Source organism: Hesperophylax consimilis, chromosome 2, assembly GCF_061612785.1.
Source record: "Hesperophylax consimilis isolate HC1 chromosome 2, BYU_Hcon_1.0, whole genome shotgun sequence".
NCBI classification, from domain to species: Eukaryota; Metazoa; Arthropoda; class Insecta; order Trichoptera; family Limnephilidae; genus Hesperophylax; species Hesperophylax consimilis.
Window position 1 is genome coordinate 20109035 of NC_142837.1, and position 288358 is coordinate 20397392.

A 288358-nucleotide genomic window follows, 5' to 3' on the forward strand; every position below is an offset into this window, starting at 1 on the left:
CACACTTCTGAGGTGTCACTTAAAAAATCAACTGAAATTAAATATGATCAAACAAATAACAAAAAAACAAAAAAACAACTGAAATTACATTTTATTTCACAATGTTTGTGAAATAAAATGTACCCATCATTATGAAAGTTCTGTCATAATTTTTTTAATCAAAGTAACTGTTATCAGTATAAAGGGCTATTTCCATCATAAGCTCTGTAACTTTGAAATATCCATTCTGATAAAACAATAAAGTAAGACGCCACATACTTTGAGTTAATTTTTTTTCTACATAATAAGGAACAAATAAGGATTTTAAAAGTTATTTGACCAAAAGTTTAAAAATTAAAACCTTCAACTTGTTGCGTGTTTTAAAAGGCTTGAATGTATTCTCTTTCAACTGAAGTTACTGGAATGTGCTAAAAATTATATGTGAGAGGGAATCGAAGGAATTTACAAAAAATTCTTCATTCTGTGTTTGATTTTTTTCGACATATTTTAACTTGGAGACCTAAAAGTTTCAATCAACTTTAATAATATTTTCATTAGAAAGAACCCCAGGTTGAATAGCACTGTTTAGTGTAAGCTTTAGGTCTAACACTGATAGGACGGGTTGCGGTTTGTTAAGCCCTCACATATGTTTTCACGGTGGATAGAATGGCCTGATATTGTCAAGTATGCATGCGCTGAATAATTATGAATAAATTTGCAACAAATTATTCAGCATAGATACCTATACTATTAAAGTAATTAATCGCTGTAGCCAAAATGCGACAATGCTAATCACGTGATTATCGGTAAACCAGGGTGAAATGAGGCTTGTGAATGTTATCATTTGTCACTATTTACATTCAACCTTGTTAAGTGCATTCAATCAATCAACTACTGTGTTTGTGATTATATTGTGCTACATTACCACAATCATTCATGAATGGGTATTTCGGGCATCTTTGCAGTGTATATCGTAAACCATATTCATCACGGTAAACGGTATCGCAATATAATAACAATGCTACTATAGAGCAACCCCTTTTTTGCCTTTGGATGTTTTCTTTTTGTTTCATATGAATCTTAAAATATAATTCTTTCTACTATCGTAGTACGAGAACACCCATTAGAACGCAGGACACTTTTTTTTCTTTACATTAATTTATTATAATAAAATATAAATACAGAGGGTACCAACTATCTTCACAATCCCTGATTTCAGAAGATGTGTCTCATTTTTCTTAGCCTGTAGGTATGTACTCGTACATACCAATAAGTTCAAGCAACACTACTTGGTCTGTGATCTTCCACGATCATAGAACCCAGATTAAGGGGATAATTTTCCTTAATTTTTAGGTACTCAACTACTTAACATTTCTACCAGGCTACTTATCTGTGACATTAACGAGCACAGAACTCAGATTAAGGGGTCTAACTAACCTTGATCTATAATCTATAGGTACTCAATTATCTATCACTGCTGACGACACTACTCTGTGATCTTCCACGATCACAGAACTAAGATAAAGGGTCTAATTTTCCTTAATTTTTAGGCACTCAACTACTTAACATTTCTACCAGGCTACTTATCTGTGACATTAACGAGCACAGAACTCAGATTAAGGGGTCTAACTAACCTTGATCTATAATCTATAGGTACTCAATTATTTATTTATTTATTGTTTATTTGCAAAAACAGTATGAACCAGAACATTGCAATATCGATAATTAACATTTACAAAAAAGTGAATAACAAATAGGTACATTTACAAGTGGGACAAAGAAAAAAGTTTCAAATTTAGATTTACAATTTTAAGTATTGAATAATAATATTTCACGTTTAAATACGTTGTAGGACATGTGGAAAATATCCACATTTCCTGCGAGGCAGTTAATTAACCTAGTGATTCTTCTCAAGGGCATCACCATTGGTAAGTTAGTTCTGCACCTAGGAAGAATCAAAAGCCTGTGTTGGCGGCCTCGCGCGAAATTATCCGGGACATAAAATCCTATTTTAGCCAGAATGTCTGGTATTGATACTAAACCGTTTAGTAGCTTATACGCCATCAGGAGTAATGCAACATCCCTTCTGGAACTAAGGCTGCATATACCCAGCATTCCCGAGATAAATGCTGTTGGAAACAGCCATGGGTAATAACCAAACTCTCTCATGTAGAGGTATCGTAAAAACTTTTTTTGTATCTTCTCGACCATTAGTACATAGACAGTGTCCTCTGGCCCCCATACCTGAGATCCATTCTCGAGAATGCTACGCACTAAGCTAAAGTAAAGCAGCCTTATTACTGCAAGGTTGGTCAAGTCTTTCGAATTATCTATCACTGCTGACGACACTACTCTGTGATCTCCCACGATCACAGAACTAAGATAAAGGGTCTAATTTTCCTTAATTTTTAGGTACTCAACTACTTAACATTTCTATCAGACTACTTATTTGTGGCATCCACGATCACAGAACACAGATTAAGGGTCTAATTTCTCTTAATCTGTATAAACTTGTAAACCTATTGATTTCTTTGATTATGATCGTAAAAAAAAATTCTTTACAGATTCAGTTGCGTTTGAGTACGGAAGGCTGTTTGAAATTGAAAATATTAAAAACATTAACTTTTTAGTTCAATTTTAATTGTACTGTTATTATATTTAAATTCAATATTAAAAATATCCGTCAAAATGTTAGTGCCCAGCAAAAAAAAATAATAAAACTCACAATAATTGGATGATTTGTATAAGATTACCTCAAAGGACATAATAGTTTATCAATTTAAAAAAAATACGAAAGTTAATAAAATTCACGTGAAGGTTCAATTATTATAACACCAAACAAGGTAATGTTTTCCGGAAATTATAAATGGACACGCTCAAGTAATTCATAATTTTCTCTCTGCGGGATTTGAACCTGCAACCTCAGGTACAAGTATTTAATAGCTTGACCGATAACTATGAATATAACGAAAAAAACACAAATTTTCAGCATAGTAATGAGCTTGATTTGAATTACATTTAAGATAAAAAAAACAAGATTGGAAAATAACGGATTTTGCAAAGTTACCTTTATACGGTTTATATTTATACCAATAAATATTTACTTTTAACACATTTTATGTGCCCAAGTAGTACCAACTTGCTTTGATGTTAAGTTTATGTTCCTCTTAACTTGTAATGGAAAAGCTTTTAAACGCGATTCAGTGACCGATTAATAATACGATTCAAAATTGTAATATAAAGTTTCATTTTATGTCTTGTCGTAAAAGTGTATTAATCTAAGAATATTAAATTTTATCGTGGTCCTGACCTTTGTTCTAGCATTTTTTTATATTACGACAAAAGAAAAATACACTGGCACTTTTCTTTTCTTACTTAGCCATCCCAGTAATTAAAACGTAAAATAACATTATCAGAGAAGAAATTTTTAATTTCAACAGAAGTATTTTCTGATAGATGTAATCTTCTAATTAGTTATTCTAAATGTACATCTGATTTACTGAATATTTGAACAATTTATTTTTCTTTCGGTCGATAAACACTTTTTTCTTGTTGTAGATATTTACTTAAACTTTTCAAGTGTGTGGTGTTTAGGACCTTATTGACCCGAATACAAATCTATAGGTCTCGTTTTGGAGCGTACACAAAAGTATAATTACGTTTATTGAATGCTTTTGATAGTTTATTCACGTGCATTCGCCAGATTTTTGATCAAACATTTATCGAAAACTTGTTTTTTCTATCTTTATTTAGAAAACTTTCTTTTTCTTCGCGATTGCTTTATAAAAACCATCAAAATTTCTTTAATAACACACTAAAGTAATTTAAGCGTTATTTTTGCAGTGAGATTTATTACAAAAATAATGATTGATATTGAAAAGTCCAATCAACCTTTTTCCGACTGTCAATCTCTCGACATCGGTCCACATTGTCAATTCCAACGGTGCCGGAGGCTGTAACGCCTGTAACGCTGTAACGTTGTAACGCTGTAACATTGTAACGCTGTAACATTGTAATGCGGCGGCCGTAACGTCACAGTCGCCAGCGACGGCAAGCGGCCAGTGATGTGCAATTAGGTGTCACTCAGTCCAGTTGGAGCAAGAGCCAGCTAATTGTTGCTCGTTCCCCCGTCGTGGGTGAAATGCAATCAAACATCGCAGGAAATGATCAATAGTTAAGTTTTCGATAGACGAATTATTATGTAACCAAGATGAGTAGTTTAAGCTGGAAAATTTATTGGGTTTTCGTTGAAATAAAAATATTGTTATTTTTCCATAAATTTTATTTCAACTAAGCAGAAGCCCATGATTGTGCTTAGAAGAGGGGAAATTATATGCTAGAACTGCTTGTGAATATTATTGTGTATAGCTATGAAAGGAAATAATGTAAAGTGAAGTTATAAAGAGATAATATTCATAGCTAAGTTTAAAGTTACAAAAAGAAGCTTCAAAGTAAAAGGTTAAAGAGTGGATTTCAGTCAAAGTTATAAATCCATATTATTTATACATATGTATATATTATTGTGAAATGTAAAGGAAAAACTTGGTGCAGTTATAAGAAAAAATAGAAGAAATAAAGTATCTAGGAATCATAATTGACTATAACCTTAGATGGATAACTCACATCAAATAAATTACTCCTGAAAACAACATAAATTTTCCTAAACATAAGAAACAATAAATAATAATAAACCTAAAATATTAAATAAAACAATCAAAAAGAATTCATTTTGCACTTTGCCAATTAATAAGAGAATATGAAATTATTGCTTTGGGAGGAGCAACAAACTCGGCTATCGATAACATAGAAATCGCACAAAAAACTATCTTAAAAATAATACAAAAAAACATAGACAGACTGACACATACCAAATATTTAACAGTTGTGACCTACTAGATATCGCTAATTATACGTTAAAACACTACTAAACTACATTTTTTACCAAAAAAACCAATTTCAACATTCATAAAATATCACTAACAGACCAGTTAGACAAGCGTGCAAAGAAAAAAAAAACTCCGACGGTAAATACAAGCTTTGGACAATGACACTATCAATAACATGCTATAAAATCTAGTCTCCTTCAACGGAAGCAATCTTCCGAACAGGCCTTCCATTGATATGCTTGGTGTAACTATAAGTGACCAGCTCAGGTACGGGGGCTCCATCGAAGCCAGAGTAAAGTTGGCCTCTCAGAAGCTGGGCGTACTGTACAGGGCCCGCAGATACTTTAATAGTACACAACTGCTCACCCTGTACAAATCGCAAGTGCGCCCTACGGTCGAATTTGGCAGCCATCTCTGGTCTGGAGCCCCTAAATACCTGAAAAAAACCCTTGACTCTGTGCAGAAACGGGCGGTCCGTTTGATAGATTCCCCAATCTTAACAAACGGACTGCAATCTTTAGAGCACAGGCGTCAGGTAGGTATGCTGTCCTTGTTCTATCGGTATTACAATGGAAGATGCTCTGAGGAACTAGCGTCATTGATCCCTTCGGCACCGGTGCGTAGTCGGGATACACGCCAAACGTGCGCCCAACATTTGTACACAGTTGACACTTGTCACATGAGAACGGGTCGCTTCTACGATTCGTTCTTAAGTTCAACAGCTCGGCTGTGGAACGAACTGCCGGCCTCTGTGTTTCCTCCCTCCTACAACATGGGACTCTTCAAGACCCATGTTCACTCCTTCCTCTCCACAAAAAGACCTTCCACACAGCATCCCCAAAGATGACATAGGCCCTGAGGGAAATTATTTTCTTCAGGGCCTCCTGTGTGGAGTAAATATAAAAAAAAAAAAAAAAAAAAAAAAAAAAAAAAAAAAAAAAAAAAGCTTTCAACAGTCTAACACTTGAAAATAAAATGGAGGAAAACCAAAATAAATTCAGACAACATTACAAAATAAGGAACAAAAAAGACAATATTACCAAAATTTCATAACATAAATTCATTGATGTAATAAGATGTATTTGGTCTATGCATAAAATAATTAAACCCACACGTAACACATAAAACCAATATAAAACACACATCACTCACAAACACACAACATGTAATATAAACATACCGACTTTAACTTATTTCATTTTATTTAAATTTTATTTAAATTTAAATTTAAATGTTTATTTTTAGTTAAGATTTATCTTTATCTTATTTTTTTTTCTTCACCAACATTATATAAGAGGAACGTTTTTAAGTTCGCGGAATGGGGGGTAAGGAGTGGAAATAAAAATCCAAATTTATTTTTCCTTTTCAATATATTCACCAGCTACCCTAATACAATTTTCTGATCTTTCAATTAACTTATGTATACCATAAAACAAATTGATTTGTATTTGTCTAAAAAATACGCCGAAACTGCTTTCTTCACTTCTTCATCACTTGAAAACTTTTTCCCATGAAGTTCTTTTTTCAAGTTTGGAAAAATGTAATAATCACTTTGAGCCAGGTCATGACTGTAGGGTGGATGTGGCAAAATTTCGAGTCCATTTTCTGCAGGGCAGCCATCGCAACACGGCTCTTGTGAACAGGCGCGTTGTCGTGCAGAAGGAGAATACCTTTGGTCAATTTTCCCCTTTTTTTCTCCTTGATGGCTTCCTTTAATTGCTCTAGAATTGAAGCGTAGTACACTCCGGTTATAGAAAAACTTTTATCTTCAATGTCGTCTTCAAGCGACTCCCTGCCTTGTTTAAAGAGGGTAGCCACTTGTAAACCATAGTTTTACTTGGACAAGAATTCCCATAAACGGATGACATCTCTTCCAGTATGATTTGGACTGATTTTCCTTTCTTGTTAAGGAATTTTATAACAGCGCAGAACTCGATTTTCTCCACATTCAAGTCTAAAAAATACATAAATCAGTTTCCTAATTCTGTCTTGTGTTGAGTTTATTTAACTCTTTCATTTGATATTATAATCGATAATTAATCAAAAACATTTTATTTTTTCTTTACTACCTACTTATGTGTACATAATTTGAGTTACAGGATGTAATTCTAAGACAATTTCTTTCCTGAACTGTTTACAATTATATTTTTAATATTCTCTGTGAGACTAAAGGGTAGAAAATGAGTTTTTACAACACAAAGCGATAGTAAGTTTTCGTGATTAGGATTAGTAAATCAGGGCCGCCTATAATTTCATTAATAGTTTCAAAAATAAAAGTCAAGTCGTAAACAAGTCTTCCATATGAAAGTTTTAATATTTGTAAAAGCACAATTAAATTACACTTTAAGCAAGCAAACTCGTTTATTAAAATATTATTACCTGATCTACATGGGTGCTTTAAAAAATCTAAAATTAATCAAGACGGATGCTATGTGGAGGGTCTTTTTGATGAGAGGAAGGAATGAACCATTTTTTTTCTATTTTCAAGTAAATATGTCACAACCCAAATATATTTAAATACTTACATTCTAATATGTTTGGCACAACCTAATGTAACCTAACTGACCGGAGGTACTATGACATCCACTAGTGGTATTTTAGTGGGTGAATGGAATGGGGAAGTGAAAGATGGAGAAGAGGCAATTTGAGAAGTACCCAACTATTCAAATATGGTTACTTAACATGACTACATAGCCATTTAAGTAACTCTGCGTATTTTTAACTGTTATATTATTCGAGAATTTTATATGGTCTTGTGCCTTAAAAAACATTCAGAAGTTATATCGTTTGTGTTGCATATTTATAGCCCTTATGTACAGTGCATGGAGAATCTCAACATCTGACAGATCAATTAAATTACCTGTTCTTATATTATTACTGCACAATTGCCAAGTATGCATTTTTATTGCATACCAACTACCAACCAATGCCAGAAGATCAATGATGATTTCGCTTTAGAGGACCTTCCACTGTTAGATATACCTACTGCTAAAATAGACAAAAGTTTCTTACCGTTGTATTTGTTATATTGATTGCAATTCATCCATTCATGTAGGTATACATCAGATTAATTGCTTGTAATTACCCGGAGAAGTAGAATAACTGCAATAAATCTGTAACGATGGAAAGATTGAGTCGAGAGAACTAACTAATCCTCCCATACGGATAATGTTGGCAAAGCAAAAATTGTTTTTCATGCTTACCAACTACCAACCAGTGTCAGAAGATCACTGATGATTTCGCCTTAGAGTACCTTCCACTATTAGGTATACCGCTAAAGTAGACAAGAATTTCTTACCGTCGTATTTGATATATCTATTTCAATTCATTCAATCACGTAGGAATATATCCGATTGCGTTTAATATAATTAATTGATTTCGTGTGATTGCACGGAGAAGTGGAATGACTGCAAGAAAACTGTCAGGATGTAGAACTAACTAATCCTCGTATACGGATCATGTCGGTAAAGCGAACAAAGAAATTGTTTCCTCCAGCACGGAGAAGTTGAATGACTGCAAGAAAGCTGTAAGGATGGCAAAATTGAATCGAAAGAACTAACTAATCCTTCTATGAGGATAATGTTGGCAAATCGAACAAAGAAATTGTTTCCTCCAACTCGAAATTTCTAATTAAAATCTCAAATTGCTTTCAACGGTTATAGAAGAATTTTATTATTATTTTATATTTTATTTATTTACCTTTCAGAACGATAAACACTAAATGGGCCAAAAAGTTCCTCTACATGTTGAACATAAGTTATAAGTCGAATGTAATTCTTCCATTAAAAAATTCAACATTAGTTACTAAAATATATTAAAACTAAAAAAAAATTATTAATTTTCAGATGGAAGACTTGTTTTCGACTTGATTTTATTTAAAAAAATATATTAATGAAGTTATAGACAGCCCTGATTTGCTGAGCCTTATCACCTTCAACACACCAACAATGCACTCTTTTCAGGGTGAAATGCCTAAAACCAAAAAAAAAAGAACTAGTCGATCGATTATTTTTTTATTGCAACAACAATATCAGTACTTAGTCATTCAGATAATCCCTTATAGCTTTATTGCATGCTGTTAGCAAAAAATTCGCAGAAATTGTAGATGTGTTCAACTGCAAGCTATATAGCTACAGGAAGGCTTTAATCACATACCGTAATAATAATAATGATTATGTTTATAATAAAGCTATTCTTCTACATAGGTTCTATAAAACTTTAAGTTATGATCCACGAAATTATTAGGTGTTTCACATTTTCGGTTTTATTTCCATAAAAATAAGCTCCTTGTTGATAGTATTAATTAACGACAAGCTTAAATATCGCACGACAAAAGATGCTTAAAGGATCAAATAATTGAAACAAAATATTTGACAGGAATTCTTTCTTAATCTTACCAGTGAAATGATTTTTATATCGAACGTGAAGCATAGATAATATTATTGTTTTCAATAAAATGCATTATTTGAAATATCAACCAGATGATACTCTAACAAATTAATTAATGTTTGCTAATATTAAAAACGCGTTGGTACCCCATTGTAACAAATAATCCTTACCAAGTAATGTAATAAGAGATAATTACCAAATAATGAGATGACAAACCACGATTACGGCGTCATTGTAACAAATTTCTATAAGAAAATATTGCATTGTTAAAGAATAAAAATAATGTTAAAGTTAACAAATATTTATTAATTAGCAAATAGAAACATGAGACTCAATAAATTTGATAAATTTTTATAACAACTCAAGGCCATATGCCAGATCGAATAGCACGAGCAGCAAGGAATTTAAGATGTAACAATATGAATTCGCAAAAGTGACATAAAATACCAGGAGTTCATCTAACCTGTGAAAAAGGGTAGGGCGCCATGCGGAGATGATAATCTCTACAAAATTTAATAGAAATTTAAGAAGACAGTGTCCAGTAAAATAAAAGTTAAACTAATTAAGGCCATTTTGTCACAGATCACGCCCGATCAGGAATTCCAGAATGTCTACTCCAGCCGTTTGCACGCTTGGTTCTGAGTTAGCCACGTCCTCCGGACAAAACCATCTCCCTCGTGTTCAAGTCTTTTTCCTCTAATTTTAACGACAACAGAGAGGTGTAAACAACCTAGTATCGGTGTTGTCAGCCAGCCGAGATGCAGAAACAGTTCCTTCTTTCAGGCGTGACAAATATAACTGTTATAATACTTGCAGCTAAATCGAACACCGGTGGGTTCGATGACCATATTTTCCAAAACGAAATCCTAATATTGACAAAGTCGAAAGGCTGTTACCAGGCTACCAGGTGAACCAAAACATTATTCGCGCAACTGAAACACCTGCATTTTAAACTGTAAACAAGTTTTTGGAAGCTGTACAACAAAACACAACACAAAACAAACAAAACACCTTACAACAAAATATTTATTAATATTCAATATTAGAAATGGTCAAGGCAACTTCTAAAAAAACGACCTTTTTCTATAACTTGAAATTACCATTTCTGATTCTTAACTGAAAGCTGCATTTCCTTCAAATAGACAACTACGTACAGTCGAACTGAGCCGAACTCATCTCTCTCAAAACACTGCAATAGTGGGGCGTCTCCATGTGCTGGCCTTTATAATCAAATGACTGCTTCCCGCCGCTGCTGTCAACCTACAGGCTAGCCAATTCCTGCTGGACACCGACTGAACTGGCCCTTCCTGTTGACCAAGCTAAAGGCTGGCCAGTCTTGCTGGCTACCGACTGCTGGCCCCCTACGCTGACAACCTTAAGGCTGGCCAGTCCTGCTGGCTACCGACTGCTAGCCACGGCTGTTGACCACTTAAAGCTAGCCAATAACTAGTGGTTACCGACTGCTGGCCATTGCTGCTGGCCACCTACAGATGGCCTACAGATACAGATGCACATAGTGCTCTAATCTGAAATCATCGCTGAAAGCATTCCGACTGTCTCAGTTTCTATCTGGTATTAAAACACATAAGTAAGTAAAACACCGTGTGGTGTTCTATCCAAACCACGTTAAAATTATAACGATTCAAATAAAATTCACCTTTTAATTCCGTGTATTGTACTGGTATACAAAACGTACAAAGGGGTATAGCTTATAGGTACTTCCTATTTCTTACAGCCAACCCAATTCACACGAAGAAGTACATGTATTTCGGTTCCATGCTAATTCAACACAGTGACTATTCAACACACCTTTAAAAAGTGATATAAAGTCATTAAAACAGATGAAATTTTATTTTTAACCTAACCAAACCGAACCTCACCTACTTAACCCAGTTAATTAAGTTTTTGTTTCATCGCTTTCCATGACTTTATATAACTTTTTAAAGATGTGATAAATTATCATTTTGATGATTTATCTGATCACCCAGGTCGAGGTCTGATGTGTGCCAGTGCTTATTATTTACAGTCTTTTCGTGTACAGGCAAACACGTCCCGAATAATTTTCGTGCCGTTTTTTATTGGAAAAATTTTATACTCTCTGGTTGAACACTTCGGGGCATCTTGAATATTTATCAAACCTTACATTTATCAAACTTTACATTGTTTTTAAGCTTACATTTTATAATTAGCTGAGTAATATAATATAAAAAAGAAATATATTATAAACAATGGCGTCAAACGTAATACTGGACAGACAATTGGAATCGACAATGAAGTTTAAAAAAAAGATGAAACTATTCTAGTGTCTGTCTAACAAGTGATGCACGATGACAAGAGAGAAATGTAACTATGTTATGGTAATAAATCATTTCTTTGTTTTCTGTCTCTGTATTATTAGTGATCTTCCTGCTATTCACTATTCAATGCATGATTCATAGAAACAATAACTTTTGTTGTTTTATAATAAAATTACCTAAGTATAACAGAATTTTAAATTTTAATAAAAGTTAGGATAGTTATGTAACATATTTATACAGATTTATTAGCATTTTTATATTGCCCTAATAATCATTGCATTAAACCTGATTAATTAACATACTATGAATGAAAGAATTGAATAGTTAGGGAACTATCAATCATTGACGTTCTAGTTATCTAATCACCCTACTGTGCCCAGCGTACAGCCTGCCTTTGTGCGGGGTCTGTGATAATTGTATAAACAGTAGATACCGTACACATTTACACACGAACTGATTAATCCATCTGTATCATAGTCAGTCACTTGACGCGTCTGCTCTGAATAATCAAACTGTACACAATAACTAGTATGAAAGGCTATTTTGACGCAAATTCGTCAGCCATTTTGAACGGCTTTTGTTTCCGAATGAAGATTAGTTTCAGGCAAGCCCGTCATGTAATAGATATCCTTCAATCAAAGTATTTGAAGCAGTCAACATTATTTGTATGTTCGTACACGAGTTGTTCAAGAGGCAACGATAGTAAATAATTTATTTCCTACTATCACTTCAATAACATATTTTCTCGACCGTTTTGCATTTTGTCGGTCTGTATTTTTTTGTACGTTTTTATTCTGTTTTAACGGTTCAATAAACATTATTTTGATGTAAAACATCTTTTGACGTGCATAAGGAGCTCAAAACCGACCGGAAACTTGACAAGACGGGACGACAGTACGACGCTCTTGCACGGAACGACACTTCATTCAACCAGTCTCGAGACCCGACGGCTCTTTCCGCAGCGCCGTCAAAACTCTGTGCTAGAAAGCTTAAAGGCTTATTGAATAGCGAAATTTATGAGATGTTTTGTTGTCCTGGAGCTCAACTCAAATATTTTTCATCATTTTAAAGTTAAATGTGCTCAGTAAAATCTTCAATATTTCATCATAGAGTTTCTTTATTGAAAAATTGAAATATTATTCGTTTACGATACGACTGATGATATAACTTAACCGCATTGTATAAATGTACGTATTTTTAATTTGTAATATATTTATTCGTGCATATCTTAAAAACAATAGTTTTGTTATCGAAAATGTAAAGAATTATGTTTATTTTAATTTTCACTTTTTTCAATAAAAATGAATTTTGGTGTTTCATATCTGCCTATCTGCCTTTCATATCGGTATTTTTTAGACTTTCTTATGCGCATTTTTTCAATATTATGATGCCAACTTCCATGAAAAAATTAGGATCAATGAATTCAGAAAGAAATCTAAACAAAATGGCTTATGGACATCCCTATAGCACTCATTTCATTTTCAATGTTCGACAGGTTCTATACATCGCCGAAATATTCGAGCGCAATTTATTTAACTAGTGTCAGATCCGCTCACTGCGATTTGGATCCAGAATTATCATGGGGTCTTTGATACACAAGGGATTATCACGCGGTGTCTCTGTGACTTAGGGTTACCCTGTCACGGGTAGTCACGGATTGAGCATTAACAACCCTTCTCTTGATTAAATAATTATATCAGCTTCTATGAAGGAGACAACTTAGTTTATTCGTCGCTAGAATTTGAGGTTTATTGATTTGTTTAAACATCTGAGATGAATTTTTTCAGCACCTATCAGTAACCTTGTTAGTTTTGATATTTTCTGACTATAAAAATTAAATAGAATAGGTGACCATAGGTATTTCCAGGACACCATTTTGATTGTTAAAATATTCGAGTAGAACTTTGCAATCACACCAAAAAAGTTGACAGCAAAACACTTGGGAAATAATTGATGATAATGACAGTAATAGATTAAAAAAATGGAAGTACAATATTACTGTTACTAAAAGTGGCAGAATGTAATGAGGTAGCAATTGCTCATTTGGTAGAGCACTGTTCCCGGTAAAAATCTGTGTTCGATTACCAGTTTCGACCGTTATTTTTTTTCTGTCTGTCTGTTTCATTTTTTAATTGAGAAGTTGTTGATATTATCTTCGTCAATGGAACAAAATTTTTATTTGAATGGTAATGTCGGAGGAAGAGTAATCCTGCCGTTGAACAGAATAAATTCGGATATTGACATTTTTTAAATCAATGAACCTGCCTTTAAAAGGAAAGCTCTGTTTTTATTAGTATAGTTGATTTACCCACGTCTATATTTATGTAAGAATTTTGGATGGCAAATATATTTTAAAATGAATAAAAATAAACAATTTTATAATGTTTTTAATATAACAAAAAATGGCTGTCACGAATTCCCATCAATACCACTAATTAAGTATCCTGGCGACTGACGCCTTTTGAGGAATATTTGGGAATCTCAGGGGGTTGATATTAATTCCGGCTAACGCTGTTGCATACCAACACGCAACGCTGTCTAACTGGATAAAATAATATGATATGGGAAAGTAATTTTTTTGTCAAAAATACATGGTGTTTAAAAAAAAAATATTATAATATCCGTATATTATTGTTATTAGTAACTCAGCAAATATGAATTGTCATAAAATCTGATATAACCTCGCGTTTATTAATACTACAAGTATCATCTTATATTTCTTTGTTTCCTTACTTAAGTATGTTTAAAAAAATATGAAATTGACAGCAACATTCTTTAAAAAAAATGGATATTTTTTTTTATTGTTTATAGCTCGTCACAGAAATAGCCGCAGGAACTGACTGGCCCGGGAATATTACAAACTTATGACGCGGAGAAAAATTATTGATAAAATAGCTAATTTATTCAAAATCTCTTCAAGTTATTCGTATTTCTGTCAAAAACGGGACGACAGGCCTTTTACTAATAAATTGACAATTTTTTTTTAATTATTTTTTTTTTTAAAGAAAGACAAACATTCCCGGGCTACGAATAACCTGACAATATTTGAAAATCTCCTACTACCACCACAGTAAGCTGAAAGTGTTGCTTGTGTTGTGATGGAGGACTAAGCCAGACGAGGAATTGAACACACTACGCCCGAGTGAGACCCAAGCGCGATGTCAACTCGGCCACCGACCGACATATTTTCTAATAAACTATCAGTAAAACACGAATGCGTAATGTTACTGTTGGAACACACGGAACAAACAAACCGTGACTGGTATATCGTTTGGTAAGACATTTATCTTTTTTATTTTGTTAATCGAAGTTTTAAAAACTTTTAAATCTTGGAAAACTTCGGAAAATAGGTCGGGAAATGAGTCCTGAAATATTTAGATTTATTTTTTTTTTGACATTATGTGAAATTTGGAAATTGATCTAAACATGTCTCGCCATTATCTTGAACCTAGTAGGAAATTCAATATTTATTGCGAAGTTGTTTTCTGCCATAACACACAGGGAAACGTGACATTGTCTGTGTATATGTGCAAATGTGTTGATATTTATATCCCCCATTACTATTTTCTGTTTGAAGTCTCTGCATTTTGTGAGTTCAGATATGAGATTATCCAGTAATGGAAGAATGTCATTGAATGAGGCTAAAATACATAGATATCCGATAGTTACTAATTTTATTAACTGATGCAAATTTCTTGAACTTGTGAGTGGATGTCATCGCGAATGTAAGCTACCACTCCACAGTTGTGATTTAATTGTTTTGTTGTATGATATTCATGATATATCGTACTTTGTTTTGCGAGATATGAGTCATTCAATTTGCATTCTTTAAGTATTATTATATGAAATCTCACAACCGACTGAATACTATTTAAAAATAAAAGAAAGTCATCAAGATTTTCCATCGTACTGATGTTTTGATGTATAATATTGATTTTTGTTTACACTCCAGTTAAATTTTTTGAGTTCATCATTTTTTTCTATGGTAAATTGATTGTTTGGCTCTCCTTTATCTCCTTACTTTATTTCCAGATAAGCGTTTAAAACCATTATATTTTAGATTTATTTTTAAATTTTGTCCTATTACCTAGGATCACTGAGTGATAGAGATCTGAGGAGGGAGATTTGAGAGTAAAAATATTTTAGATTATGATATTTGATGTTACTTGATGGATATAATGCTTTGTTTGGTTCATTTTGTATGGTATTAATAACAATTTTAGATACTTTATATAAAATATGGCGATAAACGGGAAGATCTGATAGAGAACCTGATGTTTAGTGCTTGTTATTGAAAATAATAATAATACAAAACTATAAGTTCGAGTCATTTAATGTCGGTTAGCTTTCGCTCCGAATCTATCATTATTGGCCGCAAATTATCATCCTTTTTGCATTGATTCTCCCAGCTTTTTTCTAGATATACCTGTAACTGTGTTCACGTGCTAACTGCCTGGCTAGGAACCATAAACGTTTTGCTTGAGAAGTTAATTGTGCCAAAACTTATATTGGGTTTCTGGGACCTGATATACCTATAATATACTTTTTTATATATTTATTTTTTCTCTTTTCTTCTATGTTTTCACTGCGATAAAAAAATATTGCTGAGTGCAAATTTTCTTTAAGTCATTCTGAGATTAGTTTAACAGTCATTGGTTTGATATCCTTGGCCTGAGTAGGTTTTTCCCTTCGCGTAACTCGTGTAGATTGTTTCAATGTCCTTTGCTGCATCCTATACTGCAGTTTGTTGTTTTGCTTATATTGTAAATAAAGCCTTTTAATGTATCTGGTGACTCTTCTTGGATTTCATGGATTCCTAGAAATTTAAGTCACTTTAATTTTGCTTCCCTGTTTTTGTTTTCCGTCTCCAATGCCCGGATACGGTTTTGTAAACTTGTAATGGTACTTTCGATGATTTATATTTTATCTTCCACTTTTTATTGTTAGTTAGTACCATCACCATTTTTTTGAAAACTTCGTCATTTTTTTAACTAATGAACTCTATCGATTTCTTTGTTTCTAAGTTTTCTGCTTCCAGTTTTCGGTAAATGTTGGATTTAATTTCGTTCATACCTTTCCGGAAATCAGCTAGAGTCAGCTGCGTTGTTTCTGTATCAAGAAAGGGGGAAATCGGGATAGCTGCGAACTTCTTAGTTTTGTCAGTGTTGCTGCGGTGCGGGTGGTAGCCATTTCTATGGATTTTTTTTTAAAATGGATGATGTTTAGCCTTGTTCTAAGGTGAAGTGACATGAAGTACTTACTCTTGTGCGCCGGGCCAGGTAGTAGCTTAGGTGAAAATATTACTTATTGTTTTGACTCTTAATATTATTGAAAATGATCACTTCCTAATACATATAACCTGAATATTACTTCCTTGAACTTGCAGTCACTCAGTGTCTTATTATATTATTAGTTATACTGTAATAACTGTAGACTGTTAATTAGTATTGACTCACTTATTACTGTCGAATATTATATACTTTTTTATTTTGCGTCCGGAAGAACATATTTTTAAAAATATAAAAAGTATTTTGAATTGAAAATCTATTCCATATTAAACATGGAGTTAGGAAGAACATGTCAGAAAATGTGTTTTGTGATACCAACTTAAATTCCAGAACACCCCGTGGCCCCACAGCAAATTCACGATGCACACGCCGAATGTAATCCACGTGGAACGCAATTTTGACACGTGTGGTTGAGCATCAAAAATTCACTCGCACAACTGGTATTGCAAAAGTATTGCACCTTTTAGCGTAATTGAAAAAATAACCTTACGTATCGTTTCTCGTCCAACGAAATGTATCGAAAATCTATACAGTTCATGTAAAAAGAGAAATTTTAAAATAAGGTTTTAGAAGTCATCACTTCAGTCATTGGTGTCAAGATTTGGACGAACTGTGTGTAATATATTAACATATTACACAAAATCGAAAATTCAACGTTAAATTAAGTTTGTGTTTGTATCAACGGTGAGTTTCTTGGCTCTGAAATCGGTTTTATAATTTTTTTTAACTCCAAACAGGAGGCACTAAGGAAAATAATTTGACTAGAGGCCTATGTTAACTTTGGAGATGCTGTGTATAGGGATGGGGATGATGATGATGTTAATGTTCACCAGTTGTATTCAAGAATTCGTGAAAACAATCAATAAAACATCGACGATAGAGTTTTAAGTTAATTTTTTCCCAAAGCGATGGTATTTTAAGAAAATATAAAATAAAATAAGTAAAAACTGCATTTATCATTAAAAGACAATTGATTATAGCTGCAATGCTGACCGAAACGTCGGCTAAATAAGGAGTTAGCGAAACACGGCATAACACCCCAAAAACAAACAACAACAAAAAAACAATTGATTATAGTCTATAACTGTTATTCCAGTTTCAAACTTTCAATAGCCTTCTTCAAAACTCAATTAAAGATCAGTATTTGAATATGCTGCAGAATATTTTGGTTCATTCGGGTGACCATAAAACGATTAGAAGAAGTTGGTATCATCTCAAGTTTATCAATTAAGATTTAAAACCAAGTATTTTATTTTATTTTATTAAAAGATAATACATTACAAAATGATAACAAAGTAGTAATGTATTATTCCCAATGAGTTTATAAAACTCATTTCGGGAAAGACAACATTAGAAAGGACAAGGCAAATAAATAAAATACATTAAAATAAATACATTAAAATAAATAAATGCAGGTGTTATTATGAAGTACCAGAGAAAGATTGTTAGTCATTAATGAAACTGCTAAGGAAATATCTTTTAAGAGCTTTTGTCAATGATTTTTTGTTAGTTGCCGGAAGTTTTAAATTACTAGGTAATGCGTTATATTGTTTGTATGCAATGTATTGTAAGGAGTTAATTCCAAATTTGGTCGTGTAAGTAGATGATGATAAATGTATTTGATTTTGTGATCGTGTTTTGTGATGGTGTATGTCAGAATTAAAGACTGGTTTAGTGTTGGTGTGTGAGGAGTGTTGAATTATTTGTAGAATGGCAGTTGTGATGTTATACTTTGGCAGGACTGTAAAAGGAAGTATTTGTGTCTGTGAGTATATATCTTTGACAAGTAGGTACCGTATTATAAATATGTATATCCAATAATGTTTAGTCTGTGAAAGTGAATCGACGGAAAAACAAATGTAATCCTAATACATCGCTTTCTGAATACCCACAATAACAGTTTCAGACTAGAAGCAAATATAATTTATCGGGATGTGATCGAAATATTTATATACCTTTTGAAATAAAACATATAAAACTTTAATAAATGGAAAGATTTTTCTGCTTTCATTGAAGTTAATTAATAGAGAATATGTTATTACTAAGTATATGGGTTCTAAAATGTTAGAATAATATCACGTCAGGGGCCAAAATGTAACTATAATGGATATTAAGAAAATAATGGATAATGAGGATCATTCTTTTTAGACTGAAAAGGAAACTAATAAATCTTTGAGCAATCTTACATTAGGTCTTGTACCTATGAGTAGATGGTAACTAACGTTCATAGTACTGCAACTTAGGATCATATTGAAACACAAACTTTGCAATCAGCAAGCAAATACGTATATTGTTAAAAGTTATAAAAAACCAACATTCGACCTAAAAAGTAAAGAACTCTACCAGGGCTTAATTCGCTTTACCAAGCAGCAAAAGGGGTACTTCTGGTTTCTTCTTTAATGACACATGTAGTTGTTAAACAGTCATTACTCCAGAATCTAAGATAAAAGGCATTGATTTGCCTTGGTTCAGGCCATAGTTGGTGCCATAACCTATTCACTTGAATACTGTATGTCCATAGAAGCATGGACATTAATAAAATCCCAATTTCACCAAAATGTTAGAAAAGGATACAGAAATACGACCTTTTTTTGGTTGGTGATTTACCAATAATTCTGGGTATAAAGTTGCCTCGCCGGGCTAAAAAATATTCTGATGCCTTCGGATTAGCATTTTCCACATCAAAAAATGTTCATATCGTTTTATCTTGATTCGTCACCAACACGCCAGGCGAGAGCTCCCGTTTTATCTGGTGATAAAAAATGGTCTTTTTCTTCTATAATTTACTAGACAAATATCGGGATATCAGTGCATAAAAGCCTCAAAGACAGATTAATGACTGGAAACAGAAGAAATATTGAACTACTGAAAGCCAGTTGTTTGGTGTTTCATCGTTTACAGAATCTTAGAAAGTTGATTATATTGAAAGTGCTTAATAGGGTATTGAGTTTTTGTTAATTGTACTTTGGCGATAATTACCTCGAGGTATCGCGGTGGAACTCATTATATTGTGATTGTGTTGGCAGAGATACAATGGTAAGTGATTGGAATTCCTTTTTTCCTCCTTCTATACCTTTTTTATTCCTACCCAATTCCAACAATCACCAGTTTATTTTGTCTCGATTTTTTAAATTCATTTAAGACTACAATGCATGTTCATCTGAAGCTGTAATTGGGAAGCAGTTTTAGAGGCAACAGAGACAATGGTGACAGGATGACAGTCAATATATTATACACCAAAGATGTCAAGGAAAGCTAGTCTAGCAGTCCATGGTAGAGTTTTTAACTGTAGTTTTGTAATTCTGTAGCATGGCAGCGATTAATTGGAAAAACACCAAAAGTGGACAAAATGCTTTAATAGTTGTATCCCTGAGGTGCATGTACCATAAAACCTTTTTGTTTTTTTTCAAAGAAAGGTAGATTCAAACGGTTTCTGATGGATTCATCTCTTCCTCACATTCTAAAAATTCTGGCATCCTACAGGGATCGGTTTTTTCTTCAATTTTATTTTATTGCACATTAATGAATTTTTTTTGTAAGCACCATTATTTGCTCAATGATAATACAAAGGGCACAGACAGTCCAATAGATCGAAAGACTTCGAAACAGATAACAATTAATGATTACCTCCAGTTTGTTTCCATTTGTGGCAAGAAAAATCTCATCGATTTAAATATTTCGAGAACCCAATCATATCTGCTATCAAATAAACGGAATCATAACGATAATGTAGTCTCCTTCAATACAATAAATCTTCGCAACAATTCTTCCATCAACATGCTTGCTTCTAATAATACTTATGGCGACCAACTCACACACTGGGTTCCATCAAAGCTGTGGACGAGTCGGGAATAGTCAAAAGAAACATGGTACGATTAAGTGAATCAAATGTTTAAGCCGGTCGATGTAAGGATGTGACTGACAAAAGGTATGCGTGCCAAGATGCTTGTCAGTTTGTTCTCTACTCCAGAGTATGAATAGCTTGATGTTAATTAGTTTTACAATTAAAATGATGAATTATCTTTTTAAAATTTATTTATAAGCCAAAAATGAATAATAAGTTGTATATAGGAAAATATCAGCCTCTTCCCTCGTGGGACCTTCAGGGAAACAGCGAGGAGTGCAGAGAAGCAAAGAGACCCTCTTCCCTCGTGGAGACTTCAGGGGACCGAGTGGGAGTGGAATTTTCCATCGTGGGGCCTTCAGGAAACCATGAAGGAGTAGACTCCACCGTCGCGTAGTGGGGCCTACAGGGAACCAAAGAGAAGTGGAGAGGAGAAACGAAACCCTCTTCCATCGTGGACTCTTTATGGAATCAAGGAGGAGTGGAGAGCAAAGACGAAGTCCTCTTCCATCGTGAGGCTTTTAGGGAACCAAGGAGGGGTGGAAAGGAGATACGAAAGCTTCTTCTCTCGTGGGGCCTTCATGAGAACCAAGGGAGAGTGGATTCTTTCATTGAGGGCCTTCAGGGAACAAACGTGAGTTGACTCTTCCCCCATGGGGCCTTCGGGTAACTAAGGGGGAGTCAAGAGGGAGAGGAGAGATGAGACCACCTCTTTGAACTCTTCCCTTGTGGTGCCTTCATGGAACCAAATGTGAATGTAGAGGAGAAATGAGGCTCTCTTCCCTTGTGGAGCCTTCAGGGAATCAAAAGGGATTGGAGAAGAGAGATGAGACCTGGAAAGACACATTGTGGAACCAGAAGACATAGCTACATATCCAATGACAACCCTAGTGAACTTTGCAACAGGGACAGGGTAACTGTTAAAGAAATGAGGTAAAATGAAAGATAGCACAATGGGCCTATAGCCTAAGTGCTCACGGGAACTACATGTAAACCGTCTCCGCAATATAAATAAATAAATAACTAAATAGGACGATATCTGAATTATATTGAAAATAATGGTAACGAATGTAGGTAGTTGTAACTACCGAAACAAAGTATTACCAAAATAAGTACATGAATATACAAAAAAAAATATAACTGAAATTTATTTACTTATTATTATATTTTAAGTACAATGAAAATATGTCGAAAAAAAAATTAATAGTAAATGATAGGCTAGATTTATATTTATAATAAGAAATCTATATATATATAATAAGAAATTTATATATATAATAAGAAATCATTAATTCCAACTTATTTCGGTAATTAATTTTGTTTGATATTTATTCATACATCTCAGAATTTAAAAAAAATCATTTGTCAGTTATTCAATTTTTGAGAAATGTAAATCCATGTTAAAAATTTCATTTTTATTACCTTAACTGAATTTAAATATGGTTACCTAGTTCCAACGCTTGAGAGTAAATGGTGCAGCGCCATCCAATATCCTATAATAATTTTAACTTAATTGAATGAAAACAAGTTTCGCCATACTAAGCTCCGTAAAAATTCGAAAAAAAACATACGGTTTCAAATTATGGAAGCTTTTTTAACAGAGTTAATGATTTCAAAAACTTAATTTTCTTGAAAGAATTAGCAGGAAATTATGAAAGTGATTTATGGCGATAAAGACAGATTAATAACCACAATCACACAATCTGGATTTTTCTGCCACGAACCCAAATAAATATAATAATTAAGTTTTAATAAAATAGTTAAAGAATTTGCAGAAATTACATATAAACCAAACGTGTTTACAGTTTTGCCTAAAAAGTGAAGTTGCAATAATATGTACAATTAATTAATAACTAAGTTCGCCAACTTTGTTGTGTAAGAAAAGATTGAAACATTTAACTTACTACCAGCACTGTTTTACTTAATAATAGTAGTACTATTATACTAAATACTAGTTGTTTGGTTTTGAAAAGACAATATGCATAGTTTTTAATCGAATGCTATTTATCCAGTTCTAAGCTCCACCCATGATCTTGATGAAAAAGGATTAGAAATATGGAAAATGACAAGAAAACTTTGCAAATTTCGAGTGCATTTGTTTATAAGAGACATAATAAGTTTTGAAGTACTGGAAGCAAGTTGTTTGTGGTAATCGTGTACATAATCATTGTAAAGAAGGAAATATTGAAGGTTTTTAATAAGTATTCATTCGTGTTGTGGCGACATTACTTCGAGGTATAGCGATGGAACACTTGTAAATTATATTCTGTTATTTCCATATCTTCCATCCCCTGCAAATATGATCACACAAGCTGTAATTCGGAAGCAGTTTCAAATGCAAAAATGCAATGATAGCAATGTTGTATTTTCGGTCAGTTTTAAGATATTCAGCTATTATTAGTGCCACCAATACCTTGACTTACACCAAAAAGATATTGATGGTATTTTCAAAAATAAAAAAGAAAATCCGTTGCATTCGCAATGAAAAAACAAGGGTAAAATAATTAATATGTCATAGTTATGACATAAATAATTATGGGTTTTTTCTTTGGTATCACCTCTAAATATTCCAAATGTCAGTATATCAAGACGAAAATAATAAATTGTTCTTCCTAACTTCATGGACCCACATTGTGGCACAGGATTAAAACAACGTTGTTATTTCTACCCGCATCTGGAAATTCAAAAATCATTATTTTCGGGTAAAACGCGAGTCCTTTTTTGGGGTGAAGGGCCAAATAAAAATGGTAAAGGATGACAGTTTTGATTTGCGGTCGGATAAAGAAAACTGGGAGAGGCGCGTATATTAAAAAAATCAAACAACACAGGAAATCCACACGCGTTAGACCATTGATAAAGGTTTTATCTTATTTTTTCAATAGTTATTCAATAAAATAATGTTACATAATTTAGAGAAAACATAATATTCATTTCACCTATTTTCATACATAACATAAACGACCATAGTAAAACTTTATTTTTTAGGGTCTTTTACCGATGTTATTTTATTAATATCATTTTTAATATTAGAAATAGATTCTTCCATGTTTAGTATTCACCCCCCATCTGGACGAATGATTTATTGTAGGTTGTAGGTATGTGCCTTTTTATATTCGGGTTTACGGGCAAAACAAACTGCAAATCGAACTGCACCGTAACAGTGCGGCATTAATTAACTATTAAAAATAGTTATTTCGGTTGTGTGTCAATGTCCTCTTGAACTGGGATTTGCCTAGATTTTCAAAATTGGAATTGATTGTCAGATCGATTTAGACAAGCAATAAACTAGGATAATAGCTAAAATTATTTTATTTATTATTCCACATTTGAAATGAACATTTCTTTTGTTAATTTTTTACTTATTTTTTAAGTTTGTTAACCGTGGTAATTCTAAAGGTATATTACTGATCTTCTTTTGAAAGTCATTGATCCTGGAGAAATGTTTTTTTTTGCTAATGCACCTTTAAAAACCTACACTTTAAATATGCAGTGATTTCTAGGGGGTCTATGGCTTTTTTGGTGTTTTTTTTATTTATTTCTTCCTTTAGAGCAAAAAAAAGTTTCCCGTGTCATCTCTGTCACTTAGCCGAGACACCGCCATACCCTTCACATTGAACCTAACTGTCCAATACACTCTAATTTTTTATGATTTATGTTGAAAAAAAAATTATCTAAAAAAAGTTACCAGCTACCAGATTTTTCTTAACATTTTGTACTCCAAATAATGAGAGGAATCACTGAAAGTTAGTCAAGTGCGTCTCTTAACATCCCTGTATACTAAGTACCATGACAAAAAATTACTATTTTATTTAATTTTTTCACTGTGACATTCTACAAATTCTACAATAATTTATGGAATTTGATCATAAAATGACTACAGAAAGCATACAATTAATACAAACGGTACAAGGATATATAAGTACTCGTATATTCAAAATATAATAAACAATTATAAGCAACCTTAGGTTGATTTAATAATGATTTAGAAGATATAGTATATCCTTTTTGTACCTAGCTTCAGTGTAATTCAACAGATCCGCTAAATTTGCGTACCTATTTCAATAGTATATAAAATTTAATAAAGTTAATAAAATCAAGGCTGTCTACACAACCATTTACAATTTCTAAGATAAATACTAAGTTGGATTTAACTCCTCGACCTGAGAGTATTAATAAATTTATTTATTTTTTATTCAGTAAATTCAATATGAGTACATAAGTTTGCAAAAGTAAAATTAGCTGATAGAACCAATACATAGTTTAAAAATTTAAGGTATCCTCCCTTAAAACGAAATAAAAGCCGCAACTACGTCATTTGGTTTGAGAATCAAATTCAAATAGTAGATTCAATTAATCTTGTACACTCCAATGAATATTGGTTTAAAGTTGTACCTTGCAGGATCGGAATGGTCCGTCGTGTTTGAGTTTGCAATCTGCGAATTATTTAAATGTCTAAATAACTGTAACTTAATTTCGATGACGTCATTGAATGAGAAAGGTTACCTAAAGACTAGCTGAAGTGTACCCGGCGCTGCTCGGAAACTTTTCTCCACCTTCTTTAAACATAATATACTTAAACACTCTGGAAGAATTTTTCTAGGTGATAGTGAATATCCTATCCAGACAGTTGCGGATAGTGACTTACCTAAAGACTAGCTGACGTGTACCCGGCGCTGCTCGGAAACTTTTCTCCACCTTCTTTAAACATAATATACTTAAACACTCTGGAAGAATTTCTCTAGGTGATAGTGAATATCCTATCCAGACAGTTGCGGATAGTGACTTACCTAAAGACTAGCTGACGTGTACCCGGCGCTGCTCGGAAACTTTTCTCCACCTTCTTTAAACATAATATACTTAAACACTCTGGAAGAATTTTTCTAGGTGATAGTGAATATCCTATCCAGACAGTTGCGGATAGTGACTTACCTAAAGACTAGCTGACGTGTACCCGGCGCTGCTCGGAAACTTTTCTCCACCTTCTTTAAACATAATATACTTAAACACTCTGGAAGAATTTCTCTAGGTGATAGTGAATATCCTATCCAGACAGTTGCGGATAGTGACTTACCTAAAGACTAGCTGAAGTGTACCCGGCGCTGCTCGGAAACTTTTCTCCACCTTCTTTAAACATAATATACTTAAACACTCTGGAAGAATTTTTCTAGGTGATAGTGAATATCCTATCCAGACAGTTGCGGATAGTGACTTACCTAAAGACTAGCTGACGTGTACCCGGCGCTGCTCGGAAACTTTTCTCCACCTTCTTTAAACATAATATACTTAAACACTCTGGAAGAATTTCTCTAGGTGATAGTGAATATCCTATCCAGACAGTTGCGGATAGTGACTTACCTAAAGACTAGCTGACGTGTACCCGGCGCTGCTCGGAAACTTTTCTCCACCTTCTTTAAACATAATATACTTAAACACTCTGGAAGAATTTTTCTAGGTGATAGTGAATATCCTATCCAGACAGTTGCGGATAGTGACTTACCTAAAGACTAGCTGACGTGTACCCGGCGCTGCTCGGAAACTTTTCTCCACCTTCTTTAAACATAATATACTTAAACACTCTGGAAGAATTTCTCTAGGTGATAGTGAATATCCTATCCAGACAGTTGCGGATAGTGACTTACCTAAAGACTACCTGACGTGTACCCGGCACTGCTCGGAAACTTTTCTCCACCTTCTTTAAACATAATATACTTAAACACTCTGGAAGAATTTCTCTAGGTGATAGTGAATATCCTATCCAGACAGTTGCGGATAGTGACTTACCTAAAGACTAGCTGACGTGTACCCGGCGCTGCTCGGAAACTTTTCTCCACCTTCTTTAAACATAATATACTTAAACACTCTGGAAGAATTTCTCTAGGTGATAGTGAATATCCTATCCAGACAGTTGCGGATAGTGACTTACCTAAAGACTAGCTGACGTGTACCCGGCGCTGCTCGGAAACTTTTCTCCACCTTCTTTAAACATAATATACTTAAAAACTCTGGAAGAATTTCTCTAGGTGATAGTGAATATCCTATCCAGACAGTTGCGGATAGTGACTTACCTAAAGACTAGCTGACGTGTACCCGGCGCTGCTCGGAAACTTTTCTCCACCTTCTTTAAACATAATATACTTAAATACTCTGGAAGAATTTCTCTAGGTGATAGTGAATATCCTATCCAGACAGTTGCGGATAGTGACTTACCTAAAGACTAGCTGACGTGTACCCGGCGCTGCTCGGAAACTTTTCTCCACCTTCTTTAAACATAATATACTTAAACACTCTGGAAGAATTTCTCTAGGTGATAGTGAATATCCTATCCAGACAGTTGCGGATAGTGACTTACCTAAAGACTAGCTGACGTGTACCCGGCGCTGCTCGGAAACTTTTCTCCACCTTCTTTAAACATAATATACTTAAACACTCTGGAAGAATTTCTCTAGGTGATAGTGAATATCCTATCCAGACAGTTGCGGATAGTGACTTTATTTTATACTATTTAGAAATTACTTAAGGGTCACAGAACTTATATAATATTTTTAAAATCACATTATTTTTCCAAATATTATGTTACAGATAGTTTCTTTTGTAAACATTATATGTCGTGCAATTTTTTTTTTGAAAGTGATGTCCTCGTCAAACGTCACCCAAAAGTGTCATGTTTATATTCAATTATATTTTTTTGAAAAAAAGGACAAAAATGTATCAGATCGTCAAATTAGAAAAGTCATTCAAGTATAAATTATTTTGTGGAATTTTGTTTAGTGAAGTTCATTCAAGCGGTTACTTTATTCGTGTCAACTCTAGTTGCGATATCTATAAAACTACTGATTTCCGAGTTTCTATAGATTTAAACAATGATTATTTAAGTTCATGGGAGGTACTGCAATTTCCAAAAGACTAAGCAGGTAGTTTTTAAAACTACCCAAACCATTGCCAATTTGTTTTATCTGATCAGGAAGAAGTTAAAATAATCTTCCTCCCTTTTTATATCGGTATAACACAACTTGATATCTCCATCATATCCTTAATTTCATTTTAGAACATACTGTGACATGAATAGGGAAAACTTACGATATATTATTAGACTCGCTGCACTACCCTAAACTCATGAACTGTCGACATAATATCCAGCGGCGCAATAGGACAAACTGAGAGTGTGCTACAATAATGTAAACAGGCAATTTCTGCAAACTTCCGCAACTCTGCAGTGCCTCTACGATGTTTACTGAAGGGAGTGTGCACTTATTCCCCGCATTACTTTGCCACTATCAGCCAGTTTCTGGAGCAGGATACGGAAATCAACTAACGTCTTCGTCGTGTCTGCATCTGAGTGACTCTCTGTGAGCTCTCCTATCAATGACCGATGGATGCAGATGATGCAGTGACCATCCTATATAATTTTATTTGTTGATTATTGTTTTCATTTTTATTTTTCTTTCCTTGTAATTGTATTTCTGTATAATATTATCATGTAATATAGCATATAAGGTTTGTGTTTTCTACCCAGTCATGATGGTATACAATTTTAAATAAAAAGTAAAAAAAAATATGAAGGTATACAATATACTTTATAAAATTATTCGGGATTGCATTTAAATTATATATTACCGTGGGATATTCAGAGAATATGTTGACGTCATGTGCGTATGTAAGATATGTCAGATTCAAAATTTATTAATAAATATTATATATATTTTACAATAGATTCGCTGTTTTTAACGTGTCTATAAATTGAATACTGTTTTTGAAAGCAGACAAAAGATTAATTTAGATTTCAATATTACAAACAGATATTTGCCATTAATTTTTTTTATATTATGATTAAAAAATTATTTTGAAGTATTTTTTCGTCAGTTACTGATTTTTTTCTTCTAATAAACTATAAAAATACTCCTTTTTAAGAAAACAAAATCATTTATACAAACTTATTATGAAGTTGATTATCACTTTATTTAATTTCATTTACTAATTATTATTTTAAAAGTCTCAAATTTTGACAAAGCTTTTGCATGCAAGCAACGTGCGGTCGATGAATTCCAAGTATTTTGAAGTATATATGTTTAACTTTTAAATGCAATACAAAACGTGGTTTCTAACACTGCTTAAATTATATATTTTAATTTAATACAAAAGTAGCAACATTTGAGTCCAATATGATTTAAGATTTTCACGGCCAAAAGTATTTTTGTTATTTGTTTTTGGGGCTTTTTGCCGTGTTGTGCTAACTCTTTCTTTTGCCAACGTTTCGGATAACGTTACAGTGTCCATCATCAGGGTAGATGTGTGACACATCTCACAAAACCCCAAAAACAAATAACATCAATGAGTCCATCTCAGTTTGTGTCATAAAATACACAGATATGTAATACACAAAAGCAATAAAAGCACCCAAGGTGTTAAGGATTTAAAATTGTATGTATTAAAACGCTTTAACGCAGGCTTCGTACACGGATTACCGAAATGGTTGAACAGTAAAAACACCCAAAAAGGTTTGGCGTTGTGAAGTTTGCTTAGTATATGAGATTTAATTTTAATTTTATAATATTTATTAATGAAATAAGGTAAGTAGGTACATATAAAATATTATTAACATTGAGTTTGTGCATATTGTGAGATTTTAATAATACTCTTCCATATGTTAACTTGTGTTTGGAAGAGGAGTATATCTATAGTTTATGTTTCCTTCTAATTTTTAATTTTTTTTTATTTTCTTAATAAGTTGTAGAGTTTTAAATCCTCATCTCTGTAAACACACATCCATAAAATTAATTAAAATAATAATTATTATTTAAGAAAAAGATAATTCTAATAAAAAAAGTACAACAAGAAACAGAAAAATAGAAAAGATAATGATCTCAACTGTGAATCGAACCAAAGATCTCTGTCGTAATGGAACCGTAAACCAACTCGGCCATTGGGACCTAATTATTTTACGTCAATTTTGTCTATCTCTTATTTCGAGTTTCAGAATTAACAACATTACCTTGAACTCATTTTTTCCGGATTCTGTCTATTTGAATGATTACACAGTTCTAATGAATTGTATCGTAAAAAAATTAATTCCAAAAAAATTTTATAATTACTTAGAATCATCAACATTCAATCAAAAGTGTACAGAATACTAATAAAATTCAAATTTATCAATATCGACTACTATAGTCTCAATATCGTTCTAAATTCATCACTAAGCTAAAAACGTATAAGTTAAATCAGGCTGTTTATTAGGGTTCTGTGCACTGATGCATATTTCAGTAAAATCAACTCGAAATAACCTCCCAAGGGCTGGTTTTGGACCGGCGCCGCTTCCAGCTTCAGTACTCTCTAGACCGCCGTCGGTAGCGGGAGTGCCGCGACGCTACAAGCTGTGGCAAAGCCTGCACACGTGACGTCTAACGCGAATAACGTGAAGCGTCTTTTAAATCAGATCAAATCAAAAACAAATATTTTATCAACAATTGTCCCAATACCAGCGATAATATACTTCTAAATTAAGGTTATAAATAAATGTGTTGAATGTAATTACAAATGTGAAGATGTTTGTTCGTATTATTTTGTTCATCGTCTTTTTTATCGGTGAGTATTTAATTTGTCCTAATATTGTATTTTTGCGTCCCAAACACATATTTACTTACACTTAAAGGAAACATAATAAATAATATGGAAAACCGACATTATTTGTGTAAAAAGCTTCTTTGCAAATTTAAACAAAAAGGTTAATTTTTATCTACACAAAGAAAAACACAAATATACAATGATTTTTATTTTACTCGGTTATAAACTGAGGTTTTTCGTGGATTACATTATTTTAGAACAGAAAACACCTATTCAGCTATCGAATATCGTATGCGAAATTTTTAAAACAATAAATAAAATTAAACTGCCAAACTAAATGTGAAACAATATTAGACATTCGTATAAATTTGATTAACTAAATATGATATAATGCATTTTGACAACCGCTTGAACATGTTTTTTTATTTTCTTTTACAAAATCTGATACAAAAAAAATATCGACATAAGTTTTTTTTAAATATCTGTTCAAATTCATTAAACTTGTACTGATAAAAAAAAAACACATTAAAAATTTTAAAAAATATGTCACAACTCTCTGCCTATATCGTAAATTATTACACGTTTTTTTAAATTTCATATTCCTTTGAAACTTTAAAGGTTTCACCATATAAAAACACTTTTATAATCATTGTTTATTATTTTTACTTGTTGCTTTGAACTTATTCAAGATACCTTAGTCAATTATTGTGGAAGAAAAACTACCCTGCAATGTATGTATGTTTAAGTTGGTACTATTGTATAAATTCTGTAAATAAAGAATTCCTAATTTATAGTACTTTTATGCAACTTGATTTTTGTACAAAAACCACAGGAATCGTAGAAAAAAATAAAATCCTTTTCAAGATTTGGTAACATTTCTCAGAATTCCCACCAGGAAATTGGTCCTCATCAAGAAAAAAATATGTGTGAATTGTTACAACATTTTTTGGAATAATTTTGAGAGCGTGAAACCATATTTTAGTCTAATTGTAATAATAATAATACCGTAGTTTCGTATCGTAAAAAACATTTTTTATTGGGTCGCTGGAGAAACTACACAAATATCCTGAAGATTTATATTTTTTGTTTGTTTTTAGTATTGGTGGTAAATATTAATTTGGTTCGAATGACAAAACTTTTTTTTTTGGTCATAAGCACGTGTTTTTTAGTTGGACTAAACACTATATTTGGACAGCTTAATAAAGCCTCACGCCGCCCCGGGAAACCATTTAATGGATAACAAACACCTCTACGTTTGGTGACTTAGCAGGAGTGTCCGGGTTCATGGGGTTAAGTTTGTCTCGGTCTTGGCGGCGGATGCGTTTGCCCACATATTGCGTAGCGGGCCGGATCGGGAGAGACTGGTTGACCTTTTGACTTCTCCAGCCAGACTCTCTTAAAGCATCATCTTGCACCGCAGTCGAGTGATGGATCAATACGTCATTTACTCCTGAACGCACTGAACCCCAGATCCATACCCACCCCAGAACTTTATATCATTTCTTTCCCTGTAAAGTATCTCCATATAGCATGAAGATTACATAGGCTTAGAGGATTTTTTCGTCGGTGCCTCCTGTGTGGAGCTTATGTAAAAAAACAGTGAGACTATGTAAGACACAATTGAAAAAGAAAATTTGTTTTATCATTATAAAATGCGGGTCTTAAAATTACGAAACTAAGAACTTTGTTATTTTTGTGACTAGTTGTCATTGACGCTTTCCGCACGTGGAGATTTTCACAATGTGCACGTATCCTTATTTGGTATCTAATCAAATTTGATGAGAATACTTCGAAAGAAGTACATTATTTTGAGACAACATTCTAACCAGTTTGCTACACTGCCATGACAGACAAAAATAATAAGCTCTAAAACTTAATGTATAAGACAATATGTATTTGTTTATATTTTTACTATTATTTATTTTTGTACGTATTGAGCATCACACAGTGTAGTTTTTGGCTCTCTTGTGGCGAAATAAATTACTAAACTACTAAAACGGCGCTACACAAATTATCAAACTTTTATAATTATTATTATTTATATACGTCGTAAACAAATAGATTTGAGATACCAAAATCAAAATAAATTATGTGATATGATTATTTTTTTTATTAGTTTTTTAAATAAAAACATTAAAAAAAAATTCTGCCTAGGCAAAGGAAAAGTCGTGCCAAATTAAAGTATAGATAAACTAGATTATCATTCAAAATTTGTGAACGAAATCATAATATCTAATTGTAAAAAGCTTTCCTTATACTCCTGATACTTAATAAACCTGATAAAATTATTTATTTGAATTATTTGTTGGTTTGATTTTGGTGGATTTATTTTATTACTATTGGGAATAACTTTCAAAGAACTGTGTGTACAACTGTGCAGCCATGTCATGAATAATAAAGGATTAAATTTATTTTTAAATGTACTTAATCTATCAGTTATAATGGCGATATGAATTTTTAGATAATGAAACCTGGATAACACATTCAACTTTATTGTATTTCAGTCCATCGCTTATTCTAAGACACCATCATAATCATAATCAAATATTCATTCATCATTTAATTTAGTATACGAATTAGGTGATTTCTTTTCTCTTGTACCTGTTTACTTTATCAGTTTTCTTTAAAAAAATATATTTATGATAGTCTTGGGTACAAAACTGAGTTTTCTGAGAAAAAAATTACATACTTATTTATAGTTTAAGAAACAATAAAAATTCATATTTAAAAAAAATATAGGTCTCCATTCCAATAGATTGTTGGCCAAAAAACCGTTAGATAATAAACTAAGTGCATTTAAAAACATAAATCTTTTTCCATGTTCGTATGTAACAACTTACAGTTTACCCATTTTATGTCGCATTTCAAAATAATCCATCGCTTCTGTATTCGTAAGTGAGTTATTAAATATGGTCAAAGAACGTTAAACTATATGATTCCCCGTTGTTTTAATATATTACCTGCTGAAATTAAAAACTGTGCACAAAACAAACAATTGGTGAACTTACTGAAGACTTGGCTTACTGAAAGAATTAATTTGTATAAGCTATATTTTTCTAAAGACTTTTAAAATTGTTATTTATGTTTTTCATAAGTTTCTTTTGCTACACTTCTTTAAAATTTTTAATTTTTTGTTTTATGCACATAATTATAAAAAAGTAACTGTAAATTCATTTTAATTAGATTTATAATGTAAAGAACCCGTTAGAAAAGCTGCTAAAAATCAGTTTATCGGGACTTTTTTGCCTTATATTTGTAAAGTGTGTAATATATAATAAAAAAATTTCACTGCATCTAACCTAAGTGCATTTCTGTGGCTTGCCTTCAACTGCTGTTCAATAAATCAATCTCTTGCTGACCAAATACAAATATGGGTATTCTTCAATGTATTAGATACACATCCACCTTACCTATGATCACGGTGTAAATATTATTTCGAAAAACATAACTAATAACGCGATGCGCGGCAGAGATACCCAATGATAAAATGTCCTTAAATTGGGATGAAAGCTGGCTCTACGCCGACTCTCTGACTTTAAGCCGGGTTTGAGAATTTAAAAAGTAGGATAGTTTGTGACTTATTTAGTCAAAAAATCACCCTTTTTATTCTAAAAAAAATATTATAACTCATGAAAAGAAAAAAAAATATGCGAAAACAATAATTTTGAACACATTTTGATTCTTCAATATTGATTGTGATTTCACCGTTTTCACAAACTTAATGTAGGTATTTACCTCACAAACAACTTTAGATATTTTCTTTACATCGCTGAAGTAGGTATCCAAAAAATCACTTCTCTGACTTCTTTGTTCCTCTCAAACCACCTTTCTGATATGTTTTGTTCCCATAAAATCACGTCAATAAAATTATCTAATGGAATTTGTATGGTTTTTGAGAGTGGGTGATATAAATTATCAAAGAAGCTTTTTTTATTTCACGAAACAATCCTTGGAAGTTATAAAGAAACCATGAAATAACATCCATTATACGTTGCGCACTTAGTTATAGGTAATATATTATAGTTTATTTGTGAGTATCTTACTACTCGTAAGTTTAGTTCAGAATGGTATTTATTACATCGTATAACACAAAAAGAAATATGCTTTTAAGAGCAGATATATTATTTTAATGTTGAAACTTTTTATGCACAGTTCGTATTTTTTGCTTGCTCGGAGGAAATCTCTTCGCGGGAACTGAAACTGGGGGAAGAAGCGATTTTGCATTTCTTTTATTACGGCTCTCCATGAGTTGTTTTATTCTTCCTGAATTGTTAAAAATACTCCCTAGTTTCCGCTTTAATCCATTCCTGTAAGTACGCGTATAAGCTCCGGGCCTTGGGACCTAATGATCCCAATAACTCAAACCATAAAAGTGCTTTTCTTTCTTACATCGACTTTATATTCAGCAGGCAGAACGAAGTTTTGGTTAGTGTGTCAGAGGAATCCAAGGTAATCATATTTTCATTTAAATAGTTTCCACGAAGAATGAAACGATTAACTGAGACGGAAAATTTTTTCAAACTATGATATTTGAGTCAAACATGTCTAAAAATTTACAACCATTTCAATGTTCATTAGCTTGTTAGTAAAAACTTGTGTTTTTTATGTTTTTTTCCGACACGCGAATAATCCGCTGTATTAAAAAAAATGTTCGAATCCTGGATATTTAGTTATATTCCTGAATAATTACTTCTAACAATCCTGAAGGTAAATAATCTATTTCGTATATATTTTTCACCTTAAAAGAATCCTGTGAAAAATCCCTCTTAATTTTTTATGTGTGCCAGTTTTTTTCAAAAAGTTTTTGACTGTTAAATTTTAGTTTGATAATTTAAGGGTTCATGCAAAAAAGGGACGTGAATTGCGACCCTGATTAAACAAATTTCATATTAATCTTTTAAACATACGAAAAACATTTCTTGTAACAACTGTATCAGTTTCAACAAGTTTCGGACACTATTATGTGTTTTCTTCAACGGAGTAAAACAACACATAAGTTCAAGATAAAGTAGGTATATGAAAGGAAGGATCTACCCAACAGACTTCAAATAATGACAAAGCCACTCCATAGAACTTAAGATTGGGCCATGTCTTACGGTCCATTGCTCTATTACAGGGACGGTGCGTACTACAAAGTACAAGTGGGCTGAAAAACCAAAAATTAATGGAAAAAAACGTTGCCTTAGAGCAGAATGCTATTTACGCTGTTGAGTATGTCTGTTATACCTTGTATATTGCAGAATCAAAAATACGAAATCGAAATTATATTCGTGTTAGGGGTTCGCTTTGTTAATTATTTTTAACCTTCATCGACGAAAGATTGGCTGTCTTCCAATTTCGGTGCACATTCCTCTCGAGAGTACCGAGAGAGCGAGCGATGGGGAGGGATTTTATTATCTAGTTACACTCTCCTCTGCTACACCGAGTTTGGTAGTGCTAGTCCACCCAGTCAGCTCAGCACAGCCACAAACTCGGTGGGTTCAGAATACAGCCAATTCGCCGTCCTAGCGAGTGGAAACGAGATTTTTTTCACCACTCCACTTGAAATACAAATAAATATTTTCCTTTTTTTAGCTGGAATTTCGCTTTTGTATTAATTTCACAACACTCCGGGTTCTAAAAAGATTATGTCATCTCTACCTTGCAAACGACTTAAAAAAAATTACAGTATTTAAAAGCTGACGTTAGGTTAATAATTCATGTTCACAGTCCACGTCGCATTCCAGAATTCGCCTGAAAGTCCTTGCCGATTTGAAAACAATCGGAAAAATTCTGGAGGAAAGAGGTGATGGAGGAACAGGTCCCGTTTTTTGGTGATTTAATTTCTGTAATTTACATGCTTGCAATTTTGTGTTGGAATTCACTGGCCCCAATATAATAAATCGAGGACAGCCAAATTGCCGTCCTGGCGAGCGAAAGTGTGACTTTAAAAGGCACGGGCGGATGAAGGTTAAATAAGTTCCAAAGTTTTAGTGAGCATAATTATTTAGTTTGAAGTTTTCAAGTGCGTACTCCGTAAGAGTTTATTCCGGTAAGTGAAAGATTTTCTTAAAGCAGGTCTCTCATTAAAGTTGATTGCTTGCTTCGTAAAGAATTGGCCAGTCCATTGTCCATGCTCTTCCCGGAAGGTACTTAGAAATAACATAAGAGTTTCCGGAGAAATCCAGAAGCCTTTCTTGTAAACCATTCAATAGAAGATATGATTGACGATCCTATTAAATTTGTTTTGAATGATAAATGTATGATGAAACTCGTTTAACTAACTTCATTGGTTGATTTTCTCAAAATTCTTAAACTCTTGTGCGATTAAAAATTGGATATTCACAGAAAAAAATCTGGTGATCATCCAGGTAAAAATCCACTGATTGCAATCGTCAAAATATTTCCTATTGAGTCCTGCTTTAACTCGATCGTTTGACATTTCACCTGTGCGTACATTTGTTTGTACATTCCGTTTCCGTTTCAAGATGGTGGATGATTTAATGGTTCGGAAAAGATTAGTTTTTTAAATGTGACATTGTCGTGTTTAATTGTACTTCTGATTAACATTTTTTCTCACTATTATGGTACCTGCAAGGTATTCAAGAAAGCTTGAAAAAAAATATTTACTTTGAAAGTGATGTTTCCTTGGTAAAATTATTTAATCTCTTATTTGAAAAAATAAAATGTGTAGCGTTAAAGAAGCTATAAATAAATCTTTTGATTTCAAGGGAAGACATGATTTTACTTTGAGATTTAAGAAAATAGGAGAAACTCAAAAACATCATTTTTTGGCAGTAAGTTCTACAGAACTACTAATTCAAGTGAAATGAAAAAAGTGTTTAAATTATGTGATTGATTTTAACAATTCCTTATGGTGGAGTCTTTTAAAATAGGTGTATTAAAGTAAAAAAATTGTTTTGTTTTTGTACTATTTCATATAAAATTAAAATAGAAAACTTCTATTAATTGAGAACATTTTGCTTGGCAGTTTAGCGGTATTCTCATAAAGATGCAGATATTTTTTTTTGCGAATATAAATTTGGTAAGCTGTGCATCAGATTGAAATTTTATAAATAATTTATTTCGACGGTAGTTAGCATGTTAACCATCAACAGCATAGAACGTGTATTTATTATGTAATTTTTATATTATTGTGTAAAAAAAATCAAATAGCTTGGGATCCAATTGGATTGGGTAATACATAAATAATTAAAATTACAATAAAAAAACAAGGCACTTGATTTGATACTCAAAGCCTTGTAAGAGAGCAAAAACACACAAAAGCATTTATCTTTTTGCTTTGTTTTATGAAGTTTACTTGTAAGTCCGTGAGGTAAACTTTTAAAATAATATTTTTTTCTTCCAACATAAACAAAGAAAGAACCGTCTTTTGTACGTTCATTATTCATTTTCCAATACGCATTACTTTCTAAATACTACTTTGAACTTGTTTAATAATATTTGACCCTCAATCTTTTTTTTGTTGTAAAACAAGCTAAATAGAACGATAAAGTTGATTAACGCAACAGTCAAGCTGGGGCAAGATTACTTAACTAAGTGAAGAAGTGATAGAAAAAATAGTGCTACAATGGTGCTTAAGGAGAAAAATTCGATTCATCAGATGTCGTTGCTTCGCCACCCCACCTTCGTTGTAGTGATTCTGTTGGCTCTAAATCATATCTCGGTTCATGGATTACATGGTGAGTGAAATATATTATTTATTTTCCTTTCATTTAAGGAGTGTATATAATTTAAACTGTAAATAGTGCCTCGCAAACGTCATTCGCGTACGTTGGTCTTTGACCGTTGGACTACGCGATGATGCCAGTGTCTCGCCAACGTTGTCAAGTAACTTCTAAGTAAGTCCCAAAGTGAGGGCGAAGCTGTCGCTCTTCAATCAAACAACTCTTCATTGATTCACATTTATCGGGTGAGGTGTGATCAGGAGGCGCCAGCCCGCCAGCTGCTTGGCGTGCCAGATCGGGAGAGGCTGGTTTGGAGAGACCCTTCTGGTATCTCTTGATCCAACGCATTGCGCGGCAGCGGGAGGAATAGACCATTCATCCGTCACTTCTGGTATCTCTTGATCCAACGCTTTGCGCGGCAGCGGGAGGGATAGACCATTCATCCGTCACTTCTGGTATCTCTTGATCCAACGCTTTGCGTGGCAGCGGGATGGATAGATCATTCATCCGTCACTCCTGGTATCTCTTGATCCAACGTTTTGCGCGGCAGCGGGAGGGATAGACCATACATCCGTCACTTCTGGTATCTCTTGATCCAACGCTTTGCGCGGCAGCGGGAGGGATAGACCATTCATCCGTCACTTCTGGTATCTCTTGATCCAACGCTTTGCGCGGCAGCGGGATGGATAGATCATTCATCCGTCACTCCTGGTATCTCTTGATCCAACGCTTTGCGCGGCAGCGGGAGGGATAAACCATTCATCCGTCACTTCTGGTATCTCTTGATCCAACGCTTTGCGCGGCAGCGGGATGGATAGATCATTCATCCGTCACTCCTGGTATCTCTTGATCCAACGCTTTGCGCGGCAGCGGGAGGGATAGACCATACATCCGTCACTTCTGGTATCTCTTGATCCAACGTTTTGCGCGGCAGCGGGAGGGATAGACCATTCATCCGTCACTTCTGGTATCTCTTGATCCAACGCTTTGCGCGGCAGCGGGATGGATAGATCATTCATCCGTCACTCCTGGTATCTCTTGATTCAACGCTTTGCGCGGCAGCGGGAGGGATAGACCATTCATCAGTCACTTCTGGTATCTCTTGATCCAACGCTTTGCGCGGCAGCGGGAGGAATAGACCATTCATCCGTCACTTCTGGTATCTCTTGATCCAACGCTTTGCGCGGCAGCGGGAGGGATAGACCATTCATCATTCACTTCTGGTATCTCTTGATCCAACGCTTTGTGCGGCAGCGGGAGGGATAGACCATTCATCAGTCACTTCTGGTATCTCTTGATTCAACGCTTTGCGTGGCAGCGGGAGGGATAGACCATTCATCAGTCACTTCTGGTATCTCTTGATCCAACGCTTTGCGCGGCAGCGGGAGGGATAGATCATTCATCCGTCACTCCTGGTATCTCTTGATCCAACGCTTTGCGCGGCAGCGTGAGGGATAGACCATTCATCAGTCACTTCTGGTATCTCTTGATCCAACGCTTTGCGCGGCAGCGGGAGGAATAGACCATTCATCCGTCACTTCTGGGCATACTGATCCCTAGATTTCAACTTCATCTTCTTCTTTTCTTTAAAAATACCCTCCGCACAGCATCCCCAAAGATTACATAGGCCCTGACGTGAGATTAATGTAAAAACAAAATTAAACAAAAAATACACTAATTACCCTACGCGATTGACGTATGCAACGCGTCGCTCTATTTCCTGCCAGTTGGCAATTTTCAAATGCATTAAATTATTATTTCGATTTTTCGTGTGCTTTCTGATTCAATGCGCATTTTTTAATTTTACCTAAAATGCCTTTGGTGAAACAGGTAATCATTAATTTCATGTTTTCAATAAAACAAAAGTTCAGTATCTTAAGTTAAGTTAGTCTAATCTAAGTAGCTATCCAAATAATATCAGCTAATAAATATAACATCAACTCTCTACCTACCTGCCAAAATCATAATTAAACAATATCAAGTAATCAATATAACATCTTCCTCTCTACCTACCTTCCGTTATCAGAATTATAGTGTTTTTTTACATTAACTCCACCCCGTGGAAAATAATATCCCTCAGGGTACATGTTGTCTTTGGGGATGCTGAATTATTGTGGAGAGGAGGGAGTGAACAAGGGACTTGAAGAACCCTAAGTTGTAGAAGGAAGGAACCACAGAGGCTGTTGAACTTAAGAAAGAATCGTAGAAACAAACCTATTCTCGTGTTACAAATTTCAACAGTGTACGCACATTTAGCCTGTTTCTCGATTATGTACCGATGCTGATGGGATCAATGTCACTGGTTCCTATGAGCATCTTCGATTGAAATACCGATATAACAAGGACAACATTCCCACCAGATGCCTGTGTTCTATAGTTAGTAATCTGCTTATTGAGAAAGGGGAATCTATCTAACGGACCGCTTATCGATTCTGCATAGATTTAAGGGTATTTTGAAAATAATTACGTTGTACTTATGTACTCGTACATTATCATAAACAAGTTCTTATTATTTATTTTTCCTTTTAATTGACTACTGGATTGAAGAGTTAAATAATATATTTTCCATATTTTATTTAAACAGATTTTTTAACGAAATGTGTTGAAATTGTCAAATTGAACATTAATGTATTTGGTTCGGTTATTTGAAAAAAAAATGGAAATCATGCTCAGCATTTGTAGCCAAATTAGTATCCGCCGTAAATTTATATGTGTTTTTTTACTGTATTCTTAATTTTTTTTTTTTTTAAAAGATAAACATTCCCGGGTTATGAATAACCTGACAATATTTGAAAATCTCCTACTACCACCACAGTAAGCTGAAAATGTTGCTTGTGTTGTGATGGAGAACTTAGCCAGCCGAGGAATTGAACACACTACGCCTGGGTAGGACCCAAACACGATCTCAACTCGGCCACCGACCGGTCTTAAGATATTTATTTTTTTAAATGAGCTATTGGACTAAAGAGAGGGTTATTTTGAACATTCGTTTGTTATTTAATTTTGTATAAAGGAAAACATTTTCCCAAGAAAAAAAAATTTAAACGAATAGTTGTCATTCTGAATTATTATAATAATACTAATTGTCCGTTTACTCAGCGAATTGAACATTTTCCTTACCTTTGTTCCGTAATAAAGAGTTTTTTTTTTAAATTTCTTACCTGCTCTGAAACAAACAATAAACGAAGAAGAGACATTTTTTAAGATCAGTCAATCTTTCGTTTCGTAACAAATCCCACAATTTAAATAAACGCTGGAATATTTTTTTGTGTTGTTTTTATTCCTGTATTAGATGTTCCGCAAATACTGAAGCAAATTATAAAATATATATTTTTTAATTGATCGCATAATCAACCATAGAAGTGTTTGTATAATATAATAAAATATTCCTTATCATATTGTTTTACTTTTAAAGTGAAGTCATTACAATTTTTACCATAATTAAAAAGTGTAATTTACGAATCTTAGACCAGGATCAGAACAATTTTTGGTAATTGAAAGCAAATTCACTTCTTACTATCAATATTTTTTTGAACATATTGGATTAAATTGGACCGGGTTTAAATTTGCTAAGAAGTGCAAAACACTTGGGTTCTTAAGTACCAAAATTTGTACCGATTTATAACAAGTTTCATTAAATTTATTTAAGTTTTTAAGTTCCTACAAAAAAAAGTTATTTTTTAATATAATATCTTTCCATTTGTTATGCCAAAGCGTTAATTATATGAAATTCCCGATAGAAAAATATCGCGAAGATAATGTTCTGTTAATATGTTATAGGCATGAAAAATGTATCTTTAAATACAAGTAAAGCATTTACCGAGAGATTTTTCCTCTATTACGACTCGTGTTTTATTAAATATTTTCAACATTTTCGCTTATTATAATATTCTTTTAAAATTAACATTTGTATTTACGGTGACCGGATAAATCATCACATCTTTAAAAAGTTATATAAAGTCATGGAAAGTTATGAAACAAAAACTTTATTAACTGGGTTAAGTAGGTTAGGTTAGGTTAGGTTAAAAAAAAAATTTTTCATCGCTTCTAATGACTTTATATCACTTTTTAAAAGCGTGTTGAATTGTCACTGTGTTGAGTTATCATGTAACCGTTTTTACATATCTCCCTTTCGGTTCCATGATAACTCAACACGGTGACAATTCAACACACATAACTTTCACCACTTTCCATGACTTTAAATAACTTTTTAAATATGCGATGAATTATCATTGTGATGATTTATCCGGTCACCCTCCCTTTCAAACCATATTTGAACGCTCACCATTATTTATTACTTTTTCGGTTAACTCGATAGTACCTACCATTTATTGGGAAAAAACTTAAATCAATTATTAAAAACACTTCCCCATTCCAAACATTTTTTTTTACGCAGTAATACAGATTTATTCCGTTATACAAACGATTCTGATTTTTTTCCCATTTGCGCATTTCCATAATGTTTAATAATTGACTCAATGCTTAGACAAAATTTAGTGTACTTATTAATATTATGTTTATTTATTGGTTTTAAAAAAGATGCATGTCGCTTCTTAGGACTATTTATTATTGATTGACTCAAAAATAATATATTATGTTTTCAAACATTATTTGATAGTGTGGACCTCATTGGGTGCCTTGGCAGTGCTGAGGCCCTCATTATACAAATTAATAAAATCCAATGAAAATATAAAATATTGAAATAAAATGAAAAATGATGATACAGGCGGTAATGAAATTCTTTGTCAAAAATGATGAGTTTGCGTTTGCTTTAGTGTAATGAAGTGTGTACTGTGTCTAACGTTTATATGTTTTATTCTTTTATGTTATTTTTTTTTGTAATATTGCTTTTTTCTCTAATGCATCTTTTGATTTAGTATTTAAAATTAGTATTTTTTATGTATATTTGGCTTATATCTAGTCAAACTTTGTTGAATATTTGGCCTGTGTAAGACAATCTATGTTTTTTTTAAGTATTAGAGATTATTTTTATTGTGATTTTGTGTTATTTTTACTATGTTTGTTGCTCCTTCGAAGCAAGTATTATTACAAGCTATTTGTTACAATACTACCCATCTCAAAGTAGGAATCGATTCTCATGTTTGAGTTGGGGAGTAGCGTCCCTACACTTGCATGCCTCCACCAGTACCTACTTCCTTATATTATGTCATATCAAGTTCCAAGTTGTTTAAAATGTTGAATTAATTTTGCAGTTACTGCAAATAATACCAATTATCAAAAACAATAAATGAATAAGTACTGCTAAAATCTCAAATAAAGCTTTTCTCCGTCCGAAATGTAATGAAATATTCCGCCCAAAATTTAGTTGAAAGTTCCCATTGTTTATCGTCCCTTTTCAATTACTCCCACCGTTCTTTGTTACAAATATCTATTAGTAACTAGTAACTATATTAATGAACTATTCCCGGTTACAGTAAACCCAAATACTCTCATCTGACTTTATTAACCCCCCCAGGAAGATATATGACATTGGAATTAAGACAAACTGCCTTTTAATTTTCTTCTCTTGTATTAAGTCCCTTTCTGCCTTGCTTAATGGGGTGGATGATTGGCGACACGTTTCGGCCGACTTTGCAATACCTATTGAATGTCGGCCTCGATGGTAGGTACTTGTAATAACGCATATTGAACATGATGGAATCGGATTAAAATGAGAATATCTATCAGTTTCGTTATTGTTTTGGTAAGATCTAAGGATTTATAAGAAAATTTTATAAATCCGTTTATCTATCTTACTAAAAATACCTCTAAAACTGTGTTCTGTTTTCGGTTCGAAATTTCGCTTAACTGTGTATATTGTTTGTTGGAAATAAGTGTGCTGAAACTCGGTGGCGTCGGGGAATACAATACATGTATTTATTATCTACTATGATTTTATAATATTTTATATTTCTATGGGAAAATTGCATTTACTCAAAAGTGTATGGTTTACACAAGGTGTTTATTTTAACATTTATTTGTATCATTTTACCAATTGTTTCTGGCTTTCACCCTTCAAGGGTGTTCTAGGCCATAATTCCAAATTATGGAGATCATTTGCTTATTTTGTTTAAATGAGCAAATTTATTAAACTGAAGATTTAGATGAAAGGAAAAAAAAAATTTTAATCGGAATCAGAAAAATATATAAACTAATGAAATAAATAAAAGCAAGAGTAAAAAATATTTTTCTTCCAGTAGAATGTTATTAAATGACGTGTCATTGAAAGCTGTTTAGTTTTATCTGCCTTCGCGTTACTTTTTTTTGAGTCCTCTTTATAAATTGAATTCATTTGAAAACAAAAAAAAAACTTGACTTTGTCTTAATAAACTTCTAAACAAAATTGACTTAAATTGATACTTAATATTCGTTAAGTAAAAATACAAATAAAATAGAAATACGCCATAATAATTTAGATGCACCCGAAATATCAAAATCAAATAACAATAATTGCGACATTTTAATAGTTACAATTAACCGACAGACCTATTTTGTTCCCTTTCTCCCTAAGTAACTCCCATTCTTCCCCTACCCCTCTTCCAGCCTGTCTCTGGTGCTATCTTCCTCTCTTATTTATTCTTTCTTCTTATCTTTTGTTTACCTTATAATCTTCCTCTGTACTGAGATTTAGTTTATAGAATATCTTATTTGTCCTGAGAAGGTGTAGATCATGCGAATCGTTCGACGTATATAAATCAAATAAAGTGAAAGATAAAATATAAAGATTTGTTTAAAATGTCAAGCTACAAAGTGTTTGTTTTATTCTGTGATTTTAAACAAAAGTTTTCAGCCGCATTATATTCATTTTAATTTGTGAAAACTTATTATAATTTATATACTAAAGCACGCAATAGATTGGCAATCAAGTACAGTTTTATTTTCAAAATAAATTATTTAAGAATATCGTTTAATTTTTACCGTACCACACTATTAAACTATAAAATTAAGCACATTTTCCTAAGCTCACTTTATACTACCCCTGTGCCATATACCAAAATCTGATTCAGAGAAAGTGTCAGCGGTAGGCAATTTGTTTGGTGCGCAAAGCTGGCTACACGGTGAAGGCTGTCTTTTCCGGCAAAGCCTTCCCGTCACAGGATGGGCGGCAAGAGGTTCCAAGGAGGGGCAGAAGGCAGCGGGGGTGGCAGGAGGCTTAGTTACTGGAGTGTTGCATTACTTAACCTGCAGGGTGCTGGAAAAGATAAAACCTTAAGTGTAGTGGTCGTCGTACTAACATGGATTTATTTGGAATTTAACACCGAAGGTATTTGTAATACTTTGAGTTATTAGTTAAACAAAAAACAAACCTAATACGATTATTCAACTACGCCGTATGAAATACGTACATGTTTTCAGTTTCTCGACCTTACTGAAAACAAATATTTTAAAACTCTTAAGTAGCTTAAAAAATAAACTTGTTAACTGATAAAACATTACAAAAAAATATTAAAAATTATTTGTCCTTTCCGAAAAGAAGTCTTCAGTAAGGAAAAGCGTTTTTTAATATTTATTTTTTTATTTTTCATCAAAAACATAACAGGGATATAAAAAAACATACAATTCTACGTAAAATTAGATAGAGAAGAGTAATGGTAGAAAATGTATAAAAAAATGTTGAAAAATGTATTGAGCTATAATTAGAAGTGCCACTGCGTATTAACATCTCGTCGAAACTTGTTTTACTATTAGAACGCGATAAGCGGTGCGCGTATACCGGAATCGGTAGTTTTAGTAAGAGCAGGGGTTCCCAACCCCGTGCCCGCAGGCATCATGGCGCGAACGATTCGTATGTGCCCGCCACTATTCGACAGTGAAATAATTTTTTCAGATTTTGAAATCACCACAAGCAAAAGTAAGTATTCTCTGTAATTTGCAAAGATATTCACATAGTTCGTTTATAAAGTTAATTATATTTGATTTGTGTGTTCTGTACACTGTTAAAATTCTGTATAATTTATTTTTGAATTTTATATCTATTTTTAGAGAGTTTACATACTGTATATAAATTTCTTCAATGTCAATAATTTCACACTCATCATGAACAAATATAATTAAACCACTATTTTTGTTAATCGGTCTTGTTGTTGCGATGCCTTTGCAGTTTGGCAGCGCATTTATGTAATGATCGTTATTACAGTGCGTTTCCGTTAACACTATGCAGGTGGGTGATGAATGCAGATCATTAATATTTATCGAAAATTCATCGAGGTTTTTTGCAATGCTTTGAATGTTCATATTATGTAATGTTAAAAATGGGCTACTATTTGTAATGCACCATTTATTAACTTCCGTAATATTTTGACATATTTCTTCTTTTATTTTGTATTTTTCGTCAATTTGTTTTACTATAAAATCGGCCATTTTTAATTGTAATAAATTTTTTCTTGAGCGAAGACAAGCATTTTCATCCTGTGTTTGCATTTTTTGCTATTTGATTTGTGGTCCTTTGGATTTGTGGTTTTGAATTTTAAATTAATTTCTGTACAATTAATGCATTTTGGTGTTTCGTTCTTACTGTTGCAGTCTTATGTGTTATGCTCACCCGCACAATGAAGGTATTTTGGTTTGTTAGTTAGTTGAAAGCAACGCATTGCTGTGTGCCCATATTTTTGGCAGTGGTAACACTGCGTTAGAGGGTTAAAATCTTCTACTTTAATTTGGTAAAAACCAAGTTTAACTTTTTTTTTCTCAATTAGCAGATTTCTCAAATCTCCACTGGTTTCGAGGATGATATTTTTTTGTAGAAATTTTTTGATTTGTATGGTTCCATTATATTTTATTTTATTTGGATCCTTTTTGAATATTATTTTTATATCTTCATTTTGCAGAATAAGAGCCGATATAAATTCTTCATGTGTGTATTTTTCGTTGATTCCTTTAAAGATCATGCACGGTCTTTTTTTATCAATGCTTTCGATTTGTATTCCTTCAAGTTTTAATTTTGTAATTTCATTTTTGATGTTGGCCATATCATCTGCTTTTTGTAAAATCTAGATTATTAATTCATTTTTTGATGTCTTTCTGATGCTACTTACTCCGATCCCTAGTTTAGATATGTTTACATTCTTCATGATTGTTTTTTTTTTTTTTATGTCATCATTTTCGTTTTTAGTTTTTATTATAACGGGAAGTACTGGAATTGCAGGTGTCGTGTATTTTTCACTTCTGATGTTAGCATAACTTCTCGTTGTTGTTTTGTTTTCGAGATTTTGATATTTTTATAAGTTACTTATATATGAGGCGTGTTGAAACAAAGACAGCAATCACCACCATTGGTGTAAAATGAGTTAGATATGGCGATGGATAGAGAATCAAAAATACTATCGACTGCTGCAAAGGTTTCGGAGCATAAACGACAATTTCCCATACATTTTAGAATTTTAATATTTATTTCCACAACAAACATGGCAATCTCCCAGTTTTTGTTTGAGCCAATCAGAGACCCAGAAATATGATATTCAAAATGGCCACCCCATACAAAGTGTGAACAGCTGGTGTTATACATAAGCTCGGTTTTTTAATGTTTTGTGGTGAAAAAGTGATTTATATTACTGTAAACTTTATTGAAATCAAAGATGAAATGTTTTCCAAGTGAAGTTACACCATAAATGGCAAGGAAGCGTGCGAAAAAACTAGAAATGTCGAAGAGGAATTTTGCCAAAAAAATAGAGGTTAGTAATGCATATAATGTTACTGTAAACATCAAACTTTTGTCCGTTTGGTGAAATGCCCATACATATGTTTTTAGTACCCGCGAAATATTAAGATAAGGTGTAACATTATGATAAAGAGGATACTGAAATATTTATCTTAATTTTATTATTTGGTACTAACCAATTTAATACAAAACTTTTTTTTTTCAGATATTCGGCAAAACAATTCCTGCTCATTCAACAATTTTTGTTCTTTATTATGACCATTTTTCAATATTATTTTATACTTAATTAATAATTACTTGATAAGTTACTGTTGTATTTTTTTAATTTGAAATTAAATTCACTAGAAAATATTTCAGAAATTTTAGAAAATAATAATATTATTTATGATGTCAGGATACTGTGTCTTTTATTCGTCACTATTTTGTTTGTTTTGTGTAACTAATTATTTGAAGAGTTACATATTAGTATTAATTTATTTTCTATTCTGTTCTTATTTTTTGTACCGTTGTTACTTTGCCTAATTTTTTCAAAATATGGAATCTATCGCATTGCACTACCGCTGCATACATTCTGTAAAATCGTCTTTCCAATATGTAAATTGTCTTGTGTTGTAAAATATGTCTTTCCGAATAAATATGTAAAATGATACTTATTACTGATTTCAGTGTTTTACTGTAACCTAAAAAAAATGGCCTTTTCAGTTCGTAACAAAAGTAGCAAAATCCACATGTGTTTGGAACAAAACCGGCAGTGTCCAACCTTCCAGAACAAAAGCAGCAATCTCCATCTATTAATTGAAAATAACTGAATAATCTACCAATTAATCGCAATAAAATGTACACAGAGTGTTTCTTAAGGAAATATTTACTAACAAAAACTATACTTTATAGTTACGGTATTGGAAAAATACAAAAAAAACCATTTATTGCATTTCACTCGAAATGAAAAGAAGTGGAGATTGCTGTCTTTGTTTCAACACGCCTCATATGTTCTGTCACTGTTGATTATATTTTCTTGTAATCTGATGATTTTGTCTTGTAATGAAAGATTTTCTTTTTTAATTGCATCTTCTAACTTCGTTATTATGAGTTCTATAGTATTTTTGATTTTTTGATCCTTGACCGTTATTTATTAATCTTAAACTAGCTCAAATCGTCGTGAATGCTTATAATTTTAGACACATATACAAAAAAACAGTAATTGCTAAACAATGGACCTTTAAATATTTAAATTTAAGCACATAAATATGTTAAAACAAAAAAACAATGTTTGAGGAAAATATGTTTTCTCAATTCCTCTTTAAGATTTCTGGGTGCTTGATTTTTTCTCTTGTTGGCTTTTGATTGATTGATTTTTCTTGCATTTCTCGTCCCGTGTCCGTGTATCTCGTGGTTGTAATTTATTTTTTTATTCAGTTCCTTTAACATCATCCCTTTTTTAATTTTTAGCTGTTTTGCACGTTGCAGTCAAGACAGCTAAAGTGCCATGTAACAGCTGAGTAAACTGATGTTAAAAAGGGGTTTTGGTGTTGAATGTGGATGAGGCAAGGGGTTTGTACCTAAAAATATATTCAAATATCTGTGTTTGAATGTGGATGAAGCAAGGAGTGTGTGCCAAAACTTTTCTTTTTGCCCGTTGCAGGTAATTAATGTGTGTGTGCCTACTTTTACATATATGCTTTTATTTTTAAATGTGGATGAAGCATCCCCCATAGCACCCCCCAAACACAAAAGCCCTGCTTATTTATGGGGAACATCAGATAAATATATTATGTTATTAATAAATGTATTATATTTATTTGTAATTCGTATATATTTTTGTTTTTCATAAAAAATAAAATTAAAATAGTAGGGCTGTGTCCACAAATGTATTAAAATATATTTGAATGCATGTGCCTAAAATTAGCTTTTTGACCGTTGTAGGCAACTAATAGGCAAAAAAAATATTGTATGCAATGTATGCATGTGGATGAGGCAAGATGTTTGTGCAACATTTCATATTTGTTATTTGATGTTTGAATGTGGATGAAGTATGAACTGCACACTTGTAAATTAGCTTTGCCCGTTGCAGGCAACACAACACACGCTCTTGGGATTGTGTAGATTGATGCGTATAATGATTGTTGCCAAATGTCACTGAGAAACAGCAATTTTTCACTTGGTACAGATCACACTTCTACGGATTTTCTATCCGCGTAGTGTGATACCCAAATCGGCTACTTTCCGGTTCCATCAAATAAAAATTAATGGAAAAAATTACAGTACCCACCTACGGTGTCTACCTACGGCTGTGTGTATTGATGTTTATGATGATTGATGAGAAACGTCGCTGAGAAACAGCAATTTATCAATCAGTCATGTGTTTGTCGAGACGCGTATTTTGATATTCATCTCGGGTAGGTACTCTACGGTTCCACTAATTAAATAATTAATCAAAAATAGTTAATATTTACAGTACATACCTACTCAGTACACCAATCTATTCTGATGTACAATATCCTAGCAGGTACCAAAAATAATTATCGATTTAAAGTTTGTTGTTGCATTACGTTTTTTTTTTAATTTTTGATGTTCGATTTTTTTTTGGATGTTGAAATTTGATTTTATTTTATATTTGATTTATTTTGTTATATTTTTCATTGTAATTTGAAATTTTTTTGAAAATGAAATTTGTATATGGCTTGAATGTTCATGAAACAAGGAATAGTGTATACTTTTATATTCATGAATTGATTTTTTTAACAGTGGATAAAGCCAAGAGCGGAAAAAATTAAGTACCATACTATTATCACTCAGCCACTCGGGATGTGTAGATAAAGACGTGCAGTTTGGAACCCAACTCGGGCACTTCACGGTTCAGTAATTACATACTTAAAGAAAAATACTTCAAACTTACAGTAAACCTACCCAGTAAACCAATATATTCTGAAAAAATATCCGTACAACTTAGGTACCTACATATTTTAACAAGAAAAATGGATGTGTCAACTCAAGTTACAGTTTTCTTTAAGTGATTTTTCGCAGAATTTTTTTTTTAATGAAAAATAATTTTACTTCATTAAAAATGCATCGAAAACTGTTTCGTACACAATACGCTAGTAGGTAAGTACCTACTCATAATAAAAGTAAAAGTGTCAATAATTATTCATAATAAATTGAATAAATTTCGGAACGTGACTGAAGCATTACTGACTATTTTTCGAAAGGTAAATGAAAAATCTTTATCATTTTATGTGGACTCAATTTATTATATTAGTTTTATTTTTCGGAATAACTTTATTGAGTAAAACCTCAAATTGTAATATTTAAGTATTGAAGACAATATTAGTGATTTCTAAACAAAAATCTGAAACAGAAAAATCAGAAAAGGAAACGGTCACATCTGGGACTCGAACCCAGGACCCTTGTCTTTCCGGGACAGTGCTCTACCAACTGAGCTAATGGGACCCTATTCCCCTCGGTCACTTTTAACTGTATCATACTTCGAATAATAACTACTTACATTGTCTTCATTTTTTCACCGCACATTTTTTTTTTAACCGCACATCGTTATTCCGAAAAATAAATATTCATTCTAGACTTGCAGAAAAGTCAACAGATGTCGCACATTAAAAAAAAAAAGATAGGTTTATCTAAAAAGACGCTGTCTGGATTGCATTTAGTTCGGGTTGAATCTTGCGATCATACATAAAGATAGTTGCCAGTAAAAATGTGCGGTGAAAAAATGAAGACAATGTTAGTAGTTCTTATTCGAAGTATGATACAGTTAAAAGTGACCGAGGGGAATAGGGTCCCATTAGCTCAGTTGGTAGAGCACTGTCCCGGAAAGACAAGGGTCCTGGGTTCGAGTCCCAGATGTGACTGTTTCCTTTTCTGATTTTTCTGTTTCAGATTTTCGTTTAAAAATCACTAATATTGTCTTCAATATTTATTTATTTATTATATTAGTGCCTACCATCCTAGTACCTATCCGGTATCTGTATCAAATTTTATTTGAAAATTTGAAATCAATTAGTTCCTACGCGTTTTTAGAAGGTATAAAGACTTCCGCGAAAATTCTATTCTAATTATTTAATTGAGCAACATCGCAATATCCTAATTTGAGGAACATAAAAAATCGCACCAGGCTTCAGCGGATCTAAATAGTACTGAAGCCTTTTCCATTGGCATTTAAATTTTTGTTAAAAACTTGACATATGAACATTTTTTTGTTAGAATGGCATATTTACTATAAAATGGCATATTTTATTATAAAATGTCATTTTTTTGTTGATTTCGCAAACGTCAAAACTTTGGCCTGATATTGTAAGACATTTTTAACGAACATATTTTTACGATGGCCGATTAACGTTTCTAAACCTTCGGAAGACGAATTTTTCCAAAAATTTTAATCGCATAGTCCACGTTTCAGACGGGACTTCATCACCGATTGAAAGATGGAGATTTTGAAAAAAAAATAATCACATCACGCGCACCATGTGATCCGCTTTTGAGAGCTCGCGAGACTCGCGGCTCGGAAGCGAAAGAACGTAACTTACGCGCAGTCGGGCTGGCGAAAGTGCGCCCCGAGGCGACGGAGGTCTACTTTCGCATATTTTAAACAACTCGACTTTTTTATCAATATACTAAACAACTCGACAAGCTGCATCGATTGGTGCTATTGCCGATGAGTTTGCGTTTAGTTGGTAGAAAAAAATAAAACTAGGGCCTATACCATGACCTGGATAGGCCATCGCATATGGCATCAAGGCCTGGTGGGTCTGCGATTCGGATACCAACTACCCGCTCAGAGGTTAAATTTACTGATCATGAAATGTATGAAGGTGCACGAGTGGTGTTGGATTTAGTTGAACAGTATATTGCGATATCTTTTTTACGTCACTCAACTCGGCCGGAATTCGGAAAAATGACTTGCAATCCTCGGTACTGGGTGTTTTATCCCGTTGTATACATATATGACACGTTCAATCACACTATTGATAGCCCAACCTCTTATATGGCCTCGCCAGGCCACATTGTTCATCCAACGGGATAAACGTACATTACCCGTCGGAGGGTTTACCAGTGATTTCTTAGATTATTAGTATTAATGAAAATTAATGTAGACAGCATTTTGGTCTCCGCTGACATTTTTTGTTTGTTCTGTTTTAACCTAAAAACAACCAAAAATAATCAGTAGGTTTTGGACGAGGGTCAACGCAGGACGGTTGAGCGGTGTCACACGGCTGAGTGATCAGTGATTACATTTGAATGAATTTCCAAGTCTAGAATAACCAGCTCACAGAAAATTATTTTAAAAAACTTCTGGAAAACAACTCAAAAACGAAGGTTAGGAAATTGTTGCTACTCAGTATTATATTGTATCTAAATAACGCCACGTGTTAAAATTTATGAAATTTTTGCGTAGAAACATTATTACGTGACATTTACGCGCTTTCAAACACAGCTGTGACTGTTATGAATCTGTCAACGCCACAAACAGACTTATGTGACGCTCTCATCGGATAGCTCCATCGTATGTGTTTCATAGTTTTGTTTAAAAAGTCGCGATAGAAAATATATCTGAAGGTATGCACACAAATGCATAAAATATTCAGACAATGTTATTGTGCATACATTTTAAGGGTCACAAAATTATGATTTATTTAAACTCTATTTGATGTTTACGATAGCGTTTAAAATATTTTTTTTAGGTTTGTACATTATTATATTTAAATTATGCGTGTTGGTTTTATACAAAAATAACTTGTTTCAAAAACCATCCAAACCAATTCCACTGACTGGAACACACTAATCACAAAAGCTGAAGTTGGCCTAAATATTACGAAAAAATGGCTTGACTCTAACTTATTAACTTTAAATATAGATAAGACTAAATTCATTACCTTTAGCATAAACTCGAGAGGCCAACCCTCCAAAAACATCTATCTTAAAATACATTCCTGTCACTCAGCGAGCACCCCATGCAATTGTCCTCCAATCACACAAACCGAAAATATCAAATATCTTGGTATATACATCGACCGTTATTTAAAATGGGACAGACATATTGAGTCGGTTAAAGGAAAGCTGGCCTGGGGTTATGCCAGTAAAAAATACATAGACTCAGAAAAGCTCAGAAAACCTTAATAAAAGTAATACTTAAAGTACCTATACTAACACCCACTTCAACCATATTCGAAAAATTCCCAGTGTTGATGATTCAAAAATTATATTCAAAACAAATACTTACGTTCCTTTCCAAGAACCTAAACACATTTGAAACTTCACAAACTTCTCGCAATACTAGAACAAGACATACACACCAACTACTAATACCAAAAACCAACACATCCTTTAGACAAAACACTACAGATTCCAGGCTATAAAACTATACAATTCACTTCCAACACAATATAAAACATCTAATCTTACAGAATACAAAAAACACATATGGAACTGGCTACAATCCTTTTAATATTTAATTTTTTATATTTCACATTTTTTTGTTATAACTATGGAAAAATCTATTTTATATTTTAATTTTTATTGTTTCTCTGTGTAACCAACTCCACTGTATTGTTTTAGTATTATATAACTTTACAATTGAAAAAGTCCTCGACTGTGAACTCCTAGCGTGGAGGACAATATGCTTTACCTTTGTAATACAAATATATTTAAGAATAAAAAATAAAAAATTAAAAAAAATTGTTGGCAAAAATCTCACGGAGAGAGGCGATCAAGCTATTATTTCATTTACTCATTCACTCGCCAGGCGGTGAAAGAGGTGTGCACTTAAGGCTGGAGCGACATTGCAAACATCAAATGTCAGCATTGTTATAGTAGAAAAAGACGACTTACATCATCCATATTCTTGTAAAAATTCTTAATACAGAGTCTTTTTTATTTGAAACCGCACGAGAGTCCCATCTGCTCCCAACCGTCTGAAGCTAGTGAGATTATGCCATCTCCAATTGGTGGATGTTGTGAGGCTGAAGGTAATGTGGTTGGAAAGAATATGGGTAAGAGGAAGGTGGGGAAGCACTTGGCTATTCAGATCTTGTCACCAAACAATTTAAACAATTTATAACAAACGCTGAACTTAATATATCTCGTGACCCTAAAAACTTTTGGTCTTATGTTAAAGGAAAAAGAAATAATTCTGGTTTGCCTCATGTTATGAAACTGGGCGTAGTGACTGCTGAAAATCCTTTCGCAATATGTAACCTGTTCTCACAGCATTTCGTCTCCACCTTTAATTACAACACTATTTCCGATGTACACTCTACCAACTATCATTTTGACAATCAAGTTAATATCTCCTCGGTATCAGTTTCAAAACAAAAAATAGAAAAAATAATCGATACTATTTCTAGCTCACTGGGTGCGGGTAGTGATAAAATTCCGGCTTTCTTTATCAAAATGTGTAGCAAGGTAATCTCGAAGCCCCTATTATTGCTCTTTCAATCCTCATTGAAAGAAGGTATCTTTCCTGATCGTTGGAAGAGTGCTCTCATCACACCTGTTTTTAAGTCTGGGGCTAAAAATGATGTCCAGAACTATCGACCGATATCTAAATTACCAATCTTTAGTAAAATTTTTGAAAAAATTGTTCATGAACAACTATATAACTGCATCGAGTCTGTAATACTCGTGAACCAACATGGCTTTATGAAAAAAAGATCGGTTGTATCTAATCTTGCCATTTTCATTGAAAATATTACTAAATCAATGGATGATCAAATCCAAGTTGACGTAATCTATACAGACTTCTCAAAAGCGTTTGATAAAATTGACCACAGTCTTCTTTTGTCCAAATTACTAGCTTTGGGAATTCATGGGGATTTATATAGATGGTTAGTCTCCTATCTTAATGGGCGCACTCAGGGAGTAACAATAAATGGCTTCATCTCTGAGATTGTAAATATACCCTCAGGTGTGCCCCAAGGATCTCACCTGGGACCGTTACTGTTTACAATTTTCATCAACGACATTATAAAATGCTTTAATTATGCAAATGTTCTACTTTTCGCTGATGATATGAAAATATTCCTGCCTATTAATTCTATAATTGACTGCTTTAAACTACAAGAAGATCTGTATAGGCTTAATGATTATTGTATCCGCAATCGTCTCAACATGAACACTTCTAAATGTTATGTAATTACCTTCACTAGAAATAAAATTAAGTTTGACCATAATTATCATATAGCTGGCCAACTACTCAAAAAAGTTACACAAATTCGTGATCTAGGTGTTATACTTGACAGTAAACTTACATTTGAGGCTCATATTGATATGATTGTTAAGAAAGCCCTTAGAATGCTAGGATTCTTATTCCGTATTGGAAAAGAATTTAATAATATCATAACACTTAAAATATTGTATTTTTCTTATGTTCGCAGTCATCTTGAATTCGCTTCTCCCATATGGAATCCTCAATATAATATTTACATAAATCGCATTGAAGCCATCCAAAGAAAATTTGTCCATCATTTAAATTTCAAACTAAATTCAAACCTTGACGTAAACAGCTCGATGGACCTTTATGGACTTAAGCCATTAAAAACTAGAAGAGACTCCGCAGATATAATATATCTCCATAAAATTATCAATGGCTTTATTGATTGTTCTCCCCTTCTGTCTGAAATTAATTTTAGAGTTCCGAGCGTTAGAACTAGAGAAAAATCACTTTTTCATCTCCATAAATGTTCTACTAATATAAGACAAAATGCGTTTATATTCAGAGCCTGTAGTATATTTAATAAGAATTTTAATGATATGGACATATTCTCAAGTAATTTAGGAACCTTTAAAAGATATGTAATAACTAACATTAAATAATTTTAAATATTCTACTTGAAGTTATCATGTTATTGCTTTGAATCCTTTCCAGTTACTTACCTTCCAATTTATACTCATGTGTTCAATTTAGTTGTAGGTATACATTTATTATATTGTTATTATTGCTATTGTGTAGTGTTATTGATTGCTGCTGTGTTGAAATTTTACAATACATTTTGTTTTGAATTTTAGTTGGTTATTAGTATATCAGTTAAATTTAAATTTTTGAAATTTAGCTGGTTATTAGTATATTATTTGTGTTCCTAGATCTGTTATTATTTTTTATTTATTATTTACAATTTTGTATTTTTTGTAAATTTCTCAGGCCACGGGTACAGAACCCTTAGTTTCTTGTTTTAATATTTTTTATTATTATTATAATTTTAAGTGAAAATCTGTTATTGGATTTTATCTATATTATTTAGTTTATTCTTATATATGTAAATAATCTGTTGATTTTCCCAAATAAATAAAATAAATAAAATAAAAAAAACACGGCCAAAGCCATTCCAAGCGACTTTTCAATTCTGAATGGTGGTCGGATACCAGGGCGATACTGAAAGTATCTTCCACTGTGTAACGTGCTGCAAATATACTATATATTATTTTAAATAAGTAAATTGTGAAATTACCCAACTTTACCAATATCAATACCTACTTGACGTTACGTAGTGCATACTTGTCGTTCTCTGTCAGGCTGTGGTTACTCTAACAAAATAACATTTTAACAAATCCGCCGGAAGAAAAAAACATATTCGTGATAAAAAGCACAAAAAATTTAACCTGTAGCAGTATTCTCCGGTGAGTTTTGTAGCATTTTCGCATTGTTTTTTAACTATTTATTTCACTGTTCCTCGAACACAAGTGCGGTTACAACTGTCAAAGTGCGCTCATTGGCCGAGATGATTATGAGCTCACCTTTCAAAGCTGCCATTGGTTGAGATTGTTTTGCGAATTGTGAAATCCCGTGTTTATAAATTTGAAAAATATGTCGCAATCTGAAGCTTCTGATGATGATACTGAAGTCGTCTCCATCAACTCAGCAGGAATTTTAAAAGAGACTCAAAATGCCCTAAAAACACTACAAGATACTTTGGGAAACACAAAGGTTTCCATGGAGCAATAGCTAAAGATTGCCAATAATATAGCCTACGTCCCGGGATCGGTTGGTCAACTTATATTGGAGAGAGATACTTGCCGAGGTGAATTTGCCTTAGCGAAAGCGCAAAACAAAGTAATACTAGCATGTAATAGTAATACTGGATGCAAAGCATGCAAAGTAATACTGGATGTTGTGAGGCAAAAAACATGGCGATAAAACATGAAAACAAGCGACTGATATCCAAAATAATTCAGCTAGAATTAAACCTTGGCCCGGTGATGAAAATAGTGACAGATGCTACGGAGGCGAGTCTCTCTTTTGCTGAGGTTGCGAGTATCTTACCTCCACCATTATCGCGTTTGGACCTCCCCATAGAAAAACCGAGGCCATCCGTTTGTTTTTTTCCCAAATTACCATCGGTGGAAGACAGCGAGGAAACGAAAAAAATAATCAGGGAAGCACTGAAGCCATCTTAGCTAGGAGTGAGAATTACCGGAGTGAAAAACATTAGAAACAAAGGCGTCATCATCAATACGGCTAGTGCTGTGGAACAAGAGAGGTTACTAAGGTCAGAAATTGAAACCGGATCTGTGACCCTAAGCGCCCGACTCCTAACAAAAAGGCTACCAAGGGTCATCTTCTTTAACGTTCCAAGAGAGTTGTCTGATGAAACTTTTCTCGAGTGTGCACTAAATGGACTACAAACATTGAGAAGACAAACGAAACCATCAAACAATATATACTCAGTCATCTAGCTGGCCCCCGAACTGGACCTGCATGCCATAGAATCTATGTGGTCCCCACACACCTTAGACATGCACTGGTAAAGCAAGGACGCGTATTTGTTGATTGTACCTACAGTTTGCGGTGTTCGTGATTTCATTATGTTAACTGTGTGTACAAAATGTCAGATGATAGGACATTCCTACAAATTCTGCAAGGAGACGACGAGATGTGGGCACTGTGCCGGCTGCAGCGGAGCCAGTCTGCGTGTTATGTACGAGATTTTACAAGCCCGCAAACCACCAGTCCGGAGATAAAGAATGTCCGGCTTACAAGGCAGCCCTTCAAAAGAAAAAAATTGACTATGGCATCTAATATTGATTTTGAGACCTCAGATATAGGTACTCGTAGAATATGAACGGATTCAAATATTTGAAAACTACCCAATTCAAAAATGAAACAGGTGATAAAACAATAACTACAGTTAATTTGAATATGAGATCTATTTCCAAGTACTGGCATACATTCTTACTAAGTATTTATAGTCAACTAAATAACATTGATGATATCTTACTTTGTGAAACCTCGATAGACGAAAACAGTGTAAATCTATACAAAATATTCGGATTTAACTCATTCCATTATTGCCGCACAAAAAGATCGGGCCGCGAAAGTTTATATTAAAGAAAACGTGATATTAAAAAAAAATCGATAAAATGGCTACTACATTTTAGTTCCTTTTCAGTAAGCAACCACAAACGCATTTATTTATTGGCATTATATCGCTCCCTCAAATACGAATAAAAAAACCTTCCTACAACAGCTAGAAAACATAATAGAAAACATAATGTTTTCTATCTGTTGATAAGACAAGGTTTTTAAGCATAGCACAAAGGAGAATAAATTATCATAAACAATATTTAGTCGCCTGTAATATCAATACAAATTGAAAATATCTCCGGAGTAAAAATAAATGCCGCCGACGCGGTATTTATTTTCATCAGAAGGCGCGGGTTCTATTCCCGCACTAACAACAACAATATTTTTTTAAATACAAAATAGGTTATCTAATTTATAATATAAATGTTTTATGGGTACCTGTTATTATTTATATGTAAGATTATTAAAAAAATATCTCAAAATGAAAATAATATATTTCTGTGTACTAGCTACTTACTGCATTATATAAATAAAAATGAATAAACTTTTTTATTTAAAATTATAGTTTCCTGCTATAATCATTAAATAATCCACTTTGCGGGAGTACTTTTTTTCCATCCATCTTGTTTTATTTTATATCAATGTTATGTTGACTCTGACACTCCTCCGAAACCTTTGTAGACCCATCGAGTAATACCTAATCTTGGCAGAAAACATCATTACAGGATATTAGAAATTCATTAATCCGGCTCCAATATAAATTTCCCTGTCGGAATAATTTATTTGCGCAATCTCCGCAGAGCGATGGATCACATTACGGTTCGCGCTGAGGATTAAATACAAATTACTCTTAATCTTTTCAGCTGTAAATTGTAATTTTTCATTAATGCGATAGAAAAATCACAATTTAATATAAATATGTTTGGGCCAGTTGTTTCACAGAATTTGAACATTTGATCAAATTGAATAGAACTTTCACAGAACTTCAAAATTAACTTTGAAATTAGATGAATTGTTTAAATTCTATGAAACAATCCGTCCTAATATTTATTCCAGAAGCTATGTATGCGCGTAAGTAGTGCAGTGCAATTAACAGTTTAAAAAAACATAATACACAAAATAAATAAAAATATTTATTTAAGGAGGACATTTGACCGTCTCTCTTCTCCAAAGGTAGTGATGGTGGTATTCTTGTATTGGTGTAGTCTGCACAGTAAGATTTCTATGCGGTGACGGAAAAGTGGTCTTACTGATCAGGAGTTGTGTATTCTGACAAACTAACATCATGCAGAGTTGCAGATACTCCCAGTATCGCCCCGGTGAAATACCACCATTCAAATTCGATACGTTGCTTGCCTTAAACATGTTGTGTTAGATACTAGATTCGAAAGGTCAGGTATTTTTCAACCTTCCTCCTCCCCATATCCTTCCCCTCCCCACTCCTTTCAGCCGCTCTTTCAGACTTTTACGCAATTCTAGGAGAAAATTAAAATAATTGCTATTTTCCTTGGGGGGGTAGGCAGAGAGGATGGACTCCCACAAAAACACTGTCTTGGCACACAATCCTTGCGTCATTTTAATTTTTGCATCTTGTCTTTATCTTAAATCATTATGATTCTTGGTGTGTCACGACTTAAGAACCTATTATTTGATTTTTCTTCATCAACTTCTTCCTCCAATAGCTTTCGAGTGAAATATTGTCCTTACATTCTTTCTCTGCTCGTCCGCGTAATTTAATTTAATTCATTTCCAACATATCTTATATAATAATAATATAAGGATGATTTAAATAGCGCCATTTTTGTGCAAAATCACCTCAAGGGTGCTGTACAAATATATAATACACTTCTACAATGATCTACTAATTATATATGGAGATAGTATACAGTACCATACTTACCTGCTAGGTCACTGATATTAACACTTAATTAACATTAACTATTTTTTTATTAGCAAAAAGTCAACATTTTTAAAAATGATGAAGAGAAGTGTGCCCAAAACGGATCTCTGGGGTTCCCTGAAGAAAGTGTGGCAAATTTAACAGTTCATTTCAGTTCAGTTCAGTTCATAGGATACCAGCCAATTTTTGATGTCGGAATTCAAACCAAATGTTTCTTCCAATCTTCTGACGAGGAATCTGTAATCAAACGTGTCAAAAATATACCTATAACACAGTTATTATAACGCTAGTTCAGTAATTTTCGTTTAGTGCGAGTGCGATAAAAAACTCAATTGCCTAGTAATGCAAGGGTGAGGAAACGATAGGAGTGGGATATACCACAGACTTTCCGTAGTCCGCTGTTTGCTTTTCAATATCTCTCTTCGGGTGGCCACAGCACGCACATGAAAAAATTGTCTTTTAGAACAGTAATAACACAGGTTAACTGCGAAGGAGGTTCACGGTACACGAGATCATGCTGTGGGTTTTTTCCAACTTTGTAGGCGGCGTTCGGTTTTGTACGACGAACATTCGAACACTTTCGAGGCGTTCAATAAATATAAGAACGCTGAGGTTTGTGTGTTGATATAGGGGTTTCGGGAATTTAAATTTCAAGGACATGAGAACTCATATTTTTAGGTAATTCACTACAGTTATTCAAACCAATTAATTTAAATGTAGGTACCAAATTGGCAAAACCATAATATGTTATATCTATAAAAATAAATTATGTAGAAACAAAATTATATTTAAAATATATATATATACTATGGTGAAAATAAACTAAATAATCAAATTTAATATTTTAAAGAAAATAGAAATAAACATATTCCAGTTATATTAAAAAAGTTAGATTAAAATACATGCCATTGTAGGCCCATTATCTTATATACAATAAAAATACTACAAATTAAAAGGCATTATAATTCAGGTTAATTACTGCATCTATATAGAAGAGTACATGTTTATGGTAACATTTGAGTTTAGAAATAAGAAAGAAATTTAATTAAAATAGAATGACTGAGAATGATTTTTGAAAACATTATTAGTAACTCGTGTGATTTATTTCATTATATCACATAAACAACATTTCAAAATTTGCATTAATTCAGATCATGCATTGAGGTACCAACTTACGCAAGTGTACGGTAATCGAATTAATGTACCTACTTTACACATAAATCCCAAATAACGATTATTTCCATAATTAACGAGCTTTGTTCTGTCTCGAAATGATTTTCGTTGTGTAATATTTACATATTTTATAACGGTTACGACCCTTCCCAGTCAGGATTCCGAATAACATATTGGAAATTTGAACCCTCCCAACCCTATTGGGAACGCCCTCGGAATATTTTATTCACGCGAATACGCCAAGAATTACTGTACCCAACAGATTTCTGAACTATGAAACATTACAGTAAACTTGCGTTATATCTTGCTCAAATACACGTTTCCACCAAAAGACTTAACTTTAAAATATTTGTCACCTATCTTAAAATATGTGATTTTAATAGAATTCCTTTTTTAAATTTATAGAATTATCATTGACCCTGATATCGGTGATATTTCTGTTAATTGAGATATAAAAAAAACGAACGTTAAACATTCCCGATCTACAAATAACCTGATAATATTTATAAAATATACTCCTGCTACCATCATTTTAAGCAGAAAATATTGCTTTTGTAATAATGGAGGACTTGAGAGGATAGAGGACTTGAGAAGATGGATAACTTGAGAGGATGGATGACTTGAGAGGATGGATGACTTGAGAGGATGGAGGATTTGAGAGGATGAATGACTTGAGAGGATGGATGACTTGAGAGGATGAATGACTTGAGAGGATGGATGACTTGAGAGGATGGATGACTTGAGAGGAAGAATGACTTGAGAGGATGGATGACTTGAGAAGATGGATGACTTGAGAGGATGAATGACTTGAGAGGATGGATGACTTGAGAGGATGAATGACTTGAGAGGATGGATGACTTGAGAGGATGAATGACTTGAGAGGATGGATGACTTGAGAGGATGAATGACTTGAGAGGATGGATGACTTGAGAGGATGAATGACTTGAGAGGATGGATGACTTAAGAGGATGGATGACTTGAGAGGATGGAGGACTTGAGAGGATGGAGGACTTGAGAGGATTCGGGATCCATCATGTTTGGCACCCGACGTATTTGTAAACTCAACTACTAACATGATCATGCTGTATGCTCTTAAGATATTTACTGCTCATGAAGGAAGCTCTTAAAATAATTTAAGGTAAATATTATTATTATAAGATTCAATAATAACACTGGAAAGATAGCCTTAGAATACAAATTGGATATTAAGAACGGGAAGATAAAATGAAAAATATCTGGAAATTGCATGACACGAATATGGATGAAAGGGTAAATCAGTAACTATTATTCATTTCGTGGGTTAACTTTCATTCAACCAACGAAGAAAGTGACTTTTTGTGACCGACTTTGATTTGAAAACGTTTTGGAATTATAAGTTATGTCCTATTATTACACTGAGATTTCTTTGTATTAACAGTAAGTATCATGCCAAAAGTCATTCGTGAAGTAGTTTATATCTCTAGGCATAGCGCGAAATCTAAAAAGTTTGGTAATTGTAGGATTGTTTATTGCCAATTTGATCAGTGAAAGCCGCCGTCACGTCCGTCTTTGTTTAAATCGAGGTCATGTGGTCCTAACGAGCAAAACGATTTATTTTTTATTTTTTAAGTTTATTTATTTCATTTTATGAATAAAATAACCAAAAATAAATATACACTTTATTTATTTAAGTAAGTAATAATACTTTCTGATTTTTTTTAATGTTCAATTTAAATATATCTATGTGAGGGAATAAGTTATTAAGCCGCATTACTAATGGTAGATTAGTTTTGTGAAAGAAAAAAAGTCCTGTGCCTGCAAGCTCTTGTGATGTGTTCGTGAACGTAGAACTTATGACCGTGCAAAAGATTGTGTGCTGTTATTAGAATATCAGTTTTCCTTCTATCGGCGAGGCTATATATAACCAAGGATAATACCTGAAGCCTCTAAAATATAAATATCTCTGAAACTTATTTTGTTTTTTTTTAAACAATTCAAAGGAGTTATCTTTATAGTTAAGTTCTGTAAACTTCTGACAGCTCTCTTTGATTTAATACTAACTCCAACTTCAAGCGTACAAGTAAGTACTTAACCACGTTGAAAGCAAGAGGTAGCAACCTGTCTCGCCCGATGCATAGAAATGACAAAGTGGGATAAGTACTGTGAACTGTGTGAACGTCCAACTAGGGAAATAGTTTATGAAATCTGAATATTTAGTCGAACCACTGAAATAGTTTCAGCAATAAATTCCGGACCATTCAAAGATTCACCTCCTTGCGATACTGTGATCCCGAACTGGCCAACTAATTACTATTTTAATGGCAAATTTGGTTCAGTGGTTTCCCGTTTGCTGTTTGTATTTTGCAAGCCCAAGGACCTGCTAATACTTGTTATTCAAATATTCTTATGCGCTCAAAACTAACTCAAGGCGAATCCAGATGGAAACATAAAACATAATAATTATACTATAAATACTGACTTGCTGTAAGTGTTAAGTATTTACTATATTATTGTAACTTCGTTAGTATAAAACCAATTCCAAACTAAATTCCTTCCTACTCTACACAAATAAGAGAATGTTGGAAATATTACTTAGGTAGGTACAATTAGTAAATGTTGAATTTTATTTTGATTTTTTTTACACACTTTACAAATATAAGGCAAAAAGTTATATATTTAGCAGTTTGTCTAACGGGTTATTTAAATCATAAATCTTATTATAGTGAGTTTACAGTTACATTTTAACAATTACATTAAACAAAAAAATACAGAAATATAGCAAAAGAAAATTATGAAAAAATAAAAAAAACAATTTTAAAAGTCTTTTGAATAATATATCATTGTAAGCTAATACAAATTAATTATTTCAGAAAGCCAAGTCTTCAATAAGTTCACCAATTGTTTGTTTTTGGCACAGTTTTTAATTTCAGCAGGTAATATATTAAAAACAACTGGGAGTCATTTAGTTGAACGTTGCAGGAATACCATTGTGTAAGTAATCTGAGGTATAGGTCTTTATTTCTGGTATAATACGTATATACCTTAACATTAGGGTATCTTATGTTTAACAATTTAGTTTTTTTGGCATTTATGATTAAGCCAGAGTCATGAGACCATTGTAAGAGTTCAATGTAGTCTTTTTGTAAAAGTTCTATCCAAGTTTGCAAATCGCTGCTAGAAATCACTAAAACATTATCATCCGCATATACAAAGTGATTTACATGTCTAAAAATGTATTTAATAAAAGATACATTTATAATATACAGAATTGGACCTAAAATAGAACCTTGAGGAAAGCCGACAAAAAACTTATTTTTTTGCATAAAAAGTTGAAGAGTTTTAATTTCATACATCGGTTGTTTAAGTAATTTTCAAAAAGCTTCAGTAGTTTTCCCCTATTCCTATAATTTCTAGTATTTTAAGTAATTTTCCATGGTCAATAGTATCAAGGGCTTTTGAGTAATGTATAAATAAGACGAATGTATGTTTTTTACAGTTTAATTAATTATTCATCATGTTGGAAATTTTTTGAAGCAGCAATTTTGTGCTCTTTTTTTGAAAACCGTATTGATGAGTATCTATTATAGAAAAATCTTCTAAATATCTTATTAATTTTATTTGAATATATTTTTAAAGAATTTTTTTCTAGTGATGGCAAGATACTAATTGGTCTGTAGTTATCCAATATAGTGTTGTCACCTCCTTTATACAAAGGTCTCATAGTACTGCATTTTAAGCTATCGGGAATTTTTTTGAATAAAAATTCTATTTATAAAATGGGTTGTAATTGGACCTAAGGTTAAAACATGTTTTTTTAATATCTTTCATCCTGATATTTTCAATTCATGGAGAAGAACTCTTTATTTGTCAAACAATACTTTCTATATCCGCCGCTGTTGCCCTCGGTAATTTAACATACAATTTGGATTTAAACTCCGAAATACGTTGTTTTCCTAACATCTTCTAAATTACTAAATATCTTATCCGAGCAATATGATTTTGACAACGTCCTTTTTTATTTTTTTTTTGTTTTCATTCTTCAGCTTTTATTTATCTAGTACACAAATAAAAAAAGTAATCTTTCAAAGGATTTACCTGTACCTAAATGCAATTTCTGTGTTATAGTCGACTTAATAAATCTTACCTTACCTGTGTAAGATGTCATTTATTTGGTTATTTATAACTATCAAAACAAATGTATCATCTGCTCCTTTATGTTAGTTTTTAAATTGTATAAAAAAAATTAAATATCAAGTTTTACTTAAAAAACTCGATGAATCATATTCATCACGAAGGTTCATCTACAAATATTTATCTCTAAATGAATTGTATATTCCATCACAAAAAAATCTCCTTAAAGTTGGTATTTTATATTTTTTCGTAACCTCAAATCATTCAGTTTTATAATGTGAGGTAATATCGCACAAGTTTATAATAAAAAAAATAATCCTAGACCAGTCGGAAGGTAATCTTCCTTACCACATAACTGTAAAACTTTCATTAGCCCAACTGTTTTCTTCAATACCAGGGGAGAACTGCAGCACTTCGACTAGATCTGATAGTTGTAATCATTCTCGCTAGGAAGAACTTTTCGATGTCATCCGGTGCGAGTCCTTACATTGAAGCTACTTTGAATGTATGAATTGGGTCAAGTGTTAAAGTAGCATCCTAATCCGTTTAGATTATGTGTCCCTGGTCCCTGATATAACTTTTCAATTCTGTTTCTGTGTATCTGAATCCACGACATCTTCCCGAGACTCGTTTTCAATGCAGGTAGGATGGAATAATTGGTTTCGGTCTCCGAAAATCTTGTTTTTTCCCCTTTAATTATCTTATTTTTTGTGGAAAGATAGTCAAAACTTTGTTACGATTAAATTTCTTCCTACAACCATAAAAATTAACGGAGAATGTTGTTCAAACAATGAGAATGGTTGATGTAGCTGAGAGACTTGAATTCGTGACTCCGTGGTAATTCGACGCTTTGAGGCTTGACTTACACACGTATGAGTCACGTACACCTCTTCATATTATTGTTTATATCTACTTCGTAGAGGATTTATAATGTATTGTTGGTGTGTTGTATCAGTAAAAATACCAAAGCTATATTTTAATGAGTTTAATCGTTGAAGGTTTCCAAATTTGGTTTTTGACTATCCAGTAGGTATTATAAGATCTCCAAACAGGCACAAGTATTAGTATTTGAGTTATTCAGAATAATACAACCTTCACAACAAATTGTTGAAAGTGTAATTGTTTATCTCATTACCTGTTGTTGGTAACCAATAGAACCAATAGAGCAAATCACGGAATATTCAAAATCTATTTGCTCGAAAGGGGGTTTTCTCCAAGTATATACGATTTGTTAACATGCAGGTAACGTCTGATACAATCCGAAAAATAATATCAGTAATATATAATATTATGACAACAACAAAAAAGAAAGAAAAAGAACCCCTACAAAGGTTATACAAACAGCGGGCAATTGATAGAACGAGAACGCTCCTCCCCTACGCTTCAGGGACTTTGACTTAGCGCCATCTATAAATCAGAAAGTTCCCACAGTCAGTTAAAAGTTGTGAGCTCACACCAGCTCCCCGGCATCTAAAGGCTTAGATTAGAAAAGTTTAGTACGGCTAATTGCCAACTGCAGGTAAAGTAACGCCCAAAGATAGTGACGCGGGGTTTGAACGTGCTTGGATATTTGTTTGCGCATTGCAAATGACAATAACAGGGGTAAAGGGGTAATATGGTTTGTTGGCTTCTAACAATGTTATCAGTGTAAAATTGAGTCTTTAGGTGTCGAAAATGTATTCATAAATGAGGTATATAACTGTCAAAACGTTTAACTGTTATATCGGCAATTACTAAAGAATCATAGACTGTTGACTCAGACCTAGACCTTTATTGACACTCTTACACATTTGTTAATGTCTCCCAAGCGACCCATCAGAACTGCCAACACAGCAATACATATCATCCTTTCCTCCTTTAATTTTTTTTTTTCAACATTTACAATGACCAAAAAAAACTTAAACATAATCTCTATCACTAAATCTGACAGGGGGTTTCACCAATCTGCCAGCCCTAGTTATTACATCATTTTTCCCACTAGTGCTGGGTATAGGATCACTAACATTATTATTTTCTTGACTCAAGTCAAACCATTTTTCGGGATTTTCATAATTTGATTTTAACTTTAAACAACTTTTTTTCTTTGGTTAACATGGACCTTTTTTTCCTCTCCTCCGATTAAATGAACTAAATACAACCATGAACTTAATTTTAACTTAATAGTTCCCTGAACCCATTTCATAGGACCTTTCAGATGCCTTAAGTTTACCAATACATTATCATTTTCCTTATACTCTTTCAATGCATCTTTTCTTGATTGCTTACTTTTATTTACATTATTTTCTTCTGATAAAATATGAAGAGGTGTACGTGACTCATACGAAAATATTTAAACCATCGTAGACAAACCCGTGACAGAAGTAGGAGTGGAACGATAAGTATACAAACAATCTATCAGACGTTGAGCTGGTGACAATAATTTAGAATATTTTAAAAACATAAATTTAATAAAAATCTTTTTGAATTTTTGAACAGATCGTTCTGCTAATCCATTTAGACTCGGGATTATACGGTGGAGAAAATAATAATTTAATAGATTTTTCTTTACAAAAAATAGAAAATTCTTTACATGAATTTTTACATGGACCGTTATCACAAACAATAGTTTTCGGAAACGCAAATCTGGAAAAAAACTTAATTTTGGTAACAAATCCGAATATTTAGTATTTTATAAAAATATTCTATCCACTTTAAATATGAATCGCAAACTAATAAGTATTTGGAACCTATTAAGTAAAAAAAATCCAAATTAACTCTTTCCCATGGACTTTCAGCAACAGGCCAATTATGACGCACATTTTTGTTAGCTCTTTGTACCGACTGACACATTTCACATCTAGAAATAATATCTTCGATATCTTGATTCATACCTAACCACCAAACATAAGAACGAGCAAGAATTTTTGATCTGACTATACCAAGAGGACCATAATGTATTACATTTAAGACTTTAAACCTAAGAGATTCTGGTATTACAATTCTGTCACCAAATAAAAGACATTTTCCCTTGACCGACATTAAATTTCTAAACTTGAAATTTTTATAAATTTTTGGACTTGACAATTTTTTAATCCAACCGATTGAAACATACTTAATGACTTTACATAATATTTCATCTTTTTCAGAATGACTTTCTACTTCTGAAAATGGAATTAAGGGTATTGACATGTATACAAAATAACACTCCTCTACATTCAATTTTTGTTCACTTGGCAAACGTGACATTATATCTGCATGAGAAATTTTCAGTCCTTTTTTAGAAATTAATTTATAATTGTAAGCGGACAATAATATTATAGACCATCTTATGAGACGTGATGCAGCTAAAACGGGAACTTTTTTGTTTTCGGCAAATAAAGACAACAATGAAGCATGATCAGTATGTATAGTAAAATGACGACCAATTAAATATTTATGAAATTTCTTGATTCCAAAAATAACAGCAAGGGCTTCCTTGTGCAATTGGCTATATTTTCTTTGAGTTGAATTTAACATTGCAGACTCAAAAGCTATAGGAAATTCTTGATTCTTTACTATATGACTTAAGACACATCGGACACCGTATGCACTGGAGTCGACTGTAAGAAACAATGGTTTTGACGGTCAAATAAAACTAACGTAGTTTTATCTGACAAGAGAGACTTACTATTTATAAATGCTTTTTCGCTTTCATCAGACCAACACCATTCTACATTCTTTCTCAATAAATTATGGAGTGGTTTAAGCACAGTAGGAGACATAGGAATAAAACTCCTATAAAAATTCAACATTGACAAATACGATTTTTGTTGAGTAACATTTTTTGGACACCCAGTAGACTTAATTTTCTCAACTTTCGACAAAGACGGACTTTTGACTTGACCTGACAAAGTAAAACCTAAAAATTCAAAAGAAGATACAATAAATCACTTTTTGACACATTAATTTTAATATTAAACTCATTTAACTTTGACGAAACTTTTACTAAAGTATTACAACACTCCGTTTCATCTTTACCACCTATACAAATATCATCAATGTATGCAGCATAGTTTTTTATGCCTCCCAAGACTGTATCAATGACCATTTGAAATGTGGCAGGAGCCGATAACAACCCAAAAGGTAAACGATTGTAAACATATAAACCATTACATGTATTAATTGTGAGTAATTCTTTACTAGAATCTGACACAGACAACTGTAAATATGCATTTGTTAAGTCTAATTTACAAAATACTTGACAACCTGAAAATTTATTAAAAATATCCTCTGGACGTGGAATAGGATATTGATCAATACTCAATTGTAGATTGACTGTAGATTTTAAATCTGCACATAAACGTATTTTTCCATTTTGTTTTGGTACACAGACTATTGGAGAAGACCAATTACTTTATTTAACTTTAGAAATTATGCCTTCGCTTTCAAGACGATCAAGTTCTTAGCATACTTCTGCACGTAGTGCATAAGGGACCTCATATGCTTTGTGGAAAACAGGAGTTGAATTATTTTTTTAACTTAAATTTACCAAAAAATCTTTAATTGAAACGTCGTTATTCGTTTTAGAAAAAGAATTTATATTTTTGAATATTTTTGTGACAATTTTTCGCAAATATTTGATTTATTTTTTCCACTGACAGACACTGAATTTACAGTACCTATTATCATTACCAATATTTGATATAAAAGAATTATTTATAAATGTATTTTTCCAAGACGGATTCAAAACATTTATCCAATTCCTATCAAGAATAGCTTCAGACGATGGATTTTTAATAACCAATGCTTGTAAATCCACGACAAAATTAGAATCATCTTTTACACTTACTTTTGCCATAAAAAATCCAACACAATATAAATTTCGGACTATTTTCTGTAAACAATTTACCATAGAACTGACTTAATTTACTAGTTTTGAAAAATTTTATGCACATTTTATGACTTATTAAGGTCAATGAACTCACCGTGTCAATCATGAAGGACATTTTCCTACCGTTTACAAACAAATCAATATTAGTATAAAGTTGCCATCGACAAACTACTGAAAAGTAGTTTATTGGAACTTTTCTATTTTTTTCTGTATTTTTATTTTATTATTTACTGTAATATGTATTTTTTTGTCTTGCTTTCTTTAAATAAAAAAATAAAAAATAAAAATTAAAAAATTAAAAAAAGTTGTTTCAGACACGGACATATTTAAAACATTTATATTATTCACACAATTCACATGATTAATAACAATTGATTTTGCACTAGAACAAAATTTTGACGTATGACCGTAAGTATTACACTTGTAACATTTCTAATTCCTTGACGGACATTACTCTGGTTGATGACTGATAAAACACCTCTCGCATCTTTTTCTGAGATTTCCACGTGGTTGAGATGAAAAACGACTTGATAACATTGAACTCCTTTGATCTTGTTGCGGACTTGTACTCCTTTGACGTGACGTTTTCGGTTTTACTTCGAAAACTCCCAATGAATGATCCTCTTTGTGCATTATTTCTGAAGAACTATTACTAACTGTCTGCATATTCTTGACATTTTTTTTTTGCTTTTTCGAAACTCAGTGATTCATCTTCAGACAGTAATCTTATAGTCATGGCTTCAATTTTCACACCGCACACCAATTTATCCCCCAGGCTTCATCCACAATGCTCAAAAATTACATGATATTGACAGACTTTTTATTTCTGAAATGTAATCATCAATTCCCTCGTTCGACTGTTGTTGACGATTATAAAATTTATATCTTTGACCTATCGTACATTTTTTTTCTTCAAATTTATTTTGAAGTGGTGTTATAATCTCGTTATAAGTTAACTCTTCATTATTTTTCGGATGAACTGTTTCTTTTATTTTTTTTATTTATCCGCACTAATAATCATACAAAGATATACAATTTTCTTTTTGACCGTAATATTAATTACTTTCAAATAAATTTGAACACGTTCTAAAAACATCCCGAAACTTTCACAGTTCGACTCATATTGCGGCACTGGCAAAGTACTTTTAGACATGTTGAAATGATTAAAAAAAACAAAGACGAAATCACTGTTTTACACTGGACTTAATATTACTCGTTTTTAATTTAACTTTTTCGATTATCCTTGTCGCCAATCGTTATATCGGAGATTATTAAGGAATAATATACTGTTGACGTTTATTCACCCTCTTACACATTTGTTAATGTCTCCCAAGCGACCCATCAGGACTGCCAACATAGCAATACATATGTATCATCAACATGTTTCACTTGATGGTAATCCTTCCATCAATATTCAACGAATCTTTAATATTATTGTGCTAGCGTCAGGACGGTCTAGGCCCTCTGATTGGTTGAATTTAAATCGTATAATTCGGGTAAATTCCGCTAACTTGAATATTAAGACCCGATTTCATATTAAAATAGGATCGCCTCATGTAATACGAGATATCTTCAAAAGCATCCTTTCTGCCCATATGATTTTTAGATAATATCGAAGAAAATATGTTTTAGAAAGTTAAATGCATTGTATTAATTACATTACAGTTAAAATTATCCACAATTTTATTTTATATATTTGACGTTTGACAAGAATCAATCCCCCCTTTACCGGCTGCTGGAGTAGTTTCCCTATTGGCCGACAGAGCGGATAAGAGCGATGTACAAATACAATTTCATTTATTCAAACAATGATAATTATTTACGTAAAACTACCGTGTTAATACGCATTTACAAATAAAACAAACATTTGATTCAACTTAATGAAAATAATCAACAACTCTTTGCATTTATGAATTTGAAAAATATTGATATTTAAAATTATTTACGTAAATCATAGTAATAATAAAAAATTAAATTCATAAATTCAGCTATAGAACGAATAAATTTACCTAAAAATTTAAGAGGTAGAGGTATAGTCAAAATAACTTCTTTGAAACATAATCAGGTAGGAATGCTGAGAACTTTTTTCCATGGGAAAGCTCATAGCTCAGAAATGCACAAAATAATTGGCAAGGCAGATAGAAATATTACACCTTTAAATTTATACGATGATAATGCCAACATTTTTATAAATCCCAACCAGGAATTATTAGATTCCTGGTCAAATAAAATTTTACACGCAAAACACTTCAATTATCTCAACCAAACGTATGTTGGCAAATTTTCGTCAAACAAATGGGAAATCGAAGGATTTATGCTTGCCATTTAGGATAGAGTCATTAATATTTAAAATTATAGGAAGCATATAATCAAAGATACAAATCAAATTGATGATTTATGTAGAAAATTTTTGGCTTTTCCGGAAACTATAGAACATATTATATCGAGATGTTCTTTATTAGCACCGTCCGAGTATACATTTAGGCACAGTCAAGTTTTAAAAATAATTCACTAAAGTTTGGTAACTAAACATAACTTGATTGACTGCCGTAATATAATACCATATTTTAAATACGAACCAAATTCATTTTTAGAAAACGAATTTTATAAAATGATAAAACTATACTAACAGACCGAACGATTAGTCATAATATACCCGATATAGTTTTACATGACAAAATTGAAAAATAACTTATATCATTGATGTCGCTATTCCAAATTCCTGTAATATTCAAAAATTTGTTGACGAAAAAATAAGAAAATACACAGATCTAGGAAATGAGATAAAAATAATTTGGTACACTCAAACTATAAAAATATTACCATTTGTTATTTCGGCTACTGGCATTATACCTAGCTCTCTCATTAAAAATTTAGGCGAATTAGATCTATCAAGAAATGTATACATAAAGATGCAAAAGTCGGTCATTTTGAATACATGTAGGAAAGCGAAAGATTTTTTAAATATTTATGTTGAGGGATCAGTAGGCACTTTTAGAATTTCTACTGAGCTGAACCCTCTGATATAAAAATATCTGGAGTCGGTGAATTATTTTTCCATTTGATTTCTGGTGAGTTGACGTGTTGTTCTTGTATTGTTTTGTATTTATTTTGCTTATATAATGCACTTGCATAATTTTGATTGACTAGATGATCATTTGTGGAAAAGTGTGTGGAAGGGTTCAGTTTTTCCTATGGGGAATATTAAACCCGGACATAAAATCTGAAGTTGAAGTTCACGTATAATACACGTGTGTTTGTAGGAAGTATAGGCACTGCCAACCCAATAAAATAACATGAAACACAATCAAAAGTTAGAAACGCTTCGTTGATTGTAAAATTAGCCAGCAAATCTGTAATATGACATGTACTTATAAGTATAATAAAACAAACATTTTGCCAGGTATTTATATTTATTTAATATATATTAAGGTAATTATTGGAAATCGATTGTCACGGATAATACGAAATATTTTTAAATAAAACCTTCTGATTTACTAATTAATATAAAAGGAATCTGAATGCATTTGGGTAATTTTTAATTTTGGCTTTTTAATTTTTAATTACATTAAATGAAAATTCGCTTTCGTTGTATGGGATGACAGCCAGAATAATTTCTATTGATGACATTTTCTTTTCTTGGTATTCCTGATATGAGTGGCTAGAATTTTTAACATTTACTCTATGAAAATACTAGGTAGGTACTATTTTAGCCGAGCCCCAAAAATTAAATATATGTATGTAGGTTTGTTTTATAAATAAATAAATATTGAAAAACGGTTATAATAGGTTAGGTTGGGTTATTAAAGGTTAGTTTAGGATACGTTAGGTTGGGTTATGCTAGGTTAGGTTAGGTTGGATTGTTATAGGTTAGGTTAGGTTAGGTTGGATTATTATAGGTGATGTTAGGATATAGCTTAGGTTGGATTATTATAGGTTAGGTTAGGTAAGGTTGGATTATTATAGGTGAGGTTAGGATATAGCTTAAGTTAGGTTATTTTGGATTATTATAGGTTAGGTTAGAATATAGGTTAGGTTAGGTTAGGTTGGGTTATTTTAGGTTGAGTTAGGATAAAGGTTAGGTTAGGATATAGGTAAGGTTAGGTTAGGTTGGATTATTATAGGTTATGATAGGTCAGGTTAGGTTATTATAGGTAAGGTTAAATAAAATAATAATAGCCAAATAAATAATTTATGATTTTTAAGTAGGCACTATTTTGACGGAATATTGCATTACATTATTTTTTTAAATTAACGTTGTTCAATTGTCTCAAGCCGTTCATATCAGGAATACCGACAAAAGAAAATGTCATCAACAGAAATTATTCCGGCTGTCATCCCATACAACGAAAAGAATTTTTATTTTATGTAATTAAAAATAAAAATGTTAAAAGGTTAAGTTTTACCCAACAACTGTCATTCTTATTAGCCTAAATTGAACATTTTATTATTGATTAACTCCTTCCCGTTCCGTGTTTTAACAATATATACTCAACCTCTCTCTGTGAATGACCTAATATCTACATTTTAAATGTAACTGCTGTTAGTATCACTTAAACTGGGCGAAGCCCAAGCAAGTGCCGCCCGAAGGGCCTAGCAGCAAAAAACCCGCGGAGTGGGTTTTTAACTGCTAGTAATGAATTATTTTTTAAACCTTCTCTACAATATTCGTTAGTAATTATGACGCATTAACACGATTTTCTTTACCAACGAAACCAATTTTAAAAGGATTTTGTCATTGAATTTGTTCAAACCAATATTTTTAAACGAATCCAATAAGTTTATCGAATCAGTCACATAAAATCGCGGGAAAGAGTAGTTAGTAAATTTAGTGATTTGAATAAATGATTACCTCGGATCCTGTTTTAACCATAATTTTTAGTACAAACCCAATAATTTTGCGTTTCATTCACATAGAACTGGAAAAAAAATTCTTTCGTATTTTGCAAATAAACACTTCCCAGAACGTGAAAACAAAAAAAACCAACCAGAATTATACAGCTTTCGTTAAATAGTATGTAGAATAGGAATCTTTAATTTAAACCTAAATTTGTTTAGAAACTGCGACTTTTTGATAATTTAAACTGACATTCATTGTACAAACATGATTTTATTTGTTTGATATTCTTATAGATGTTTGATTACAATACCCGTAAAGTGGATTTAATTTTAATATTATTAAGTACTTTGAACATTTTCTTGTATATTGGTATGTGCCTAAAGTACGTGCTCGAGCAGATTCTATTTCTTAAAATACTAGCATTTACTAACATCCACTCAAGGTTTTTTCAAATAATTTTTCATTTTTCTGCCATATATTTACGGTGGATATTGTTCCTTTCGCCAATAGAATGTTCACTCGCCTAGCAAACAAGGCCTATATCGAGGTGACAACGCAGTGACTAATGCTTTGAATATCTGCCAATTGTCCGCGCCAATCCCCGGCTTAGGGTCCAGTGTTGCCAAGTCGGTGATTTCCTCGTATCGCAGTGTTGCCAGACGTTGCCAATCTAGATTTTCCAGGACCACGCCAAAACCACCGACGAAAAAATGATCAAAGTTTGCCGGAATTTTTGGATTTTTTTAATGGAATTGTATACATTTTGAGTACGTGTTTTATATAGTAATTGTTTAAATATGCAATCGTCTTAATTATCAGACACCTTACGCCATACACTACGTACCAACGCATTTGCGCCCTTGCGGTGATTTTCCACAAAAACGGCGCAACACAAATCATAGCATACATTATTAGAACGATTTTACTCCACTCTCTATTCTAATTCCTCCTCACTTTATGAGTCCGCTAATTATGACACTACATACACAATATGAATTATTACAAGATACATATAAAAGAGGCTTCGTGTATTTTATGACAATTTAAAACAAAACCAAGGATAAAAACACCAAATAAACATGCAAGGTGGGATATTATTGTGTTATGTTACGTTGGTAGTATTGGGAAAGGTTGATAGGAAATAGAGCAAAGTATAAAAAGGTAATGGGGGAAGCATAAGTAAGATTGTGACATGAGTCAGAAACTAGTCAGTAAACTGTCTGTAAGTGACGTATGTCTGTCTGTAAGTGTCAATGATCAATGCATTGCAGCAGTTGAGACGCTTTGTTAATTGGCTCGTTATATTCCTCATTGCACTGCATTAGGATTGGTATTCGAGTTTTATATTAGCTTAAAACTTTATTTTATGCAGGGTAGAAGTCAGAAAACAGTTTAGTAACCATATTTTATTATAATAATAGTGACAAATACTACAAATAATTTCAAATATTCCTATACATTTGTTTATATTTTGAGAGTAGGTGCACATACACAGTGTTAAAACTCAGTAAATAAATTATTTCTCAATACTTCTGAAACCATGAAATATATACAGAGACAATAGAGTTTGGGTGTATTTTGGCATTGTACACACGGAGAATAATGAGTGCGGCTTTTTTTCTATTAGAAATGAGACTTGCATTACCGTTACCTAGTGAAACATTAATCATTCAGAATATATCTGAACACGTGTTCACGCAGGTGGTCTTGTCCGAATAAATACGATGACGCGAAAATATTATCATTTGTAAGAACACGTTTTACGACTTTCTCAAAACATAAACATACTTTACTGATAGCTTGTTACGAAATTTGTCAAATCATTCGTTTCAGGCCACTAGTCCCGTTTTTAACATGAAAACAAAAAATTTGACCAGATTATTAACAAATTAGCAATATTTCGTATCAGTAAGGTTTCTCTGTGTACATTCAAAATACGAGAGCACTAATCGATGGGAAGAAGTAGGCATATGTGATTTGTATACGAAAATCGTTGATAATTATGTTACTCCTTTAACCATATATAAGTTGCATAAAGCACCCAACGGGGATAATAAATGTTTACTAATTACAAGTGTGCTATACAATAAACCGTTCTCATTTATTCTTATACTAATGTTAACCTGTTTTCTGCATACTACCCAGTCTGGCATAAAGGTTTGCTAAATACTAATATAATTAAAAATAAACATTTCTTATTTATTTACTAACATCAACAATGTTACTAAATATTTTTCCGTTGCTACTTTCATAGTACCTTAAGTACCTATCTTGTACTCTTATTATTATATATTATTTATTGAACAACCATTACTTTAAAGTAGAAATCTAAACGATAGCTTGTTTTGTACCTGCTTATATTGTCTGTGCTCAGCTTATGAGCAATCCTGATCAGCTTACCCTAAACATTGTATAAATGTAAAAGGTTTGCATGGCGTGAATATTTAAATAAATAAAATTCGAAATGTTTTTTTTTATACTTCTAAAACCATGCCTATCACTACGACGCATGAGTGCATGTTGGCCTTGTGTACTTTTAAAATACACGTATTACTTATTAAAATCTGAGGCGCCAGTTTCTGGGTTGGTAACTACGGGGTTTTCCAATAAGAGATGTTATTTTGGATAGCCCGCTATTTCTGTAAATGTTACTTTTGAAGCTGTCATTTTTTAAAATTTGACAGTGAAAACTACGTCATTAATAAAAATTTAATGATATATGCTTCAACAACGCATTAAAATTATTAAAATTCACTTGAGTGAATCAAATGCAAATTATCTTGAGTGATGAGGCCCATTTCCACCTGGGTGGCTTCGTCAACAAGCAAAATTGTCGCATCTGGGGCTTGAAAAACCCAAGAGTTATTGTTGAAAAGCCTCTTTTTCCTCAACGTGTGACTTTTTGGAGCGGTTTATGGTCCGGCGGAGTCGTTGGACCTTACTTTTTTGAAAATGAGGCTGGAGCAACAGTTATGGTGAATGTATCGCTCTCGAGAGATGATTAATGATTTTTTATGACCGGAATTGGATGGTATTGATCTGAAAAACGTTTAATTTTAACAAAACGGCACTACGTGCCACGCAAACAACGAAACCATTGATCTTTTACGATTGAATATCAAAATAACACCTCTTATTGGAAAACCCTGTAAATATAATAATAACATGACAAAATTAAAAATATATAATTATATTATTGATGTCGCTATTCCAAATTCCTGAAATATTCATAAATCTGTTTCTGAAAAAAAAAAAAAACAGATTTTGGAAATGAGATTAAAAGAATTTGGCATTCTCAGACTATAAAAATATTACCATTTGTTATTTCGGCTACTGGCATTATATCTAGCTCTCTCATTAAAAATTTAGAGGTATTAGATCTATCAAAAAATTTATAAATACAAATGCAAAAATCAGTCATTTTAAATACATGTAGGATTACAAAAGATTATTTAAATATTTATTTTGAGGGATCAGTAAGATTTATAGGCCCTGTTAGAAGCTCTACTGAGCCGAACCCTCTGATATGAAAATATCTGGAGTCGGTGAATTATTTTCCGATTTGATTTCTGGTGAGTTGACGTGTTGTTCTTGTATTTTTTTATATTTATTTTGCTTATATAATGCACTTGCGTAGTGTTGATTGACTAGATGATCATTTGTGTAAAAGTGTGTGGAAGGGTTTAGTTTTTCTTATGGGGAAGATTTAACCCGGACATAAAGTCGGAAATTCAAACTGAACCAAAGTATTTATTATAAAGAGTATTACTCAATATTACACTTACTAGCTTTGGTTATCTTGATGATATGACTGGAAGTCGGTCTGACACTTTGAAGCTGTTGAGAGAAATCGGATTACAAGTCACGAGATTACTAAGCACTGCAGAAGCATCGCGATCAATATTTGCAATGATTTTGTTTTCCACGGTGTTTATGACAGAGGATATCAGTAGTTACTGATATTGAATCTTTCAATACGTAATATTGAAAATTTAAATAGCAATTTATGTTCGTCGAATTCTACAGACAACTGTAGGAACAAATTAGACAAGCCAGTTAGACAAGCGTACAAAGAAAACATAAAAAACTCCGACAGTAAATTCAAGCTTTGGACAAAGACAATACTATGCTATAAAAGCTTTCAACAGTGTAAAACTTGAAATTAAAATTGAGGAAAGTAAAAATAAATTCATACACAAAATTACAAAATGGATTAAAGAACAAAAAAAACAATTTTACCAAAATTTCATAGCATAAAATAAAAATAAAATCTACACGTAACACACAAAACCAATATAAACACGCATCACTCACAAACACACAAGATCATATTATTTTAAATTAATTATTTTCTCTTTAAATGTATTATGTAGATTATATTTTCATATTATAAAATGAAGGCCTCAGCACGGGCAAGCCACCCAGTGAGGCCAACAGTGAAACATTTTGAAAGGTAAAAAATATTGTACCAAATAAAAAAAATAAAAATAAAAATCACAACAGAATATCTTCAAACATACTGAAAAAAGTTTTTATAAACCAACCACTTTTACATATATTATCATCAAAATCTCAATAAAGGTAAATTTCCAAACAACCTCAAACTTTCAAGCTCTGGTTCAACCATTTTTAAGACTGAAACTCGATTTCCATACTATCATCAATATCAAAAATTATAGAGAAAATAGTAAGAACAAGGCTTATCGACCATCTTACAAAAAATAAAAAATCTCGCCAAACTAGTTTGGCTTGAGAGAGGGGTAAAAAACATATTCAGCTATTTTAGAATTAACATCACACTTAACGCAAGCCCTGGACAAGGTGATAAATGTTTGGCAATATTTTTGGACTTTTTTGCTAAGGCTTTTGACACAGTCTCGTGTCTAATCCTTCTAGCTAAGCTCCAAAAAATCGGAATAAAGAATAAAACATTTGAATTTTTCAAATCATACCCAACAGACAGAAAACAATGCGATAAGTTACCCTCACAATCGTCTCTTCCAAACAGCATCAATTTTGGTGTTCCAAAAGGCAGTCTACTCGGTCTCATATTTTTTCTCATATATATATATAAATGATATATGTAGACTACCAATTGATGACAATATAATCACTTTTGTCGATGATACTGCTTTAATACTGAAAAGTAAAACACGTAAAGATGTATTTCGTAGAGCGGAACTAATGTTACAAAATATTGAACAATCTTTGGATAACAATCTATTCACGATGAACATAGGCAAAACTAAATAACTTAAATTTAGTCTTAACAATCCAATCCTCTAACTATCTATGCAACCTACTGGAATGAGTAGATTCCATTATATACTTGGGTTTAATAAATAACAATAAACTTCGGTGGGAAGATCATGTAATTAATGTCACGAAACGTATACAAAAACTGGCATATTTCTTCAGATCATTGCGAAATATACTATATAAAAATACACTAGAACAGTATACTTTTCTCTATAAAAATCGATTATATCTTACTATATGATTGTCTGGAGATATGATCTAAAACGATACAAGATCCATTAATAAAAATACTGTTTTAAAGTACATTATATTCACCCAACAAAGGACTTATAATTAAGTGAAACCGTTATTTTTCAAATAAATACCCAGCTATTTCAAATTCAAATTTATAAAAAATAACTAATTGAATTGATCTAAAGTTCAAGATATTTCAACCAATTCAACTTTATTAATCCAAAAACAAAAACCTCAATGACTCAATGTCGCAGTTTATTTATCTTGCTCTAAAAATCTTCAATAATATTACAATTGAAATAAAATCACTAGCAATGCACGACGGATTCACGAAGGCGCTTAGGGACTTTCTGATAACTGAATGTCATAGTGTTAAAACCTGTTTTTCGTACTCAGGTAAAGGTTATATCAGAAATAATTTCTTAATTGAGTTGGGCAGTTTCGTTAAAAAAATATCATTTGTAAAGTATTGTAATATGTTTTGTATATTTAATAAAAGCCGCCTAGCCTGGTGATTTTATAACTAACTAACTAAACCACACGCAACTAACTAGGCAAAGAGGACGGACCGCCAAACAACTTGGTCTTAGCACACACTCCTTGCCTCATTCAAATGCATACGTCGTCTCATACATACTCTTCTATTATTCTGATTCTTGACATGGCTCGACTCAAGTATCTGATTCACTTCGTCGTGCCATGTCTTCCTCGGGCGTCCTCGTCTTCTGCTACCATTCACATTTGCATTCATACTTTTTATATAAATATCCATATATATGTAAATATCCATATCAAATATCATGTTTTGAAAAGTAAAATAAAAAGGATATTCACAGGACAAGGACTTACAATAAATTCAGATTACAGAAAAAGGGACAAAGCCAATATGCTAAACAGTTTACAAAGGGATGAAATATTATAATGAGCACTTTAAAATCCACGATAATTGGTAAATTCAGAAAATATTGTTAGAACTACATAAAACATTATAAAATTAGATTACGTGAATTATCATAAATGTGTCAGTTTTTTTTACGCTTTAATGTACATATAACTAAAATAAATAGAATTAAAAAATAATAGAAATGTTTGAAAAAATCTTTTGTTCACTAAGATAACAGAAGAAAAAATATTTTTTTTCTACATTTATTGATATATTATCATACTTCAAAAATACACGTATACATTACAGACTTAGAACAACCGTTCCTAAAAAAAGTGATTGATATAGAAACATTCCATAAAAGTTGTGTAAAAATCTCAGATTTGATATTACGCTCCCGTAAAAAGAAAAACGTTCATTAATTTTTGATAGAATTACGTAACGAATATAATTAATCCGGTTAGCTTTAAAATTATTACAATATTTTTTTATAAACTCGTGTTTTTAAACACCACATCAAAAACATATTGAGTCCTAATTCCCGGAGGCAATGGGTATCCGACATCCTCAATTCGAAACAAGCATGACGTGTCTCTATCGAATGGCATTGCGCAAACACTCAAAAATATTATTAATAAAATAAATCCTTCCCTAAGCCATTTGGTAATAGAAAATACCGTTTTTTGGAGTAGAGTTCACTCAGTTTCGATTGGCGAAACGGACCAAAGACGATTGATCTAGTCTAACTATTTGACTGTGATAACCTTATGAAATGAGTTCGTTAAATGAATATAGCCCTTTGAGAGGATTTGAGTAAATTGGCACTGGGCATTTCAATAACTAGATAAACCCAGTGAGGTTCACATTACCAAGAAACGTTTAAAAATAATTCTGCTAATGAATCAATAAAACAATTTGTACTTTATATACGGTCGTGTTATTTATTTAATTATTCACAACCTACAAAAATATATAAACATATAGTTGTGTTATTTATTTATTTATTTACTTATTCACGACCCATTTGGGCTTTTACATTTTCCCGCACGACAAAAATAAGGAGACACACTATATATAGTATATATACTTATTTTAATATATATATATAATTATATATTTTGTCATTTTGTGATTATATCATGTCTTTTCAGAGCGTATTCGAATTCTTCTTTCGTTTACGTGTGTCAAATGTTCTCCCGAACACTTCGGAGTATTTTTTACTGTTGTTTCAAATACAGTGAAAAATCTGCCCATAAATGCTTTTGCAAACCTGTTAAAAAGGAGTTTCGCAAAACACTATGTGTTTTTACTGAAAGCTTTTCCCGCGTTACAAGAAGATCTCACGTATCTTCCATCTTAGATGTTGGCAGAACTTCGTAAAGTTCGACTACGAGCGTGACTCCGGAAAACGAGACGTGATATCCTCCACTTGAAGCATCCAGACCTTAGATAGTCCAGACCCCTTACTGGAACGCCCGCTATGCAATATCGGATTTACCTGACACGTCGTATTAGCCAAGTTTCATTTACCCTGGCGCGGGCGTGGCTCTGCTAACACACATGGAAGAAAATGACTTTGGTACTGTTTACTGTTGCATGCCAAACTAAATTGTGTAGTTCAGCCACACACTTTTGTAAAAATGGTAAGTTAAAAAAAGAAATATATTCAACTTTCATGGAAAGTGACCATTTTATGGTTGGACATCATAATGTGTTTTTTTTTCTACACCACATTTCTATCTTCTATCTAACCATCTAATTATACAAATAATAGTGTCTGCGGTGGACTCCGGGAGGGCAGCGTGGATTTGATTACTATACAAATCTACAGTTTTATTCCGCGGTTGATGGAAGTCTGCACACATTACCTGAAAAACAAGAAGAAGGTCAAAAAATTCAATCTGACTTAATTACATACTATAAAACCTTCATAAAGGTCCAGGCCGAATCGATGCCGGTTGGTTTACACATTAAACTAATACATAATAATAATAATAATAATAATAATAAAAACGTTTATTTGACAATAATTTTTTACATGTTTGCATATAGTTTGTACACATACATTTAGATGATTATATTGTCAAAAGGGCAACTGCTCAGCTGTACATTCCGGATTTCTCCGGGAATGTAGCTGGTTTTCAGCAGTGCCTTTAATATAATGTGTTATAAATCGATAAATACAAATTTCTTTAAAATAAAATAAAATATAAATTCAGGATTAAATTTACATAAAATACATAGATAAAAATAAAAAAAAATAATAATCACAAGTAGGTGTCCCTTTCATTTTAAATTCGATCAATGATGATGTTGTGCGGTTGACTGTGCTGTCAGCAACCATTCGCTGCAGAGCTTCTTAAAGCACTGCAACGATGTTGTTGTTCGAATAGGCAGTGGTATTTTATTCCAAAGTTTTGACGATGAGTAGCTAAAACTACCCTCAAAAACAGCAGTTTTATGTTTGGGGAGAACAAGTAAATGGTCTCTTTGGCGTGTACTATGTGCATGTGAGTCACGGGACCACTGCAGTCTGTCAAACATACGTATTACTAGTTGATTAATACATACATAATATTCAACTAGCTGAATAATACATACATATTCAACTAGCTGATAAATACAAACATTATTCGATACTTCTGAAGTGTTAAAATTCAATTTGTAAGAAAAATAACACTTAACATTACCCAAACATTTAATATCACCGCACTGTGTTTACGAACATTTTAATATAAACTCTAAGCTTAAAATATACTTTGTTCTGTTGTGGTATCAATAAAATATGTATTGATCCACGAGATTGAACGTGTTTTAAACAATCCTTTTGCTTATCCGTGTAACGTAAAGTTTTGAAGGATCTAGAAAGCTCGCCTACTCCATTTGGACAACTTTCTCCGACCCTCAAAGTAAATTTGTCACAAACTGGCAGGCTTGTCAAACAGCGTGGCTTTATTACGAAGAACACTTGCAATTATATAAAATTATGTCATTTCTGTCACCACTTCTAATCCTAATTTTTTGGCATTAACGAGGGTTTAATTTAATAAGGGTAAGATCGGAAAATTATCGCAAGAAGTAATTATAATTTAAGTTTTGATTTTTAATTGAATAATCTTATAAAATAATTGGGTTAGGATTTACAAATTGATAAATTTCAGAAGTGGTTAAGTAATGCCATGAAATCTACCCAGCTCTGTTTTTTTAAATCCGGAGGGTGATTGAATCAGAGCTGATTATGTTTTGGTTGCTGTGACTTTCGGCTGTTTTTACCTTTCCTCCCTTACCATTCGAGGTGTGTATATATATACATTTAACAAATTATTTAATGAATACCAATCTGAAAAATATTTGTATGGAAACATATATGAAACTTCTTATTGTGGTTTAAAGCCAATGAATCTAAATATATTTCACCATTTATCCCGTATTTTTATAAAGTATAAATTTGGCACATTATTGCAAGCGATCTCTCAAAACGTTTTTGCATACTTGGCATAATATGCCAAAAATTGCTCGAGTGGAACATCGTGGTATTTACTAAGAATTTAAGAATATATTAGAAAAGTATACTTTATAATATCATTGCTGTGTAATATAATTATGTACTCCTTCTCATAAATTATAGAACAACTGCTTTTACTCGGGTTACGAATAACCTGACAATATTTGAAAATCTCCTACTACCACTACAGTAAGCGAAAAATATTGCTTTTGTTGTGATGGAGGACTTAACCAACCTATGAATTGAAAACACTACGCCTGGGTGGGACCCAAACCTGTACCTAGTGTGTCTGTAAAACTGTTTTTTTCTCAGCTGTTTTATAATTACTATTTATATTAATATTATTATCTCATCAATTACAATATTAATTGAACCGCTTTTATAAAAGTATAACATTATTTACGTAAGTATGTGTTCCAGTATATAAACTCTCGATGTTTTTCGGATACTTTATGACAATTTAATATATGATAACTATTTATTTTACTAGTATGCTACATTATAGTAAATAACTTTAACGGCCTCCGTGGTCGAGGTGTAAGTCTATTGACTAGCAAGCCGAGCAATCCATAGTTCAAAAAATATTAATGGATACTTCAGTAAACCAAAAGTGTTGGTTTCATATTTTTTTTATTTGGATGCCGGGTAGTAAAATAAATTATTTTACAGTGAAAATACTCCTAAAATACCTTAGTGAAGTTAGTACCACAAGAACGCTTTGGGGATGGTTACTTGAAAATTAACTTTACAGTTCGTTGATTGATTACAATGTTTAAAAGCAGTGATACATTTTTCCAATTTACAACGCTTAAGAATTATGTAATTGTATAAAGTATTTTACAGTGCTTTAGCGAAGATATTATCTATGTAAGAGAATAACTCGTTATCGCTAGTAAAATTTACAAAAAAAAAACACACGTGTCATCATTTTATTCAACCTCGAGCTGATACTAGGCGCTTGAATTGAATTAGATGAGTTTAATTTGTGAATTGTATACATTAAAGTAATCGAAAGATTATGGTGAAGTGTATTGCGGACATGTAAAGGTATGAATGACCCCATAAAAGAATCCCGGCGGCCGTAAAACGACGAGGTTTATACACAGGCTACTGCGTCGCTCGAAGTGGCTGGAATGACGTTGTGCTGAAGTTCGAACAGGTGGAAGTTTAATGTTTACTTAGAATAAGTACGTTTGAGCTATTCCGGGTTATGAAACCCCAACAATTCCACACCTTTGTATGAATCTACCCCCTGTGTGAAAGTACATTTCTGAAATATTTCATTTGTAAAATTTCTCTTTTAGGTAGATGTTATTCTGGAAAAATCACATAGTACCCACGATCCAGTAAAAATTTCTATTTCTGACGGCCACACACCATCTACAAATTCTAGAAACTAGATTGAGTAACCTCCTGAATATGAAACATACAGGGATTAGATCTGTATTTTACATATTCGTTCACTCTAATATGTAACACACAGAGATATTATTTCTGTTCCTTACATATTTTTTCTCTCTAATATGTAACATAAAATGATAATATTTCAATATTTTTCCCCTTTTTCGGATATTTATACCTTAAACTACCACCCATATATAAGATATTGAACCTTTTAATAAATTAATGTTCTTTCGATAGATCTTTTAATTGCAATCTAGGGACACGGGTTTTTTTTTATGGTAAAATGAATGGATATAAAAAGGAACTAAAAAAGGTGCTGCGGCGAGGATGCCACCAGAATATCGAATAGGCCTACCCTGATTACGGTTATCTTCCTTGTTTGTTCATAGGTTACTGCGGTGAGATACCACCAGAATATCGAATAGGCCTACCCTGTTGATGGATATCTTCCTTGTTCCTTCGTATAGTACTGCGGTGAGATGCCACCAGAATATCGAATAGGCCTACCCTGTTGATGGATATCTTCCTTGTTCCTTCATATAGTACTGCGGTGAGATGCCACCAGAATATCGAATAGGCCTACCCTGTTGATAGATATCTTCCTTGTTCCTTCGTATAGTACTGCGGTGAGATGCCACCAGAATATCGAATAGGCCTACCCTGTTGATGGATATCTTCCTTGTTCCTTCGTATAGTACTGCGGTGAGATGCCACCAGAATATCGAATAGGCCTACCCTGTTGATGGATATCTTCCTCGTTCCTTCATATAGTACTGCGGTGAGATGCCACCAGAATATCGAATAGGCCTACCCTGTTGATGGATATCTTCCTTGTTCCTTCGTATAGTACTGCGGTGAGATGCCACCAGAATATCGAATAGGCCTACCCTGTTGATGGATATCTTCCTTGTTCCTTCGTATAGTACTGCGGTGAGATGCCACCAGAATATCGAAAAAGCCTACCCTCTTGATGGATATCTTCCTTGTTCCTTCGTATGGTACTGCGGTAAGATGCCACCAGAATATCGAATAGGCCTACCCTGATTATGGTTATCTTCCTTGTTCCTTCATATGCTACTGCGGTGAGATGCCACCAGAATATCGAATAGACCTACCCTGTTGATGGATATCTTCCTTGTTCCTTCGTATAGTACTGCGGTAAGATGTCACCAGAATATCGAATAGGCCTACCCTGATTATGGTTATCTTCCTTGTTCCTTCATAGGTTACTGCAGTGAGAATGTCACCAGAATATCGAATATGCCTACCATGATCTATTTACAGCTCGATGGAATATTATGGACTAAAGCCATTAAAAACTAGAAGAGACTCCGCAGATATAATATATCTCTATAAAATTATCAATGACCTTATTGATTGTTCGCCCCTTTTGTCTGAGATTAATTTTAGAGTCCCAAGCTTTAGAACTAGAGATAAATGAGTATTTCTCAAAAAAAGTGTACATTTTGGAAAAATAAAGTGTGCCTACAAACAGTTCAAAAATTTCACATGTTTTTAATTAATCATACAAAAAAAATATGCACCATTTTGTAGAATAAATATTAGGCTTTAAAATATCGAAAAATAAACATTACAATCGTATTAATTCACAAATATTTTAATTTTTTAAAAAATATCGATTTTTACCTTCCATACAAAATAAAATTGCCACCCTACCCACCTCATTTGTTTATACTTCATAAAATGCGATAATAACGTTATAATATGTGATTTTTTGTATGTTTTAGGGTCTTGATTAAATGTAGTTTCTGTAAAAGGGTAATTTTCTATGGGGTTTCATAATAAATTAATAATTTATGCACAAAAAACAAAGTGAGACATCACCATTTACTTTTTAGTAACTACTCTTTAGTTACGTTTTATTAGTACTTCCACCGTAATTTTTTAACCCATTTGTAAAATTTAACATGGGAAACACTAGCCTCTTTCTGATTAATTGTTGGTCTGACTTCTCCGCCATAACATTAATTGTTAAAATCAGTAATAACGTGTTTCTTTAGTGGGACCACTATTTCGTAACAGAAAATATTTTAGCCTTTTTTCACAAAACGGTAAGTCTTTTTCTACTTATCTTTTTGTAACATGTGCGGTACGAACATTGCTAAGCTTACATATTAACACTTTTAAATTTTATCAAACCATTGACTTTTTATAACATAAATTCTTATTACAATTTCGTAACGTTTGTTATGAATTTCGTAACGTAACGAAAAAGTTCAATGTAAAGCTGAGTGTACACAGTTACAACGTGATTAAGAAAAGTAAGTATATTGTAAGTGTGTCTAGCATTTTTATGAAAGTCTTATGTAAGTTTAGTAATAATGTAATATATTATGCACAATGCACAAATATACATATGTATTTAGATATAATAGGAAAAAAATAAAATTTATTATACCATAGAGCAGATCTGTTGATGGCGCTGGAAAGTAGGTAGGTTGTAATACATAGGATGCTGGAAATTCCTGATGGTCAATGGCAGAACAGGTGTCGTCGGACTTGTATGTTTTATCATCGCGATTATATGGCATTATACATAATGACAAGTACTTGAAGATCAAGCTGAGCCGTCCAATACTGGTTTTATTTTAAATAAGCTTGAGGCACTCATACACACTATCCGTTCTACAGGCGATCTATACAATATTTATAAGTGCCTTAAGTTTTTTATAAAAGCTTATTTAAATATAAGTTTATTTTTATTTACTCTGATAAAACCATAACTACAGCATAATTTTTTTTAGGAATGCCCCCAAAAACCAATGCCAAAAGGCAAAACGCTTACAGAGAAAGACTGAAAAAGGAAAATACAAATAAATATGAGGAAATCCGAATTAAACATTTAACAAAAGTTATAGAAAATATCAAAAATAAAAAAAGAAATTCTTACAGAAGAAGAAAAAGAAGAGCTACGGGCAAAGTGGAGACAAGCCAATGATAAAAGAGCTGAAAGAAAGAAAAAGGCTAATCCTACGACACAAGACAATAATACATTTGAACGTAGAAAAAATAATAAAAAAATCCTAAAGGAAAGACTACAAAAGCTGACTGAAGAAAATACTCGATTAAAAAGTCGAAATAAGAATTTAAGACAGTGCTGTAATCGGATGAAAAGGCAAGTGAATATTCTGAAAATATTATTGCATAAACAAACTAAGACTAATAATGATGCTATTCCCATTGAAACTGGATTATATAATAAATCGAAGATGTTATAATAGTAAATAATAATGCCATAGAAAATAACGCTGATATTGAAAATATGAATAGTGAAAATGAAGATTCTAACAAAATCAAAGATAAACCATGTGGAGTGACTATCTTAAAAACGAAAAACTGGAAAATATACATACAAAAAAGAAAGTGGTTTGTAAGGGCCTTATCTCTAAATCTCTATCACTAAATGACTATATTCATGCGCCAAAGCAGAGTGATAAACCAAAGACTGAAAAACTGACCAAATTTGTCTCGGAAAGATTTCAATATTATTATAAAGATGAGGAAGAAATTTATAAAACGCTAATGGATAGTGATTCAAACTAAATAATTGTATGTTATTAAATTTTTAATAGTTTAAACAGTGCCTGTTCTTTAATTTCTTAAGATTTGTTGTATATTGTGTTAGGTACTTCAATTTGGGAGCTGATAATTTGATTAAAAACATTTATTTATACTCCCTTGTTTTTTTTTAAACCCCTTTGGTTTAACAAAATACAAATATTTGGGTCGTGAGTTTATGTATGTTTGTAGTATGTACAATAAATAAAAAGTAAAGGATAATTACTTACATTTAAAAAAGACGACAACTAATTAAATTGAATAAATAATAAAAAAAGTAAAATAAAATTTGCCATTGTGTAAACAAGCCTTATGTTTACTATTTAGTTACGTCTTATGACTATTTCGTAACACTATTTCGTAACTACATTTTCGTTACGTACATTTATTTTGAGAAATACTCAAATCACTTTTAAATCTTCAAAAATGTTCTACTAATCTCATACAAAACGCTTTTATATTCAGAGCTTGTACCCTATAAAATAAGATTTTTTTTTTTTTTTATTTATTAAAAGTATACAATACAGAATATAGTATATTATATAAAGCATTGTACTCCCAGGAGTTAATAAACTCATTGCCGGAATGATACGCATTACATGAAACATATAGTTGTATGTATTAAATGGACATATGATGGGACATACACAACATTATTATTTCAGATAGTCATTAATAAGTTGAAGTTTGAGCATGTTAGTTTGGGTCTTTTTACATTGACTTGCACATTTGATCTCGTTGGGTAGTTGATTATATTTTGTGTGAGCTATGTATTCTAGGGATCTTAGTCCATATTTTGTTGATTTGATTTTTGGTATATGAAGTTTGTTGTGATTTCTTGTGTTGTGTTGGTGTACGTCGCAATTGTAATAGAGTGTAGTGTTGGAATGTGCCGAGTGTTGAATTACTTGTAATATAGTTTTCGTTATTTCAAAAGTGGGAATGGTATTAAAAGGAAGTATTTGGGTGTTTCTGTAGATGTCTTTGACATGTGTGTCCCAAGGTAGACTGAAAATATTTCGCAGGGCTCTATTTTGGACGACTTGGACTTCTGAAATCATTTTTTTGTAGCAAATCCCCAGATTCCGGCGAGATATATTAGATGTGAGTGAATCATAGCATGGTAAATCGATTTTAATAGAGAGGGAGGAAGTAACCCGCGAAGTCTATATAAAACACCAGTTATAGGAGTAATTTTGGATACAACATGTTTAAATTGGTGATTCCATGTGAGTTGTGAATCAATGAAAAGGCCAAGATATTTTGTAACATCAACCCTTTCAAGGCGGTTATTATCAAGACTTATATTAAGACTTACATTTTTTTATTTGCAAACAGTATGTAATGTGTTTTTTTTATGTTTAGGCTAAGGTTGTTTAATCGCAGCCAGTTTGCCAGGCAAGCTATATCCCTTTCCATTTCCTTTTCAAGTTCGTTTAAATCATTATTGTGATAAAGAATCACTGTGTCATCTGCATAGAGTTGTATTGTACCCTTAAGTCCCCATTTAGCAATATCATTTATGTATATTAAAAATAGCAATGGTCCAAGTACGGAGCCCTGAGGCACGCCACATTTTATCGTTCCCATGCTGCTTGTCCCTTTTCCAACAAAGGTCTGACAGTGTCGATTAGAGAGGTAGCTACACAGTAACTTCAGGGGAGTGCCTACTATGCCTAGGTGTTCTAGCTTCTTTAGTAGTATCCCATGGTCAACCGTATCGAATGCCTCTAAGTCTATAAATAAGCCTGCAGCATGCTTACCCTGGTCTATATGCTTTTGGAGGGCGTATACAAAATTGAAGGCAGCACATTTTGTGTTAGATTGGTTTCTGAATCCATACTGTTGGGATGCGAGTAAATTGTTTGATAAGAGATATTTAGTGAGCCTAAGCTTAATAACCTTTTCAAAAACTTTAGAGACGACAGATAGGATGGATATAGGACGATAATTAGAAGGATTTTTTTTGCAATCATCTTTGTATATCGGAATTATTTTTGCTATCTTTAGTTGATCTGGGAAGATTCCACTATCCAGGGATTGATTAATAAGAAAAACAAGGTGGTCAGCTAATATATCTTTGCAAAAGTTCAGGTACACTGGTGTAATTCCATCTAAACCTGGAGATGCATTAGACTTTAGTTGAGAGATGATACTGAGAACTTCTGTTTTATTTGTTTTGGCCATGTATAAGGACTGGATTGCTTTTTGATCCGTGTTTATAGTGATAGAATCATCTGGATATGATGCAATTGTGGCTGCTAAGTTTTCCCCAACTGATATAAAGAAGTTGTTAAAAGTTGAAGCTATCTGTGTTGGGCATGTTATTTCTTCATTCTTAATGAGAAGACATTCAATTTCATCTTTCTGGGGTGTCGAGCTATTTGTTAGAATTGCATTTATTATTTTCCATGTCTGTCGCGGATTACGCAGGTTTTCTTTAAATATAGTCGCGTAGTATTTGGTTTTAGCATATCTTCTATAGTTGGTAACTTGATTTCTTGTTTTATTTCTCAGTGCTCTGAATATATCACTTTGCTGATTTTTTTCCAGAGTTTAAACGCATTGTTGCGCTGTTTGATAAGTGCATTTAATTTTGCATCAAACCATGGAGTATTACCCCTCCGTTGGTCTCCTATGCGTAACTCAGATTTATGTTGGGATGATATTATTGCTGTTTTGATGTATTCATTAAAATTATTATAGTTTTCATTGGCATTACTGGTGGTTTCGTGTGGAAAGTTGTGGGATTCTAAATATGTTTTTAACATGTTTTTATCGGTTTTGGTGTTGTTTGAAAAAAAATGTATTCTATTATTAGTGTGGTGTTTCAAGCTGTTTTGGTAATCTAATATCAAAATGTTATGATCACTTAGGTAGGCATCTATATTTTCAGTAGTTGAGGAAATATTTTGTCTGTTTGAGATGATATGGTCTATTAGAGAAGTAGAGGTATCTGTTACTCGTGTAGGATAGGATGTGTTACATATGAAACAGTTGTATGAGTCTAGCGTGTTGATGTACTTAAGAGATGTATTATTTTTTTGGAGAATGTCAATGTTGAAGTCACCAAAGATAAGGGTATCATTTCTACAGTTATTTAAAATAGATTCAAGATACATTAAGAATTCGTTAATGTTTGAGGTAGGCTTTCTGTATATAACATAAATATTTAACGGTTTAAAATTTCTATTACGGATATTAATTCCTAAGAAAGAATTTTCAGTACAATGTTTTTCGATAGTTGTAGCATTTAGTGACTGGTGTGTGTAGAGAATCACCCCTCCTCCTCTTTCATTGGTGCGAGACGCAAATGTACTTTGGTAGCCGTCGATGTTGAAGAAGCACTCCTCACCATCTTCCAACCAGGTTTCGGTTATTGCAAGTACATGTACAGTGGGTTTGATGCTCTTTAAAGTTTCTTCAATCTCGTCAATTTTATTTCTGATACTTCTCGCGTTAAGATACATTATTCGAAGGCTATTTTTTATTGGCTTATAGTCTTCAATTTTCTCATATTTGTATTCATTTATACTGGCCTGGGTCCCGGATGCTGTAGTTACAGTTGAGTTAGCCATAGTCAACTCTTTCCATTGTGCGTGACATCATTATGGCACGGTAAGGGCAGTCCCTATCGTTTGATCTGTGTTTTGGTGCCTCAATTTTGCCTTTGGCCATTTTAAAGCAGTTCCAGCAACGGAATTCTTCTTTTTGTTCCTTTTTTGTGCAGTCAGATGATTTGTGTTCACCAGCACAGTGTAGACAACGATCTTTTGATTCAGTACATCTCGCGGCGGAGTGACCGTATCCCATGCATTTATAGCACTGCATGATTGGGCAGCTGTCTTCGATTCGGACTCGTTGGAAACCTATATTTATTCTTTCTTGTTTTAACATAGCTGAGTGTACTTCTTTTTTGACGATCAGAATAACATTTCGTAGCCTATCATTTTTCCTGTTGTTTGTGAATCTTAGAATTTTAATAGCTTCCTTATCATTTCCAGTGGCTTCGTAGATAGTATCATTTTGTTGCAAAATCATGTCTAATATTTCGGAATCTTGTGTTTCTTTTTCGATCCCCTTCAAGATAACATTAGGTCTAAGACGTTTGCCCTCATGAGCAACCAAGTTACCATTGGTCAGCCCTGGAATTGCTGTTAGGATCTTCTGTGCATCTGACTTTTTAGGGCAGGTAATTATGACCTTGTTATTTTTGGCCTTTGACATACCACTGACACCCACTCTGAGGTCGGCTGGCTTGATAATATCCTTTATTGTTGAGGTGATGGATTCTGACGTCGCTTCTTGGTCTGATGACGACACTATTACGGCATGTCTGGTGCGATCTCCTCGATTCCCTACTGCCGAGGCGTAACTGAGTACGGGTTCTTTTTGAGAGTTGGCGCAGAAAGCTGACATTTCCCTACAGTGTCTTTCTTCCATCTTCAGTTGACATTCTGCATTCTGCACCTTGGTTTCAAGTAATTCGACTTCCAGAGCATGAAGTTGTTTTCCTAGTGTGGCTCCTTTCTCAATTATCTCCAGCAAAGATGAGATTATTGTGTCGCGGACTTCTTTGGTTATGTTATTTTTGAGAGGCTCGGCTGCTTTCAGTGCCAGAGTGGCAATTTGAACAATATTCATGGCTGTCTCGGACTGTTTCGTTTTCTGGAGAGAAATATATTGGGGGATTTTAACAGAAGTCAGAATCGGTTTGGTTTTGAGAGGAGGAATTTTGTCTTCGTTGATAGATGGAAGCGCTGGACTGGACTCGTGTGTTATTGGTGAGGATCTTGTAGTAGAGGAGAATGTTGTTGCGGTGGTGGTAGAAAGAGCAGAGTTGGTGTTAGTGGGGATTGACGCTTGTTTATTAGTCTTAATTTCCTTCTTTTGTCGTTTGTCCATAACTTTTCTGCTTTCGGCTCGGGTTTGTCTTGGGGACTTAACTAGTTCTGGACTGCTAATGCTCCGGATTATCGGTGACCTCGGCGTGGTTCCCAATTTTTTAAAGGATCTTTAGCCCCTGGGGGGGTACACGGGGGATCTGCCATTTAAAGTTTATTTTAATGTTTACATGTCACTAAGAGTTGTATTGTATTTATTGTAATGTCCTGTTTTTTTTTTCACTTGTATATTTATTTTTATATTTACTAATATTTATGGAAAAAAAATAGATAAAAAACGGTAATTATTTATTTGGAATTAATGGGGTTCGAACTGTAATTTTAATTTTTTTATTTTATTCATTTATGTCTATTCTTGAATAAACATTTTACAATTTTTTACAGTGGTTTATATTGTAGTACAGAGAAAAAAGTACAGAAAAATAGGTATAAAAAATAAAAAACATAGGTTGATGTAGGTAAAACTGTGTGTGGGTGATATTGTATGTTACGTGAACACCTCACTAGGAGAACCTGTGCTGAGGTGTTAACGTGTTTGTGATTAAGTGTGACAGGTATTTATGTGTTGTAGTAGAAAGTTATTTATTTATTTATTTAATTATAATTATATTGACATATTTTCGTGTAGTTTAGAAACATTTAAAAATATACTTTAGCTATTATTAAATAATAATTAATAACATACTGCAAGTTATCATGTTGTTGATATGGACCCTGTCCAGTTACAAGTGATTCATATTATAAACATCTGTTCAGTTTGGTTGTAGGTATATACATATATTGGTGATTATTGGTGTTGTGTGAGGATAAAATTGATATATTGTACTTAACTTGTGTTCTTATATCCGATGTTATTTTTACTTTATTTAGTATTTTGTATTTTCCATAAATATTTTTTGCCCACGGGTACTGGACCCTTAGTTTGTTAATATAATTAAATTTTTATACATAAAGATAGTTGCCAATAAAAATGTGCGGTGAAAAAATGAAGACAACGTTGGTAGTTCTTATTCGAAGTATGATACAGTTAAAAGTGACCGAATAGGATAGGGTCCCATTAGCGCAGTTGGTAGAGCATTGTCCCGGAAAGACAAGGGTCCTGGGTTCGAGTCCCAGATGTGACCGTTTCCTTTTCTGATTTTTCTGTTTCAGATTTTCGTTTGAAAAAATCACTAATATTGTCTTCAGTATTTAAATAAATTAAATTTTAAGTGAAAAACTGTCATTAGATATTATTTGTATTTTTTATAAGTTGATTATTTAAGAATGTAAAAAATCTGTTGGTTTTCCCAAATAAACAAAATAAAATAAAAATAAAATGATGATGCAAATCTTCCTTGTTCCTTCATATGCACAAAAAACAACAATGACAATTCAATACATCGTTAAAAAGTGATATAGAGTCATTAAAAGCGATGAAAAAACTAACATATTAACTTAACCTACGTAACCTATTAAACCTAGATTTTGTTTTATCACTTTTTAAGGGTGTGTTGAATTGTCATGTACATGAGCTCTCCGGTCACCATTTTTTATTTATTCAAAATATTCACCGTTTTACTAAATGCCAGTTAAAAATGAATTAACAATGAATTCATGGAGTAATATTTTTTTTAATGTTAGATACATATAAATTAAATCCCAAAAGAGAGCCAATGTCTGTATAGTGTTAACGACTGGGAAACTGTATCGTGACCTGGTTGGGCAAAGTTGTGAGGCGGGTTATGGCAGGGGCTGTAGAAACTCGCAAAAACCGGCCAATTTCAGGCGAAAATTCAATAACTAAAAATTATAAAATATATTTGTCGATTCTCTCCTTGATTAGTTAAAATCACGGAGGAAAATAGGGAGAAAATAGTATATCGATAAAATAGTGTATGGATGTAAATTTACGCAGGGATGTCGAGATTGTTAGTGTAACACCCTTTTTTTAAATATTCCCAGTCGGTTGAAGTGAAAAATAATAAGTTTTATGTGGTTTACCTTAAATTTATCACCGTATTACCCGTAATCTACCAAATACCCACCACTTACGAAATACATTTTTTATTTGTTTTCTTTACTAAAATCCTCTACTGACGACTTAATTTGATTGGTTCAACAGTTGTGTGTCATCGTTAGTGTTGGTTAATTTTTTTTCAGTTGCTACTAAAAACTAAAATTTACATTCGTTCTAATCTAATAGCACCGTTAACTATTGACACAAAAAGAAAAAGAAAAACGCGGGCAAAAAATGGCTCCCGGAACCAAAAAATAGTCAGTCACATACTACGCATGTTGGCTCTCTATGCGACTTAGGATGAGTTATTTCAAAGAATTTGAACAATTCATCAAATTTCAGCTTTCATTTTCGGGTTCTGTGAACGTCCTATTCAAGTTCTGTTATTATATTATTATAGGCTTGACGAAACTAAAATAATAACAGAACTTAATTTTTTTTTTACAGAACTTGAAAAAAACTTTTACGGAACTTGAAAAATAAGTTTTAAATATGAATAATTGTTCAAATTCTCTGAAACAATCCGTCCTAAGTAAAGTTGGTACAACCGCTCAACCACGTTACAGACGATCCAATATAGTTGGACTGTTAGGTGGTTTATTTTTCTAGCAGTACAACTATTCCACTTCATAGCCACGCTCCCTTATCGCATAGAATGCTTCTCCACACGAGTCAACTTTACGCTCAACTCAATCAGATTGATACCATCGCTCAACCACATTGAATGGTTTGTAGGGCCCATTATTTCATGCATGTTTCGCTCTTTCAACTCTGATTAATAAATTACAAGATTAATACACATAATAGTTCGCTGTGCTTGCTGTCATTGGCAATGTGAAAATGTGTCGGAAATTGAGAAAAAAAGATTAAGACCGTTTAACTAAATTACTGATTCTAAATAGATATATAAATTTGAATTGTAGCAGTTACAAAGCTAAACAAATCGTGATGTGGGTTGTTGTTGAAACCAAACTGCAATAATTATTACCCCACATTTAGTCGGTATTAATTATAATGATCATATTTTAAACTTTATAACTGAAAACTCAACCGGAAGCGGGTTGGACAAGCAAAAAGGGAAATTAAGAAACAGGATATGGGATTAACTGTTCAATCTCCTAGACTAATTACGTCGCTTCCTGTCTAAAAGAAAACTACCTGTCAGTATCCGGCTCGATGTTGTTTCAGAGTGCACTTTGCGAAAAAGCGGCAAGTATTTACATGATATGATTAGGTATCTGCTTAATTAACCATTGAGCCCCGTGTACCACGAAACCATTCATGTAGGTTATTTACTTTACACAAATTAATATCATCATCATCTAAAAATACAATATAATTCTGAATAAAGTACGCAATAACTAAATTATTCTTAGGTATTTTTTCCATACACGCAATTATTATAACTAGTAGTCTTTCAATTTCGATTTGATTTTGATGACAAGCAAACAAACAAATAAATTAGCAGCACATTTCCATTGATAATAATATCAAAGTTGAGTTGAATTAGTTTTGTTGAATATGTTGAATACTTTGGCATCATATTTTTAGTAATAATAATGACCGTTGACAATTTGAGAATATTTAAGCGTACTATGAGGGCCATCATTGTAAAGAATTTAAAAGTGGGTACATACCTTTTATGGCTAGATGGTATTGAAAAGTTATTATAATTAGGTAAACCGAAAGGAACACATTACTTCGTTTGGCTTTTAGTTTTCAGATCTACCTGGAAAGATGATGTATTTATAAGGTTACAGAATTTATCGTAGTGTTTTGGGATACTTCTAATATTCATGTTCAACATGTTGAAGTTTGTGTTGTTAAACATTGAATTTATTTCAGTTAAGTTGTCGCATTCTTGCGTCTCAGGGACAATTGATAATATTATTTTCTGCGTTAGCCATTTTTTTTATTTCGGCCAGAAGAGTTTTTTTAACATATCAAAGCGAGTTCCAAATTATTGTAGTGGGATATCATTTGCATCTTTTATGTACATTTCTGGGAATTCCTTGTTTTTCTAAGCAAGACATTACCATTTTTGTCCACGCAAAATTATAGCCGATGGTTTTTGTGGATCTCGCTAACCAAAGCTGGTTGTTGGTGGGAGTAAGACTTCCCTTTATAAAGAATGATCTTTCTATCCGAAGCAGAGTATTGTGTGTCGTGCGCCGTAAAATTTCCTAATTTTTGTGATAGTATCCTATCCTTTGCTTGATTAGTTTATAGTTAAAGCGTAATAAGGGAACTAAATTTCAAAAAAATAAATGTTGACAAAATCGACAGCAAAATTACTTCCTTAAAACCAAATGTACCATCGGGGGATGAAGTAATCTCAAAAAATGCAATAAAACATCTCAATGAAGAAATTGCCTTCTCACTGATACATCTAATCAATTTGTCTATAACTAAAAGCATATTTCCCACATCTCTTAAAGTAGCAACTGTCATACCTATATATAAACAAGAATGTAAAAATGATGTCAATAACTTTTGACCGATAAGCCTTCTAAGTACCTGTTCTAAAATATTGTAAAAAGTGCTAAAAATACAAATTATTACCTAGAAGATAATAACCAATTATCGAAAACTCAGTATGGTTTTAGACAAAACCTGAGTACTACCTACGCCATAGACGATAGCATAAATACGAAATAAATCTTTGGCGATATTTATAGACCTACAAAAGGCCCTTGATACAATAGACCATAAAATCCTTTTCGAGAAGCTAAAAAAAATCGGGATGTCAAACACAACTTTAAACCTGCTATTAATTACATTTCAGAACAAACGCAGTGTGTTAAAATTTAAAAGCACAAAAATAAACTTCTCCCAATAAAATATGATGTACCGCAAGGAAGTGTCTTTATTATTTGTGATTTATATTAACGATATCTGTAACTTACACAGAAAAGGAAAAGTAATTTGTTTTGCTGACGACACCGTAATTTTATTTAATGAAAGTGATTGGGTAACCAATTGCAAAAAAGCTGAACATGGGCTTGTACTTCTGCAAAAATGGCTTAAACAAAACTCACTTACACTAAATGTCAACAAAACGAAATACTTAACATTTTCTATAACGGCCAGAGGATAACCAGCTGAGGATTATGGTCTCGAAATACATGATTGTCAAGGAAAAAACTTAACGCAATCATGTCACTGCCCCACCAAAACACACTACAGAAACATAAAATATCTTGGCGTTGAAATCGATGAAAATCTTCAATGGGACACTCACATAAATAGCATTACAAAGAAACTTACAAAGCTCATGTTCTACTTTAGAAACGTACGCAATACACTAAATAAAAATGATCTATATAAAATCTACTATGCTCTTTGCCAATCACGCATTGAATATGGAATTATTAGATAGGGATCTGCCTCAAACCTTCACATGAAGCAGCTCGTTAAAACACAAAAAGTAATAATAAAAATAATCCTGAAAGTAACCATAAGAACGCCATCAAAAGAAATTTAACGTGTTCAGCATTATAAAACTGTACTAAAAATGCACTACTCAATTTTAAATAAAAATATGAGTACCTTGCTGAACAACAAACCTACACTACAAGGACGAAATTCTCAAATCTACTAAACATTCCAAAATTAAATAAATCTTTCGGCCAGAAAAACCACTATTTCCATGCTATAAAATTACATAATGCCCTTCCTATTGAAATTAAAAAACACCATGGATATAGAAAAGTTTAAAAAAGACATCAAATTATGGCTAACCAAACATGAAGATGAGGAAATCGTTAAAATTTTGAAGTAACCCCAACGCAACCTACAGACAAAAAACATAAATACTGTTTGCTTAATTCATTTTATATTTTGTGGGAACCAACAAATTAGAAGATGAGGGAATTATGATCAACACTCATACAACAACCTACAGTCCGCCTCGGAACAGGAATAACTAGTGAGGAGAACTGAGAACAAACTACATCACTTTATATTTTTATTTTACTTAATATTGTATCTTTTTTACTTTACTTTATTTTGCCGTTAAATAAAAAATTGATTTCTTGGTGGTGTAGCAATTTAATTTATTAAATCATCACGCCCTATGTTTTGGGTGTTCGTTTTTTATTGTTCGTCTTGTCCATGTATTTCTAATGATGTCTCTATAGAAGTTTGCGGGATTTGACTAGCCATATGTTTTGCTTACATTTTGTAGGGATATTTTTTTTCTTTCTCGTAATCGTAGATAATTTTAGAAAAGAAAACTAATGCTTTATTTATTTCTGTTCGCTCAGTGTTTCTTTTACTTCTGCGCGCAGTTTCTCAATGATGTTTTATCCTGGTAATTATCTGTTTCGAGCATGAAACCACTGTCACACATAAAATACAATGTATGTGACGATTTCGCCATAAGTGATTGATTGTATTTCGGTACGAGTTAAGCCGCTACAAGTCGTATAGTAAAATAGGGTTCATTTCGCACAACTTAAATGTTTGTTCATTATGTGTTGCCTTTGTGCATTGAACACGGTGTGATTTTTCAAAAGAGGTATGTCAAAACTTTGTTTCGAACTTTTTCACGTTTGTTATTTTTTCCATTGTTTGTTCCCAGCAGCTGTCAAAATCAGAACACTATTTGAACGTTTTAACAATTTTTGTACTTGGAATTGCCTTAAAACAATATCGTTTACAGGCAGTATTTTTCACGTTTTTATTTAAGTGCACTTGGTTTTTTTATAATCAATAACATGATCGTTTTAACTGGAACAATAACAAAACGTACTTTGGGTATAAACCACCCGAGTTTAATTTAACTTATTTCAAATGTAGAATTATTATTAAAATAAAATAATTTTGGCATCTACTTTATCGCTTGTATGATATAGATTTACATTTACCAATTAAAAGTTCATTGAAAGTGAACAATTTAACGCATTACAAATTTAAGGAATATTTCGCATCTCTTCACATGTGCACCAATGCATCGATGCACCGAAGTTGGTATTATATATTAAAGATAAACGTTTTCTTTAACTATTTGGAATTTTCATTTCAAGTCAATTGTAAAGTTCTGAAGATGTTAAACATTCTGATACAAGCAAAGCAATGGGCGAGTTCTGAGTTTGACTTAACGCTTGTTGGGATACGTGAAAAATGTCCAATTCCAAAAAACTCAATGCCTCATCCCGAATAATAATATTTTGAATAGGAGATGGAGGCAGGCAGCCGTGTTTGTCCTTTTCACGGTTGATCTGACCTCATCACAAAAAAATCTCGGGAATCCAATTTGCATACAAGTCCGGCTTTTTTACTTCGACTTTAGTCTTTGAGCGAAATTGGACCCGTGGATTTCCATTTATTACGTTTCATTATTAAATTCCAAATGATCGGAAGAGTCATGGGGCAAATCATTCGCGGAGGGAACTGGGCAAATAATTAACGAATGAAAACCGGAAACACAATACACTTTTATCGTTGGAGATGTCGAGAAGCGATCATTTAACGGTCCGTTAGGCTATAGCAGATTAATTATTATGCAAACCCATTAGAAAAGATGAAACAAAATTCTATCATACTATTGTCAGTCTGCACGTGAGATTGCATATTATGTTATTTTTTTGATTTTCCCAAGTTTGGTAGTAAAAGAAAGATTAAGGTTTCTATAAGGCGAGTCTTATTTGCTTTTCGCTAGGAAATACAAACTAAGAATTACTGTGAAAAATTTGTCAAAATTATTTATTTTAATTATTGTACGACAGATTATTAATCCAATTGCATTACAATCTTCTCATTCTGACACTCTTAACATTTCAAAGATTTTTACAAAAAAGTCCAAAACTGTTAAAAGAGTAATTAAATACAAATACTGTTTCATAAATTTAATTCAACAGCACTATTCCTCTTGTCATGCTATGTTGTGCTGGAACATCTGTTCTGCCATGTGGTATGTTAAATAAGTCATCGCGACGACTACGACTGAAGTTTTCGAGTACGTATAAGCCATAGCGTTCCAAGAGAAGGGGCTATCAAAAGAATTATGAATTATCTTACAATTATTGCAAGTATTGCAGAAAGTCTCGTTTATAGGCTAAATCTATTTGCTACCTCAAGTAAATCTATACGGTGCATGAACCTCCCACATAGATGAACCTGGATTTGTTCCACCATATTTATATATTTAGTTTGGTGCGGAGTCCACACACCACTAGTACCAGCTTACTGCAGCTTACTTCTTATGACGCCATCAAACATGGCTATTATTTCATCTGTGTCATTAAACTATTTTTAAATTGACATTCTGAGTATGAAATAAAAGTTTACAAAGTAAAATTTTACAACACAGCGTAAACTAGCTTTATATATTTTTACCTACGGCATATTAGCAATAATCGGAATTGTTATTCTTAAAATAAGATTTTTGAATAAGCGTGCGGTAATTGCCGTCATCAAAACTTTCCATGTTTTAAATATTTTTATCTTTTTTTGCGGTTAAGCTAAAATTTGATGGGGCTTTTGACGGGAAAAATGGCTTGCAAACGTAGAAATAATTAAAATGAATAAGAAATGCGTGAATTATAAAAAAGACAAATGGAATTAAATCAGAAATTTCTGAGATTTTTGTTAACTTCTGAGATTTCTGTAAATTTCATTAACAAGGTATATTTATTAAAATGCCTCGTGGCCGCGCTGTTCTGTACTTGATTTGAAAGAATACGTTTGAATGTCAAGTCAAGTTAATTAATACTTGTTCTCGTAATAAAGCCTTAATAACGTGATAATACGACGTTCAGTCATGTTATTTATTATTTGTCACATGAATGAAAGTACGATTTTTATAAAATCATGCAGATATTCTTTTTGCATTTAATGTCATCGTAGTTATCCTTTGCGTTTCATTCTCAATTATTACCACGGCGGGTTGGTAAATAAACATATCGGTTCCGTGAATACTCCTCAAAATGACAATTCATCACACTTTGAAAATGTGTTATAAAGTCATTAAAAGTGATGAATTGTCACTTTGGTCAGTTATCCGGTCACCAAAAATATCACAATAATTTTCTAATCTATTAACTGCTTATTATTCTGTTAACTGCTCTTTTATTCCATTCTATTCATATGTGTTCTTCTTATTTTTATTTTTATATCTTTTTTTCTCTCTCTTATTTCTGTATATCTTAACATTGTAATCTCAAGAAATATGGCTAATATAATACGGGCATGTCCCTTGTATGGTGGCTGTATAAAACAAAAAACTGTAATCATTTTAATTTTTTTGAATAAAAAATACCAAAAAAAATAAAATAATAATAACGTATGAAGGTATGAAATGTTTCCAGTTGCTTGGATGAAGGTAGGTAGGTACCTGTACAATCTGTACATGATGTGTGTACTGTGTATGAATTGAAACTTACATGAGCTTATGTTGAATGCTATTTTACTATGTTAAATCAATTTATTCACCCTTATTTAATTAAAGAACTTCTTTCATCTTTATTTTAGAAAAAAAGGTATCATACATTTTCTAATACTCTCACATCTTATGAATTGACTGAATAATTTATTACACTGGTTTCTTTATACCAAGCTGAAGTTCAAAGTATCTTGACGGTACAATTTATCTATGTCAGACTTAATATAAAATTCGTAAACATAATATTGCTCTGGAATTGGTTCATTTCCTGCGAAAAGGGAATGGCACCATTCTGTTTTATGTTGTTGTAATGATAGTAATATGATTTGTTGGATTATGATTTAATTTCCTTTCCATTAAAAGTGCTTCATTGTCCTTACAATCTTGTAGACAATTTGTACCTAAGCCCGTCTTTATTAAAAAATATTTTTTGGTACGATGGTTAAGATGAAAAAAAATATTCATTTTATAACCGACGGGCTTTTATGATAAAGCAATTTAATCTTTTATGATTAGCAAAAATATAAAAAGATTTGAAGCAAATTAAAATTCGACTTTGAAATTTTACTATTTGCAGATCAGGGGGATATTTTACATACTTGTATTTAAGTCGAGAGGTTATATGTTTAATTTATCATTCTTGCGCAGTACAAAATATGAACATGTAGAATTTTACATATACAGAGACAGAGGGCTGTCAGATTTAGGTGTTCCAGTACTAAATATTGGTTTTGTCGAAGCCTATAAAAATTTCCGTATAGTTGTTACATTATAAAACATATACCTATCTTAAACAGATCAAGGATTAATTAGATTAATCAGATAAAAGAAATCGAGGAAAAACCTTCAGCTTTTTTTGTTTTCGAAAAATGTGGTTCATATCGAAGTAAAAATATATTTGTTAAGATATTAAATACTTACACATTCAATAATTATATTTCGTAGTTGATTTTGTATTCTTGAATGAAATTATGTAGATATTCTGTACTTAGTGTGATGATTTGACTTTTTTTAGGTGAAAAAGGCAAGGGTACATACGGTAGGTAATAAATTAATAATCCCTCATCTGACAATTTTTGTAGTACCTATTATATTATCAGTATTCTCGAAAACCAATAATCACTGGAAGCTAATAGGTAATTATTATATTTTCTGAAGTACACGTCTATAATCGATCAACTTTGCGAATGATCGATTGAATCGGGAATGTGTGGATTTCCCCTCCGGAGAATATTCATTTTTCCAAAGTTTTTCTTTTATACAAAATTTAAAAAAAACCTTTGTTAATGTTCTGATGTATTTACCAAACTTAGTTCATAATTTTTTTCAATTCGGTATCGCCGCTCCGGGAACCATTTATTAGATAAGCAACACATCTGTCAAAGGTCAAGTGGTTGACGACTTTTGGTATCTTTCGGTGAGCAGGAGTGCCCGGGTTCGTGGGGTGAGGTTTGTTTGGGTGTTGGCGGTTGAACTCTCTCAGAACATTGCCTTACGCTGCAGTGACCGCTGTGGGAGGGTTGGATTCGTAAATCCGTCACACCTGAACACGATGAGCCCCAGATTAATACCAAACTTTTTATTTCTTCCCAGAACTTGCTCGTCTTCCTGTCCTAAAAAGACCCTCAACACAGCATTTCCAAAGATGACATAGGTCCTGGGGGAATAAGTGTATAAATTAATCATTCAACACAAGTTGTACCTTTATTTGGCGTAATAAACCTGAATGATTTATGAAGAAGGGGTCAAAGCGTATTTGGTTTATGATGTACTCAAGCTGTAGGAGTGGTTTCATATTAATTTAACCGAATGTCTAAAATAGACAATCGGATAAATAAATTAATTAACTCGACTACTCGACATACGTTTTTTTTAAACAATCGTAGCAAATTATTAAAACTTTACCTTTCCACACGCACAAACGGTTGAGAAGCTTTTATAAATTTTGTTATTACAAATGTGTTATTTTTTTAAGCGCCTATCATTAATATCAACTCTGATGTGTGAGTATAAGGTGTCGCGCGTCGGACCTGGGGGGGCCCTGACTTTCCCTCGGCCAGCTCAGAAGCGGGGGCATGAGACGTCTCTCTCATAGTCAGGGTTCGGGGTCAGCGCGAGGCTCAAGAATCCATATCCCACCGTCTACACAAAACACTCCCATACAACCGCTATCCCCAAATGAAAGAGGTTAGGTTTTTATAAATCATCATTGTATTTGAGCGGCAAAATGGACATTACATGGGGGAATGACAATAGAATACAGGTTGTTACATCCTAACTAGAATTATCATCAAAGGGTTCCCTAATCTCTCTCTGGGAAATAATTAACAGCTCTCTAGACCGACAGGCAGCGTGGACGAATTTAGGTTATTAGCGGACACATTCAAGGGTAATAGGAAATGTAAGAGACTCACAGCATGGTGTTGTCGGGGTATCCTGTTGATTGCAGGACGGTGCGCCGTGTTTCAAACAAACGGTGCCAGCCTGTCGATGTTCAAAGCGCGACATTGTCGTACATTTGGCTTCTCGACCGAGCGGTGCGAATTGGAACGCGGGCGCCGAAACGAACACACGTCCAGCTAGGTCAGAGGTCGGCGCGTAAGAAGGGGGAACGAGGAGCTCGGTCGCCGGGGGTGGGGGGAACTGTAGCGGATCTTTTGCGCGTTACGTTTGACCCAGCAACTAGCCTGATAATTCCCGCTACTCAAGTTGGCAACTGTAGGGTCTTTGCGCCTAAAATCTGTTATATGACACCTCCCCCCGCGCTCGTGAAAAGGGCGACGTGGTAATGGAGCATCAGGGTTAAAAGATCCTCTATGTGCCTCCCTTGGGGTTTTTTTTGACAAAACAAGAGTTGCCCTTAGTTTGAGAGACTTGGATGGCCAGAGAGATGCCTAGCTAAAACATAATGACTAGCTTATGCCATAGGCTAGGTAACAATATTTGTGGGGAGAAATGAGGAAGGGTACATAGCATGTTTGGAGCAAATAATTTTGGGGAGAGAGCAGGTGTGGAAACAACAAGTAAAATTATGCAATTAGAAAACAAAAGACATGGTTATGCAATTGAAAGACAAAAGACAACATTATGCAATTGAAAAAACAATAGACAACATTATAAAATTGAAAAAACAAAAGACGGAATGTTAAGGTGTGATTCTAGGGTTTCATTGGTCTGGAAGCTAAGTTTGCGTTGCGTTGGTTTTTTGGTTTCGAAGAGTTGCGAAGGAAACGAGATTTCACTGACTCTAAAAGATTACATTATCACTGTAATCTGACCCATTGAGATAACACTCAGGAGTACACTTAGGCCTTGGAAAAAACACTTTGCTTCGTTGTGGGCGTTGATGTTTGTGAAGTGGGGCTGTGGTTTGCGGGGCTGCGGCTATGGTTACAGTGGTCATTGGAGAGAGTAGTCCAGGTTCCGTAGTTATGCCAGTACGAGTCCTATGTGCTATTATGGTGGGCACGGATCGTATGTGTTGGTTATCGGAGCATAATGTAGCTCAGGATAACTTTTTAGAGATGCGCAGTTTGTGTTTACTGGAGGGGCAAAGGGTAATTATGTTTCACCCATGACCTGGTATGTGTCACTGCATGACAGAGCAAGAGACGGTATAACTGGCATTGGCATTGAGGGCAAGAAATTTGAACTCCGGGACTAGCGTGTCCGAAAGGTAGTTCAGAGTGTCATAAAGTATAGTGGGACAACTCGGCTTGCAGTGGTGCGACAAACGTCATACATATGAGTGGTATGGTCTGTGCTTTCAGGAACAAGATGGAACAAGTGTGTAGCGAGTAGTAGTCGAGGGGCCTTTGTAACCACAGCGCAGGCTGCTAGGAGGTGAGGCTCAGCTTGGCTGCTGGAGATGGCATCCGCCTGGGCTTCTTTTTAAATCCGGGGGGAATTATTATTAAAGCAAATTTCTTGAAGTTTACCTGCCTAGGGACCAATGAAGAAAAGTTTGGAGAGAAACAAAATGTGTCCAGAAAAAATAAACAAACGAGGTTTAACTGCCGGTCCAGAGAGTGACGAAGAGTGTGAGAGAGAGGTAGAGAGAGGTTCCTAACTAGTTTTGATTACATAAACATTATCCTTTATTAGGATGACTTGGCGTTTGCCGAATGACAAACTGTCTTGGTTGAAAAAACAACCGGCCTTCTTTGGCCTATGTTAACATACAGGTGGTAACATTTTCGTAGGATTTCAAAGAACAAGACAAAAAATTCGTGAACGAGTCACGGCAACAGCAGGGAAACTAATTCATGAATAAAGGTTGTCAGAAAAGACAGACGATACGCCAAGTGCGTATCATACATATTCAAAATTCATGAATGTGTTTTGTTGAGGAGAGAAAAAAAATGACAACATACGTGAAAGGTGAGGTAGGAAGCCTGTTGGTGACCGGAACAATTACCGATTCGAACTCGAAGTGAGGGCGAAATATGGTCGACAACAGATTTTCCACTTCATATATATGCCTGAGGGCATGGGGGTAGGGAGTGGGAGGAAAAAGGACGGGAATTGAGTTACGAAATTTGCTAGAGACTGGACTAATTTCCAATTCAACCTCTATGTGAGAGTGAAACATATTCAACCAGCAGATTTCCTGACTCTTTACATTTTAATAAAGTGGATTAATTTTAAACAGTATTTGAATACACATTGTACTAAAGAGGCTAATCTTTTGCGTGTATTTGGCAAAAGATTAGGGGTCGTTTTAAACTTCTACATGATTGTGAGAAAAGACAGACCCTAGTTCCAATTTCACAAACCTGGGATTCTTCTTATTCGTTTCCCAGACGACGAGTTTAGTGGTTTTGTGCCCATCGATTAACTCCTGCGGCACTATGCCCCATAATTGACAGTGAAGCTGAAAACTAGTCCTTTTGGGATAGTAGATATTCCTGGGCTTCTTTTCTTTTTGGAAAGCAGCAAAAACAGGAAGTCCACGGGCATTGGCGTTGAACAAAGAGGTTTCTGTGAAATACTTACGTAGTTCACATATAAAGGTTTGATATTATTTCGTTCGCACGATTCATGGTGAGTATTGTAACGTCTTCACGTATAGTGTACGAGTATGCAGTATATGCAAGGTACAACTCAATTATAGACAGAAGTCAAAGAGTGTAAAAAACAGTTCCTTAAAGGAGATGACGATGTCGATATTATGTCGTTCACACGAATCACGGTAAGTATTATTATTACGTCTCCACGTCTCGTATACAGGGTTGTACACAATTATACACAAAGGCGGTTCTCATGACATGTTAATGACACACGACCAGATTATACACAAGGGCGGTACTCATGGCAAGTTAATGTCACACGACCAAATTATACACAAAGGCGGTACTCATGGCAAGTTAATGTCACACGACCAAATTATAACACATGGTTATAAGTATTAAGTAATTGTAACGAACTTCTCGTGTAGTGGTGGATTTTTTAAGGATCTCTCCTATCGCGTGACAATTTTTACATTTAAATATAATTCAACAAAAGCTAGCAGTATCATTTGATACTGTTTGCAAAGATTTGTTAGATTGACTAACTCCGTAGCCTGGAGAGGCGTACGATGGAACAATAGAGAAGATAAACAATTTCAATGTTACTTCATTTGTTACAAGGTGCAAGATGATGGTAGGAGGTATTTCTACTTACATCGTGCGATGGGTGAGAACAGGCCCATAATGGCTTTACATACTGTTCATTGTAGCGTGCAATTGGGTTGCAAACACTTGGTTAAATGGTGAGACAAAGGTTGGGTGTTTATATTATGCAACGATGATCGAACAAAGTCCTGTTGATTTACGTTGTGATATAATTATTTGCGTTCGAAGATCAGGATAACCGTAAGGTTTTACTAACCTGTCCCGTAGAGTTGAAACGTGAGGTACGAGACATACGTGACGTAACAGTAGAGAAAAGAAATCGAGATCTCGTCATACAATAAAAGACCTTAATGGGTTTTACATACTTTTAGTTGAAGCGAATCCAGTTATGGTATGTGGTTTTATAGGACCGACATTTGGTTTTCTTTTATAAATACAATTTCCCAAAATGGATGTGTCAAAATCCGATTTTTGGTAAATGTGAGCTTGGGTAGGACGCCATCAATTTTTGAAAGGAAAAAATTGAAAAAAATGAAAAAAATTATATACATACAAAGAAGACAATTATGTGATTAATTGCTACTTGGTTCTTGCCTTTGAGACCACTATAGGGTTTTACATACTCAAGGTAACGTTGAATTGGACAAGAAAGAATTAATGGCTGTACTTGACAGGTTTTCTTTTTTTTAAAAAAAGGGTCGGTATTTAACACTTTGGAATTTACAAAATCCGAACTCTTTTGGATGGCACTCTTATGAGTGATTACCAATCGTTATTTTACAAGGAACAAAAACAAAAGTGGGGTGGTTCTTTCTAACACGACGAAGGGAACAAAATGAAACGAAAATGGGGTGACATGACATAAACATTGCATAGTGTAGAAGTTGAGAAGCAAAAGCGGGTTCGCGGCTTCCCGGCGATTGTAACTCGAAAACGTGTCTCTATTCTAAAATGATCAGTTTCAGAACAGGTGAGAAAATAAAACGTAAAAAGAGAGAAAACGATTGTCGTGAGGGAAAGAACGTTATTACAGGAATAATACTTCCTGGTCATAATATGTTAATATACATTTATTTACAAAGGTAGGTTAAACTCGTTTTTGACGAATAGGTTGACATGTAGTTGACACTTTACACGCCTAATTATGGTAAGACTTCATAAGCTTACAATAGTTTGTGATAATACACAATGGGTTAGTTTAAAGTTGCTGGGGTGGTGGGGCAGTTTCAACTGTCTCCTCACTTCCAGACTTTACAATGTCCTTAATATGGTAATTACCAGTATGTTTGCCAGAGGAGTCGGACAGGTAGTAAACTAAGTCCGATATTTTTCTTACAACCTTGGCCTTGACAAAACGGGGTGCCAGCTTGGCAGAGAAGTACAGGGCTCCTTGAGAGAGGGTGTTATTCCTTCTCCAGACAACATCGCCTACATTAAAAGTGATGTGTTTCCTACGTAGGTTATATCTGTCCGCACTTTTTTGGTGGGCCAGCAATAGGGCATCAGTAACTTCACTATAAATGGCAGTAAGTTCTTCCAAACGATGAGCGTAATCAACGGCAGGATTGCTTGTGGAGGTGGTTGACGTGGGGAAATTCGTGTTCCAGTGCAATGAACCATGTACCACCTGTTCCATACCGTGTTTTAAAAAGAAGGGGGTGTAACCAGTGGATAGGTTAACAGTGTTATTCATGGCAGCTTGAATTTTATCTAAATTCTTACACCAATTACGTTGGTCTTTGTCAACCAAAATGGCCAGAGCTGTGTTAATAGTCTGGTTATACCTTTCGACAGTGTTATTTTGGGGAGTGTACAAGGTATTATAATAAATATCTTTAATCCCGTATTTAGCAAGGAAATCTTTAAATTCTTGTGCTATAAACTGTTTTCCGTTGTCAACTATTACGGTTTTGGGTGTTCCGTAGGGTATGAAAATGTGTTTTTCCACAAGTTTGACAATGGCGGCGGCGTTGGCTCTTTTTAAGGGGAAGATCCAACAAAATTTGGTAAAGATATCCACAATGCTGAGTATATGCATGTGTCCAGAATAACTCCTGGGAAAAGGTCCGACGAGGTCCATAGATAACGATTGGAGGGGTCTATCAGCACGTTTGGGTTTTCCCATTAGGCCGGCAGGGGGTGCCGTACTATGTTTGTAAGCTTTACATGTTTCACATTTGGAGATGTAGTTGCGAACTTGCTTGAAAAGACCAGGCCAGTAATACTTCAAGGAAATCTTTTTATACGTCTTGAAGGTTCCTGGGTGTATAGAGTCGGGGGCACTATGATTGTTGATGATTACTTGTTTTCTCTTTTCGAGGGGCACAACGAGTTTCCAAGAGTAATCTTCAAGGATGGACAGTGGGGCCTTACAATTGCGATATAGTTGTCCTTCTTTTATAATAAAATTGGGAAACTTTTGTTGATTGTTTTTGCATCCTTCATAGATTTTGAGATACCATTCATCTTTTGTGGATGGGGTAGAGGCAATTGTATCGATGTTTAATGTGGCAAGTTCAATTCTTGACAGGGCATCTGGGACAATATTGTCCGCACCTTTACGGTGGATGACATCGAAAGTGTATTGGGACAAGCGAGAAGCCCAGCGAGCGAGTCTGCCGGAGGGATTACTTAGAGAGATCAACCATTTCAAACTACTATGGTCTGTGACTACAGTAAATTTGCTACCGTCTATGTAACCGCGAAAATGGTGAACAGAATCCAATACTGCCAGTAACTCTTTTTCGGTGATTCCGTAATTTTTCTCGTGTTTATTCAAGGTGCGGGAAAAATAGGCTACCGGGTGTTCGCCATCGGGGAATTCCTGAGTTAGGACTCCATCGATCCCTACGTTAGAAGCATCCGTATGGAGGGTAAAAGGTAGTTCAAAATTAGGACAATTCAGGACAGGGGCTGTTTGAAGAGCAGTTTTTAAAGTCGTAAAAGCTTCTTCGGCTTCAGTAGACCAAGTTAATTGTAACTGTGTTATTGTTACATTTAATTGGTAATTGCAGAGTACCGATGACTGTCTGGGGAGCATTGTCCGCAGTTGTCACGAGTGTAGGTTTGGAAAAAACTTTAAAACCGTTGTTAACAAAAGGCAGGTGGGCATTGTTGCCAAGGCAACTAACAGATGCACCACTATCTAGTAGTCCAGAGAAGGGGACATTGTTAACGGAGAAAAGGGCATAAGGTCTTCCATCTTTAGCTTGTTTGCAACAAACCGAAGAAACATTTAAGGTCTGGTTAAAATATTTAATGTGTGATAACCAATCAGTCCATTCCTTAGACCTTGGTACAGAATGAATACCTGAGAGGTTATTATTTAGTTTTTTGGTTTTCTTGCATGAAAATTCGGTGGGGGTTTAGAGAAATCCACTTGAGGTTTAACAAAGTGAGGGTCTTGCAACCTTTCCATGTTATTTCTTGATTTTTTGAAAATTTCACGCAGTTCGTCGCGTGGAGGAGAACGATCCCTGGAGCGATGTCTCTTTAAGGTTCTGGGTTTTTTAGCTTCCAGAAATTTGGCCTGCTTGAAACAAGTGGTAGCTAGGTGACCTACTTTTTTGCAAAAGGAGCAAACTTTTTTGTTGTCAAATTCTGGTTTTAATCCAGAAGGACGGCTTGGTACAGTGATATTGTCCGTGGTGGTTTTGTTGTTTTTCCTGTCTTGGTGGGATTCCAAAATGAGGCAAACTTCGTTTAAATGGGCCAACGACACAATTTTCTGTGAGGTGATAATGTTTTCATATTTTTGTAGGAGGCCATCAGTTATAACTGGTAATAATTCGGCTTCCGGGACAGGGTGGGAAAGTTTGATGTTGATGGACTCGGCCCTCTCTATGAATGTTGCCACAGTTTCGTTTACTAATTGTTTAATGGATAGTAACGATAATTTAATTCTGTGTTGGGCCTCTGATTTGCCGAAGCTAGTGATCAGGGCTGATCTGAGTTTATTCCAGTCCTTGCATTTTGATTTTTGTATTCGGTGCCACGGGATTAATTCTGGAGATATTAGTTCTATAAAGTTTTTCTGCAGCACGTCAAATGGAACATTTTTAATTGAGGCCGTTTCTTCGATTCGGTCAATGAAATCCAGTACATCAGAAACACCGTTATATTTGATCTTCCAAGGAGTGAGATCGTATGTTTTTTCTTGTGCCGTGATGGGTGCATTGTCTTGTTTTACTGTAACATGTGTCCTGGTTTCTTTGTTAGAAACGGGGATTTCCAAAACTGGGGTATTGGGTGCCTTGTCTTCACTTGCAACGGATAGGTTTATTTTCCTGATGAACTTCTTGTTGAATAACAAAGCGTATGCTTTCAATGCTGACTTTGATTTGTTTAGTGGTGATATTCCTCTGTCTTTTAAGACGGCTTGTAGGTGCACTTTGGATAAGTTGTGTACATTGGGAATGACACCCATGTCCAAAGATGTAGCCATTTGATTGGAATTCATTGTTAAAAAATGGTTTAAAAAGGGAAAAAAACTCCGAAATTCTTCTAAGTCTTTTTGAAGAAAATTTGGCCAGGGGGACACTTTAGGATTTGCATTATTTAATTTTGTGGGCACTATTCGCACTTATATTCACTGCACTCGAGGAAAGGCACGAAAAAAGGCACAAAAACAGCACTTTAGAAGCGAAAAAAAACACTTTTGATGGAAAGATTTTATATTTGCTTCATTTACTGGCACTAAATTGTGAGATTGAACACACGTTCTTATTATTGCGTCGAGAAAGCACTTCTTTGCAAAAAAACACTGCACTTCTGAAGTTAATTTGAAACAATTCACTTAAAATCACTTTTATAACAGTCAATGCTGAAAAAAAACAAGAAAATGGACAAACACCGTACCTATATAATTAATCGGGATAAAGAATTATTTGTGTTTTACAGGTTGTAGCTGATATATTTTTTAGAAATCAGCTTCGATGGGCCGTTGGGTGTATTGGGTTTTTTTTAAAAAAAATCACTTCCGGTGTAAAAATTGGCTTCACAGTTCTAAATCCTGACTGTTATTATTACGGTGCAATTTATGCCGAAATTAAAACAGTGGGTTTGTTTTGTTTAAACAAAGAACACAGAATCTATGTTATTGAAAAAAACATTATGTTCAAACTTTCGTTATCACAGCATTTTGGCGGGAATTTCGCGCGTCTCTTTTATTCGTTCGAGAGGATTCCTACCGTTATTTTTTCGCGGCAAAATGCGCTTGACAACAAACAAAAGTTCTCGCGGCGAAAATGCGCTTGGCAACAAAATTGCATAGTACATGCTTTCAAATTGGGGGCAATCGTAAAGGCAATTCTGTGCAGTCGGGAAGGATATGTTTAAAAAAAAAATTCTGCCCTAAGTTGGTCGCCAGTGTCGCGCGTCGGACCTGGGGGGGCCCTGACTTTCCCTCGGCCAGCTCAGAAGCGGGGGCATGAGACGTCTCTCTCATAGTCAGGGTTCGGGGTCAGCGCGAGGCTCAAGAATCCATATCCCACCGTCTACACAAAACACTCCCATACAACCGCTATCCCCAAATGAAAGAGGTTAGGTTTTTATAAATCATCATTGTATTTGAGCGGCAAAATGGACATTACATGGGGGAATGACAATAGAATACAGGTTGTTACATCCTAACTAGAATTATCATCAAAGGGTTCCCTAATCTCTCTCTGGGAAATAATTAACAGCTCTCTAGACCGACAGGCAGCGTGGACGAATTTAGGTTATTAGCGGACACATTCAAGGGTAATAGGAAATGTAAGAGACTCACAGCATGGTGTTGTCGGGGTATCCTGTTGATTGCAGGACGGTGCGCCGTGTTTCAAACAAACGGTGCCAGCCTGTCGATGTTCAAAGCGCGACATTGTCGTACATTTGGCTTCTCGACCGAGCGGTGCGAATTGGAACGCGGGCGCCGAAACGAACACACGTCCAGCTAGGTCAGAGGTCGGCGCGTAAGAAGGGGGAACGAGGAGCTCGGTCGCCGGGGGTGGGGGGAACTGTAGCGGATCTTTTGCGCGTTACGTTTGACCCAGCAACTAGCCTGATAATTCCCGCTACTCAAGTTGGCAACTGTAGGGTCTTTGCGCCTAAAATCTGTTATATGACAAAGGTTAAATCATCTTATTAGAAGAAATCGATTAATAAGACACACGTAGAAAACAAGTATGGCTGATTTATTAAAAACGTGATGGCACACCATTTCCTACAAAAATATCAGTAAATTCAGAATACCTACATCTGAACACGTGTTCACGCAGTTGCGTTTAATCTATGCGAAATACGAAACGCGAAAATATAATAGTAACACATTTTCCGACATAACGTTTGCAATGTAAAATATTTGTGTTTTACCGACAGTTTGTTAGGAAACCTGCCAATTGATTTGTTAAAGGCCTGCAGTCCGTTTTTAAAAGGAATGCGAAAAATTTTAGCAGATTTTTAAAAAATTAGCAATATTTTATATCAGCAAGTTTACTCCGTGCAGCATGATAAATATTCTTGAAGAGTGTGTCAAGAAAGATCCTTCAAGACCGAATAAGAAATGAAGAGATGTAAAAAATGAAAGGAAGTATAAGTATTCAATGCAAGCGTTCTAATAAAATTAAGAAATATTCGGTTTGACTATGTATGAATGTTCTGCTGTTAAAATTAAAGAGCCAATTTGAGAGGGTCAAGGATCTAGATATTTATGGAAGTCGGGTCGGTATTAAGGTTTGTGTATTTTCTACTTGAATGCAGTCGTTATACGTCATTTCTAAAGAAAACATTCTACTGCTGTAGGAATTCATCAGTAAGAGAGAAAGAGAGAGAAAGCAAGAATGATGGATTAATTGAAGGTTAGCATAAAAGGAAAAATAATGAGGTATGGCCATTGTTTTTCCATAACTTATAATAAAGTCTAAAAAAATAAATATATTTTTCAGGCTTCAACCGAAATATCCCCTACATTTATTCACCTGAAACAAAGGCTTGATTTGAAAGCAAAAAGTAAAAAAAAAGGACAACGGAGAGAGGATTTCCTTTTCAACACACGCGAAACATTTGTACTGTTAATTGTATTCCGTTTCTAAAGCCTTTTTCAACGTAAGCTTTTTTCCTCATAATTAGAATCCCGACCCGCGTTTCCCTCCGCCCAAAACCTTTTTATACCGGCGGGCAAATTGGATTACTCGAATTCGTTCTTCGGCCAACTTCCAGCAAATCTAATTAGGGAACATTGAATTCTTTGTCACGGGGAGTCCTGTATCGGGCATTACCAAATTTTATGAAATTCTTAACATTTTATTTGAATAATTATGTCCCAAGCTATCACTCAATATGCAAGGATAATTTAATGGATTGTTAAAACTAATTTCAATCACCGAGGAATCTTAACCAAAAAAATACTTAAATGTATCAATCATTTTGTAATATAGATTGTCTACCAGATAGGTTTCCGCTAAATATTACTAATAAAATATATATAAGATTGAGATACGACGTTGGGCCATACAGAAAGTAAGGTTTCAAGGGCTCCTGAAGTTGGGGGAAAATTTTGGTTTGGAAATTGGTGCACCTGGCATGTGTGGGGATTCTAACGATAAGTTTGTTGGTCTCGCTTATTTGCCGTCCATTTTTTAGTCACAGTAAATTCTTTCGATGGAGAAATTGCTCCCGCTATCTCCGTCCGTGCGAGATCCACGTGAATTTTCGGATCGTTTTGAACAGGTGGGAGAAACTTTTTTGACTCTATTGTGGCAAGAAATAAGTCTTGGGTGTGTCACTACACCTCAGAATCCAAGACCATCACTTTAATGGCGTCATTCATCTTTCCCAGCCACCAAAAAGTTCAAGACGACCCATTCGGCCGGAAAAGTAATGAAATCTATTTTTTGGAACCGTAAGGGGGTCCTTTTGGTGGATTTTGTGCCTAAAAGAACTACCATCAATACAGAGAATTGCTGTGAAACTTTAAAAATAGAGCCATTCAGAACCGCAGAAGTGGAATGCTAACCCGAGGAGTCTCCTGCATGACATCGCCAGGTCGCACACTGCGCGAGTTTCATTGGAGCTGCTGAAATTATTTGTATGGGTTATTGTCACCGTACACAGGATAAATCATCACAATGATAATTCACCACATCTTTAAAAAGTTATATAAAGTCATGGAAAGTGATGAAAAAAAACTTTATTATCTGGGTTATGTAGATAAGGTTAGGTAACGTTAAAAAAAATTTTTTTCATCGTTTCTAATGATTTTATATCACTTTTTAAAAGTGTGTTGAATTGTCACCGTGTTGAGTTATCATGGAACCGTATTTTTAATCTACAAATAATTAATGGCTATTCATCAATTGAATTTCTATGAAAAATTTAAAACCAACACAAACGCATATATGAGACGATGAAAAGAAATGAAATAAGACTCTCCTTCAGAAAAAAAGAGACAAAAGTTATTGAAATACTGATATTTGGAGAATACCAAAGAAAATAAAATTTTGTAGAAAAAATAACCAAATTGTAACTTAAATTTCGTAAATATGTGATTGATCCATAATTAAAAATAAAATATGTATGAGGATAGTATTAGGACATAAGTTACTATGTACCTATTCAAAAACTACAAATAAATAAATATACATCATCGACAGTTACCAATTTTATCAAATTCAAGCGCCCTATAAAAAGTGTACAATGGTTTTCTGGTGATGAGTGATAGTAATTAAAAGTCAACAGTTTTAAAAAAGAATGATGTTTACGTTTAAAAAAGAGCTAGAAATTAGTAAGAAATGAGGTAAAATTGGATGATAATAGTCTTATTTTTAGTTTAAATTAAGTTCAACTAATATAATTTTGTCAAATCTACCGGAGCAGAGATTTTTAAAACGGCAGTAGTTCACAAAACGAACAAGACTAAAACATAATAAAAAAAAGCGTTGAACAAAATAAAAGTTTCAACAAACAACTCAAACAAAGGTACAGGGATGATGATACTTCGGAATACTTAGAAACCGTATTATATGTAATTTTATTAATTATAGCGCTCTCCGGACACTTCAACTCTTCTTAAACTAAATGTTTTTTCGCCTCTTACAAGTTAAGTTCCCCATTAAAACTTTTAAATAAAGGTACAGTATCTTGCTACGAGGATTTTTTTACTAAAACAAGTTACCTGCTCACTAAACTATTTTTGTTAAAATCCATTATTTATTTGCATTATTAAAATATAACTTAATGCATACTAAACCACGAGCTTTCAATGTTTTCTACAACATTTTTGAAAATAAATGAATTTTTACCCTAGAAAAATCGTTCTGTGGCTTTTTAAAGGTTAATTATTACATAATTCTAATTTGAGTACTTTTAACTAATGCTTTCAATAAAGAAGCCTGTCAAGAAGTAACTTCTATTCCAAATTCGCTTCGGAGGGTGAAAATTGGCCTATTGAATAAAACAATAGTATTTTTTATGTGAATCCTATATTTTGCACGCCAGGATGTGAACACGCGATTTTGCGTCATGAGCTTTCCCTTCAGCCGTGGAGGTCGTTATTTGATTTGAGGCATTATTGATTACTTTCTAGATTCAAAGTTATCCTAGTTTAAAAACTGGTCATAAAATAACATTCAATATTACATCACCAACATCCGGTTATTTCAAGAGTATGTACGAAAAGAAAAAAAATATGCAGAGAAATATGAGAACAGACCCCACAACAGCCTGACTAAAAATCAAATACATGGACCATTATGCATCGGTGACTATCCAAAATTAAATTCATATATAAAGTCAAACTTGAAACATTAAAGCGAAGCGACGGAAGCTCGAACAGTGTTCTATTGTACCCGAAAACGGAAAATACTGGCCTCTTGCATTAAAAAATGGCAATTTACGGTGAGCGTAATTGGGCATTACCGGTTTCATACACAGCATTTTGACAAAGCTCTGTGTTTGTCAAATGACGCCCCTTTAATTCGAAATATTCCGAATTGCACAGCGATGTTGATGGAAACAAGGCTTATTTTGAAAATTTATATTGTTTCACTTTATAAAAGTTTATCGTTCCCATTGTTTGAAAGAGGTAAACACCATTGAACAAAAATGAACCACAATTTTTTTTGTAATAATTATTTTTGTCAACACAGCTTATTTATGGTAAATACCAATTATTTCCGGACAACCAAGTATCAATACACTTTGTATAGTGATAATATTAAAAAATAAAATAAGTCACATTTTTTTTTTCTTAAATATATTTGATTTTTTCAGTATTTTTTAAATCATGTTGTAATACTAAACTGATTGCATTATAAAGGCACTTATGACCTCCAAATAGCTCCAAATAATTCAACTTCAACATCTCAAAAACCCAAGCGTATCTGATTTTGGCTATCAATGACTGTCTGGCGCAATTTGATAGAAGCAACCTCCTAAATTAAGACTCCACTGAGATGATTGCAGTACTTATATCAGACCGGTTCAAGAATCGGGCCTTCCCAGAAGCCCGAGTAAACCTGGCTTCCAAGAAACTGTCCACCTTGTATGGGGCTAACGAATTCTTCAATATAATAGTCAATGCTAACCCTGTACAAATCTCAAAAGAAACTATTGAACTTGGAAAACTACCTCTAAGCTGAAGCCACATATTCTTGATAAACCTACTTGATTCTGTGCGATATGCGAAGAAGCGCGGTCCGTCTTTTAAATGTATTTGTGCACACCGATAGTACATATTGAAAGTTTCGAAAAAGTTTTTCCAACTAGATTGATCAATCGCCCACAGTCCCTTTCTACCTGTTAGAAACTGTATGTGTAGAGATGTTTATCAATATATTTATAGGTATATTTATTTATAATGTAATATTGAATATAAAATAATTATTTACACCCAGCATCTAATTTTAATACTACCTACTTAAGGGGTTAAAGGTAGTCAGTGGCGTGAAAAAGAATTATATATATACATATAACTATATATGTATATATATTTTTTGCCAGCTGTTTAATTTATTTATAAAACAAACCATACGAATATAATATTATGGTTCAACTTTCTTTTACAAAAAAAATAAATTTATACATAAATATATTAATCGTATGGCCATAATTGTTGGATCCCGTCCCTCAAGTTGGTTCTGCGGCGGCTATCATAACATTTTACTGGTTCATTTAAAATCGATCAACCAATCAACAAATCATTAGTTTAATTGTTAATCTTGTGCTTCATTGAAGCTTTTTGCTTGAAAATAAACAAAATGGCGGCCTCCCGTAATGATCTAGCGGATTTTTAAGGAAAAAGTGCTATTTCGTTATTTGTAAACAATACAAGTTTTAATTTTCAAACGTCCTTCGATCGGGAACTAGTTTTTATGATTCTAAAAAACTGTATAAATTTAATTCAATTCCATCGAGTGGTTTTAGAATTAAATTGGTCACCGACATTTAAAACATTGTCCAATAGATATGGCGATATGGGTCTACAGTAGATATTTTTTTTTGTCAAATAAAGTTGAAATATAATATAATAATTTTGTGTTTTTGGTTTCATAAAATAAATTACACAATGAAAATTTAAAAAAAAACAAAAAAAAAATTTCAGGCCGCCTATTACCCCTAACCACTTAAATAATAATTATTAGAAGTTTAATTTAGACTCGATAGTTACATTTACACTTTATAAATTGTATGTATTTTAACACATTGTTGAGCAATAAGATGAATAGTTAGTTACCTGTTAACTAACCGCTTTGTACATTATATTTTTTATAATTGTACAGCATAGATTTTTGATTTTGAATTTGCTTTCAACATCAAGCGTTAAAAATGTTAATAATTATTAGTTTATTGAAGCAAGAATCTCTTTAAAATGATTTACCTATACGTTTACAAAAACTGTTTCAACAGTTAAATTAATTTAATTGTGTGTTTGTAAAGTAGTTTTATCAAAGTGTTTTTCATGTGTAACATTTATCCCTATGAAACCTTTTTCATATTTTAAAATATTTTATTACGTTCAAGACTAGTTACGTTTCCTTAATAAAAGCATTAAAGACATAATGTCAGATAGGCAGGCTGGTTTTGCCTTCAATAATGTCGTTTTTTGCTCTCTAAGAATTTTACATTTAGAACAAATCAGCTAACTGAAAAAGTAAAATTCCACAAGAGTTTAAATTCGCCGAGTCACCGTCAGATCAGTGGAGTGGAGACTCGACTACGACAATTTTCCGGTGAAATTTGAAACTCATTATTTTTTGTAATCTGATAAAAAAAATCTTTAAACCGTAATTGTTTGGTGTGAATGACATTACATATTTAAAGAGCTTACCCCTTTTGGCGGCCAAACGAGAAACTATCAAGAGAAGAAACTAATTATTACTGGACCGTATCGTATTACCTGTGATAATCACCTATCTCATAAATAAACTACATGTTACGACCATTAAAACGTTTTGACAACGAATGGGCAAATATTTTCTTGCAAAGCGTTATAGCATTTTACTTAACTATATATATTTTTTGAGATTATTTCAATAATATTCGGTAAGGACATATTTGTGTTTTCATAATATTTGTTGTTTTTTTTTTTCTTTATATATAGTTCAGAATTGATATTTTTATTGGTAAACCAAGTAGGCGACCATTCTCCAACCATAACGTATGTAATTTTTGTTGTTTGTCTAAATGTGTGATGATTTTTTTATGTGGAACGAAATATTCATAAATAGTTTATTATCATATTTATTTTTGAAGAACGAAAAAAAAATACTTTGAAACATTTAAATCGATAATTTGAAACATGAAAAATTTGGCGCATCTGGGATAGTGAGGTTTTACTGATAAAGTTATTTAAAAAAAGGTACAATCAGGCTGAATATACGAGATGCATAGTGATTTTGTTTTATCAAGAAGTGAAATGGTTCCCCATACATCTTCCGCTTCAGAGCACAATTCCATGTTTTAATCCGAAATTTATTTAATTTGACTATAAGAACTCCATCATCGCAATTCTCACTGACTACATAATAATTCGTATATTGTGGATCGAAAAGATCCTTATTAAAGTTTGAATCATTAAGCCTTGTTTCACTGATACATAATATATAATATATTATAATGTCAAAGTTATTTAATAATAACTGTCGTAAGGTATTCGTTTTAGTTCTGACACTTCTTAAGTTCTGATAATCGAATAAAAATTTCATTTTAAAATATGATGTAGTTAATACAAAAACCTAACTTAATATTTTTATGTTATATTACCACAATCAGTGTGTCAAACAAAACGTAACTTCATATCGTTTTGGTATATTACCGCAATCCATATGTCACACAAAACTTAACATAAAATTGTTAAGTAATATTACCGCATTCCGTATGTCACACAAAACGTAACATAAAATTGTTATGTTATATTACCACAATCCGTATGTCACACAAAAATGAAAAAGTTCTTACTTATAGTAATTACCTGAGCCAGTGAGACTATGTTTTTACCATTTTTATTTTATTTGGTAATGACATTTAAAGAAAGACAGTTTAATAGTATATTCACAGTCCTTTTTTCAAGGGATTCCTATTTCGAAACGAACTGTAGGTTGATTGCGTTAATGTTACATCATGATTTCCTCATCTTAATGTTAATCTAACTCATGTTTATGGATTTATCCAACTTCGGGTTCGTTGATTTCCTCATCTTCTTTTTTTTTGACTGAACATGTACATGTACAATGTACATACACTATTGTGTTGATGTAAATTAGTTTTTTTTTTTTATTTCCTCACCGTCAAATTAGCTTAACTTGCCTCCTTAGCTATATTTTGATGTTGTTTTTAAACTTGAGGGGTTCAGATGTGAGGCTAAAGCAATTCTTATGGCACTTCAAAATTTATCCATGATAATTTTTTTGCTATTTTTTTTTTCAGTCCCAGATACTGAAAACCACTGGGCTTATAGCATTCCCACTATGGGGAATGTTATAAAATTGGAAAAAATCCTGAGGAAATATATGAGAAATCACACAGGAAGGTTGGGAAGGAAATTCAGGATTATTCAAATATGATCACCATGGTTTAATTTATTATTTCACAGAATATGATATTCATCAAATTTCAGAGTTAGGTTAAAGTTCAATTCAAGTTCTGTTATTAATTCATCATGAGCCGGTTGTTTCACAGTCTTTGGATAGTAAAACTGCTTTAATAGGACATTTACAAAATTTGAATAGTAACTTTAAAATCGGAAGAATTTTTCATATTATGAAAAATAATCATTATTCCATAATCCGTCTTAAAACTCATTATTCCAAATTATTAATCATTATTTTTCCTAACTAAAACTTACAAAATGATAATTTGTATCAATTAACAATTGTTAGATAAATTGTAAATTGACTGCAAATTAAAATATTATTCTACTTGATGTTTACTTCAGTTGTTTTGGCGACAAAGCGCAAACTTCCGTTTCGTCACTTCTTACACTATCGCCCCAAAGGGAAGCGACGTTGATTTGATTTGTCAAGAGTAAATGGATTTTATTAAATAAATCATGTGTTAAATTACCGCGAAGCATATCTATAATGATCCTGCTTATCAAAAAATTTGGTGATTCTCTCAATATCTCCATCTTAATACATAATGGTGGTTCTGTGAAGACCTTGACGATTTTAAATCATAATTTATTCCTGTCATCCACATAGAATCGGAAAGGAACATGTGTTTCTCGGCGTCGCGTCGTACGGCCTATGTCCAAAGTTCTATGCCGCTAAATCTCAAATCATGGAGTTAAATTCCAACTACGTTGAAACCGATGAGGTGCAAAGTTTCAAGCGGGAGGGCTAATGCGCCCAGATGCTACAGATAGGTGGAGACAATGACAACTGCTACTGGTACAACCGTAGGTTCGGTTCGATCCGGTTCTGTTCGGTTCGAACCGGTTCTGTTCGGTTCGAACCGGTTCGACCCAGAAATCTAAAGAAACCCAAGCCGTCAGATACTTTAATTTCAATAAGGTTCCACAGGTATGATGAATAACATTATTATTGTTTAATATATTTAACACATCGATAAACTACTCTTTTATTTACAAGACTAATCATTGAAATCATTGCAAAACAGTTACCACAACTCTGTAGACAAAATCTCAGCTCTACTGAAACTGATGGCTTGGATTTGGATTTGGATAAAAGAAGTCTGACGCACATTTTATGATTCAAATAAGGGGTTTTTAGCCCTTACAAACAATTGAGCACTATAATTCTCCATAATATTGGCCCCAACTAATAAATATTTCCATTAATTAGCACCCACCGTGATTTATATCTACTTAACCGGCGCCCACCGTGGTTTCTTTACAATCCGGCGTTTCAACTATTTCAATCAGTGTTTTGATTCTGAATGGTTGTCAAACACGGGGACGATACTAAAAGTGTCATTCAATATTGAACGATCTAGAAATGTGCCCTGAAATCTCGATTGTCTAAATATAATAATGCTTTTATTTGAACTATTGGCATTTCGGTCCAAAGCCAACCTAATACTTTGTCAATGTCTTATATCATCCCATAAATAAAATTTACCACGATATGTCAGTTTTTACATCTATAATAAACTTTTTACGTAACATATACTGACAATTTAAATAATAAAGGAGAAAACTGAAACGGGTTGGAAAAAAATAGGTATGCATGGTAGGTAGGTACCCTGATAACATTTTTTATGTTTCCATTTTTTATGGATTATCACATCACATTTTTCTCCAGCGTGATTTTATTATACAATTTACACAAATAATCATTACCCTATAACTCGCAAATAATTATGCATTTTAGTTATTTATTTAATATTCAGTAACCGTAAAAACATTAGAGTTATGATATTTTTTGCACTTATATTTTACCAATTTAAAATTTATCCAAATCTTTAAATTTTTACCACGATAATTCTAATGACAGAATATTTAATTCAATTTCAAATCAATTTTCTATATTTCCAGCCGAGTGCATTGCAATAATAGAATCTCTCAAATATATAAACAAAAATAATTTTGAACATTCCCTCGTTCTCTTTGACTCTCTCAGTTCCCTACAAAAACTTAAATCCAGTCCCCTTCTTCATCCTGATGATCACTTTGTATGCTTAACTCGAGTGATGAAGCCTCCATTCAATGTTATGGAAAAACTGTAACTCTGATTTGGATTCCTGGACATGTTGGGATCATGGGTAATGATATTGCGGATGCCTTGATAAAACAAGGAGCGTCCAACCCCGTTGCTACCCTCGTAAACCATATTCCCCTATCTGAAATTTTTTTCCATCATCAAAGATAGATTTCGCAATGTTTGGGCAGAGTATTGGCACATTGCTAGTCAATCTAGGGAGCCTGCTATGCCTTAATACAAAGAACCAAAGATATTAGAAGAATGAGATATGCTATATTAGCCGCCGGCCCGTAGGCGGAGTACTACCTAATTAGGGTACTTTGGATACTATCGGAACGTGTATGCACAGAAATCTGTTCTATGTATTAGTGCGGATACCTTAGCGTAAGCGAAGGTGTGCAGTAGTATTGGTGAATAAAACCGGCGACACTGGGCAAAACAATTCCGCACAGTATGGACTGCTCATAGCACATCTCGTTCTTCTAATATCTTTGCCAAGGACTATCCCATCAAAACTGTGGTTTCAAAAATTTACCCATTTTTCAAAGAAAAAAATTTCTTCAATTATTCGAATGAGGACCGGACAATGTTCCGTTCCTTCCCACATTTTTAAAATTCACGTCCTTGACTCCCCAGATTGTACATTCTGTGGTCTAGAAGTGGGAACATTAGAATCAATCAATTTTTGGTTTCTCTTTCTAAACAAATATCCTCTCTTCTATCAAGCCTTATCTAAAATTATCTCCCCTCCATTCAACATGTCATCTCTTCTAAGTCTGAACTCGACTCCAATTTTCATTATAATTTTGAAAATTTCCTATTTAAATAAAGTTAATATTTAAATTTAAGTTGATATTTTTAATCTGTTTGATGTTCCAAGTTTACAAAAAATCTATGCTGAAAATATTCTAGTTCATCACTTAAAAAATAAACCATAGGCAAACCCCTCTCACGAACATAAAACCAGAGCCAAGCTAACAGACATGCTAAATATTCCTAAATGTAATTCTACCTTTGGACAAAGAAACTCTGAATTTTTAGCAATACAATTATATAATAAACTCCCTCTCAACATAAAACAAAGGAAAACGAAAAATAACTACATTAAGGACATCAACTTTTGGCTTAGGGAAATATCGGAAGAAGAACTTGCTAATATATTTAAAACATCATCTTAGTCGCTGAAAACGTATACTAACATATATATATAGTCCCCCTCAGCACAGGATCTCCTAGTGAGGAGGACTTCAATGATCTATTTTAATTCTATTTATATATTTTATTTCATGTGCCATACAAAAATGTACCTAATTATTTAAAAAAGTAACTAAATAAAAAAAAAATTTAAAAAAAAAAACTCATCTTTCGTTTCGTCGGTATACTGATAAAACCCACTAAGTGCATGATTGACGATTTTGAGAAAAATCAATTTGAAAGTTTGACTGTGTAAAAGTCATATTCGCATTCTAAATTTTCAATTTTGTAAAATTCTGTTATATTTATAGTTTAATTAACTTATAATTTTCATAAATCATTTCAACTTAATAAATTGTTTAGCCCCGAAAAAAAATTCTTAAACATAAAATGGTGGGATTTTAACTGGTTTTATCAGTACACGATATAAGCCAGTACTTTGAATTTAATGCTCAAGAAAACGTTAAATAGCTTCAGAGGATTTAATTTGTAGAGGAATTAAAGCATTTTTCAGAGAATTTTATTGTGTATTAAAACAAAATGTTAAAATAAATACAAAATGACATTTTTAATTATGTAAATCCATGTAATTCTTCAGGACACTTCAGGATTCCCTTTTGACACAATTTCAGTAGGTCATTTTTCTTGGCCTGACTTATCGCCAGTGGTTCAGCATAGAGTGGTTTTAAGTCTCGGAGATTAACTTTGGAAACAGAGTCTCGGAGATTAACTTTGAAAACATTATTTTTTATTTGTGGGCCAGGTTAATTAAGAGAAGATCTTAATTAATTTTCTCTTAGGTGCTTTAAAAATTTCTGCAATATTTATGTGATGAAATGTGTCAGACATGTCATAATTGAAGAAGATTTTTTCCGTTTCTCCTTTCACATACCTCAATCTTTTTATTTTTAACCATCTAACTTTGTTGCCTTGGTCATCCTTCGTTCTGTTTATCATAACCTTGTCAGCGAGGTCTTTCAAGTCGATGAATTCATCATGTTTGAACTCTTTAACTTTGTATGGCTTGACGGTAACTATTTTTTCGTCAATTTTGCGCTTTTTTATGATCTAGCTCGTTCGAAAATATCAACCCAATCATGCATAGTATACACAGAAGAGTTTTTCTTAACATGTTCTATGCTACTATGCATTGAATCTGCTTCCATATGTATGTGACCAGGTTTGTGATGTTTTGAATATCCACAAAAATAAACGATAAATAATAAACGAACGTGCTCAAAAAATTTTTTTGTTTAGACAACGACGGAAGATTTATTGACAGACAGGCCTGGAGTAAACAGATTCCCACGGGAAAGGAGAGACCGGAGGGACAGTCGAGTTTTGAACTTGGGTGCATTGACAGCCCCGAGAAATGGATACAAATCAGAAGTGTTGTTTGAAATTACAGTTAATTATTGAATTCAAATGGTATTAGAGAATATTGCGGAATATTGAATTAAAGTGAAAGATTATTGATCCGGTGTTTATGTGAAGTGAAAGTGGTTCGACTCAGTGGGAAAACAATTAATAATAATGACAATAATAATAATTGGATAATTTGTAGAGCGCCGTTTTGTAAAAACCCACCTCAGGGGCGCCAGGTGTTGTGCAATCGCGATTGTGTTATAAAGTTGTGTTGATTTAAACGTGATTTCGTATACAGTTCGAACTAGATTGCTTGTCTTAAAAACATGAAAATAATAAAATAATGATTGCGTTTTTAAAACAGAGTGAATGTACTTAAAGGCAGGAAGTGTTTAATCGGGCTAAGTTATTGATTTGGCAAGATGGCATTCTATCCACGGAGACCGAAAACCAGAGAATCAAATAGATTATTAACTGTGGGTTCGAATCCTAACAGATTAGGGAGGTACAATTTTATTTACAGGAATATTTAATTACCTTTTTATATGCGTAGGGAGGAGGTCGAAAATTAAAGTGATTTAGCTATATAGTGTAACCAGGTAAGCTTCACGCTGAGAATGAGAGGTGCCTAACTGGGTGAGTTTTTTATATTATTTATTAAATTTCAGAGGACCTTTTTAAAAGACGGATACAACCGAGGTACAGGAACTAAGTTTACGACACCTGCCGCCCAAATAATGTTATCATTAACAGGGATGTGCTAGGCGAACCGTCAATCAGCTGTGAGCGAGAGACGAGTCAACGACCTTTTCATATATAGGACAAGGCGCGGTGTACAGTCAGTCAAAGGGGAAGTTTTGCTAGCGTATGCCGTCCCAAATTGAAAGCGATCGGATGCAACCAGACGGAACAAAATGAAAACTTTTCTTCTGTTATTTGACTTTCTAATTTAATACTTTTCATCTATTGTTTGACTTTCTAAGTTACGAATTGGGATGCACAAAAACAAATCTAAAGTCAAAAGAGGGAGATGGTAATCTCCGAAATAAAACTACCAACCGAACAACTTTTCTCAACAGGTACCTTTCGAGAGGTAGGCAGCCTCTTTAAATTAAATGCAAAAATCAAACCAATTATCCGTTTATACCTACCTGAGAGGATAGGTATTCAGTAGGAGTTACCCATACCTAATACACGAGGATGCTAGTAACCTCATAAAATAATTAATAGAACCGAATATTAAAATACAGACAGTCCTCATCCTAAATTTGGCATTTCGAGTAGACCTTACATATATCTCACATGATAATTGGCTGAATGGGTAGGCACACAACCTATCGTTAAAAAGCGGGCTAAATGTCGACAAGATCGTCGTGTGTTATCTATGTATTGACCTAGAAAGGGATGTAAATCCCCGACGGCGTGGGAGTTACAACGTTTTCTGGAGGTGGCACGTAACTTAGGACCTTACGTGTCACATTTTCGCGACTAGATTCGTGACAAGGGATGTCATGGCTTTCCCCTTCTACACTCAGTAAAGTAGGTTATCCTGGAGGTGTATGAGATTGGGGCAATTCTGAAATTGGTGATGAGACCTGGTTTTCTTTATTCTGGCGTGAAGGTTGCCGATTTGGAACAAGGGGAGACCCGGCCGGTTGTGATATCCAGACACGCAGATATCGATCGCCTTGCTCAAATTATCATCCATCAGTTTTGTTTGGTAAGAGGAGGAGTCAATCTTAGCTTGAAAAAAAATTCATTTCCTTTCCTCTCCTTCCCCTCCTAAAATATATACATGGATGGCGCCGACAACTAACACCATAAATTTATCGTATGTATATCACATATATAAAATCTAACACTTTATTATATTCACATTACCCTACGATAGGTAGAATCGAGTAGCTAGTGGGGGGGGGAGGAGCAGGCGACTTAGAAGATAAGGTTTATAAAATGGTTTTAAAACACAGCGGTAATGGATTCAACTCACTCTATCTCAAAAGAACCAAGGGATACCGCACATACATAGATAACTAGGCTTCTAAACCGAGAAACAAAAAACCAACACAACGTTCGGTGAAGCCTTTTTATACTGAACCGTCACGTGAAATGAGTACGTTCAAGGTCGTACGTCACGTAGACAAACTAGGATGTACACACTTGAAGGGGTGTGTAATAAAGAAAAGACGGCAGGGAGGACCTTCCCTCCCCGGATATATATATAACCAAAGCCTTATGGAAAGGTTACCTACGGGACTTAAGGAAAATTTATCGTAGAAAGAAGAGAAGGAAAAGTTTGAAGTAGAAAGGGCTGATCATTACAGGTTCCAGAAATTTCTGCTCAATTATGTTGATGTGCTCAATGTGTTGAACGGCCCAAAGTAGTATTACTGCTACATATTGGTTTCGATTCTGCCCTCCGCATGTGTCAGAGAACAAGCTTATTTCATTAATATTGTCCGGTAAGTAATTTTTGAGGTAGTAGTACAGGATAGAGACTATTTCCCAACTCCCACGCTTTCCATTTATTTCGGACCATGGAAAACAGTACGCATTGTTGGGGGCAGGTGCTTCATATAATGTAAGATTATAGATACATAATTTTCTTACATAGTAGAGAAGGCCGACTTTTCCACTTGGGATTTGTAAAACTGCCTGTATATCGAATGTTAGCGACATGAAGTTGTTTTCATTGTTAGACCTCTCATTATCTTTTTCCTTCTCCGTATTGCAAACATCTTTTCTTTCCATGTGTTCTTTTAGTTTTCTTTTAATTTGCTTTTATCACTAGCCTTTACATAGTTTGAACAAATTAGGCACTGATCCTTCTTTGGTACGAAGAAACTTAGATTGTAATTCTTTGAAAATATTCGTCGGTATGTTATTTCTGTAACAGGTTATAATATCCGTTTCTTTGCAATGCTCCACGTATAAATAATGCATTTTTCTTATGGACAGATCTGTCCAAATACTTACGATTTGACGATTTTCAATGTGTGATTTCACATGGTTAAAGATGTCCACCTTCGTTTTATGTGGAGGCTCTTTTTGACCTCTCTTGTCATCTTGAGTGTTAAATCCCTGTGCATTTTTATTCTTGATTGCAAGTTTTATAACGTCTGGTGATATGCAAAGAGTTTTGGTCCTGAAATTTTAGCAAACTGCTATCTTGTCATTCCCTTTGGGAAAAAATTTTTTTTTGCATACAATCTTTGTTTTTTGGGTCTGATTTTCTTCTTGAATGTGCAAATTTGTTGACAAGAATTTTTTCTTACCTTTGAAGTCAAGCTGCCAGTAGTGTCTACAAAGTATATTACGTTCATCCGAAGTAAAGTTATTGTTGCATCTGTACTGGCATTTATCACAATTAGCTGGCTTGGGCACCTTAGAAGGTCTTAATTTTTCTTGTGTCACATATGTTAAACGTTCATCCCTTCTCATTTTAGCTTGATTCACAGCCCATTCACGAGGGTCCGCATCACGCCACCTCTTTAATGGCCCAACATCCGTTAATACTCGATCCAGGGGGTATTTTAAAACATCACAAATTATTTTTTTAGCATTCAGAGTATCCAGTATATTAACTTCATCCATGAGCGGTTGTTTTTCACGTTCCGGTAGTACTCCAAAGTCCCCCAAAGTAATTAAACTGTCTTTAAAACTATCAGCAATTGTGGAGGAGAGTCATGAGGTTGGAAGGATGGGTCGTCATCTGAAAAATCGTCTCCAAAGAGTGATTCAAGTTTTTCAGCAATCAATTGTTGTTCGTCATAAAGTTCTAAAGATTTGCTGTCGTATGAATAGCTGTGATTTGGAATTGTCTGATCTCCACCTGAAAATTAATATTTAGCTGCATAAATAAATACCCTGTTTTAATTTTAATTACGAAAAGAAAAAGCAGTAAACATGGCAATTTCCATAATTTAAACGAAAGCAATTGAAGGTTTTCCATCTCCTTCAGTCGCAGGTGCTTCTTCAGAAGTATGCTGTGCCGATTTTACGGAGTGTAATGGACTGGCATGGCTTTGCCGTGAGCCATCTGCAGTTGCTGCCATTTGCATCCTGGAAATAAAAATTAGTACATTTAAAAACTATTGACTGCCCTCACTCACACTTAAAGTTAATATTTGTATCCAAAATAAAGTTAATGACTGTGTACAATGAATGTAAACACAGCCGCTGAGAATTAATTTGTCGTTAAAAGATAATATATACTTAATAACATATCAACATTTCTTGCTACAATAATATTGCAGCAATTATTGCTAAATAATTTAAAACATAACTCTGTTTCACATAAGTTGGTTAGAGAGAAACCTAATAGTAAATCAAAACATAGTAAGTTCACTGACCTTGTTAATATGTTGCCCTGCCGCTTAATAAGCTCTTGCTTTCGTTTTAATAATGACTGAATGTGTTCCAGATTATCCAACTCACTAATTAAGTCGGAGAAACAAACAGATGCACAAGCAAGCCACAGTGGACTGACACTCACTGGGAGCATCTTAGCTCTGGTGTGTTAATTTACGGCGGTGCGGTCAGTACGCGTTATGTCTCGTTCACGCACGATAGATATTCCATAAAAGTGAACAAGACGGTACGAAACCTAAGTAAACGTGGCAAATTTAGAACTTTACCGTCATAACTGATATTCCGTTAAATCACAAACCCAGATAATTTCGCGTGAATACTACTAAATGAAGCACATAATGACCTTTAGCTTATTTCAGTAGTCAATGCTTAACTATCTAAACGTCGCTATTACAGTCTGTTGAAATCACTTATTTGCTTTTAACGTATTTTAACTGTCAGCACTCTTCATTTTAACATCACCAACATGGTCCGTTCAAAACACCTATTTGACTTTAACTGGTTTCAACTGTTAACAAAAATCATTTCGTTCATCCGTGTTAACATATCATACCGGCTATAGTAATTTAGGGTTTTTTAATTGAAGTTATTTCCTTTAAACGTGCATGTAATGAATAAATCAATAACGCTAAAGTAATTTAAATGGTTTTACGTGATATAATATTATTCGTTCGGCAAAGTGAAACATACCCATAAAAAAATTAAAGTGTTATAAATTGTTTTCATAGAAGATATTTGAAAAAAGTTTCCACTAAAGGGATTTAGTTGTTTTCAACGGAATACATTTTTAGGTAACAAGAGGGTTAGAGGTTTTTAGAAAATTCTAACTTTAAAACGAACCATCGAAGGATGTTGTGGGTTTCAACTATTGATAGAGCTCATAAAACTGAACAAAACGGCATTTTTAACTCATTTCGGCAAGTTTTGTCATTTAGCTGGTTTTACCAGTATACCGACGGTTTTTCCATAATTTTAAATGATGGCCAAGAACACCCTTGAAGGGTGAAAGCCAGAAATAATAGAAAAAATTACCCACTATTTGCGAATACTTTGTAGGTACTCATATTTCACTTTAAGGAAAACCAAAATTTTTGAAATCTTTGCATAAAATCAGAAGGCGAGGAAAGCGTAAACCACACGGCTCCGTTACTATCATTGGCTTAAACCAAAATGGAGTGGCCCATCAGGTGTTAGATCAGGGTTGATTTTAGGCGTCTGAAAACAAGATTATCGGGAACATAAAACAATATTTATTACAAGAGTTTTAAAATGTTCGTTGAACTCTCTTTAAATGCAAAGAAAGCTAAAATAAGTTTATAAATCCTGATTAAAAAAAATAAAATACAATACGTAAAATTACAAAATAAAATACACCCACTTCTGTATATTTTCTTTAACTTGTTTTTATTCAGTGTATAGAATATTAAAGTCATTGAGAAATTTTCGACTACCATGCTTTCCATATATTTTTTTTTTTTATAGTGAATACCTCACAAGAGTCCCAACTGCTCCCGTCTGGAGCCAGTGAGACTATGGCATCCCCAATTGGGGGATGTTGTGAGGCTGAAGGTAAGTGGGGAAGGGAAAGAGGAAGGTGGGGAAGTACCTGGCTATTCAGATCTAGTCACTAAACACGGCTAAAGCCATTTGGAGCAACGTTTCAATTCTGAATGGTGGTCTTACACCAGGGCGATACTGGTAGTATCTTCCACTCTGGAACGTGCCGCAAATATACTATATATTATTATTTTTAATTTTTAATTAATTAATTGTGAAATAACACAAATTAATCAAATAAAATTTATTTGCGCACGCCGGGTTCGAACCCGCGACCTTCGGAATGGCAGTCCAATGCGTTACCACTGGACTATGCCGGAAATCCACACGTTGTGGTTAAATATAAAGTACATTAAAAGAATACGTCAAATATGATATACAAAAAAACTTAAACAAAATATTTATAATAAACATAAAAATTCAATACAAGAAAATAAGGAGTATATATATATATATATATATAAGAAAGGAGTATATATCTAAGAATAAAATAAACCTATGTATGGTATTTTATTTGTTCTAGTTACAGTGTTCATATAATGTACATTAAAATAATTTGAAGAACATATTAAGTACGAAATATAAAAATGTAAATATAGTTCGATACATTTAGGTAACGGTCTATCGGTAACAGCGCAGTCCATTGCGAGACTCTTTTGCGCAGGATCGTTAAACACACGGTTTATGTCGATTCCTTATTGACCCATGGCTAAACCTGCAGATTTAACTGACTTCGCACTGATTTTTACAGATATATTTAGGAGTGGGATGGATGAAATTTAGATCCGTAACAGGAATTTTGTGCGACACGAAAATGCCAATAAAACTTAAAGGAAAGACATACCAGACTATTGTTAGACCCGCGATAATGTATGGCTCCGAATGCTGGACTATGTACAACTCCTACTCTAGGCAACTCGAATCAGCAGAAACGCGAATGCTTAGATGGACGGCAGGAGTATCATTAAAAGATAAAATTAAAAGCTCACGCATTCGTGGTAGCCTGGGTGTCACTGACATAAACAGTAAGCTAGAGGAACGACAGTTAAGACGCTATGGGCACATAAGACGGAGACCACCAGACCACACAGTGAAGCAGGCAATGTCTATAGAGCTTCAAAGACAGTCATCCAGAGGTAGACCAAAGAACTCCTGGATGACCCAATGCTCCAAAATCCTACAAAGAAACGGCCTAGATGAAAGCGACACTCAGAACCGAAGAAGCTATAACCTGAGAACGAGAAGAGCCGACCCCAACAGCCTACCTAGGCAATGAGTTGGGATAGTGCTAGAAAGAAGAAGAAGAATCGTTAATTTAGAAACAATATCAATAATTTTCAAAGACTTTGAAATAGAAGAAGACGTAGAAAATAAAATAAGGTAGATTAACTATTACTGACTGATGCGTTATTATTGGAAAGATTATAGTTTACCAGTTCAAGTCGCACTCTTTTGCACTTCTTGGAAATGAAATTACAATGACAAAGTAAACATAACCATACATCTAATAGCCACACTGAACAAACGCGGTTATTTTCGGTGTTCCCATCCCAGCGCATTCTATGTCAGTTGCCCACAGTTTGCAATGAATATAAGAAGGTAATAACTTTGAATTGAAAAACAACACAAAATAAGGCATATTTTTTGCTCAGTGATTTATGATTCTGAAACCAAACAAAGGAAAGAACCGCTACAACCTTTTCGGGAGATAAAACGGGATTAACGAGGGACTAGGAACCTCAGATAAACGAAAATAGGAAATTATTATTTAGTACTGTGCGTCTTCAGACTTCCGATACGATCATGGTAGTGAAAAGTCTCCGATGGCCAACAATTTTTAAATATAAATTAGGTGTGAACAGTAATTTCTCACGGGAATTCTTTCACCAGAACGATACTAAATAATGTATCTTCCAAATTAATAACGGGTCATTAAAATAAATTTGATATTGTACTATTTTTCCACAATCAAAAATGTGCGGGAGAATGATCGAGGTAAGCGATAGATAACATATACTACGATTCTATTTTAACATTATTGACTTAATAAAATTTAATAAAAATGATTGATACAAGTGATCACAAATACCTAATTTTTGAGTAAAATTTTAATGTGTTTATTTAAGATCTTTTCTCCTGCGACAAAATGTTTTCAAAACATTGAAACCTTTACACAAAGCTAATGTTTTCCATCGGCCGCGGAAATCAAAAACATTGTGTATGCTTTCCGGTATTTATGGCCACGCTCCAATGTTCCTGCTTTCAAAACATTTGTTCACAGGAAACCCGGCTTAACGGAAACGAAATACTTTCGTACTTATTTTCAATACCTACCCTTTTACTATTTATTCTGTAATGTGTACACGTGTGTTTACTTTGTAGATATATTGTCATTTTAAATAAATATTTTCGTATTTAGCTTTCAGTGCGCCTAACCCCCACCAATACACAAATAAATTATTGACTTTTTTTACATTAATCCCACACATCTTATGTCATCTTTTGGAATGCCGTGTGGCGGGTCGTTTTAAAGGAAATTTTGTAGAAGCGGAAGAAAATAAAAAAAAAGAAAAATTAAATTTTGATTGGCCTCCTACAATTCAATTGCCTTCAATTCGATAAAAATTCTTATGAATTGATAGACACGATATAGCTGCTACATAAAACAATGTGAAATGTTTTTATACTCTACCGAGGCTCCAACAAGGTCTTTTAAAATGTTTGCTTTATGAGAAGAATTATTCAATTAATTTTATTATTTTGAAAACATTCAATTAATTTTATTATTTTAAAAACATTACAAAATTGTTAATTTTGTGTGGTTTTAAATATATTCGTTAAGAAAAATTATATAAATATTTGTCAACAGTAGCTGGTATGAATATGTAGGTTTTATTAAAATCATCACATTCATAGGCCATCTTTGGTCGGTACGCCGGCATCTGTTGATTCTGATCACATTTCATTTTGTTTTTGTATTTTTCATATTATATTAAACTTCTCACGTAATTTCTCAGCAGGCACCGATTGACATCATCTTATGTATATCATCGCAATTTGGCTTTCATCGTCATTTTAATGAAATGAAAGTGAATAATTTTGTAAACACCACTATTTACTAAAACGATGGTTTCGAAAAATGTCGATTATTTTGATTAAATAGTGGTGTATCCAAAAGTATTGATGTTCATTAAACTAGATAGGTAACTTAATTTGCCATTTTATACAAGATGGGACAAAAGGTTTTGGCGGTTTGAAATGGCTGGCTAGATTGCCGGATCAGACAAGGCCAGACTACTTTTTTGGGGTTATTTGAAATTTCGCTTTTACCACAACAAACCAAAAGTTTTAAAAGCCGAAATTGATGAAGAAATGACCAATTTGGAGGCAGATGTTTTGCAAGCAATACTTCAAGATGCCGTAAAACGACAACTCAGGAAGTGGTCATTAGACCGATATCATTTTTTCAACTTAATTTCATCAATTTTACACCTTCAAATAAACTTTCCGTGAAAACATAGCCCAATTTTTTTTTCATTCATGTAAAAATGGCAGCCAATTCACATTATGACATTATTTTTTACATACCTTATAAAATAAAATCATATCTGAAAAGGGGTTCGTAAATTGGTCACGGAAAATACCAATATATGTTCTACTTGCAGCTATTCGGATTTACAATCGTAACAAAGGATTTTGCATTAATTCGCCTTTTATTAAAGCAACATCTACATCTACATTTTCCAGGGCCTATTTTTCCGAATATATTCCCTTCCGTATTGTGGTTGTACGACAAACCTTGTGGTATGACAAGCGCTCTTGAATAAATTTCTAGCTTTGTTGTATGGAGCCTTACCCATATGTCATTTATCATGACAACGAATAGAGGCAAAAAGAAAAAGCATCATCTATTAATCTAGATAATTCGGACACTGCGACCTGCTGATAATTGGATACCATAATCACCAGTCTCTTGACTACAGATCCCCCTTTTACTTCACTTCCCCTTTAACAGACTCAAGCCATTCCATTAACACATGATGTATGGCGGTGTTGGTATGGAATAATTAATGCTATCTTAGGAAATGAAACAATGGATGACAACCAGGACTGTATGTACTTAACACATACTGTTTGGGAACAAGTACAACTGTATGTTGAATATAATATGTATGTTTGAGAACAATGTCTATATATATATATGTATAACGGTCCCGGGCTATAACTCAGCCTGCGGTTCAGACAGACGATGCGGTCACGAACTTTTGTCCATCACTGTATCCATTATTTAGATTTTTATGAATAAAAGGTATAATATCATTGGGAATTTCGCCCAAACATTTATCAAATGCTGTGATGGATGACATGCAAAAAGATTTAAATACTTCTTCAGAAAAATTGTTTCTTTAAAAATTCTTTTAAATTATGTTTTTTGAGTGAAAATTGTTTGAAAAATTTTCTGGAATATATGCTCTATGTCTTATCTGACTTACTTACTAATAAGCCATCTAGCCACATCTCCGTAGGGGCAAGCGGAAAAACACATAACTGTCCTAGAGATCTCATTTATTCTACAATTGGTCTACGTTCGTCCTAACTGTCGCACATGAGGACTGCTTCCTTTGCTTTTGATGACCTTCATTTTACTACCTGATTGATACTAATACTGGATTATTTTAAAACATGTATATATTATATACTAAACTAAAAAAATAACATTTTGTTACTTAATAACAGTTGTTGTAAGCGACTTACTCTGTGAGTACATACCTAGTAGAAATACAATACAAATTTCATTTCATGAAGAACTACATATTTCGAATTAACTTTGCCTCTAACTCGTCCATACTGAGACTCCATAGCCTTGGATATTTTTAAATAAGGATTATTAAAATATACAAATTTAATTAAGAAACTCTTACAAACCTCGTCTTATATTTTACAATAACATGAATTTTACCATTTAACCTAACTTAACCTAACCTAACCTAACCTAACCGACGTGGGGACTATCACCAGAAATTGTAAAACAGTACAATATACGACGGGGCAATCGTGCCGATATTTACGTACGTATAAGGGGTCTAGGGAGATACGTGTAAAATAGTCAAATATAACTAACAAATATTTAACGACAATATGCGATAATAATTTTTAACGGGTATAGGACAATCTCCACCACCTCAGCTTTAGCCTTAGCAGGAACACCACCAATAGATCTAAAAATATCCTAAGTTAAATATATTTACAGAATAAACAGAAGAGGAATACCCGCTCACTTTTTACCAGTTGACGAGGATCCCATACAAATTTATACAGACGGAAGCAAACAGGACGGTAAAGTGGGTGCAGGAGTAGTAATAAAAGTAACTGGGAAAGATTAGGTATCAAAATCATTTAAATTAGAAGACTATTGCACTGTTTACTAAGAAGAAATTTTAACTATTCAAAAAACCATAGAATGGGTTCAAATAAAGGGAATAATAGATAAAGATATAACTATAAACTCAGACAGCAAATCATCACTAGAAACAATAAGGGACGAGAGAACTACGAACGATATAGCAAGAGAGTGCTTGGAAAAATTAGAAACATGCCGTGAAAATAACAACCTGGTAAAATTTCAATGGGTTAGAGCACACAAAGGCTTAGAGGGAAATGAAAAAGCAGATGCAACAGCGAAGAAGGGAAAATTATTGAAAAAGTGTACAGACTTAAGGTACCTCCAAGTTTCACTAAAATAATATTAAAGAAAGAGACGGAAGAAAAATTGAATATCAGATATATGGAAAAAAGCACGTGCAGAATAACTAAAAAATACTTTCCAGATATTTACGCAGCTATTCAAAAGAGAAAACACGCGGAAAATAGCTTCCATGCAACACAGATGCTGACAGGACATGGATGCTTCAAAGAGTACCTGAAACGCTTCAAGATAATAGACGATGACAAATGCCCGTGTGACAAAACATCTATTCAGGAGAACACCCATATTTTAGAAAAATTTTCAATTTTTGATGTAGACAGGTTTAAATTAAATTACAAATTAAAAAATTTCGGAATCACTGAAAGAGACAGGTAGATAGGACAGATATATGGAAACGAAAAAAAACAAGCGAAATATATACAACGTATTTAGAAAAAATCAACAAAAGAATATAAAAAAATGAAATAAATGAAAATTAAAACTTTATGTAGGATAAGGAATATTATAAAAAAAGAATTAGGAGAAACCTTATGTGTAACAAGCAAGGTACCCACGGCAGATACCACAAATCCATACAACCTTACCTCACCTAACCTAACCTAACCTAACCTAATCTTACCTAGTCAAATATTTTACAGTAACATGAATTTTACCATTTAACCTAACCTAACCTAACCTAACCTAAACTAGTCTAATATTTTACAATAACATGAGTTTTACCATTTAAAAAAATATATATTTTCATTATATCACTATTGGATCGCTTCCGCTATATTATATCAATATATCTATTTTCTTCCAAGATTCTAATTACATTGACCTTAATTATTATTATTTCCCATATAATACAGATAGTCTCCTGTATAAACTGTATACTTATGATTTCACATTACGTATTAGCCTTTTGTTTCGAAGGTTTTTGAAGTTTTTTTGAAGTATGTAAGTAAATTGATGTATTAAAAAATCTGCCCTTTTTTCAGAGATTTTTTTGGCCTTTGTGGACCCGTAATAGTCAAAGCTTTTAAACTTTTATATCACAATATAATATTTAGTGAATTAAAGAAGTAGTGTTCTTTCTTACCGATATAAATCACACTTTTGAATTATGTATGTTCAGTGTGTAGCACTCCACAAATTTATGTTGTATATCTTAAATGCGTCACCGAAGAATTCGCAAGATTTTCATAATGTTTTACCTTGATAAACAATTGGAAAATTCTTTAATTAATTTTAGTTCTTTAATAACTTTAATTTAAAAAAAAAAAAAATTAAAAAAAAATAATAAAAAAATTAAAGAAAGACAAACATTCCCGGGTTACGAATAACCCAACAATGTTTGAAAATCTCCTACTACCACCACAGAAAGCCGAAAATGTTGTTTGTGTTGTGATGGAGGACTTAGCCAGCCGAGGAATCGAACACGCGACGCTCGGGTGAGACCCAAGCGCTATGCCCACTCAACCACTGACCGGTTTGGCGACTAAATTATTTGTGCATGAGAACAACGCAGCATTCTGCACTGCACAATTTCTGAATTTATATTATTCAATTTGGTATTCAAATCTTCAATTAAAAAGCTAACGTGAAGATAAAAGCACTAAAAAAAATCTACGAAATTACATTCAAATTTTATATCGAGGGTTTGTAATACGCCTTGCAGACAGTAAGTTACAGTGTAATGCATTCATTATTATTCACTTTACTTAATAAAATTCAAGACATGAGGAAAAATACAGCAAATAAAGTGCATAACGAATCTCTCTAGCTCTCAATGAAATGAACTTGCTTGGAGGAGGTGTCGCGGAACCGTATGTTAAGTGGATTGCTACGGGCGAAACGTAGCAACAAGATTACAATATGGCCTATTAGGTTTGACGATGTAATCACACTTAAAATGAGTTCGTCAAAATGCTTTTTTTATCTTTGAGCATTGTGCGTGTGATTAAATTAGTTTTATAATGTGAAAAAATGGAAGCATGAAATATGGTTGTTAGTAGATAAGAAAAAGTAAATTTATTATTTTTTCTTCTATTATCGAAACATCACATTTTAATCCCCGCAAACTACTCAAACAAACATAATAGTGTACCATGTATGTTTTATAAATTATATATCTTTACGCATCATTCTTTGTTGACTTAATATGCTCACACTTTTGTTAGTTTCAAAGAAAACTTAGATAAGTAATTATTTTTGCCCAAATGAATTATTGTAAAACAGTTCAATTTGTCCTAATACACATTGTGAATATTCCAATTGAATCACATACCTTTATCTTCTTCCAAAATTCGTAGAAAGACAAATTACAGCATTTAAATAACCACCATACTTCAATAACTACGCTACATGTAACTTGAATGGTGTCACATCGTATTAAATTTGCGTACGTGCAAAATGCTCGGTGCGTTTAACCTCTGCCGATATAGGTCACAGATGAGAGATGTAACGGATGAGGCCGGAGCTATCTATACACTGTGTAGAGATATAAGACACTGCTAACTGGGTGATACACACAATGCACATTTGAACCCCGCACTTGCTGCACTTACGCGAAACTGTACTCTAGGCCAGGGCTTCCCTAACTTTTTTTATTTATTTGCAAAAACAGTACAAAAACCAATACATTGCAAAAGCGGTAAACAAATTATTGAAGAAAATTTTATACATAAGTATACAGTTAAAACATATGCAAAAGCGGTAAACAAAATATGGAAAAAAAATTATACATAAGTATACACTTAAAACAAATACAATATTTCGCGCTTAAAGTCGTTGTAGGACATATGGAAAATATCCAAGTTAGCTGGAAGGGAGTTAATTAACCTAGTGAGTCTTCCCAGGGGCATCACCATTGGTAAGTTAGTTCTGGACCTGGGAAGAATTAAAAGCCTGTGTTGGCGGCCTCTCGTGAAATTATCCGGGACATAAAGTCCTATTTTTGACAGAATGTCTGGAATTGATACTAAACCATTCAGAAGCTTGTAAGCCATCATCAATAATGCGACGTCCCGTCTGGAACTAAGGCTGCAGATATTCAGCATTCCCGAGATAAATGCTGTTGGAAACAGCCATGGGTAAAAACCAAACTCTCTCATATAGAGGTATCGTAAAAATTTCTTTTGAATTTTCTCGACCATTAGTACATAGACAGTGTCCTCTGGCCCCCATACCTGAGATCCACTCTCGAGAATGCTACGCACTAAGCTAAAGTAAAGCAGCCTAATGACTGCAAGGTTTGTCAGTTCCTTTGAATTGTGTATGACAAAACCTAACATTCTTGTAGCTGATTTACAGATCTTTTCAATGTGAGCGTGAAATGTTAAGCGAGCGTCATACACAATTCCTAAGTCCTTATAAGTCACCGTATGCTTTAGTGATGTATCTTTCATTTTGTAATTAAAATATACGATCTTTTGTGACCTCGTAAAACACATAACTGAGCATTTTTGGAAGTTGAAACCGAGTTTGCTGTCAATACTCCAGTCAATAATTGCATTTATATCTTCCTGGAGCTTTTTACAGTCTTCTAATGATCTTATTCTTAAGAACAGTTTAATATCATCTGCAAAAAGTAAAAAACGGACGAATTTGATTTTTCCCCGAATATTATTTATAAAAATTAGAAACAATAAGGGTCCTAAATTGGAACCCTGCGGCACACCAGAGTTTGTAGGATACGCGTTAGAGTTAAAACCACCATAGGAAACGAATTGTTCCCTTTCTTTTAAATAGTTAGCAAAGAGTTTAATTAAGTTTTCGGAAAAACCAATTTCTTCAAGCCTACTTAAGAGCACTAAGTGATCAACCTTATCGAAAGCTTTCGCAAAGTCATGGTATGACGTGTCAACTTGCTCATTATTATCGAGCGCTCTCGCCACGTAATCAGTATATGCCATCAAGTTTGTAGTGGTTGATCGGCCACGTCGAAATCCGTGTTGTTGTTCGATCAAGAATGGTTCAACCTTGGCATATACATATTTATGAATAATTATTTCGAATAACTTGGCAGGTGCGGAAAGAATTGCTATAGGACGGTAATTGGTAGCCTGACACTTGTCACCATCTTTATGTAGAGGGGTAACTTTTGACAGCTTCCACAGTTTAGGAAAAATTCCGTTTTTAATCGTAAGATTAAATATATGTAGAAGTGGATTAGACAGTGGTTCAGAACAACCCTTAATGACGAAGGGTGGAATGAAATCAGGGCCAAATGATGTTTTTGGTTTCAATTTTCTTATTGCTAAACTGAAATCCATGTTATTAACGTTTTCTATAGATATGTTTTGAGCTTTTGTCAATCCAATCTGTCCTGGTACGTAAGAATCAAAATCAGCTTTTTCTGGATTATAGACAGATTGGAAATATTTTGCGAAAGCTTCCGGTACGTCAGTTCCTTTGTAAGTACAATCATTCAGAATAATATGATTTAAGAGGCCTCTGTCATTTTTTTTGTCAGAAACATATTTCCAAAATGACTTTGGATCGTGTTTAACATTATTCTCTACCTCCACAATATATTTTTTGTGTGCTATTGAAATGCTATGTTTAATTTTTGTACGATAGGATTTGAATAACTCGTGTTCACTATCCAAACCTGATCGTTTCCACCGTCGATGGTATACAAGCTTCGTCTTTATGTCCCCGATAATCTCACGCGAAAACCATCTAGGATAGTTTTCATTTCGCGGCGCTTTTTTTCTTAGAAAACATTTGTCAAAATACGCGTATAGGGTATCGTAGAAGTACTTAACTGCTTCGTCAACATCGGAGATCTCCAAGATAGCCAGCCAATTGTGGTCACGCAATTGGCTGTACAGCTTCTCAAAGTCTCCTTTGCGGAAATTCCAACCACGAAAGTTATTTTCTGAATGTAAACAACAACTTTTCAACGGTCTGTCATGATCAAGACTAATTTCTGACACAAGTGTCGGGTGATAATTATCTTCTTGAACAAGACAGAAATCGGATTTTTTTGTAAACATACTAAAGTTACTTAATACTAGATCCAAAGTACGATTACATGAGTTAAGTACTGTATTAAACTGCTTCAATTGAAAAAGTTCCATAACATATAAAAGCTCAGTGTTCACTGCACGTGGATTTTGTGAAGAATTAATGTTAAAATCACCAATCACTAAGATTTTTTTATCAACAAGGTAAGTTAAGTTACTAATTAAAGTTTCGAAAAAAGTCGTGTAAATATGCGTTTTTGAACTGGGTGGGATATAAACAGAACAAATAAATAAACATAAGCCTTGAATTGTGACTTTGACCCATAAATTTTCGTCTCCCGTTTCCAGATGGGAAAGTCGTTCGGCTCGCATGTTTTCTTCGTTTAGTAAAGCGAGCAGTAGTCCACCACCTCGTGTTTGTTGAGTGCTTCTGTCTTTTCGGAAAACTGTGTATCTGCTGTCGAAAATTTGCGCGTTAAATATCGAATCGTTTAGCCAAGACTCCGTAATCACGATGAATTTATGTTCTTGGTTAAGAACATTTTCTAGAAATTGATTCATCTTAGACCTGAGTCCTCGCACGTTCTGGTATAGTAGCAGTCATTTTGATTCGGTCGGCTTTTTCGCGTTTTCTTGACCTGAAATGCGTTTATTATAATATCTAAAATGACGGACAACCACTCCTCGGGGCCATAGTTCTTCTTTTAGTAGTAAATCTATGTTCTGCTCGTCGACTCCTATTTTAAAGGATGAGTATTCTTTAGAAAACGCCATAAACTTTTCAGCATTACAGCTGAGAGCTGTATTCGTTTTGACATGGGAAATGACTTCCTCCGTCGTCGTGTCGGGATCTAAGCGTGAAACGATAATAAATTTTTGTTTGGGTATTACTTTAATCTTACTCGAGTCATTGGTTCCTACGACTAAAATTTTGTTTTTATTGCGTAAGGCGGCACTGTATGATAACAATGGGCAGGAGGGCGGCTCGGTGCGGGGGGTTTGCTTGACGTTAACGCCGCTGCTCTCAGCCGGTGTAACCGACTCGGAGGCGGGGGCGGGCGCAGGGGAAACGGTAACTGGTTCACTGCTGTTTGCCAAACGAGGCTGGCTGACTGCAGGTGTGAGAGAGATGGTATCAATATTCTCACCTGAGTTTGAATTTTGGTTGATTTTTGTTTTCGATCGCGTTGTAATCACCTTGTCATTCGCACTGTAGGTACTCCGAAAGACTTCAATACTCGTAACGAGCCGCGAAATGATATTATTTTGAGTGATTATTTCATTCGATAATTGCCGAATTATTCGCTCCTGTTCGAGATTTTTAGTTTTCATTGACGATAGTTGCGTGTAGCAATCATCCAGTACTGCGATGCTTTGCTTATTAGACATATTTATTATTATTATTCGTTAACAAAATACGCGCGACGAAACTGTGTGCATCTTAACTCGTGAATACTCGTGATGTATATTGAAAGTGTGTGACTAACTGTGAGTCGCGACGCCCCGGGGCGCCGCGGGATCATCCCAAGGGCGTCATGAGGCAATCTTTATAGCGAGAATATCGTTCCATCAGCACTGCAGCGTAAAAAATAAATTCAGAGGCAGAGACTAGAGTGGCTATTTCGAAACTTCAACCTCGTTTTGAGAAACTATGCTCAGAAAAGCAAGCACATCCTTCTCATTAATACCAAAGAAAAAAACTGCTTTTTTATCTTTTTTGTTTGCTTCCATTTTTGTTTTTATGTTGTGTTCTTTATTTTCTAATAAAAAATTTAGATAATATTTGGAGGGCGTCACAGTTGAAAAAAGTTTGGGAAGCCCTGGGAGCCAGACTGTTTACTTTAATTGGTGCATGCATTAAAGTAAAGAGTAATAAATATAATAGTCTGCACAATGTTACGCTTGTTATGTGGATCATTTTTTTTGTTATTTTTTTTAGTATAAGTTAGGTATGTTCTAAATAAAATGAGACAAAATACACTTTTGGAAGCTATCCATTTATTTACATTGTAATTTGGAATTTTTAGAAGCACAAAATCAAACATCTTTTCATAGGCTGGCACTTTCCATTTATCTTTATATTAACACCATGGCCTATGTAGTCGAGGGATATAGCTCTCGACTAACAAGCCGAGTTAATTTTATTTGATTAATTTGTGTTATTTCACAACTTATTGATTTAAACAAATATTTAATATACTTTTGGCACGTTCCAGAGTGGAAGGTACTTTCAGTATTGCCCTGGTGTAAGACCACCATTCAGAACTGAAACGTTGCTTGAAATGGCTTTAGCCGTGTTTGGTGATCAGATCTGAATAGCCAGGTACGCTTCCACCTTCCTGTTCCCCATCTCCTTTCCCTGCCCATAATATTCAGTCTCACAACATACCCCAATTAGGGATGCCATAGTCTCACTGACTCCAGACGGTTGAGGGCAGTTGGGGGCTCTTGTGCAGTATTCATGTAATTTTTTTTTTAAACAAGTCAATTTACTAAATTCGTACAAGAAAAAATAATCGCAAGTATATTTACGGATTCCCAGTCCCTACCCTTGCTGTGTAAGATATTTCATTATTTTTTTTGTTTTCATTTGGTATATTTTTCCATATCTTATTTTGACATTCTTTTTATCATTTTTTTCACACTATTTTATGTCCTATCTCAATATGTATTAGAATTTAATAAAAAAAGTGAGCAGAGAGTGCAGTTTGTATATATATTATGTGCTAAGTTCATTTCAGCTTTTGAACAAATTGTGGTCAGCAGAAGAGGATAACTATCAGATTATTACAATTTGATGAAAATCCGAAATACTCAAATAATAATCAGCGTTTAAAGGGGACGTTTCAAAAAACAACTTGAACAAAATGTTTATCAAGCAAACTATTATTTTTTTTTTGTAAATTCACAGTTCATTTTCCAACAAGTTATACGATAGTAAGGGTTTCATTCTACATAGTTAATGACGTAAATTCTTAATACTTACTTATGATGTAGGTACGAGTACTAATAACAAAACTTCTAAACAAGAAGAAAGAGAATAACAGACAAATTTTAACAAGAAGAATTTGTTTTTGGAGATGAAGAGAAAAAAAAAGAAATCAAGAAGAACACGAAGCTCACGTATTGGTATTATACTGCCTATCCATGAGCAGGATTAAATTATTATATTAAGCCATTGACTACATCAATGTACGAACCGTATTCAAAACTGCTGTTGCTGGGGATCAAGCATACTTTCAATCTTTTTGTGTAAACGAGGAAATTTATTGCCATCAATGATTCAGATGTATTGACCTCCTAATCTTCATGTGCCACTTCTCCACTCTCTCCCCACTTCTTTCAACCTCGCAAAATATCGATGTTGGGGATACCATTATCTTCTAGCACCATTTAGTTGGGTGTCTAGTATCTGCGATATGTTATGTTACATCAAATGTGTCAAATGTTTGATTAATTCGAAGGAATCTGTTTGACTTAATAGACTACAGTGGTTCCTTGACGTGAGTGGTTTATTTATGCCTGTGACTCTCATACGCGACGTACACGACAAATAAACAATTTACTTGTTCTCTCCGCATGTTACTTGTTCTATTTGTGGGTAGACACAACTATTCCTCATCAAAGCGTTGGATTAAAAACTACTATCTATTCGAATATTGACATCGTTGCAGCGCTTCAAGAAACACGAATTTATTAATTCCCAATGAAAGGGATACCTAATTGTGTTTGTGATTAATTGATGTAGTTTGAATTATTATTATTTGATTTAATATTTATGAATTATTATGGGGGTATGCAACGATTAAATTAGGGGCACTGCTGAAAACCAGCTGCGTTCCTGTAAAATTTGGAATGTGAATCTTAGTAGTGACTTTTTGTCAATAGAATCAATAAAGTCATAGAAAATAAGACGTATAAATAATCTGTAACAATCTATTGTCAAATAAGTGTTTTAATTAATTTCTTATTTATTTATTTGTTGTGACCACCACTAAGCAAGTATATGATGAAAGTCAAAAGCAGTATAGGGAGGCGACACGTTACGATATACGTATCATGGCTTATCCTATTTCATCATCAAATAAGAATAAGAATAGGCTAAGCCACGAAAATATAGCGCGATATAGCGTGGTCTGTCACAGGTTTTAGTAGGTACCTACTAAAAATGACTAAAATTCTGTATTTAAATTATGAGTTGATAAAGTGTGCCTTGTTTTGCATAATTTGCGTGCATCACGGGATAACCGTCCCCTTTGGCACGAAAGTGCAGCTTAAATTTTTTTTAACATATTAATCTTTTGATCTGGGTTTCCACAATTATCTGTTCATTACATTATGTCAAGTAGAACGACTCAGTTAATGGAGTGATTACATATGATGGCATTTAGTATTACAACGGTCATTTTGAAAACCTGACGTACAGGTAATAATTTCATACATCTGCATATATGTCATGCAAAGATTGATGCATCAAGTAAATTTGTTTACGACTACCACACCCATAAATAAAATAACCATCACAAATAAAACACTAAATGCAACCGAAAATTCAGAAACAATCGCAAATCACTTCAACCAATTCTTCTCTACAATCGGATCGGATCTAGCAAATAATATTTTAAAAAGAAATAGCAAGTCTGAAAATAATCTTGCAAATACTATCTTTCTCGATAATCTGAGCTATGACCCTTTCAATCTCACACTAACAACAGAACAAGAAATCACTGAAATCATCAATTCACTCAAAAATACACACTCCACGGGAGTTGACAATATATCCACTAAACTAATTAAACACCTTAAACCAATCATTGCTAAGCCCCTTGTATACATCACAAATCTAAGTTTTCGAACTGGCCTTTTCCCAAACACTCTAAAACATTCAACAATTATTCCTATCTTTAAATCAGGGGACAGATCAATCGTCAATAACTTTAGACCAATATCTCTACTGAGTCCAATCTCTAAAATAATCGAAAAAACAGTAAAACAAAGGCTCTACAAGTTTCTCGAAGAAAATAAAATCCTGTCAAAAAACCAATACGGCTTCCGCAAAGGTCTTAGTGCATCAGATGCAATTGCAGCTTTTACTAAATTAATTTCTGATAACCTCGATAAAAGTCGCAAGCCCCTCGCTGTATTCTTGGATCTGGCTAAAGCCTTTGACACTGTATCTCACCACATACTTTTGAAAAAACTCTCACAGATAGGAATAAAAGGTGTTCCTCTTAAATGGTTTGAGAGCTATCTAACAAATAGGTCCCAGTCAACTATTATTAACTCCGCTAAAGAGTATAGAAGTACAAGTTTGCCAATCACATATGGCGTGCCCCAAGGCAGTGTGTTGGGCCCACTTCTGTTTCTAATATACATTAACTCGTTATGCAATTTGGATACTGGTGGCACTATAATATCTTTTGCCGATGATACGGTTATAATATTTGCAGATGAAAATTTGAATTCAACATTTGAAAAAGCAAATCATGGTATAAATGAAATAAAACACTGGTTAGATTCCAACCTCCTCACTCTAAATATTGAGAAAACTAAATACTTACTTTTTTCCATACGCAAACCTAATCTCCCTCAAAACTATCATAAACTTACCATACATTCATGTTCACAGAAATTCAACATGGCTACATCACCTCACAAAAATTGTTCATGCGATAACCTTATAATATCAAACGAAATTAAGTACTTGGGGGTCATTATAGACAATCAACTGCGATGGGAGGCCCATATAAATTCTACAACAAAAAGGCTTCGCAAATTATGCTACATTTTCTACTCTCTCAGATCTATCCTTAACCTACAAACACTAAGATGTATATACTTTGCACTTTTTCAATCAATTACTACATATGGTATAGTGGGATGGGGAGGTTGTGCAAAAACGATTCTTCATCCCATGGTTTTAATTCAAAAACTGTTACTAAGGATAATATTCAAATGTAAGCCAACAAACCCATCAGAACCACTTTTTAGAAAACTCAGAATATTAGATATTCGACAATTATATGTTAAGACCATTCTCATATACATACGGAAAAATGACTTGGTGAATAAAACACAACAAAAAATTAACACCCGTTACTCGTCACACCTAAATTGTAAAATTCCCCAAACGAAAACAGCTTTCGCCCAGCGGCAGTTTTCTTATATTGCTCCCAAAATATTCAACTCGCTGAGTATTGATATCAGAAAATCAAAAACTCACAATTTGTATGTCATAAGTGTTCAAAATTGGTTATTTATAAAGGGAAGGAACTTTTTCAAGGAATGCCTGCCATCATTAAATTAAGCTCATTTTCTTTATTAGTCATTTTTGTTTTTTCATTCAATTCTGTAAAGAAAAAAGTTTAATAATTAATTAATTAATCTTTATTTTCATTATTTCAACAAGTTCATTTTCATAATTTCTACTTTATTTTCATTATTTTAACAAGTAAAGTAACCTATTTATTTGCTGATTGTGTTCATTTTATCTCATTAATATCAACAGTTTAAAATACGGTTGATGTACACTTGAGCAATCTACTGAACTGGGAACCAGTAAAAGTGTCACCTATTATACACATACATTGCATGTAAAAAAAAATACTTAGATTAACAAGTTATCAAATATTACATTTATATAATTATATAAACCTATGTATATAAATTTCGACTACCATAATACGGGCGTGTGTCTAGTGTGGTAGTCGAAAAGCATGTAAAAACTGTACACATTAATATTTCATGAATAAAGAAAAAAAAAAAAAAAACTTATTAATCTTTTGATCGGTGTTTTCACAATTAATTTTACATTATATTATGTAAAGTAGAACGATGTAGTTTATTTACATTAGTCTAGGGATATTTATAATTGTATTTTCTTTATTTTGTAATCCATAATTAATGTTTTTATAAATATCCTGTTTGTGTCTCGAATAAATAAAAAATAAATGGAGTGATTACATAATAATGACATTTAGTATTAGAGCAGCCACTTTGAAAACTTGGCGTATAGGTAATGATTTTATACAGTTGCATATATGTCATGCAAAGATTGGGGCATCAAATAAATTGCATAATTAAAATATTATGTTTAGTACCCATAAAGTATATATTTGTGATTGTTAATTCTAATTCGTCATATAAAATTCCTACCAACATATTCGATATTTTTGTTTGTTATCTTGGATTCATTGTTTTCTTTTTGGGATTTTGCATCAAAACAACAAAAAAAAGCTGTAAACTTATTGGTCATAATTTGACTAAAGATCTAAATTATTAAAGGAACTCTTCAATACACTGTTTGTTTTTGATCTGTATGAAGTTGATGAGGGTTGTAAAAACATGGATTCATGTTCGTATAATGTGTAAACCCTTATTTTCAAGGAATTACCCACACAGAGCATTCCCGAAGAAAAAATTGAAATTATTAAAAAAACTTAAGCTTGTATTAAAAAAATATAAATGTTTGCACTCGAGAAATTTATATCCTCATGTTGGAAAAGAGGTGAAGTGGTATACGGGTGAGCACAACTGCCCGACAATCAGTAGATCTCCGGGTTCAAATTAAAGTGGCACTTTTTTAAAACTAGTAAACAGTTTCTTGTGTTTTCTGTAAAATATTAATTTTATTGTTTGAGTGGATCTCTTCTGTTGTGATTTCGTAGAACAAATCATTTGAAAATAAAAAGGAATTGTCACGCATTCACTTTTCATCTATTTATTCCGTTCAAAATTGTTCTATTCTTTCAAGAATAGAACGAAAATTGAATTTGATTGGACAATCTATTTGTGTTTCTATCGGGAGGTCTATGGCATAGAAAGCCTGTTCAAAACTTATGTATTTCATAGACTGGAGATATGAAATAATGTGACATTGTATCAAAAAGTTTTTTTCAAATCGAATGAGATAATACTCTCCTGTAAATTAAAATTCTCCCCAGGGCGGTTCAATCCCCACGTCGTATTTGATGTTTGATAAGCCCTGGAAGTAGCTCCCAGAAGTGAGCCAAAGTTTTTCATATCGTGTTTTTCCATAATGGATGTAAGCATTGGAAACATGGAAGTCTGATGAGACGAACAAGATTACTTATAAACTTTTGCATTCAGGTGAAACACCCAACTGCCACCACAGTTTGTATGGCAGTCACCGTAGATAAATACGTCAGACTTTTGGCCTCAAAATTGTCACCATCGTAGCAGGAAATTCAATTACAATATCTTTAAGTATCCTAAGTAGGTACTACTGCTATAAGTAGGTACTACTGCTAAAAGCAAACGAAAAAGTGCATTGAACTTCCAACAGTAAAAATATTTATTCAAAACCATTCTAGCGATTGGTGTTATATATATGCATTTAATATATCATTTAATTAATATCATTCATCATAATACTAATATGGAAACATATAAAACTGCTTACTGCGGTAAAGTCAATGAATCCATCTAGATTTCACAATTTATACCGTATTCTTAGGATCTATAAATTTGGCACATTTAATTTAATTTATTTTTTTTATAAAGAAAGGCAAACATTCCCGTGTTACGAATAACCTGACAATATTTGAAAATCTCCTACTACCACCACAGTAAGCTGAAAATGTTGCTTGTGTTGTGATAGAGGACTTAGCCAGCCGAGGAATTGAACACCATACGCCCGAGTGAGACCCAAGCGCGATGTCAACTCGGCCACCGACCGGTCAGCAGCGATCGCTCAAAACGTTTTTGCAACCTTGGCATTACATTCCAAAAGTCGCTCGAGTGGTTAAAGCCTTGAAAGGGATATACATATAAAAACGCTTGTGAATTTTTTAATTTTATTCGTAATAGCATAATAATTTTTATTGCTATATTAGTAGGCAACAAGCAAGGCTGAAAAATCGCACCTAACCTATTTTGATTTTGAATTGCTTTACCATTATAATATATTTGTTCTGGAGGCGTATGCATCATGATTTATAGCATTCAAAGGGTGAATATTATCACGCTAGCCGAACTGCCAAACTGAACCACGACTGGAAAGGAACGAAGCAACCGCAACTGGCGCTAAACGCCTTGCTTCGTTTCTTTCCCGTAATTCGTGGCTCGTCTCACGCGTTTTTCTGATGTATTTTACAAATCATGCGTTTCTAATATTTTGTTATTGCAGACATTTTTCATATTATATGTACATTGTTCATAAACACCACATTACCAAGGTAGTCTTATGAATTTTTTAAAAACAAAATTACGTCATATTAAGTGAACCATTAATCAAAATGTTTCTTTGCGAGGGTGCTTTACAACATTGGAAAAGAGGGAAGGGTTCGATACAGCCTATCCTATAACTTTAAAGTATACGGGACTATAAAGTCAAAACGTACCCCCATTGGGGTCAGTTAAGTGCACAGAACGGACAGTCTGCGATATTATTATTTGGGTCCGATCGTTAAATAAGTTGTTTCTATCGAATTTTACGTCGTCCATTGAAGTTCTACCAGTATATTATGCGGCATTTTCCAGAGTGGTTGAAACTCAGTAACGCCTTGGTGAATTAAAATAATAATAAATTGATAATTCACAATAATTGTTGTCGCATGAATATATACTCAAGACGGGTTGTTTCATAGAATTTGAATAATTCATCAAATTTCAATTTGATTTTTATGTTTCTGTGAAGGTTCTATTCAAGTTATGTCATTTCACAAAACTGAAATAATAACAAAACTTGAATAGAACCTTCAAAGAACTTGAAAATCAAAACGAAATTTGATGAATTGATTAATTTTTCATTTCACAAAACTGAAATAATAACAAAACTTGAATAGAACCTTCAAAGAACTTGAAAATCAAAGCGAAATTTGATGAATTGTTTAAATTCTTTTAAACAACCCATCCTAAATAATTGTAAAAGGTGCCCGTTGTTACAATGGATTGATCAGTCAACTTTATGTATGTTAATGAAACTATTGGACATCACCACATTCTGGTTAGTGCATCTTTCTGTATAAATTTTGGGGATTCCTGATCCCAATCCTTCAAGGTAAAAATACGCCGCTTGCATTAATTACTTAAATTTTTTTCTAAGGGTTATTTGAATGCATAAATTAAGATCTGTTATTTCAGTCGGATACTTCCCAACCTTCCTCTTCCTCTTTTCCGTTCCCTTTAGCCTCTTTATATACCTAACTCGTTTGATGATGCCTATGTCCCATAAAAAACAAAAATAGCTTTGTTGGAAAATACGCTAAAAGATTTCGTAAATTTTTTTTTTTTTTTATGTTCTTTATTCAGTAAAGTTTATACATTACAGTAAACGGGTAAATTTTTGGTCACCACACTAGGCACATGCCCGTGTTGTAGTGGTCAATTTTATGTTAAGTATAATTATACAAATTAAAAATAAGTTGAATGAAAACAAAATAATATAAAAATAAAATAAAATAATTTATACATCTAAAACAAGTATGAAGTATAAAGGAATTAAAAATAATGCAAAATATCTACATAAGTTTAAGATATGTGAATATAAAAAATAGGTGTGGAAAACAGAAAAATTTAACTAATATAAAAAAAGTATATCAAAGAAAATACGTATTATTGAATTAAAAATAATACAAGGAGCATGTATTAAAAAAAATAAAAAATACAAGTACATTTGTGTAATTAAAATATAATTAAAAATGTAGTAAAAATACAAGTACATTAAGTACAAGTGTATTTCTAAAAAAAGAATACAAATACAATATAAAATCAAAGAAAGTACTATTTGGTAAGAAAGTAGGGATAAGTTATATCTTGATGAGCGATTTGCATGTGCGTGTTATGGTAACATAGGTGTATAGATATATATCGGCAATTTTTGTGTAAATCCACGTTTGAGCTACGGCTAAGGATATGTACACAAATGTGGAATTATTGTCACAATATTTTTCGTAATAAATACTAGAGTATAAGAAACATATCAATTCGTTGTGGTAAATTGTTCAAGGCTATGTTTAATTAGGTATATAATATAAACATAAAAAATCTACATCTTTTAATAATAAGTTTTATGCCAGACATTAACTGTACTATTTGCCAAGTACCTAAAAACTGCATATTTATTACAGTTTTCATCAAGATGCGGAGGTAAGAATAAGTTTTAAATCTCATATTTTGTAGGTACCTAGGAACAATTACCTATTTTATAACCAAAGCTGTACTTGAGTCTCATAAGAAGATGGTGATTTACAAGCTTAAATCTGATCACCGATTATATTATTTTACTCCTCACAAGACCGCTTTCGTCTGAACAGTGGAATTATATCGCCACTGTTGGGAGCGCTGTGAGGAGGGTAAAGAAAGCAGCTTTAAGAAGATGGTGATTTGCAAGCTTAAATTGGATCACCGATTATTTTATTTTACACCTCACAAGACCACCCTTGTCTGTACAGTGCAAATACAGTGGAATTATATCGCCACTGTTGGGAGCGCTGTGAGGAGGGTAAAGAAAGCAGCTTTAAGAAGATGGTGATTTGCAAGCTTAAATTGGATCACCGATTATTTTATTTTACACCTCACAAGACCGCCCTTGTCTGTACAGTGCAAATACAGTGGAATTATATCGCCACTGTTGGGAGCGCTGTGAGGAGGGTAAAGAAAGCAGCTTTAAGAAGATGGTGATTTGCAAGCTTAAATTGGATCACCGATTATTTTATTTTACACCTCACAAGACCACCCTTGTCTGTACAGTGCAAATACAGTGGAATTATATCGCCACTGTTGGGAGCGCTGTGAGGAGGGTAAAAAAAGCAGTTTTAAGAAGATGGTGATTTGCAAGCTTAAATTGGATCACCGATTATTTTATTTTACACCTCACAAGACCGCCCTTGTCTGTACAGTGCAAATACAGTGGAATTATATCGCCACTGTTGGGAGCGCTGTGAGGAGGGTGAAGAAAGCAGTTTTAAGAAGATGGTGATTTGCAAGCTTAAATTGGATCACCGATTATTTTATTTTACACCTCACAAGACCGCCCTTGTCTGTACAGTGCAAATAGAGTGGAATTATATCGCCACTGTTGGGAGCGCTGTGAGGAGGGTAAAGAAAGCAGTTTTAAGAAGATGGTGATTTGCAAGCTTAAATTGGATCACCGATTATTTTATTTTACACCTCACAAGACCGCCCTTGTCTGTACAGTGCAAATACAGTGAAATTATATCGCCACTGTTGGGAGCGCTGTGAGGAGGGTAAAGAAAGCAGTTTTAAGAAGATGGTGATTTGCAAGCTTAAATTGGATCACCGATTATTTTATTTTACACCTCACAAGACCGCCCTTGTCTGTACAGTGCAAATACAGTGGAATTATATCGCCACTGTTGGGAGCGCTGTGAGGAGGGTAAAGAAAGCAGTTTTAAGAAGATGGTGATTTGCAAGCTTAAATTGGATCACCGATTATTTTATTTTACACCTCACAAGACCGCCCTCGTCTGTACAGTGCCAATACAGTGGAATCATATCACCACCGTTGGGAGCGTTGTGAACAGGGTAAAGAAAGGAATTTAAAGAAGATGGTGGTTTTCAAGCTTAAATCTGATCACCGATTATTTTAAAGCGCTTTCCAGGTAAAGCCTTGAGATTTTTCAATTTCTCAAACAAACTGTCAAATTGCGGATTGCGAAAATATTTTCGCAGTTCATTCAATCCCAGATAAATTCGCTGTTTTTTAACGTATTTGAAAATAAAATATTGTTTTTGTAAGCAGATGAAAGTAACGTATTAAAATTTAATTCAATATTAATTTAAATAAAGTTTTAAGTCGCTTACCGATGGTTTTATCATGTCAAAATAATTATCACGTTTTTTCTTAACTAGAAAAACTTAATGTGACTTTTTTTCGTTTTACATAAAAATATTTACAAAGAAATTTGCAAGCCTTTGGCATATTTTTTCAAATGTTAAATGTTGTTTCAAAGAATTATTTATGAATTTCTAATTGTGATTTTTTAAATGCAAGTACGAATCTTGTTGTTCCCTCTTTCTAACATTGTTTAAGTCATATATCTAACCGTAATACAAAATAAGATAGCATGACTTTTATCAGTCCGTATCAGTCTGGGAGAAATGTCTTACTAAAAAGAACTACCGATGTTTGACGTCTGGGAAAATTATCTCTCAAAATTACTCTAGAGGTTAAGAAACTTTTTGTTTCAGAATGGTTGTCATTCACCTGGGCAGTAATAAGTAATTCACAGAAAAGAGATTTGGACACTGGAATATACTCTCAATATCGAATTGGTGAAAGACGACCATTCACAATTAGAGCGTTGCTTGAAATAACTGTGTTTGGTGATTAGATTTTAATATTCAGAACATTCATGGATATCCCATCTCAATCCCTTCCCAACTCACATCAGCCTTACTACGTGCACCAATTGGGGATGGCGTAGTTCAACTATCGGCAGACAGGTCTCTTGTAGGATACGCATAAAAAAAGGACGACAGAAAGAAATGTTTTTTCATAGAAAATAGATGTATTCATTTTTCTGGTTACTTTGCAATTTTTCCGCATATTTCTATCATTTTCATTTCAAAGCTATAAAAAAACAAACTCTTACTCTTAAAATTCAGGAAATCACAGGATACGCTTTTTAATTTAAGACAATTTGCACAATCATCATTTTAATAAGATGCTTTGAAATATTTAATATTTCAACAGTAGAATTTAACTAAGGTTTAACAGCAAATGTATATCGTGGCAAAACGGAGCCCTAATATGGCGCAAATCGGTTAAAACATTGTAAGACCCATTTCAAAATTGTCTACTTGGTTGTAATACTAAAAGGATTGGGAAAATTTTCTAGGGAAATATTGTCAACGGAGAACCATCGAGGCTGTGTTACATATAAGAAAGTATTTTTTGTTTGAGACTACAAGTAAAAATGAAAAAAAAAGATTAATTTCCTTCGAAAAGTTTTACCTGTTACCCGATAGTCATACAGCGATAGGTAATACTGTCATATAGAAGTAGGTAAGTTAAGCTTTATATGTAAAAAGCCCCCTGACTGGCGTTAAGTATTATGTCGTATACGGGGCGGCCCTGTGCAGGCGCAATTGGAGCAGTCCGCTCCGGGCGCCGATTTGCCAAGGCGCTAAGGAGTCAACGAGCCAAGCCGCTGACAACACCACACAACTTAGGGCGGGCCCTGGTCATACAATATTATCTCTCTATTCATATTTAAAAAAAATAGTGACTGTGGCCGTCACTGGGTGGGTGAAGTGGATTTGGTTTGTATGCAAATCTACAGTTTTATTCCGAGTCTGATGTAATTTTGCACACTGACCTTCAAAACAAGACAAAAGTTACTGTATTTACTACATTACTAAAAATATCACCATCACGTCGTTTCCCAGCAAGGGACCAGCAGAGATGGTAGACTGCCACACAACTCTCTCTTGGCATGAATTCTTTGCACACACATTCATACATCGTCTCATACATACTATTTTGTTTTACTAACTCTTGACAAAACCCATGTTATTTATTCTAGCTTCGCCCCGCCACGCGTTGCTCTGACTCAGTCTGTCTGTGCAGATAGAGAAACAATAGCGCGTTTTAATTTTACCTCCAACAGATGGCGCTGTTTAAAAAAAAACATGTTTTTACTTGTCACATGTGACATATATATAATATAGGAAATTTCAAAGCAATCGGAGAAGAAATTTTGAAGATTTAAGATTTTGAACAAACGAACATTTAATTTTTTTTATTTATATAGATATAGATAGATTATAATTGAGGAATAACTATCATAAAACCTCAATTGTAATATTTAACCAATGAACCAATAAATTCAATTCCTTGAAGTGACTATTTTCTGTCTTTTCTATTTCACATTTTTCGTTTATTATCGATATGGAGTCGTATATTATCTTCAATGATTAAATTATATTTCATATTAAATGGTTGTGGATTGCATACCTAAATTCATTGTAGGTTATACAAATAACATATTATATCACTAAGCACTTTTAAACAGAATTTTTCTACAATTAAGTAGATTTTTGGTCAATACTTGAGAGTGAGATAATAAATTGTTTAAATTCGACCTACGAAAATAAACATTACTTGATCAATGGGACGAAAATAATGATGAAATAAAAAAAAATTTATTATTGTCATTTAAGAACTGATGGTTGGAAATCAAAAATGATCAAAAACTAGCAGCAGATTTAAATGATGTTTTGACATGTTTAAAAAAAAAACTTTTTGTAAACGTGTGAAAAATTGAAACACAAGTAATGCTTTTTGCAATGTTGATACAGATCTACTTTACATCGATAATGAATTATACACATACATATTAATTATTTGTCATCATTGCTTCCCGTTTCCCACATTTCTATTACTAATGGACAAAGAGGATTCTGATGTTCTGTTGGGATATACAATCATAACGCCCGCAACAATGGCAAGCAATGTAAAGCAGGAGTCTGCCGCTCGACGCGCCGCCCATGGCCGGTAATGAAAGTTTTAATTAAATTTCATAGTTTTACCGAAACTGGCTTACGCCGTTAATCCCCATTGACTTTCTGAAACATGGTAGGATACATTTGCAGGTATTAAGTACGCATATTACTACGGAGAGACCAATTAGTAATAAGAAAGTTTTTTTATTTATTAATCCTTACGAAATCATTGGTCCTATATTGTCCCAAAAAAACAAAGAGTTATATAAAACTAAAATACAAACCATACAAAATACTATAATAGGAAAACAGAGTGCACATAATCATATAAAATTTAATTATTGAAAACAACATAAGAGATTTTTAGAACTTGAACCTAAGATCCTCACCTTGCTCTACCAACTGAACTGAGGGAACCATATTTCCTTAGGTCATATTTTATCGTATGATACAATAAAAAGAATTACCAACATTATCGTCATTTTCTCTACGCATCACTTTATTGGGTGCTATCTTTACAAATGATCGCATGATTAATCTTGAACTAAATGCAAACTAGATAGTGTATTGGATTAATATATCCTATTTTTATTTTAATGTGCCACAACTTTTAATTTTTTTGCAAGTCTATTAAGAGTATTTATTTTTGGAATGGAAACAATAGCAGAAAAGTTACTCATGACAACACGTCAAAAACCACTATTTTATGAACTTATTTTATTTACTAAGCTCGAAATTGAAAATGTCCACTTTTGATATTGGGTCCGTTTAAGAAATAATTTGACTGACCGTTCATTTTGCATTGATCCACTTTGAATAGCTTGTGGAGCGCGCATGAAAATTAAATTGAACCTTATTTAGCAAATCCGGGCATTGAATATTATTGTTAACTAATGTATTCGGGAAAAATGCCTCTATGTAATGCCTAACTCAGATAGCGGAGTATTTTTACAGGCGTAGAAATGGTATTATATATTTTAGTAAAGTAAGGAAAGAATTTATTGGCATTAAATTGGTACTTAGTATTATACACAAGTCACAGTTTTGAAAATTTTCTTTTAAGTAGCCGTTTCTTTTAAGTTCTTTTTAGTGCCCAATATTGGAAATTTTATTTAAAAAACATTTTTCCTCAATTTAATAAATAAACTGTGTTAAACTGATTATAAATGATGTTTTAAAGGTTACATTGTTCCAAATTACTATTAAAATACACAGTGATAATTTTGTTTTATACCTATAGCATAGTACCTTATGAATCTCAGAAACTTAAGTATGGTCGAAAAATATGTTTTATTATTGAATTTATTGGAATTGTATAATTTAATTTAATTTACTATTATGAATATTATTAAATTCTTCAATCTGTCAACTTCACCCTGCATAACACAGGGGCATCCCTAGCTAGCATGGCGGTTGAAATAACATTCAAAATATATCATCCAATGTAAAAAACTTCTTTGTAATAAATAAATATTAATTTATTTAAAACGATTTCACTACCTCTGGTGCACAAGAAGAACCTATTGAAGATAGAAATGCAGAATCCTCTTTAACTATGTAGTAATATATATAATTGTAGTTGTATTTTATTCTTGGAAAAATGGGAGGATTTCAGAACTTCTGCAAAACAAACCACGAGAATAATTATCAGACGATATAAATATTCCATAATTTTTAACTTATTGTATCCAAGAGTGTAAAAGGGCTAGGAATATTTTCAAATTCTGTGATGTTAAAATGATTGTGAAAAGCAGGAAACTGGTTACTATACATCACATTTAGAGTTGATTTTGTGATGGGTTTTGATTTGAGCTTTCGATTTCTAGGTAATAGGGTTACTGTCAGCTGCTTATTGTTTTATGATGTATCGAACCATAACTGGCTCCAACAATTTTAGAACAGCTGATTTTTTCATTTTTTCCTGTGAATCCGTATAAGATGCCAAAGTGCTCACAACAGTCTAGAGCCAGTGAGACTATGGCATCTTCAAATGAAATTTGTTATTTTCCGGAATTGAGTGGAAAAATGAAGGTTCTACACCGTGCACTAGGTACATTAATAATATAATATACATGGTGTCCGGAAACTAGTGATATGAGCAGGAAACTGGTGACTGTTTTCACCACGTTTCATGCCGATTTTGTATCAAATATATTATTTGATGTGAGCCCTATTTTTCTAACCGCGTTCGTACTTAAAAGTTTTACGTTAAACTTGAAAAAAATCTGTCGCTACGGGGCTTACTATCTTGTGTTGAAACGTAAGCCCGGCTACAAATGTTTTTGAACTCTTCAGTTAAAGTTAAATATATATAAAAAACTATTTAATATCTTTATAATTACTATATTTTATCTATACTACTAAATTTTGATCACATTTAAATGAAATCTTCTGCATGGGACATTCCAGTGCGAATATCGTTAACTCTATTTATTATAAAAAAATGAAGATAGTAAACTACTTTTTAAAATTTTTTTAGTAATATAATTATAATGAATGATTCCAGACCCTCCAACAAATATGCAACAAATGAAATCAAATGAAAACGTAATATTTTTAAGCGGTTACACAGATGTTCTAGCATAGTGCAGCACGACAAGAGGAATGGTGTTAAGAATGAAATTTCTTAAAACAGTGAATATATTTAATTATTCTTTAAGTAACTAAACTGTTTTTCTAAATTTCGAAATATCAAATCTTGTACTGTAAATAGATAAGTAATCTGTAGTGCACAAAATACAAACAATCTATATTTTGCTACTTTACATAGAATAATAATTTTATTGTTGATAGTTGACCCGCCATTGGGGATTTAAATGTCTCTAAGACCAGGAGATTCGAAAAAAATTGAATAACTTTATACCTGCCATTGAATTGAGTTTTGTTTTCTTGTAATTTCCCCATTGCGCGTCCCCCACCGATAAATCTACCCTGCACCGGCGATGCGGACGCACGTCTTGGAGTTTTGCCACCAACCCGGTGCGTGAGACTGCGGTCACAGACTACAGACAAATAGTCATAGTAATATTTTCTAGTGTTATAAGATTGACAGAGGTTGATTTGACTGTAAAAATAGGATTGCTAAAAGTTTTAATATTTTAAAATAAGCATTAAAGTATAAAATAGTCAAAGTTTCATTAAAGTCGAAATGCTCAGATAGACTTTTTAGTATTATGTAGTATTTTATTTATTTCAATGTTCGAATTGTCAAAAATTGTTTGGCAGGTTAATTGACATTTTTTAAATATAATTTCGCACATAAACTCTTTCACAAGTTTCATAGGTAGGTACTAAATTAACAACTATTAATATTTAAATACCCTATGAAGTCATAATAATGCTGCCGTAAAAATAATTTTTCGGGTCGTGCTTTCCTATTTGTTTACCGAAATTACCATAGTCTTAATTTTGACGACTTTTGTTACATAAAGCCTTGATTTTGATGGCTTTTTATACATAAAGAATTAATCTTGAAAGCCTTTTGGTAAAATCTTTTAGGCACGGTGGGGCTTATCTTCTGCGAGTTTTATTCTGGCATTTATATTATTTTTGCCATAAACAAGTAAAACCCATTACCGCTATTATGATATCTTAATAAACCAACAAGTTTAAGTGTTCTTGCACACCTGTGGGCTCTAAGGAAAATCATTTAAGGAGGGATAAGCAACCTGTTACGAATACGAAAACTGCAAAATTATTAATTTAGCTTTCTGATGGTTGGAGTACGAGCTCCAATCGCTGTATCTATAAGACTTTCTATATTTAAGACTTTCTCATTCCTAGTAGTTGATTCATTTGTTAAGTCTCAGACCTTGGACGAGACTCAAGAATAAGAATGTCGAGCAATATATGTAGTTTCGAGCGCGATTGCGAGTGGCCTGGATTGGAGAATCGATTCCCAGGACTGTGTGGCTGAGCGATGCAGCGCGTGACGCATATTCGTAAATACCAGACACGTTATCCATTCGGAATATTTCAAAAGCGCTCGGGCATCCGACGTCTCGTGACGATATGTCAGCTATTTACTTTTCCTTTAATCAGTATTGTTTTGTGAACCAAAGCGCGAGCTGAACCACGAATTATGGGAAAGGAACGAAACATCCGAAAACGGGGTATTGCCCGCAAAATTTCTTATTTTCTTCTTCCATTGAAAACAATACACGACCTTTTAATTTTAAAACAATGCTGATTAAAAGATAGGTAAAAAGTTGACATATCGTCATGAGACGTTTGTCATATACCGAGGGCCCAAGCGCTGCAGAAATATCTCGAATTGATAACACGTCTTCTAGGTATTTATAAATATGTTTGACCGGTGCGGGCGGTCTATGGCGGCCATCGATAAGCTGGGAGACTAGAGAAAAATTTTAAAAAAATTGAGAGAGATTGAAGTGGGACGCGTGGGACTTCAGCGATGCGATCAGTTTCTTTGACATTTCAATGGACAATAATTATTGTCTGCTTAGAAAATTTATTAGGTATTAATAATTTAATACATTATTTGTAAATTTTGTAACCCAAGGTCACAATCAAAATTGCGGAGCGGGAGCGGACGGCGGGCACGCAGGACGTTGTGGCCGCTTGGCTATATATGTAAGACACAATGTAATATTGGCCCTTTTCGCTGTTCGAATCTTTTGATTCTGATTTGATTACTGCGGTTATACCAAATTTTTGAGCAAATATGATTCATTATCAAGTTAAAGAGATTTTCTACAACTACAGATAAGTGTACTCTGTTGAAATTAGCTTCGAAATAATTCCTGAAAATTTATAGAACGTTAAAGTTGGTTCCGTGCACATTAAAATATTAAAAAAACTCTGCTAATTATCCCGAACATTGCAACTTCGAGAACATCAAAGCTGTTGTGGAACCTTCCTCGGTTCATTAGAATTACCTTAGTTTTACGGAAGTTAATCTTGCACTAAAGGATTGGAAACGAGTTTTATCCAAGAAACTTAAACTACAACAGATGAACACAGATGGTGGGGTAAAACAAGAAGAATAATAATTAGCAAAACTTCCTTGGATAAGACAAACAAAATCAAAGGCGCGAAACAAATTCTATCACGTTTACATTCTTTATATACCTGTCGTGCTTCATTAGAAACTTTACAGTGGAACACAATCAAAGTGTTTCTTTGTAAGAAATGGCTTAAGCCAACCAATTTCCGATATATTTTTATAAAATACCCTTCTTCAGGTTATATGTACAAGATAACTTACAATAATAACTTATATCTACCAAATGCACAATGCGACGGCATATGTGTTTATTACATTTCAGTAAGCCAAGCATATTAAATTATGGTTTTGTTTTAGAGTACCTATTATATTAAAAATACGATAATATAAAAAAATCTTTACCCTGATAATAACTTTTTCAGTTTTATTTAATCGAAGATGTGTAGGTACGTGTAAGCACCTTAATTCGTTAACCAGTACCTACGTACGAAGTAGGTTAAGTTCAATAAAATAAGGAGTCTTCGCCTCGTGGAATGGAACTAGGTTTTCCTTATACCCACCACCTTGGCGGCAAAACAAGCAAGAGGGTAAATAATTACAGGTTGTGCTAAATTGCCGGTCTTCCAGACCCCTTGAGCTGCAAAGGTTTTTTTCGAAAACTTAGGAGGATTAAGGCAATTTGGTTCTACGCGTAGGGAATTTATTTTCTTAAAAATGAGTTCAATTTGTTTATTAAGGCGGCAATGCTATTTTTGGATGAAATGTTTTAAAATAAATTTAAAAAAATTATTAATAGGCTTTAAATAATATAGTAAGTATATTTGTCTAACAATATCAAGTCTGGGAATATGCTGTACAGCGTACAGCGTACAGTACAGCGAGGGATGTCGCCGCAGGGTAGATGAGGCACAAAACGGTGACCAGCATGTGCTGCTACGGTTCCATGATAAATCAACACATCGAAAACTCAACACACCTTTAAAAAGTGATATAAAGTCATTAGAAACGATGAAAAAAATATTTAAACCTAACATAACCTAACTTAACCTAACCTGCTTCACCCAGATAATAAAGTTTTTGTTTCATCACTTTCCATTACTTTATATAACTTTTTAAAGATGTGATGAATTATCATTTTAATGATTTATCCGGTTACCACTGCTACACTGCTAGTTAGCTTAGTTCAGCTTGTGTCGGCGTGAAATTGTGATTAATTTCTCAGCATTTCAATTGAATGCAAACCTTCTGCGCACACGGAGCGCAGGACAGAGCAGTCGCGTATCTGTACCGTATGCGCCTGTGCTGTTGCGTTTGGCGGTCTATACTCCTTCATACATTGCAAAATCTGCATTGGTCTGCTTTGCGTTGAGCTGCGCGGTCTACGTCTCAGCATATGCCCAGCCTAAGAATGGTTTTGATTCTATGATCTGCGCAACTCTCTAATCAAAGGTAGATACCTAGGATTGCACAATTAGGCTGGGGATTTGCTGTGATGCAGACCGATCTACTTATGCCACACGAGAGGCCCCGAGAAAAATAATTTCCCTCACTACCTATGTCATCTTCGGGGATGCTCTATGGAGGGCATTTTCAAGGAGGAAGTACTGGAAAAAAGGGTTTGAGGGGTGGGTAGGATTTTAGGGATCTTTGTTTCCAGGAGTGACGGACGAATTTTTCGTTTGTTTTCAAAAAAATCTATTTGAAAAGTGGTAGGTTTAACTTTTTATATCAAATCTTTGAAGGGATATGTGTTGCTTTGTTACAAAATATTTAATAAATTTAAATAAAAAACAGTGTAAATTTTCATTTGATTAAAAATTGAAACGATGGAATGCTCAATTAACTTGTCCGAATTTACAATGGAGTCAATCGAAGCACTCTTCCGGCAAATGAAAACTGGAAATAATTTATAATGTAGTTAGTCAAGCTCATTATTATTTCCAAAACACACCGCAGTAAAATTGCAACATGATTGAATTATTTAAAAGTTTGATCAAATTGATAACACCGAGTTAAAGGTTCACAGAGCGTATTCACATTTTTTGCCCACTGCAAAAATATAGGCAAATGCTTTATTTTATTTACAAAATATTTTAGAACCAACCACCTTCGCGAATTCAAGACAAAATATCTTTTAATTTTTTTTATTTGGGTAAAAATTTTATTTTGGAATAGTAAAATTTCATTAAAAATATCACAATAATATAATTGCTAATAGATAAAATACGCCTGATGTCATCCACACTCTTCTTAAAATTGATTTACCAACTTTATATAACTGTATCTACCCGGCAACCCTGTCGATTTATGAATGCAAAAATCATCTTTATCGTTTTTTTCACGAAACCTGCAAAAATTTGTCAAAAATGACTGAAAGTATTATGTTCTTAAAAATTCAGTGGCTTGTTTGAACATTTGTACGCCTTACAAAATAAAAGTTTTTTTAAAATACATTTACAAATGCTCTCTGTAATTATAATTTATGAAAACGACAAGATAAGAAAAAAAACAAATAATTATGAACAATAAAGTATAAAACTAGTGGAAGATACGTTTACCAAAAATAATAATTTCAATTGTGTGTATGTAACTCAGGTTCAACAAACTTTGGAACACGGATTTGCTTTGAATTGAAATATCATTTTCAAAACCCGAACCTTTAGTTAGAACAAATTCAGACAAGTGACAAAGTACCTACCTCAAATGCTATATTTAACCAGCAAAATAATTTCAACTGTCTTTTTAAAAACCGGAATAAAACATCTCATGATTTTTAAAGGGTAGTTATAATATTAAAAGTAGGCGAGAAAAAAAACAGATGTACAAAGGTAAATGTATATATACTAAATCAATTATATTATAAATTGGAATTTACGAGAACAAGAAGAAAGAAAAAAACAAACGAACAAAAAAGACACCAAAACGAAATTGTGAAAAGTGAAAAATTCATAGTAAAAATGTGTCATTTATGACTTTGTTTCAAACATCAAAAAGTCAATTGACTGAGATGAATACAAATAAAGGGAAAATAAAGAAATGGATAGAAAAAAAAACATTATAGGTAGTATAATTATGTATGTATTTTCATTTAAAAATAAACTTTCTAATGTTCTTTAGCATTCGGTGCCTTGAAAGTTTTCTTTAGCTGGCAAAGAGTTATGTTAAATATCACTGTGTAGGCCAAAGATATTAGAAGAACGAGATGTGCTATGAGCAGTTCATACTGTGTGGAATTGTTTTGCCCAGTGTCGCCGGTTTTGTTCACCAATACTACTGGACACCTTCGCTTACGCTAAGGTATCCGCACTAATGCATAGAACAGATTTCTGTGCGTACACATCCCGGTAGTATTCAAAGTACCCTAATTAGGTAGTACTCCGCCTACGGTCCGGCGGCCAACATAGCATATCTCGTTCTTCTAATATCTTTGGTGTAGGCAATTACATACGTTAGAATTCGCTGCGAAAAATGGCACCGCTAATTTTGCGTAATTTTTGGTGAAACTCATTTCAATCCCAATTTTCGGAAATACACTCCATGTTTAAATATTTAGAAACACCGAAATTCTGCAAAAATTTCTATTCTTGAAAATATTTTTGATCGTAGACAGAACTGAAAAATTTGTTTTATAACCGAATCAAAAGCACCGACATAAGTAATGGTCAATCATTTTATAGAGACCCCTACTATTGTACCGGATGGACAGTAAAATGTATACTTTGTATCCAGATGGAGAAACTGTGATTTTGAAAAATACCGATTTAAACGATTTTTTAAAAATTTAATTTAAAATATAACGATTATGTACTTTTATAACTTTTAAAAATTCAGATATCTTTATAGTACAAATAAAATATAAAGGATAAAGGGTATATCGTATTTCTTATAGTTAACACAATAAACAATAGGTAATAATATGTATTCATATGGAAATTATAAAGTGTAAATACACCTATACCTCAAGTATTCTAAAAGTACCTCTTTACTGAATTATTTGAAATTGAATTATTAAATATATCTAAAACTAATTATTTATTTGTTTGTGTCCTACAACTAGTGGACCGATTTCGCAGACATTGTGTCAGTAATGCCAGGATTATTTAGAAAGTGGATAGAAGAAGTCGGGACGCCCGAGGAAAACTTAAGGCATTATTTCTGTACTGTGTCAATTTAATTTAGTTCTTTTTAGTAACAATGTGAGTTTCATGATAACTACATGAAGTAAATAGTAGATAAAGTCGGAGACACCCGAGAAAGACAAGCCACGATCAAGTCAAACAAACGCTTAAAAAAGTAATCTTTTCCATTTTTTTACAATAATATATTTCCCCTTAAAAATGTACCCAGATTTCAGGAACACTCGAATTAACCTCAAAACTTAACTCCAAACTATTCATAACCCCGTGCAACGCCGGCTACACATCAGCTAGTTCTAAATAAATATAATCATTTACAAACCTTGCTACGTAAAGAGTATATTTTGGTGTTTTTTGTGAATATATTATGTTTTATAACTTATTAAAGTTATTTCGTAACATTCTATATTATCGGTTTGCACTAATACAGTCAAACGTGTTCTCTTAATTTGCCCGTACCTACCTATCATAAAAAATTGGTTTGAAACATTCTATATTTTCGGTATGCACTAATACAGTCAGCTATTGTACAAAATATGACATATTTTTTATTTATTTGTATCCTCTTAAAAAAATAAATACTGTTTATGAAAATGAATAAAATAAATTTTCCCAATACGGTAATATTTTAGGATGCTTTGAAATAGGCAATTCATTTTTGTATTTTTATTACCTTCTTTTTGATTTTGGAAATTTGCGGGATTCGTCTATCGTTAGTCTGTAAGTGTCCAGGATATCTCTTTTCAATTTTTTCGACTTCGGAGTAAATTTGATTAATTCGGTTGTAAAATATTATTACTGAATTGACTTCATAAAAATTGAACGTAAATAATATTTTTCTACTTTTTACATGTGTGTTATGTTCTGTCTGTGACCCTTTTACGAATTCGACTAGTATCTTAACAAAACATGTTAAAAAAAATGAAATGAAGAAATAATGTTTTGTTTAAAAAAAAACTGTTTTACAAACGAACCTATTTGATTCGTTCATATTTTCTAAAAATTATAATACTCGAATACAGTATTATTATTGTTGCGAATACACTTAAATGCAAGTTACATTATACTAAAATTAGATACCTGCATCTAAATATAAATCTAAAACCAACACCTACATTATCTATCATCACAGCACCAGAAAGGCATATAATGATAACGGTGCGTTATTCAGCAAATAATTAAATTCTCTTGCATAAATTATAATGCAACTCGGCTAACCAGATCACAATACAGTTAAACTTGGCGCACACGAGATCACTGTTATTATCGTAAATTGTGATTTGGGCTTCGGGCCATACGCAGGGAAATGGAAATTAATACAATTAGCTTTTTGCAATTTTTCTGTTGTCGCACATAAATGGAAATTAAAATGCGGATTTAGTTGGTGGGTGGATGTGGAAGCCTTAATTGAATGGAATAATCTTTTTATTTCTAATTAGTTATGGAATTGGTTTGAATTGTTTACAACTTTAATTAATAATTTATAACCATCACAATCTTTTGCTTCACATAAATAATACATTATGTCTAATATATTTACATACGGTTTATCACATTGCAGTCAACTTTTTCCGTCTATCTGTTTGAGACAAATGAATAAAAAATAAAAACGTATAGAAAACAACACCATAATAATTATTTCGCAAATGCACTACCATAACATGGTTACTTCTTGAGGTAGTATGCCGTGTCGCGGTTTCTCCTCCAATGACTAAAATTTAAACACGATAATACTTTTATCCTTGAAAATCTCGTACTACTTGTAGCTCAAATTGAGAAAATCTCGTACTACTTGTAGCTCAAATTGAGAAAATCTCGTACTACTTGTAGCTCAAATTGAGAAAATCTCGTACTACTTGTAGCTCAAATTGAGAAAATCTCGTACTACTTGTAGCTCAAATTGAGAAAATCTCGTACTACTTGTAGCTCAAATTGAGAAAATCTCGTACTACTTGTAGCTCAAATTGAGAAAATCTCGTACTACTTGTAGCTCAAATTGAGATAACGGTATTTCTTAAGTTGTGCATTGTGCAATGTGTATCTTTATCATTATGAATCTAGATTTTTTATTTTTGAATGTGTTTGATACTTAATTTAAAAGTTTGAATATAAATGTATGAAATCCAATGTTTTATTATTTTTAAAATAAAAAGGTTATTAAGTTACCTCGTGTCGGAAGCTCTAAACAGGTAGTTATTTGTAGGTAGTGTGACATTTTAGCGGAATCGAACAATAACACCAATTGTGTCTAAAAAGATCTGTTGGACTTATTTTAAACTACGGCTAATTGTGAGAGTTCATGTTATAAAGGGGGTAAAGAGGTATATACGGGGGTAAAGAGCGCTAACTTCGGTGGGTGAATAAACATGATTTTAGAAGTAAAAAAGAACAAAAGAAAATTTCTAAATTCTTATTTTTTAGGGTAGTTTTTTTGTTAAAAAAAGGATTAATTATTTGTACGAGAAAATAATTTTTATCCATAGAAAAATATTTTTGTATTGGAAAACGAATAATGGAATTTCTAAAACAGTTACTTATCTTTTTACTTCTACCATTACATGGAATCACCTCCTGATGTTAGCACACTTTACCCCCGGACACCCTTTGTTAGTGAAATACATAAAATACGTAGATAATAACACATACAGGTAAAACTTGCAGTAAATAAAAACACATTCTTAAGCTGGTATTTTTAAGTAAAAATAAACACGTGATTAAGATATCTGCCAAAGTTATGATTTGATACAAATAAAGCTATGTTTCCATAGACCAATCTAGTTTTTTAGAAAACTTTGTTCTATGTTATTTCATATCTCACTCTTTGTTCTTTACTAATAGATATAGTTGATACCTCTCTCGTTACGTCAATCCTCTTGTAATGATGAAAGTTTTTATAATCTTTTTGTTTTTAATTTGTTTCAGTTGATGTGAGGCCGACTCTAGGTGGAGGGCTTTTGGGCGGACCTCCCACCACAGTGACATCATCAGGGGATATGGACCCAGATTTCGTGGGACCCATACAGAATGTCACCGTCGCTGTAGGCAGAGAAGCTGTCCTCAGCTGTTCTGTCACGGATCTAGGGTCATATAGGGTAAATAAATATATTTTTATTTTCTTTAAATAATTACTTTTTTCATTACCGACTACAAAAGAAGTAGGAGGATGCTCAGCCCCTTAAAATTTAAAATGTTAAAATATTGAAGCAACTAAACTAAAATCATCAATCGAAAATGAGGCCATCTCCTGCAACAAAATTTAATGTTTTTACAAGTTTGTTGAAATTTTCGGCTGGCGGAAAAGCTTGTGACATCACGATACATGTGCGGTGATACCAACTACAGCACTGCCACTCGAATACATTATGAATTGTTGTGAATCGTGTCTCGCGTGACGTCACGAGACAGAATTGCATACGTTATCCAAATTCACTTTGATACATCATAATTTTGTCACTTTCGGAGATACCGAAAAACTAATTTCACTTTTGTTAGTAAATCTATGTAACACGTGCATACTGTGCTTGTTGCAAAATTTTGAAAGAAGTCGAAAGTAAATGCTATGTGCAAATATTAAACTCTCCGTCATGGATATATTTTTTTCCTGGATTGGAAATAATATTAACCAGTTGTTTTCGTTTCGTGTCTAGGTATGCTATTTCAGAGTGCTCATTTTCTGATAGTCGCTGTAAATAATGGTTACATATTTTGGGATATTAAAATAAATGCGGGAAAATAAAAATAATTAACCTATTTTTTTATGCGCCGGTCCATTATTATTGGTAAGAACTCAGGATGCCTGGATTTTGAATTGAATGATAATTATATTTTTTAAGAACTTTACATAATTGAGGCAAAATATATTAATAACAAATCTGAAAAACGAAACAAAACATGAAATAGAACAAGACACAGAAAATAAAAAGATAAGGGTCACAACTAGAAAACGAACCCGGATCTCTGTCTTACTTACCGGACAACGTCTTTCGCTACTGGACCATTGTGATCAAATTATTAAACATCATATTTGTCGGTCTCAAATTTCAAATTCAGAATTAACAATATTATCTTGCAACAAATTTTTAAAAATATAATTATCTAGATAATTTTATTACTAACTATGACAATTGAAAAATAGAAAATATTTTGCATTAGAAAAAAAGAAAAACATTTCTCTTAACATTGGTAGTTAGTTAGTCAGTAGGTAGTTATCATGGAGAAATTCCATAGTTTATATATAAACAGTTTAAATAAATACATTAACACATTGTCTGGTAAGACGTAAGACGGAACAATTGAGTATTTTCAAAAAGTATGAATACCGTTACATGTGTGGAACATTTAAAATATTTTTTTTCTGATTACGATTATTGTAGGTACTAAAAATATCTAATTTTCATATTTTCAGTTATAATTTTTTATTGAAAAAAAATCTAAAATCGCACATTCCGAAACGGTTTCAACAAACTATCATTATGACGGTGACATCATCAATATTATAATTCATCAAATCTTTAAAAAGTTATATAAAGTCATGGAAAGTGTTGAAACAAAAACTTTATTAACTAGGTTAAGTAATTTAGGTTAGGTTAAAAAAAAAAATTCATCCATTTTAATGACTTTATATCACTTTTTAAACGTGTGTTGAACAGTCACTGTATTGAGTTAGCATACAACCCATTATGATATAGACACCGCTAATTTATTGTAAAACTGCTGCCACCAACCGTTCCCGATGTCAACATAAAAATAAAATATAAATAACTAGATCATTTTAATTTTTTAAAAACGTTAAAAAACAGTTAATATACCCTATTTACAAAACATCATCATATTAAAAAAATCAAGTGAGTTATAACAAAAATAGTATCAACAAGCGTACGGCGAACCCTGAAATTTTACTCCTGGCACATTAAGCCCGTCGACACATGGGTCGGAAAGCAATCGACATTAACTGAATGCTACAAGACTACGCACAGAAAATTAAGTACGCTATAGTAAGGTCTGCAACGCAGTTCATTGTGGAAATTTTCTGCGCAGGTTCTTGCAACAATCAGTTTATATATGTCGATTGCTTACCGACCCGTGGGACGATGGACTAAGGCCCTTCATACTCAAAGACACTTACGAGCTATGTGACTGTGATGCAACCACAAGTCAACTGCTGATGTGCTACTCTTTATAGCTGTTTTCCGTGCATGGCTCTACACGGATTATACTAAACTTTAATTTTTTTCACTTGCAGCCGTGAAGTTAATACCCGAACGATGAAGATAATATTGTTTTTCTGTATCTTTATAATAAGTTTCTATGAAATGAACTATCTCAAAAAAAAAAAATTTAACCCCGCAATATTTTTTGAAATCAAGTACTTTGTATATTTAAATGTTTTCATACGGTAACCCCATGGGGGAGTCACCCATTATCGGGGGAGGCGGGGCGAGGCCTCCAGCCTCGAGAAGTTCGGGCGAGGAGAGCTCTTGGTTTCTAGCTTTCGTCAGCTCAGGTTATTTGCTTCTCCGCTTGGAATTCGAGATTTGTTTTACAAAACAGTGTTTTGAAAGTGTTTGCCACCAAAAAATTAAGTATTAGTATATTTCGAGTCAGTATTTGCTGCTGCTGCCACCCTGGATGTCTACAAAATCATCGCCTTACGATGCTCGTGGTATATTTTCAGTTTTATTCGGTTTATTTCTGTATCTGCTTTTTTACGATAAATTTAACATCATTTTCCATTCTTTTAACCGTCCATAAAGAGATTTAAGCTTTTCCTACGCGTAGATTCAAGTGCTGTTATAAAGGTCTTCTTGAAGGCATTCTGTAGCACTATAACTAGATTGTTTTATTTTCAAAAAAATCCCATTGTTCTATCTACTTATAGGAGGCGGCTGTTTTCTTTCCATCCAAACAAACTGTAGACACGAAACCTGCTTGAGCTAACCCGGTAGTCGTGAATTTTGTATATTTGATTTCCCTACGCAGTTCGAGTCCGTGGAAACCCACTATCTAACAAAGCATTAAGAACTATGTGTACGAGACAATATACCGTCCGTACAATGACTGTAGATACGAAGGTAGCTGGGTACACTTTTCAGCGTTTTCAGTCTTGGTAGATGTTGTAGAGGTTTTGTGGTAGAGTTTAAAGACACGATCAGAGAAGAATTTATTTCCAGATCTGAACTGACGAAAAGAATTCATTACTGGCAAAAACTGAATTTACTACTGAATAAAACACTTGAAAATATTTCTTGAGACTTTTGGAGACTTGGAGATGGTTCTTCAGGAGAGAAGATTCTCTTTCAGAGGTAGTTGTTGAACTGACTTTGTATGGAATTCGGTTTTCTATTTATAGAACGTTTTCAAATCGAACCCTCTCGGAGGCGTTCTATCCTCTTTCGTGAGGAGCAAAGTGGTTAGGTATTTTTCCTCTCTGCAATTATCTTGTTGAGAGGAAAGTTACATTTTAATATGATACCTTTAACCAAGTCAGTTCAGTCTACCAAAACCATCTCCCCCAGTCTTGTCTATTTATTGTTTAATAAATTATGTAAATTTTCGTATTGGGTTTTAAGTTAAATATCTTTGGTTTGAACATTTCCCAAAGACTAACAAACATATTTGGGTATGATTTTTTATATCATTATATTAGCATATAATTATTTCTTCGTGTTGATATTTATTCCGGGGTTGAATCTTCCATCATTTTCTTGTAAATTGAGCTTGATGTTATCACAATTAATTGTTTGGGGATCAATGGTGAAGGCACGAAATGAAAGGCGTGTCGTGAAGTTCACTGTGTTTATTGGTGAGTCAGTTGCCGTAACGAGAGTTAACGCTGGACAGAAAAATACACCGGATGCTGGCTGTGATGACAGGTCAAGCGCGGGTCAGTGAGTCGACGCCGGGCGCTGGTGACCGGGACTCGATGAAGGTCAGGCACTGGCGAAGAACGTAGGTCTTCAGGCACTCCAGTACTGACGATACGGCCGAAGGTGCGGCGGACCTTGTAGGCGGTTGAACGGGAACGGTGTGACCAGTGAGGATGCTGCATGTCCTCGTGATGGTCATGGTGGCGTGAAAGAAGCGCTGGTCAGAGAAACTGGAACCAGGGCGCTTGTAATCCGAGTAGCGCTGGCCATGGACGTGGCCGAGGCGCTATGATGGTGTCCCGATAGAGTCCATGATGGTACAGGCAAAGCCGGGAATATTGTCCTTTGCGCTTGTAAGATTAGCGCGGGTTAACACTTGTTGATCCTTGTAGACTGACGGCGGAATGATGACTGACTGACTGACTCGCTGCGTCGGGCTTATTTATACTACACGGCCGATGGCGACAGTAGGTAGTAAATTGCAATTAAATCGAGACCACTCGCTCGGACTGTGTGTTTCGGGAACCTTCGACATTGCGGCGATTATGCATAGGCCGTAGACTCGAACCTTCTGGCGAGCTCTCGTAGTATCCCAGACGGACTGCAGTATTATTGTCGTCGATAGACAGGTAGGTACTTGAAGTACGTAGGTTGTTTTGTTTACGATGCGATGCAGGTACATAATTCGGGAGTAGGTACTAAGTAGGTCGAACGGTTTATAATTAATTAATTAATGTAGATTTTTCTCGAAGCTACAGTTGCATTGAATTTCGTTATCAATGTTTGATAAGAATCCTAAAGAGATATGCCGTGCTGTGATTGGTCGAAAGTTCGGCGGCCATCATGGAATTTCTTCCGGGTGGTAGAGAGGGGGGTCCACGTAAATACTGAGTTGCTTCCTAGGCAGAGGTCACTTCGTAGGTTGGCGGCTCCGAGGGAGGTGGTTGATGGTTATTTTTATATGTGTTTCAGGTTTTGCTATTATATTGCTGTGTAATTATTTTGATTAATCACACATAATACATCATTTGATTGAGTTATTTTGATGTAAAGCTTTCCAAATGTGTCTGCGACACGGTATCAAGCGGTTTCGGGGTTCGAGTGTTCTTGTGATTTTTGTGTAAAAATGAATTCTCTTGAAATATTCTGGAGGTCTGGATTCGTATGATACACTATGTAAAAGAAGATATTGAGTTTACCCATTCAACGAAAAAAATATTAATTGTAGGGCTTTCGTCGAAACTATGTGAGAATGAAATTAAATTTTGTTTCCATCCTCAATCCACGCCTGGACCCCATTTCTGCCAAACGAGTAGGAGATGCAAATGCAACTCTCGTAGCGTGGTATTAGCACGGTGAGTAGCGTGCAACTGCAGTAAAACCCGTAGGCTATGCGTCATAACGTCGTGTGCAAACCCTAACAAAATCATGAACCTAAGAAGCCCGGAACGGAGCAATTCGCGAACAATTTGAAGCCGCGAGTTGAGGGGGGAGATGTTTCTACGAAAAATTTCAAAACGTACATAATTATATCGTATATATACGTATAGAGACGTATCTTCTCATCAAATACCCCAAAAAATCATCAACCGCTATAACTGCATTAATAACTCGTAAATAAAATAATAATAGTTTATTATGCACCATTTTGCGTACAAATCAGTTCAAAAGTTTATCATACAAAATCCAGGGCTTTTTAGGACCAAGACAAAATATTACGGGGGATACTCACGAGCGTGAGTATGCTACGCGCACAAAAATCTAGTAGCTTGTCAGTATACGAATACCGGAGCGGGAGGGTGATATTCAAGTGGTTGATAACATCACAATAATTAGGACTAAAATTTCGATCCAGTGCGCTTTACTCTAATATAACTTAACCTAGTCAACTATTCACTTAGAATAAATAATAATCTATTCAGGATTGCCCTTATTACATCAAATAACTCCCACAGTGTTGTTTTCATAGTACAATAAACAGTTTTTGTTTTTAATGAGTTTTTATTATTCACAATGAACATTTGTTAAGTATCAAATTTTTTTTAATAAAATTAGTGACCGGTTTTGACACGTCCGTGTCATTAACTAGCTACTTTAAAAACTAAAAATTGTTACATAGTGAATGCCAAAGAAATACAAAAAATTACAATAAACAGCTTTACATTGAGCTGTGTTTGTAATATTAAACAAAAGTTCGGAACGTAATAAATTGATATCCGATATTGTAAACAATGAAAATACAACATGTTCAAGATATGGAAAACGAAGGATACGAAAAAACTGAGTAATACCTATCAACCAACTACTTAACTCTGGTGCCTTACAACTTTTCAAAAATAGCTTAAGGGAATGTTTTTCTTATAATATTTTTGTTGTGTTGAAAATAAATGCTATCTGTTGAGATATTAAGGAAAAACCAAAGCGTGTCTGATTTCGGTAAGGGGAAGATCGATAACTGTCTGATGCAATTTGATGGAAGCACCCACCCCAAAATAAACTCCGCTGAAATGCTTGAAGTAAATATATCGGACCGGTTCAAGTATCCGGGATCAATAAAATCCTGAGTAAATCTGGCTTCCAAGAAACTTATATGGTTATATATGTATCTTATATGGGGACAACGGATTCTTCAAAATTATTCAATGATATCCCTGTACCAATTTCAAGTACGCCCAACAGTTGAATTTGGGAGCCACCTCTGGGCTGGAGCCCTACAATACTTGATAAACCTACTTGATTCTATGTAAAAGAGGACGGTCCTTCTGATTGAAAATCCCTTGTTAGCAGACCAATTGCCATCTCCATTCTGACGCAATGTAGGCATGCTGACTCTATTCTACAGGTATTTTGATGGAGCCGTCAGTACGTAAGTCCGCTCGTATGTGGAAGAAACTACGGGTATCAGTTTTTCTTTCTTCAAATAATCCAAGCGTCTTCAAGACTTGAATGAAAAAATTCCTTCCTACAGCCCCTACCTTAACAACTACAACGTATATGCCTTTGCCACCAGGGCACCAAAACATTTTCCAACCGAAAATTTTCTGATTTTACCTGTCATCACGCAAATTAAATATTAAATACACTGCTATAATCTTGCATAAGTTTTCACAATTTTGCATTGCCTTAGTGCACTGTAGGAATATTTTTTTAAGAACATGACCACTAATACTTTTGCTTCTTTAGAAAACCGTGGGAAGGACTTTGATCTCATCTGCATTTTCAAAATTATTAACAGTATGATTGACTACTACCTACTTTGTTGCAACTCATCCCTTTCAATATCCTTACCCGCAGACTAAGAATAATAATTTGTTTTTCCTCAATCAACACTCTAAAAATTATGGATACAATTCACCAATGTCCACAATAGCCAGACTTGTAAACTCAATTCAGGACCTCCAATTTTTTGTGTATTACTAAATAATTTGTGACAGTCATTACGCAAATAACATTTTGTGTTGATTTGGCTCAAGTCATGAACTCCATCAAAACCTTCATCCTGTCTTGAGTTGACATTATCTCTATTGTTTTTGTGCCCTATTTCTCCTTGTATTAACTTTGTGTAATATGAAATGTGTAAATTGGACTTGGTCCGTTAGTAAATAAAAAACTAAATAAATACTAAACTACTATTTTTAAGTTTGTTATAGTGAAGAAAGTTAGTGAAATGACAAAAAACTGCGCAACATAAATGCTATTTTATTATTATTATAAGTTTACAGTTACCATAAAGCATCTTGATATCTACACGATTTGACTTAATCAGTGTCTAAAATATGATTTTTCTTCGACGTTAACACGAGTTTGCTACACACGGATGTCACAAGAGAAGGAACACCTGAAAAGTTCACCCCCGGGAAAACACTAATTTGAATAATAATCATATGAGAAAATATTTTTTATATAAGTAATGCGCATTACTACACATGCACTTTTAATTAAAAATGCATCCAGACAAAATTATAACTATTATAGGATGATATACGATTGTCCCTAGACTCACGAAATTATAACTATTATTGGATGGTATACGATTGTCCCTAGACTCACGAAATTATAACTATTATTGGATGGTATACGATTGTCCCTAGACTCACGAAATTATAACTATTATTGGATGGTATACGATTGTCCCTAGACTCACGAAATTATAACTATTATTGGATGGTATACGATTGTCCCTAGACTCACGAAATTATAACTATTACTGAATGGTATACGATTGTCCCTAGACTCACGAAATTATAACTATTATTGGATGGTATACGATTGTCCCTAGACTCACGAAATTATAACTATTATTGGATTGTATACGATTGTCCCTAGACTCACAAAATTATAACTATTATTGGATGGTATACGATTGTCCCTGGACTCATGAAAACCTTTTTGAGGTTTTTTTTACAATTTTTGAGAATCAAAACAAATTGATTTTTAATTTCTCTCAATTCATTGCCAAATCCTATTATTACTTTACGGAGTGATAATCAAAATGATTCATTAAATAGCTTTCCAATCTTTCACTTAACCTTGCTCTCCTTTTTTGTTAATATAGCAACATATCCTTAAGCCCCTGCAAACCCTATTTCTTTAAGTAACTCTTTAAATTTTTAAGTTCCCAAAGAAATATGCCATTTTTAAAAATAGTATCTCGCAATTGTTATGCCGAAACGTTAATAATATGAAATTCTCTCGATAGAAAAAAACCGTAAACTTTTCTCCGGAAATTATTAAAAACACGTTTTATTCTGTAATTTAATATCTTAAAGGTATGAACAATGTATCTTTAATCTCAAGAGATTTTTTCCCTATTTCAAACGAGTTGTGTTTTATTAAATATTTTCGCCATTTCACTAGCGCGCTCCCTCTAAAATTCGTATTTACATATCTCCTTACTACGGGACCTTTAAAGAATACTATAGTCCTACAAATATCCTTCTGGCTTCAAAGAGAAACCTTCCTATCTATTATTATAATTTTTTTTTGTGTTTGTATTGTTTCAATGCAACATCATTTTATATATTTTTTTATACCAACGCTATTTTTTTTTGTTTCAATACTTTTAGCTTCATTTAGCATGCAACTGCTCTTTAGTAGAAACTACCAATAGAATTAATGTTTTCACATTTTCTATGGTTTTCGTATGTCAAATCTTATAGATAATCTAATACATGTCATTCGCTCTTCTAATCTCTTAAAATTACTAGTAATATCTGGTATTTTAATGTACCGAGTTAATAATTCACCCACGTCAATAATCTTAGATTACTGTAATCATATTCCATATGATCCAGAATGTACAACAAAAATCTGACGCAAACAACGTTAACCCTAAATAACTGGGGGGGTAAAACCGAATCTTGCGCAGTAAGCTTTCACGACATCCTTGCACGGAACGATGCTCCATTTGACCAGCCTGGTGTTTGGTCGGCTCTTTCCGCTCGGCCGTCAAAACTCTGTGCGGGGAAGGCCGATTCTTGTGTGACGTGACGATGAACGATGCTAATAGTATCGTCGCCGCCAAAAATTGGCGTTCTACTCTCTCCGTCTCTATTGTCGTTTCCTCTCCTATATGCTCAGCACTTTATTTGTGTATTTCGGAGTCGATTTAAAATCGAGAGCGTCGTTTTAAGCAGAGCGCCATTTTCTTCTTATATTGCTAGTGTTTATTCATTTTAAATAGTGACAGAGAAAATTTAAATTGTCAAATGCACTGAATCTATCTATCTATATAAATAAAAACATAAATTTTCTTTTGTTCAAAATCTTAAATCTCCGAAATTTCTTCACCGGTTGCTTCGAAATTTCGACACAACATTGCATTTAAATACGCGTGGGTTTTTATACACTTATATTATAAAGATGTCACCTGCGACATGTAAAAACATGTATTTTTTTTTGGAAGTAAAACCAACACGTGCTATTGTTTCTCTATCGTCACAAACAAGACTGAGCCACAGCAACGCGTAGCGGGGTAAAGCTAGTGTTAAAAATAAAAATAAATTTTGATGTTTCATATTTAGCAGGCGCCCCGTGACGGCTATTATATATTTTTGTTATGATGAAAAACATTCCAGTATTATGAATAACCTGAAAATGTTTCAAAATCTTCTACTACACTACCGTCACAATAAGCAAAAAATGTTACCAGACGCGATGCCAACTCAGACCGGTCAATGTGTAGGAATGACTTTTGAAGGTTATACTTATAAATTGAATTATTGACGCCATTGAACATTTTACAAGAATAGCCATCAAAATATTTAAACGATGGAAAAAAATGTCTGGCTGTTTTTATGGACCTAAAAAAAGCCTTTGACACAATAGATCATAAAATTCTTCTCACAAAACTTAAAAAAAATTGGCATATCTGGCACTCCACTAAATTTACTGATGACGTACTTGACAGGACAAACACAATAAGTACAAATAGGCCAACAAAAAAGCAATCCTCTTCCAATAAACTACGGCGTCCCCCAAGGAAGTGTCTTGGGACCAATCTTATTTCTCATCTACATAAATGAAATTACCAAACTTCCCTTCAATGGAAACATAATTAGTTTTGCCGATAATACTTTTATGTTACTCCACGAAAAGGACTGGATGGACCCTTATAAAGAGGCTGAATATGGACTAACTGCACTTCAAAATTAGCTTTGGATGAACTCTCTTACCCTCAATATAATTAAAACTAATTATCTAGCCTTTTCAATAAACTCAAAAGGTCAACCAGGTAAAGAATACACTCTTAAATTGCACGAGTGTCAAAACAATAAGTCACATTGCTCTTTCCCTATTATAACAAAGGCAAAAAGTATTAAGTATCTAGGAGTGGAAATAGACGAAAACCTTAGATGGGACATACACATAAATGGAATCACTAAAAAGCTTACGAGACTTGTGTATTTCTTCAAAAACCTAAGAAACATACTACCTAGGAAAGATATAAAGAAAGTATTTTATGCTTTATGTCATTCCCGTCTTGAGTACGGAATTCTAGTATGGGCATCTGATACAGCAAATAATATTAACCACTTAAATATTGCCCAGAAGAGCATTATAAAAACCATAAAACCACTAAAATTACCCATCAGAACCCCCTCAAAAGATATTTTTAAGTGTTTTGACATTCTAAATTTAAAACAAATATATGCCAAGAATATTTTAATACATCATTTTAAAAACAGAAAATCTCCTAATGAAACTCGGATACATGATACAAGAGCCTCAAAAAGGGATATACGAGATGTTCCAAAATTCAAGACAAGTTTTGGCAAAAGAAACCACATATATCTGGCAACCAAACTTTACAACATCCTTCCTCCAAGTTTGAAAAAGATAGAAAAGATAAATAAGCTTAAGGAAAAAATCAAAACATGGGTGAAAGAAATTAATGCAGACATACTAGAAAATGTATTAAAATCATCATAGAAATTAAATAACAGAAAATCAAAGCAATCTACCAGTCCACCTCAACACAGGACTACCTAGTGATGAGGACTAAGAACAAACAGATGAAATATTATAGATTATCATATATTGTAATTCTCATCAAACCTGTAATTAAATAGACACTAGTAAAAAATAAAAAACTAAAAATTATTTAATAATATCGATAATTATTTTCAAATAAGCAGCCTCCATGGTTCCATTGCTCCACGGCCCACGGTAATATCTTCTATTTCATATTCGATCTTTTCGTTTATTTCTAAACCAATTCTGACCGAATTTCACTATACATTTCTTTTCTAGTGCCCTTATGCCGTATTCCCCATTATTGAAAAATGAATTCCGTGCCGCGCAGTTTATTTTATTGACCTAACAGTAAAATCTCGCTGTTTTCTTATAACCTTTTAAATTTTTCTTTTCAGAAAATGGCAATTTATGAGCAACGGAAATGTTGTGGATACACAGAAACGCAAGCATACGTTTGTATTTTCGTATGTTAATCGAAACCCATTTTCTGAACGACGTTCACATTCCTCATAATATGGCTTTACTCTCATGTATTAAATAATAATATAAATTTTCTGAATCACGTGGTTTTGCAGTCATATATTATATGATAATATATATTTTCTGAACAACATTCATGTTCCTCATATGGTTTTCTGTCGTGTATTACTTAAAAACATCCATTTTCTAAACGACGTTCACGTTACTCATATGATTTTACTGTTATGTATCATACAATAATATCATTCATAAAAAAGCATAATTCGTTACGCTTTTTTTAAATCTTATAATGTTGTTTGAACGAGCTTCTTATTTTTATAGAATTGCTAGGATTTTAAGATAGCTATATAATAAAGAACGTATAACTTCTGAAAAGAAATCAAGTCCTAGTTTCAGAAAATCATCACGAGGTGATATTTTTTTCGTATGAATACTGCACAATTGTCGTTAGAGCTTCGAGCATCCCAAACTAGAAAATGCATGTTCTGAGACTTAAGGGAATATGGAAGGGAAGGAAATGGAGCGGTAAAAAGTTGGAAAGTACCTTCCTATTCAGATCTGATTACCAAATAAAACTAAAGTCAATTCACGCAACATTCCGACTGGTATCTTCCACTACAAAATGCGCCGCAAATACCTATATATATATATATATATATATATATATATATATATATATATATATAAATATATATTATTTTAACAATATTAAATGAAAAGAAATAAAAATAAAAAATTAATGCGCACTTCGTTATTTGAATCTGCAAACTCTGGAATCGAAATCGATGATCTTAACCGGTTAAGATCCCTGCCTCCGGAAATTTTTTTGGAAGCACAGGCTTCAGACTGGAATTCTGTCCTTGTTCTACTTATATTTCAAAAGTAGATGCTTTGAGGTATCAGCTTCATTGATCACTTTGGCGCCGATGCATAGTCGTGGGAAACATGCCAAACACGCTAAACACGCGTCCAACGAACCACCGATGGCATCTTTCACATGAGAACGGGTCGTTCCTAAGATATTAAGTCCAATAGCTCAGCTGTGAAATGATTTACCGACTTCTGTGTTTCCTTCCTCTTTCGACACTTTACGCCTTATTTTCCTCAAAAAGATCTTCCACAAAACATTCTCAAAGATGGTATAGGAACTAGGGAAATTATTATCATCAGAGCCTTCTGTAACGGAAGAATTGGGACTATTCTGCCACTCACGTTGAAAAATACTAACATCGTCAAATTAAATCATACATGAAAGCAGAGTTCTTTTTTCGTTAATCCTATGATATCACGATAAAATAATATGATTTATTCACTGAAGTCTCCCGAATTGAAATAAGTTTTTTGATAAGAATAGCAATATTCTACCAGTATCTTGGGACACTATCTTCAAGAATAAAATTGTGTTTGAATTCAATTTGGAATTTCATGTTGTAATTTTCAATTTTCCGCCAGGGCAGATTTTCGCTTTAGATATGAATCATGATCATATTTTATTATATTACGCTAATATAAATATTGTATGTATTTTCTGCCCTTTTCAAACGGAGAGCTTCCGAAAGAGCCTCTTGGAAGTACCTACGAAAAAGGGTTTTTTTATGATTCTGACGCCAAATCTTTGAATTTTTATTTAATTTATCGATGGCCTTGCGTACATGTGTGTTAAGTGCAGTTTTAAGTAAAAACAAACGTGTTTTGTAAAGCATTTATAGAGATTACATTCTTCGAAAAATTTTAAAACTTATTTCATCTAGAATCACATTAATTTGGTTTCTTTACATTGTAAAATAAACCTAAAGGATTCAAAGCCATCGTTATGGTATTTAAGATATAAGCTTTGAACCGGTTTATAAATTTGAAATTTCAGTTGAGATTTCAATAGAAGTAATTTTTAAGTACTGTTTTTCACCAAACAAATAAGGAAAGTTTGTTTTAAAAAATAATTAATTTATAGAGGTGCAATTAAGTTATTTAATATTCAGATACAAATTCTCACTTTCAAAAAAAACCTTTAGGTATCAACACTTAAGAAATATGTAAATTTTTAAATATAAATAAATTATTTAAAGAATTAAAACCAAGAAAAAATCAAATGTTTAAGTACCCCATATTTAAATAGATCAGATACCTATCCAACTATGAAGATCCATACGATGATAACGACAATTCTCACTCACGTGTAAAAAGGTTATGCACGTAAAAAAGAGGCGAATTATATTGTTTTTACGAAGTACGTGTATAGTTCTTCTTCTTTCTCAGATTCGTATTGAAAATTATTGCACAGGTACGTGTGTGAAGTATGTATACTATTGGTTAAGTACCTAAGTATCAACCTATTCTCATTTTTTTACATTCCCGCAAGAAATTGTCTTAAAAAATTAAAAATTTGTTGTCCATCCGGGTAAATTGCACATTAGACCGATTTAACCCTATATCAATACAATATTGACGAAATCAGTCATAATTGTATTGATTTAGGTTTTAAGATCGCGAAATTTGTGAGCACGGTCAGTATATGATTTCGACAGTCGGTAGACAAAAGCCGCTGTTTCCAGCATGGCCTCCAAGGTGTCAGATAAGCTGTCAATATGTACTTTTTTGTATTATCTCGTTCGTTGTGTAGAATTACTAATATATTAATGAATGTAGGTGAATAAAACTTAGAATTGAAAAATACCATATACCCGATCCATGGACTTAATTAATTCATCTAAGACGGGATCAATTGATTCAATTCCAACGTCGAGAAACTAAAGTTGTTGAAGACCTAATAAAGTGATTCACCTTTTTAAATGTCAAAAAGTAAATGCGGACTGTCAGTGTAAACTGCAGTGCGACTGCCAACGGTCTGACGTTTGGAAATGTCAATTCGATTCCGACTATCGATTTCACTGAGCTGGACCCTCAGAAATTTTAAAAGCAGCTTTTATTTGTGAACAGTGTAAGTACATCGTCTTCGTTAAAACTACCATTTAGAATCAAATCTTCCACTCCCCTAATCCGACAAGTACCGGGTAGCTGGGAATCGTGCGACTTTCATTTAACTTTTTTTCTGTTGCTCCGTAGGTAGGCTGGCTGAGAGCGGACGACCAGACCATCCTCGCCCTGCACACCAGGGTGGTGACGCACAACCCCAGGATATCAGTCTCCCAGGACGGTCCGAGCACCTGGCAGCTGAGGATCCGACAGCTGAGAGAGAGCGACCGCGGCTGCTATATGTGCCAGATCAACACTATCACGATGAAGAAGCAGCTGGGATGTATTGATGTTCACGGTGAGATTTTTTTTTAAATTACTGCATTTATTCTTCTTTAAAAAAAAAAAAGTCTTTTGGTGTACTGAAGTTATTTACGTGGAAATTATACTACAATAAACATTGTATCATTGGTAATATTTGCTTCCCATGACGTGCCATAATATATTTTAGTGCCATTCAAAGTATTAATTATTTATTTCACGCCAATTAAGGCTTTTAAATACATAAATATATAAAAATATTTACGAAATCGCACAAGAAAATAGTGCAGGAAACAACTATTTAAAAAAAATTGCAGGAAAGTAAATATAAGGTCAAAATATCACTGAAATTGATCTACACAACATGCAGGCACAAAACATAAAAAATCCAAAATAGTTTTTTCTGTTTCAGTTGACAAAATTATTATGTATTAGTCAAATTAAATACCTTTATTAAAATATTCCAGTACTTGATGAAAAAAACTTCAATAGGGTAAGCATATATTTTTAAACTGGTGTACTAAATATATCAACAACATCGTAGTATTTGTTTCCTAGCTGTTGAATCCGTCGCATAGGAGTGTGATATTGGGACGTTGATATAGAATTGCTACAATAATATGGTAGGTACTGTCTTGTAACCGACCTGCTTGGAGTATGAAAAGAGATTAAATATAATAAATCAGAGGCATTGAATTAATGATTTTATATAAACAGGTTTAATCAGAAATAATTCTACGATCAGATAATTTTATTAAATTTAATGAACAAAGTACGTTGTCGTAATTTAGGTTTTCTCTAGGAATGCCACTTTTAAAATTAACATATCTTAAAAATTTATATTGGATTCTTTCAATCGTATGTGAATGAACCTCATAATTTGGGGACCAAACCGTGGAATTGTATTCTAAATGACTCCTTACTAGTAACATGTATAATATTTTTACAGTATTGCCATTTTTGAAATCACAAGATACCCTTAAAATAAAATCCCAACATTTTCATAGCTTTATTGATTATTATTTCAATATGCTTGATAAAGTTAAGTTTCGTGTCAAACCAAATACCTAAGTCATTAATTTCCGAGACAGATACTAACGACATATTGTAAGTGGAATAATAAAAAATATTGGATTCTTTATTCGATGAAACCTCATAATTTGACATTTGCGTATGTTAAGTTGCAAGCGGTTATCACGACATAATAAATCTTGACAAGTTATTTGACAATATATGGCAATCGTTAAAGTTTCTGATTGCTTTTAATAATTTCAGGTCGTCTACAAACATAAGTAATTGAACATCATTGAAAATATACAATACATCATTAACAAATAATTAAAACAGGATTGGACCTTAGTGTGACCCCTGGGGAACACAACTCGTAGCAGTGAATTTGTATGAAAATGTACCATCAATTTAAACAGCCAGTAATCTGTTGGTCAAGTAACTATTAAACCACTTATATAGTGAACCACCTATACCGAATTTATGGAGTTTATTCAGCAATAACTCATGATTGACTTTATCGAACGCCTTGCTAAAATCGGTGTATATAGGGTCAACTTGACATTTACTAGACATGGAATCAGATATATAGTGTTGATAGGTTAATAAGTTAGTAAGGGTAGATTTTTCAGTAGTGAAACCATGTTGTTTTGGAGAAATGACGTGATTTAATCGTAAAATAATATTTTTAAGAAGATTTTTTTCAAAAACTTTAGGAATTGTTGATAAAAGGCACACCGGTCTGTAATTAATCACCTCGTGTTTATCGCCTTTTTTAAAAATAGGCATAGGAAAGCTGAATTTTCATTTAGTAGGAAAACATCCTGTTCGTAAAGACTGATTAAACAGCAAATATAAAGGATACGCCAGATTGGTAGCAAAATTATTCCAAAATACAGGAGGTATTTTATCTGATCCTTCACTTTTGCTTTGATCTAGTAATTTTAATTCAGTCAATAAATTATTATATTCTATGTGGATAAAAGATAAATTAACATTATGATCAGTAGTAAAATTTGATACTGTACTAGCAGAAACTGGTGTCTCACATTCATAAACGTTTTTAAAAAAATCAGCAAAAAGGTCAGCGATACTTTGAGTGTCTTTGGCCTTTTTACCTGCATATTCCAAGTTGGCGGGTATACCAGAGTTGTTATTTTTCATTGATTTTGCAAAGTCAAAAAATAAGTTTTGTTAAAAATACTTTTTATTATGATTTATTGAAGTTTAAACATTATTAATAAAAGAATTGTAGCACATTTGGATAAGATTTTACAATCTTTTCAAAGTAATTTTATCCAGCAAATAAAAAAAAATGATTCAATATTTTGATTAATATCGCCTTCTTTAAGAAATGACCAATCTTTCTTGTGGAGACGATCATTTATGTCCCGATAGTTCGCATTTTTAAAGTTATACGTAGGAGTTGAATTATATTAAGATATGTTGGCATTAGGAGGAATATAAACAGTTCCAATAATAGTTTTCTTGAAATCACCACTTTACAATAAGAACAATTGTTCCACATCAGTATTTTTGATTTTGAGTACTTTGAAAGTAATATTTTTGCGGACCGATATCAGGACACTACCTCCTCTTGTATTGGAGCTGGTATTCTGACTCCGGTCTGCTCGGTGGACATGGTGACTATGTGGTCCTAGCTCCGCTGAAAAGATTGATGATGTTAGCCAAACTTCAGTGAGTATGATGACATCGTTTGGGAAAGATGGAGCATTTACTCTGAACTCTTTTAGGTTTGTTCTGATGCCCCTGACGTTCTGGTAGTAGATGAGGCGTTTATATGGCTGGAGTTTTTTAGTTGAACGTTGACAATGTTAGGCGAGTTGTTAATATATTTTATGGTTCAATTATTTTCTCCCTTGTTTTTCCTGTTTTCTAACTCCTTCCATACATTTTGAATTTCTTGGCGCTGAACCCATGTTTGAATACAAGTTGAGCACTCAGGTACATTAAACATTATAATATTCTTAGAACGTAATTTTCTTTCCTCTATTTTCGCTAGTGTTTCGCGAATTCCAGGTAGATCTTGAATGGTTTTAGGTAGAGGTTGGACCTGAGGCGGCTTCTGTTGTGAGATGTTTGTATAGGCCTTCAGCTCTCCTTCCAGGAAGCCCACTTTCGCACCAACTACACTTATATTCCCCAAAGGTTTCGAAAGTTTAGGAGTTAATTTAGCCATTCTTTGGTAAATTTGTAAGTTGGATCCATAATGGTACTGTTCATAGAGTTTATTATATTACTTGCCATCGTAATAAAAAGGTAGGGATCACACGAATCCATAATTAGTAGATCGAAGCAGAAATATAATATAAGAAAAAGTTTAGCTGCCCTGATCACGTACTCGGGATAGAATGCGTAAATGTGAAGGTAATTTTACGGACACACACACACTAGAAGCAAGTGCAAACTGACGAATTAACAGTTCTGATGACAGATTTATAATTATTTTGTTTTTGATATATCTTTTAACTGCGAGATTGGAATCACCTAGAATTCTATCACTACACTAAAACTCGATTAGCACTTGTAATTGAGTACTTCCTATGCGCACAGGTATAAAATTACGTATTCTTATTTATGTTTTAAACTGGAGCAGAAACAAAACCGTGCACTGCTTACATGTAGTATTGTTGTATTGATTTTATTGTCACTTAAACAAATTATTTACTTCAATACTTCATTATTTATAATCAACAACATAAGTAATGGTCGGAAATTAACTGAATTTAGGAGAAAATAAGAAAATCTGTGGCATAAACACACACATGCAATGAGGAAAATAAATCAAATGAGACTCCGCTTAGGAAAAAAAAACAATGCTGAAAAGTCTTTGTTTAGAGCAATATTTTTTTTTGAGAAATACCAGAGAAAATTAAATTAGAAGATAATATAAACAAATAAAAATTTTAATTACGTTAAAGGATTTTTTTTCCAAATTAAAAGAAGAAAAAAATGTATGCATGTATGAGAAATGTAGTAGGACGTAGTAACAATAAAAATCATTCTGGATTTAAATAATTTGTGCCACGATCAATCAGAATTCATTTTTTTTGTGTCTTCTAATATGCATAATAATATGCTTATTTAAAATCAATTATAACAATAAAAACATAACACATTTGCCCTGATGATGGACACTGCCATTATAAGTTATTTATGATTAGATTTTTTAAACAATATAATTTTTAAATACGATTTTTTTTAAAAACCTAGCAATATTTTTAATGTTCGTAAAAGAATCTTCTCAAATTATGTTGCCACCAAGTCGATGGTTAGTGCAGGAACCTATTTCTTCATTATTATAAATTAAGTATTTAATCAACCACAACCACAAAACTTTATGCTTGCTCTTTAGAAACACGTTTTTTTGCATTGAAGAAAAGTGCTAATTTTACAATTGTTACATAAATACATATGAAGCCAAGGGTACTGATGTAAAAATAAATTATTTCAACAGATTGCAGATTTAATTGTCATCCATGAAGCTCTGTAAGTGGACCTATATTTGTTAGTATTTTATTGCACTCCCATATTACATTTGACACGTGGAATTTGTATTTAATATTTATACGATCATAACAGTTGTAAAAAACTCAGTTCTTAAGGAAATAACGATAAAAAACCAATAGATTATCAAAGCCGTCAATATATTATTGTGCTAATTTAACATGATAAGCCTAAATTTTTTATCCATTTTCCAAAGTACCTATTTCTTCTACAAGAACTTTTGTGACAGAATTAATTAATCGTATCTGTGACAACTTTTCCTGAAAAAGAGATTTTAAGGATAACCTTTTCTGCGCAATTGTTGTACTTTGTTATCATCCCCAAATATTTATGACACCGAGAAAACTGTATCTTAACACTATCCGCTATATGGAGAGGAATTATTCCACAGAGATGGCATCTCAAAGTTGCGTTTCAGCCATTAAAACTTCAGTTTGAGTATAGGTTAAAACAAAATCCATTAGGATAGACCAGTAATACACTCTTACAATATTTTTTTCACTTCAAATACATTGTATAATACTCATTGAATTATAACGACCAAATTGTACAAATTTAATTAAATAAACGAATAAAAGTGAAATGAATAAAAGTACATACTCATACGAGCAAAAGTTTTCAGCGCATTAATTGAGGTATAGTTTAGTAAGCACGGCAAGTCTAAAACCAACCAACTTATTTGACGGGTACTAACTAACCACCCAAAAAATGTGTGATTTTAAGGAAAATTACATTCGCTTATTATCTAAATAAGATATTTTGATTTCTTAACTCCAGTCAAAATAGTGTATTATCTGCTTTAGAAAGATTTTCATTTTTAAATTTATTTACAATTTTTTTTGGAATTAGGTTAGGATTTTTTTTTGTTTACTAGAGTATATGAGTATATTATGCAGGATAAACCCACAATATATTACTTTCGATTTATATCTTTAGTGTATAAAACGTTGACAACTATTTGGCAATACTAAAAAGTGTGCCATTGTAATAAAAAACTAGAACTCAATTTCAGGGAGGGTGTACTAAAATTTCTCAACATCACATTCATTCGATACCTTAATGTAAGACAACATCAATGTTTTAGCCATTTTCAGTGTTCTTTCCAAACCCTCCAACCTTGTAACATACCAACATCTTTAATAATTTTATTTTTTATTTCATATTGTTTAATTCATGCCTTGAAGGCTTTTATATAAAGACACTTCATTAAATGTAAGTTGTGCTAAGAAGATTGATTTTCAGTAAATTTTCAATAGATTCGCACTTTTGATTTTTCAATGTAACGTGAAATGAACCCTTAAAAAAGAGACATTTGAATGCTTTGATTCCTCTAGGCTTTGTACCCAAATTCCCAACAAAATGGCTGAATCGTATTTTTCCCCACGTTTTAAATTAGGCGCACCTTTTTGCGTTATTAGTCGAATTAGTTGTCAGATGGCGAAGGTCGTCAGATAAGCGGCCGATAGTCAGATAGTCAGATTGACGAAGGTAAGACAAGCCAATCTTACCTTTTTACCAACAAATGTTCAGTGATATCACCCAGATCGAAAGATTCACCGTTTCCCAATAATCCAAATACGAATACCACTTTTGGTTACATTGCTGTAGAGGATGATCTTTTTCGGTTTATTGAGAATAGGATTTTCGTTTAACAAATCGTGAAGCCTTTGTATTTTCGTAAGAATTTTTGAATCATTTTTTTACAACAGGAAACAAATTTAAACATTTTAGCTGGCTTGGAACTCACGAATAAATTAAAAAAGGTAGTGAGTAGTATTTAATGTTCTTCTACAAAAAAAAATTATTTTTTTTTAATTTGAAAAAAGTATAGGTTTATATGTTTATTAATTAGGGCAAGCTGTTCATCTTCTGATCAAATATTTGTGAAAAAATTAAATGAAAGTCGTTCATTCAACAACTTTTTACACATAAAGAAAGAATTAAATCTTAGTTGTAAGCCAATTATATTAATTCTATTATATATTTGTTTGTAAATTTCCATTGTGGTCATTTTTCATATGTATTTAAATCAGCCAAATATTATCATTATTATTATTATAAAAGAAGAAAATTACAATAACCAAATGATCAAATGTTACAATAGTACTCGTATTACGTTATATTTTGTATTGGAACTATATACATACTTCCGAAAAAGACTTCCGTGGCCCGTAAACCACACCATCACGAGTCCCATATTTATTGGAAACGAATATTTCAGTTAATTGAATCGTAGTAACATGTAACACAGAGTGCCACATCCTTACTTCTATCTTTGATGCATGTGATAAAATAGGCAATAAAAGTAAGCGGTGGGTTGTGCACAAAAATATGATAGGCTCTGCTTTATAGTGTGTTATCCTTATAGTTGTGGTCGTAAGCGCGTTAGTCTTAATAAAATTTTTAATTCTCATATAAATTTTGTAGGAGTTGGTTTTCGACAAAACATATCCTCGATGCAGTTTTTTTCCCAATGGAACACGACCTGCTCAGTGCTCATTGTCCCGACCTTGACAATGTGCTCCCGGAAGAAGGTAAAAAGATAAATTGGTTTTGAAGCGATAAACACAATGTTTTTTGTTACTTTTTTTACTACAAAGGACACACTGAAAATAAATATTCTGGTAAAAAAAATTAAGATTTATTTATAAGAGCACATGTATTTACTTTACTTCCTACTTTATCCTATATTGATAAATGTTTTTTTAAGACAAGTGAATATTTTCTTATAAAACTCACAAACATAAACTATTTAATATTTACTCTATTTTCTCTTACTTGAAAAAAATATCCTTTTCAAATATTTGTTTTGTAAAACTGGAAAAAAACTAATACCGATGTGGTAATTTATACACAAATTTTACATTTTATTTTTTATATTTCTGTTTTTAAATAGATACCTATATAGTTACCCATGTTCATACAATCCTTATCTTATGCATATTTATATAAAACATTTTTTTTTGCATAAATCAATCATATTCCTCTGATAATTCACCAAATATCTTTATTGTTCGGTACATCAACGACTTTCGATTATGGGTTAGGAGAATTATTGGATATTTTTTCCTGTGTGTGTTTGTGCTATATCTTTGATGGGCGGAAATAAGAGTATAACTGCAAAAGTGTAACTTTTCAGGAGAGCAAAAAAACATTATTATGAACCCAATTATTTTGCTACAGAACTCATATTTTGAGAAATGGGTTATTATTTACAGATTATTTAATCCATTTAAACACATTGGTGTTATTTATACAAATAATAAAGATATTCAACATATACTATTTGAACCAATGAAGATGGAACATAAATGTGTCCACTTATACTACTAGAACTAACTTATACTATTTGTACCACTCAATTAATGATATTAATTAGTCTACTTATATTACTGAGACCATCTTGGACTGTTTGTACCACTGAAAATATGACAGAAATGCGCATATTTATCTTATTAAAACCATTATTTAAAAAATATTTATTATTATTTTGTGAAAGAAAAGTACAAGTATATTTGCATTAAAAAATGTATTTTAGCACAGACATTACACAAAAGTATTGTATTATTGGAATTGTTCAATATCCGGCAATGAGTCTCGGACATCACCATCCTTAAGATTGATACACGGGATGAATTAATGGTAAAAGTGCCAAAATATCCTTCTTCTTTTCTTTTAATATTATCATTATAACACTTGCCTGGCTTAAGTGTAGGATTTCTATTTCCTCGTCTCAAAAAATTTACAGCCTTAAATTCAGTCTCTACATCTAATGTTTCCTTATAAAAGATTTCTCCGGGCTCTTGTGTATACCTGAACCATCTTATATTGTGCCATTTGTAAACCTCTCCTGCAGTATTTTTTTTTCTTAGAACTAATGCAGATCTTAGAAGTGAAGCGAAATCCACGAAGTTACTATGAATCAGTTCCTTGACTATAAATTTTGTCTTTCCTACAGACCGAACCAATTGGTACCGGTCACAAGGATGTGATATTGGAAGAGCATTCTTATTTTTTTTTTTCGATCAAACCATGATTGACATCACATCCCATATGATTATGGCCACTGACCATAAACTTGTGGTCAATAATCTCAATTGTTTTTTTTTCTTGCATTAATGTTAAAAACATTGAAGAAGCGTGAGAATTCCTATTCTGGCCACCGCAGCCATCTGAATAGAGAACAACATGCTTAATATTATTAGGTAAATTCATGAGGTGTTTGAATATGTACGTTGCAATTTGATTGGCACCCCTTGCACCTTCAGCCTCATGCCACATAAAACATTTCACTTCTCCGGAAGCTTGATCATGTACAGTTAGATTATAGGTCCACAATTGTCTTTTATAACACGATACAGAGCTATTAAGATATGGTGTTGGTAAACACTGCTGCAAATCAAATGTGTAACTGACTACAGTACTGTCATTCTGGGCCCTCTCTTTGTCTGCTTGTTTGGAGACAAATGCAGAATCTGCTAAAATATGGTGATTTTTTTGCTCATTTTCAATATTTTTTTTCTCATTTTAATCCGCAGTTGTCTCAATTTTCATTTTGAGAACATCGCATTAGATGGCATGTGTCAACTTTTGGCAACTTAAATTTCAATTTCAACTTATGAAATTCTTGAGAATATGTTTTGCGTGAGACAGGTTTTCTTGTCACGCTTTCACGATACGCATTGTACATTAATTGTATGTTTAAATGCGCAGGTAAATATTTTTTGTCGTTAGTTCTTCTGGTGTAGTGTGATTCGTAAGAGGGAAATGAATTTATGTGTTTTCTAACATTCTCCAGTTCTTCATCACAGTGTTTGTGGATTGGCACAATACTCCCTCTCTTGTCACCCTCAGTCAAGCCTGTCAAAGATTTATTTTTATTTTGGATGACTGTTGTAACAAACATTTGACTTTCATCTGATATTTTCATAAAGCAACCTCGGCAAACATTCTCCCTTTTTCCATTTATTTTGAAAAAGACCCTATTTGAATATTTTCGATTTTTTATAATAACTTCATTGGTAGTTCGCTTTATTGGTCGAACAGTTTCCATAGAATCAATAAGACTTCCTACATATGCTACTCTTTTTGAGTATTCTCCAAGAGCCCAATATTCAGTAAAAATTTGTTCTCTGATAAATTCTGGGATGCGTTCATTACATTTCATACGACAATTAGGTAAATTTTTCACGCATCTTTTCCTCGCAGTTTTACCCTTAAGGGTGGTATAAGATAGACCTTTTTGTTTTCTTGTCTGCTCTGTATTTACTGGTATTCATAACCGCCTTTGTATTACTATCAGTTTTATTTACATTTTATGGAGTGTTACAAATACTGATAACTGGTGGTAGTAGTAGATTTTGTGGTTCCGTATGGGTACTTAGTAAATCTTCACAGTGTGGGACATAGTTAGGGTCTTTATCAGTGTCGTCACTACTAAAATTGCTATCATGACTTTCAAAAATGTTTTCGCTTACAATCAGTTCTTCATTTCCATTTGCTAAAGGGCATTCATTCATGAGAATGTCGTTTGAAGAGATAACTTCTCCTAGAATGTCAGTTTCATTATTTAATGCGGGCTCCAAAACAGTCTGATGGTGTCCATCTAGAAAATAGTTTGTGAAAATTATAATCATTATATATAACTAGAAACATACCCAAACAATTATATCGTACAATATCATGAGAAATACAAATTGTATTCGCAACATACCTAAAACTTGTAAAAAATTATTGTTAGACAAAGGCATGACGTCATAGCTTGTTGAAGGAATATTCATAGATTGTCGAGTGGGCTCCAAAGCAACCTGACCGTACGTTCCTATAAAAAATATGTTTATGTAAATTAATATAATGTTATAATAAAACAGATCAAGCAAAATGAAAAATAATTCATAATAATTATGTTAAACTTATCCAGTATCACAATAACTAACATTTAATTTCCAATGAAAGATTTAAGTATTTTATATTTAAATAAAAAAAATATATATATACATATATATATACAATTGGTATATTATAATATGTACATTGTACATACCTATAACTTGTAAAACACTATCGTCTGACAATGATTGCATTTTCTCATTGCTTGATGAAAGTATATGCATTGGCACATTGTTAGATTCAATTTTATTATTTAATGAGGAATCCAAAACACCTTCATCAGGAGCTCCTATAGAATATAAATTTATGATACATTAACATTAATCTCAGATAAAGAATAAGGCACCATCATAATATTATTTAAGGATAGAACACCATCATATAGGTACATAGGTTAGGTATAGAACAGTTAGGTATACAGATAAAACAGGTATTTCTCTATTTTATTATAAACAGTGATATAAAAACGATCTATAGTTGGAGAAAGCCATACATGAAATTAATTTAATCTCTATTTGGTATCTATATGATTAAATGTATTCATAGGTATTCTACTTTTTTGGGGTTAGAATTTGTAAACTTTTGTTATTAAATTTACTGATATAAATAGGAAACATTATCCAAAATTTATATACTTACCACAAGCCTTGTTTAAATTTTTCATCATTTCCATAAAACGCCGAGATCTTTTCATTTTGTAATAATAATTAATTGAGTTAAGTAAATAAATAATCCACAGAACACTTCATGATGGTCACAATAGTACAAGTTCATAGGCACGCCTAGCGACATAAAACATTTAGAAGTATTATCGGTGGATGTAACAGTATAAGGTACACTTATACTTATGAAACAGAAGAAATGTGTCGAATTACTTTTTGCACGTGTGTACCATCTAGTACAAGTACTTTTATTCTGTTTGAACCGAATCTTTGAGCTAAAGAGGTGATTGTCATTACGAGTATAAGTGATCATATACTTATGAGCTCAAGTATTTTAAGTTAGTTTAATAGGCACAAAGTTGTTTATTTATGTTTTGAGTACTGGTGTAACAATACTGTTAATACCATTGATGCCGGCATACACAATACACATTTTCTCATATAAATCGTTAAATGGTCAAAAATGCAGTTATACTGTTATGTCCGCCCATGAAAGATATATTCACTTGTGGAGCATTTTTTAAAGATAAAGTATTTATATATATTTATTTAGTTATATTAATATTACAAAACGCGTGATCAATATACTAGATCCGTATAAGTCCAATAAGTAATGATCAGAAAGAAAGAAAACACGGCTTTGGTTTACGTGAATATATAATGCACCCCAGAAAAAATGTAAAGGACAGATAAATCATAGAAGTAGATTTTTGAAAAAAATATAAAAAAAACTGCAAAACTAAGTCTAAGTTTCTCCAAAAATTGTACTTTTTTTAAATACGAATTATGCATAGACATATGAATATTAGTAGACCTGCCCTAAGTGATTTATTCCCCACTCCCCATACCGGTTCCATTGGAGCCGGCTGTGCTCGCGTATGGCCTCCCGTGAATTAAGAAAACGTGACGTCATCATTCTTGTGCGGACTAGCGTCGAGCTATGGTCGAGGCATCATCGGTTCATTTTACGAAATAACACGCTAAAATGGTGGCTTGTGCTATTAAAACTTGTAAAAATAGATGTGAAAAAAGAGAATAAACCCGATTGTCGTATTACATTCCATATATAAGCATTATTTTTCTTTATTTTAAGCTTATTCACATCGTATAATATGGATCAGTTGTAGAAACATATACTATCACATCGAGATACGTCTGGACGCAAAACACAAAGCCGTTTGCATAAGAATCAGGGATGTGCCTTCGCCTTTTGCGCTTTGATAACATACATAATCGTATCATTTGGAACTTCTATTTTTTCATCTGTTATATCTTGCTGGAACTCCGTCGTATTAATAAAGGATAATAAACCAAGCATTTTTAAATTTATTCCACTTTAATGGCGTTATTACTAAACGAGTTTCGAATTTTGCACAACTCATAAACAACACTTAATATAGGATAAATGCTTGGTTATCAATTGTGAAAAATTGGTATGTTTGGAGGGAAAATTGGGATACAGTGAGCATGTTTGGAATGAAAAATGTTTGTGTCATTAGTGCTGTCCGATGATATTTTTTATCTATTCAAATTAAAAATATTATATTTTTCTATCACACGTTGCCACCGATCATATATTATCTTTGGATCATTCGATCATTCTATTCAGCAACGGACCACGTGTTAGGTACGCGCGTTAATTCGCATGTACGGTACTGCTGGAACGAGAAGGAGTGCATATCACGTAATGCGCTAGGTTATACCGAGTGGCGATGTGTGATAGAAAAACATGTTTTTGTTTTTAATTGAAAAATTGTCATCGGACGGAAAAATGATGTCCAAATTTTTACTCCAAATACTCTTAGGAATCGCTGGTAAAAGCTGTGTGTATATAATTGCATTTGTTTTTTTAGTTGTTTTACATCTATATTATCTTCTCAAAAGTGAAATGTTATATATTTTCTTAAAGATTTCATTATTTTATTATTAATAGGAACAGAGCGGTTGTGACAACCCTCCGACATTGGTCGAATGTAGCGATTCTCAAGTGTGCTCATGGTTGGTTGCTGGGAAGTAAATTATGAACATTTATAAAAGTGTCTTTACTAAATACGTAAACAAACTATTCGACTCTGAAAATAGAAGAAATTTATTTTGCCGAATTTGGACTTCGTAAATTTGTTCTTATCACTATTAATTACTCGCCACGTTATCGTGGCGAGTAATTTTCGCTCCCATGTAAAAATGTCTATTCATTCAAAAGCAGATTTTACTTTTAAGAACTAAATGGTGATATTATAATGCGAGATGCCTATTTACTGTCAGATTGATTTATTGACGAATCACAGTCAGCTTTCCTCTCTGCGTCCCGCAACTCTTGATTTGACCCCTCGCCTTTAACTTCTCCTCTATAAATATTCATATGTCTGTGGAATTATGGTGTTTCGAAACGAGCAAATTAAAAAAAAATAGGTACTATAACGAGTCATTCCGAATACATGATAAAATAATATAGGTATTTCGTCGCAATATAAATCTGGACATAAACATAAGACACAATTTAAAACCACGGCGATAACGCTGTAAAGCATAACGTTCATTAGTTGCTGTGAAACAAACGACATTGTTTCCTGTTTGTATAAAAATTCATTCCTTGGCAAGGTCACAAACTTCTGATTGTAGATTCTCTCCCCCCATTGAGGAAGTATGCAGCAGATTGGCTTTTCCTGTGAAAATAATTGCATTTTAAACATAAGCAATTTGAAATCACATTCATAGGTAAATATTTATTATATGGATTTTAAAATGTTCGATGAACTCTCCTTAAGTCTTTAGAAAGTTGAAAACCTTGCAAATTTTTGAAGATTATGTCTCAATCTTAAAATTCAAATGTTAAAACAATGTTATTGTATTTTTATGGTAGCAAAAAGTAAACTCCAAGATATAAAATGTCCAATTTTAAATATTCTTGAAAAAGAAAATAAAATTGACTGTGAGTTAGGTATCAGTAATAATAATATATATTCTTTGTGAATGGTCTCAGCATGTTTCCCGAAAAAACAATCACGAGAGTTAAGAGTGACCATTCCGCTGTATTTAGCGAAATACATAAATTATTTTAAACATAAAAATTCTATGTGACAATAAGGACCAGGATGACCTTTGTTGTTAAAGCATAAGCTTTATTTTTTTTGTATAATTAATGTTTAGTTTCATTGATAAAATAAAATAAAATTAAAAATTATATGATTCTTTATAACGTTGTCTTTTGGTACTAAATTGTACGGGAAAAAACGTGGAAATTCAAAAATTATTCCTTTTGGAGAGAATTACAGAAAAACGAAATACCTTTTGTTCTTTCAACCAAAAATCTGATAAATAATCAAAAAAAAAATCTACGAATTTTTTTTATAATCATTTTAATTAACCCTAGGGAAATGGGTTTTACTTAGAAACAGCTAAAAACAATAGTTGGTTTCTTTTGGTTCTTTAGCACAATGAAAAAAACTTAACAAATTATTAATTATTTAAAAAAGAGCTTAAAGATGTATACTAAGGCATACATGCAAAAATTAATCAAAAGAGAGAAGAGCAAAATTAAATTCCGATAAAAAAAGAGTCTGGTGCCAGAATAATTTATGGTTGGAACAGTTTTCAATAAAAATATACATTATTATGAAACCAGTATGATAAATACAGAGTCACAGAATTGCATAAGTATATAGACTACCAAAATGTGTGATAAAATGCCTGAAAGTCTGAAAAATTATTTTTATTAAAAATAGGTATAATGCTTACTGTAAAAATATTTTTTATTAACAATAAAAGTTAACCGTGTAAATATTGGTTTATATACAGAAACTGTTATTTGTACTAACTCAATAAACAATAAAAAAGAAGCATTTCAGATTTCCGTTAAGTACATAGAAGTGTATTCTAGATAAATTTTTATCATTGTTATGAAACCTCCGCTCCCGTTCGACCGAACTCATTTCGTCGTCCTCCCGAACTGAATACAATAAACTCTTTTTTTTCGTGCCGCTGTGAAAAAAATATGTAAAGAGAAAATAAACACACTCCGGACAAAGGAAAACCACTGGTCAAAGAATATTTTATATCTGTCTAAGTATATTTCAAGTTTTTTAAAATCTTTTTACATAATATAGCATTTAAAAGGAAAGGTGAAAAAGGTAGATTTATTTACGAAAAGTGAAAAAAACAACAATTTAAAAGGTGTGTAATCATTTAATAACTCAACATGATCTATAATGCGAAAAAAACAGCACTGTTGGTCATAAAACATGGGGAAGGCCGAAAAAACATTCCCCCAGTCTTTTTTAATTGGTGAGATTCTGAAAACAGTAGAAACCACAAAATATCTAGGACATGTCATCAAGAACAAGTTAACGGACGATGAAGATATTGACAGGCAGAGGCGTGTACTGAGTATAAAATCTAACATGCTCAGTAGAAGATTTCGGCACTGTAGTCCACGAGTGAAAAGGACGCTCTTCTTAGCCTTTTGCACCACCCTGTATACATGCGAGCTCTGGGCTAATTTCAAGAAAAGAACAATGGAAAGGCTTCGGGTGCAATATAACAACGCTTACCGATTGATGTTCGGACTCCCCAGGCACTGCAGTGCCTCCTCAATGTTTACAGAAGGGCGAGTTCCAGGATTTACAGCTCTGTTAAGAACCAGGATTGCATGACTGAGGGAAAGGATAAACCATTCCAGAAACATTCCTATCATAGAATCCCGTCTGACTTCAGGATCGAGCATTGAAGACCATTGGAGAAAGATACTTGCTCCCACAATCTTAGATCCGATGGATTCCAGTTTTTCTCTGTTTTAATTTAATTTCATTTTCAATTTAATTTTTAATTTTTTTTAATATTATTATTTTTATGTTTTTATAGTTTTTTTTACCGATATAAATAATAAACAAATCTAGGTAGGTACGCACAGAAAATCTATCACGGTTTATTATCACGTTATTAGATTTTTGTTTGCATTTTTAAATATGTACATACATCTATAAATTTACTAGAGGGCACTTCGGTATGGGGGGGGCTACTCCCCCACCCTTCTACTGCTCCCCACCGGTTCCCTTCAGTTGCCGCGTGTCACATCTTGAGCCTATAGTATTATTATATATTATAGAGTATAGCCTAGTCCATATTTTATTCATCATTCAACCCTCTACCAAATTATCCAGAACTGGGAAGCAGTAAAATACACGTAATTGATGGAGGATATTTACTGCACAAAGTTGGATGGGGTCGTGCTCAACCTTTTTCAGTAATTTTAAAGCAATATGTCAGGTATGAACAAAATTATTATGGATCCAATGCTGTAGTGGTATTCGATGGATACCCAGATTCTATGGAAAAGAAAAGCACTAAAGGGGTGGAAAGAGCACGCCGTGCCAGAGTTACAACTTCTGCTGAAGTTTTGTTTTTTGAAAGCATGCACCCACAAGTGCCACAGGAAAAGTTTCTGGGAAATGAGAAGAAGAAGTCTTGTTTTATTTCCCTACTCAGATCCTCATTTGCAAGATCCCACATAACGACAGTACAAGCTGAAGAGGATGCTGACGTTCTCATAGTGAACACAGCAAATTCGTTGTCATCTCAATATGACGTAGTCATAATCGTTGGTCAGGATATTAATCTGCTGGTACTCCTCACAGCTCTCTCACCTCCCAACGTATATTACCAAAAAGTTCGAAAAGGTAAATCACCTAACGCGTTGTACTCGAACAAATGTTTTAAACACATTGAAATTGTTTACATTTTATTCCTTCATGCCATAAGTGGTTGCGATACAACTGGAGCTTCGTTCGGTCAAGGCAAACATAAATTTTGTAATATTCTTCTCAAGAACCACTCAGTGAATGAACTTGTTCGTGTATTTCAAGACCCAAAATCAAAGACAGAAACAATCACTTTGGCTGCCGAACAACTATTTGCACTTTTTTATGGTGGCAACGAGAAATCAAATTTGGAAAATTTAATGTACATCATTTTTGTCAAAGGAGTAAAAAAGAACAAATTCAATTTATCCCGGCTACCACCCACCAAAGATGCAGTCCAGCAACACGATTCAAGAACATACTTGCAAGTGCAGACTTGGCTTGGTAACGATAAACATCCGACTGAATGGGGGTGGAAAAAGGATGCTGTTGGGTTACTTACTTCAGTAACAATGTTGAAGGAAGCTGCACCTCAGGCCTTGCTGAACTTCATATCATGTCAATGCAAAAAAGGTTGCGCTGGAAAGTGCACCTGCAGAAATTCGGGTTTGAAATGTTCCCTACTCTGCATTCATTGCAATGGCAACTCCTGCGAGAATGCTGTAGAAGACTTCGTTGATGACGATGACGAGGAATATGATGACCATATGATGATGATGAAATTTGGGTGATAAGACAGATGAAGAAGCTATTCAGGGCCAGAAGTAAGAAACTATAGTCAAGGGCTCGTACTTCTGTCTAAACTGATCTACCATTAATTTTATTTTTGTTATGCTGACAACTTAACTAATAAAGAAAAGAATGTCAATAAATGTTAATTTTACGAAAATACCATTTTTTAATCTTTTTTATGTACCTTATCATCTTAATTGTATTAATAATCTTAAATGTATGTTGTGATTACGTTGATAGGCATGTCAGACCAAGCTGCGAGCACAAATGTAGTGGCTTGGCCTATTTCAGTGGTCTTCCCATTAGGAATGTATGGCGACCGATATGCTGAAATAGTCTATCTACTATATTTATAGCTAGGTCTGACACAGGCATGACGAAAATATAAATTTTATACCTATTTCTTTAACGAAATTTTATTTTCTACAAAATTATTATCAATAAATTTTTCACAAAATTGTACTGGAAACGAGGTATTTATAAAAAACCAAACCTAGTCGCGCAAAAAACTTGTTTTTTCAAAAATATACGCACCTTTACGACTTTTTACCTCGGTACCTATTAGAGATAGAAGAAATTTAATTTACACAAGTTGTAGGTTATTTTATGTTCTATTATACATGTTAAGATATTTTAGCCGAAATTTGCATTGGAAATGAGATATTTGGGAAAAAGTAGATTTTGGCCCGATTTCGGCCAGTTTTTTCAAAATGGCGGCGCGAGCACAGGTGCGCCAAGGTCGGAAACTCAGATTTTACATCAAGGAATCAGTTTACATAACATATAAAAAAATTGGGACTACCGGAATTACTTCGGTCGCAAATCGCTAATTGCACTGGCCTAAAAGCTTAATGCCAATTCACTATTTTGATTAATCTTGATAACGAATTGGTGTACATTATGAAAACAAAAATATATGCCTTAGATAAATTGAAGGTTTTCCTATCGTTTCGCTTGATTAGAATACAATTAAAAAAATAAATTTGCTCAATAAAAAATATAAATATAAACTACTAAAAAAATATATAATAATAATAATAATAAAGGAAACATCTTTTAAAAAATACAGTATTATAGCTCAGATTATCTGTGACAGTTTCACATGATTCACTTTTTTGCTTTTTTATAAAATTATATACAAAATAAATAATAAACAGTTTTGTGCTTGAAATCGACCGTTTCGAGACTTCATTTGTCAAGCGATTTTAATGCTTATTACCTACAATATAAGGTTTACCAAGAATATACACATTTTTCGATTGTAGCTCCCTCTTAACACAGGCATATCTATATGATTTTAGGTACTCATAAAAATACAGTTTACTTAGATAAGTTGGAATGTCGTCAATATAAAAAAAAACTAAAATAAACTGTTTTTACAATAATATTAGTTAGCCGGTTTGTATATATATTTTTTTATAATATCAACTCTGTTTTAAAAACAATCATTTAGCTAAACTAAAAATAAATATATTGACTCCTTGAGATTATCTTGGGGAGGCGAAATATAAAATTAATTCAAGTAAAAACTGTATATTTTTCAAAAATGTATTACGTACCTAAGCTTTTTAATAAACTACCAAATTAATCTTACAAACATAAAAAGTTAATTACGAAATCAAACATATTTTTCGTTAAATGTAGAAATGAGGCATGATAAAAACACCCCACCTTGTTATCGATTAATTAATTTAAGATATTACACAGTTTAAACAGTTGTATTCAAATGACTAAATTAATAAATTTTTCTGGTGAAAGTATTCAATATTCTATAATCAGTAACTGTGAAAAGGCCAATAGACTCGTTGGACATGACAAAAACGTAATGTACAAATTTTTGCTCCAATATCAAACACATTTTTCAGCGTAATTTGGCGTAATAACATAAAAACAATTAAAAATACACAAAATTTTCAGGTTTTTCATTTCTTGGTCGTTTAAAAATATGATTTTTAGATTGACATATTACCTATATGGCAAAAATAAAAAAAAAAAACGGAATTCGCCTTATCTAAATAAATACAAATGTATGTTCGTTTGTTCAAAATCTAAAATCTTGGAAAGTTTTTCACCGATTGCATTGATATTTCACGCAACGTTTCATTTGAATACGCGTGTGTTTTTCTATACCTACAATATATATGTCACATGTGACAGGTAAAAACATGATTTTTTTGGAAAACAGCGCCATCTGTTAGAAACATTCTTTAAAAAAAACAGCGTCAAAAAAGTAACACGCGCTAATGTTTCTCTCTCTGCAAAGTAGACTAAGCTTCAGCAACGCGTGGTGGGTTTCAGCTAGTCTTTAATATTTATTGTTTAATATACCTATATTGTTTACGGTATCGAATATTAAAGATAGATGAGTAGTAAGAAAATATATATTGGTTTTCACTCACCAATCAAACTATTGAATATATTATAACTACGTTGCTTACTCTCCTAGTATCGCAGATGCATTGAATTATTTTTTGATGATTTATATTATTTTTAGTAAAACATTTTTTACTTACTTTACACTTACGATAAATAGCGGAATTTTTTTTCCCTTAAATCAAATTCAATTCGAATGTCTACACAAATTCAGTTATTTTTTAATGTTTTCTATGTACTGATATAGTAAATGATTATCAAAAATCATCAACATAGTAAATTTCTTGAGAATAACTTATTTTTTCACATTATAGTCCCTGGTGATAAATAAAGGTAGTTTTATTTAATAATGCAAGTTTAAGAAGAAACCACTCAGCGTAAAACATGAGATGATGGCCGGTGAACTTCTAACGATAAATGGGGCATCTTAGACGCTATTTTCTCAGCTGTTCAGTTAAGGGATGTGAAAGGAACGCGAAGTTATTTACGCGTTAGGGGTGAATTAAAAACACTTGCAGCGCTCTTCCCTAAACCATTTTCGTGTGCAGTACTCTGAGAGCATTCTGAAAACTAAAAATATTATGAAATTTATTTTGTTAGTTCGAGAGAAAAGGTTTCTTTCTATTTTTAGAGTTAACTTTACAGCTCCAACTTATTTGTACTTGTATAACGCAGATGAGGATAAATATTCCATTAATAGACGGCCGTGTTTTGTGATGTTCAAACGATTTACAAATAACGTTAAAAAATTACAAATGACGGAATTAAAACTTATTTTATTTAAAATGATTAATGTTTTGTGTGTCAACATTTCATATCCTTAATATTATAATTATATGATATCAAATAGGTTACTAGATCAAAAAAAATATTGATAGTTAAAGATATTTTAAGTCGCGCTGATGAATCCACCACTTAGAATCTAAACATTGTTGCTTGAAATAACGTTGTCGGTTTCGGTGACAAGATCTGAATAGCCAGGTATTTCCCCACCACCTTTTCCCCAAGAAATACCCCACTTTCTGATGCCATTGTCTCACTGGCTCCAGATAGTTGGCGGCAGTTGGGACTCTTGTGCGATATTGACATTAAAAAATATTATTAAGATTCACGATTACGTATAAAGAAATCCTTAGAAAACAAAATGTTAGTAAGTGTTACAAATGTTAAATTGGTATTCATGTATTCATACTAGACAAAATTACTAAGATCCTACATAACAAGTCTCCGTCATCGAGGGCTCTCAACTAGCAAGCCGGAGGTTGTAGATTCTATTCCTGGTATGTGTAAATAAATTCCATTTGAATAATTTGTGATATCTCACAATTTACTCATTAAAAATAATATACAGAATGTCAGCCCTGGTATAATACCATCATTCAAAATTTAAAGGTGGCTTGACATGACTTTAGCAATGTTTGGTAACCAGGTCTGAATAGCTAGGTACTTTGCCAACATCCTCTTTTACTTTTTCCTACATGAGTGACAATTGCAACATGATTGCAATATTTTATTGATACCTCGTCAGTCTCGAAGAAAACGAGGACAGTTAAATCTATTATGGAAAAACTCACTTTATGCAGTGAATTACCCGCAGGGTTCCCCAGGGCCAGAATATCAATTCGTAAGAACTTCAAAAGATCAGGGGTAAGTCAAACTCCCTTTTCCAATTCTCATAACTGTTAATCAGTTATTCCAAGTAGTTTTGTCAATTTTAAAGATTAAAAATATTGATAACATTCCACCAGATTAGTGACCACATTGTTTGCTCCTTCGAGCCGGATGAACTCGTTAAAAAACATTTATTAATTTTATTCCCACGAAATCATTGTAATTGACATCGTATTTAATACTATGAAGTATTGCAAATAATTAAAAAAAATTTTTTCTTATAGTTACTTCAAGATTCAAGTAGGTTCATTTAGAAGCTTAAGAACGAATCAATTTTGTTCTGTCATCGGGTTATGTGTGATGTTTGAATATTTTTAAAATAACCCGAATTTGTTTACGTTTCTACAGAAGCGTTAAAATTACCCATTTTGTAAGCACACATACAATTTGTTGAAATTAAAAAATATATTACTGGAAATTCCAGCGATTAATTAGGCACTTTAATAGAGTATTAAAGCGAAAACCTTTTAAGCCTATTACTAAAAACCTGTATCATAATTTTACAAGCGAATATGTCATTAAGTAAGCGAAGGAAATCTTATGTTATTTATTGTACTTAATCAAATTCAACTAGATATTTCCAATATTCCCTGTATTCCAAGGCGAATGCGAGACTTGACGAAGTGATCAAGTTTTCCTTCTTGCAAATTTCATTTATCTTACCCACTGAAACATGTCGAATTGAATTTGGTTCAAAGACTGGATATCTTAGAATTATAGGTACTACACAATTATTGTAGATTATACAGCTTTGCGATGAATTTTGTTTTTCGAAAATTACTAAACTAGGTATTTATTTTAACAGTTATGTATGCCTAAACAAAATTAATTAACATTTAAGCTGGTTGAAATCACTCTAGCAATTGTTTGTCATAGTCAAACTATATTGTTGTCGTTGTATTTTGGAACTAAGAAATCAAAATCGTTTTCTACTATTTTCTTCGAGTGGGGGAGATGTTGTTTATTAGCAAGTGTGTTGATAGTGTTTTTCGGGAATTGTTGAGTTTATAAAAATGTTTTTGAAGTAGCCATCACCGGACTTTGTTATTTTTATTTGCGAATACATTAAGATGCTTCCATATTTAATTTTATTCCTCTAAGTTGAATTTGTGGAAACAAAACCTATTTTTTTTCTTTCCTTTATTCGTAAAATATATTTTGATAGAGTATTTTACATGTTTTTCGACTACCACACTAGAACACATGTCCGTATTATGGTAGTCGAATATTCTATTCGTAATTTCTGCCAATGCCAACTCCTTGTAGAACAATCACTATGAAGCGAACTATCACATTTTTCAGCATCTCATGGGATTCATTACGATGCGTTGCTTTAAAAACATACCTAAATCATATATTTATTGCTTTAAATTGTAGCCAAATGAACAAAAACACAACTACTTTCACAAGTCAATTGCAATTGGGTGTAATGGATGATTTTTTTTCACAATTGTTTTACACATCGTCCGGAGTGTTTTCATCCTTTATCTGAAACGACTTCAAACTGGAATATGAATATAACCAACGCATTGCAATTTAATATACATTATACTGGATTGATTATTATTTCGTTAGGGAAATCCCGGTTAGAAATATAATCTCGTTATTATGAATTTTGCCAATATGATGTGCTCGTTTATCATATTATGTTGTTATTAGTTACAGTTCTCGTCTGGTGAAATGCTTTCAGAAAAGTTTTGTATAATATTTTTTAGAATTATTATGTATTTAACAAATATTTTCATTTTACGGTGTTATAATTTAGTATTGTATGTGGGTAGTTTTTGTCAAGTGTAATTATTGGTTATCACTCCGAAAAAAACAAAGAAAATATTATTGAATTACTTGTTTTGCCAACAGTTCCTCCGGACATATCAGACGACCAGACCTCCAGTGACGTCACGGCGCAAGAGGGGGAGAACAGCACCTTAGTTTGCAGAGCCACTGGGAGACCCCAGCCTAGAATTCTATGGAGAAGGGAGGACGGAGACCACTTGCTTTTGAGGAAAGGGCCCAGAGAGGTGGTGAAAGGTAGATACTATACTATGATAGCCAATAGTTGCCACTAATATATCAGAGAGCCAGACCTCCAGCGATTATCAAGTACTAACATATAATTCAGACCGTAATTTGCATTGACTCGTTTTTTGACCGTCAAAAAAATTACTATTTTCGAACGTGCAACGAATAAAGTGCCAAGCAGCAAAGACGGGTTGTATGAAAAAAACATGAATATGGTATTCGTTTTAATACTTGTTTTAAACTACTTGCACATTACATTCATATTCAATATTCAAGTAGTGGTTCATAAATACCTAAATCGTGCAATTGCTTTTTTTGAAAACATACCTATGTGGGATTATAATAATTGTTTATTATGCATTTTAATATGTAGAATACAGTAATTATTCAGAAAAGTATATACCTACTCCATCGACGATTAGATCTGCAACAAAAGTTGGGTAAGTTGCTCACAGAGAATTGCTAAAGTAACAGTTATCTTTAAGCGTTGTTACATCTGCAAGTTTCTCTCAGAGACTCTTTGAGAGCAACTTACCAACTTCTACTAGAGATCTAATAGTGGCTGCAGTTACAAATGTAAGGGGTTAACATTTTGGCATTTACTAACATAAGAACTATATGACTTGTTTGCAACTATAACATCAATAATAATGCTTCCGTGTACTCACTTGTAGATACATATAATACTTTTGCAGATATTTAAGATATATTTAACTGATCGGTATTTAGGTACTAAACGGCATTGATCCAACATAATATTTTAAACAGATTCTAATAACCAAAATAATTTATCATTGAAGAAAAATATATCACTAATAAATTTTAACGAAACAGAACACGACACAGAAAAATAAAAAGTTAACGGTATTAACTGGTATCTAACTTAAACAAATTTTTTTTTCATAACTTATTCAATGTTAACCTTACAAAATGCTTCTTTGTATAATTTGCCTCTTTCTACCTACAGTGTTTCTCCAATCTAAGGTTGGATAGTGGATATTATCAAATGAAAAGTTCACTTTTATAATTATATTTATCTCACTAATTATTCTCAATCGTCTATTCACATTAAAAATAAGCTTTACAATTCAAAACATCTACAATCTCCCCTGCAGAAACTGGTGTGAAATCCTCTTGATTATAAATAAATAAATATGTATTAATATTATTTTATAACAATTTTTTTGTGTTGTGGAATTCGTTTATTTTGCTGTAATATTTTTAATTGTTTAAAACATTATTTATTTTATTTTTTCTGTAAAATTCATCAACTTATGTACCCTTGTAACCACAAGATAGATAAACTTCTAACGTGGAAGACATTATTCATTGTCTTGTACAGTAAAAATATATGTTTTTTTGAAATAAAATAACAAAAATGCAAGTTTATTTTCATATTTTATTTATTTATATAATATAGATATAAGTGGGTAGAGTGGTGCTATATTAATTACATACCGGTACAAAATATATTTATAATCGCAATCTCACCAAAAAAGAAACTGATTGTTCTTGGTGAGCGAGTTACACTAATTATAAGGAAAATAGAATAACATTATTCAATAGGTATATGTAATAGGAACAATTTAAACTTCTGGATCAACTTTATGATCCAGAAGTTTAGAATAATATATAGGTGTACATATATAGGATTCTGTTACATATTTAATATTGAGCAATTAAGAGAGTAATAAGAAAAATCTAAAAAAAGTGGAGATGAATTTAAACTGGTCATAAATATAAAGAATGGAAAAAACAGGCAATTATTTAGTTAATTATTCCTGACAAGTGTAATTTCAGTTTGTTGTTATATTTTAATTTCTTTATTTCAATCGAAAGGTTGTTGAAATACTTTATTTCTAAATAGATGTAATTGTTTTGCATTAGTTTGGTATTACATTTAGGTATTTTTATGTTGTATTGATATCTTTTTGATAGGTAGGTTTCAAAGTTTTTTATGATATTATCTTTGTAAATTTGAAAAATTGCATTTTTCTTGAAGATATCCTCTACGTTTGCTGAACATAATAAAAATTGTTATTTATTCAATATATTAGGACATAATCTCTTTGCAGAAGTAAAACGATAAATTAATTTCAGCGGAAACCTTTGCTGGAGACAGCCTGGCTCTGATAAAGCTGGAGAGAAGACAGATGGGCGCATACCTATGCATAGCCTCCAATGACGTCCCTCCGGCTGTCAGCAAACGAATCACCCTCAACGTCAACTGTAAGACATGTGTTTGAACCTACTTACCTACCATTAAATGTGTATATTTTTATTTAAAACTACATTAATTACTTTCCAATGTTAGCTTTATTCAGTAGGTAATTTAAATGAATTATTTATTGACTGTTACTGCACCCTTCACACTAGATAATATTAATAACATTTTGTGAAAAGAAACATACGAAATATTATGTTCCTACCGAGACAAGACTCGTGGCTTCATTTTCTGGAACAAAACGTACTCCTATTTTCTTATAAGGTGACCAAGAATGTTTTCAAATTAAATACCGTGTAAAATATGAAAACGTAATAACGTTTAAAATAAAATTTATATTTATATTACAATAAAAAAAAGGATAAAAAATAAATAATTTGTTGGGCCCAAGATTAATCTTGGTTATTATCTATTTGTAAAATGTAACGTCCGATAAATGAAGTGAGATATACAATATGGCACAGTTTCTTCAAGATTCATGTAAAATAAACATATATCATAGATCATGATATAACTATTTGTAATATGTAGCGCCCGATAAATAAAGTGAGACATAAAATATAGCAGAGTTTCTTCTAAGAATCATGTATAATAAACATTATAGATCATGATGTAACTGATAATTTGTGCAATAAATTGTAAAAATCTCATAGGGCCACGGCTCACAGCTTAATAGCTAAATAATTATGCTGTGAACTTGATGAACTACGTCATGTTATATTTAAAATTGAGCCGCTATCAATAACAACCCTTACGGCGGTAAGGTTTAAATTCCCGCTAACACCATCCGCCTGTTTTGATTTATGCAAGAAAAAAACATGGCCAAAAATTGCCTTTTATTTTGTTTGTTCAGGCATATAATATTTTTTTTTTCCAATCATTTTATAAATAACTTAATTTGCCACATTATAGAATAAAATGATAACCGAAAATGGGTTCGTAAGTAGGAGATTTTGAACTTTAAAGCAGTTTTCATAGGCCTATACATGGATTTTTTCTGGGCTTATAAAAAGACTGATATAAAAAAATAACTCAATTATTTCAAAGGTCAAAATGTATTCTACTCGCAGTATTTAATTGAAGCATCTGAAACATTCCTAGGCGACTAAATTTTTTTAAACCAAAAACACATGATTTTGCATTACTACGTATTTCATCGCCTTAAGTATTTAGATCCAAATTTGCTGCCATATGTGTTGAATTCACCTCTTCTTCTATTTGACTTTAGGACTCCACTAGTTTTTGGGGCACTATTCCGGATATAATATTCGATATCTTGTCATTTGTTATTGTTTTCATATAACTAGCCGATCGCTAGTTGCATGAAAATTAATTGTATGTTTGAAACGGTTTCTTGAAACATTTATGCATTTTCAGTTGCTCCAGTGATAATAGTGCCAACCCAGCTCCACGGAGCACCGCTGGGCACTGATGTTGGATTGCAGTGCTTCGTAGAGGCTTTCCCTAACACCATTAACTACTGGGTCAAAAACAGAGGAGATGTTCTACTCACTGGGTTAGCAGAACAGTTTTTCTTAAGTCTGTGACTCATTCGTGAGTAAAAATCAAATATGCAGAAATGTCAAATATTAAAGAAAAAGTTGAAACATAAATACTTTATAACTACAAAGTTGAAAAAATGCTAAAGTTAGTGTTTTTATGTTAAAATTGAAATATTTTGAGGGGTGACAGGATAAATCATCAAAATGATAATTAATCACATCTTTAAAAATTTATAAGTCATGGAAAGTGATGAAACAAAAACTTAATTAACTGGGTTAAGTAGGTTAGGTTAGGTTCAAAATTTTTTTCATCGTTTTTAATGACTTTGTATCACTTTTTAAAGTTGTGTTGAATAGTCACTGTGTTGAGTTATCATGGAACCATTTTGAGGCTAATGAAAATGGAGGGTTTGTAAAGAACCCGACTTTTTAAATCTTTTTACTTCCAGACCAATGGAGAACACAAGTGAAAAATGCTATGTCTTAAAAATTTCTTATTTTATGTAGGTCAACAAAAAATTCTGAATATAAAACTTTTATAACACATACTTATATTTACAATTAGTAAGTCGTTTTTTAAAAATAAATAAAAATAATCCCTCTTCAAAACGCCGCGCTTGGTTGGCATCACTCACCACATCAACTGTCTAGAGTCACGCCGCGCCGCACGGTGTCGCCAAAAGGTGTTTTTGAAAACTGTTTGGTATTTTCTAATTTTTACAATCCTTCTAGATAAAAGTAGCATTAAGAAAAACTAAATTTGGTTAATATCCGCAGTTGAAATTTTGCATCCTCTTATTAGTTCTCCTAAATTACATTTTTTCTATATATTGATTTCCTGGTGGACATACTACATTTTAAGATCGTAAAAAATCCATAAATTATGAAGTAAAAACATTTTGAGAAATTTATAAAAATGTAGAAAAAATTATTATTATAAAGAATCAAAATATCCACAGCTAAAATTCTGCAACCTCTTACTACAATAATAGTTAGGTATGACGTTTTTTCTACATATTGGTTTCCTGGAGTATCTAGGTGGACAACTATATTTAAGTTTTTAAAATATATTAAAAAATGTTTCTCTTAATTTTCGACACCGTAAAAATCCATAAAAAATATTTTTTTTTTAAATGTGTAATAAAAACCAAAAGATGTTTTACAAATAAAATAACTTCGAAATCAACCAAAAAAAACTATCAATATTTAAATTTAAAAAACTTCAAATACAGTAAATTTAGACCCACGACTCAACTTTCAAATCACATCAAGATTAAACTTAAAAAGTATTTTTTATCATAAAAGTGTTAATTTAACATATCGTAAAAATTCACGATGTCCCCATGCATCGATTCTATGGAATGAAGACACTGTGCGCTGCAGATTGATTGAACATATTATCTACAATTTATAATAAATATACAATAGGGATCGTATGCAGTAATTATCAATTACGTATATTTTCTCCATACCAGATGTTATATCTAATGGATAATGGATACTACTAACCGTTCTGCTATTGTACCTAGAAACAACGTCACTGTCGAAAGTCTTTGGTCAATATTTAATCTTTCATTTTACCTGTTAAAACATACAAATTAATATTCTCATTTTTTTGCAGAAAGAAGCACGTAATAACAGAAGTAAAGACTGGGCCTTATAAGGTCCACCTTCAGCTGACCATACATAGCTTCAGCAAGAGAGATTTGGGAACATATATGTGCGTATCAACCAACTCCCTAGGAAAGGCCGATGGCACCATTCGACTCTACGGTAAGCATTTTTGATTACTATTATACTATAATAATGTATTCTTATGGTACCTTAGCATTTTTATAATAGGACTAACGCGTGACATCACGGAAATACTAAAAATACGACTGACGTCGCACGGAACTACTAAAACGACCTCAAAAATGACTGTAATATTTATTGCTTCACAAGAATTATGTGTAAAATTGTTTTTGAAAAATAAAAATAAATAACGGTACATCGGTGTAGCGGTAAAACATCGGAGGCTTAAATAAAATATCCCCTCGCTAATTTTGACATTTTATTAATAATAATAATCATTTTTATTCCAGGATGTGGGGAGGTTAGTGCAATCCCACACGTCCCATAGAGATATATATATATTTTTTGTACAAAAAATATGTGAAAAATTCAAAAATACTTGAAGAAGAATAAATTAACAACAGAGTACAACTATGCAGGGCGTGGTCTTGAGTGAGCTTGGGCCCAGCGCTTACTCAGGAATGGCGATTGGTGCTGGTAGGCTGCGGTCACCAACGTGTTAGCGGTGGCCATTAGCCACATCCTGGCTCCAGTGACCCGTTGTCTCACCAGGCCGTCAAATCCATTTAGTCCTAATTCCGTGAACATTGTCGATGCGCTGCTGTATCTTCGGTATCCAAATATGATTCTACAGGCGTCATTATATTGAATTCGGAGTCGTTCCATCGAGCAAGTTCGGTAGTGACACCATGTCTCACACGAATACAGGCCAGTACAGAATGTGTTGAACAGTATTTTTTCAACGGTTTTGCTGCATTTGCAAAATCTGCGGGCAATCATATTAGACACTATGCTTAGGCTTCTCATTTGTCGTGCGATATCGCCATTGTCCAATAAGTCTTGATTAATAATGTGCCCCAAGTATTTTACGTTCGAAGATGTATTTATTCTTGCCTCTTTAAGGTATACTGGGAGCATCTTACTTGTATCTGGTTTTTTTCCGTGGTGGAACGCAATTAATTCCAGTCTTTTTCCAAATTCTTCACAAATGTTTAGAAGTAATCTTATTTAGAAATATATAGAAGTATTATTATCAACTCCAGTAAAACTCCATTTTAATTCAAATATATATAAAACGACGGCCTCCGTGGTCGAGGGTTAAGACTCTCGACTAGCAAACTGGAGGTCACTGGTTCGTATCCCGGCGTACGCAAGTAAATTTCATTTGATTTATTTGTATAACTTCACAAATTACTTATTCGAAAATATGTTTTTACGGCACGTTCCAGAGTGAAAATTACTCTCAGTATCTCCCTGGTGTAAGACCACCATTCAAAATTGAAACGTTGCTTGAAATGGCTTTGATCATGTTTGGTGACCAGATCTGAATATCCAGGTGCTTCCCATCTTTCTCTTTCCCACCTTCTTCTTTTCTCCATTATCTTCAGCCTCACAACATACCTCAATTGGGAATGCCATAGTCTGACAGTTGGTAATCTTGTGCGGTTTCACATAAAATTTAAAAAAAACAGTTCATCTGTAAAAGAGTATGCTGATAATATAAAAGCTGGGCAGTATGCACACTTGCAGAACACAACAGAACTATTTAACTAAATAAAACAATTATTATCATTAAATTTTGAAATTTGCGTCCATTGTTCAATTATTTGTCAATATTTGTCAATATTTTTCAATAACTCGTGCTTTCAAACTATTCTTTGAGATCACCTAGATTCTAAAATTAATTTTATATATTTTCTTAATTCTTTCAATGAAATATTATTTCGAATATATAAAACAGCGAGGGTGACTGATTTCTGTATAAAATCAAGAAAAAATCGTATTTCTAGTATTGAATGTGAAACGCGAAAGCTGATAGAAGTGTGTGTGGTGGAAATGGGGTCGAGTGGCAAGGTAAGGTTGCTCTGAGTGTTGGGGTGATGAAACAAGGAAACGGAGTTCGTTGTACAGCCCTCAGCCTTCCTAAACCTTTAAAGGTTCCCTTAATATTTTGAAATTAAAAATTTCTTTCAATAGTTAATACTGAGTATTAAGAATATGGATTATGGGCAAAATGTAAGAATTAATCGAGATTAAAACCTTACTTAAAGATTCGACCTCCTCCATCGTCAAGGGGTAAGGAAAGGTCGCGGGTTCAAATCCAGTCGTGCGTAGGTAAATTTCATTTGATTAATTCGTGTTTTTACACAATACTCAAAAATATTACATGGTGTGTTTGCGGCACGTTCCAGAGAGAAAAATACTGTCAGTATCATCCTTACGTTTCGAATAATTGATTTATTGTTAAATCTTGCTGGTAGGTACCAACCGGGAGGCAGATAGCTACACCACCATTCAGAATTTAAAAATTGCTTTAAATGACTTCGGCCGTTTTGGTGACCAAATCTGAATTCCCAGGTACTTCCCCATCTTCCTCTTCCCATATTCTACCCCTACCCACTACGTTCAGCCCCACAACATACCCCAATGAGGATACCATAGTCTCCCTGACTACAGATAGTTGGAAATCATGCGCGTTTTGACATAAAAAAATTAAAATATCACTTGATCCAGTAAAAGCATGATAGATGTTGTTCCATGCTAACTCAACACAGTGACTATTCAACACACTCTTAAAAAGTGATATAGAGTCATAAAAAAATATGATTTTTTTTTAACCTAACCTACTAATAAAGTAATAATAATAATACCCAGCTAATAAAGTTTTTGTTTCATCACTTTCCATGACTTTATATAACTTTTTATAGATGTGATGAATTATCATTTTGATGATTTATCCGGTCACCCGTACAAATGTATGGCTAAAATTATTTGACCACATCCCTATCAATTAACTTTTGACTAGTATTTTCATCAACTCAACAGTAAAAGTGCAGGGCCTTTAATAACAAAATCACTTCAAAACTCATATCATAAAAATATTACTCTTTCTGTCTGGGTGAATTTCACCCCTGCCTCAGTTCTGGTATTTGCAAGGGTAGACTTTTGGTTCGTTATTGAGATCGGTGAGCGTTATGTTTCTAGTACTACACTTGCGCCAAAGGACCCGAATGGATGCTGTGAGGCCTTCGAGGTACAGGAAACCGCTTAAGCAGTGTTGTTTTACTTTTTTAATTTTTGAATGAAGAAATAATAAATGAAAGCTTGCTAGCTTAAATCACCGAATTTATGATTTTTGAAATCCCTCAATCCCAAGGATAAGATAAAGTCACTATTCGCGACTCTTTATTTGTGCGCTTAGTTTTTCTAAACTACGCAACCGATTTGTATAGGATTCATTATCATTTAGAGAATTTCTCTACTGTCTGTTTATCAATATAATGCATGCATATTATATCTATAAACAGACAGTAGAGAAAAATCGATGTTCTGTAAAAAGTCGTAAAAAATATATTTTCGGTGCTTACACTGGTTACGCTGGCTAACCTTATGAGATACAGCAAAATAATGTGACACAAAATTGTATATCCTAAAAAAGCCAACAGAAAAGTCCAAGGATGTATTTGTCTATCTCCTAAGTACCCACAGTAATAATTTTTATCTTTAACATATGTAATGAGATATTTGCGAAGCTATTTTGACCAATATATTATTAATCCATTTCCAATTAAATATGTTTATTACGTTGGGAATTTAAATGAATAGCAAAGAAGATATAGATTTAAAATTATGCGTAGTAGAAAAAAAGTTGAGAAGCTTCTTTGACCGATATAGTTTCAATCCTTATACAATTACCCATATTATTTACATAAGGCTTTAAATGCAAATAAAAATTGTTTTGATAATATCTTAGAAGATATCGCAATTTGAAAAATCACTCGCTACATAACGGTTATGTGAACAATTTTCTACTGTACGAAACCATGAAGTTAATAACCGGTGGGTCGTTCCCTATAACTCACTACTTTTTAAATTTTTGACACTAAAATTAACTTTGAATTGTGAGTTGAAAATCAATCAAATATAAAAATAAAAAGTAAGCATCAATCACCAAATGAAGTAGAGAAATGTCAATCTGAACGTAACGTCAGCAGCTGCAAGGCAGTAAGGAGTATTTTATCAATCAACGGGCATGAGAATAATTTACAAAATATAAAATACAGGGTTAATTTCACTGTGATGTGTTTACTAATCAATACTTACTACATTTTTAAATTTATGTGCTCAAGACGATTTCGCAAAAACACAGATATATGAAAAAGTTCAAAGCTATACGTGGAATCAGACTGCCATAACCTTCCAACGGAGAAAGTAAGGTACACCAGATGACGGCTTTCCTGGAGATAAAAAATATGCTTTTAGGAGGGTCTATGACGTCTATTTGGTCCATTCCAACAACAGCGAATGTTCTTACTTGAAAATGTTACTTCACGCTGTAAAAAGCCAAACATCTTTAGCAGAAATAAAAACCGTACAAGGACTTACTTATAATACCTATCAAGAAGCATGCAAAGCACTGGGTTTTTTGAAAGATAAATCTGATTGGAACAACACATTATCAGAAGCTGCTATTTGCAGCTCAGCTAGGTTATTAAGGTGTATATTCGTAGCGTTTTGTCAAGTTACTGACTCTTTGTAATTTTTTAAAATAATTTAAAGAAAATATGTCTGAAGACATTTTGACTAAGCGACGGCGAGAGTTAATATTAGATAACGTTCAATATGACCGAAAAATATTTGACAAATCGTTATTTGAATAAAACAAAGTAGTCAAATTACTTTCTGGTAAACCTATTAAGGATTTTGGACTGCCGATGCCAACTAATAAAACAAACTCGGATTTTACCAGTACCGAATACACAAGATAAACTTCCTATGATCAATCAAAACTGGATGTAATTCAAGATGAACATCGACCAAAAAAAAGTATACAATGCGTTATTAACATCGATTGAAAGGAACGAAGGAAACATATTTTTCCTTCTCCAGGAGGTACTGAAAAAAACATATTTAATCAACATGATCTTAGTCAAAGTCAGATCTACGGGAAAAATTACATTAAACGTCGCATCATCCAGCTTTGCAGCTACAATTTTGAAAGGGTGCCGAACCGCACACGTGACATTCCCGCTAAAAATTGCTACTTATTAGTTTTGTAGTGTTTCTAAACAAAGCAATACTGAAAAAAATGATTCGTAACTGCTCATTAACCTAGTAAACCTAGACCTAAGTAAAGCTTTCGACCGAGTATCTCATGAACTGCTTTGGAAAAAACTAAAAGAAAGGAATGTACCCAGTTCAATAATTAACATTCTGGCGATCTGGCATCATCAACAAGAGAACCAAGTTATCTGGAAAAATAAAATGTCAGTACCAGTGAACACGGAATGCGGCGTCAGACAAGGGGGAAGCTTATCACCAATTTTATTTAACGTCTATAAGAATGATTTAAGCAATAAACTCACCCCGGCGAATGTAGGTTGTTACCTGGGAAACATTTGCATAAATAACATTGCGTACGCAGATGACAAGGTTATTTTGTCTCCAAGCATTAAAGCACTAAGAAAGCTATTAAAGATATTCGAAGAATATGCCGCTGAACATAACATGGTCTACAACCCAACTAAATCTGTGTTACTAGTATTTAAAACGGGCGCAGGCCCTACAAAAGTACTACCCGTAAGCCTAAACGGTACAAAAATAAGTGAAAAACCGGAGGTCAAATACTTAGGACACATTGTAACAGCGGAGCTCAATGATGATATGGATATTGAGCGACAGAGAAGATCACTGTGCATCAGAGCAAATATGATTTCTCGACGATTTAACAAGTGTAGCCCAAAAGCAAAAGGGCAACTTTTTAACACATACTGCACGAGCCTATATACCTCGTAGCTGTGGACCAACATCAACAAAGCATCTCTAAAAAGAATGGAAGTACAGTACAACAATTCCTACCGAATACTTTTTGGGCTGTCCTGGTACTGCAGTGCCACTGAGATGTTTGTAGAAGGGCGTGCTCCCGGATTCCGAGCACTAATGAAAAAACGGATCACCAGCTTTCGAACACGACTAGCCACGAGCGAAAACGGTCTTGTGATGGCAGCACTCCACTTCTGGCAGGGACCTATTTACAAGCGATGGAGCCGAATCCTGATGTCATAGATAAAAAAAAAAAATATAATATGTATATATATATTTGCACTAGGTTTGAAGATATGAGTGCACTATGAAGTATTTAATTATACTATTAAAATAACCCTTTGAGTCATCGTTTGAGAATAACTAACATAAAGACATTTAGTCAAATTTAAACATTACACTAATTGGAGAAACTTTGCTGGGGTAATAAACATTAATAATTTCTAATATTTTACTCAGAAATCAATTAAGAAATCAGTAATTGAAATTATAATACCTGCCTAAAAATAATACAAATGTATCGTCTGTAAGTGGGCTACCCACAGTTTGATAATTCCTTCAGAGGGCGAAACAGCTATCACGCGTAATAATAATTACACAGCAAAACTTGTTTAAAAATAAACTGTTTTTATAAACCCAATAACAATATTATTGAATATATAAAAAATAAAAAAATAAAATGGAGTTCTAGAAATTAAACTTAATAACAATAAATAAAAAAAAGAAAACATTTGCGTTTTGGGAAATGATATTTAAGAATTGGTCGACAATGTTTATCTCGAAATTAATGTTAAAAGTTATAAAACTATACCTTGGTTCGAGGAGAAAGCAATTCTGTCAAATACTAACGAACAAGTACGCAAGGTAAATAATCACTCGAGCGATTGGGGTCATGTATATATACATTTAATATTCTATTCAATTAATACTATTCCTCAAAATATTAAAATGGAAACATATGAAATTGCTTACGGCGGTTTAAAGCCATTGAATCCAACTTTATTTCGCCGTTTAATCCATATTTTTAGGTTCTATAAATTTGGCACATTATGGCAATCGAGTGCTCAAAACATTTTGCAAACTTGGCACAAGATGCCAAAAATCGCAAAAGTGGATAATTTTATTCTCTCTAAGATTGATGCACCGACGCAAGTTTAATACTTTATGGTCACTATGCACAATATTGAAGAGGCTATTCATTTTTCCAAAGAATTTCTCAATTCATTGCAGCCCTCTGGACTGTTACCACATAATTGCTGTTGAAAGTAAGGTTTTTATTATTTCATTATGGAACCTTAATCCACACAAATTGGGCAATGGTACAAGTTTGTAGGTAAAATCTCTACAAAAAATAAAGTTCATAATAGATTGTACAATACTGACCGGATGTGGAACTGGAGTAGTTCTTTTAATTCCATTAATTCCTGACTAACGCATAAATTGTTTCAATTTAAACGATTTTTTAAATTAAATTTAAATAATAAGTCATAGAGTCAAGCATTCAATTTTGCAGATTTAGATTTGATCGTTGATTGTTTTTCACATTATATATGTAGCCCTTTTACGTGTAACTTCTATTAAAAATGTTTTTACGCTGTCGTACAAAAAATAATCTGTTTACATTGTACATAAAGACATCCTGTAGTTAGTGGCAGTGAAGAAATATTCAAGATAAAACTTTGATATTTACAGCTTATAAAGTCTCTAAATGGGTAAGTTGTGTAAAAAAATTATTTACATTAAAATAATAATTTATAAAAATATATGTAAAGTAAAATATTTTTTTTAACTATTGCAAAACGCACTTATTGAAATTATATCAATCTCAAAGCGCCAAGAAATGGATCCGATAGTTCATGTGTCTAAATCACTCAGACACTTATGATGCTACATTACACATTTTACCCGTGAGAACTCGAGGCGGGTCGCTAGTATAACATAAGAAAATTCACGATTTATTTTATGGGAATTTTCATGTTTTTCTTGAATTCTATCTTATGTGGGATATTAACAGTAATTATTTAGACAAACATATAAAGAATATCATGTGACGTAAATTTACCATGCAGTGATTGAGTTGCCATCACGTTTGGGTCGTGAGTTAAATTCTTCGGCTGGCTACTTGTAATATTTCTCGCTTACTGTTGTGGTAGCAAAAGGTTTTTAAATATTGTCAAGTTATTTTCTGTAATCCGGGGGTGTTTGTCTTTCATTAAAAAAGCTTTATAGTTAAGAAAAAACGTCTTCCATAATTCCAAGAATAAACCTTTCACCACCCGGATATCTACTTATTCTTTACAAACTAAGACTTGGGGAACATTTTCTTGCATACTTACCACAAAAAGATCAATAATTTAAGATTATGTTTAACGCGGAAGTATCTGGGATCCTTTCTATTAAATAATTATTTTCTTTCTCGGAATCGATGTAAGCAAAACGAATATATTTTTAAAATATTAAATGTGGGAGTCGAGTGTTGCCCCGACCATCCGATCTCCCCACCACCTCTGTTTTAATTAAAGACGGCTCTGCCATGTACATTTCTTACAATGCTTATTTTGGCAAACGTATGATGCACTCACAACAAACTTTACAGCAAAGCCATAAGCATTCATATTGACGCAGGAATTATTCTGTTTCCACCGGTTTATTTTCGATTTAAAATATATTATCTTCACCAAAGATAATTTTGATTGAATTATAACTAATATTGATGGTATTTTATATCATTTACCTAGAAAATGGGAATAGTCTGATAATTTCGAATAATAAAATAAATTTCCATCAAATTTTAAAAAGAAAAAAGCTGTTGTTTCTGTGAAAATACATGGTGAATTCATCCGAAGGACACTGCAATCAATATGTTTGGCGAAATACCTATAGACTTCAACAATGCTGCTAGTTGCTAATAGACAATAATACCAGGTACACAGAAAACACGTAAAATATTTGCTCCACAAAATTAATAGTTAACAAATTACTTAAGAACTCTTTTCAGTTTTTTTATATACATAAACAATACCTAAGGTAACTTTGTGTAACGTGGCCGCCTGATTAAGTATTAAGTTAACAGGGATGACTATACACATACATAATAGATTCGCTGACCTACACAGACTAGGCGAAGAACGCAGTATATTTGCTCACGAAAATGGTAACTGATCCAAATAATAAATTTACAAAAGAGCAACTTGCCAAAATTTTTCCCAAAACTAATGAAATACTGGAAACAATAACTGAAATGGCTGTTAAAATGGCATAGCTCAAGGGTGAACTAACCGCCCTGCAAAGCAAACCGCATCATCCCCAACCATGGCAAAACACTAAAAATAATGATATTGAAAAACAAAAAACTATTAAAAACAAGAACTGCGTCTTGATCACTCTGAAAAATAATGAAACATCCAAGGAAATGCATAAAAAATTCAAAGACACATCAAAAGTAGCAAACTAGGAATACACATCGAAGGTATTAAAAAAATCTCCCGCAACAGGATCATAATAGAATGTGCAAAAAAAGATGATGCGAAAAAATTACAAATTGCAATCTCGAAAGACATCCATGATATTAAAAGCAAACAACTAACAAAAAAAACCCCGATATTCAAGGGAATTTTCAATGACTATACTAAAGAAGATCTTACTGACGATGTCATAGAACAAAATGAAGACATCAAAATTCTAACTCGGGAAAAGGATAAAAAAAATATATTCAATATAAAGGCAATAATAAAAAATAAATATAATGAAACGGAGAGCTATATGGTCGAAGTAAACAAGACGACCAGGAATATTCTATTAAAAAAAGAAAAAATAAATATTGGTTACCAGCGTATTACCGTTGCAGACGCCAACCCGTTAATTCAATGTTGCGTACCTGCATACAGAAGGAGAAGAAGGAGTCGCCGACCTGCTCACACTGCGGATTAGCCCACCAACATAAGGACTGTGTAAATTTTGCAACTTTGCCTAACTGTGCCAACTGCATCTATCGAAATAATAGATTTAAACTGACGTTTCATGTCAATCATAATGTGAACAATAAAACTAACTGTAAATATTACAAAAAATGCTTACATTTGCGCTACAAAAAATTGGTTACTAGACATTAAAAAAAGTAAAAAAGTAAAGGGTTTTCCAGTAAGAGGTGTTATTTTGATATGCAATCGTAAAATATCAATGGTTTCGTTGCTTGTGTGGCACGTAGCGCCGTTTTGTTGAAAGTAAACAATGTCCAAATCAACACCAACCAGTTCCAGTCATCAAAAATCATTCAACATCTCTCGATGGCAATCCATTCTCCGTAACTGTTGCTCCAGCTTCATTTTCGAAAAAGTAAGGTCCAATGACTCCGCCGTACCATAAACCGCACCAAACAGTCACACGTTGAGGATAAAGAGGCTTTTCAACAATAACTCTTAGGTTTTCCGATCCCTAGATGCGACAATTTTGCTTGTTGACGAAGCCACCGAGGTGGAAATGGGCCTCATCACTCAAGATGATTTGCATTTGATTCACTGAAGTGAATTTTAATAATTTCAATGCGTTGTTGAAGCGTGTATCGTTTCATTTTTATTAATGGCGTAGTTTTTACTTGTCAAATTTGAAAAAATGACAGTTTCAAAAGTAACATTTACCGAAAAAGCGGGCTATTCAAAACAACACCTCTTATTGGAAAACCCTGTATTTCATTTCCATTCTTAATATCTTATATATGTAAAACTGATTAACTTCTAAACGCGTCAAAACGTTATCATTTTATTTTATAATCATTTCATAAACTAGATATCTTTCAGTCTACATACAATAAAATCAGTACAAAGGTTATAAAATCCTAAGACATTACATATATTGATGATAAAAAATAATAACATTATTTTCTCGATAACACAATATTTAATAAAATAAAACCAGAAAATCGATAAAATAGTAACAACATGCCAGCGTCAAAGACCAAAAAATGCTAAGCCTCTAAGCTTTATTTATACATTTATTATCTTAAAAATTATTATTATTTACATTACTGACCCATATCTTGCCCTACCAATATTATACATTTTATTGTTATAACATATTTATCACCACATACTTTTAGCGCATTACCTTTCCATCCAAAGTGTTGTTTGTTCAATAGTTGCATTATCGACGTATACTTAAGGCGATGCCATACGTAGTAATGCAAAATCATGTGTTTTTGGTTTGAAAATTACTGCGAGTAGAATACATCTTGGCCTTTGAAATAATTCGAGTCTTTTTATAAGCCCAGAAAAAAATAATGTAAAGGCCTATGAAAACTGCTTTAAAGTTCAAAATCTCCTACTTACGAACCCATTTTCGGTTATGATTTTATGCTATAATGTGGCAAATTAAGTTATTTATAAAATAATCGGAAAAAATTAAATATTTATGCCTAAACATCCACAAAATAAAATAAAAGGCACTTTTTGGCCATGTTTTTTTCTTGCATAAATCAAAACAGGCGGATGGTGTTAAGCGGGAATTTAAACCTTATCGCTATCTACGTAAGGGTTGTTATTGATAGCGGCTCAATTTAAAATATTACACGACGTAGTGCATCGCCTTAAATATTAAATCGACTGCATACACTCGTCATTATTTAAAAATCATTATCAAACGAAGAATAAATCAATTTTTTCAGTTTTATCAACTAAATATATACTAACTAAATTCACAAATACTTTCTGTATATGTAATAAATTCTTTAGTAAAAATTAAAATTTTACAATTTCCGAATTTATGTCCGAGCTAAATCTTCCCCATAGCAAAAACTAAACTCTTCCACACACTTTTCCACAAATGATCATCTAGTCAATCAACATTATGCAAGTGAGTTATATAAACATAATAAATACAAAACAATACAAGAACAACACGTCAACTCACCAGAGATCAAATGGGAAAATAATTCACCGACTCCAGATATATTCATATCAGAGGGTTCGGTTCGGTAGAACTCCTAACAGGGCCTATAAATTCTACTGATCCCTCAACATAAATATTTAAAAAATCTTTCGTTATCCTACATGTATTTAAAATGACTGATTGCATATTTATATATAATTTTTTTGATAGATCTAATACGCCTAAATTTTTATGAGAGAGCTATGTATAGTGAATATTATAATTATTAATTATTTAATGTTATAATTATTCTATTATAATTACTATAATAATTTTGAGGCAAGCAAGGATACTATTTCACAAATTTTTTACTGCTATTAATACCTACTGAAGAAAACTTCATATCTTAACAAACTCAATGAAAAATCTAAATCTAAACGAAATCGATAAAAATCAAAACATAAAAGAATGTGTATGTGAAACAGCCATAGAATGTAGTAAAATCTATAAAAATATTAAAAATTGACTTACCATCTTACACCTAAACATAAGAAGTGTAAATAAAAACATGGATAAATTTCGGATATCTCTAAATACACTCTGTTCACAACCAGATTTTATAATACTATACTAAGCCCATATACATTCAAACATAAATATACCAATTATCCCTAACTACAAGTTTATTATCAGATTAATAAAAATAAAGGTATTGTAGTATATACTAATGAAAAATTTACCGATACAAACGTTACCGAAATACCTATGTGTAACGTAAACTGTCTGTCAATCAATTTTAATGTTAATAATATGCCTTTTATTATAATCGCAATGTATCAAACACACAGTTCTAGTGTAACCTTATTTATAGAATAGTTTAAAAAAATCTCTGCAATAAAAATAATTTAAATTGTATCATAATAGGTGACTTGAATATTAATATTGGCTCAAATAATCACTGTAAAAATAAAATGGATTTTATAAATGCTATGAATGAAATGAACTTTATGTCATGTGTAAATAAATTCATAAGAGAAATTGCAAGACAAGAACCATAGAGCCTAGATCATGTTTGGAGCAATATTAAACACACAGAAAAATATAAATCTATCATATGGAAAAACGACATAACAGATAAATATATGTCGGAATAATTATCGACAGTAAAATCAAATGGAAAAATCAAAAAAACTCCAAAGTAAACAGAATGAGAAAACTAATATATATTATATTCTTCAGATTTAGAAATACTATTTTATAAAAAGAAATTTAACAAATAATTATAAGACAAGGTTTTATGCATAGCATAAAGGATAACAAATAATTATAAGCAATAATTAGTCATCCGAAATACTAATTCAAATTGAAAACATCTCCCGAGTAAAAATAAATGCCGCCAACGGGAATTGAACCCATGCCTTCTGATGTCCGGTTAGGTGCTCTGTATCCACTGAGCTATGTCGGCTTATTTCCAACCCGCCAAATGATTCAATATGTACTTGTACCTCAATCAACAATTACTGCTTATTTTATTTTTTTCACCTGTAAACAACCAACTTTTTTAATATTTTTTATATTTTATTTATTTTTTTTTTTTACTCGGGAGATGTTTTCAATTTGTATTAGTATTTTGGATGACTAATTATTGCTTATAATTATTTGTTATCCTTTATGCCATGCATAAAACCTTGTCTTATAAACGTTAGTTTATCATTAAAAAAATAATAAAATAAATTTACTTTGCACTTGCGCACTCTGTACTACAAGATGGAATCATAGCTTGGGGGGGGGTGCATATAAATCATTCCTCCTCCCACTCGAAAAAATTAAAAAAATTCTTATAAAAATTATCCTAAAGAAACCGTATAACTAACTACCCGACTATAAATGTATTCCAAGAATTCGCTATTGCCCCACTTACAAAAAATTACTACACAAAGATATTTTTAATGAAAATAATGCTAAATATTAGCATAAGGAATACTTCTGTCGGTGGACAAACTGTACCACCCGTACGAACCACAACGGCACAGAATCACTATGTTTATAAGGAATAAAATTATTTAATCAGTTACCCGCTGATATGCGAACAGATTAAAAAAAATACGACAAATATAACAAAAAAAATTAAATCATATTTTTTTAGTACCATCATATAATTTTGACTTCCTCTTAGATATTTTCTTGACTGTTGTGTTATTCCTAATGTTTTTGTTTTGTGTACATCCCATTTACATTTCTTGTTTTCAATTAAGTGCATTCAATCGGAATATATTGTACTTATAATACTCTAGGGTATTTCACAGTAGATTTAATTAGACGAAACCATGGCTTTCATTTTACTACTTTTTCGCTACTATAATGATAGTTTACTTTGTGCGTAATTTAATGTCCCAACTCATTTATAAAAGATATTATCGTTTCCACCATTGCTTTACTACTTTAAAGTCTAACGACGGTTCTGCACGAACTCCTTAGTTACTCTAGATTACAATGAGGTAATTTGAAAAGATAAATACCAACATCAAATTTAGTATACTTAAATACAAAATAAATACTACCGTTAAAAGTGTTTTACTGTGTGATTAAAAGAAATTATATACCGATAAATATTTTTTTTATATATTTTTTTCATACATTTATATATTTTGTTTAATATTTTTACTAGTTTTGCAACTAATACACTCACAACGAGCATTCACCAGGAAAAAAATATATATGTAGATAATTTTCCAAAAAATTATTAAAATGTGAAATTGACAGTTTGAAATCAATTATTTGATATGCTTATCATGTAAAAGGGTTTCGCTTTATCAATTCAATAATTTTGATTACATCAAGTATATAAACAAAAAATATATAATATTAGGTCACAAAAAGTTTTGGCAACTAGTAAAACATTCTGCTTTCTGTTTTAAGTTGGTCTATAGCGCAAATATAATATATTATATTGTAACGAATCACTAATTGGCACAATACAAGCAGAGGCTTCTTTGGAATTTGCATTATGTATTTAGACCTGATTTTTGTGTAAATAGAGTTTATGGAACCATGGTTTATAATAATATCAATACCATTCGAAGCTAAAATGAATGTTTCTTTTTCAGAAATCAAAGTCGCCACCACGCCTCCAACAACATCGACGACCACAGAGGCTTCGACAACAACAATATCAAGTAACAATTTTCATTTATGTTGCGTGGTTCAAATTTTGTCAAATTTTAACGCTTTCATACAGTGTAGGCACTTACAAGGTATCGAAATATTCGGTCAAATGGTAACGCTTTCATACAGTGTAAGTACTTGTTCGCGGTAGATTCAGGGTATGAACATTATTTATTGGATATATTTCAATATACACAAAGTTCTTCAAAAAAGTTTTCGATATTAGTATTTTACACTCAAAATACATAAATTAAAAACTTATTTTAGGAAAACTAATTTAGAAACTCTGATTTTGCGGTATTTAATTACTAAACAAACTTTGAAACACAGAAATGTGTATCCAAATTTTATTGAAAACCCTGTTTCAATTTTGCTTTAAAGTTTACTCTTGATTTCATTCCATCATTTTCTTTTTTTGTATTTAGTTTAATATTTTTTCTTCCTTCTAGCTACGGCACCAACTACGCAGATATCAATCTACAGGAAGAAAGTTTTGCTAGCAAGGACAACCAATGGTACATACAATTTTTTCTTCTCATTGAAATAAATACTATCAAAAATTTATGTTCATAAGTGAATTATGAACTGACTGGAAAAAATGAAATTAAAATCATCGTAACTATTCTGCGTTCCAGTAAGAGATTAGGCATCTCAAACAAATGTTTCCAGCTATTCTTCTCCAGTTATCTGGCCAGCTCATCCTGTTCCAATATTCTGCAATAAACTTACTTTGCACAGACTTGCAAACACAAAGCACATCCGCAATAATAGCGCGGTAAATCAAAAGATGTCAAGTTTAGATAATGGACTTGGATGTGTTTCATCTTCACTATACAGACATGGTAATCAACATCATCAACAAACATTCAGATTTCGGTTATCTATGCATTGTCTTCTAGCGTAAAATTATTCACGCTCAATGAACTCAAATTTCAATTTTTTTTTTCATAATTGGAACTGATTGGTGTGAACAAAAATTCAGATAAGCGAAAAAGTAGGTATTTAACCTATAACGATCTATCTCCTCCCCCCAATCTTCACTAATCTCATTCACTCTTCCACCCCCACTTCAATACTTACATAATATATCTGTATGTTCACCCATAATTTCGTAATATTTAGTTATTACATATTTAGCCCTGAGGAAGGAACTGTTGTTCTGAAACCTGTTGGCGTTAATTTATGGTTGTTTGAACAAAGTACTTAATATTTTTCATTTAATTATAATGGTAAATCACACAGTTATATCTGCATTCAATAAAATATTTTAAATATTTATGGGTCTGCGATAGTATAATAGATTTTGAATTACAATTTAAATCATTATGTTGTCTTTTGTTGAGACCTGTAAATAACTCGTTTGGTAGGTGCTATGACATTTTAGTAGAAAACATGAAACAACAAAAATTAACATTGGTGTAGTTGCGGGTTATCTCTTATCATCATTCCTATAATAAAGTTAAATAAGTCACTCTGCATTGCAGACCCGCGGCACCTAACTACAGCCCCGTACTCCATGGAAGAGAACTTCCTCATGCCGAGTGATCGCAGCGAGCCGAAGGAGTACTTCTACAACTATGCCTCCAGCGCCGGAAGGGCCGGAGGTTCCGCAAATGGATACGCCGTGATCACCCTGGCCGTATCAGCGCTGCTCTTCCGGTTGTTAGGCGCGCGAACGAGGTGGTGGAGGAATATTCCGGAAACAAACTAACTGATATTTTTTAAGGATGGAATAAATTTTACTTGTCTGTTTACATCAATTGTAAACGTTTTGTGCGTTTATGTAGTAGAGGTACAACAGTTGATTGTATATTTCTACACATTATATTATTAGCAAGTATGCCATTGAACGTTGTGATAACCCCATAAATGTATTAAAATATAATAATATTATAAATGATATAATAAATATTATAAATGTACCAAATTCTTATTGTTATGTTCTTACATTGTATTTCATATAAATAAACTGGTTTAATGTCACGAAATATCAATCAAATCACCATGGCTTGATAAAATGTACAATAAGATCAAAATACTTATTATTTTATTTACAAAATACTTATTACCTTACCAAAAAACAGTACATTCGGCGTTAATTTTAATTATTCACACAAAATTTTATTTCTCATTTTTTTTAAAGAAATTTGATCTTTTATTACATTTAAGAACAAGATTTCAACACAAATTAAATGTATGTTATAATTTTATATATAAATTTGCTTGAAAGGTGTTATTATCAATGAAAAAAATACATTTCAACAAAATTCACTTAACTGTGAAAAATTATATTTTAACACCAAAAAGGAATTTATAATGCAATGTAATCAAGATAATATAAAAAAACCATTACTTAAATATTTATTCACCAGGTCTTGCATTTTTGTGTTTTTTCTTTATAAGCCAATTAATTGAATAGTTATTATATGAATGTATAGGTAAGAATACTTTTATTCAAACTTTTTTTGAAAATATTTATTTATTGGACAATTTGTATAGCGCCGCTTTTGTGAGATATCACCTCAGGGGTGTTTTACAGTTGATGCAGGTATTACAAAAAATATAAATATTACAAAAAAAGTGAAGTTAAGTTAAGTAAAATGAAGTACAGGAACAGGCGACACGAATATGGAAGATGGAGACTCTGCAGCAAGAATCCTAGGTGGTGAAGAAACTGGACCAGCTGCTGCCGCGAGAGAGTCCAACGCGTACGCCAACAGTTCCAGCACGAGGTTTATCATCCGTCCAGGTATGTGTCTGCTTCTTATAAATAGCTGACACAATATTCTTTCATAGATAACAGACCTTGGCAGCACTGCTGTGACGTTCGGCGACTCCATCATTCATCTCCATATAATCTTGTTCCTGGTGATTGTGTTAGTTAGTGGTGCATTGTGCCCGCAATAAAAAGATATTAAATTTCCTTGGGTTTAGCAAAAAACTTACTAGGGCTTTCAGAGTTTCTGAAAATTGCGTTGAAAACAGTTGGCTTACAGTTACTAATCTTCGTCCCAAGTTTATCGCGAGCGAATTCAGAATACATTTTAGCAACATTTTCGATTATTCACTTTTAACACACTGCACTCAAATCACATATTATAAAGTTCCAATAACTAGTTGTTAAGTTTGTTAAAAATGTTTATTGATTGATTTTAAAAATAATTTCAAAGGGATGTTGGCTCATTTCCCTTGAAAATACTTAAGAAAACACATAGCGGTTGGAGGACGCATAGTGACGCGACCGGCTGCCACGAAGGGCGCTATACAAGTTATCAAGTAAGATACGTATTATTTTTCTTCCCATTATTTGGATTTTTTAAACTTCAATAAAATAATATACGGTAAAATCTAGGATGTCTTATAAATATTTGTTAGTAAACATTAAATTATGTTACGTCAGTTATGATTCTTATTTTTTATTAGACCTATTTTATGTCCGTGTTCTTTTATCATTTTCATTATGCACTGTGAAATGCAAAAAAAAAATTTATTCTGTAAACATGTGCTAAGTACGATTTTAACGTAATATAAGTAAATATGTTAAACATATTGTAGAATTAAAATTACCCAATTATTATCGTTATAATATTGTTTAGAGAAAATATTACTTTCTGTTTCATGTTAATCTGAAATTCGTGGTTCCGACTAAACTGTAAATATTATAACACAAACCCAATTTTTCTGAAATGTATATATTTATATATGTATGTATGTAGCTGAACTTAGATCTTCATTCCAAATAATTTAAAACAATGTATGAAAAACATATCCTTCCATGATTTGTATTGTTATGCAAAGTTAAATTATATAACATATCCCAATAAATATACTAAAACTAAACAATGTGTATGATTATTTTTAATGACTTTTTTGCTCCATTTACCTATATCTTCACAATTGTTATGTATTAACCAATCTACTAGAAGATTCTTGCTCATATAAAGAACAAAGTTAAGTACACGGAGAAAAATGATACTGTTGAAAAAGTGATCATGCCAATTTCATGATAAAATATTAGTTATTCAGAATATATAGAAAATATTTGTTCTTTTTCTAATACATATCATGATGGATGCGCAGTAACAATATCAATATTTGTATGAACACGTGTTCCGCCATCCTCATTATACATCCACGTTTAATGGATACTTTATGAACTCTGTCAATTCATTCGCAACAGGCCTGCTTCATTCGCAACAGGCCTGCAGTCCCGTTTTTAACAGGAAAGCGAATAATTTGACCGGATTTTGAATAAATTAACATAATTTTATATAAGGTAAGTTTTCTCCGTGTACTAATTAATGGTGGGCATAAAGAAAATATTTTTCTTATTGATGCAATTTTAAACTTTTTAGCTGCTTGGTATAGTTTATGGGCATGGTCTTAAACCAAATAAAATGATTTTTTTTCTTTACAGGGAACAAATATGCTGTAAAAACTAACTAACTAACTAACTAACCATCACGCCGTTTCCCCGCAGGGGTAGGCAGAGAGGACGGACCGCCAAACAACTCGGTCTTGGCACACACTCCTTGCCTCATTCACATTCATACATCGTCTCATACATACTCTTCTATTATTCTGACTCTTGACATGGCCCGACTCGAGTATCTGATTCACTTGATCGTGCCATGTCTTCCTCGGGCGTCCCCGACTTCTGCTACCATTCACATTTGCATCATATATCCTCCTTACACTCCTATCTTCGCTCATTCGCTCTACATGCCCAAACCATCTAAGCGTCCCTTTCTTAATCTTACTCATTACGCTTAGATCAGCCTTGCACTCTTTGCGGATCTCCACATTCCTCACACGATCAAACATGGTTTTACCACACATACGCCTCAGGGATCTCATTTCAACAGCATTTAATCTACTTTCATCCTTTCTTTGCCAGTTCCATGCCTCACTTCCATACATCAAGGTAGGTACCAGCACTCCGTTGTGGGTTAGCGCCTACGGCGTTTAGTCCTCCATTAACGGAATTACCTGCATTTACCCTTCTTTCAATATCTCTGTCAGCCTTCCCATCTCTCGTAAACATACTTCCTAAATACACAAACTCATCCACCTGCTCCAAGTATTCCCCATTCACAATTATATTGCACACTGTTTTCGTACTCTCTCTTTCAAACACCATTACTTTAGACTTACTTACATTCATCATTAACTCATTCTTCATGCATACTTCGTTCATCCTAGACACGAGAGACTGTAGATCATCTATACTATTAGCAATCAGCACCGCATCATCAGCATACAACAGGCAACATACTTTCAAATTATTCAAATTCGCGCCCAATCCCACCTCTTTCAATTCTTGCATACAATTATCCATGTATAGATTGAATAACCACGGTGACATTACGCAGCCTTGTTTAACACCTTTTGTGATATCAAACCACCCCGTAAAACCACCATTTACCCTAACACATGCAACGCTTCCCTCATACAGAGACGCAATTGCCTGAGTCAGATTCGTATTCACTCCATACTTGGACAACACCTTCCATAGCTTTTTCCTGTCAACTCGGTCGTATGCTTTTTGTAAATCTACAAAGGCACAGAAAAGTTTCTGGTTTTTCGCCAGAAACTTCTCAGTGAGCATACGCAATGAGAAGATCTGGTCCATGCACCCCCTTCCACTCATAAAAGCACCTTGCACATCCCATATTTTATCCTTTGTTTCCTTTCTTACTCTTTCAATCAAAATTCTACCATACAGCTTGCCAACTGAACTTAGCAGGCTAATAGCCCTATGATTCCCACATTCAGGTTTAATACAACATGCATATCAAGTTTAATACAACATGCATAAAAATGAACCCATTAAAAGTGATTTTTTTTTTACTAAACCAAAAATGTGTTTTTTTTTTACCAAAAAAACCACGTTTTTATTTATTTAACTGATGATTGAACTCTCCTCCCCTGGAACTGGAGTCAACCGCGCTAACAACTGAGCCAAATCCCGACTGGGTATGACCAACATTTATTTCGTATATTACACCAAAAGTTAATTAAGAGGAAGCTAAAAGCCAAAAATGTGTATATTCTTGATATACCTAATATCGTGGGTAATAGGCACTAAAATCGCTTGACAAATGGAGTCTAGAAACGTTCGATTTCAAGCAAAAAACTGTTTTTTATTTATTTTGTAAATAATTTTATAAGAAATCAAAAAAGTTAATAAAGTGAAACTGTCACAGATAATCTTAGCTATAATACAGTATTTTTTAAAAGTTGTTTCCTTTTATGCGTTGATACATTTCTATTGAAAAAATGTTTTTTTTAGTAGTTTGCAGTTATATTTTTTATTGAATAATTTATATATTTATTTGTTATATATTTTGACTCAAGCGAAGGATAGAAAAACTTTCAATTTATCTAGAGCATATTTTTTTGTTTTCATAATATAAACCAATTCTTTATGAAGTTGAATCAATAGTCATTTGGCATTAAGGTTCACCGTAATAACGAGTCTATTGCCAAGAGATTCCAACTCATTCATTCATTCAATGATTCAAGAGAACAAAAGCAAAATTCAAATACATGTTTAAAAATAACATAACAAATTGAACAGAACTGCTACAATAAATTTCAAATATCTGTAAATCTTCATGAAAGTCTCTTTCAAATGACTCGGTACCTCTAGTAAATATCATTTTATTTATCCCTAAGCAACCAATCAATGGAGTATTCTTTCTTATTATTACGAATAAAACTATAAAAGCTAGTTAAATACTCATTAAATTGTGCTTTAAGATTTGTATGTCATTGTTATATACTTGTAACATCGTGGGTTAAGATTAGTATGTCATTGTTAAATAATCGTAACATGGTTTAATAAGATTATTACGTCATTGTTTTGTTCATATACGTTTCATCGATTCTCAATTTAACAACACCAATTATTTGATTTGATTAACGCACGACAGTCCCGACTGCTCTACTGTGCGTAGCCAGCGGGATTATGGCACCGGGTCGATCGGGTTATTATATATGTGTGTGAAAATAGTGAGGAAGAGAAGGAGTGGGGAGGAGAGAGATCAATCAAGTTCATCAAAACCTGCCTATTGACTATCTGGTTACCAACCATGTCTGAAGTCAATTCAAGCAAAGTTAATCATTGGTTATCTTTGACCAGTGCGATACTGCGAGTATCTACCAATGTGATTAAAATTTAATGACTTAAACGAAACAACTATTGGTTTTATATTCATGCATTTTAACATTTAAAAAAAAAACATCCAGACAAACTGACTTCATATTTTTACCTTTCGGAAACTCCGCGCAAACAGCATTCATAAATTACAGTTAACCGAATCAAGACGCATGAAATAATATCACAACCAGTGCTTCGCCGGCAGCCCTAGTTAGACTTTTCTAGTCAAGTCCCGCTGTATAAATAGGATTTGCTGTTTGCTTTGAAACATTTATAGGATTGCCGCAAATTGAAGTTTCACTAACAGTGTAACCGCTTAAAACGGATGCAGAAAACGGAATTAAAAGCATTCAGTAAAACCGTTGACGCAATGGTTCATTGAATAGTTGATGCAACCGTTGATCCGGTTCTAAATCTACCAACGTTATATCAATCGACGAACTGAATTTTAACTGATAATTTTGACCAAATTCTTGGATTTGGATAAATTTGTTTTTATAAATATAGGATCGAATTTAGCAAAGCAAGCTACGCAATTTGATAAAGCAATTGTAAGAAAGGTTTTAGGTGGTACGCCTGCTTTTTGAATGTGTAAGAGCGAGATGACAGATCGAGGTATAAAAGATGACGGATGCATCTGCTCCCCTTCTTTTCCCAACCGACAGCTCAAAAGATAGAAGTAGTCAATCCGTACCAAATTGTTAATACACATTATATTCGAACACGCGTTCTATTATTGAGATCCTACAGTACCACCAAGTCTGTAAATAACAGCAATGCAAATAAAGAATCCTCCTGAGCAGCAAAAGAAGCTCGATTTTAAACAAATCACAACTGATGAAATCCAAACCACAATTTCTTTTCTAAAATCAAATGTGTTATCGGGGGAGGACTAAATCACAACCGATATAATAAAATATTTGTAAAGAACTCATCGTAACTCTAACACACCAAGTCAACCTGTCCATAATTAAAAGCGTTTTCCTCACAGCAATCAAAAATCTATTGTTTTACCAATATTGAAAAAAGGATGTTAAAATGACATAAACAACAACCGACCAATAAGCCTACTCTATATTTATTCAAAAATATTGGAGATGATACTAAAAAAACGACAGTGGAGAAAAAATTGGCAACCTTCAAAGACTTACAAAAAGATTTTGATTCAATAGATCACAAAATAAAATAATAACTTTCAAAAATTGGTATGTCCAGTACAACTATATAATTACTAAAAGTTGATTAATGGAGAGTTCAAATAAACAAGTGAAAAAGTAAAAATTTCCTAATCAACTATGGAGTACCGCAAGGAAATACACCAGGACCGATTATTATCCCTAGTATATATGAATGCTATCCGTAACCACGAACGAGGGGAAAATCATAAGTTTAGCTGACGATACATTAATTTTATTTAAAGAAAGAGATTGGATAATTACCAACAAAGAAGCGGAACATGGATTTGGTCTTCCGCAAAACTGGCTAAGGAGAAATTTCCTCACACTTAGGATCGGTTGTTTCACAGAATTTGAACAATTTATCAAATTTCAAAGTTGATTTTCAAGTTCTGTGAAGGTTCTATTCAAGTTTTATTACTATGCCATTACTGGCCAGGGGCTTCACAGAACATCACCTTCACCGAAATTGGAAATCATCTTTGAAATGTGATGAATTTTTGAAATTTTGTGAAACAACTCGTCCTTAATGTCAATAATACAAAATATCTGACATTTTTTAACATCCAGAGGACAGCTGTCGGTTGACTTTATTTTCTAAATACGTGTTTGCCAAGGAATATATCAACATAATCAAGGTTTATCATACCTGTCCCTTATAGCACACTCCAAAAGTATCAAATAACTTGGAATTGAAATCGATGAAAATCTCTGATGGAACTCAGACATTGACGCAATTACAAAAAAACTCACCAGGTACATATACTTCTTTAGATACATCCCTAATACCCTCAACAGAAATGATATTAAAAAAGTGCCCTACCTTTTGTATCAATCACTAATAGAGTAAGGGATAATTAATTGGGGACAGTTTTGAGTACTCATACAGAGCGATTCAACATAGCCCAAAAAGGAGTACTAAAGACAATTCTAAAAGTGCGGGTTAGAAATCCGACAAAAGAAATATTTTAAAACTTTCAAATTTAAAGTACACAAAAAATTATTCAAAAACTATTTTATTTAAAAAAAATTATCTGCATATTCCACTTCCCAACATAAATAATCAGCCAGAGAAAAAATCAAAATACACTGTTTACTCCCTATTTAAATACATCTTTTGGACATAGAAATATTATATTCTATGCTTCAAAATTATACAATGCTCTACCAAATCAAACGAAAAAACGAACGGAAATGAATATATTTGAAAAAAATTTGTACTTATATTATACATTATACCTACATCATGTGCAAACATTGCAATTGAAACTAATAAAAATATAAAAAAATGCAAGCCATTCACATGTGCATATTTCTTAAAGCATGGAGAAAAAACTTATGTTTATACTTTTTGTACAAGTCTTTGGAGCACAGACGCCAGGAAGGAATGCTGTCTTTGTTCACTGGTATGCCAATTGAAGATATTTCAGAGAAATGGGTAACAATTATCAATTATTGATCTTTACAGCACCGGTGCATAGTCTGCATAGCCGGGAAACACGCCGAAGTGCGCCCAACAATTTCCACACGAAAACGGGTCGGTTCAACAGTAGTTGGAACTCTGTAATGAATCGCCTACCTTTGTGTTTCCTCTCTCTCCAAAATCACTCATTTGTCAAAATCATAATATTAATCCAAAGATTCATAAATTACGTTTGATTGACCAAAAAACTTTATATAAGATAAATCAATCAAGCATTTTATTATACCTGCATAATAACACAAAATTGTTTATAGTATTCGAGCGAAGGACGGCAAACAACACAAAAACATTATTTGACGAGACACTCACTCGAATTTGGTAAATAGATGGGCAACCGCTTTGGTATTGGAATTATTGCTTGCCATGATAGATATATTTTTTTTTAATTTAGAGAAGGGAAGAAGGGTAGGTTTAATTAAAGTTAAAAACTAAGCAGAATTACAAATACTATTTGTCTTTGCCGGTTCATGACAAAACAGAACACTGAAGAAACACACATATATATCAAACAAACAACAGACCTAACCTAACTTTTTATTATTACAAACTGCCTAAAACATCAACATTAATCATAAATTAGTGATATTTAATATTAAGCAGTAGAAACTTGTTGTTTTTAGTGACGTTGCACAAGTGAATTCTGTCGTTCATAGTGAATATTAAACAAAAACAGTTACAACAAAGCGTATCAATATTTTTTGTTATTCTACCCACGTAAATAATATTTTTCTAAAGACATTTAAAAATACAGTGAAATTATAAATAAATATTGATAAAATAAATACTCACGTCTAGTGCTTAAACCAAATCTGTTAAATAAATAAAAGCACTGCATTATTAATTAATTTATTTTTTACGATTATTTAACGCCATCTCTGTCTGCATGCAAATAACATTATTACCAAAACAAAATACTGCAGATCTGTTAGTGAATTCACCACATAGAGGTCGCATTTTGAAATAATATTGAAATAAATAAATACTTATTATAATAATAAATAAATACATAATTTTTTAAAATGAACTGTGGCGTGTGCAAATCCTCTATAACTCAAGGCGTGCAATGCTCATCCTGTAAGGAAAATCTGCACTACAAGTGTGGAGGTACATCAGAGGAAAATTATAAAAAGCTGAAACTGGACCTGAGAAGTACTTGGCGATGCAGCAGGTGCAAATCTTCAAATATTGCCGTCGGCGTCCACGATCTGACCACCATTATGGAAGATATCAAAAGGATCCAGATGGACTTGTCATCATTCAAGGCACTGCACGACGATATTAAAATCCTCCGTGAAGAAGTACAAGGCGTACAAAAGTCGGTTGAGAGCTGTCACCATGATGTAGCAACATTCGGAAACAAGATTGCCGATATGGAAAATCGACTTCAAAAAGTCGAACATCTGGAGGCAGAAGTCTCCCACCTGAGAACAGAAGTACGTAACATGGTCGAGGAATCGAACAGAAAGGACCAATGGGCGAGACTGCAAAACCTAGAAATAAGGGGTATCCCGGATAAGAAGGGTGAAAACTTAGTAACCATTATTTCAAAAATCGCTAGTCTGAGCAACGTGGATATCGGCGAAAGGGACATGGAGTTCGTAACACGTGTTGCTCCCAGAGGCCGCGAGACTGGGAAGATAAAAACTAAATCAATAGTTGTGAAATTTACCAGCCGAAACTTAAAAAACCAGCTTCTGCAGGCGGTAAAAGACCGCAAAGGGATCTCCTCGACGGACTTAGGATTTACGGGATTACCGCAAAATGTCTATGTGGGTGACCATCTCACTAGCATAAACAAACAGCTATTTTACCGCGCAAGGCTTCTCGCGAAACAAAAGGGTTTTCAGTTTGTATGGACAAAAAACTGCATAATTCACGCTCGACGAAATACGTCATCAGCGCCCATCATAATCTCAAAGGAGGCAGACTTGAAGAAGATGGACCGCGAGCCTCCGGCCACAGGACCCAACCGAGGAGATGCAGCAGGCCCTCAGCCGAGCCAAGCCTCAAGATAAGACCATTTAAATTGATCGTATTTCATAATAACTTCATTTTAACTATTCTGAATGATTTATATTACTTTAAATGTACCCTTCCCTCCCCCATCCCCATCACCTACCCTAAGGATCTATTCACACTAACACACTTTTCGTTCTTTAAACATTTTGCAAAAATATTTGGGAATTATATAAAAATAAACACAAACTTAATTATCGATTTTTCTCAGTCCAATGACTCTAAATAAATTAAATATATATCACCAAAACGTAAGAGGGCTACGCACTAAGACTGACACATTGCTGATGGCAGTTCGATCCAACGAGTATGACGTTATCGCTCTGACCGAATCGTGGCTTGTTGATGGCATCCGTAATGAAGAGTTATTTGATGATCGCTACGATGTACACCGCCGAGATCGGGACTACGCTTGCACAGGGCAGCGCTTGGGCGGGGGTATCTTAGTCGCTGTTCGTCGTGAACTGGTAGCTCACGAGCGCCCAGGGTGGCATTCGCGAGCTGAGGACATCTGGATATCATTAGAATCTAAGGGATCCAAACACACAAATCTTCACATATGCTGTGCTTACCTCCCTAAAGGACCAACATATCATGAAAATATGGAAAGCTTCCTCACCCAAATTTCAGCACTTACGTTGCAATTTCCCTCAGACAAATTCATTATCCTAGGTGACTTCAACCTCTCTGACATTTCATGGAATAAGTCTCCCAATAACACGTCCCTTATACCCAGTGATCGCTTATCGCCTGTTAGCACATCATTTATAGACTGCATGCATTTTTCTGGATTGCACCAATATAATGGAATTCCAAATACCAACGGTCACTTTCTTGATCTCGTCCTATGTAATGACTTCGTCACGGTCTCTGCATGTGATGAACCATTAATTTCAGAAGACCCTCATCACACCTCACTAATCATAGAAGTTTCATTTTCTGAACCCGATCCACTAGTGGAGGAACTAAGAAGCGGTTACGTCTTTAGGCGCGGTGATTACGAACAAATTAATACATGTCTCGACCAGGTAAACTGGCATGAGCTCCTTTCGATTGGTGATGTAAACACGGCATTAAAAAAATTCTACTCACAATTAAATAATCTTATAGACGCTTACATTCCCAAAAAACTATGTAGGAATTCTAAATACCCGCCATGGTATAATTCGGCCCTCATTAAATTGACATCAGAAAAATACAAATACATTAAAAAGTTTAAGATATACAAAAACCCATCTGACTACGCCACTTTCTCTTTACTAAGATCACGCCACAAAAAACTTAATTGGGAATGCCACAATATTTACTTATTAAAAATCGAACATGATATATCCTCCGACCCAAAAAAAGTTTGGAATTACATAAAATCCAACTCCAAATCCCACAGTGTTCCGAACACTATGACATTTAAAGACGAAAAAGCTGAAAATGGGTCTGCCATCTGTAACTTGTTCTCTAAATATTTCATGTCTGTCTACAACAATAATGCTCGAAACATCCAGATCCTACCGGACAACCCCAAAGAGCTCTGTGTTGCTAGCATTAATAATATTGAAGTCGACCAGCATCATATACAGAAACACCTTGAAGATTTAGATCTCAAAAAAGGCGCAGGCCCAGATAAAATTCCCCCTTTCTTCATAAACAAATGTGCCCGCAGCCTATCTAAACCGCTATCCATAATTTTTAGTCGCTCCCTTAAAGAGGGAATAGTCCCAAACACCTGGAAAACGGCATTTGTAACTCCCATCTTCAAAAATGGCCAAAAATCTAACGTCGAAAATTATAGGCCAATTTCAAAGCTCTGCATCTTTAGTAAGGTTTTCGAAAAAATTGTGTATGACCAGATGTTTTCGGCCTTGAGATCGTCACTCAATAATAATCAACATGGATTTATGAGGGGGAAATCTACAACCACTAACTTAACGGCATTCACCGAATTCTTACAAGATAATATGGATCAGCGTATACAGGTAGATGCAATATATACAGATTATAGTAAAGCTTTTGATTTAGTTATTCATGATATCTTGCTGAGAAAACTTTTAAAAATCGGTGTACACGGAGACCTCCTCAGATGGCTCTCGTCCTATATTGCAAACCGTAGCCAAGCAGTAGTCGTCGGTGGCTATAAATCAAACTGGGAAACCGTGCCGTCGGGAGTACCCCAGGGGTCATTATTGGGACCATTACTCTTTAATATATATATTAATGACATTGGGAAATGTTTTCACCACTCCAGAACTTTATTATACGCAGATGACATGAAAATATTCTCCCCTGTCACGTGTATCAATGAGTGTACCCGCGTGCAAGAAGATCTAAATCGCCTAAATATTTATTGTGCAGAACACAACCTGCAAATAAATGTAAAAAAATGTGGCACCATCAGCTTCACCCGAAATAAAAATCCCATTTCTTTTAATTACTCCCTTAACGGCACAATACTGAGTAAAATGACAGAGGCTAAGGATCTGGGAGTAGTGTTAGATCCGAAATTACTTTTTGAGCGCCATATCGAATCCATGGTTGCAAAAGCTTCCAAGGTACTTGGCTTTGTACTCAGAACCTGCAAAAATTTTAAAAAAGTAAATACCATGAAAATGCTGTACTTTGCTTATGTACGCAGTTTTCTGGAGTACGCCTCTCAAGTATGGAATCCCATGTATAAGTCACACATAGAAAGGATTGAGAAAGTGCAATATCGTTTTCTACGATACCTTGATTTTCGGGCCTATCGTCCTTATCTGAGTCACGAGGAGTCAGCAGCGTTTTTCAGGATTTCGTCACTGGAAAGTCGTAGAAACTCCGCAGACGTACTATTTTTACAAAAAATTGCCACCTCTGTGATAGATTGCCCGGAATTACTTGAAAGAATTCAATTAAGAGTACCCATCAGACAAACCAGACAAAATCACACATTAAACATCCCTCAATGTAACACGAACTCAAAACAAAATGCTTTTATTCACCGTGCTTCATACAATTTTAATACTTCATACAGTGAATTAGACTTATTTAACTCAGCACCCCACAATTTCAAACCTAAAATCAATAAATAATTATATTATCATTTTTATTTTTGAAGTGAAACTTCTTTAGGCGCGTAATGGATTTTCGGGGACGGAGTAAAACCGAGTCAGGATCGACACGAAAATGCGGGTACCCCCACCACCGCTCACCGTTCACTGTCCCTCTCTCACCATATGCGCTTGTTGAGGTGGGGGAGCCGCTCACGAACGTTCTCTCTCTTCTCTTCTTTCCTCTCTCTCAGACACCAGCGAACTGCGCCACGCCAAGCATCAGCTGCTTGGTTAGTATACTGCGTCGTGAGTGTAATACGAGTGAAATACGTAATTGATTGTGGTTCATACGGTTTGGTACAGAATTTCAGTGTTAAAAATGAGTAGTGACGAGATAGAGGTGATGAACACATCATTGTCATTGTAATTTCTTTGTAATTTTTAATTGTAATATTGTTATTTATGTAATATTGTATACTTGTGAATAAATTGAAAATTTTTGGAACTATACATTAATCGAACGTCATTCATCTATAAGAAAATATTAGAAAAAGCAAATCCATGCTTCGTCGTTGAATTATTTAACCTCTAATTTTCAAACTAACCTAAGAGAGAAAATAGAGATGATGAAATGAAAATAGAGAGAGAGGAATACTAGAAGTTTCACTTCTGTCTTGCGTAGGCTTGACACACCCACTTTTTTTATTACGTACATGCTACACATTACACAGACTAGATCCATCCCATACCCCTCCCTTCCCCATCCCATCCCTATAGGCTAATGTAACTTTTTTTTATTACATAAATATTATATATTCACTAAATAATTAAAATACTTAAGTGAAAACCTATTATTGGTTAAACAATTAACACTTAATACACCATACTTTGTAATTATTATAACTGTTGGTTTTCCAAATAAAATAAAATAAAATAAATAAAGGAGTTAAAGACCATATGTCTTCCAGGTGCTCCAGCGAAAAAAGTGCCGAAGATATGGTGAATTTTGATGGCAGATGATGCGAGCACAGGCGCAGGTCGGCCACAATGTTGCAGGGCGCAGGTGCATGCGGGCGTAAGCCGGCAAAGTTGTCGCCAGGCCTCGCCGCAACTGCCAGTTCCAGATTGATAAACAGATAAACCGTTTGAGTGACTAATTAATACCGCTGTGTAGCGCAGCGCGACTCTAGTTATATGGAACCGCAAGCATCTTGCACAGGCGGGAATGTTTCAGACGTAACTTGCGAAGTGCTAATTAGATTAATCAGCGCTAGAACGTACGAGAAGATGTCGCTGGGTTGTCTGGGAATAACAATGCTGCGTAGGCGTTAACTTATCGACTGCTGGAATAGTCGGGGCGAAATCAGTGGCGTGTTGCTATACATATATGCTCGTATATATATGCACTATGTACTATATGTATTCTGGAATAAACTCTCACTATAAGCCAAACCTTAAAAACCTTAACTTCGTTAAGCGCGCTCTACACTCGCGGCGCGAACGGCCGCGAAAGCCGCGAAACACGAGTGTGGATCTTGTTCACGCCTTTGCAATCTTCGAATTCGCGCTTCGCGCCATTCCCCGATTTTTGTCGGTTTTTTGGCCCGCGACAAAGGGTTTGCGGCGAACAAGACTGAAGCTTTGCGAGTGTGGATGGACACAGTTCACGAGCGGATCGCGGCGTATATTCACGGCGTGAATTCACTGCGCGACTTCGCGCGCGAGTGTAGAGCCAGCTTTACAGACCGTTAAATAATTGTTTTAAAGTTGGGAATTAGTTCAAACTCTAATTAATCTAAAGCCAATTTAATAAGTTAAAAAAATAATATAATTCGTTGGCCACTGGTTGATATTTGCCAAGGAAAATAATTTTATAATTAATAATACATGTTAGTTTAATAATAATTCAGGAGAAAGCCCATGCATCATTCAATTATCGCTATGGAAACATTTAAGTCAAATTTAAACAGGACAATAAGTAATGTAATAACCATTAATAAATTCCAAAAAAACATAAGTTTTTCTTTTTTGTATATTCAGTGATATATTATATGAAATTTTTAAAATAAAAAGTTAAAATGGAGTTCTACAAATTGAGCATGAAAAAAAATTAAAAGGCATTAGCAATAAAAATAAAAGCAACTTAATTTTCATTATGACTGTCTATGCTAGTATATAGATATACTATAATAATAATAATAATAATATTTTATTCTAGGATGTGGGGAGGTTTGTGCAATCCCACACGTCCCATATAGATATACATTTTTTTTTGTACAATAGATATAATAAATTATCAAATAAGGAAAACTATGCAGGGTGTGGTCTTGAGTGCGCTTGGGCCCAGCGCTCACTCAGGAGTGGCGCTTGGTGCTGGTAGGCTTTGGTCACCAACGTGTTGGCGGAGGCCATTAGCCGCATCCTGGCTCCAGTGACCCGGTGTCTCATCAGGCCGGCAAATCCATTCAGTCCTAGTTCCGTGAACATTGTCGATGCGCTGCTGTATCTTCGGTATCCAAATATGATTCTACAGGCGTCATTATATTGAATTCGGAGTCGTTCCATCGAGCAAGTTCGGTAGTAACACCATGTCTCACACGTATACAGGCCAGTACAGAATGCGTTGAACAGTATTTTTTAACGGTATTGCTGCATTTGCAAATAAAAAGCTATAAAAAGATCGCCCGTAAAAGATCTCATCGTACTTTGATAATGCCCTCGGAAGGCGAAACAGCTGCCACGAGTAATTAAATTACAAAGCAAAAGTTTTTTCATAAATTAAATAATAACATTATGCGGGTATTTCGAAAGCCTTTTTCGATACTACTGGTGAGCACAAATATACTTACATTTGTCCTCTTTAAAAAAATTTTCGAGTATGTTCGTTCATGTACTGGGTTAAAACTCATTAATTTTTATTTTGACGTTATTGAACTCCCGTATGGTTTTTACAAACATAGTACATGTCAAAATTTTAAATAATGCAAAAAATATAATGGTATCAGAAAATAAATATAATACATCAGTAATTAAAATTAATACTTTCAAACATAATACAGAAATAAAAACCAGTTTCTTTCACAACTAATTATTTTTGCTTTAATGCAGGATGGAGAGGTTTTGATAAATCATAAAGATCCGTACATGTATTGGCAGTTCAGTGAAAACACGCATGTTGTGTGTGATATGAATAGTTGGTGCTGTGGTTATCGCAGTAGATAAAATGGCGGAGTTGAGTAGATTTTACAGGGTGACCATTTATAACACTTGACATTTAAGGGCAGTCAATGAAATTCTAATATCATATATCATTTTCAGGGTAGAAATGAGGGAGTAGTTTTAAATTGGAAATTAATGTTCTGTAACAGATACATTAGTCACAGGTTCTCTTAACTTATAGTTAAGATATCTAAGAACAATCCTTTCTTAAAGCATTTTCTAGACATTAAGTACGCTACAATAACAAAGTGATTTATCCTAACCTTCAGCTGAATGGCAATCAATTAAAAAAAAACGTACCTGCAGCATGCGTTCCACAACATCACATTCATGCTTCGAACCCGACCCACGCTAGGCACCTCCAAGTAATACCCAACGCATAGGGTAAATACAGTTCAACGGATACCGGTTACAAAGTTAAATTACTAGTGCACTCTTTACTTTTTCGGAATGCAAAATAAACGTTTGTAGCTACTGAGATGTAAATAATTTCTATTAACTCACGGCGAAGCTTTCCTTTGCAAATTATTTTGTTCAGAAAGCTTCCTGATTCCTTGAATGACTTGAATATTCTAGTGGTTGGATTTTATGTTTGAACCACACAAAAACATATTGTGCAACCTTTTGTAACTGACTGAAAGACATTCTTATCAGTGTTAACTTAAGAGATCCACCCTATTTGAAAAAATACAACAAAATAAAATATTTGCTTAGTGATTTTCTAAGCACTATACAAGAACACAGCCACACAACTTGCATCGTAACTAGTGTCCGGAAAGAACTAAGAGTCTAACCGTTAAACAGCTTATTTAAAAATCAGCAGATAGTGCTGCTATGTTCACGTTTTTCGTATTTTTTTACATCTCACGGGACAGGTATCATTAATTATCCAGGGAATTTGTATTGCTACTCCACCTTGTCTTATTTCAGAAGAAATATTTTAGTAAACTAATTTAGCAGTTCTGTCTTTTGATTTTCCTTCAATCTACTAAGTAGTTAAACAGGCGGTTTTTGTTTTGACGAAATAAAAACAGATTTATAACATCTGGAGTATTTTGAACTAATAACAAATTATGCAAACCGACATACAATCGCCATTAGTTGTTGATCATAGTGGATGTAAATGTTTTGTTAAATTCTATTAGTTATGTGCTTTAAGTTATGATCACGAATTACCTTTGAAATGACAAACAAACGAACCTTGTTCAATGACAACGATACTACGGTAATTCTTCCAACAAACGAAATTCAACTCCAACAGCATTACTTAAAATATGAACAATGCGAGTAAAACGGAGCAGAGGACAATGCAAATTAAAGCAACTGCATATGACTGAAGAGGGTTTCATATCAAGTGTTTTCTACAAGGGGGATGAAACTCTCGCATAATGCATTCCTTATCCGTTTGCAAAGTGCTGAATACACTTTAGGCGCCCGATCCCGACAGCAGGCTTCCAAAACAGTTGAAATTTCGAAATGCTGTTGTTGAACGAGCGAAAATTATAAGATTTATCGGATTCATGACGATCTTAATGTATACAAATTCAGCTTGCAAATGTTTGCGCTCACAGAACTCGAAATTAGTCGACCGATATCACTGGAAATTTCAAAGTTGTTCTTATTAGTGTCAGGAGTGTTTGAATAGTAGAAGAAATCGGAGACGTCCGAGGAATACTTAACGCAAAATCTCTGCACCAGAATGAGATACAGAGTAGAATAATTTTCGATTTAATGTAGTTTTTACCAGTAACATTAAGGTATACAAAAGTGAATGGTGGAAAAGATTGGAGACACCCGAATAAGACATTAGCAATAGCGAAGCATTGCAGGGTCAACTATTAATTTTATATTAATATCTATATATAACGATAAGTCCCGGAGTTGCTTTGTTTTGGATACAAATGTCAATGAATATTTTCAAAACTCAATCTTCAAACCAAGAGAAAGGTTATAATGTACTTTATATTTCGAAAAAGTATCCCCATCTCCTTTTTCCAAATCCTTAAAGCAGTATTTTAATATTTTAATTTAAAATTAAACAATAACTTTGTAAACATCACTTATAATACTGCTCTGATGAAGCTACGGTTGTAGCGAAACCCGGTCAGCATTAAGTATTTACCTATAAGTGATGTTTACAAACTTATTGTTTAATTTTAAATTACAATGTCACATCACAAAGTAACCGCTTTATATGAAGAAATAAGTATTTTAATACTTCTTGATAAAACTATCCCTGCTTAACATTTAAAATAACAAAAAATACTGTCTCCATCTCATTTTGAAAGACTCTGCATAAAGCCCGGGCAACGCAGGGGACTTCAGTTATGTATATATCCGTAAAAAGTTTGTAAAGGCGAGTGGCCTGGTGAAGATTTGTTTGTATGCAAATGTACAGTTTTTTCCACGAAAAAAACTTTGTTCATTTGAACATCAACATAAGAGGAATGTATCGAACATCCAAATAAAACAGAACAATCATCAATATAACATGCACATCAAATTTAACAAACACAACAAAACGTCATTATATTTACCGTTCGAAAACTATGTAAAATCTCCCATAAAAGACTAATGTTTGATGTTACAAACGCGGTCCTAGAACTTCTTATAAATATACAGCGAAAACCCGATCCCGGCCTCTTTCGCTTCAAGCCCTGGACTAGTCCATACCTATCGCTGCCCTCTCTGCCCGAACTACTCGTCTCGCCATTTTGAAATCCAACTCGCTGTTTTTGATTTCAACCCGGCTCCCCTCCACCTCCTCTGCTGACCTCACCCTAGAACGCAGCCCGCCTCGGTAGAGAGGCCGTCTACCGTTACTAACTGAGCCTGCGGATATGGTGCAAAACGAGATGTTACACCCGCAATAAAAACCAACCGTCTTTATATAGGCGTTCTTATTCAATGCAAATCACAAATATCTAATATATCGACTTTCTATAATAGTATATAAAACACTACGAGAGTCGAAAATCCCTTTATGTTTTAAAAAATTTTGTGACCATTCAAATGAAATACCTCAAGTGCTTTACTTGAATCATTATAACGAACAAAGGTGAATGTGTACCGGTGATAATATTTACTGAATTGCAGGCAAACACGTTCCGTACAAGGAAGGTCACTGTTTACAAAAGATATCTAAAAATCACCCCCATGCCCTTTCCCAACCCTTAAATTAGTATTTTGAAAATATCGTGATAAAATTTTGCACACTTGACGTTCAAAACTAGCGAATCATTGTTGTCTCACTGCTTCCATCTGAATTCGAAAAAACTCTCAATGAATACCGGGATAAGCCGGTAAAACTTTCATATAAATGTATAAAACTTTCTTCGACTTTCTTGACAAACATAAAAACCAAAAACTCTCAGCTCAACATAGCTCGAAGCTAAAATAGCAAAGTTTAAAGATCAAAGCTCGAAGTTCGAATCTCAAAGCTCAAAGCTCAAAGCTCAATGACCAAACAAAATGCCAACCAACGTAATCACCGTCCGTCAATCAACGATCCGTTGATAATGGTGCGTTTATACAAAGAGAAATACCTATCTGCCTGTTTTTCTCAAATGGCTAATTTAAATTTTTTTTAATCTGTTTATTTCCATGCGCCATTTGCAATGGAAATGATAATTTTTCACAAAGTGGAACATCTTCACACCTAAATCTATATAAAAATGAAATGGTGACTGGGTATGTCATCAAAATGACAATTCAACACACCTACAAAAAGTGATATAAAGTTATTAAAAAAGTTATGAAAATGAACAAGATTAAATAGGTTACATAGGTAACCACTAAACATAGTTTTTGTTTTATCACTTTTAACGATCAATTTTTAAAGGTGTGGAATTTTCATTTTGATGAAATATCATGTAACCATAAAAATAAAGAATAAAGATTTATCGCCTTACAGCAAGGGAATGACATTTAATTTCTTTTAAAACTGGTTAGTTTTAATTACTATCGAAAAGCGAATGAATTAAATATAATTTTATTATTTGCCATAATTAAAGAAAACATTCTTCATTTTGGAGCAGATTACATTATTAGTAGACTAAATTCAATATTTTAAACATTTCACCCCTTGAACATAATAATTTAATCCACCCTCCTGTATCTGGATTATTTTCCTTAGCAATATGCCCCCAGGGCGTTAGTTTCATCTCAATTACATATATCGTTGTGTTGCTATCACCCGGCGGACCTGCATTCAAACTGTTTGCCTGTTATTTCGCATTTAGAACGTAATTATTTGTTATTTTAACGGAAGGGGCTCGATTACTATAGAGGAGAGTAAATAACAATTATTTTTAAATTGTAGAAATTAAAACGTTGTGTTGTAACTCAAGTTTTTTTATTTGAATTAAAAATAATTTTCATATCTCGTCTAACCTCTATCGGCAAAGGATACAACATATATTGAACAGAAAGTTAGATACATCAAATGTGTCAAATGAATAGTTTGATGAATTCTAAGGTTCATGCCTATCTGTTTGACAGACTGCAGTCCCGTGAGTCTTATACACAGTACACGCCAAAGAGACAATTTACTTGTTCTCCCCAGACATAAAACTGCTGTATTCAAGGGTATAAAGCGATTCGTCACCAACACTTTATGATTAAAGAAGCTTTGTTTGCTAACAACTGCATTTATAAATACATATTGAAAGGGAATGTGTTCTTGTTTTTAATTTGAGTTTTATTTGAATTGATTTGACTTTCGATGGTTTGAATGAAACTGAATTTTTGTTTTATTTTTCATGTGTATATTTATAATATATATTAGAGGCCCTGAAGAAAATCACCTGCGTTCTGGGTTTTGCAATGTATAGCTGAGCAGAGACCTTTTAGAAATATTCCCAAGTCAAATATTATGATGTGTAACAACCTAATGATCTTTGGAAAAAAAAGGTTTTTTTATTTACTGTTATGATTTGAGCTGAAAAAAATTCAAACAGAAAAAGGTATTTTATTTTATTACTACGGAACTCATTCATGAGTTAATGAGCTCCGTGTTTTAATTTAATTAATCTTAAAATACACATTTTCGTCGATAACGATAAAATAATTAATTGCAGTCGAATTAACAAAATAATTCTTATGAAACCACACAAATTTAGGACGTTATTTTTTGGTATGTTTCAATCGCATATTTTCACCAGTTTTGACGTATAGTTAGATTCAGTAGTTCATCTCTGTTCCGCATTTTGACACATATGTTTCAACACTTACATCACATTACCGCATCTTCTCGCACTAAAAGTAAAGTTTTTGCCTTTCGGGGGCGGCGCTGCCGACAATTTGTGGTGGTTAATATTCCAAACTATTCGGCGCCACCGCTCAGTGGGGACCGCAACAGCAAAACTTTCTCACATTACAACCTACGTTTAGTACCCGCACAGAGCACCTATCCCAGTCGCCCCTGGCCTGCTAAATATTAATTCGTAATCTATTTAGTTCATATTTTAAATAATTTCAGTCACCTACCGATGCATAACGTTATACAACAATATACTAAATCTGGTCATGTAAATTCCCAACTCTATCAATATAGTATATCAGTGAGGAAGAAGATAATTCTAACAAACCTTTTGTAAAGTAAGAGCTTCACCGATACACTCATAGAAGGCAGTGCATAGAGCTTGCGTGGAAGTCCGCAAGATGGCAGCTAGTAGCCAGTAGTCGCCAGGACCAGTTAGAATGCTCCCAGAAAAACTTAGTGTTTTCAGATCTCACTTTGCCAGCTCCTAGTGAGGTCGACTATCGAGTCACCATAGTAATATGCGAAGTATTAATAAATCCCTGATTTAACACAAAAAACGTATTATTTAAAATCTCCTTCCACGACGAGTTGGAGAATTGTTTGTGGGAATACAACAAATCTAACGAATAAAGAGAACAGAACAAGACACGAAAATATAAAAATAATGGTCACAACTAGGAATCAAACCCAAAATCGCTTTTCTAACCCGGACAGACATTAGTTGGAAGATGATTTTGTTTATTCTGAATTTAAAATAGGAGATCAAAAATAAATTACGTTTAATAACTAGGTCTCAATGGTCGAGTCGTTAAGACGCTGTCCCTGTAAGAAGATTATGGGTTCAATTCCTATTTGTGAACGTTTTTTTTCCGTGACTAGTTCTGTTTCTTGTATCGTTTAGGTTTGTTAGTATTATCTTCTTCTTCAATTATTTAGAATATTTTATTCTTATCCGGTGGTTGCTTTTAAAATCCCATTTAACTACTAATTTATAAACCATACGTACATATTGAGCTAATAATATCATAGTGGTATTTCTATCTGTATACGCATAATTATTGAACACAAGAATTGAAAAAGGTGGGCTAGGGGGCGAAATGAGCAATCGGAAATTACATTACCTGTTGTATGGAAGAATGTTTACGAGAGATGGGATCATATTGATATGGAAATAATGGTAAACGCAAGACGAGGACAGAGCACAGTTGTAGCTAACAAATGTCCAAAGAGACGGAGCTAGTCATCCACACCAGAGTGCTGGTACCTACCCTCGTTTATGGCAGTGAGGCACCAAAGTGGCAGATACAGAATGGAAGTAGTTTGAATGCTTTAGAAATGAGAACTCTGAGGTGTATGTGCGTACAATCATATGTGATCGTGTGAGAAATGGGGAGATTAGCAAATAATGCAGGGCTGATGTAAGCGTAGTGAGTAAGATAAAGAAAGGTGATGGTTAGATGGTTTGGGAAATTAGGGTGAATGAACTAAAAAGTGGTGTAAAGAGACTATTAGAAGAAGTTGGGGATGCCCGAAGTAGACGTGGCCCAATTGAGCGAACTAAATACTTGAGTGATAAACCATATCAAGAGTCAAAATAACAGAAGGGTTTATATGAGATGATGTATGACTGTGAATGAAGCCAGGGGTGTGTGCCAAGACTAAGTTAGTTGACGATCGTCCTCTCTGAGTCACCCAGGGGAAAAATGGAGTAATGGTCATGTGTCATTATATTTCACTAAAAAACATTATTTAAAGACTAAAAATTTACCACGCTCCACTATCACTACCCCACTGTTTTATAACCAAAAGTTTATCGGAAATCAGAACTTACATTCCACAAAAAATAGCAGAAAACCTTGAAGAAAAATTGGTTTCTTTTCAGAATGTAACAAATACACCTTACTACTTAATACTTTTCTAACCTAACCTTAGTGTATGTTTCTCTTTTGATTATTAAACATTCTCACATTTCACAAATTGAGGAGCGCTGTTTAAAAATTAAAAATTAATCGGAAATAATTTTTTTTTTTAAAAGGTAATAAAACTCAGATATTATATTTTAAGCCAAAAAAGCCTCACTAATTTTGGTGCACTGTTTAAACGCAAAAAAGGAAAAAAAAATATGGAACACGTGAAAATCGGTACAGCATTTGTTAAGTTTATAAAAAGTTCTCCTCTATCGCACATTCCTCCTGACTCCAGGCAGTTTATGGCAATCAAACAATAAATTCAAAGCAGATTTCTTACCAAAGTCAATCGGTGTTGAAGAACGCATAAAAATACATCAAAACTATTGAATTGACAACTAACGCTTTCTTACAATAATTTATAATACAATATTAAAACAATAAAACTGAAAACAAGGTACTAGGTATTCCTCCAGACATGATAAATTTGCAGAAAAATTAAGCTTATAAGTGTTATAAAGTTATTAAAAAAGTTATGAAAATGAACAAGATTAAATAGGTTACATAGGTAACCACTAAACATAGTTTTTGTTTTATCACTTTTAAAAGCTTAACTTTTGAAGCTTTAACAATAATAAAAAAAACCAGCATTTAATTGGATAAAACCACTGCAATGTCCCATTCCACTATGGAATATCTTGAGACAAATATAATGCTCGGAAAAAAATTCAAGTGCGGCGACGGAACTAATTGGATTGGAAATAAAATTGCGGTTTCAAATTTTACTTTTATCTGCATTACATGTTTCATGCAACAAATGAATATTTCATAAAAATACAATATAGGTTTATTGCTTCTGTGATAAAAAAAATTTCTGGCAGCACTGTGAATAATGCTATTACTCACTATAAAAAGATGGATTTTGAATTTTTTTTTTAGTTGCATAGAAACATCTTTCATCATTATTTTTTAATGATGAACTAATGTCTATAAAACTAGGTTTTATGCATAGCATAAAGGATAATAAATAATTATAAGCAACAATTAGTCGCTTATAGTCGAATATTTTTCATAGAATACTTTTAAAGGCTGACTTAATTAACAAAATAACCGATTTTTGATAGAAAGCGAGGGTACCTATACCTAGGAGCATTTATTATTTAAGTGCGTTGTGTCTCACTTCGTATTTTTGAAGAAACCTGCTAATTGATTGCGTGTACTATAAAATGCTAATGCGATGAAACAGAACCTCTCGTTATATTGACAATTAACTTTTACGTAAGGCTTCTATCTATCAAGAGCATAAATAACCTAGTGACATGTTTTATTAGTCGTATTGGAAAATAAAATAAATTGCGTATAAACAATCAATGAAATGAAAAATCGAGCACCTGGACATAGAAAGTTATTATAAATTAACATATATTGTTGCGATTTTTGTTATTTTGCGTTGATTACTAAATACAAACAGTTCTTATTAAAATTTATTTCGGCAAGCAGAAAAAACAATCTACTTGAACAAACTGTCTAGCTCTACTTCCACTTATTTCAATTATTTATTGTGCGACTGATACATCTATAATATGTACATACACTAGGTCACTAGAATTTGACCAACACTCGGAACATACGAACGTTTTCTTCGAAATGCGTTAGCTCATCTGCTAACGCATTCAACTATCCGCAACTGGAATTTTAACACATGATTAGGAATACACAATAAAAATGGCATTATTAAAATTTACAGCAGTTTATATGATATTAATCTCGGTATCATCCAATTACAATTTGTCTCAGTGAAAACGCGGTTAACTCATTTTACTCAGACCCTGGGGAAGAAGGTTCAATCCTATTACTATTAATACAAATTGAGGTAATTCCGGTAATTAGTTTTTTCGTGGGTTTATTTTTTATTATAACTTCTACTCTGCAATGAGGTACAAATGACCTAATTTTATCTATGTATTGATACGCTTATATAGGTAGATCCTGTAAACTGTATCCTGATCCAGTTAAAATCACTCTACTACGAAGGTCGTCATTATTAGAAAACACATCACAGAGGCGAATAAATACTTCAAAGGCAATTCTAAAACATTCAAAATTTTAAAGTTTCTTCTTTGTTTTTTGCTAAGTAGAAAGACCGTAGTACTTAGTGCAACCACACATTGTCACATGTCGCTAGCTGCCTTGTGAGATATCGGCATTCTAACGTCGTTACTGTGTTGTTTGGTCTCACCTAATCCCAACGGAGAACTGGTAGTCAGGAAAGCTATTTCTTGTGGCCGGCGATTATCTGCTCTCATTAACATCTCCAACCTTTTGTCGCTACTGAGAGTTAAATTATGGTTCGGCTAGCGATTATTTCAGCTTAATACAGTAATGGTTTAAACATCTAGCTCCTTTTTCAGAGAATCTAGCTCCTTTTTGTAACTCATCAACAAAAAACTACAATTTAGTAGTAATTTTTTTAGGAACCGGTTAATTTGTAATCAATTCCTCTTCTCTTATTCCATAGCTCAGAATTCATCTCCGACAGAATGCACGACCATTTCAAAGTAGCGGTTTATATCTACTCCGTATTTCTTTAATGTTCGATCCCAACTTAGGTTAAAAAAGGTATTAGCTCTTTTTCGGGTGACGTCTGGCTTTATTTTAAAAATCGAGTTGGCAACACTGGACGCGGCTTCCACACATTCGTTTTCGGCAGCTACTCCACATTCAGTGTCGAAGTTTCGTATCCTTCACACATTCATTTTCAATCAATAATGCATGCATTAACATGCATTGTATATAATAAATCAATTTGTGATATTTCAAGTCATTATCAAATACCCCCCTTCACAAGATAAAAGAGTCATTCACACAACACATACATCTCGTCATTACAATATTATTGCAATCAAACTATACGCAATGTAATAGTGTTATTGTTTATTTATTGAACGCCCGTAGGGCTTTTACAGAAAAAATACAAGCCGAAATTTTACATAATGCAGAAATATAAATATACATATATACAGTACTGACTGAATTTTCAACATCACTAGGAAAAGCCTGTGTTGAGGTATAAAAATATAATTATTTAAATATATACTTTTCATTGTCACTATCGTAGAATATGAAATAGTTCCAAGGGTACAAATAATGTAATTCCACGAATAAGAGGGTATTGTAGTGTGATTCGCCTTGAAGGTGGGTACAATGGTACATTCAATGTAATTCCAGGAATAAGAGAGTATTGTAGTGTGATTCGACTTGAAGGTGGGTACAATGGTACGTTTAATGTAATTCCAGGAAATAAGAAAGTATTGTAGTGTGATTCGCCTTGAAGGTAGGTACAATGGTACGTATAATGTAATTCCAGGAATAAGATAGTAATTTAGTGTGATTCGCCTTGAATGTAGGTACAATGTTACATATTATTTAATTTCAGAGAGAGTATTGAAGTGTAATTTACCTTGAAGTAGATCAAGAGGTACATATTATGTAATTCCAGGAATGAGAGAGTATTGTAGTGTGATTCGCTTTGAAGGTAGGTTCAATGGTACATATCTCAACAGACCGACCCTCAATTCTCACGGCGTCCTTATGAAACCGAAATTGCGTGGATAAGTGTATTTCTGCCAGATCAACGAAAGTTCATGGTTTTACGATTTATACCTACTTAATTATGAATTAAGTGTGAGAAAACTCCGTTGAGAGTTCCAAAAGCAACAAAATTTAAACGAAATATTTTGATAAGTATAACATAGCCGAAGTCGTCTGTTTGTAAATATAGTCTGAAAATGACCAAAATCAGACTGTAACACAACGAAAGCTAAGATACCAAATAATAGTGAGAGTTGTTTAAAAAAATCGCCAATTCGATTGCCTAATTATAAAAAACACATCTGGTTCTGTTATTTAAAATGCTACAGATGTAAAAAAAAATACAGCCTTCTTTAAATGCTATTTTAATCAAATGTCAAGTTTTCTCAACAAAAGTTTGATATTTTAAATTTTATTTATTCAGTGCAATGTTTATACAGTTGTTGAGAATTTTTCGACCACCATGCTAGGCACATGCTCCTGTTTTGGTGGTCGATAATCACTTACAACAATTAATTACAACATTTTTTATATTAGCGCGCTTCCTCTATCTCTCCCTTTCAAATTATATTCAGTAATCTTCTTCTTCTTTTTGAACGCTTATGCCAGAGCTTTAGTGATTCGCTGGAGGGGCACGAAAGATCGTGGTAGCAGAAGAGGGAAAGTCTGAAAGGGGGACGAAGAATATTTTATTTTAAGAGGAAACCGGGTTTTGTTTTTTCCATACAAACGTATTCCTCATTTCCCTCTCTGGATTTTGACACTAGAGAAAATATTTTTTTTAACGTAATATGAATATTGACCGCAAGCGTGTCGGTACGTTTTGATTTTTTTGATAAGTTACTTTTTATAGGAGTTATAACCCTTCAAAAATTGTTAAAATTGCCTTTTTTTAACGCCATCAACAAACGTTCAGTATACAAATAAGACGATGTATTTTTAAAAAAAACAAAACGTACAGACATAGAATGTTTTCTTCCAATACATTTGGTAAAAAAAATCTTGGAAATCGGTTCAGTTTTGGAGTAGAAAAATGAGGACTACAAAACCTCGATTTTGACAATTTTATTTAGGTATTATCAGGCTGAGGTGCATGTGTCCCTTTCTCTCAGTATTCGGGGGTGAGGGGGGGCGGAGAGGGTTTTGTTGAATACGTATACAATCAACGAAGTGATGTGACATTCTCAATAATTATATCGATACACTAGTCCACTAGTGTTGTCATGTCCCGAGTAATCAATGTTTTTTTTAAATTATTTTTCTGTTTGGTGACTTATCTTGAGTGTGCCAATACTTACCGGGCTTATTTACTAAAGCTATTGTGACAAATTTAATTTGTTTACGTCAAATAAATTAATGGAAAAAAGTTGAAAAAAAAACACCTGTTACAGACCGACCCCGAGATGATTCCGTTCCGTATGCCGAGTTGGATATGGAACACAAAAATTAATTAAAATATTTTTTGATAACTTTTGAAGGTTGTACTCAACATAATATTATCCCTTTATAGGACACTTTTTTTAAGATACAACTACCGAACCAAAAAAAAACTTTTATATTTGACTAAATATATTGTTCTAGATTTTTTTTTAAAAATTATATTTTACAAGAAAATGTGTGATGGTAAGTACATACACCACTGATCGTTTGATGGAATGCTGGTACAGCGTATGTTCAGTGGTACATGCATCTACCACATGTTGTTGAATCGATTATGTTATTATAATATCATATTATACAAATAAATATTGAAATCTATGTATAAGAGGCACCATATTGTTTATTGTGCTACATATTAGGTACATACACATAACTAGTTTAGTTTTTATTTAACTTTTTTAATACGTTATATTATTACAGAAAAATGCACTTTTGGGAATACCTCCTAGATCACTTACATTTTCAATCTTCTTCAATGATCTAATATTTTTTTGTTTTTAAACGCTTTATTGTAAAAAAAATACTGTTTAACATCTACACAATGAAATTAAAACAATTTATGGTCCAGACCTTTCCCTCACCGGTAAATTTCTTGGTATGCGACCGTCAATTATTTATGGTAAAAGGCATTGGTGGTAGAAATTTTCTAACAGTGGAACGATTTTTTGCCAGATTTCATCGTCCCTCTCAATTTTTTCATACAGCAAACCTTTTGGACTCCACACAACAAAATAACAATAATTACGACGAGTAATATGTAACTGGCTTTGTACTTGGTAGAAGTAATTATGATTCCGTTTTAATGTTAAATAATGGTCTTCCAATTTACAGTAATCAATTATCTTTTGTGCAATTCCCTCTTCTGTTGACATATTTGCTATACTATAAGGGCATTTAATTTCAATTATAGAATCCTCACCGATAAGGCCATCCGGACTTGCCGCTAAAAAGTTTTTGGGTTTATCGATAAATAGCCCACAAGCGGATATCTGCAAACTTGTTTTTTTTGAAAATTGCTCTATTGCTAGGCTTTCATTTTCTTTTCCATAATTTGTGGCCATAGTTCCTTTGAATTGTGAGTACAGTTAAGAGTTTAATACTCCCGTAACTGAAGTTTTTTGCCGAAGCTTATATATTTTTCCAAAGTTAGACGCCGTTATCCGCTTACGTCTTTCAATTGCCCACAGATTGTTATTGCTTTGGCCTACCGTATTCCGTTCGAGCTCTTCCTTATTCGTTGAAGATAATTCTTTGAGAAATTCCTCTTTTGTCGTTTCAAATATTTCAGGTGGCATATCTGGTTCTAATTCCAACTGACCATAATTTTCATCGGGCCCTGTAACTTTTTTTCTTTTTTCTGTCGTATTTTCATTATACTTTAGTTTTTTTTTCGACACATTTGTGTATTCTCCTTCGAACGTCGTTTTCTCTCTATAAAGTGCTTCGTGTATTTGCCGGGACTGTGGCCTTGGATTTTCTTTTGTATTCTTGAATGGGTTGCCAATTCACTATTCCACGAAGCTACTGCTCCAAAACATCTTGCTTGGTAAGATCCTCTTGTAGTAAAATTTACCCTTTTTCCACCTATAAATTTGGCGATAACGTTGTTGAATTGCTCCACAGTGTTATTTGTCACGTCAATAATAAGACTTTCTGCATTTGCTATTAGAGACAATAAGAATTGTTGGATATCAGTCCATATTCCACAATCTCGAAGATCGCTTACTAAATTTGGATCATCATTATACTTCTCCGGCTTGCAATAGTACGATGCACAATTTTTATGATCACCAAACACATGATTTGCGGTATTTTTTATGTCCATTTTCAATTTTTTTATTTTATCACTTTGTACTGTGTTTTCTTACTCTTTCCTGTAATTTACTGCTCCAACTACAGCTCTTCTCATGCGTAAAACGTTTGCTTCAACCTTTTTCCTTATATGAACTGGTACAAAGCCTTTAGCGTTGTTGGTTTTTTTTCCAAGTGCTTTCATTTTGTTGCAAAAATTGCGGAGTAAGTGATTTTTGCACTCTATTTTTTGTACTATAAGGTTAGGACCATATGGCATTTGTTGCATTATTTTTTTCATGATGCTGGAGTCGCCATCACCAACTAGTTTGTTAAATTTTAATCCATGCATTTCCATGCTTCTCGAGAACCCTTCTGCTATAATGTGGGCTTCCATGGCATAAGCACTGTCACGCCAGTTTATAAAGCACCTGTGCTCAGAAGCAACTATGTGTAGTTTAGTAGCTCTAGCACATATGCAGCAGTATGAGTTTCGCACTCCGAGAAATAAAACCTTTTTAGTTCGTAGTCCAACTATGCACCCTGCGCCAGATGAGGAGCTAAATCCACTTTTGTACGACCTCTTTGCCTGCAACCACCGTTACCAAAGGATAGCCACCCTCGTCTACGTCACCGTTTAAAATGGCTATCCTTTTTTCTTCTTCACCAGCTGCAATCATTTCTTCTAAGGCACATTCTTCAATTGTTGGCGCTAAACATTGTTCTATGTTCGTGTAAGTTTTACAATCCATATTTAGCATATTTAAAACTCCACAAATTTCATTCCATTGTGAATACCCATTTCCTGTATACATCACTCTTTCGACGACAGCAGTATTTATAGACATTTTCCGTTTCGGGTCTTTGGAGTGTACGTATTCTATTTTCTTGCACATTTTGCACTCGAAAACATACTGGCTTAGAAGACCATTTCGTCGTTCCTTCACAAATTTTAAATCGGAAAATGTGCGGTTGGTGTGTTCGTGCTTTATATTTGATATCTCCGAAAACAAATATTTTATATCCACAATTCTGCGACCTTCGAAATTATGGGTTTCATCAATATGGTCTGGTTCTATCGCCAAATCATCAAACGTTGTTGATGATGATGAACTTGCGTTTTCGTCTATATTTGGAGCAAATGATTCATCCATGGAAGTTTCATGCATTAGTGAAGATGTAGTTAAGTTTCTTAAAGTAGTATCGATGACATCCATATCCCTGTAAATGCAAATGATTTATTTATTTAAATTTGTCCATCCCATTTTCCCGTTATACATGCTAAATAATACACGGCTCTCATAGCATAAATCTTTAGGTTTTTCTCGTAAGTCGCTCACGTAAGAGAGTTATGGCAAAATTATCAATGTAAACGATACCCATTGGTAATTTTGCCATAACTCTCTTATGTGAGCAACTTACGGGAAAAAAAACTTCACCTACGTAAAGGTAACCTTAGGAAGGTTCAGTAGTAAGAGTAACAGGAAAGCGATATTTCGACTTACCTAGATGTCGAACGTGGTGCAACATGAATCTGTCGTTTGATACTAATAATCGTTTTTTTTCGTCTAGTAGATAAAAACAAACGCGCTTTGTTTCCATTTCTTTTACCCATTATTTATCTGTAAGAAAAAAAAAATTGAGTTGAAGGTAGGTAATATAGTAGTCGATTTTATGTAATTCAATTTCTAAATACACATATATTATGCTACGTATATATTTGCAAATAGTGGCGTGCACAGAATTTGAAAATTGAAATTTCGGAAAAAAAATAATTTTCAGCTACGACAACATCATTAATGTCGTATTTTCAATCTTAGGATTCTAGCCCACTGAAAAATCAGTTCACGCCACTCTTTGCGGACAGAGACGCGAGCCGAACCACGAATTATGGTAAAGGTACGAAGCAACCGCAAGCGGCGCAGCGTTTCGGGCAGTTTGCTTTTGCTTCGTTCCTTTCCCATAATCCGTTGTTCGGCTGGCGTGTGTATACGCAGCCTAAGACGTAGAATAATATTTATTATAGGTTACTAGATATGTTAACAAATGTACCGACTTGCACTAATGCACTTTATGCATACAGTCAAAACTGATGAATTTACGTTATTCAGGGAGAGCCAAAAAACAACAACATTTTTAGCGATATTTATATGTTTAATTAAAAAAAGGACCTACTGCGCCTATGCTGCCGTTTTATAAAAAAAAATGATATGAATCTCCCGATATTACTAAACCAAAACAGCGTGCATCTTACTTTACTAATAGTAACAAGATGAATGAACTATGAGCGCAGAAGATATCTATTATATAGGAATACGAGTCGCGACGCGTATTGACTTATCTGTTGCAGCAGGCAGCAACCTGTATACATGCACGCACAAGTCTCATTGACTTGTGCGTGTGCAGAAGATGAGCTCGGAGCAGGCAGTCACATGTATATACCTACGCACAAGTTGCGATGTGACTGAGATGATGAGTCAACAGCAGGCGCTCTAGTTGCGAGTTGCGACATGACTTTTTTATGTGTGCAGCAACCTGTATACACGCACCCACAAGTCTCATTTACTTATGCGTGTGCAGAAGATGAGCTCGGAGCAGGCAGTCACATGTATATAACTACGCACAAGTCGCGATGTGACTGAGGTGATGAGCGAACAGCAGGCGCTCTAGTTGCGAGTTGCGACGTGACTTTTTTATGTGAATACCGCACAAGAGTCCGAACTGCTCCCGTCTGGAGCCAGTGAGACTGTGGATTCCCCAATTGGCGACTTAATTGGACTAGTATTACAAAACCCTGTAAGCTCATAGCTGATTTGGCCGTAATTAAGTCGCCGCGTGTATCATAATTTCTCCAGACAATTATTTTATATTATATTTAATTAATATTCTTTTTAATGAATATTATTTTTAATATTGTGAAACAACATAAATTAATTAAAATCAATTTACTTGCGCACGCCGTGATTTGAATCCGAGACCTCCGGACTCGAAGTCGATAGCCTTACCCCTCAACCACGGAGGCAAAATAAATGTATCTACGTACATATTTGTAGTAACTAACAAGTAAGTAAGTAATAATAATAATAAAGTTAAGTACAATACAATATTAAATAATGTAGACCTCGCTATTTTATTACGAATATGTACCTAGGCACCTACATAATTTTTGGAATAAATGAATAACAGTAAATGAAATAATAAGAACTGATCGCGATAATATGACGCGAAGTCGCTATCGGGCGCGGCGCGACGATTCGTGCTTCCAACACCTGCAGCCACGCACACACACGCATTGGGGTTCACCAATACACCGATAGCGCTTTTGCTGTCCCCGATGAGATGAACGAAATAGAAATAATTTTTACAAATACCTATCGTTAAAATTTCTCGGCGCTCCTGCGCGCCCTTGATCTTCACCAGATCCTCTGTAACTCTGCGGTACCATCCTTGTGTTGAAAATACTCTCTTTTGTACATAGCAGCAGTCGTTTGCATAATGATGATACAATCTCCAGTAGGACATTATTGTTAAAAGAACACAGGACTGGGTGTAGGGTCGGATGTATGGAGCTATGATACAGAGAAGGCAGCTAATTTTAAGTTTTATACTAACGGTGTTTTATATTATCTTACACTCGTACAATGTATAAATAATTGTATAATATTTTCTTAGTTTGCTTCTCAACCTACATTTTAAATGGTTCCATGATAACTCAACATAGTGACAATTCAACACACTTTTAAAAAGTGATATAAAGTCATTAGAAACGATGAAAAAATTTTTTTTTTAACCTAACCTAACCTAACCTACATAACCCAGTTAATAAATTTTTTTCATCACTTTCCATGACTTTATATAACTTTTTAAAGATGTGTTGAATTATCATTGTGTTGATTTGTCCGGTTACCCTTTCCTTATAACGCCGTCGGGAAAGTGGCGGGGTCCCCTCCAATCACGGACTCTTTAAGGCCCCACTTATGCATCATGTGGGCACAACGGCTGTGGGAGCACCTTATCCTATTGAAGGAGGACCACAGATTTAGGGGTAGTGAGAACCCAGCTACTTTGAAGTGACTACATTTATTTATAAAAACTGGCATCTTTTGTGATTAATTTTATTTTTGAAAAGTCAAATAATAAAAAAATATTAGTAATGTTGGAATTTTAGCACTAAATCTCACTGAATATTGTATGAAACTGGCTTCGAGTGCCTTCCTCTTGAGAATTTAGCAAGATTGAAATACTTATGGAAAATATTGATAACATTTGCGAACACTATGAAAATATACTGGGTGTTAATTAACTAAGGGCATCCATGAACCTTCTTGCATTGAAAGACGGAAGTTTCCTAGGAATCTGAAAGCAGGGATTTCCTGCGCTTTTAGAACAAATAAATAGGCACATTCCCATTTCCTTGATATTAACACCTCGACTCCGGTGATGGGTCAGGTTTGACCCAGTGTTTTAAAAAAAAAAGATTTTGCCGCAAATATCTCGTTTAGGCTAATTTCCTTTTGTGTATTCTTTCATCCAATATTTACCCACATTTCGACTCAAAAATGATTAAAATCGGACACGTTTTAAAAAAGTTATAAGAATAATTGTGTATAAAAACACGCAAAAACTCAATTTCTTCTCAGTTGAATTCGAGCAGCCGACGAAACAGCTTATCTCTCGCTCTGTCCTTCCGTCTTTGTTTCTCACAGTCCCGCGCAGATGTTGTCAACCATTCGGGCACATTTCTAGTATTGTGATTTTTGTTTGTGAGTTTGTTTTAATTTTTTTTTCGTAGCGTACGAACGCAATGGCAAAGCAAAATTATTTATCTGATAATGAGATCGAAAAGCTACTTAACAGTTCGAACAGTGAGATCAGTGATGATGGCGACTTGGAATTCGAAACATTAGATCCAGAATTTGAAAGTGATCCGGAAGAAATATTACTAGAGGAAATATCTGAAAGTGGAAATGGAAGTGATAATGAAGTTAGTGTAGGAAATTCGAATGAATCCGTTGCAGATCAACATTTATACGTGTCGAATTCCGGATTCCAATGGAATTCTGCGCCACCAGCCAGCTCACGTACCAGAAGCCATAACATTATTTCTTCTACCCCTGGATTGAAAAACGGTAGCCAGAACATAGTATCCATCAGAGATGCTTTTGATTTGTTTATTTCAAATGAAATGGTGGAGGAAATTATTGAAAATACGAATAAATTCTGTCAGCTCAATCCGAAAAATTCCAGCTTTCCTAACATTACGAAGACAGAAATGTATGCATTTTTTGGAGTTCTTTTGGCTTCAAGAAGTAATCGCGGCCGAAAGTTAGAACTAAGCGAACTTTGGACTACCGAGGATTTATTCCGGCAGCATTTTTTCCCCTCCGCTTTATCTAGAGATCGCTTCCGCTATATTTTTAGCAATATACGTTTCGATGACATTTATTGAATGATATAATATATAGATGAATTATTTTTGTGAATTTTAGCATTTTTAATATATTTTAACTAATAAAAAACTGTTAAACTTTTTATAATTGGTAGTGCTATATAATTATTTTGCTGCTGAATTTGTAATAATAAATCCATTTGGTGTTTTGTGTATGTATATAAATTTTATTAATCGTCGAATCATTTTTGTATTTAGAATATTGCTTTTATTCCGTTTTTTTTAATGAAAATTGTTAATTTAAATTTGTTTTGTTGAAAAATAAAAGTTTTAGTATTTTTTAATGTGTGTCATTCAATGGTTTTAATTGTGACAAATAAATGTGTGAGGAAAGTAAATACTCAACTTGAATTTGAATGCCATTTTATAATATTTTCTAATATTTGCATAAGCAATCATCGTTTAATATGGCCATAAATTGAATTTATTTTCTCTTTACACATCTTTCTATTGTACAGCCACAAGGAAATTATCAAATAAGTGATTTATTTCTGGTATTTTAAATAATACACGATATTCTTGTAAATGCACACCATCGAAAATTTTAATAATTATAAATAAAAATGTTTGTTTCCGCTGACGAACGCTTCCTGTCCCCCTCTCCCGCACTGCCCTCCTCATTCCCCTGACCGTCACCCGGCACCCGCATCGTGTCGGGGCCGTCGTCGATTCAGTCGTTGATTAGCTGTTGCGCGGGATGTCCGCGCCGCTGTATATCGACGAACCGCAAAATTTACGGAATACTAATTTCTAAAACTTCCATCTTCATACAAGAAACACAGGGGATATGTTATGAGTTAATGAGGAACTACAATAATATCATATAAAAGTAAGAATACGAACGAAAAATGCATAAAAAGCCTTTTAATTTCATCATTTCAGCCGGGTCAATCTGGACCCACCACCGCCGCATGTGTTTCATTTTCAACCTCCGGGTATTACGTGTTAAAGGCTTATTTTGCACTCGATCGGGCTTAAAAGCACACATCAACCGGAGGATAAATGGTCTTAATGCTATGTGGCACCCAGAACTAGTAAAGACTACAGAATAAATGCTACGCCGCTGAATAATTTCATGAGACTATGTACATAAACGGCGAGTCTATCAAGCAGTGACTTCGTATTCATAAACGATAGTAATTGAAGCTTAAAAAAATCTGGTTCGCTATCGAAAGTAAGATAAAGTTAATTTGAGGAATGTTATAAAATAAAATTTTCATAGAAAGCAACCAGTGTGTGGTTGATATCAAGACAAAAAAGGCAGTGTGATAGATGGTCTCGATATCGTCCTGAACTACCACCCTTACAACCACCATTAACAACCTACCCACTCTCTTCAGCCTTAAAACACGCCCACTTGGGGATGCCATAGTCACACTGCTTCGATCAGTTGGAACGCTTGTGCGGTGTAGACAACAAATGTCACTCACATTTTATAAAACACATCTATCGAAATGTTTTTCGTTTTAAACCGCCTCGGTGAAGCAACCCTTAAATATATCTTGCGGTGAAACAACATCATAATCTTATCGATTATAATGTATAAATATAGTTTAAGAAATTATATGATAATGAAATACTTTCTTACCCCTATTTAATCAAAGATGATCGACACGTTTCAAAACCAATGCTTTCTTCGTCAGATTACACATAGACAAGCATAGGAATATAAGTACCTATTGATTAAAATATTAAAGTGAGAGGTGTTTAATTAGTTATTATTATTAAAAATATAGTGGTATGTGTAAAAATCACAGAATTTAATATATATTTTATCGAATCTAAACAGTCGCGCGTTTAAGTGTTAAAACGACATTGCAAACAGAAAAATGCCTTTAATATTTCTTTCACAAAAAGAATTTACATTTTCTGCCTAAAATTTAAACAATATTAATGATTTTAAACTTCACAGAGTTCATTTTCATTATTTCTATGAAAAAAATATCTGAAATATATGGAAAGTTCTCGATATCTCTTGAGTTGCGTATACCTCGTTGGCTGCTAAATATTTTGTTTACTTCCCACGGAAGGGTAAAGTAGTTTTGTAAAACTAAGTAAACCATTAACGAAGCGAAATGTTCTGTAGTTGGGCACACAAGGCACAAGTAGTCATACAATCATTAAAGGAAGTCTTTCACAGGCCTTATAATTCTGTTATTACAGGGTTGACAATTTATAGTTGATTACCTTTTGGGTTTGGTCCTCTTTTGAGAGCATTTTTAAAAAGCCTTCACGAGCCTAATTTTCATAAAAGCATCACTTCCGGCAACGAATATCACTCGAGCAATGCCCAATGGCGTGCATTACTCTATGACAAAAGTAAGACTAACTTCAAGTTTGGTTATGAAACACCCATTGAGAATTTAAAATGGCTATTTCAGAATCACCTATGGCAATTTTTATTTTATTTTAAGAAAGACATTCCATTCTCAAGTTATGAATAACTTGATAATGTTTAAAAATCTCCTGTTACTATCACACTAAGCGGAAAATAATCCTTGTGTCATGATGGACGTCTAACAAGGACAAATATTTTTTACTAAACAGTATGATATTTCAGAGTGGAAGATACTACCAGTATCGCCCTGGTGTAAGACCACCATTCAGAATTGAAACGTTGCTCCAAATGGCTTTAGCCGTGTTTAGTGACTAGATCTGAATAGCCAGGTACTTCTCCACCTTCCTCTTTCCCTTCCCCACTTACCTTCAGCCTCACAACATCCCCCAATTGGGGATGCTATAGTCTCACTGGCTCCAGACGGGAGCAGTTGGGACTCTTGTGAGGTATTAACTATAAAAAAAATAAAAAAAACGGGCATGCATATTTTCGAATTAATATCTAATACCACTGACAACACATTGATCCTCAAACTTCTAATCCGTTTGAAATTTTTTGTAGTAAAATGAATATAATATGACAGTTGTCTATTATTTTTAGATAGTGTTTCATGCAATGAACTTAATAGCAAACGTTCCGAAGAGCAATGGCCCAAGAGCAAATTCCCACTTTCTGGTTAACTTTTATTTAAGTTTCCTCAATTCAGACTTTACAAAGTTTTAACTCGAGACATTTAAAGTTATGCAACCTCTGGAGAGCGATTGTCCCCTAATGGTCAAATGTCCTCATTTCGGGTCACTATAAATGGGATCTGAATTATTATGAATTACCCTTGGAATACGAAAATGGTCATATCCGTGGAGGTATGCAGAGGACAGAACGACTCGATCCTTCCTCGGATTTCTTTCCACATTCAAGTTTCTCTGTACTGCTTCTGTTTTCTCTCTACAATCAATATTTCAGTCATAAAGTTTTCGATCAAAGTACATTTTTCACAAGTAAAAATGTATGCATACATTTAACATAATGCAACGCAATGTAGTATGTATACATTTAACATAATACATGTTGTAATATCTAGGTAATCTTTTATTTTTTAATTACGTTTCTTTTCCTGTATTTTGTATTTTTATTTATTTTCTTTGTATTTTTATTCACTTTTATTATTATTGATATATGTAATGGTAGATACTGCTACCCGGCTCAGAACAGATATTGTCTAGTGAGTCGGGTAGCGCACATAATTTGTAAACAAATATTGATGTCAATAAAAGCCCGGGTTACCGGAAAATTAAAAAAAAAAAAATGTTGTAATAAATATTTTTAGCTAACTTCAATTGCATAAAATTTAATTTAACACGATAAATGAACTGTAGTGTGATGCAAAAACCATACGATTTTTGTAAAATTTAGAAAAAATCATTAAAATATTTGACTTTTTGATATTAATTTATATAAAAAATAACGAATAAACAAGACAAACCATGTGGCAAAATTTCCACTCGTTTCTTATGGCTATCTTTTTTAATAAAATCATGAAACCAAATTTCAAAACAATGTAAAATTTTTATGAATTTTTAAAATGTCAAATTTTGTACTTTCTAGAAAGGAAGGTAGTGAAAAAATTTCGTTTGTGATTCCAACCAGAGTAAATTTTTGATTTTGCTTCGCGAAATCCGTGCTCCGCCGATACCGGCAAATAAATTACTATAATTTATTGAATTTAATGCAATAAATATCGGTTAATGATTCATTTGTATTCCGGCAGCCGAATTGGAAATTTTATTGCCGCACAACTTTATAGGAAATGAGAACGGAATTTATATCATTCCACATTCAGTCGATCTTTGATCTCCTGAAAAACGAATCCAAAAATAATGTTTTATGTACGAGTATGTTTATTCAATGTTCCTAAGCGCGCTTTTTACAGAGTGCCACATAAATTAAATGATTTCTCAGTATATTTTTCAAGGGGGACCTCCAGAAGGCAGCGTTTTTATCTTGAAATTTTCCGGAAACTCTTTGATAAAAATTTAATCTTTCCGGAAATTTGTTTTCAAGTGACTTCATCAATATTATTCGCTTAATTGTGAACAATAAATGTACGTTAAATTCTAATAATGCGTCTTGTTGAATTTTAATGGGGATCTGGGTCTTAAACGTTAACTTGTCCATTTTGACTGCCCAAACTATCAACCAGTCAATGTTGAATGTGTAAAATGGTAACTTTGGAGCATGAAACACGAAAGTAAGACGTAAAACAACTTGGAACACAAAGCCTCATTACAATTTTTTAAGGTTACCCGAGTTCACTTTATTGATTTAATAATGAGGACGTGCAGACAAGCCGCCAAATTAGCTTCATTTGTATTATTTTTTGTAACATAAGCAGCAAACATATAGCAAATGTGTCTATTTTACTCAATTCTCTTTTGAATATCATTTTTATTCGTTCATGTCGGACTTTAAGGCGTAATTACCAGCCACCGAGAATTCGAATTTGGTCAAAAGACGGTCTCGCGATCGGATTTTTTTTTGGAACGAGACAGAAATACCATATTCATTCCACTGCCAGCCGTACACTCCGCGCGTGCACCTACAGCATGGTTCCGATGAAATAACAATTATTGTGTTTGAATTTTCGGTTGTAGCTTTCTTCCTAATAAGTAGTTACATACATATTTGTAAATTATACGTCGGAGTGCGTAAACATAAATAAATACAAATGCAGTGCGGTGACATAGTAGGTACAAAATAGGTAGGTATTTGAATAAACTTTTTTTTTAATTTTTCAAATATTTTTATTTACTTGTTTTTTTTTTAAATTTTATTTTACATAGGTTTTACAAAAGTGATTAACATTAAGTTTGATTGTAAAAAATCTCTCGTCTTACATATTTATCCGTTTTTTTATTTATTTTTATATTAACTCCACACAGGAGGCCCTGAAGAAAATAATTTCCCTCACGACCTATGTCATCTTTGGGGATGCTGTGTGGAGGGTATTTTTGTGGAGAGGAAGGAGTGAACATGGGTCTTGAAGAGTCCCATGTTGTAGGAGGGAGGTAACACAGAGGCCAGCAGTTCGTTCCACAGCCGAGCTGTTGAACTTAAGAACGAATCGTAGAAGCGACCCGTTCTCATGTGACAAGTGTCAACTGTGTACAAATGTTGGGCGCGCGTTTGGCGTGTATCCCGACTACGCACCGGTGCCGAAGGGATCAATGACGCTAGTTCCTCAGAGCATCTTCCATTGTAATACCGATAGAACAAGGACAGCATACCTACCTGACGCCTGTGCTCTAAAGATTGCAGTCCGTTTGTTAAGATTGGGGAATCTATCAAACGGACCGCCCGTTTTTGCGTCTAGGGTTTTTTTCAGGTATTTAGGGGCTCCGAACCAGAGATGGCTGCCAAATTCGACAGTAAGGCGCACTTGCGATTTGTACAGGGTCAGCAAGTATCTGCGGGCCCTGTACAGTACGCCCAGCTTCTGAGAGGCCAACTTTACTCTGGCTTCGATGGAGCCCCCGTACCAGAGCTGGTCACTTAGAGTTATACCAAGCATATCAATGGAAGGCCTGTTCGGAAGATTGCTTCCGTTGAAGGAGACTAGATTATCATTTGGATCCCTTTTAGACGTAATCAGACAGGATTGGGTCTTTGAAACATTAAATTCGACGAAATTATTTTTACCCCAGGAATAAATACTCTCGAGATAACCGTCCATTCTCTGCTTCAAAGCCCTCCGAGCCGTTGGAGTTTGTTTGTAAGATAGGTATTACCAGTAAGTTTTATTTATAATACTTAAAGTAAGTATATCAAAATAACCTCGTTTTTTTTCTTCTAAAACAAGAAGCTCAATTCACAATATGACATTATGAAACTGACAAAAAGTAACACTAAAAATACTAAATATGTTGAATTATACCAATGTAGTAGGGAATTGGACAATGGAATAGAAATTATTAACAAAAACATTATTTGAATCGCACATCACGAATCAAAACCGTTATTTTGACGGGAATCATATACGCATATACTAAAATGCGGCATTGCCTGCTCTTTTGTAGACAGTTAAATACATTTATATGAGGAAGATTTCGAAACAGAAATTGTACAGCTTAATTTGTAACTAAGAAAATTTTATTACAAATAAGTTTACATGAAAATGGAATTAATCTCCTTCGAAGTACTGTGCTTGACTAGAGATATACTTATCCCAACGTTGAATCCATGACTGGAAACATTTTACCACGAGTTACCCGACACCGTGTGTACAAGGTACTGTTGCATACGTGTTGCTCGCGCAACGCCGGGTAGTAAAATATGGTTTATGATTATCGCGGTAATTACAGTTGAATCGGTCACCGTAATATTCCATGCATTTCCCGACACCATGTATACAAGGGTATGGTTTTGTGCGTGTAACTCGCGTAATGCCGGGAATTATTGATATTTTATAATTACCGCGATATTCACGGTTTCAGTCACCGTAATTTCACCACGAGTTTCCCGACACCGTGTACACGTGGTAATGTTGCATGCGCGTAAATCGCGCAACACCGGGTAGTAAAGGCTTGTTTATAATTACCGCGGTAATTAGAGTTGAATCGGTCACAGTAATATACTACGCGTTTCCCGACACCATGTATACAAGGGTATGGTTTTGTGCGTGTAACTCGCGTAACGCCGGGAATAATTGCTAGTTTATAAATACCCCGATATTGACGGTTTCGGTCACCATAATATCCATGATTCACAATATATTGTAGGTATTACCTATTTAAATAATAAAATAATAATAATATTAATGTAAATAACACATACCGACGGTATTTTAGAGACAATATTTGCTTCAGAATCACAATCATTCGTCGGTAGGTGATTATTTTCCCTGAAAATTAAACAACACAAAATTATCGCTAAATGTTATAAAAAATATATGCGTATTCTGACTGATTCGTTTGAACGACCCTGTAGCATATAGAGTACGTACAATGTACAAGGATAATTAAATATGACTAACCCTTTTTTTTTTGCAAATATTTCTCCCATGTACGTTTTTGATGACGAAATTTTTGTTTTCTTATAAAACTTTTGTCCGATAGTATTTTTCTCCCCATTTTTAAACGAGGAATTTCGTTAAAATGTTATCAAGTAGACTGGCGTGAAATAGACTTCCGCTCGCCGCCCTGTCGCAGCGGGGAATGATAAAATTTCGGCTTGCGCCGTGGTAATCAGGAATAACGAACAAACAATAAACGCGAATCGAAATTAATTACTATTATATACTTTAAGAATATATTTCTTGGTCATAAATTATTTTTGTTTCAATAATATCATAGTAAATTATTTTTGTAAAAAATCTCAACTATACCAATTTGTAAGGTCATAAATAAATAGTCAAATTGAGGGATTTTCGTCACAAAACGCGTCCTCGGATTTATTTATTAGTAATTTTATTTGAAATAAAAACAAAATTCTTATACATACATATGATAGATAATTTATTGATTGTTCATACTGTATTATTATATGATTTGAAATATTTGTTGTATAATACAACTTCGCCTTTGAAAATGCAACAAATCTGCGCATCGTCCAACGGTAAAACTTTATTATGGTATGAAATTAATATTATTTTTCGAAATTTAACATCTTACTTTACTAGATAAAATAACGATCTTTTGAAATCAAATTGTGTTTTTCTCTAGAAAAGTGTCCATACGTCTAAAACTGGCCTCAAAAATGCCAAATTTCAGGTCAAGTCTACCTATTTCGCCTAAAACCCAAAACTTATCATGAAATCAAGGTTCTTACCGCTCTGGCCACAAACACCGAAGGCCATGAACAATTCGAACTATATATATATAGTCGATGTGGTAACATTAAAATATATATATATTAATGTTACCACATCCTACGCTATTATACACTCTATGATACTACTTTTTTATTTCTACACCAAACTCAAGAGCTAGTGATTTTATAATTAAAAATATAGATCACATTATTTTATAAATTTTGTACTCGTGCCATTTATTATGTAGATATTATTGTAAAAATTTTATAATTTAAATAAGTAAAAAAATACTTTTTTCGTACGTAAGTACAGAATTAAGTTATCGATGGATAAAATTTAATCTTGATGCTCGTTCCATATAATAATAATATTTTTGTTTTTAAATTTTAATTATTAATTCATTATTGATTTTTTTATAAGGATACAATAATGGTTCAAGGCTGTTTACAAGATATATATTTTTTTAACATTTTCACAGCACATGGAGAGAAATTGATTTTCGCTCTAATGATAAATTAACAGGCTTATTACGGATACTTTTCGATACGTCATAATATTATATCATGCCGATGACAAAAAAAACACACTTTAACAATTTTATCTACAGACAAAATTTGATAACTGGTAATTTATTCTGACTGAAGTCGCAATATTGTGTGTGAATCAATTATGTGGACTGAAATTTTGATTTTTAAACTGACCCAACTACTTGGGATATCTGGTGAAAAGTTTGTTAGAGTTGGGAAGGAATTCTGACTTGCCCCCAGTCGTCTGAAACGCGTCTTGTTGGGAATCGATATTCTGGCCGTGAGGTATACCGCGGGTGGTAATCACTGCACAAGTTTTCCGTAATAGATTCGATTTTATGCACACCGAGAGGCTATGTTCATTTTACCAGTTTTCTAAACAGACAGGTCAGGTGTGAATAAATTGTTGCAAACGTCACTGATGTGGGTATTTTACACTTTCAGACAGGGACAGGTAATTTGGATAACTGATTTTATAATTGATTTTGTTGGGTGAGGGAATACAGGAGCAAATGTTTAAGGGAGATGCTTATAGTTGCATCAACACTGACAATTCCTAAAAAGGATCAAAGATCATCAACTATAACGGGCGTTTCCTACGCAGATCAAGCTAGCACACATTCACACTGTCCATGGCGGGCCCAGTTGCACCCACACATTTTCCAAACACCGTGGCCAGACCCAATGTTCTGGACCTTGCGACCTTCTTCAAATTACTCTGGGTCTACAGTATCCAAACCATAAACAACCTAGGCTCAGATCACAGTCCCGCGTTGCTCACTCTCAATCATCTCTCCACCCAGACGCCACCTTGCAAATCTATACAAACAGATTGAACGTATTTCATTCACAGAGTTAGGGAAAAAACAATTATTCCTCAAAATATTTTGGACGGCCCCGTACTAGATAAGGCAGCTGGCAATTTTGCCCAGATAATAATAACCTTCCATTATCCATGCCCCAAAATCCAGGAAATGGTCTCTAAAAAAACAATCTTAGCCGTCACTGGCGTAGAAACCGAAATCCGCCGGTCAAAAAAAAAATCAATAGAATTCAAGCAAAAATTAGAAATAAACTTTCTGAGCTGTCACACTGCAATTGAAACAAATATATTCAAGGAATAGATCCACAGAATGGCTCCTTGTGAAAATTTTAAAGTTCTCTCCGAAATACCCTGTCCCCAAACGACCCTATTGTTATGAGTTGCCCGTAAACATACATATACATACATATCCATAAACATACATACACATACTAGCGCGGCCGGATGCTGATCACGCGGCCAGAGCATGACAACAACATTGCCACAAGCTCACAGCCAATAGAGTAACGAATTCAGAAACCATTACCTCATATGGTAATTCTCATACAGTCCACGTGGACTCTGTATGTTCGTATGGGGTGATCGTGTGGACCAATGAACGTACCCATTGCCGCATTCAGCAGTGCGCCCCCCCACTTCTGCTCGCTCGACAGGAGAGTACCACGGAAGGATTGTCAGTCACGCCGGGACCGCCCTTTAAGTAACACCACGGTTCAGGCCGCGAGCGGTTGGTTTTCGCGCTCACGTGGGAGTCCGCGTACCTATCCGAATGCTATATAATTGGCTAAGTATTTTGTACGAATAACCCAGTTACATCTCTATCTCCAGGGCTCTGCCAACAGACCTTTTATTGTACAATTGTGTCATGTCCTGTCATGTTTAATTTTCGCGGAAAACTCAACTCTTCAAGATAACGGAGAGACTCCCCCTTCCATTCCGCACTGCGGTTTTCAAATGGAGGAACCGAAGATCCGGAACAGAGAGGTTCTCCGAGTCTTGAACGAGCTGAAAGTCGACAAAGCCAGTGGGCCGGACGGAATACCTGCCTTGGTCCTCAAGAGGTGTTCTGCAGAAATGACTCCAGTGCTCGCGAAATTATTTAGGCTCTCTCTCAAAGGTGGAAAGGTGCCAGATCTTTGAAAAAAGGCAATCGTCCACCCAATCCCTAAAAAGGGGGACCGTTCCGACCCTTCTAACTACCGCCCCATAGCCATCACTTCCATACTCTCGAAGGTATTAGAAAGGGTGGTTAACAACAAATTGCTCACATATCTCGAGAATAACAATATCCTAAGCGATCGGCAATATGGATTTCGTCGAAACCGATCGTGTGGCGATCTAATCGGATATGTAACGCATATTTGGGGGCGGTACATGGAACGTTTTGGTGAAACCCAAACCGTTGGGTTGGATATCTCCAAAGCCTTTGACAGAGTCTGGCACCGGGCGCTTATCGGGAAATTACCATCGTATGGGATCCACCCAACCCTGCATAGTTGGATTGCGGACTTTCTGAGGGGAAGAACAATTCAAACCGTGGTTGACGGCTCTTCTTCCTCACCGCACCAAATCAATGCGGGGGTGCCACAAGGATCTGTGCTGTCTCCGACGCTGTTTTTATTGCACATCAACGATCTCGTTGAATGTGCACCAATTCACTGCTACGCTGATGACAGCACCGTTCACGAGGGTTATCTTTTTGACAGACCCCCTTCCGACTATGATGTCCGAACAGCTCGGGAAGTTTTGAAGTGAAAAATTGACCACCACCTAGAGATGGTTCGTGCCTGGGGTAAGGCCAACTTGGTCAGTTTCAACGTCTCAAAAACCCAAGCGTGTCTGATTTCGGCAAAGAGGGAGATCAATGACTGTCTGGTGCAATTTGATGGGAGCACTCTCCCCAATAAAGACTCCATTGAAATGCTTGGAGTTACTATATCAGACTAGCTCAAGTATCGGGGATCCATAGAAGCCCGAGTAAATCAGGCCTCCAAAAAGTTGGGCGTCTTGTACAGGGCTAGGAGATTCTTCAACAGTGACCAGCTGCTGACCCTGTACAAGTCTCAAGTCCGCCCAACTATTGAATTTGGGAGCCACCTTTGGGCTGGTGCCCCAAAATACTTGATAAACCTGCTTGAATCTGTGCAAAGGAGAGCGATCCGTCTGATTGACAATCCGTTGTTAACAGACCGATTGCCTTCTCTGATGCATAGACGCAATGTAGGCATGCTGTGTCTGTTCTACAGGTATTTCAATGGAGCCTGCTCCAAGGAGCTAGCAGCATTGATTCCTGATGCACCGGTGCACGTGCGCGAAACTCGACAGACACGAACTGAACACCCGTTCACGGTTGACGTTGGCTTCATGAGAACGGGCCGTTTTTACGACTCGTTTTTGTGTAAGTCGGCTCGTATGTGGAACGAGCTACCGGCATCTGTTTTTCCTCCCTCCTATAATCCGAGCCTCTTCAAGGCCCGCATTAACAAATCCCTTCCTACAGCCCCTACCTTACTCCGCCTCACAACGCCGCCCAACCGGGTGGTGACATAGTTCCCCTGTCTGTGCACTGCACAGGCAGGGACACTCTTGTGAGGTGTCACATAAAAAAAAATAAAAAATAAAAAAAAATGTCCTGGACCATCACAGCCGCTCGCGGACCCTTTACATTATACAAGTGTGTCATGTCCCGGACCATTACCGGCATCCCGCCCAGAGCCTACCACCGCCTGTGCCATACCTGCCGCCCTACAACTACTTGAGGCGGTGAGCCTGTTGCATCCTGCCCAGAGTCTACAACCGCCTGTGCCATACCTGCCGCCCTACAACTGCCTGAGGCCTGAGCCTGTTGCATCCCGCCCAGAGCCTACAACCGCCTGTGCCATGCCCGGCCAGAGCCACCTACAACTGCCTGATGCGGTGAGCCCTTGCTCCCGCGCTGCGCCGCCCTTTCTAGGTATCCCGCCTACACATGCCACCCACGCCACCATCGTTCGCTAACACGTGAGATACTAATATACCTAATTCTGTCTGAGCAGATTCCTAGCTTGCCATAGTATATTCAGGTCTTAAACTGGTTCACTGTAACTGTCTAGTATTACCCCTTGTAATTGATAATAAACCCATCATACCGAAGTACCTGTTTTATTGGATATCGTAATGTTGAGCCTTACCCCCTTGAGATGGAGTTCTATCCTCGACTATCGTGCTGAGAGTATATAATACTCAATAACTCAGATTTAACTTAAGTATAGATAACACTGAGACATACGTAGTGCTATGTTACATAATACAGGCGCCCTATTATGATGGAGCCTTCACTAACATAATACTATATAACATTACACTGTATAACTTAACACGGCTCAAGCATAACACTATTTATATCCAAAACGGCCCAGTATTCGACGATTACGGGAAATCAGAGGCGTTTGCTTATAGTCTTGAAAACAATTTAGCCGCAGCTTTAAGCACGCCGCGGCCAACCCAATCCACATAACAAATGTGAACCGTCAAAAAGACAGAATATTTGACTTCCTTTTCGATACAAATGTACATTTCCCCAAGCCATCTGAAGTGCAAAGGTTCACAAAACACCGGAAAAATATTGACGCTCCCGGTCCGGAAAGTATTACAAACTTCATCCTCAAAATCCTTTTCCAAAGCATTCTCGCCATTGTGAGTCTCATCAATTTCGCACCTAGACTGCGTTATTTTTTCAAAAGTTGGAAACGCGCATGTCTTTCTCATCCCAAAATCTGGGAAGGATCCTAAATTCTGTGATAACCATCAGCCTTCTCTCAAATATTGGTAAAATATTTGAACAGTTTCTCCTCATCCGGCTCCTAAAATACATTCATGAGGTGGCAATCCACTAAACCCTACACCAATTTATATGCTAACGTGTGCCAACTTGTGTGTGTGTGTGCACCAACTGCCAGCGGTTCAATGGCCACATTTTCCTCAGCATAGTCAAAGCCTACGACAAAATATGGTCAAACGGTTTGCTTCTCAAATGGCGTAACCCGTTCATCGATCCTCAACTCCTCGGTTTCTCAAAATCATTTTTTTGGCTGCAAACTTTTAAAATGAAGATCTAAGGCGCATCGTTAGAGCCCAGATTCATAACAGTAGGCATCCTCCAAAGGTATCTGCTTTCTCTTACCTTCTTTAATATCTACACATATAATATTCCACTCATGGACAAACAACGTTCTTATAAAACTTTGCACGCCGGATACACCACAATTATGGTTCGATTCAGTTCCCCAGGATGATCACACTTTGCTTAAAACACAACATAAACAGACTCCCAGGATGATATAACAAATCTCGTTTTGACGTGAACCCTTCCAAGAGTGCTGCCATGTTCTTCTCACGAAGAAACGTTCGCAACACTTCTAAGGGTCACGTTTCCATATATGCGGCCAAGCCATACCCTGGCAAAACAACGTCAAATACCTTGGAGTCACACATGTTTCAAAAAAACGCACGAACACATCAACCATATAATTTTAAAAAAAAATAAAAAAGCAGCTGCAGCCATTTAACCGCTTGGTCAAATTCATCACTTCAGAACAAAGTTTTCATTTACAAATCAAAATTAAAACCCATCATGATTTACATCCTAATCTGCCGCAAGAAATGCTTAGAGATTTGAAACCCTTCAAAATGTCTTTTTTGGAAGGTTCACCAAAAGCAAAGGCACAAAAAATCCTTCCACTTAAAAAATACATAGGAGACCTAGCCAAATATTTTTTCTCTAAACTTGCCACAAATCCGAACCCATGCATATCACTCCTCGGGCATTCAAGTTATGGTGACAACCCCTTTCCACCGCCTACCTAATTTAAAAAAAAATGTGTGTACCTGTATAAAGATAAAAGTAAAATAGTTTACAAGACAAAAAGTTCTCCTTGTTACTTGCTAATAAAAACCAATGATACTGTTTTACGTTATCGCTTCTTCTATCTCCCATCTGTTGGCTAAGAATCCCTGATAATAGCTTTCGCCGTGTTAGGCGACCAGATCTGAAAGTCCAGAAACTTTCCCTTCTTTTTCTTTCTCATATCTTTCCCCTCCTCATTCACTTTAGCATCATAATATACTCCAATTGGAATGCCATAGTCTCATGACTCCAGACGGCTGGGAGCAGTTGGGAATCGCATAAAAAGGTGATTTTTCTCAAAAGCAACGCTGTATGAATCATCCAACTATTAATATAATTTGCGTAAGAACTAATGAAATTTTAATAATTATTATGAAATATCTGAAAGATTGTCAATTGCGAAAGATTCTCAATGCGAATGAAATGTTAGTATTTTACGGTGGAATTATTCGGAAAACTCGAAATATATTCATAATTTAATAAAAGATGAACAATTTTAACGCCAATTCCTAAGAATTTATCCGTAACGCGTCTTGATATTAATTTATCGGGCCATCCTTCCCTGTTAACTCATCCGTACGAACTGCAATCCCCTTATTAATGGGAATAACTAATAAAATGCAGAGAATTATTAATAAATTCGCAATACGATTTTCTACTTGTCTGCCCATCTCAGTTGAGAAATATATTCTCGTTTTAGAGATAGGGAGTGGTACCATTACACTTTTTATTTAAGTGCATAATATAATTGTACGGGACGTGTTTGCCTGCACAAGAAAAGACTGTAAATAATAAGCATCGGCACACATCAGTCCTCAACCTGGGTAATGATTTAAGTAAAACACCGTGAGGTGTTCTATCCAAACCATTATAAAAGAAAGACGATTCGAATCAAAATTCACATTTTAATTACAAGTATTGTTTTGGTATACAGAACGTACAAAGGGATGTAGCTTATAGGTACTTTCTATTTTTTACAGCCAGCCCAACTCACAAAAAATAGTTATATGTATTTCAATACAACTGGGATTTAAAACACAGATAGAAAACTGATACAACCGGAATCCTTTCAGCAAAAATTTCAGATTGGAGCACATTGTGCATCATCGCGCCATACGATACATTAAATGGCGTGGGCGACTACTGCAGCAGTGGCCAGTTCAATTGGTAGCCAGCAGGAATCGGCCAGCTTCTAGGTTGTCAGCATCAATGGCTAATTTAGTCGATAGCCAGGAAGAATTGGCCAGCCTTTAGGTGTTCAGCATCAATGGCTAATTCACTTGATAGCCAGGAAGAATTGGCCGGCTTCTAGGTTTTCAGCATCAATGACCAATTTATTTGGTAGCCAGGAAGAATTGGCCGGCTTCTAGGGTTTCAGCATCAATGGCTAAATCAGTTGGTAGCCAGGAAGAATTGGCCGGCTTCTAGGGTTTCAGCATCAATGGTTAATTCAGTTGGTAGCCAGGAAGAATTGGCCGGCTTCTAGGTTTTCAGCATCAATGGCTAATTTAGTTGGTAGCCAGGAAGAATTGGCCGGCTTCTAGGGTTTCAGCATCAATGGCTAATTTAGTTGGTAGCCAGGAAGAATTGGCCGGCTTCTAGGTTTTCAGCATTAATGGCTAATTTAGTTGGCAGCCAGGAAGAATTGGCCGGCTTCTAGGGTTTCAGCATCAATGGCTTAATCAGTTGGTAGCCAGGAAGAATTGGCCGGCTTCTAGGGTTTCAGCATCAATGCAGCAGGGATTGGCCAGCCTCTAGGTGATCACCGGCGGTGGGCAGTTCAGTCGGTAGCCAGCAGGTATTCGTCAGCCTTTAGGTTGTCAGCATCTGTGGCTGGCTCAGTCGGTAGCAAGGAGGAATTCATCAGAATCTAGGTTGTCGGCATCAATGCAGCAGGGATTCGCCAGCCTCTAGGTGATTACCGGCAGTGGGGAGTTCAGTCGATAGCCAGCAGGTATTTGTCAGCCTTTGGTTTGTCAGCATCAATGCAGCAAGATTGGCCAACCTCAAGGTGATTACCGGCAGTGGGCAGTTCAGTCGTTTGATTATAAGAGCCGGCACACGGAGACGCCCCATTCTTGTAATGATGAGTGATGCGTCTGGCTGATAAAGTGCCGGCCGTAAACAGCTCGTTAGGAATAGTTGTAATCTTTAAAATGATTGTGCCGTGATGGAGGAACAGAAGCGACTACAGATTTCAGTTAACACTTAGGAATTTATAATTATAATTAACAGATCGCGTTTTAGCTGTTTTAAGGTGTTCCGTCCACTCGTGTTAATTTTTGAAATTTGACTGCCGAATATTGTAGTGTTTTTAGCTATTTATAATTTCTCTAGCAAGCCCTCTTGTGACGTCAATATCTTTACGACAACTTGTTTTCGTTTCAGACGCAGGTGTTTTTAGGTGAGAATAATAATTTTGCCAGCGACTGGTTTGTCAATATTTTGATTTTTCTCCGGCCCGATTCGCTTAGTAACCGATAATTGTGGTGCATTTTTCAACTCGTAAACATTATTTCTCGGAAAAAGGGGTCATCAAACTTGCCAGGTGTTCAACCTTAGTCGCAATAGAGTCAAATGCAGTAAATCTTGTTTTCACGTTCGATACAAATACAGTAAAAAGTTTTGCGACGTAAATAAACTAATAGGGTATATAAATAGCAAATATGACGATAAATTATTGTAAATAAAATGTAAAGACGTACAGATAACAATAAATCAATGAATTGTATTGTGGAAGTGAATGTAATTTTTTATAGGAAGTGTCTTTTTCACTTTAGTAATTATTAGTGGGATTTAATCTCAATAGAATTTATTTACTTTACAATAAATCATTATCTAAATCTCAATAGACTGGCTAAAGAAAGTAGTGAAAATTTTATGAAATCAATTTAACGGAAAAGGTTACCTAAATATAAATCAGATAAATCGTGTTCACAGATTTCAAAATATAGTCTTTGAAAGAAATTGGGTCTTTTTAATGAATTTGCAATAAAATTATTACTTCGTTTTGATCTCGACCATACAATTATTTTTTTTTAAATTATGATAATTCAAAGGGGATAACTAAAAACGTCACACATTGCGGATTGATTTAAACCAATACAATCGTTGAATTTTCGTAAGTTTAAGTAAGTTTATTACAAAATAACGTATACGAAATAACCTAGCTTTTTCTATAACAGGAAACTTTATTCACAATATGCCATTATTAATGGATTAAAACTGATGAAAAATAATACATAATAATAGATAATATATTGGAATTAAACTAAAATAATAGTGAATATGTCATTACAATAGAAATTATTGACGAAAACATGTTTAAATCACAGATTGCAAATTACAAAACAAAGCTGTCGTTTACCCGGATAAATTATGCGCATGGCGCATCAGGCACATGCGCCAGTCTGCCAAATGGCTATGTTGCCGAATCTTTCGCGATCAGTTAAAGAGATTTTTTTAGTATTAATCCCAAATAGAAATTGTACGGTCTTCGTACAATGCGTAACAAAAACCACGTTTAACGGTTGTGAGGTGTTTTTTTAGTAAGACCGATTGAGTTTATCAGCATTTTAAATTGTTCTGATATTATTTGTTATTTTAGTTAAGTAAGTTTTAGTTAAGTTAAGTATGTTATTCGATAATAATTTTTTGTACCATTATATACTGAGAACTCAATAACGATGTTGAGCCGTAGTGGTTCTCAACATTGGGATGGATATAAATCTGTTTGTTTTGAATTTATCGCTAACCGAATCCAATGGATGGGTTTTTTCAATGAAGATTTAGAGAATGGCATTTTGTTTGTATAATTTTGAACCTGAGAGGATGCTTAATTCTCGAAAAATTTCTAGAGTAGGGAAGTCATATGGTTTTTTTAGAATGATTTTTATGAGTTTTTTTTTAGATTGTGATCAATGGTTGTAGGGAGATATTATATGCCCCTACTTACCCAATAATTCAATAATTAAAACGTTTTTTTTTAAATTGCCGGCAACCGAGGCGTTTATTGATATAAAATTTTCATATACAAACAAGTAGGTAAGTATAAACCGCCTCACTGGAAGATTTCTGTTCTAAAGCGGGTAATACATAATTCTAATTGTTTTTTTGGCAGTTGTGTTCTGCAAGTTGTGGAAGATGTGCATAAACCTACGCAATCGCTCCACAGTAAGGTTGTGATCT

General features: G+C 33.6%; 1 protein-coding gene across 2 annotated transcripts; it reads left to right on the plus strand.

Annotated features, from left to right (window-relative positions):
- The first annotated feature begins 30021 nt into the window (after nucleotides 1-30021).
- LOC149425786 (lachesin-like) lies at nucleotides 30022-234379 on the plus strand. Of its 2 annotated transcripts, XM_089644858.1 has the most exons (11): nucleotides 30022-30262; nucleotides 37719-37923; nucleotides 173248-173417; nucleotides 188211-188418; nucleotides 211741-211911; nucleotides 214003-214131; nucleotides 215504-215642; nucleotides 217250-217401; nucleotides 232215-232283; nucleotides 232722-232787; nucleotides 233757-234379. In XM_089644858.1, the coding sequence occupies exons 2-11, from the start codon at nucleotides 37812-37814 to the stop codon at nucleotides 233981-233983; spliced, it is 1443 nt and encodes a 480-aa protein (XP_089500984.1). In that variant the 5' UTR covers nucleotides 30022-30262; nucleotides 37719-37811; the 3' UTR covers nucleotides 233984-234379. The 2 variants fall into 2 exon arrangements, with proteins under 2 accessions (XP_089500984.1, XP_089500992.1); XM_089644866.1 differs by lacking the exon at nucleotides 37719-37923.
- The last annotated feature ends 53979 nt before the right edge of the window (nucleotides 234380-288358 follow it).

What these genes read in the sequence shown, in the direction of transcription:
- LOC149425786 (XM_089644858.1), top strand. Translation starts at nt 37,812, where the DNA reads ATGGTGCTTAAGGAGAAAAATTCGATTCATCAGATGTCGTTGCTTCGC. An exon ending in AATCACCCTCAACGTCAACT is followed by an intron (nt 214,132 to 215,503) that starts GTAAGACATGTG and finishes ATGCATTTTCAG; the next exon opens with TTGCTCCAGTGATAATAGTG. An exon ending in TTCGACAACAACAATATCAA is followed by an intron (nt 232,284 to 232,721) that starts GTAACAATTTTC and finishes TCTTCCTTCTAG; the next exon opens with CTACGGCACCAACTACGCAG.